Below are 228941 nucleotides of genomic sequence, written 5' to 3' on the forward strand. Positions count from 1 at the left end.
CACCAGCACAATTTCTTAGGGGTCAAACATCGCACTTAGTTCAAGAAAAACGATCCTAAATAATTTTTCTTTTACTTTTCCCTTGTTAAAAGACGTAGCATAAAAATATCAGAAAGTCTTGTGTCACCCTTAAACTCTAATTTCAAAATTTACTTCAATTTAACAACCACATTTAGCGAATTTTAGATGCCAATACTTTTCTAGTCGCCATGGCAACCTGGCGCCTGGGATTTGCCCACCGTGGGTATATAGTATCGGATTTCTGAGAAGATTTTGGTATATTCAGAGACACAAAACATGTTTCGAGACAAGCCTTTTGATATGAAACACAGGGAATCTCTATGCAAATACAAGGCCACAACAGGCAAAATGCCCAATGAGGTGTCTGAGAAAAAGATGCCCATAACAAATATGGATGACATACATTTCTCTAAAATACAGCAACCCAATTGAAAGTGCAATTATAAGAACTAAAAACTATATATACATGACAAAATATAATACAATGCCCATAAAAATATTTATGGTTGTCTTATTCTAGGTATGGATAGCTTTTTGATTTACCCAAACATGTTTATTGTATTTATTTTTAAACGTTTCAATTGTGTTAGAATTTACTTTCCCCTGTGGGTAAGCTTCTCCATTTATTAACAACCCTAATACTGTATAGCAACATAGTCTAATTATGACTAAGATAATTCATATACTATGTCGCTATATCAGAAAAATTCCTTATGCTACATATCAAAGTGGTCTCTCTCTCTCTCCCTCTCGTCTCTCTCTTGACCTCTACCGGAACTTGCAGAAATCTAACACTGTGTATCCATCAAGACATCCTATACAATGTAAAAACACTTTCAGAGTTGACAATGTTTCAACCAATTAGTAATATCTGTTATTTCCAAATGGTTTTATGTTCTATTTCTTTGATTCGTTGAATACACATTTCTTTGGCTTATGCAATTTTTCCTTTTGGTATTTGACTATGCATACAAGGGCTCTGTCTCTGAAAGCATAATCAAACATAATGCCTATCTTTTATGATGAATAATTAATTTTTTTTTCAAAATAACTTGTATAATCGACACAATAATCACAAGACAACTACATGCATACACATCTCTACATAAGTATATAACATGAATATATATGTATATAATGACATCTCTTTTCCATACATTTTACAACAATTACAACCAGAACAGTGTGCGATCCCTTGTCTTTGCAACTAATTTAGTGTGAATTAGAAATTATGAAATAAAGAATGTTTCTTAGATCATATAAAAAAGAAGCTAATGTTCACAAGAGAAATGTTATGATCAAATTTAGTGTGTATAAGTATACATATATAAAATGGAAGATTTCAAAATAAAAATATATACTCACAAATTTGAAACTGTCAAAATGTATCGAAACAATAAAAAAAACAAGCACAAATATATGTATATACATGTATCAAAATCTGAGATAACTTTGGCAAAGTGGATTTTTCAATTTGACTCTAAGATGTGTGCAGAGAGTTTTTTATTTAATGCTTGTATGATTAAGAAATCTACTCTCTCTCTCTCATCCTCCATTCTTACAAATAAATAATTTTATAGACTCTGTATTTATGTGGGGAATAGCACAACTTCACATACCATATTAACTTGTACATATGACAATCTCACATATAAGACGAGGTATGATTTCAGAGAGCAAAATAAAGTAAACTAGATTTATTTATTCAGATCATTTCATTTATTCACAGATAATACAGGGTCCCTACAACTTTTGACTGAAAGATTTCCCCTCACTATCAGATGACTATTTCCCCCATACCATTGAATAACTAAATATTTTCTAAAACATCAAATTTATATATGGGTGGGAGGGAGGGTATCAAATTGATCTCTCTCCCAAAAGTTGTGTTACACAATCATTATTTAAAAAAAAGCAGCATATCAAGATTTATGTTTGATTTTGACAGCAAATTTCCAAATCAATAAATGATAGCACTCTTGAACATTCATTCAACTGTTTAATTTTGAAATGAAAATTTTTTTTGACTACAACTACTGCATTAGCCAGCATGCAGAGAAATAAAAGTTACAGATTCTGAGAAATTCTTAAATATCGGGACTTTTAGAATTGAATGAAGTGGCCGGCTTTAACCTTGTTTGTTTCTCTGCATCTTAGGGTCCTATCTGTTTTCTAACTTCATTCAGATAGGAAGAAAAAACATGAAGCTTGACCTATCATAATCTTGCTATCATATTCATTGTCATGGCTATACTATAGCTCTAAACTAGAAACTTCTATTTCAATTCGATGAGTTAAATTTAGATATACTCAGAACTGCAAAGTATTTTTTCTCCTTGATCAAAGTGTGTAAGATTGGATTGAGTAGTACAGCTTTTTAGTATGCAAAAAGTGTACATGTCTGTATCCTTTCTTCTTTTCAACCACAATTTTTACAGTCTCTTGAAGAAATATTCCAGTAAGATAGCCATTTATCTCTCTAAAACCATCCCACCTGGGGGCCAATTCCTGAAGTTAAGAGAGGCTACTAATGTCTCCACTTAAGTGCCTCACGCCACAGTGCATGAAATAAGGAAGGCAGGGTCGTGTCTCCAGTGGTGTAGATGGTAGCATGCTTGCCCGGTATGCAAGAGGGCCTGGTTCGAGTCCTGGTGGAGACAAGATGCCTTTTCTTTCCGAGTTCACCTCAGCATAATATCCAGAAAATAAAATGTTTCCTAAATATTCCAGTGTTTTGAAATTTCCCTGACCGTAAATTTTTTCCCTCATTTCCCAGGCTGTAGGAACCTTGGAAGTAGTATAAGATCTTTAAGGTGAGACAATGCAAGTACAGGCCGATACAAGTCAGGCCCAGGTTGCATAGTTACACTCCCTACTTTCTTAGTGATACAAGAGGCAATACCATGCCAGTGATTGGTTATTATGAGCAAGAAAGATAACAAAAGGTCACGAGGGGTGGAGTTGTTGGCAGAACTGAAGTTCAAAGTTCATTAATCAAAAATGAAAGCACTTTTTGGTGAATCAGAAAATGATAGCAGCGCCAATTGTGAGCCGTTATTATTGTTATCTTATCACTATTGTTAAACAATACCTGAACCACATTTGATTAAACCAGAAAAAAAATTAAAGCATTTTTTAGTGAATCAATGAATCATAGCAACAATGGAAGGGAGAGAAAAAATCTCGGATGGGAATGGGAGAGAATTGAACACACAACCTTCTTCGATACATGTGTCCTGTGTCTTAACCACTGCACCAACTGCGGATGTCAGATTCCAGTATAATTAAGTGTATCTATTGTTAAACGTCGGCAGCAAAAATTTCACTGAGTGATGTAATGATTCATCATTCACTTTGGCCAATCACGATGTGCTAAATTTCTATAATCTATTCATTGAGACGGAGCAGCAGGCCATGATATAGTGTGTGTGTGTGTGGGGGGGGGGGACGTCAATGTTGTTCGAAAAAATAGTTTCGAAGATTAATTTCCCTCAAAATTTCAAGGGGTAGTTCTGTAAAAAAGATTTTTTTTGAAGAACAAAGAAATAATTATTAAAAAAAATTACCTAAAAGGTGAACATTATTTTCACTCCTGAATTTGGAATGAGTAGTGAAATTGACTTTTGGTGTATGAATCACGCAGCTAAATGTGTATTGATGAACACTGGCTGGGTACAGTATAGGAGATTTATGAATAAATTCTAAAGGTGCTTAGTATGGTGTTACAGAATACTGTGGATACTTGAACACTCACTGTGCCCCTGAGTCTGACACTGCTGTTGGGATCTCTGTCTAGCCCAGAGCCCTGTATCAAATTGGGAAGGGGGGGGGGGGAATTCGGAATTTATAAAGACATAATTTCAGAATTTGTGAAAATTTCTAATGTATTTCATAAATTCTGAATTTTCATTAAGTCTGGAACTATTTCTCTCATCTCAGTTTTTGATTTCCTATTGATTAATTTTCAACCGTTTACTACCCAATTCTAATTTTTCCATCACTATTCATTTTTTAATGAATAACGATACATAATTTTTAATCAGTAAAAATTATCATTAGTTCTGGAGTTATTTCTTGAATTAATTTCCATTTTTTCATAAATTTTTTTTCTTTTGTCTTTTAGTGAAATTTTTTGTTTATTCGCTCACACATATGGGATGACCTAGGTTTTTGAAGCAGTGAGAATTGAATGAAAACCTCGCCTTATACGTGAGTAAATACAGTATTTTGTCTCCCAATGCTACAATAAACTTCAAACTTGACCACAATTAAGATGTACAGCACTAAAAAAAGTCCCATAAACAGTAATGTCAGATTAATATCATCAGTGTTATTATAAAACTGTGATATCTATAAATTGGCAGATGATAATCTGTGGATGAAAGTTGGATTGATGAATTTGTGGCGAATGAATGACGAGGCAGAAAATTACCAGAGTTTTTTTTCCATAATCTCAAATTATGATCACTCAATATAGCGATCATATCATTCATATCATTTACTACTTATGACACAAATCAAATATCTGATTATGTATTTGGAATTTCTCAGTTCAGTCATTTTAATCAATACGGTCTGACTTAAAAAGAAATTTCTCGACAAATAAAATTTTGGACATTCAGTGTGGCACACCGTATTATACAGTTCATAATATTAAATTACATTGATGTGCAGACAGAACATATTTTTTACCTGGCCTATACCAAGGCCAGACAAATGACTAAGAATAGTAATGCCCAATCTGGCATGTAACTGAAAATATTTTATATTCAAAAATTTTAAAAAAATTGACTTATTTGCACGAAAAAGTCCACAGAGACATCAGCAGAGATAGACTTGAGAGTCTTGGGGAGGCATGATGAAGATTATGTCTATGTATGCATGCATGCATGATATATATATATATTATGCATGGGTAGGAATTGCCCATCCATGCTCCCCCCCCCCCCCCAATCTCTGCATAGAAATTTGAAATTTGAAAAAAAACAAAAAAACAAGTGGGATCCAGTTGCAGGATGTGAAGGCCAATCGCTGCACCGGGCCACAAAAAACTTGGATTGGTAAAAATAGATCAATATACATTGATAGCATCTTGTGTCATGACAGCCTTCAAGCATATGTACAGGAATGCTTGCATCATTGGTGACACAAAAATGTGTGTGAAATTTTATGTGAATGTACATGATTCAGGGTTCTTTAGGTTCCCATGCCAGGGACCCTAATTTGCTTGTTTTACTCATTTATTTCGTTGATCTCGCACTTTTGTCAAAACATTTATACTAGTACATGTTACTTTTAATCTCATATTGGAATATACAGTGAAATCTGTCTAAGAGAACACTGTATGAGACGAACACCTGTCTTAAGCAGAATCAAAATATAGTCTGTTCAATGATTGGTGCTTTTATCTGCAACTTTATAAAATGGAAATCTGTATAAAACAAACTATTATTTCAGTCTAGTGACATTCCGTTTCATACAGGTTTCACTGTATATTATCAAAGGGTCCTCTACATACCTCAAAATAGTCCCCCCCCCCACCAAAACTCATTGTATAGCTCGATTAGCTTCGTACATGTTTGATTTCACAGATGATTTTTGTAATTGTATATGAATGCATATATATGACTAGGGGTGCTTTAGGGCCCGTGATAGGGACCCCAATTACTTATATTTTTCTCCTTGTAACTCAGAATTTTCTCCGGAATGACCAGGCCCTCCAGGATAATGAGCTTGTATTGTGTAAGCGACAGAGCATAGTCATGGTCTTTCTGTTCTACTTTGGGCATGCAGTGGGAAAAATACATACCAGACAAAATTTTTCATGCCTCGGGCATGTTGAGCAATAGATTTGTCTAGCCTTGGCTGGTTCCACCTTGCATGCAATGACTTTCATACAATTTCACTTTTCATATCAATGAAAACAGAATTTTGAATACTGGAAGGAACAACAAACTATACTTTGTACTACAATATGGAATTTGCACAGTGATATCTTTGGACTGTTTCACAAAAGTTTTGCATGTACACATGTTTTTATGAGCAAATAATTTCCACAAATCGTTTTCAAAAAGAAATGGACAAAATTCTTCTGTATTACATCTAAGATTGATGTATAAAAAAAATCATGTATCAAAAATTAGAATTTAAATGTTCCTAATAAATTTACCGTATCAAATCTTTATCAATCGAAATCATCATTATACCTTTCTCAAAAATGGAGCCATTTTAGAAAAATCTCAGTCATCCATTTTCTATAGAAAATTATGATACAAAGAACATTTCTACGAAGAAAGGGGAGAAGAAAACGGCAAAGATATAAATGCCAGTTCAAAGGGACAAATGTGAATCATTTTCCTTCAAGGATGATTCAGAGAAAACTGAACTGGTTTCTAAAAAAAGCAATGACAGCATGCATCAACACCAGTACCAAACACACAACTTATCTACTTTCTAATGAGAAACTAATCAAGCAACAGAGGTGCAAGTGATTTTACTTCAGGGCAACTATTTTCTCATAATACAACATGTATGCGCAAACTTGTGAGACCTCCGCAAAGCTAACCTCCCGTGTTGAAGAATCTGATGTACAAAACCATTTCCTTTCAGCACTAGTTCCAAGGGGACCTCGACGATATGTGACAAAATGACCGGACAGGAGATCGCCCAAATGAACCACAACAGCTTTCAGATAATACATATGATCTGCAGTGGGAATGCTGTAAAAAAAATATAAATAAGTAAATAAATGGAACTTAAACATGATAATAAAAAAAAAACAATCAAGAAAACATCAGTTTCAAGTTCAATCTTCAGTGGCTTTATTTTAAAACTTAGCCTAAAATAAAGCCAATGATGGAGCAAAAGAGTTTTAGGCTATTCAGCCATTGCATATTGGAGCTTCACTCACCATTGTTCTCATTCTAGTGGTAGGCATCTTCGAGAGTTTAACACTGATTCTCTTGAAGATGTCAACCACTCAAGAAAATATTAAGCCATAGAATCCTTTATCTTATCAATTATGTCTAGAAACATTTTATATATCCACAAATGAACATTTAAAAAAAGCTGCCAATTACATTAATGGTTACACCGAATGAATTAGTAGTAGATTTCCTGAATACAACTAAAATTACTTCTGAAAAGTATAAAATTACAGTGGAAATTCGATTTGTAAGCACAATTCATTCTGTAAATGTGCTCATAATCTAATACACTTGTGCATCAAAATTAACTTCCCATTGGAAATAATGGAGACTAATTGGGATCCATTCCACAACTCTCGCTCTCTTTCTCTCATGCCAGTCATGATCCCTCCAAAAGATATAGAGCAAGTTGACTTATTAATGGCTTGGGTATTTTTAGAATGAAACCAAAGAGCAGATACCAAAATCTCCAATTTCATCAACACACGAAAAATGAAGCGAGACATTCATGGGTTTCTGTGGTAGATTTTAGCGGCATCCTAAGACTAGAACAAAGGAAGTGGCCATTTTGACCATAAAGGTACTTTGACATGTGATTAAACCCAAACGGTTTATCTCAGGTTGTTTAAAATTTATGGCTTTTTCTCATCTTGTTAAGGCTCTTCAATTTCTAAAAATATAAGTGTTCTTGGTTTCACAGTTCAATGGTAAAAATTAAGTTCTACCTAGAACGACGATAGCAGTTATTTTGACTGCCATTGAGATATTTAACTTATAAGACATATTTTAATACGATTGCAAAAAAAAATGCTGAAATTGACAATCTTCCCATGTGAACATCAATATTAAGAGAACAGATGTTCTATCATGGTGTTTTCTTTTCACCAGTAAATATTTTGCACCATTCAAAGGTAAACCTTTGAAAAGCTTGTCATCGTACATTATTCAATTTATTTAACGTTTCTATGGATCTTTGCACTTTGCTCATTTCTCATCATAAATCCAATTACCTGTCCAACTCGTTGCCTATCTATCTAACAAATCCCTAAAAATTTTGGAATTTCCTCAGCTCGAAAACAGGCGGCACCTCCTCACTCAAAACTTCAAACTCAGACCTAACTTCTCCCCTTGATATTGCCTCTGAATTTAACCGAGCTTTCTCTTCTGTTTTCTCCTTCGATTCCACTTCCCCCCCCCAATACTTCTTTTCTGATTCACTCCAGAATTCTAGTCCCATCTCCTTCTCTAAAGCTGGTATCATAAATCTTCTAAAAAATACTAAAACCCCACGCTACTGGCCCCGATGATGATCCCCAATCATACCCTAAAATTCTGCGTAATGAAATTAGTAATCTCATTATTTTCAACATCTCACTGAACACATCTAACCTTCCCTCTGACTGGAAAATTAATAAGATAATTCCCATCCATAAGTCAGGTTCACTGTCCCACCCTATTAATTTTAGATCTATCGCAATCACTTCCTCTTGCTGCAAGCTCTTTGAACACATAATTGCCACGGAAATCCGTATTCACCTTGACTCGACTAACTTTTTCTTTCCCAACAAACATGGATTTAGATCATCGTTATCTGTATCTACCCAGTTAACACTTTTCATACATGACTTATCAGACACCATTGACTGAAACTTTCAGTCCGATATCATTTTCCTAAATTTTTCTAAAGCATTTGACAGGGTGCCCCACAATAAACTTCTCTTAAAACTCGCAAACCTTGGTCTAAATGTCCAACTGCTTAAATGGGTGAATGTCTTCCTCATTAACCATAGCCAGTTTGTCTCATTCAAGGGCCAGAACTCCCCATTTCTTCATGTCAAGTCTGGTACACTCCAGGGTTCGGTCCTCTCGCCATTACTATTTCTAATTTATATCAATGACCTACATGACTCCTTAAACTGCTGTATCAGACTCTTCACTGATGTCTCATCTACAAAACAGTGTCCAATCTTTCTGACCAAGAATCTCTCCAACACAACCTTAACATTATTTCCGAATGGTGCTCAGCCCGGAATTTGCTCCTCATCTCCTCAAAAACAGTTTTTATGAAAGTTACTCATAAAAGAATTCCCCACGATTTCCCTTACTTGAAAAAGAATTCCTTGATCTCTGAGGTTTCCCATTATAAATACCTAGGCATAATAATCTCTTCCGATCTGTGCTGGAATCATCACGTTGGTTATATTTTCAATAAATGTCTCCAAAAACTCTTTTTCCTTCGTTGTAATCTGAAAAACTCCACCCGTCATGTCCGTCACTTGCGCAACCAGATATATATTGTCCCTGTTCTCTCTTATACCTGTGAAGCCTGGGACCCACATAGACAAATTAGAATCTATCTAAAATAAGTCCACTTGTTTCATTTTTAACTGTTGGTCTTCATCTGTCTCCATATCAGAACTCAAGCGCCAACTCAATATCCAACTGCTCTCCTCCCTTAGACTTATTTCTCGTTTAACTTTCCTTTTTAAAATCCTCCACAGGTGTTTTAATATTGACACTTCCAACATTCAAATTAAAAACACTCTCCTTTCTCCGTTAGGCTCAATCACGCCCAAAAATTACAGCCCATCTTTGCCTCTTCAAATTGTCACAAATTTAGCTTCTTCCCAAGAACTATTATCGACTGGAACAACCTACCATCAAATATTGTAGATTGTACTACGATTTCCAAATTTTCATGTACCATCAACCGTCATTTTCATCATACAGAACTTCTGCATCCTTGTATAGGCCTCAGCCAAACAATATTGAATAAATAAATAAATAAAATACTGCATTACATTTGCTGGTATAATGTCGAAAGATGAAAATAATCCTAATTTTTCACAATTTCATCTATGTACAGGGCTCCAGCCTGGAGGATGAGACGATTCTCATCATTTTTTGTTTCTTCACACTAAAAATTCATTTCAGAGGGAGGGGGGCCCGAGGGCCCATCAAAGATATCAGCCTTGGGAGTCCCTGCTGGATAATGTAGGTGCAATTATTTCACCACATATAATGCTTTTAACTGAGCAAAAAAATAATAAATAATTCCACAGTTGGTGAGCAAAGAAAATCTACATCTTGAGTACCAACCATATATGAAATTTAAATTGTGGACAAAGGAAATTTCTGCCCAAAATTATGAAATTTTATTGCTCTATTAAAGAGTGTCACTGATGTCTTGAATTAATTCATTCAGTGCAAAATGTGACCTGCATCGAAAAGCTGCTTCATGCGTGTTTTACATTGCTCAGGATTTGGCGGCTATTCAAGGTTTTTTGGTTTCGCATATGCAGTCTCTTAGAAAATTCCTCGAGCACATTTTAAATTTCAAACCTTGTAAGAGAGTGGACTGCCAAGTGGAAATGAAGCCATGAATTACAAGAGCTTGAAAAACAAAACCTCTTTTTAAAGTAACAAAAGATCAGTCTTTGCTGTTATAAAAAGCCCCTTTTGTCCAAGAGTCCAAAAAAAACACACTGACTCACAAACTTGGCACATAAACAAGGTGAATGGTAAAGAAAAATAATTTATTAATTTTTTTCCTATTGCAGTCAAAATGACCACTATCAATCTTTTCAGGTAGTTTGAAATTCCTGTCGTTCTAGTGTTAAGGAATGAAACCACCAGATCCAGGAATGGTTCCCCCTTCCAAGTCGAACAAGGGGAACTAAATTATTGTAGGTATTCATTAATATTCATATGCATGCAATATATTTTGTCTTTCATCATCCCTGAACTCATTGAGACAGCCTTGCTTACACTAAGAGGCAAAGAATCATTGGCTATTCAGTTGCGATTACAAGACTCCAGACAAACAACGCAAATACGCCAAGTATGCAGAGCCTCTTACAGTAGACTAGTTCTCATCTAGGAGGCTTTAGTATACCTGCTACTCATATGGTTAGAAATCTCTAGTCTATCGAGTCAGAATCTGTTAAAAGTTTGAGCTCATCCTGTAAAATATTCATAATCCAAAGTTTTACTGTAATAAAGACACAATATGAAAGTAAATATAATCATATTCACCTCTTTTCTCCTAGCAGAAGAGAAGTTCTTTTGTTCTGTATCTCAGTTTGAATAGGAAGTGTGCTGCCATTGGTAAGTTCCGAGTTAGTTTGATTCTGCTGGAGCCTGGAAAAAAAATACAAGTTATTTAACTATTTTATTATTTTTATTATATGACTATTGCCAAATGATTCATTTTACAAATAGTTTGAACTCAATTAAAACAAAAAGGACTAAGTAGTAAAAATAATAAATACAAATGACTTCAACTTTCTTTGCAATCCAATTTTTTTTTGTCAGATTTTAACCCGAATCAATTATATAAATTACTTTTCTTCTGCCTCACTGCTTCCACCAATCAATTTAGTCTGGACTTGTACCATTTCTCCTTTCGTTCCTTTTACAGAGCTATTGCACATAAACTGGTCCATGCACAAGATTTCCGGAAATACGAGATGATCGTAGCATTTTGTAGGAATGCCATTGCTCCTCCACACTGTTCTTTGGATATGAAAACATAAACATTCTGGAAGCTGCATGAGAGAGTAAAAACATATCTATTTATCAACACAAAATTGGCAAATGCAGTTGAGAACTTCTCTTCTTTTTTTTCTTTTTTTTTTTAAAGTCCATAATAAATAAATGCACATACAGGTATCCCTTGCTTTGCATGGTCTCACTATAACATGATTTGGAAAGTTGATTTTAGAAATTGTAACCTGCAAGATTTGGCTTGGAGTTTGATGTTAATCTTGAAAATGGACTTGCAAATTAAAAATATGACATAGTTAAAATGAGAATAACCTGTAATTTTATGATTTAGATGAGACAAATGTGGAACAAATGGTCAAATCTAATTCATCAGATCTCACAAATCAACATCTTTTAGTAGCATTGGCAATACTATTAACTGATCCTAATGAATCTAGAATTATCATATTTGCTAAAGATATTCAGGATTCTTTGAAAACTTTCCTGCTACTGAAAGTTTTCATCAAGAATATCAAGAATGCTGATTGCTAGCTGATCCTCTACCGCTTCATTAGAAAAAGTTATCAGCCTAGCTTACCAGGCTCTTCAGGAAAGAAAATATCTGCCCTCACTACAACAGAAACAGTGAACACAGAAGTAAAAAGTTTTAATTAAATTCATTCATATATCTTAAATTTGCAAGATTTCTTTGAAAGTTTAAATAATTATTTCATTAAAATATATATTTACTACTAGAAGTTAGGTTTATTTTATCTATCTTTTTGAAAAAATACCTTAATTTCCATCTTACCCATATTAAATTCAACTCGCTTTACGTGACTTCATTATATGCAATTATTTTTCAGAACCAATTAATTGTGTAAAGTGAGGGATGCCTGTACATTAAGAAAAACATTACAATATGATTGAGAAACTCCAGTTTGGGATTTATGACATTTATAAAAATTAATGAAGTCGTATGTGATGCACTTGCAAGAAATAAAAAAACTTGCAGTGAAATGTTTCATTAAAAAATGCAAAAATATTTTCTTGCCTTTCCAAAACTGAGCTGCTTGATAAAAGTGGTTTTTTTCTGGAAGGTGTTCAAACTACCACATGCAGACTTGCAGCAAAAATCACAACTCACATCAGATACCTGCTCACAAGATACAAATTTCTTCAAACAATCCTGAAGCTTCAATGGACCCTTAGAAAAATAACGCATAAAACAAGAATGTCAAGTAAAAAATATAATTTTTACATACATCGTAAAGTAATTTTCAATGAATTCTCATGTTTTATTCATTCACAAAAGCATACGCATGAACTGAACATGAATCTGGTACAGTTTTTTTTAAAATAGAAATTGTAAAAGTACATAAGATAGCAGTATGTACAAATTTCATTTAATTTATAACCAGTAGTTTTTTGTATAATCGAATTTATCGCAATCATACTAAATAATGTTTTGTACAAACATTATGATATTTGTGAAAGGGAATTAACAATGCGCTATATACTTGTATGCTTTTGGTAGACGAAATGTTTTAAAAATAAAACTATGAGATTAAGCAGTATCAGCTCCATGTTCTTGTTATGTGATAGAACAATGAAGTTGATTTTAAAAAAAACATGTTTCGCACTTCGAAAGCAGAACTTTCTTTTAAATGATTAAACTTGAATTAAATCCACTTAAAAATGTGTTTTTCCTGCCATGGTGAATGGCCAAGTAGGTTGGTTTGATGGTCAAAAGTAATAAATGCATTGGGAATAATAATCAAATTGCCAGTTTTTTATTTAAAATTTGAAATAGAAGTAACAACACCTAAACCACGGATACTCAACCTTTATAAGAGTGTGGACCACTTTATTGGTTTCAAAACGTGTCGCTGGCCACTTAATTAAGTTATTTGGAATATCACCACAAGTCACTTAGGGGCCATTCAAGTATTACGTAAGCAGATTTTTAGCCATTTTTGACCCCCCCCCCCCTTGTCAGCAAAATTTTGTCAGCAGCTTAGAATATTTCATATCTTCAAAAAGGGCGATTGATGATGTAAGCAACCTTCAAACCCCCCTCCCCCCTTGTCATCCGAAACTCCCCTCTCCCCCCCCCCCGATGCTGACGTAATACTTGAATGACCCCTTACGTGATCTGTAAATGTGTCACGAATCACTTAAATTATCTAGAAATATGATGCAGGCTGCTTAAGTGATTGATGTGGAACAGCACAGAGAATTATTTAAATGCTCTGAAGCTTTGCCACAAGTTAGTTAAGTGATTTGTAAATCAGGAAAAGTGATATCATACACCCACTTCAACATTACTGCACTCTAGACTAGAATTTTAACATATACATACTTAAGTTCTCCAACACAGACCGACAATGATAAAAATGAATAATTTGTGCAAACTACAGATTTCTTCTAAAACAGCATTTGTCATTTTTAAATGGTTTGGCTTTAATATACTGAATCCAGACTCTACATACAGCTGATTTGACATAAGAAAAAAACACATTGCTTCTTGCTTACCCAAAATGGTGATGGTATACTCAACGAGACACTGTCAAAGGTATCATACTTCACTGGATACTAGAAGAACAATTTAATGATGAACATAAAAAAATGAGTGAAGAGAATGCAATTAAGGCAAAAATAACATTTGTAAATGCCACATAAATCATTTCTTTACACATGGTTATTCCATTCTTTGGAAACAAATCACAGTCATGTAGACTCATACTGAGTAAATAAGACTACTTTATGATCATCCCCCCCCCCCCCCACTCTTACAGTGAATTGTGAACATCACAAAATAATGGCACTTGGAAATACATTTCACGCATCCAAGTTATGGAAAATGATAGGTTGTACATATAACTATATATAGGTTCCCTAAAGTCATTATTCCGCTTTTCCAAGGCTTAGTTCGTCCTAGACTGGAGTATGCTGTAAGGTTTTGGAGACCATACGTACAGAGGGACATAGACTTGGTTGAAGGGGGTGCAGAGAAGAGCTACACGTGTCCTTATTGGCACATGGGGCTTGAGTTATGCAAACACCACACATTCCCCCCCCCTACTCTGTCCCTTATGGGATATAAGCAGCTCACGTTACGGCTGGGCCATGCTGGAAAATGGAAAGTCCCACCAGCCACCAAGAACATTGGCCGAATGCCAGCCAGCATCGCACCACCGGACCTCCAACCCATGCAAAGGACCAGCAAGAACACCCTGGTGGCTCAAGGTCCCACCAGACCTACAGCAGAATGACACCATCCATCACTCCCTGTCCATCGGATCAATGGAGAAGAACCATACGTCCGCTCCTCATCCGGCGGGCTTGAGGTATGAAGAGAGACTTCATTTTTTGAATATGTTTACATTGGATGAATGCAGGTGTCTGGAGAAATATAATCGAAGCGTTCAAAATTTTCAATGGGATGGATAGGATGGACCATGAATTATTAGTACACAGTCAATCGACTGCTTTTATACGGGGACGGCAGTATTGATTGGTAAGGGACAATGCAAGGTTATGGTGTCACAGGGAATTTTTCTCTAATAGGGTTGTTAATAAATGGAATAGCTTACCCCCGGAGGTAGTAAATTGTAACACAATTGACACATTTAAAAATAAATACAATAAACATGGGGTAAATTGAGAAGCTATGCATACTTGGAATTAGACAACCATAAGTATTCTTTATGGGCATTGTATAACATTTCATTATGTATATATTGTTTGTAATTGCATTTTTAATTGGGTTGCTGTATTTTTGAGATATGTGACATCCATATTTGTTATGGGCATTTTGCCTGATGTGGCATTGTATTTGTATATATAGAAGGGATGTGGTCTCTTTTACCCAACTTTTAAGCGTAGAGAATGTTATAAGTATTGAGCATAGTAGACATTTCAACTGTTATCCCTCATGGAACACTAAGAACAAAATGTTTTTTTCTTGTGGAACTTGCAAGCTTATAAATATTACAGTTGGCCCTTGGTATATTCGTGGTCTTTTCCCAGTTTTCCGGAAAACACAGTTGCAGGTCTAATTGCCATATGGGAGCAAAATATAAATTGTACATGTTGAATAAACATTTTAAATCCTCCTCCATGCATGCACACGCAGGTTTTTCTAGCGCTTCTGTAAATATTTCCAGAATATTTCGTAAAAAAAATCTCAAAATAAAAAACATCTTTTCCTGAATTGATATGAACAATGTTTCATTCTGGAAGTCAGAGGGTGCCTTGACAGTAAAAATACGCTATAAAAAGTAATTTTTATATTGGGTAATGCCCCTGAACACCATGGCGTTTAAGTCCTCTATATGCCTTCTAACTCAACATCTGGCATTCAGCTGCTTGATCGGATGTTATGCAAACATTTATGGCTCGTTATGCACATTATTCAATTCATTGTGAGCAACATAGTGCAACACTTCATATGTTTAAATCATAAATGTGTGGATTGTTTCCATGACATACTCATCTATGCAGGATATGAAAAAAATAAAAAAATTGGATTTTTTTAAATTTCAGTTCCCTGACTGCTTACTAATTGAAACAAATCTTGTTAATCATTACGAATGCATATTTTCATATTACCTACCTGTTTTTTTTTCCACCTAATCTCTCAAATTTAATTCAGCATTAATGAATAAATTACAAGAAACCACGAATATCAAAAATCTGTGTTTATGTGGCATGAAAGATCATTTAACTTCATGGATAAACATTTCTCTTGTAGAGAAGTGTTTTAATTTATGATGCCCCACATTAAAATGAATGACTGGTGAAATGGTATCACACACATGGTGCAGATATTTCATGATTCACTCAATGTACAATCAAAGCTATTCAGCATCAACTAAATAAAAAAACATTCTATTGTGTTTCTCACAGAACTGATGGATGCATTTATTATTCTGTGTTTCCAACTTGCATGATGTTGCTTTATAATTTACACATTTTTATTCTTTCACAAATTTAATGGGTTTTCGTGAAAAAAACAAGCTCAACAGATAACGAAAAGTGCAAAAGTCTGAAGTGCAACAATATTTATGTTGGTGTGTGTACAATATATATATCTATTATTCTTTTGAATCGACAATTAGGGCATAGAATAAAAAAAAAAGGCTTTATACAAAAAATAATTTTTCTATTTTTTTATGAGGAGAACCCTAGTGCACCGTTTGGAAGCATTGAAAATACTTAGTGCAGTTTAGCTAAGTGCAAAGTTTAGCTCCCTATATTTTTCTGCAATTTTTTTCCATGCACAAAATCTACAAATAGAACAGCTTTCTTTCTGCACTGTATCTAGGGATTAAGTTAAGTCTATATCTACCGCAAAAAAAGATCTTCTATACTTCTTTTAATCACAAACTTTATCACATATCAATAACATGCATACCATACTAGGTTACTTTTACTTCAAATCATTGAAGATCATTGATATCAATGTATAATATCAATATAATCATTGATATCATTGAAGTTATGTGAAGGAAAAATGAAATTTAAATTTTGTGATTTAAATCAATGATTTTTTTTAAATCAACAATATTTGGCATACTCTGCACCTAGGGCATGTTTTTCATGTGTAGCAAAATTGATAGAGAAAGCCTTGTTAACCCCTTACTCTAACAAAATAATGGAAATGAAGAAGAAACTGCTAACAGGGGCATTATAATATGCATTCAGAAAACATTGCTGAGAATCACTGAACACTTTTTTTTTTACCTCTATTACACAAAGCAGATATAAACAAGATGGTTAAAAAACAAGTTTATGGTTTGCATTATTCACAGATTTTTCGTATTCTCAGAATTTCAGAATGTAACCCCCCCCCCCCCCCACAAATACCAAGAGACGACTGTATATCCTTGGCATATAAACATTTTTTTGGAGGGAAGATCAAAATTATATGCACACTGCTTTCATAAAATCACTATACACTGCATGCTAAACACAAATGAAATGAAACATAAATACTGTCATGCAATATTCTAGAACAAGCCTTTTTTTTCATTCACCATTCATTTCATAAACAATAGATAATAGCTTTTTAGTAGTTTTGCCATTTAAATAAAAAAATCCTCATACACTCTCTGTAAATCTGTCCTCGCAATGTTGAGATGAGGCATGTTAACCTCAATATTTTTCATTACATAATCACGAAGCATAACCCTTGATTATTGATAGTTTAGAAAGACTATGCACATATGTTCTGTTTTAGAACTAGATTAGAGGCTTTCCTTACCTTATACTGACATTGTTTGCAAATGAGCTGGTTGGCCAACAGTCCCCTGAATGGTAAATTGTTCTTCATTGATCGAGCAGCTCTAAGATCAGCTATGAAAGGCTTCTTACCTAAATTAGATTGGCGATCACTTGTAGTTTTCTGCAAAGAAACAATCGATTAAGCTACAGATACAAAATATGCATATTTCATTAGCACATCTGAAAAAAACTAAAACGAAGATTTTAAGCATACAATTACACCTAATACAGTGTGTCCCCCTTTCCAATTCCCACACACACACATTCTGTTTATCACCATAAATTTTCAAAGTGAACAAATTTTCCTTGGGGCCATAGCATTACTAGGGATTATAACATCAATTATGGTGTCAATCGACTGATTTCAATCAATGCCAATTGATATTTGAATATTTATTAAGTATAAGTGGTTCTTGGGAAACACTGTTTTAAATTATGTCTTGTCACTACCATCCCTTATATCTGTCTGTATTACACATTTTAACTCTTTAAAAAAACTTTCTACAATGCTTTGAAAAAAAACTTTTTAATTGTTGCTCATAGAAAACTTTTTTTTTTTCACATTTAAGAATTTTTGCAAAAGTTTTTTCTTCAGAAAACTTCTGAAAAATTAACACTATTGGCAGTGTACACCAATTTCAAATGCATACACAGACATTGTCTTTGAAATAGAAAAATACAGAGAGAAAATTGGGGAGGGGGAACAATAAAAATAGCCCACCTCTAACTTTGTGACATCCAGTAAAGACAAAACAGGTGGATTATCCAGAACTTCTTCTTCAAGTGTTGTTGTGAGAACATGAAATAATTCATGGGCATCCTATCAAAAGAGTCATTCTTGATATTATGAAATCATATCAACAAACTTTCAGGGGAAAGAAAACACCTGCATTAATTGAACTGCATATTTTTCAACTTTTTATTGTTTCCTTAAATACCAATTTCAACTATACTATCATAAAAACCAATGTTTCTTAAAAAATGTATAAGTAAAATATTTTCCATAAAAATAAATGAAAAAAAAATCTAATCTAATAAGAAATTAATTTTTTTTATGTACATAAATTACACACATACCTGCTCTTCATCTGAAATTGACCATTTCCATTTTCTCAATGCATTCAGCACTTCCATAGCGGAGCATGAACCAGACCCAGCATTCAGCTCTGCATTTAGAAAAAATATTTAAAAAACACAAAATTTCAAGCACTAAATACAGCCTGACCCTGATTTAACAAACTTAGTAACAATTTTTTCTTTCTGAAATTCTGGCAAAAATAGGGGGTCAAACCCCTATTTAATTAATAAAAAACTTCAATATAATGAATATTTTTTAAACTATCCAAAAGAAATTCTTATTTCTTGTCACCCAAAATCATAATCTGAAGATTTGACTTTCCAGGAATTGGCCTTCAGACCTTCTTTAGAGACCAACAAAAATAGGGGGAACAGAAATCTGTTCCTTTTTGAGTAAAGGAGACAATAAAGCCACTCAGAATGTAAAATATCCTTAAATTGAGTCAAGGCAAATAAGAAGATATAGGTTACAGCTTCACAGTTGATATCAGTTGCCGCTGTGGTGGTCGAGTAGTCATAGCGACAGACTCATAGCGGGCACATAGGTTTGAATCTCACTGTCGTCACAGTGGTGGTCGGCTAAAGTTGGTTTTCTGTGGTTCCCAACTTGAAGGCACAAATGCAAGCCGATCTTCCCATTAAAAAGACTTGCCACAGAGAGCAACAGACCTACAATTATTCAGTCATTACACTTCATTCATAGTTAGGAAAAATTATGGCAGCACTACACATGACAAGCATTACACAAAAACAGACTTTACGTTAGATTCACAACATGAAAGCACACATTCCGGCATGTACCAATTCGTTAGCAATTCCGTAGAGAGGTTTTCCATGTATGAGGTGCATGTGCAAGGTTAAGTAGTAGTAGTAGCAGTTGATATCAGTTGGCATGGGAAGGTTTCAGTAGCCAATCGGTGCACACCAATACCATAAAACATTGTGCTGTTCACATGTTTAGTAAAAAAATAAAGTTACTTCAAGTTTGTGCTCTGTCTTGACAAGTAAAGAATGGCGGGTCACCTGAAGTGAAAACAGTTTTTGATTACCAAAAAAATTACAATTTGGACAGAATTTGATAAAAAATTTTGAATGTCCAAACTCCTACCAAGCAATTTTTTTATGCATCCTGACTGATTCTTAAGTTTATAGGTTTTTTTTTTCAATTGTTGTAAGAAATAACTTTTAACTACAACCCCCAGAATTTTTAAACATGCCGTTTTGAGTGTGTTTTGCTTCTGATCAATCAGGTACCAGGCTGAGGGAAGCTGTCCTAATAGTATTTATATTATCAGCCCTGATAATGATTTTCTCGAGTAAACGAATAAAATTGTCAATTTATTTTTGATTCGTTATATTGGGGGATCGACTGAATGTGCAATGTCTCATACCTACCATTACTCTTATGAATCGCAAATCCAAACATTTAATTTTCAACAAGGAATTAGAATAAAATCTATAAGAATTAAGTGTTTTAGCAATAGTCACCATATATTCACCTCAATAAATGACAGAGCTGGACAAATCCCAGGTGCTATATCACCGTGGTGACTAAAATTTTCGTGTAGTTACTAAATTGCAGGCTTAGACCAGCCCAAAATGTTTGGAATTTATAGCAGCATATCTACTAACATGAAAGTCAAAAAGCCCTGAAAAAGTCAAAAGAAACATTATGTTGGACCTTTTCTGGCAGGTAAAAAAATTTTTTGGTACCTAAAAAATTGTTCACGCACCTAGACCAGAGATTTGTCCAGCCTTGATGGTATTAGGTTTTTAAATCATGCAAGAGTGAATAGCCTACATATATCCATTCTTATCAATACACATCCATTCTAACCAAAATAAAAACTGAATTCACCTTTCATCAAAGTCAGAAGAGCCGAAGATAGCACATAGCTATTTCCATCTTTTGACTTTTCTTCAGCTGTTACGATGGTGTTGAGCCAAGTGATGAACATAGAACATGAAGCCAAAGCCTGCAAGATGGCATTCAAGAAGCAGGAATTACCCAAGTTCTGCAAACCTGGGACCGCATCTGTAAAGATAAATTATATAATGATTATTATGAGCCTAGTAACCGTGAAAAAATAGAGAACAGAATTTCATCTGAAGGAAAATATGAGACTAGTTGAAGATACTTAATTACCTTGATGCTATTTGATTACAGTAAGGACCTGATTATCCAAGTAAATACAAACCGAGCCAACCTTGGATCACTGACTCTCAAATATATCTCTGAATTCAGAAAATACTGATTAATCTTAATTAGTTAAAAAAGATAAAGACATGAATGGAAATAACATGATTGCAAAAAGAATTATTTTAAATCGCTATACAGTGTAATAAAAATATTTTATGAATACAGTATAAACTCACATTAAAAAAGTACTGCATTGTAGACTACTTACAATCCACAAAATTTTGAAGTAGTAATAGTCTTCTGTCCATGAAATGAAGTAGCAGTTGACCAGTTTGTCATAATGCAAATTTCTCTTTGCATAATTTAACTGCATTTATTTTCATAAAATCAATTTACAAAAGGACCTTGAATAACCCAAACCTTGGTTAATCGTAGCTCAAATGTTCAAGGTTCTACTTTAGTTTATTTTTTGTCCCACTTGGTCGTGTTAATATGACCTTTACCCTTATTTAGAGCAAGGATGTCCAACCTGAAAAAATATCAATGATGCCCAACAAGGCAATTTGAACTTAAAATAAATATTATATATATACATATATATACTGTGTTTTGTGCCACAAAGGGAAGAAGATAGGAGAAAGCTTTGCTTTTCTTATGTATACAAAATACTAAATTGTAGGCCTAAAATGTCCTAAAATTTGGCAGTGCTGGCTTGTACTTAAGAAACTCCTGTAACTTATTCTTAGCGCAAAAGTAAGAATAATTAATTCGGGCATCAAGTCCTGCCAGCTCTGCTTTGATTGAAAATACTCTTTTAAACAAAATAAATGAGTTTAATTAGTGTGTTAATAGATGCTGCATGAGAATTTTAACATGGAATAAAATTTTGGGCAGATCAGAAAGTTTAAAATATCAAAATAATAAATTTTATACTCAGTAATAATTCAAAATATAAAAGTGTTTTGTTATTTAACATATCTATCTGGTTGAAAAAAATTCACAACATTGACAATAAGTTTTCTCAGGGCCATAACTTGGGGGGGGGGGGCAGGTGCGTCTTGTGCCCGGGCGCCGAATGCACACTTTAACTACTTCTTCTATATTACATGTGGGTGCCAAAATGCGTTCTTGCCCTGGCTGAAAAAGTATCTAGTTACGGGCTCGAGTTTTAATACTGAGTTGGTTTCTGAAGTCAAAAACCTAACCCTGATGCCCATCACGTTTTATTTTGAACTAGCTATGATACCCGGCGCTGCCCGGGTTTTCTTCAATGAGGCTTTTTTGGATCACGTGATATCTCCCTCTCTTTTTCTTGAGGGACATACAAACCGTGTCCAAGTTAACCAATATGGCGACCTGCGCGATTCATGAAATAAATCTAGATTTACACAGAAATGAATGTATATTTTTCTTTTTTTAAGGGGCGCTAGGTATTTTGGTCCCCCCCCCCCCCGAACTTCAAGTTATCCATCTGTCTGTTCCAGCTTCCAAAAATCCTTAGTTAAAGCTGTGGAATTTTTTCGATGCACTTTTCACGGGCTCATAACTAATTTTAAAATATCCTAACCCACATGAATTTATGCAAATAAATATCAAAAGACAATACGGAGACATTAATTTTTGCTTGAGAAGATATAAATAAAAAGTTGAAATCAATGTTATTGCATGAATGTCCAACTCAAAAGTAGGTCCGGCTAATTAATTCATATTTGATCTCCTGGGCTTCGTATATCTCTAATCGAACTCAATATTTCAGAAATCTAGAATTCAACACAATTTTTAAAATTATGTATGTGACAGAAAACTCCACAAAATTTCAGCATTTCTACAGTAAAATCGGCAATTTTAACACTGATTTCTATGGGGCATCATCCTTTGCCTTACCCTCAAAGTGATGCTGATGATGGTGTCTATTCAAAAAGCTCTCATTACTGGGAGGATTGAATAAAGTGGCAAACCATTATAAAGGCATAAATATTATACATATACGTACAGCATTAAAGAAACGGCAAACCATTGTAAAGGCATATACACGTCTTAAACGCATTGCTAGGGAACCACGGTAACCAAAGTAAACGTTCGGAAAGTGATTGTTGAGGCCCAAAAACCATTGTTGCCCTACGGTTTTTTGCCCATTTGGGGCATTTGCCCTGGTCTGACGAAATTTTAAAGTAGCCTATCGTTCAAGTCGGGTCCCATTTGGTATATATGCAAAATTTGGCGACGATCGATCTAAAATTGTAGATTTGTATAGAGAACATACACACACACATACAGACACACACACAGAAAATCAATTTTATATATATATAGATAAACAACTCTATTTCCCTTACAAATTGAACGCAGATAATGAGTAATTTAGATAAAATGAACCATAATATTATATTTTATATATTCTAGACTTTTTTATGTCAAAAAATTCAAAACTGTAAATTATAATTGCTATTTTGATTTAATTATTGTAATAAGTTAGCCTAATGTTTAAAATAAAACATTGTAATATGCAAAAAAGTAAGTTTTTCATCATATATGTTCAAGATACATTATAAAGAAGGGAAATCTATTCATTTCTTTCATGCAGCACACGCCAACATGACACCCCTAGACTGTCATTAGTGGAGTTGCAGCGATTGGCTGTTATCTCTAATTTTGCAACAAATGTTATTTTCTTTCTTCTACTATTTTCAGTTCAATTCAGATCTGTGAAAGTTCCATTCCATACTTGAGTGATCTGAAAATGTGCCACGGGCCACTTAACTTAAGTGATCTGTAAATGTCATTTCATTTTCACAAAATTAGGTTTGAGAGGGCAGGCCACATCAGATAACACCTAGGGCCACATTTGGTAAGTGGGCCAAGGGTTTACCATATATGGCTTAGAGGGTGGGTTACAATGAATTTCTCAAAAAGAAAAGAAATTTTGACTTCTTAGCTTTCAAATAGCATTGAAATTAACAGAAATTGATTATAACACCACACACACATATAAAGGCATTTCTTTTTAAAAGTTTAATTTAAAAAAATATTTTTTGCATTAAAAAAATAAATTTTTGATCATCTGCAGGGTGGCACAAACACCCCCCCCCCCATACTCCCTGCGTGCGTCTTTGATCCCACCTATATGCATTAGGAAGAGCTGACAACATTTTGCTGATTTGACTTGTTTCAGAACAGCTGTAAGTGCAAAACGCAGATACCATTTTATGCAGATTTCATGTGTTCAAAACATTATCCAAAAGCATTCATTTAGGTTTTTGATGTTTGTCATGCCAAAAACCCAACCCTAATTATAATGTTATGTACAAATAAAGGTATGGTTTCAAGTATTAATGATTATTTAAGTAATTTAATAACTGGCCTCAACATCACATATATGGAGTAAAAGAACTTTTTTTAAACACAGCTATCTGTTATAAAAACAGTACAGCAGATGTTTATATACATACACGTAGATAAGCAGTTGAAGAAATTTTGGTAGGTAAAGAATCTTCTTGAATTGAAGAACATTAAATCATTCTATAGTTTTCCCTTCAGCTTTTATGCAAATTTATTCAAATTGCATATTTCATAAGAAAAAACATTTATATATTGTCCAAAGTAATTCTTTAGACTCAAAAATTATTTTACAATCATAGTAAGTATTTATTCTTTATATAACAGTCACTTTAAACATTATATGCAATTAACGTGTGTATTTCTAATGGGAATTTTTATATTGAAAAGCAATATTTCAGGTTTTTGATGCGACAGTTTAAACCGTCAAAAACTGCCACACATAAAAACACCAGCCAACCCAGCCCTCAACCAAGTCTATGTCTTTCTATAGGTATTGTTAGCTTCCAAGGAATGTAACCCAATTCCGGGCTTTTTAAAACAATAATAAAACTATTGAACTTAGTATATTCCAATTGCATAATCTCAATACCAGTGGTTCCTACCCCATTCCTCCATCAATCAATACTTCTATCTACTGTTTGATTTTCATTCCCCAAAAGTCGCTCGTTGCTCGCGAGCACAAAGTCTGATACATCTCTTCCTTTTTTCAGCAGCTGCTCAATAACTTCCTACAGTATGGTCTCCAAAAGCTTACAGCATACTCCAGTCTAGGACAAACTAAGCCTCGGAAAAGCAGAATGACTTTAGAATGTGAAGAACCTTTTGGAAAATGAAACCAAGCATTCTATTAGATTTTTTTATCGCCGCTGAACAGTGCTTAGGAAACCTAAGCCGCTCTCAACAATAATACCCAGATCGGTGATCCTAGTTGCATCTAAAACAATAACACCTTTCAACTTGTAAGTGAGACGTGTGTTGAACCAAAATGAGCGACCATGCACTTGTCAATGCTAAACACCATGCTCCATTTATTTGCCCATGCTGCAATCCTGTTTAAGTTGGTCTGGAGCAACTCTCTATCCCTTTGATTACTCATTACTCCCATTAGCTTCACATCATCTGCGAATTTGCTAGCAATCCCATCAATACCCTGATCGAGTTTATTGATAAAAAAAGTGAAAAAAGTATGGGGCAAGGGACACTGCCCTGAAAAACTCCACTTATTACACCCACCTAATCAGAGAATTTCCCATTCACCATAACCCGTTGTGACCTATCTCTTAACCGTGATTCTATACCATTCAGCAAGTTGCTCCCAATCCCTTTAAAAAAAACATTTCAAGAATTTACCATGTTGGACACAATCAAAAATGCCTTCTAGAAATCAAGATAAGCAGCGACGACGTTTTTGCCCTTACCTTAGTCGTGTGATCATAAAAGCAAAGAAGGTTGGTTATATATGACTTCCCCTTTCTGAAATCATGCAGATTATCTCACAATACATTATTTTCGTCTATCCATTTCACCAATTTCCATTTGATAATAATTTCCAAAAAAATTTTTCGATTTATCATTATCAGATGGTCATTTAACATACTTAATGACCATCTTAAAAATTGATGACCGCCTATCTCAATTGATATTTTCTTTCCTTTCCCTGTGAAGCTGATAGCAAATTCTAGAATAGAGCTACCAAAATATATTTGTCTCAAACATTGACAGATCTGACACGTTGAAAGAACGTGAACCATCATTTAAACACTTGGATTTTCATGCAACAAATCCCTCCCTGAATTTAATTGAAAGTCTGTTTAACTTGTTAGAGAAGTGTCATTTGATTCTACTTGTATCCACCAACAATCTTGGTGAAACATTGATGCAAATCTGTCCAAAACTAAGTGTGGAAACATTGCATGACCTGACAACCTCATGGGCAAATGTGTTTAATCTTAGTTAAAAACGGTGCAAAAAAGAGTTAGTGACTTTTTTTGGCCAGGCAGTGTACGATTTCATGCACTAATAATGGTAAAGACTAATACTAAATTGAGTCAAGGTAAATAAGAAAGCATATGTTACAACTTTTCACAGTTGATATCAGTTGGCTTTAAAAGTCTTGTATGTGCTTTGTGCCCGATGTCGACCCCCCCCCCTACCACGGGACCATTTCAAAAGTAAGGTTCATTCTGCTATAAATAATGGTAACAATATGAATAATAGTGAGTCTGGATTTTCGACAATTGAGAAGTTTGTTCAGAATTTTGTTCAAGCAAATTAACCAAACCTCAAACGAGCATTATTAGAACTTTGTTTAAAGACAGCTTTTTTGATTCAGAAATAAAGTTTTGGTGCAAGTGCTGCTTAAGGTGACCTTCATGAGCCTACAAAACAACCACCCCATTACATTATGCAAGTTAATTGAAACTAAATTCATATTTTTGCTAGCCATTGCTAGCATACCATCCGTTCTTACTACTATGAGTTTGTTCATAGAAGGTTGATAGTTTTTCCAAAGTGCATATTTTGAGATGTTCTGCCTTCCCCCATTGTGATTTTTATGGATAGAAAAAGCATTTCAGTCACATCATAAGCCAGAAGAAACAGAACAATGTAAGTCACATCTTGAATACCCAGAACTGATACCCAGAACTGACTTTTTGTCAAGTACAATCAAAAAACACTGTGCAATTACGGATACTGCTTTCAATTGATCATGCAAATTATGAGCTATTACCGTTTTCTTCAGATCAACATATTTCATTTAATTTCTCAAGCCCAACTGAAGATTATTTTTTTTGACAACCAGGAGTATGTTTATTTTTTATTTATACAATAATTTTGGACGAGGCCTATACATGAGAATGGGATGGATGGTGACAGAAAAAATGTTTTACATTTTCGAAAACATAAATGACATTGGTGAATCCATGACAGTGGAGTTGAGCAAGTTCCAGTTAACTATAGTATGCAGAAAGAAGCTAAATTTAAAGCATTCCGTGGAAGCAAAGATAGAGTTTATCTTATATGCCTGGTCAAGTGTGATAGAAATATACATTGGCTTGGAGATAATACCGGAGGTATCAAAATTTAAATGTCCATGGAGAATTTTAAAAAGCATAGTTAATCGAGAAAAAAGGCAGTGTGTACTTAGATGATTAAGTTTTGGTTCGGAAACAGACACAAAGGAGGAACAACTGTTGTAGATAAAGCAAGTGAATTTATTTTGTTTTGATTCCAGCTTCTCGATATTGCTAGCAGTGTAAGGGGTCCCAAATTTCAGAGGCATAAGAGAGAATTGGAAAAATATAGGTTTGGTAACAAAGGGGAGTCTAACATCACGAGTTCTTATTGAGGGTATTACTGGGTTTAACAAACAATTTTCCTACTTCCCCAGAATTCAGGAATAGGAAATCGCATCAAAAAAATTTTCAAAAAAGAGTTGAATTAAAATTCTTAGTCCTTTCTTAATTCTTACAGCCTTAATCCAAGTCTAAAAACTGATTCACACAAACAGACTTTAAAAATTGGTAATCAATCACAAAGAAAAGAACTATCTAAATGCAGTACTACATAGGTATGTACCAGGGCTGGATAAATCTATTGCTTTACATGCCTGAAACATGTAAAATTTTGACTGGGCATGTATTTTTTCAGCCATATGGCTGACACTGGCATAGAAAATGCCGATTTTAGCACATGTATTATTTTGAATTAGGTACGTGGCCGACTGAAAATTTTTAGATTTGTTCAGCCTTAGGTATATACATAGGCCCCAACCAATTGAAGAGCAGAAAAGTTTTTGTCAAAAAATTCAACCACTGTGACAATTTTTTTTAATCTGTCACCTTTTTAAAACAAGAATTTTCACTGATTATTCAGAGAACTTTCAGTGGAAGTCACTGACCCGCAACAGCAATGCACTTTCAATGTGTTGTCCATCCTTTTTTATTAAAGGGAATTATTTACATTTTACTGTTCAATGCCAGTGTAATCATTTTTGACAAATGAAGCACTTTTATTTCTAGCTCTGCCGAGCATTGTAACTATTGTTTATGCTTCTGCATGCCCTAAAAATACAGAAGAAAATTGAATGCTAATGGGTGGCATCAGAATCACCAAACCTAGAATAGGCCTATGTATCCAACTGCTTTGTAAAGCAAACTTGTTTTACCCATACACCAAATGTGGACCATAATTTTGAATGATAAATGTTAGTTACTGAACAAGATCATGAAGTAGTAAATACAAAATTATTTTCCCATCCAGACAGAAGATTTTAATGACTACTCTACTCAAAGTTTCAAACTAAGCAAATGAAAAATTAATAAACCAAATGGTCTACATACTCCCCCCAAATATATATAACTTTAAAACAATATGATTTCTGCTTTGGCAGAATCATTATTTATATAATTGCCATCTACATCTGCATTATTTGATGATATATATCAATAATTCCCTCGTCAATTAAAATTAATCACACGAATTTCGTTGATAGGATTCGGTAAAAAGGGACAAAACCGAGAAAGTAAAACAAAGGGAGGTCATTTTATCAAAAAGTAGGAGAAGTAACACAAGTGGAAGCCCTGAGAGAAAGAAGATTCTATACATACCCACATATATGGGTAAAATTAATTTGAATCATACTACCACAATCAAACTCAGAAAATATTAATCCTTCTTTTCAATGAATCAAAATCCCACCTGTAACCATCAATTCAATGTTATTCAATTCAATTATGAAGCTGGATTTAAAAAAAGTAAAATATCAAAAAAGTACAAAATTTCACAATAAAGCATTTTATTTTACTTTATGCATCGTCACAAAACTTCTTTACCATACATATATATATATACACACACTCATGGTGAAATCAACAATAAAAAAATACAATAGCACTACACAAAAGGATTAAATTTTCTTGATTACGCAGAAACCATGGAAATAGCAGAGATTCAGATATCTCGACATAACCAAAGCGTTGAAAATAACATGGAGGCTATCAGGACAATTATGAATGAAATTCTACTGCAAAGGATATATTTTTCCCCACAAAAATAAAACTTCCTTCACTCATGGAATAATTAATATATGTGTGTCCACTCTACGCATGCTCTGATTTCTTGAAAGAATATATGTTTTGCTCTTTCCTCCCCTTTTTTTAACCCATGTACGAATTGGTTGTGACAGCATCGCCATAGATGATTTGAGAGGCATTGTCGCCACACAAGTCCATTTGATGTGGCAATGCTAAATGGTTGCCCATGAGTAGCTCTATTCTCAAGTTTTTATCCCGTAAAAATTATGCTACGGCTCAGTAAATCCCTAGAGTGCAATGCATAGCATGCGTAGTGTGAACTTGCAAACATACAAGATACCTGCACTAAACACATCACACTAAGCAACCATATTTAAGTTTGACTAACTGAACACTCAAAAAACATGTGGTACACAAGTCAACTAATGATTTTAATATTATGAAAGAATGCTATAATACTTATATAAAAAGGCTGAGAGAGTGACAAGCAACAGAATATTTACACTGCCATTCTATTTATGCGACAAGTTCCCCAACACAGAATGCATAACCTAACATGAATTTACAGACAAACTCTCTAGAGTTCCACTTCTATATAACTTGAATTTTCTTCCGTATTTTCAAGTACAATAAAGCTTTGGATTACGAGTAAGTCGGTTTAAGAATGTTTTGCGATGTTATTTATTTATGTTCGCGTTTTCATTCTCTTTCACCGATTAAACAGTGCTTGACAAATCCCAGACACAAGGCCACCAAGGCAACTAAATAATTGGTATTAACGCCTACAGTTTTCTATCGGCGATCGATACATTCGAGTGTTCTTACTAAAAATAGGCCATCCTTACTAAAAATTTTTGAAATTATGTTAGGATGCCTACTGTCCTGAAAAAGGGTCCCCAAGTCCCAGAATAATGAAACAATAATTTTGGAACACTTTTCTCAGAATAAAAATATGCTTGGCTCATAAAAAAATTTGGCTGGAGCACTTGAATTCCCCCCCCCCCCACAATTCAGATTTCTCAAACCCCTGTATTTAACAAATGACATCTAATTTAAAAAAATTTCATTTTCACTTCTTGTATCAAGTTAACCAACTTTAAATGTAATTCAGAAGGGGGAAAAAAAGAGCACAGAGCAAGTGACAGAGACACTCGTGATTATGAAGGAATCTTAATAAAAACACACGCAATTAACAAAATAGTAATGCAACTGGTATGTAAAATACATTTTAAGGACTACTTAAGAATGCAACAGATCATTTAACCATCCCTTTGTGTATTTCAAAAGAGTAATTTATATCTTGAAACTGGTTTCAAAATGATCTTGTATCACGAATAATCTCTGAAAAACATATATTTTTTTTTTTAAAAAGAAAATTATTTCCGCCTTATTTTTTGCCACATATTCCTATTACAGCTGTTTAGACTGATACAGAAAGGATAAATACACAAATCTTCCCAAAAATCAAACTTGTTATCGGCCATGAAGAGTTATCAAAAATTTGTGATAAAAAAATACATCATTTTTTCAACATGACTACAAATGAATCAATCGTATGAATGACAAAACACAAAATGAAACTTTTCGATAGGAAAAAAAAACTTACATGAAACTAATAACATAACATGAACAAAACAAAAATTTCTAATACTAATAGAAAAATGCCCAAAAAAAATTTTGAACAAACATTGGAAATAAATTTTATAATCACAAATTTTCTTATTTCCTCGGAAAAAAACACATTGGTTTTAGTTACTTGACAAAATCTATATCATTTTGAACATAAATTTTGATTATATTATTCACACATATATGCACTTCCCAGGTAAAATGTGACTAGTGTATAAAAAACATTATTCATAATATTTCAGTCATAGATACCATCACTTGAGTATAACTTTCACATTGATATTTTCAGGGAGAAAAAAATAGTCCCTGTAACAGTTTACCATATATTATCGGATGAATACTACAGCTAGGTATAACTCCATTTTAGAAGTTTTGAGAAAAATATAAATGCAGAAGGAAGTGTATATTTTGCATTATCTATTCATTATTGAACTAAAAAAATAACTCTGACGGAAAAGACATTACAAGTCGCATGGTTGTAGCATATTAAAGTATGCACTAAGGCATTCCATTTTTTATGCTAACCTGAAAAATCATCTATTCTCAAATAACCTAGTTGTCTTTTTCACCCACCGATATACTTTTTTTTCTATTCAAAATATACCAATTGGATACTCTTCAAAATTGACATATAGACAAATATAAACAGGCACTAAGAGTTGCATTTCAAGTACAGTTTCAGGGGAATGAATCCAACAAAAATTGACTCTGAATATAATATTCAGAAAAAATATGAAAGTAGTGATGTAATCTGACAACAGAAGAATTTATTCTTTTTACAATTGATATCAATTTTTAATCATTGAGTGATTTGTAATATCTTGTAACAATAAAATAATCTCTACGTAAGTTGCGAAAGCCTGGGAAATAAATTTTTTCCTCAATGCGCATCACAATCAGCTAAATGGGGTACTCGTTCAGACACTTGTTTCAAATCAAATTCGGTAACAAAGTGTTGATAGCATCAACAATTACAGCGGTACCTGGAGTTACGAATGTCCCTACATCAGATTAAGTGATTCTGCTTTCAATCAAGCAAAGGTTTGGCATAACCAGCTTGAAATTCAAAAAGAAAACCTCATTCAACACACTTTGAGAAAGTTAACACTGACAGAGACTATAATCGAATGCACAATGTATTTAATGCAGGGCAATACAAATAAAAAGTAAATTGACACTACTACAATCTTTTAGAGGATAAAGCCAAACAACAAAATAAACAGGTCAAAAATAATGTTTCTTGAATTTTCCAGAACATAGACTGACTTGAGTGTTGATAGATACACCAATATAAATTCCCTAAAATGCTGTGTTGCCTTCAGACTCCAAATTAATAACCATGCACAGAGTTTCAGGCGCCAATACCAATTCTTAACCACCACAGCAACCCAATGCCTGGGATTTGTCAAGCCCTGTATTAATATTGTTAGGGATGTGTGCATGGTTCATACTCTTTGAAAATGAAAGATTCAAGGACTATTCGAGCACTTTTCCAGGCAAAATTGATAAATTCAAGGACATTCATATCGCGATTGATAAAAAGTGATTCTTTTTTCAAAAAATGAAACAAATTGGATTTTTTAAAACTTATATTCTACATTTACTCATTTTAATTTTAAGTTTGAAGTGCTGATTTATTAAAGATAAATAACGCATTTTGCCTATTGTGGCATTGTATTTGTATAATTTTCGAAAAAATAATTCTAATTTCAGCTTGTAGACAATATTAAGTTCTAAAAGTCTTGCTTTAAAAAACAAAAAACATTGCAGTTTTATCAAAAGACATTCAGCAGAAATCATTTTATGCTTTCAATAAAAATACCAGAAAGGACATGTATATATGTAGGATGACCATAAGACCTGTATTTCCCAGGACATTCCTGTGTTTTCATGTAAATTTTTGCCCTCCCGACTTTGTCATAAAAATATATCATTATTCTCCGAATTTTCAACTAAGCCATTTACCTTTTTATTCTTTAGTGAAATTAATTATTAAAATTATTTTTCCAACTGTAGAAATTATATGATAATTATGGGTTTAAATTTGTATTTTCGTTTTATTAGTCGCGCCCCCCCCCCCCCCATAGAATTCATTTAAATCTATACTGCTTCAACGCAATGATTCTTCATTTTCTGCTTTTGGTGATTCTTTGGAAATTTTAGTAATAACTGGCAACTTTGCTTATCTTTAGCATCATTTTTTTTAGAACTAGCAATTTTTGCCGTATTTTTATCGAGGAAATATGGTCAGCTTACATTTGTGCAATAGACATTTAATATATATATATCAATTCAATAATTTAAAATATTTTGAAGCAATATTTTGCCGCCAAATTTTACACATCTTTTTAAGCACAGAAATACCTCAGATACATGTGACCATATGTCCTGTTTTGAGTATTGTCTCGTAACTCATCATTGATGCTCATTTTTGCTCCAGTGAAAAATGGTTTTGGGGCTTTGGATTTAGTTGGGGAGGGGGGAACAAAAATTGATGGCAGAAAGCCGCACAAAAAAAAATTTCAAGCACTTGAAAATGGTTATTTTTTTCAAGGACTAAGAGCCCTAATGTGGAATGAATTAATATGATCTTCACTATTTCATATAGGAAAGGTTTTTCCTTCGAGAGATAATACATTGGAATTACTTGTAGACTCCCAAAGCAGAATATACCAAAAACTGTGGCCTATGTCAAAAAACAATCAGCACCTATGGTGCAGAACTATCTTGCAAAAAAAAAAAAAAATTCAACAAGAGAGAGGGAAGAATCAGGTATAGAAATCGCCATGACGAAAAGTTTTTCTGCGGAAAATTTTCGATTAGAGGAGGGTTCATTGCAAAACATTCTGCTTTAGGGCTTCCAGAATGAATTCATATTGTAATTCAAGGTACCACTATAATATCTGTTATTCATAAAGCAGATGTCAATAAAGGCAAGCTAAATGTCAGTTATTTCAGTAAATATGAGTATAAATTTCATTAGAGTCTAAAAAATATAACAGTAAGCGGGTGTTCAACCAACAGCTCACTTGTGGTCACCATGACCTGACAAGCATTTCTCATTGAAATAGTGTCTGGTGCTGCTCATTTCAATTAAAGAGCTATCTTGAGAAATTCATTGCAGTGATTCGATTATCTAGGTTGCATCTAGCTGATGCCAGATTAATTAATCAAATTCATTGACCTCAATCCTAAAGTTGAAATAAATTAAAGCTTTGCTTGTTTAGAATCAGAGGTAAAATTACATGTAATAGCGTGAACCAGACACTGCTTATCAATAACACAGTTTTTTTAACCCCCAACATAAATATTTTACTGATACATAGTAACCCTTCTTTATATTCCATGTGTAGGAAGACGTGGAAAACATATGATGCAACTTTAACCTAGGATTTAATAACAAATTTCTGATAGTGATTTAAATGAAAGGTGCGAGATATCAAAATATGTATTAGGCCAAGATTATATAGTTTCATAAAAGACCTTTTACAAAACTTAAAAAAAAACCCAATAAGCCTATTGGTTACATTTGCTCGAATGTAACAAATAGGCTTATTGGTTGCACTTTCAAGTTTCATAAAGGAACTTTAAAACTTTCACAGTGCCAGCCTTATAACGACACTACTATGTTCTAATACTATTTGAATTTTAAAAACATCATGTATCTTTTACTGTGAAGTGGGGGGGGGGGGGACTGGATTCTATATTTTTTTTTATTCCACAACTCAGGACTATTAGTTTGGTCATGAAGTTTTTTCTTCTGCTGATAGCGTAAAAAAACCCTAAAAATTTAGACACCCCACCGAGCTATTACCAGCAACCAATATCTTATTATATCATAGCAATAAATATACACATCGAAGTCTGTTATACAATATACATATTATTTGTTTCTTTTGTGTAGAGGTTTTTTGTTGAAAAATATTTGATCTATTTCATAGTTCCGTTAAAATTTTAGAGCCAAAACGCTACTTACAATATCTAGTACTACAAAAGGCCAATGATAGAGCTATTAGTTATTTACAATTCACAGATTTGAAATCTCTCAATATATATTTGAAATTTATATGATGTTTTCCCTTTCCCCCCTCCTAAATTCCTTTATGCAAAGAATTCCTAACATTTCACCCGCGACAACAGACAAAACCCTAAAAGGGTCTCTTCCCCTTCACCTTCTCGATAAGATTACAGATTTTTAAAGCTGGGCCAAGTTTCAAGCCCATGTATTTCATCATCATATCGCTGGTCAGCAAGAGCATGGCTTTGCCGTCTATTTCGTGTTTGCGAAATACATCTGCATGTACTCCCAAGGAACGATCTGTGCTAATTATGTGCCCAATGACATCCTCAGTGGTCCAGTCTGAAGGCTCCATGCTTCTTGTCGTGGTTGAAATGACTTCGGGTTCTGGAGGACAAGACAACCGAGGCTGCTTAATTTTTTCAGGAACTACTCGTTGTTCGACGAAGACCACAGAATCTGTAGACCATCTACGTTTTCTTTCATTTTGAGGTGATTCAGGTGGCAACATAGCATCGTCCTGTGACTGTCCGGATGTCCCCTCACACGCGCATTTGCTACAGCCACCCTCCAACTGTTGTGGGGAATAGAAATTTTCGCAACACATCAGATCTTCGAAGAGACCTTCCAAGAAATTCCAGAATACGATAACAGAATCAACATGGGGCAAGCGACACGTGTGCAGCTTTCCGTTGAAATTCGCCGATATTATTACTTTTCCTTCCCCTTGCTTAAGCAGGTCAAATACTGTTTTTGCATTTTCGGCACAATCAATGAAAGCTTGGACTGCTTCATGTAAAACTCTGGTCATGCTACCTGGTCCAAATTTGCCTGGAAGATTTAATACCTTTCTCCGACTCAAATATGGACCACAAGCACAACGGCGATTTACAAATACACAAACGCTGGGAATCTGCTTCGACATAGAGCTAGTATCGGGTTCCGTAACTAAAACGTTTGGAAGTTTCTGAGACTGTAACTCCAACTTCTTTACCTCTTTTTCTTCTTCTTCTTGCAGAATTGGGAGTGAAGCTTGCTGTTGTTTAGGTGGTGGTGGTGGCGGCGGCAGGGGCACAAGATCACGCTTTCCCGAAGAATTGCTGTCATTATTCACAATGTTCTTTGATCTTGTACTACTTTTAGCAGGAGATGGACCTGTTTGAGGCTGAGGTGTTTGTGTAGGAGACGTCAGAACTCGAGTCTTATACTTATTACCACCACCACTTTTGTTTCCAGGCAACTGCAATGGATGTCCACTACCTTTACACCAACCAACAGGAAAAATATCTCTCGAATCATATTCACACCAATAATCAAATGCACCTCTCCATCCATCGAATGTCACAAATATGGACTCTTTATCAACTGCCCCAACAGTAGCTGGGCAGATTAGGTGCGGGTTTTTCCTATCGACAGCTTCCAATTTCATACCGAGTTGGAATTTATTGGTCTTAGGTGTTGGGGGTTCTCTCTGGAAAAGTGAACTGGGCGCTATGTCAGCTCCATTAAGTGTCTTCAACAAAAACATCGGCCATGAAGAGGCATTCATTCGAAACCCGAGAGGTGGCTGAAGCATGCCCCCGTTCTTCTCACAGTGACCGATCGGATGGATTTCAGAGGAGTCCACCAACCTCCAGAAATCGTTCTTGTTGTCGCCGCCGTCCAGTCTGAGACGTAACCTGGGTCCTTGCATTCCGACGACAGTCGCTATGCAGGTCGAAGTGGAATTCCTCGAGTCCAGGGCTTCCAGCTTCATGCCGCATACAAACTCGTTGGAGGGCGGAACCTGATACTGCTTGAAACAGGTAGGTGGAGCAGAGACCGAGCCGCATTCTTTCAGGTACTCGTCCCAGTCGAACACGCCGGTCACCTCGTACTGGTGCTGAACGACGTTGGCCTGCTTCGAGCGGTGCTTCTCGGGCTGACTGTTGATTAGCTCCCGGGCCTGGAATTTCTGGGCGCACTCCTCGCTACAGAAATCCTGCATGCGGGGCTGGGTCAGCAGGACGGGAGTCCCGGCGATCTCCTTCTCGCAGAAGCCGCACACGAGCTTGAGGTGCTCCCTCTTGTAGTAGTGCATGCACATCTCGGAGCAAAAGTCCTTCTTCTGGTGTCCGACGGTCAGGCAGTACTTGAGGTCCTTCTTGTCCGTGCACCAGGCGCAGCAAGGCTTCGTGCGACCCTTGCCGCCTTTGCCGATTCCCGCCATTGCGACGTCGAAAATTAAAACGAAAAAACAAGCAGCTAGCTCGAGAAGTAGTCCGAAACTCCGAATTCCGGGCGAAACGAACGGATTCAGCTCCTAAAACTCGATGACGACGGCGATAAATAGCAGCACGATGGTTTGTTGTCGTTCAAGTTTCAGACGCATTTTTCGCGAAACGCCAAAACCCCGAAATAAATCCAGACGACGGTTACGGTTATCTTCCAACCACCGACTACGCAATCATTTTTAAAATCTAATTTTTTTTTTTTTTTTAGGAGTCGCTATTTTTAACGGATCCGAAAAAATACTTTTTTTTTTTTTTGGAATTTACAAAATGAGTTTTTTCACAAACAAATGAAGAAAATTTCCGGTTCTAAAGCCCTCGTAGACATAAAGGACGTAAAATAATAACGTCAATGCAAAGAAAAATTTCCGGGACCCAATAAAAAAAATTTAACATGAAAAAATTGACACTTTTTTTTTGCAATTCAAAAAAATTTATTTACTTGCATATTTATGGGCCAGAAAAAAATTTTTACTGAAAAAAATACATCGAGTGGCTGACCATTTTCTATGGCAACAAATACGGGACATCACCGAAATAATAACAAATTATTCTCAAACCGAAATATTAGAATCATGAAAAAACAAAATCACAAACCAGAGATCTATATAAAAGGCTAACTATGCAAAATAAATTTAGATCCGTAACTTCGTTAGAAAATGTAGAAAAATACTGTACTAGTGAGGATAAAACTGTCAATATTTGTGATCACGTGATCTGTATTTTTCCCGACAATCACCATCTAATTTCCAGTACTTTTGAGATCCTGACCTTTTTTTCTTCAACAACTTCCTGTTTTTTCTACATTTTCAACTGGGGGAGAAAACGGTAGTATTCTCATAAAGTATTCGAGGAGAAACAAAAAAAAGTGTGAGGTTGATGCTGAGCTCGGATTCGAACCCGGTCGTGGTTTGTCCGTTTTACATTTTCATTGAAACAAAATTGCAATAACTGTACTTTCATTTGTCTTGAGACAATCAGTAACGAATAGGTGACTAGGGTGAAACACCCTCTCAAGGTTCATTAACAAACGTTTTGGATAAATTTTGATATTTTAATCCGGAGCAGAATTTTCAAGTTCGAAAGAAACTCGTGATTTTTATGACGCAAAATCATTTACGCCATTTAATATCACATTATTTCATGACATTCGTGACCAATAAAGGTCATGAAATGACCTGATATTTCATTAAGGTCATCAGGTACCACTTTATTTCCTGGCCTTTATTGTTCGCGGCCATTAAATGACGTGATTTTTTTTTACTGACGTCATTCAGAGAAAATTATCAAATTTTCACGTCATATTTGACTTCAGGCGACTGCTTGGGTTCTTCCCTTAAAACAAATACTGTACATGGTCTTTTCCTCACATTTCTTTCACTGCTTCTCACTATTGATGAATTTATTGAATCTCTGTGCTAAAACTGAAAAAGTACCCACCAAAAAAAAAACAGAACTTTTGCATCTTTTACCTATTCAATAAAGGTTATAGGCGCATATACATTAGTGCACGGATCATGAAATGAAAGCATTCGCAAGCCGCGGACACGTTGGCCGTAACAGCATACAGAGGTGGCCGAGGAATGGGGGTGGTTTTTTAATTATATCTATGGAGCCTATTGTCCGTTCGGGGGAGAAAAAAAACCCAGCCACGAAATAAAGGTGGCCGCCGATGGAAGCTTCACTGTACTGCACTCACTGTAAGTTTGCACTTACTGCACTGTTTCACTACATGACCACAAGTTATTAATGAGTGGTGTATTCTGGTTTTCTTCTCGACTTTTTACAGTAAATTTACAGTTTAAATGGAATTTATTCTCCCCCCCCCCTTTTCGATAACGCAGCTAATACGCAAGGAGGTTAGAATTTTAGCCCGTCATTTCAACTTTTTCCAGGGGGAGAGCAAGGAACATATATTCTCCTTGTTTGTCTATTTCTATTTTATTTTCTATTACACCCCTGACACCCCCTAGATCAGTGTTTCTTAACCTTTTTTTGCCCGTGGCCCCCTTTGAACCATTTTTTTTTCTCGTGGCTCCCCTGTCTTACCCAGAGTTTTCGACCCTCATCTAGAAGCAAGATCCTTTATACAAATTGAATTGATTTTTTCAGTGAATTTATACTGAACGAAAATTTTGCAAAATAACATTGGGCTCCAGACGACTTGCCTAAAACTTATTTAGCTCCCCGCTAGTCCGAGTTCTATTCAGGGCCGTCTCAACATCATGGGCGCCCTAGGCAAAGTGATGCTATGGTAGTCCCATAATTAGCTGGAAATAAACAGCCCACATATTTCCTACTTATTCTCAAAATTTATTATACTTTACAAAATATCATAAGGTGGGGGTCACTTATGGATACGAGACCCCTCACAAGAGTGGGACTGACAGAGCTGCAGCCCGGGGCCTGATATGGTTTTCACCATTGTTTGTTTCTCACAGTATAAATTTAATATAGAGGACAGATGTGAAAAATGTAGCCGGGGGCCTGCGAAAAACCCTATCCTAGGGAACCTGCTGCAAAATGTAGATGGTGAGGCCCTGGTGGGTCTATGCCCTAAGAAGGCCTCGGTTTTATGGGTGGTTTTGTTGGATTCTGGAAGTGTATAGTCACTAATATATAAAAGCTTTATTTCTTCACACCTCAATTTTTCTTCTCAGCTCTCTGCAGCCCTCCAAACCACCTGTCATGGCCCTTTCTCCATTTTCTTCCGTGGCCCCCTTGAAGTATCCCAGTACCACTAGGGGGCCATATGGCCCCCGGTTGAGAACCACTGTCCTAGATGACGGATCTGTTAGAATTCCCAAGGAGGTTCGAAGGGTTTGCAATCTCCTTGGCTAACACCAGAACTGACGATAATTTCTACTATTGCAAACCTCAGTGGATTTAAATGAATGAAAAATGTGTGAGATGAATATTCGTGTTTACAGTCAAAATCATCACGATATTATTGAAAAGTTGGGAAAATAATTTTAATCTTTGATTTCAGTAAAGAATTAAAGTTCCGGTTGGGTTAATCCGTTTTTCCCCCGTATTTTTCAACTAGAAATCGGGATGACCAAAATCACTAGGGAATGCGTCTGAAAATAAAGATTGTGTGATCACTCTAAAGTTGAAAAAAAAAAATTTCAAGAACTTATTAATTTTATTTTTTCAAATACGTATCTTAACGTCCCGTACGCGTCGGGATAAAATATGGTCTTCCATGTACGTCTGTTCCTTGCTCCCAAATACTTGAATCCCATATTTTTTGTAAACAAACAGACAATCAGGAAGATATCGATCGATTCCATGACAAGGGTGGGCTGAACGAAGGAACCCGCAGACATGAAAAGGGAGGAAAATAAAAAAAAGAAATGACAGAAAGACATCTAAATATATATACGAGGTAGAATGACATAATCGTAAAAATTCGGTAGCAAAAAAACCAATAATAAATCTTTTTTTTTAATATCCAATGTCAAATAACATGCCTAAGTACAAACCCTCGGATACGTGTAACACAAACAAAGGCATAGCCTGGCTCTACAATGAGGTATGCGCCTTGCTGGACGTGTGGTCCGACCACGACATACAGCAGCAGCTGGCCGGTAGGCTGCACAATATGTGCGTCTACGAGAAAATCTCTGGGAGGCTGGCTTCACTGGGCATTGAGAGAACAGCAGAACAGTGCCGCGAGAAGATTAAGAAATTGAAGAGAGATTACAAGACTGTCACAGACAACAACTATTCCCCAGCCTTTGCCAGGAAGCTGCTCGGTTGTTTTGACAAGGTCCACGAAGTGTTCGGTAAATGTGCCGTAGTCAAACCGACTTCGGTCATCGAGAGTCTGGTGCTATCTGAACAGCTGGAAGAGGATCCTTGCCGGCCCTTAAGCAGCAGTCACGTTTCCACTGAAGATTATAATAATGGCATTTACAGTCCATGTGACAGTAGTGACAGTGAATCAGATGGAAATAGCAATGCCAGCTCTCCCTCCAATGGAGAGGAACAGTCTGACAATTGCATCAAACAAATACTTTCAAAATTTTCCAAGTCTAACGAACAGTTTTATTCCAAGATTTCCATGTTACAGAAAAAAGACACTGAAAGACAACTAAGACGAGAAAAGTCTCGTTTGCAAATGATCCATAAGAGAAGACAGTTGGACAGGCAAAGAGAGCTCCTTATGCTCCATACAATGTACTCTATGATTTTACTGAAACAAAAAGGGACGCAGGCACAATGTAATGGACATGTCATCCATAATGACACATTGAATGATGCAATTTGATAAATAAATATTTTTTCCTTCTTCTTGGGGATCATTCATCGAAATAAATAATTACTTCGTACATTAAGTTACTGAACTGTTATCGGAACACTTATGACATAGACACAAGACATATTTTTTCTACTTTATGACTACAATAATCCAGAAATGAACAGGAAAATATAATAAGCTAATTATGAAAAAATAATGCAGTAAAACCTTGTATTACCATGCTTCTCTTTTAATGGAACAAAGAAAATCCATTAAAAGAGAAATTTTCGGGTTATATATGTTCGACTTCAACACATTCTAATAAAGGTGTTAGACAAATTATTAATTAGGATTCATTCAACACTTATCGATTCACTTTCGTGCTTTTGATAAGTGTTGAATGAATCCTAATAAACAAGGACATGATACATGGAATATTGTGTATCTCAAGATGACACAGACTTATTAGATAGGTGAAGATACTCGAAACCATAAAAGTAAATGTCCTCTTGAGTCTAGTGTCCAGCCTCAAGTACAAGATTCTACTGCATGTGTAAATAGCTTGTATGAGAATTGCAAATGATGTAACTTTGCAAACTTAGTAATAAAAAAAAACGTAACAAAAAACTGTTCGCAAAGTTGAACTTTGGGAACCCGATTTTTCACTTTCAGGTTTTTATGTCAAAATAAAAATAGCTTTCAAAATGTGTAAGTGTTTTTTTTTTTTTTTTTTTTCTCCCCAGATTAGGAGAGATAAAACTGTTGCACCAGTGGCACACCATAGCATAAAAGCTTTCAACAAAAACTTTTCAAATTTTGCAAAATTTTTGAGAAGATGCACTAGTTCGAAAAAAAAGAATTAATATTTTTGAGTTTAATCAAATTTTTGATCACAGAGATTTCATCAAAATATGGAACTAATCATTGATCGGCTCATCTATTGCACTCAACCATTCCATGCACTTCAGTTAAGCACCAAATTTTTGTTTAATTTTATAGTAAAAACTCACGACATCACACTTCTGAGCCATACTTTGATAAAAAAAATGTAAAGAAAACTTGAAGGAACGAACAGAGAATGGCACCGTAAATACCATGAACAAGAATATACTGTATCAAAAGGGGACAAGAGTGTACATTTTGATGCCCTCACTCAGTCATTTTTAAAGAATGGTCAAATAAAGGCAAAGGAAAAACTCAGCATATCACTTGCTGGTCCCTGGAGCACCAGAAACGCCTTTGAAATAAATTTCTTAATAAAAATTACCTCATTATACATCATTTTTACATGATAAGTAATAATGGCTCATCAATAAGAGCTGTAATGTAGATTAAATTATGTAATATAATTAAGAAAATAAAACCCAAAACAAAAATCAGGAAAGTCTCTTTAAAAACAGTTCGTATGGTTATGTAAGCTGTGCGACTCTGTATTACTACTTCACCATACGCCAACTCTGATCACATCACCATACGGCAATCTTCTACTGATAAAGTTGGGTGAGAAATAAAGACAGCATCTATCGGTGGTCACCCCTCGGCCTGGTAGGTAAAGAATTTGCTTTCTATGTTCTTGCCCCGATCAAACCCATGGACCCTGTGCAACTCTACACTACAAAAGATCAGGTTATCCCAGTGTCTCCTAGGCCAAAGCCCTGTCAGTCTCCCGACAGGGTCGTACTTATGGGTGGTGCACAAGACCTTGCAACTGGGCGGCAGATAAGCTGGCCTTGACTTGATGTGTCTGCTAATTCTGTGTTTGTTTATCAATACTTGGAATTTTGGTTAATCTTCCGAGAAATGCACAACACCACACAAGAGATAGGCCTATTTTGAGTGTAATGCTGCATCAGCTCAGGAATGCTTTCACTGCTCGTCGTTGCATATCAGTAAGTATATATCTCCTATGGGCATCACGATGAACATGCAATATTCATAAGCGATAATTCATTGCTTTGAAGTGGTTCTTTGTTAGGCTGCCACTCTGTGGATGAACATTGGCTAAAGTAAGGAAGCTGCAAGAGGGGGGAAGTTCGAGAGCCACTGCTGTATTACCTATATCTGTTCTACTTTAGTCTGTTACTTATGTTATACCCTTCTTCTTCTAAACAAGGTGCCATAAAAAGCCACTAGCTAAATGCCATTCTTCTGCAGCTGTCTTCAAGATACTTCAAAAATAATAGTATATTTTGCTTGTTTTGATCTGACTTAACACCCTATTGTAATTTCGCAGCCCAAAATATCGCCAGAAACTTTGACATAATATTAGTACCAAGTTTGTCTTCAACAAAGAACACCTTAAATTCTTGGAATATTTATCGTCTGTCTTTTCTATGGGATTAGATCAGTATTTCGCAAAGTGGGCATTGCCAACTTTCATCAAGGACATCACGCCCAGCTGTTGACATTTATGAGTGCCTATTTAGTGCTTTGAAATAAACTGATAAACGTTGTCATGGAAAGAGAGCCACAGATGGCAAAAGTTTGAGAACCACAGCTCTAAATCATCAGTGTGGTCCAACCCTTACTTTGATAACCACTGTATATTGAGATGTAAAAATAAAACTCTTTTCAGATAGTCATATCCAAGTGGCAGCAGAAAATTCTTTGCCTCAAGCGACAAAATTTCTAGGACCAGTCTTGGTACCAGTTCAATCTTTCCAGTCACCACGATAACCTGCTAATCACCAATTTGCTAATTCCGGAATCCTGACATCATGTCTGTTCACTCTGCCACTCAAATGAAAAGTTACCACGTCATGTTTTTTCCATCATTTACAGGGGTCTGTCTAGCCAAAACTTGGGTCTGTTTTTTGGAACCTTCACAGATCTAAAAAACAGTTCCTTCATAAAATTGTGGACCTGAAAAATAGACCCTCCACAAAAGAAAAATCAATGAAACCATAAAATTGGGATTTCATTTCCATTGTGATAGATTATAAAATAGATTATTTCGCTTCCCACAAAATTACTTATTTTTTGCAAAATTAATGATCTTTTCCACAATAATAAGGAAAACGGTTTTTTTACAAAAATAGGACCTTACAAAAAAGTCTGGACAGACCCCAGTCTTGAACGGGTACCTTACAATTAATATTCTGCAAATTATCCTGTATGTTGCGAGAGTTGCACTTGTTTTGTGTTCTTGCTGGACCAGCCATCTGTCTTACATATTTCGAAATGAAGATAGCAAATGCTTGAATTTTTGTGTTATTTAAGTATCATGTTGTAGATCTGCGTGCACTCTGAGAAGTTTTTTTTTCCAAACACAAGCCGCTCAAATTTGCACCTTGAAGTTGGAAAACCACAGAAAGCCAACTTCAGCTGACCACCACTTCGAACCTGGAGTATCGCCTCCCTGACAGTAACATAAATGCTTTTGATTTTTTGTCTGTAACCACAGCAAACAGCACCAAATCATGTCTGGCAAGAAAAAATTGTCACCAAACATTTATACAATAAAGAATATACCTAGCACAGCTAAACCTGTACATACAGTAAAACCTGCCTTCGCAAGGGACCACCAAGACTATTTTCCATTAAACACAGGTTTCAACTTAATAAAGGTTAAATTGACATAATGTGTAAAATTAGATTGTCACAGCATCTACGTAAAACTTCACCAAACATAGTTCCTCTTCTGACAACATTTGCGTTCTTTTTGACCTTCTCTAAAATTTTGTTTTCATCTATGTTTATATAATCCTCAGCACCAGAGCCATAACTATGATTTTAGTGGGAATGAGGGCAAACATGATTCTGCTGCTCCTACCACTGTAAAATTTCATGATTTTATAACAATGTTTTTGTTTCCACCTAACACTTTCCGCCGCCAAATTTTGTAGCTCTGGCAATTGCCCCCTTCAACTCCCTCTGATTACAGCCCTGCTCAGCACTATGATCACAGAAAGCAGCTTACATGCAATTTTGTAAGGATGGTATTCACCAACGGGCTTTAAACTATAGTCACAATTTTTGGATAGGAGATAGACTCGGTTTAGTTAAATTCAGATTTTTAACCTATCCGTGATGATCTTGTATCCAAAAATTGTGACTGTAGTTTTAAACTGTATCTATGTATACCACCTCAAGTCTTGCATGTCATTTGGAAACTCAACCCCCACAGAAAAAGCCTGCTATTCCGAAAAAACTTTTTACAATTTCGGAAAGCAACTGCTTCACTAATTATGGCTCATTAAAACCCACAGCAACGGAAATGGTTTTTGCTAATCTAAGGTAGATGATGTAGAACTCACAATGGCAAGCAGAGATTGTGCAAAAAATTTCAGTAGAGCCATTAACATCTTGCTCTACTGGTCAGGAAACACTCAATTTATTTGTGTGAAATTTTCTATCAAACAGGGTACAATTTCCTTTTCTGCGTTAGACATATTCTGCTTAATATAGGTTTTTAAATGTGTATTTTAGCATTGGAATCACAGGACCGAGAAATTTTTTTTTTTCCTTTGAATACAGGTTCCCGCTTAACACAGGTTCTGTTAAGACAGATTTTACTGTGTTTCCAGTGCCCGACAGTTTCAAAACCTGTAACTGCCCTGCTAAACTTTTATGCTCAATTGTTGAGGGGGGGGGGGGCCCTACGTGAATCTGTGAGATAATTTTCAATGAAGCCTTAGGGAAACTGAAAGCGCATTGGCCTGTCCAAACCAGTAAAGAAGCCCACGGGGCCAGATCTAGAGGGCCTGTCTGAGGTGTGGGGGCCTATAATTTCTCACGAAAGAAAACGTCCCTTATAACCTAGTTCCCATTGAAATGTAGGATTAATACAGTACACGGAACTCCGCAAATGAGAACTTTTGATTGAGACAGTTGCCTCAACTGAATACAAGTGTAATTAAAATATCAATTCAATTATTTACCGTGAACATCATGAAAACAATACAGGGATAATTAATTAGACGGGTAAATTAATTTGATAATAAACATATAATTGAGAGAATTTTTCTCCAAATAATTCTTACTTCGTGATTTCTTCTTGGGATTTTGCGACGGACCCCAGATGATGTATGTGCCAGCCAATGCTAACGCCACTGTCCCGGCGAAAAGCATCATTTGCATACTGTCCACGAACATCTCCAAAATTTCAACCCAGATATTTTTTGTTCACTGGCTGCTGAACGGACTTCAATTTGTAAACAACCAAACAGGATGTATATGTGCGTGTGTATTGGTTTGGTTTTCATTTCTGGAACAAACATGGACTTTCCGCCATCGTGATTTCACTTAACAATACATGACCATATTACCCGTTTTATGGGACATTTCCAGTTCTTGAACGCATTTCACTCGAATTTGTATTAATTATATACGATTTTTTGAAGTCAGAAATTATAAAATGATGAATCGAGTGTGAATTTTCATCTCATGAAATTCCACATGAGAAAGATAGAGAACTCCTCGTTCCTGAAGTTATATTTTAAATTGCTAAGGCAATAGCTTTTTCTTTCTCTCCGTTTCTAGTTGACTTTCGGTTTACGAACTTAATTCGTTTCTAAAATGTATTAAGACCATTTATTAAAAAATGGGTCTGGCGCTCTGCATGGAGGAAAGAATAACTAAAAGAAGAGTTATTCTTTCCTCCATGAGCGCTCTGTTTAACTGTTTCACGGTCACGGTCTCAAATGCATTCGTAAACCAAGTTGTTCGCAAAACTTGGAAACAACTTCTCCTATAAGAATCAATGTAAAATGAATTGGTCCGTTCCTGGGACAAGTCACCCCCGCGAAAATCTGGAGTGTGATTTTTTTACAGCTTTTGTGCATAACGTTAGAACCAATGAAAATCATTGAACTGAGGCAGGGATAAAGTCTGATAAAAACGTTCTTTGATAAAACTTCAAAAATGCCACCAATAAGCGTACCAGTTTCATTCAAGCGAATGCAAGAAATTAAAATCATGACCGGGTTATGTGTGAACCCTCGAAAATCTCTGCTAGCCAAATTCATGATTCTGTAAGACACTAGCTGTCAAGCTTTGTCAATAAGAACTATGCAAGTTATTAAAATAATATTTTCAGAATTCTTTGAGAGTATTAGTTAAAAATCTATACCAATATTATTGCAAAATATTCTTTGGTGTGGAGCTTCTTAAACTTTAAAATGACTTGTTGATCCATGGAATAGAGAACAGGAATTATACTGTATTTGCTTTGCTTCCTCTAATGCAGGGGTTCTCAACCGGTGCTCTGCGGAGCCCTTGGGGCTCCTTGTGCGCTCTCCAGGGGCTCTGCGGCCCCTCGAGGAAAATATAAAAAAACAGTAAAATTTAAAAACACAATTATAAATATTTTTAAATAGTAAAAATAAATCAGAGTAACTTTGATGAATAATTACAAAACGCCTACGGGGCTCCGCCATAGAATGTTTTTACTTACAAGGGCTCCGCGAGTCAAAAAAGGTTGAGAACGCTGCTCTAATGAAATTTAATTATTCCAACACCACATCTTTCAAATAAAATAAAAAAATCGACATGTGGCCACAGACATCTAACATTCACTTTTTTAGGATTCAGTTCATTCTGCATGTTTGTAGGACTTGCCATAATCACTGGGTTGTATGTTTTTAAACCAGGACTAGTACGTAAACCAAATCATCTTGTGGTGTTTGCAAATGGAGCCCTTTGTAAACTAAATGTATTCAGCAATTGTAGCTCTATAATAAATATCAACTTTGCCAATGAATTTGTCTTTATGATTTAATTGAAGAATTATAATTTGTAAATAACTTTGTATAAAAATTTCTTTGCATATAAAATATGTTAAGAATCAATTTTGAATTTTTGTTTAGCATATAATATCTGATTATAAGAGAATTTATATAGGAGCAATGCCGATTAAATATGTGAATAGTTTTTGATAAAGTTAACATATCAAAAGCTGGGAGTGGACAATAAAAGTTTGATAAAAGATCTTTTGCAAAATGTGAGAAAAAACAACCAATACGCCTATCGATATGCTTATTGGTTGAATTTTTCCAGTTTGATAAAATTGGCTTTCATCAAACTTTTATAGCCAAACCCTGGACTTATAATGTACATAGTGTACAATGTTTTGATTATTGAAGAGCTAATACAATTTATTATAATTTAATTTATTGTTGGTAAATTAATAAAAAAATTCACAGGAAATATATTTGACATTGATAAAACTAAAGATTGATTGCCTACAAGGAAAAATACTCATTTAGTATTACCAGTTATTTGAATGAAGAATTTCGAAGTTTAAGTATAATTTTGAGAATATGGGAAAAACATGATCTGGTAAAGTACTGGATTGAAGACAATTCACAATTACTAAGGGATCAGTGACAAGAGGTGAACAGCTGAAAAAGATTCATTGATGGTAACAGAAGGGGCAAAGATATAAGTAGTACTGAGCATTGTCTGATGTCATCCCCAAGAGCGCAAAAAAAAAAAATAAGTGGAAATTAAATTAATAGCAATTTTTTATTTTTTTTATTTTCAATTTTTTTTAAAAATGCTTTTTTAATTAAATAAAATTAGTATGAATAAACGCCTATTGGTTAAGATCATTCCCCCAACGATGAAGATGCAGCCCTTTTGGAGGCTCAGTGTTCTGATACAGCAGTTGAAGGTAGCAGAGAGCTACAGGCTTATAACGATATACTATTCACTCATTACATTTCAAGCAGTTAGAAAAATTGATGGCAGCTTACAAATAACAAACATTACACAGAAACAAACTTCACTGAAGGTTCATTACATGCATACACACACACACTCCAACATGTACCAATTCTTAGAAGTTCTGCAGAGGAATATGGACGAGGTGCATATGTTTGGTATAGTACAAATACAAATACGACGCCACAACAGGCAAATTGCCCAACGAGGTGGCTGACTTAAGAACATCATGGATCCCGAGCCATTTTTTGGAGGCCCTACCTACTACTGCTACACCCCAAATGCACCCCCTCCCGCGGAACCCCCAACGAATCGGTACATGCGGGAATGTGCGTGTACGTGTAGTGCAACCTGACGTAAAGTTTTTTGTTTCTGTGTAATGCTTGTTATGTGTAGTAGTAGTTGAAGGTAGCAAAGAACTTTGCCAATAATTGACACTTACTCTTTGGTAACTTCACATATTTTCATCAATAAAAACCAGCGACTTTTTTGTCAATAATGTTTATATGCCCTCTCAGGATCTGTTTCTCATAAGTTTCGATCCTGGGCAATGGAAGGAAATGATAAAAATTTGATTTTTCGGGCCCCTTGGAGGCAAAAGGTATATGCAGGGGTAGGAAGCATATGGATCATGTCTGAAATGCAAAATGCAGCCAATTTTTGGACCCTAGGCACATGCCCTGTTCACCCATGCAAGAAACACAAGCCCTGACAGCTCCTAGGAAGAGTCTAAAAAAATTCACTTCAAAGCACTGAACAGGCAATCATATCAATGTAGACAATTTGCTGTGATGCCCTTGACAAAAATTGTCACCAACGTTTGTCCCTAGGAGTTGCAATATATACGGGTATATATTTGAGTATATGTGTGCAAAGGGAAGAATACAGATCATACTAATTTCTTAAAAGTTTCCATGTGTATATTTGTATCAATCTCAACCCCAATAAAAAAAAAGTTTTCCCGATTTAATGAATAAAAATTTCACTTATATCAGATTTGATATATTAGGGTTCAACTGTAGTCAGCCCTGCTGGAGTCATGTCATCCGAGGATAAGCAACCTTTTTTGCAACCCCCCCCCCCTACTGTAAAAAGATGAATTTGGCATCCCTCTCTAGTTCAGACTAGAAATGTCAAACCTTCCCCCCCCCCTAAAATCCCCCCACTCATTAGATACCCATGATTGTTCTTCTGCACCTTTGGTTAAGAACCATGGTATTTTAGATAATCAATAGAACCAAATAAAAAATGTTCATGGAAAAAGCCATAACAATTTTAATAAATAAAAAAAAAAACGGAATGAGGTTTAACAAAGGAGAAAGATACATGAATAAATGGTAAATACATTATAAAAAAAAATATTGTATAAAAACGCGTGTGGATATATATATATATAAAATAAACACTACAAAATGTTACAATCCACAAAGCCTTTAAAAAAATTCAAGCTTTGATACAAGTTCAACCTTTTCTATGAACAACGTATACATAGAAATAAGAAAAATACCAATGAAAGTAAACAAAACTGTTGAGGATCAAACAGATGTACACATGGAATGATAGAAATTCGACCTCAAAAACATCAAATGTTCCACTCAGGCTTTATGTCATTCCCCTCACGCCAGAAGCATGAATATGAAATGTCTTCAGAAAAAAAGAACGTTGGAAATGATGTTTAAATACTTTCTCTACCCATGTCACTCTGTGGAAGTTATATTCCAAAAATGATTTGTGGCATGTGTTTCAATAGGGATATATATTCACATTTCAGGCAATACTTAGATAGCAAAATGAAGTATCCAACCAGCTGGTAAAAAAGAAGTGAAAATTTACACATTCATGCTTCTAGCATGGGGTGGGGGAGAAAGACGATTATACTCCACTAATTGGTATCTCTCTATGTTACATGCCTATATAGCCATGATTATCATGACTTATTACTTAATCTTCTTTTTATCCATGTCTTTTTTTATGACTATAATTCCTAAGGTTCTAATGAACAGCTGTCAGTCACTTTGTCTTGAAAACTTGATGCGGTTGAAGAGTGCTTAGGGTTTCTTTTCACAGTGGATATGTTCTTCGATGAACTATCTAGATCACTTCCCTCTGTATCTGAAGTAGTAGAACTAGCGAAAAGATTCTGGTTTGAATCTGTTTGCCAGTCATTTTTACGATGTTCATTGTCCAACAAGGAAACAGAATCAGCTATGCTCTCAAAATCGCAGTCATAAGAATCATATTTCAAACCCCCTAGGGAGACCCCACTGACAAAATCAGATGAATGCAAGAGGGAAGACGAATCTTTCTGAATCAAGTCTGGTCTCTTCCCTTCTGCCAAACAACCTTTTCTGGCAAGCTGGTCATCTATATCTGTTAGTGAAGATGATGAAATACTTTTGGATGAATATTTTTCTTGAGCAAGATTTGCACAGCTGACATCCGTCAGAGAACCTCCATCGCCACGATCTCTCAATGCATAGCACAATGCATTTTCAGTACCTGTGGCTGATTCATCACATATCTGTGATATCTCATCAGTTCCTTTTGCAGAGGTCACTGAGGATGAACCAACATGCTCCCTATGAGTGTGGTTGAAAGGCATCACAGATATGCAATGTTTTGGAGGAATGGGTGGTTTTGGACGAGCCTTTTTCGTCAATATTGTAGAAGGAATATGTAAAAAGCGGCTGTGGGATGTGTCTGAATTTTGGTCTTCAGTAAGTCCATGAATTCCACCAGTAGCCAGCATTTTGGAAAGTGAAGGAGCTAGTCCAAGTCCCATGTTACGGTCGTGGTAAACGTCTGATATTGGTGGTTCTTGACTAAGATGCCGCAATTGTGTACTGATTATGTGTTCATCAGGATGTTCTCGTTTCCCTACAGAAGTTTTTTCTTTGATTACACGTGGAGGATACAGTGGCTTGCTAGATGCATTTGGTGGGATTGCAGGAGGAACACAAATCTCCAGTATGTCAATTTTTTCTTGCATTCTACCCTCAAGGCAAGGAGCATATATTCCAGTTTCAAAACACTGAGTCTCTTTTGATATTTCCAAATGATGAGGCTTCGGAACACTAGTACGCATATTGCTCGATTTATAATGTTGCAATTCAGAAGATTTTAAAGCTTCCTTTCTACTCAATTCATTGCCAGCAAGAGTATTTGATCCTAGCTTTGCAAACATGCGAGGTTTTTTCCTTAAACCATCTCTCACAGTTAGGTGAGGTAAACTGAAGCTTGGTAGTTGCACAGAGAAGGCTTTCAACTCAGATTCATTGGCTGATGATGCATCAAATTTCTCCAAAGCACTTCTGTTCAATTCTTTCTTAGAAGGAGCACATATTTTATTTAGAACTGACCCAGACACATCGGCAATGCCTTCTGAAGGATGCATATGAGCACAAGATTTATCTTTAGCATTCATCAAATCATGATTTCTTGTAAGCACTTGGCGTCTAACAGTCAGTTGTCCAGTATCCCAGTCCGCAGCAGAACTTGCTGATGATGAGCTGTCTGGACGAACAATGTTAGTGTCACTGACTGGACTGTCACTGCCATACATACAACGAATTTTATTTTGGTGAGAAAGCGATATTGCCAGGCGAGGGCTGGGATGAGGTGAATGTTTAGGAAGTGGTACTGCAGAATATGATTTTGTCACAGTATCCACTGGGCTCGGTGTAAATGTGTCACTTTCTCTCCCCTTCTGATCATTACCATTGCTTGCTGTGCGACCATCTGGTTCACCACGAGTTCTGGCATAAGTACTGAATGCACCAGTGCTGCTTCTACCCAACACTTGGTTGCCGAATACAGGCCTGAAAGAAGGATAAGATAAAGTAGGAGTAGCTGCTGGTGGTGGAGACATGGTGCGTGAATCACTGGGGACACTTTCTAGACTTTCCATAGAGCTGGAGTCTTCAAAAGTCAAACTTTTGGGTGCTTCTTGAGTGTCTAAAAAGGTTAAATAAATCAATATAAATATTCTATGATCAAGTTCAAAGACAAAAAAGTTCAAGTTTTTCCAGAATTCAAAAAAAGATATTCATGACAACTATTAATTTAGTTTTTTAAAAATAGTTAGAATCACTATACATATCTAAAAAATTCCAAGGCATTTACAATGTTAATAAGATGCATCTGCATACCTTAAGGTCATTTTTCATCATTATTCTCAAACTCTAGTAGAGAGATTTTCCATATTCCACAGTTGTGAGATTATTAGAAAAAAATGTTTACGTGTGGTGAATAAAATAGAATAACCGAAAAATCATAATTGTTCTTTCTTACGAAGAACCCGAGCGCAAATCATTTTCGTTTTGTAATAAAAGAGCATTGACAATAATAAATATGATGAAAATAATTTAATAAATTAAGACTAGATACTAATCTCATTAACCTACATTTTCCAGCAACTAACAGTATAATGTGATATGTAAAAGTACAATCAATAAATTGAATGCTATGTAAGGAACAGTGTATTTTTAGAAACACTATCATAACAACTAAGGGGCCATTCAAGTATTACGTAAGCAAATTTTCAGCTATTTTTGACACCCCTTCCCCCTTGTCAGCAAAATTTCGTCATCATCTCTGCCTCTCTGAATCCTAACGCATATTGGTGGGATCAGAGACGTACAGGGGGGGGGATAGGGGGGCTCGCGCTTCCACCCTGATGATCAAAAATTTATTTTTTTAATGCAAAATTTTTTTTAAATTTGAAATTTTGGAAGAGAATATCTTTATATGTTATTATAATCAATTTCTGTTAATTTCAATGCCATTTGAAGGCTATGAACGCAAAATTTATCTTTAATCACCCTCTAAGCCATATAATGACAAATCACATAAAGGCCCTTGGCCTGCGGACCAAATATGGTCCTGGGGGTTATCTGATGCGGCCTGCCCTCTGCAAACCTAATTTTGTAAAAATGAACTAAGCGGCACATTTACAGATCGCTTAAGAGTCCCGTGGTACAATTCCAGAACATTTAAGCGGCCGTGGCATATTTTCAAATCACTTGAATGACCCGGGACAGTTCCAGAACACTTAAGCCATCCATGACACATTTAGAGATCCCTTGAGTGACATGTGATGTAGTTTTGGAGCATTTAAGTGGTCCCCAGTGCAGTTCTACATCACTCATGTTACCAGCGGCACATTCTCAGAATGAAGTGTGGCACAGTTCCAGAGCACTTAAGCGGCCCGGAAGCATTGCCAGATCACTTGAATCTGCAAAACCTGTAGAGATCACTACAGTGGCTCTGTAGGGCACTTGGGCACTTATCAATAGGGGGGAGGTGTTACTTCAAGTGCCCACAAACTATCGAAAGGTTTTTCTTGTTTTTGGCGCACCGAATAAGATGCCATTAAGAATATTTCATATTTTCATAAAAGGTGGTTGATGACGTAAGCATTATCCAAACCCCCCCCCCCCTTGTCATCAAACGTCAGCAAATTGGAAACCCCCCCCCCCCAATTGATGATGACGTAATAGTTGAACGGCCCCTAAAACTGTGCGAGCACTTACCAAAAACTGCCAATAAAGCCTGCAAAGCAAACTGTATTGTCCTTTTGTTAGCTTGTTTTCCCATTCGTAGAGTCACTTCATCTCTTCCAACTTCCATTAAATCAAATCCTAAAAGAAATTTTAAAGAACTTAATGTTTTCCACAAATGGTTCTTTCAGTTGTGTTCATAAAAAAAGAGAAAACGAAGGAGGACAATCGTTTTCTTAACAGTGGCTTAAAAACAAATGAATCAATTGAAAAGAGACATATATTACAAATTTTCCCTTCAAATCATGAAGTTCAAATTTTTTTCCCAAGTAAATATAGCCTTCATATACTTCAATTTGAAACAATCTTTTCAATACAAATACAAAAAATTTCCCTTAGATGAACTTTTATGAAGCAAAAAAACTTGGCATAATAACTGCTGTCAAATCTGATGACCAATGCAGAAACCTTTACAAGCTCTTCTTATTCACTTTTCCCTTCTCCTGTATTATACGTGGATACTGGGAAAATATTACTCTAGCACGTGCAGTTTATTACATTTCAAAACATCGAGCACAATTAAAATATCATAGCAGATCCCATTGATAAGGTTACAATGAAAACAGGAAGCTAACTAGGATTTTTGACAGGAGGAACAAACTTTGATTTTGCCCTTCCCTTATTCAGTGTAAAAAACTTCATTTCATAGTTCTATAACAAAGAATTGTTTGAAGCAAAAATATGAAAAAGAATTGAAGATAATTCAGATAATTGTGCCAATTCCAGATAAGATGTTATTAAAAAATTTATTAGAAGACTTGTATTTTTTTTAAACACAATAAATACATTTTTTAAATCTTTGAAAGCAGACAGAGACATGACTGCTCAGAGAGACCATCTTGGAATGTTTTGCGCTCTTTCCTAAAGATTGGATGGTCTCCGAGAGCAAAAACAGACAATGAGATACTTGAATTAGTTGACCTTTGAGAGGGCAGTCAACTTTACTTACTAATAATAATCGGTGTTTGAGACAGAACTTGGCAGACACACAAGAGACGTTAAATGCCATTTAGTAAATAAAAATTTTAAAAGTAACGGAAATGAAATCCATTAAAAAAATCAAACTCCTTCTAGTCTAATTTCTATGATATTTTTGATTCTTTTTTTTTTTTTTTTTTTTTTACTCAAGGGGGAAAAACGTATAATTTGTTGATACTGATCTTGCTAGATATGCATTACATAAATAAATTTAATTTTCATTAAAAATGTTATTGATAAGATCCCTTCTATTTGTGGGCAGCAGAGGAAAAATTGACCGATTGGAAATTATGACCATTGATAGAATTACAAGTTCTCTAATGTATCTTTTACTTCATGAATGTAAGCAGGGGTATAAAAAGAATAAATCGAAACTTACCCAGAGATGCAAGCAATTCATGACACCCAGGAACACTCCAAAGTCTGACACTGACAGAACATTCAATGCCATCTGCTTCCTGATCTTTGTGTAGGAACTGAGACATCACATGACGCATCTAAACAGATCCGCAAAACGTGAAGATTAAGAAAAATTATTTTGTAAGCCACAACAGAACACACTAAACTTGAGGAAGTTTTTGAAAACTATAATAGAAACATAAATGAAATTAGGGGTTTGTCCATCCAGACTTTTTATATAGAATCCTGTTTCTATGAAAATGACCCATAATTATGTGGGAAGCCAAACAATTTAGTTAATTTTTTACAAAAGAAATGAAATTTCTAATTTATGGTTTCATTAATTTGCAATTTGTGGAAAGTCCATTTCTCAGATTTGGAATTTTGTGAAGGATCTGGAAAACAGACAGGAATTTCTGATGGACATGAAACAGATATGAAAGCAGACAATAGATACTTATATCTGTATAATTGATATAATAAGTTACACATCTGGATACTAGGCGACATTCTGGCTGATGCTACTATCAATACTGCACTCTAATTCCACAGATTCCATCAGTTGAAGATCAAATTTTAAGTCATAATACACAGTTCCCAGCAAAATCTGCTGCTTTATCATTTTTCCCTGACTTTCTCTGACAAACTAAAAAATTTCCTGGCCCTATCTTGAAAAAAAATACTGAAGAAAGAAATACAATTCAAAACCTTAACCTTATAAAATATTTTTAAAGTTTGTTTTTCCACTTCACAGAATTTTCAGATCACTGTAATTATGTATGAATGTGAAATATTGTGTGAAACTAATATTATTCACAATCACTTAGAGGCCGTTCAAGTATTACGTAAGCTAATTTTTAGCCATTTTTGACCCCCCCCCCCTTGCCAGCGAAATTCAGCAAAACACTGACCCCCTTCCCCCCCCCCTTGTTAGCAAAATTTCGCCATCAGCTCTGTCCCTCTGAATCCTAACTCATATTTTCATAAAGGGTGGTGAAGCATTATCCAACCCCCCCCCCCCTGTCATCAAATCGGACCCCCCCCCATTGATGATGATGTAATACTTGAACGGCCCCTTAGCACTCAAGCGACATGACAATAAATAATTACAGTTATTTTTACACAAGTTTTAACATTTCTTTTTGTTGTTTTTTTCTTTACAAATTATGTGTTTTTTCAGGCCAAAATATAAATTCATGTGAGAGTTGAACTGACATTCAAGTGATAGTTTTTTTTGTACCATCAAAAATAACAGAATTTTGCTCTTGGAAACCATTTTTATTTGATAAATCAAACAATTAATCATAAAAATTCATAATAATGATTTACAAGACTGATTATATACATACCAGCTGGATAATATCATCAGCATATTCTGGACTAGACAATAGTTTAGTTATGGCACTCAATGAAACGGAAGACAAACCTGAAAAAAAAATAAGGGTATTGATTAGTTTTTCTACTTACGTACCAAACTTTCTATACGTAAGAACACAATACAACTTATGTATTATTTCAGGATTTTTGAACTGCCAATTATGTACGAATGCTTCACAAAGATATTTGTAACAAAATAACAAAAGAAAAGAGGACTGGACGGAATATAGCTATTAAAAACTATTCAAATATCCAAGAAAAACCTACCCAGAAGAGCTTGCAAACTTGCGCTGCACTGTGTGAGTCTTTCACCGGGATCAGATTGAGGAAAGAATACAGAAGCAGGCAGGCCATTGGAAGCTGGCTCAAATCGAAAGCCAACAGATATCAATAGCTCCTTCCAACCATTGACAGCACCTACTTTATTTTCAATGCTCTTTTGAGTGGTGTACATGGCATTCTTATGCCCTCTATGAATCCTCTGCAATGATTTTTCAACCTGAAATATTTTATAGGGGGAAAAATGGCTTGCTTAGAGTAATTCAATCTCACAAAGTAAAGCTACTGTAAAATAATTCAATTTCATATGCACTACAATCATTTCAGCTATATGATGGTTTCTTTGATTATGCTTCAGTCCATTGTTTGAAAAAAAAAAACATTTTATATAAATTATAGGTGAAGTGCACTAGATCACTACACTTCAGAAGCACTGATCCTTCCTTTCTTAAAGCATACGTATACAAAGAGTGACATTGTCCAATGGACAACCTTCTAACTCAGCTAATAGCTCATAATGACAGTAGTTGGTAGATGGCTTTTGTTTAAGCTAACTGGGACAGGCATAAGTGGATAATATATACTGATATAAATAGAGAATTTTTTATTAACCTCTTGGTATTATTGGGTAATTTTTGTGTATCAGGCTTCTCATTTTTATCTCAAACCCCAAAGCAGAATGTACCGAAATTTGTGACATTCATCGAAGAAAAATTTTGGAAAAAAATAAAAATAACTAAGTGTATAGAAAACAATTTAATATATACGAAATTTTTATAATAGAAAATTTTCAGCCAGCTGGACTCATTGCAAAAAATTCTGCTTTAGGCTAGGCATCTCTAAGTTGAGGGGGGAGAAATCAACATCAATAGGAAAGAAACTCAATTTTGAAACCACCACCAATTATGATAAAAATTTAAGTGTTCATTAACAAATTAGATATATATGCATGACATAGACATGTTTATGGGTGTAATCCTAGAAGGTAGTCTTTTCAACTATTAAAATGATGGAAATAAATATGCCAGATGTGAAAACATTTTATTAGCACCTGAATGAGCAAATTTACTGTGTATTTTATCAAAATGCAAGGGCCTAAGAGGCTAAATAGTCAGTGATAAGTGGTATACTTTCTCCTCTATATATGCATTATATATAAATACCTCATAAATGTGCTATCATCAAAAGACGACTAGACTAAGCATAAAACAAGAATCTGAGACGAGTGAAACGCTTTCTCAACATTTGGTTAAAAAACAAGAAATAATTCTTGTGGGACTGGAAAATGGCTTTCTCGTAACGATTTCAGAAAAAATATATGCAAGGATCTTACAGTCATACCTTCACAAGTTAATGAAAAATTCACTTACCAGGTGTAACACGACTCTTAGGGCATCACGACACGTATCAGGAGTTTTAAGGAGATCTGCCAGAGCCTGACCAAGTAGTGCAACTTGATTGCTTAAATGAACATTGCTTCCAACCAGTAAAAAACTTGCCCAGTTTGCTGGATGAGTAAAATGTTTGGTTGTCTGTATAGTACGCATAGCTTCAGCAAGTGCATGACTAACTTTAGATCCCTGAAATTAACAAAGAAATAAACTTGTTATTGAACAAAATAAAACCATGTCATCCATTCTTAATATCTATAAAAACATAGAATGTATTTTCCAAAAACAAGTTGATAACTGATGCAACAAAAGTTTTGATAATTGATATTTATAATAGGTGTTTCAAATATATTATCATAAATTTTTGTAAAAAATTCTCACATTGATGTAAATAATATAAAGTGTAAAATGTATAAGAGTAAAATATAATTGGCTACTATTAACAAAAGTATGAAAATAAAATCCAAATTATTTCAATAAATGAGAAAACATCTCTATCACGTTTCAAATTAAAAAAATAAATACCTGTAGGAGAGCTGAATAAAAAGTGCGAAGAAGAATTTTAACAGCTGCATCTGGAACAGGCCACAATGAAACAAGAACACACTGAGCACCAGCAGCCAACAGAGCTCTCGTCAAGCATACAACACCATCTGAATGAACACGTCCATGATGATTTCTTGTGTAACAAGAGCTAATAACTACAAGTCGCGCAGTCAAATGTAAATTGAGGATGTCAGCAGCTGTTAGCAAAAATTCAGAGAGAGGTGGAAGATCAGTAGACAGTTCAGAAGTCTGCTCCTCACAGCAGTCATTATTTTCTTGGCTAGTTTCTGACTGTGATCCTTGAGATATATGCCTCCCTGATTCCACAAATTCACTAGGAGAAAGCACAATAGCCGATAGCTTCCATGAAACATGCACTGCAAAATGTATACAATCTGCCTGAGAAAGCTGAGCCATAATGCTTTCTTTTGTCGCATTACTTCCTGAAATAGCTTTTGTTGCCAAGATATCAGCAACAAGATTAGCTTCTTGTTCAGCCTGCGGAATATCATTCCATCCCCATTGCTCACTCACCACACTAGGAAGTTTTGGATTGCCAATAACTAAAGATGATATGCGTTCTTTAGCTGGTTCACGCAAAACTTTGGATCTCTGACTTGCTTTCAAAGCGCTTATGGAAGGCAGTACAGTAAGGCAGAATCTCTCGCACAAATATTCATCGCAGGTTGAATTTTTCAGAATAGCAAAAGGAACAAGGAACAGATCACCATCCAAAACAAGTAATAACTCATTAGCTTCAGAGTCTTTTGGGAGATGTTCTTCAACGGGTGCAATCAGTAAGTCATACAAGGCATGGAGAGGTGCTGGACCATGCCATTGGGATCGCCTTGATCTTATGCTGCCTGGTCTGCTGGTCACTCCACTGGCGATACTTCCTCCTAAGCTACCCACACTAAACAAGCTACTTAAACTGTAATTGCTACTATTAAAAAGGTGGTTTCGATTAACCATTCTCAAAAAACCAGAACGATCATTTTCCTGTAACAGAAACAAAGAATAATTAAATGTACTACATTATTAGAACTGTAATTTAAATTCTTACAATTTTAAAACAAGCATAATAAAACTGAAAATTCAAACAGTAATATTTCTCACCAAGTCTATTTTAGATTACAAATAAAGCATCCATTGAACAACAAAACAGAAGATACTATAAATCAGAGCTTGACAAATACCAGGCCACTATGTGGAAACTGAAAATATCTATTGGCAACTAAAACTTCGTGTTTTTTTAATAAATTATAGTACAAGAGGAAAAAAGAAAAATGACAATTTATAACAGCATATCGCATAACATGGAAGAAGGTCCAATGTTTGGAAAAAGATGAAAAAAAAACATTATTTTTGACTTTTTTTTGGGGGAAAAAATATTGTTTTACTCCTAAAATAATTTGAATGGTGCTTAGATTTTTTTTTACAATTTGTCAAGCCCTACTATAAATAACTTTTCAACCAACGCTGAACAAAAAATGCGCTAGAAAAAATTTCAGAAAAGAAACAAAAATTGCAGCTAAAATATGAGTGCCTATGTCATAGCCCATGGAGTCCTTGATTTCTATGCTGTTTAGAAAAGGATGCTTGGGTAAGCGCTAACTGAAAATTTTGCCTTAGACAACAACAAAAATAGCTGATAGTATCTGAAGATGAGTCTGATCTAAAAAAATACATGACTGTTGATACAAAGAATACACCACAGTGCTGCACATTTTTCATCATGGAATTATCACTTTTTTTTTTGCCAAAATCAGTAACAGTTTATATCTAGAATGTAAAAAATTGTTGTTTGAATGGATAAACAATGGGAAAAGTGTCCATTCATAAATTAATGATTTTTCATATGGAATTCCGCATCTGCCATGCGAAGTAAATGCTATGTGCTACAACACAGCTTATTTTAATCTATGTATATATAATTGATTTTCTGTGTATGTTCTCAATACAAATCTATAATTTTAGATCAATCGTCATCCAATTTTACATATATATATACAGTAAAACCTTGTTAAGTCATCACCCTAATAAGTCATCATTTTTCTTCAGGCCCTTCCACCTCTCATAGACAACAATGTTATTAAACCCTCGTTTACTCGTCGCTAATTTCAGTTAACTCGTCACTATGAAAAAAATTGAGAAAGTGGAACAGACTATTTTTATGGCTCCCATTAAAAAAAGAGCTTGTTAACAGCATTGAAATATGCTTAAACGTCACCATAAAATCCTCTATACCCAAACCGAACAGTTTAAGTAACGAAAGTTACGCTGGGGAAGTGCATTTGCCGACTAAGGTTTTTGGAACGTTGGGGACTGTTCAAAATAGATCTCATTTCTGCATGGGCTCAACTGGAGAAACCGCGAGACACCTAGGCTCTGTCGCAAGAAGCAACGTAAGCACTTCAGCCCCCAGGGCATCTCAGGCAAAAACAAAATTCATTGATACGTCAAAGATTACACATAGTGCAAGGAAACCAAAAATTATGTAAATCAAAGAATCAAATTAATCAAGTCAAAGTGCAACGGGCACGGATAATAAATAATCATAGAAAGCATGGGCTCTATTAATTTAGGGCTTGAAATTTAAACAAAATATCTTTGTTTAAAAAAATTAGACATTCTTTCCCAAGTTGAGGTCTTCTGTTTACTTTTCCATGCCCAGGGCCCCTTCAAGTCCCCCCCCCCCCCATGAAGAAAAGCTACTTATAGCTTTAGACCAACAGTTGCTCTGTTAGTGTAAATCAAATATCTATAAATTTTATTAATATTGTTATTTTGATTCATACTTTAATAAATTTCACATTACTTTAAATTTATACGATTTTCACAACATTGCACATTGAAACTGATGGCACTCCACTTAAGTCATCATAATTTTTCGATAACTTGAGGTGATGACTTATCGAGGTTTTACTGTATATACCAAATAGGACCAGACTTGAATGACAGGCTACTTTAAAAGTTCCTCAGAGCTGGACAAATGTCCCAAATGAACAAAAAATTGTCAGGCAACAATGGTTTCTGAGCCTCAACAATCACTTTCGGAATGTTCACTTAGGCTACCGTGGTTCCATAGCAATGCATTTCAGATATGCATATGCCTTTACAATGGTTTGTCACTTCTTCAATTCTGCCAATATATTATGTATAATATTTATTCCTTTATAATGATTTGCCACTTTTTCAATCCTCTCAGTAATTGAAGAAAACTCGGGCAGCGCAGGGTATTATAGCTAGTTGGTTATAACTAATTGTTGTAATTTTATGTGAAATCAAAAATTATTTTCTTTAGTATATTACTGAACCTCTTAAAGCATCCCAATAATAGCCACATTTTCTCTGTTCCCTTAGTGGCCATTGTTGGGAAGTTCTAATATAAAATGTCAAATAAAATGAAAAATCTTTAAGAGAGAGAACTAATTTTTTCTTTCAACTATTGGTTTTGCGTAAATAAATCATATTTAAACAACAAATGGAAGGACATTTAGTCGCAGAGTGTTTGTGTCATCCTCACGTGTGCCATTTCATGTTTTTTCTTTTTCCCTTCTTTTTGATGTTTATTTCAGTTGTTTTGAATGCATGTTTCATGTGTTTTGTTGTGGCCAATAAATAAAAAAATAATTTATTGAAAAAAAGAGACATTACCTGGTTTAAACGGTCACCAAGCTCATCCAGTTGCTGGTTCCATAAATCCCCGGCTTCACTTTCAGTCTCACTCATGCCACAGTTACCTTGACTTAAAGATAAATCAACACCCAAAGCTTCTCGCACATTTGCTATATATTGTTCCAAAAGTGAACTTGCACTTGGTATGGCACAATTTTGTTCATCACATACATCACTTTCAACATCACTGATGTTTTTCTCATGGAACTTTACAACCCCTACAACAAGAATAAAAATTCAAATAAGTTATTGAATTACTTGATATATATCATTCTACATACACACGCAATTGTCCCTACTTTATGTACTACTCCTGTGGTGTGCTTTAGAGTTTTCTGTGTACTTTCCAGGAGCCAGGCACATCATTTCAACTTTTTCCGGGGGGGGGACAAAGAACGTATACTCAATATATGTATATATACATATTTCACCTTGTTTGTCCATTTCTATTTTTTAAAGTCGCCCCCCCCCCCACAAATGACAGAAGCACTGCTGCCAATCCAGGAAAATATAAAGCTAATCTGTAAATTCATTTAAATAAATAAAGAAAAGAAACCTCACAAACTCTGTCATAGAAATTAATTCTAAAAAAATATTGAGAACCACTGACTTGACTGTTTCATTAAGTTTCAGCTGACTCGAAAGACTCGATTAGTTGTCAGACAAGATTCCAATAACGCATCACCCCCCTCCAATCATTACCCTGCCGATTCAAAGAGCAGTAGTGAAATTAGTTTGAGCTGACAGACAGCACATTCTTTGCTTCTCTATAAAATTTATTCTTGTGACAAGCAAGAAAATTATGAATCTATCACAAATGTAAAAATTTTAATCTCAGAATGACACAGTGAAAATAAGAAAATCAATTGGATTTGGGGATGCAGATGAGACAAATGAAACACTGAGACCTAACTCTGTAGAACTCACTGATGAATGTCTTTCAAAAATGGAAAATGTCATGTATTATAATAGTCAGGAGACCTTTGTTACACAGCTCATTACCAAGTTGAATTCAGTCTGCCAAATTTCCAATCGTTTCTGCTGATTAAAATATTGAATGCCATTATCAATGTTCAAAAGAAGCGGCCATTCTGGTTTTTTTTCGGGGGGGGGGGATTGGAAATTTGGCAGACTGAATTCAACTTGGTAATGAGCTGTGTAACAAAGGTCTCCTGACTATTATAATACATGACATTTTCCATTTTTGAAAGACATTCATCAGTGAGTTCTACAGAGTTAGGTCTCAGTGTTTCATTTGTCTCATCTGCATCCCCAAATCCAATTGATTTTCTTATTTTCACTGTGTCATTTCTTCAGTTTGAACGCTCATTTTCAGGATCACAATCAGAATCAAACTATCTTACAGGTTATAAGATTTTTTTTATAAAAGCAACTTTTAAAAATTATGATTCATCAAAAACGCAAAAGTCTAAGGTAAATTAATGTTTCAATGTACAGTATTGTGGTGCGACTTATTCATACGTGAAAGTGGTACTTATTCATACATACATATATAATGAAAAATCTATGTATAACAATTTCCAAGGGAATTAGAGAAATTTCCCGTGCATAATCAGCAGAGTAGAAGTCAGACAAGAAGAATTAAATGTAGAATTAGCAAAATATATACACTGAAGAGCCAAAAAAACTGGTTCACCTGCCTAATATCGTGTAGGGTCCCCACGAGCACGCAGAAGTGCCGCAACACGACGTGGCATGGACTCGACTAATGTCTGAAGTAGTGCTGGAATTAATTGACACCGTGAATCCTGCAGGGCTGTCCATAAATCCGTAGGAGTAAGAGGGGGTGGAGATCTCTTCTGAACAGCACGTTGCAAGGCATCCCAGATATGTTCAATAATGTTCATGTCTGGGGATTTTGGTGGCCAGCGGAAGTGTCTAAAGTCAGAAGAGTGCTCCTGGAGCCACTTTGTAGCAATTCTTGACGTGTGGGGTGTCGCATTATTCTGCTGAAATTGTCCAAGTCCGTCGGAATGCACAATGGACATGAATGGGTGCAGGTGATCAGACAGGATGCTTACGTACCTGTCACCTGTCAGAGTCGTATCTAGACGTATCAGGGGTCCCATATCACGCCAACTGCACACGCCCCATACCATCACAGAGCCTCTGCCAGCTTGAACAGTCCCCGTTGACATGTAGGGTCCATGGATTCATGAGGTTGTCTCCGTACCCGTACACGTGAATCAGCTCAAAGCAATTGGAACCGGGACTCGTCAGACCAGGCAACGTGTTTCCAGTCCTCAACAGTCCAATGTCTGTGTTGTTGGGCCCAGGCGAGGCGTAAAGCTTTGTGTCGTGCAGTCATCAAGGGTACACGAGTGGGCCTTCGGCTCCCAAAGCCCATATCGATGATGTTTCATTGAATGGTTCGCACGCTGACACTTGTTGATGGCCCAGCATTGAAATCTGCAGCAATTTGCGGAAGGGTTGCACGTCTGTCACGTTTAATGATTCTCGTCAGTCGTCGTTGGTCCCGTTCTTGCATGATCTTTTTCCGGCCACAGCGATGTCGTAGATTTAATTTTTTACCGGATTCCCCGATATTCACGGTACACTCGTGAAATGGTCGTACGTGAAAATCCAAATTTCATCGCTACCTCGGAGATGCTATGTCCCATCTTTCATGCGCCGACTATAACACCACGTTCAAACTCACTTAAATCTTGATAACCTGCCATTGTAGCAGCAGTAATCAATCTAACAACTATGCCAGACACTTTTTGTGTTATATAGGCGTTGCCGACCGCAGTGCCATACTCTGATTGGTTCCATATCTCTTTATTTGCATACGCATGCCTGTACCAGTTTTTTTGGCTCTTCAGTTTATACATTTTTATAAGGTAACAACTATGCATGAATGCAACATTTAGAAGCAGCAACGTTTTCTCTGAAAATCACAAACACTTTCCTGAAATTTCTTAAGATTTCATTAAACAGGGAATAAAATTTATTCACGTAGATTAAAGAGTACTTTTTGTTCTCAAAGTAGCGAAATGCCAACGTGAGATTTATTGCAGTAAAACATGACTTTTGCATGTTTGAAATATTCATGGGTATAAAATATTTATTCTAGAACTCTTAGAAGAAAATATTTATTCTTAATTACATTAAATATGATCAGACATGCCAACTTTTGGAACCTATGGGCCTGATAAAAAAAATTGTAGTTTTTTAAATCAATTGAGAAATAGTGCCCCCCCCCCTCCCTCACAAGCAGGTCCTACGTAGCTCCTGAGCAGAATATAATTGTCTTGGATGCTATTCGTGATGAATAACCTTGGGCATACAAAGTCATTGATGTCATACCATCTTGAAAGCTCAGGGAAAATATTTAAAAAAATCTGATCTACATGAAATTAAAAAAAAAATTCTTCCAAATCTGATTTTCTGCTAAAATCCGGAGAAATTTTTAACAAATCTGAAGAGCCGGAGGAAGGGCAAAATATCCGGAGTCTCCGGCCTAAATCCAGAGAGTTGGCAGGTCTGCAACATTATTGTACAAAAGTTTTATTCAGGGATACTTTCCAGGAGTTTTTGCAGTCAAATTTTGAAAAGTAATAATTTTGAAATAAAAAGTGTCACGTGTTCCTGCTCTCCTCTTTCCATAAGAAATTGATGACCTATAAAGCATCTTTATGGCATGTTATATCTAATTTTTATTTTATCATAATTATTATTAATCATCATTACTGTTATTATGTGAAAAATAAGCAAGTTTTCTTTGTTACTAATTTCTTATATGCTTATTAATTTTTTTTCTGATACATTGATCATGCTGCCTAAAATCATTGTAATGTTTCATATTTATAATATTAAATTTATATTTCAATAGCAATTTTCAAAACTCACCATCATTAGGAACAATGAGCCATGTATATAAATACCCAGCTGCAATACTATAGTACAAAACAGTGGCTTTTTGTCTGCTAACTACCTCAACTATTTGTTCGGTGCTAGTTGGATTGAAGTTCAAAATACTTTGTGTTGTGCTTGTTTGTCTTTCCAGCAGAAGGTCGATGAAAGCTCTGGTTCGTCCTCTCTCAGCAACAACCAATGCTTCCTGATACCGACCCAAACTTACTAACACACGCTATTTGGAATAAATAACAAACCAAAATTAAAAATTACACCACTACACCATTGAAAATATACATCATTACAAAAAAATTTATAAAATCATCTGCGATAGTTATTAAGAACATATATCTCATTGCAGTAGATCATGCTAGATAAAAGCTGTATTTGATTATACAACATTAACTAAAAGTATGGTTACCACTGCTTCATACAGTGGTTGTTTCAATGTTTAAAATTATCTAAATTCTTCAAAAAAAGTTTTTAATAAAAATTAAAATATCAGCTATTCCCAAATAAAAACAAAAAGTAATTTTTCTGACATTAAAAACTACTGTGATAAGGCATTATTCATCTATTCGATAAGGAAATCTAAATCACACACATTGATTAAATTCTCAAAAAAACCCTTGAAATTGGATAAGCATAAAAGATGAACAGTTCAGCTTCATACAGTTTTATACAAAATGAATTTCCTCTAACCTGATGTGTAATATTACCTATTTCCTTAAGAAAATTTTAAAAAGAGAAAAAAAATGACCAAGACCTCAATGTGAAGAAACCTTATAACAAAGCACATTGGAACAAAAACCACAACATTAAATACAACATGAAAACAAAATAAATCTAAATGCAATAAAAATACATTTTCAACAACTCAACTTTTTCTCTAAATCAACTGTCACTTTTGACATTTGTAATCTTTGCAATATCAATTTTTAATTATGCAATGCACCTCATAATTAGATCTTGAAAATAAAAATGATATGCAACTGAAATAAATGCAACTTCTGAAATCAGTTTGATTTTTTTATATAAATTTACATATGTTAAGATTTATTTTTAGAAATAGCAGCTTCATGTGAATATATACTGCTTTTAAACAATGTGTGTTTTTATCAGAAAGGTTTAGTGTCTAAATATATCTAATACACCAGATGGAGAAAAAAAATCTAAAAATATTCAGTATAAAAACTTCTTGATGAAAGAAGAAAATTTCTAACATTACTTGTAAAGCTTGATATGAAGCAGTTTGCAGGTCAAAAAGAGACAATTTGTAATCACTGGAACCACATGTTTCTCGTCTTATGCTCTCAAAAAGATCTGTTGCCCTATACAATTGCTGCTGAGCACCTTCAAGATCATTATTACCCCACAAAGCCAATCCAAGGCGATGTCGTATTCTGGCTTCATCTTCTCTTCTACATAACTGTTCGGCAATAGTAAGTCCCTCTTGAAGATATGCTACTGCTTGAGGTGTATTACCGAGAGCATGGTGAACTCGACCTTTAAAGAAAAAAAAAGTATAATTATAGTCACACGTCACACATTTCAAAAAAATCAATAAATAATTGCATAAACAATACACACAATTAAATATACAAATAAAATACAAATACCACGCCACAACAGGCAAATTGCCCAACGAGGTGGCTGACTTAAGAACATCATGGATCCCCGAGCCATTTTTTGGAGGCCCTACCTACTACTGCTACACCACACATGCACCATGTACATGCGGGAATGTGCGTGTACGTGTAGTGAAACCTGACGTGAAGTTTTTGTTTCTCAGTAATGCTTGTTATGTGTAGTGCTGCCATCTGCCACCAGTTTTTCTAACTATGAGTGAAGTGTTATGGTTGAATGATTTACCGTTGTAGGACTGTTGCTCTCTGTGGCGAGACTTTTTAACGGGGAGATCGGCTCGCATTTGCGCCTTGAAGTTGGGAACCAACTACCGAACAGAAAACCAACTTCAGCCGACCACCACTGTGGGGTTCGAACCCGGATCCTCGCATCGCGAGTCCGTCACTATAACCACTCGACCACCACAGCGGCTGGTCGCTGAAAAAAAAAGTATAATTATAGTCACACGTCACACATTTCAAAAAAATCAATAAATAATTGCATAAACAATACACACAATTAAATATACAAATAAAATACATAATTATAATAAGTAAATTGATAATGATTTGTGATAATTATTTTTATACATGTACGTTATCGCAATGATTTGAGATGAAATAGCTTCCTCACCCAAGCTACTATATGCCAATGTCTTGGCAACTTTGTCATTTATTTCAGCAGCTATACTCAGGTGTTTCTCTTGGTAAGCTATAGCTTGTTGGAAGTTTCCGAGAGACTCATGAGCAACTCCTAGATTTCCATATGCTCTTCCCTTGGTAGCCATGTTATTCATTTCTTCAGCAATATCCAGATCCATCTGGTGATATCGAAGAGCTCTCTGATGGTCACCCATCTGCTGGTAAACTGTACCAAGCCCACATGTAGCATCCGCTTCAGTATTCCTATCGCCCATCTCCCGAGCTAATGAGGACTGGTGTTCCAAGCATGAAATAGCTTGTTCAAAATTTCCCAATTGGCTGTGAATACCACCCAGCTCACCATAAGCTGCAGCTTTTGCTGCTGTATTTCCAAGTTCATGTGAAACCACCAGTCGCTTCTCAAAACATACCTAATAAAAATTATTAAAGACAAAAATTAAAATACAAATATTCCATTTTTATGAAGGGTATCTATCTAAAGGGTATATAAAATTTTATATTTATATATAGTTATTAATTTTAGTTATCTTAATTTTCAAAATAAGTAACTACAGCATGAAAAATATTGTATAACACTTTTGTTACTTATGAAGTGATATATTAGATATATTGAGGAATTTTAACAAAAAAAAAACCTATGGTAATTTCTATTTTACTATATTAATATGGCAAATGATAATCCTATTAAATGTTATCTACCAAAGCTTGCTGTAGGTTTCCAATACACCTATGAGAATTTCCAAGTCCCCTGTAAGCTCTTTCTTGGTCTCGTAGGGATTCTGCTTTTGAAGCAATAGCCAAATACTGCTCGTGACACTTGATAGCTTCTTCAAAATCACCTAAGGCATCATAGCAATCACCCAGATTTCCATATGCTCGTCCTTTATCAATCAATGCACTGCTACTGCCCAGCTGTAATGAAAAAAACATGTGTGATAGCAGCTACAGAGGCTATGGACATAATCATAATGATAACTATATAAAGTGTCATTTTTACTTGTTCAAGCAGGGCCAATTGTTGTTCAAAGTATCCTATTGCATCTTCAAAATGACCTATGTTCAACCTGGATATGCCCAAGTTTCCAAGAGCTTGAGTTTCAAGAGAGCAATCATGCAATTCCTTGGCTCTTTCCAACTGTTCTTCGTAGCACTTCATCGCATGAGTATAATTAGCCAGTGTCATATGAACGGCTCCTAAGTGACCATGAGCTTTGCACTCCCCTCGGACGTCACCAAGTTCCTGTCTCAGTGTAAGTTCCTGGAGAGAAATACAGCAAATATTAAAAATATATAAATCCCCTGATTAAATATATTAATTTTATAAATAAAAAATGCCAAGTGAAAAAAAAAAGGATTTTTATTGCACACATGTAGAAATTGATTAATCTTATGTATATGATATATAAATATACAGGGTGGTAACTATCAATCGCCCAATAATTACATACATGATTACTTGTGAAAAACTACTATGGAAATTTTTTTTCAGTATTTTGATCTGATCCATAGTTAATGAGTTACATTGCTTTAAAAATTGATGATGTCCCTTTCAAATCCTACCAAATTCACTGAATGTACACCAAACATACAACTTGGCATTTCTGAAACTGGATAAAATTAATTTAACCCTAATAGTATATCAAGAAAAAGCACGAACAAGTTTTTCCCCCTATTGTGTGCAGCCTTTTTTATGTGATCATTAATACCCAAAACTGAAAATGTTTTCTGCTTTGATCAAAGTTACACTACGTCTGTGATCATTTGGTTTGTCTTGTTTAAATAAATAAAATATTGCTAGCAATTTTGGAATCAGTTTTTTTTTTTTTTTAGTTCCAACTTTCGAAGTTTTCGAAGATTTACATATTGTGTCCACGCAGTGCTGCCTTAATGCATGGGCCCACCTAGGCACCTCACAAAGATGAGATATAGCTGAAATTTTCTAGGAGTATGCATGTAAATTTGCCTGGTAGAGCCTCATAAAAATCAAAAAGCCCAGAGACCCACAAAGCTCTTAAGACGGCCCTGCATCTCTGGTCCTCCACATGGACAGGGCTGATAGGGTTTTAGCCCTGGGACCCGAGACAATTATTTTTTTTTTACGCTATAAATTCACTATAGAAGAGCCCTGTGAAAAGTCTGGCTTGAAGGCCTGCTCAAGATCCCAGTCTAGAGATCCTGCCCTAGGTGTGGGGCCATGGTTGCGACACAGCTTTTAATTGCAATTTTGCAACTCAATTAATTTAATTAGCCCAATAAGCTTGTTGAATGAAATCGGTCACACTTACAAAAACTGTCACAATGAAGTCTAACAAATACAGTTTAAAATTTTTACAGCCTCTCATGTTATGAGTGTATATGACACAATGCTTGAAACCATATTTGGAAAAGCAGTGAAGAGGTGATTCATTTTTTAAATTGAGGGCTAAGGGGAGAAGGACATGATTTTTCTAGAAAAAAACGAAACATCTCAAAGGGGCAGCAAAATTAGTAATGCTTAATATGGCGAGAGCTTGAAGTCTACATCTACTAAGAGGGGCTCGGGCAACTGCCCTCTTATAAATACACTCCTGAATGAAATTTCATTTGAAAAAAATTACCAAGTTCTGTGCAAATCATGTAGGCTGGAATAAATTTTGAAAATTTTCTTGTATAAAAAGGTAAAGTAAATTTATGAACATTTCAGCACGATAAAAATCAATTGCAGTCACGTGAAAATTACAAATCTTCGTCGCTAGATGTATAAATCGGTATGAAATGCGATGGAATGAAAAATCAGTAGAAACCACTAATTATTTTCAATATGTTCAATTCATAAAATAATTTCATTAAAAGTTTGATTGAATCGTTGCTAGTATTTTACTGTTCCCACCAAACAGTAAATGGTAACTAGAACCTTCATCAAGTTATCATTTTTATATTCTCATTGAAGCTTTTCAAGCATAACAGTTTCGCTTAAATTTTAAAATAACTGAAGAAATATTGCCATTTTATTGATCAACATGCAATATGATCAAAATGACAGCATAAAAAACACGATTGTGGAGTAAAAACTATGCACTGTATGTACCTTCCCTCAAAAAATTTGACTTGAGAGTGAAGAACAAAAAATTACCACATTTTGGCAAAAATGTGTTGATTTTGAAAAAACAATTTTTCCAATAGATGTCGTTTGGTTAACATTTTACAAATCTGGTAATAGATTTGCCAATATGGTGGGGCGAACGTAACACGTAATGCAACACTTAATACGAAGTTAACATCACTCCACACGAAAAAGAAAAAGTGCCAACTGTGAAGGAAAATAACTGATGATCTCGGCTTCTGATGGGATTGAACATTTCAGTTCAATTTCAAAAAATCTGTAGCCCTTAGCTGAGGAAGAATTTTACTTTTGTTGGTTGTTTGGCGCATAACTGATGTTACAAAAATGACACGTAAAAAAAATTCAAAATGTTATAACTTATTAAATATTCGTCTGATCTCAAAACAGAAAACACTTTTCTATACTAGTTTTTCACAACAAATTATGTGTGTAATTATTGGACAGTCAATGGTCACCACTCTGTATATGCATTTAAAAAACTGTTAAAGTGAAAATCATGATGCATGACAATATTCTCTACGATGATAACCACCTATCTAATAATATTGCTCTATGCTCTCAATGCATTTTTCAGTGGTAAAACACTTTGTCTATAATGATAAATTCTTCATAACCATGTCTTTCCTCAGTATGGTTGCAAGGTGTTTCACTGTTTCTAAATTGTTTTAAAAATTTTAGTTTCTTATAATTTTATGAGTGCAACTATGATCAGCAAAATAAATTTTTTAACTAAACTTTACCTGAGTATGAAACCCTAGAGCTTTGTCATAGCATTGCATTTGACGATAACAAAGGCCTAGAGCACCATAAGCTGCAGCTTCCAATACTCTATCACAGCTTTGTTTTGCTAAAATAAGCTGCTTCTGATACACTTTGACTGCTTCACTAGGGTTCTTCATCTTCATAAGCACATCACCCAGATTACCTAATGCTCTGAACTTGCCCTGAAAGATTAGATTCAAAGAAACATTGTAGCTATTGATTTTCATAACTTATTACTAATAAATTATTGAATAATTATTAGTTACTTGAACTAGTGGTAACTTATAATATGTACAAATAATTACAATTGTGAATTGTTAAATGAATAAATATGCATATGTAACATTGTTTTTTAATTTATTATGTGTATTATAGCAAATTACAGTCAATACAGTCAACGCTCGTTATAACAAACCCACGTTATAGTGACCATTCCATTACAATGACCAGTAGGACAAGATACATGTCCAAATGTTTTCATAGAACGACTATCATGTTTTTCTTTCCATATAATGACCCTCCCAATAAAATGTGTGTTTTCCATGGGACAAAGAGGTGTCGTTATATTGAGCATCGTCTGTATCTGTATTATACTACACATAAAAATTCACAGATACAAAACTTTATACGTATAACATTTATGTTGTGATTTTCATGTTATGTATACCTTTAAAAATTTTAAATTAATATTGTAAACATACCTGGACATGTTTCATCATCTGAGCAACAGCAAGAAAATATTTCTGGCATTCAAGAGCAGCTTCAAAATTACCAAGAGCTAGATGAGAGAGACCTAAATTGCAATAAGCTCGACCCATGCTCAACCTGTCTTGCAAATCTTTAGCTAGTTCTAGATCTTGTTCATAGTAATGTATGGCATCCTGTAAAATAATCAGAAAGACCCAGGTATTGATAAGCTTTCAGCATAAAAAAGAAAAAACTGTGAAACAATTCTCATCAACCAACTATGACATTAGAGAGAGAATAAAGATTGAAATGAGACGAAACTAGGTCATGAAAATTCTCAGCTAAATTTTTAAGGCATTAATGCTATGTTATGTGATAGGAAGGTCAGCAATGAAGATATGAACTGAAAATAGTCATTTATATTAGAGACCATCAATTTTGGAATATAATTTAAATTATATTAATGTTTATCCCTTTAAGACTGGAAAATTTTTGAAAACTTGAATTTTTGTTAAGTATTTTACCTGCATGATCAATCGAGCTCTGTCTTAAAGGGATATATTTTTTGTAATGAAAAAAAAAAATTGGCTAAAATACAGAGTTCAGTTTTGACAATAAAGTTGAATCATGATTTTAACAAGTTTAAATTTATACATCAGAAATATATAAAAAATATTTTATATAGTAAAACCTGTCTTTTGCGGACACCGGCAGGACAAAAAAAATTTGTTCGCAAAAGAGGGGTGACTATTAAGCAGGGGTTTGAAAAGCACATTTTAAATCAGAATCAGAATCTTTATTTAATTGGCGGAGCCAATTTTAAAGGCGGAGGTATACAATTTAATTTTTGCACATAAAATGAAATGAATTAAAAAATAAAAATAAAGAAAAAAAATAAATAAATAAAACATTTAGTGAGACAGGAAAAAAACACACTTAAGCGGAAACCCACAACGAATTATTATGCAAAAAATAATAGTAATAATAAACCAAAAAAAAAAAAAACCACCACATTTACATGAGACTAGGTTATTCAGGGCTACAAAATTGGTTTTAATTTTCAGATGGATCGGCATAGAGAAGACAATGTCTCAAACAGTATTTAAGAAAAAAATAGATATGTTTGATTTTCGAGTTATTCACAGTTAGTACTTGTTTGAAATTGGAAATGCCATTCCTGAGTAAGTACTTATCCCGAAAATTTCTGTAAGTTGGGCACTCGAAAAATACAGGCTCCCAAGTTTCACTTCTAAGTAGATTACAGAAGCTGCACATCTCTCGAGGCTCAACTATAAAATATTTATAACTCTCAGTCTGATAGTTGGCGAAACGAAGCTGTATTAATACGTGCTTGAGATTTATTTCTGAGCCAACTATTAGATAGTCTTTCAAACATGAAAATTATTTTATTGATCTATAGCACACTACAGTATAGCAAGTTTGTAAAAACTGAAGATCTCTTTGTTCACCCTTAAAAGTAAACAGTTCTAGGACGTAGGGTATGTAATGTTTAATTACGGCAGGATCGAGATTAAATTTTAAAAAAACAGTATTCACTCTCGTCAAAAATGGCCTACATTGTTGCCAGCCAATTGAATTTGGTATCGTAGTCATTTATTAGCTCATTGTATAGGTTTTTTAGGCAAATTTTCGGGAATCTATTACTTTTCATGTTTAAAATTCGGTAATAGAACATGAACAGGAATTTTTTCATTATAGGCTAACAGATACCTGGGGTTGCCCTAGTTCAATACGGAGGAGATAACCAGGGATATATTTAGGCAGGGCAAAAACCTTTCCAAAAAATAGTGAAAAAATATGTTCAAAGTCATCTAAAAATTTTGATGCCCATACTGGGGCCCCGTAAGAGAGAACTAATAGAACTAGCGAACGAAAAAGTTTCAATGTCACCTTAACTGAACAAACCTTTGTCTGTCAATATCGGCCAGGAACTTTTAACCGCTGCTTTGGCCTTTAAATGCATATTTTAAATAGACCCAGGAAATCATTATTTAGCTGCGAAAGGGGGATCACTCTTGAGAGGGGTTTTACTGTATTTCCCAGATAGATGAGGGTGATTTTCATTCTGATGAAAAACATTCACCAGAAGACTGTGCAAAAAAAATTACAGTATTATCATACTTGCTACAATTAATACAAAACAAAGATACATTTATAATCCTTAACGGCAGAGGCTGTAACACATACCTTGTAGTTCCCAAGGCAATAATGGGCATACCCAAGAAAATGACATGCTTTCGCTTCACCTTCAGCATCACCGATTTCCTGAGAAAGGCGCAAAAAACTTTCATAATATGGCACAGCTTGGGCAAATTCACCACGTGAGCTGTGGCAGTTACCAAGGTTGCTCAATGCACAAGCTTCACCTGCAGTATCTTTCAATTCTTGGGCTATATTGAGATGGCTGTGGTAATGAAGAATAGCCATTTCATGCATTCCTAAAGCTTGATATGCCACTGCTAGATTTCCATGAGTTGAAGCTTCAGCACTTCTATCATTCACTTCTTTCGATATGGTCAGTTCTTGCTTGTGAAACTTTATAGCTTCATCATAGCGACCCATAGCACTATATGCATTGCCTATATTTCCATATGCTCGACCCATGCCAGCTTTGTCACCTAATGTCCTAGCAATGCTCAAATGAGCTTGATGAAGTTTATGAGCAGCATCAAAGTCTCCAAGCAACTGATACACAATGCCTAAATTAGAGCATGCACGGCCTTCAGATACTTTGTCCTGAAAATGAAATAAAATTAGAATTCTGTATCAAAAAATATAGGTGGAAATAAAAAAATAGTCATTTTATTTCAGATTTTGTTTGGCATTTTGCTGTTTAGCTTTATTTACACATGCTGAATAATCAATTAAAAATATATGAATGCATTAATATCAGGATTTTTGACATGATTAAGCATCAAAAACCTAAATGAATGCTTTTGGATAATGCTTTGAACACAATAGGTATATAAAATGATGAAAAACTTTTTAGCATATTACAATGTTTTATTTTTAATCATTAATTTATTACAATAATTGAAACAAAATATCAATTATAATTTGCAATTTTGAATTTTTTGACACACAAAGAGTCTAGAACAGATATGTAATTTTACGATTTTATATAAAGTACTGATTACCAGTGTTCAATTTACTAAGCGAAATAAAGCAGCTTATCCAAAATTTGTGTGATGGGGGGATCAAGATTATGTTTTTGATATCAAAAATTAACTCAGTATTAAAAAGTCAAAAACCCATTTTTTTTAACCTGATAGATATGTTGAATAACAAAGCACTCACTTTAATGTAGATTAAGGTGTTTCATATTTTGAATTATAATCACTGAGAAATAATACCTATTTTGATATTTTAAAATTTTTGATGTTTTAAATGTTCTATCTAAAATTTTATTCCACATAAAAATTCTCGTGTAGCATTTTATACACTTGTCATTTATTTTTACCTAAAAAATGTATACGCTCAGGTTGTATAAATCCTGTGTGTGTGAGTTGTAAGAGTATTTTCAATCAAAGCAGAGCTGGCAGGACTTGACACCCGAAGCATTGCTTTGCACATATAGATACTGCTTCAACTGGGAAACCATTACATTATAAATACTAGTAAATATACCATATCATAGTCAAACTTGGTTATTTTTACATTTGCACAAAGAATAAGTTATGGGAGCTTCTTAAGCATCATATACAATCAGCACTGCTAAATTAAAGGTCATTTTAGTCCCACAGTTTAATATTTTGATTGCTGGATATATTCTAATGCTATGCACAATAAGGGTATTGTTTAAAGTATATATATATATATAAAAATGATTGTTGATGATATATATGTATCATCCTCATCATCATCAACAACCATTTTCAATCCACTGCTGGATGAAGGTCTCCTCTAAATTTTTCCATTCTGCTCTGTTTGATGCTTTAGCCATGCATTTGACTCCTGCCACTTTCCTGATCTCGTCAATCCATCTTGTGTGGGGACGCCTTCTCGGATGTTTAACACCACGGTGGTACCAATCTAGAATACTTGTGGTCCATCTGTTGCCCTGTCTTCTTGCAATATGTCCAGCCCATTTCCATTTCAACCGTTTAATTCTTTCCATGATATCATACACCTTTGTGGTTCTATCCAAGTGATTCGTTTTCTGTCTCTCCTTGTGATGCCTAGCATACATCTTTCCATGCTCCTTTGTGTTGTCTGTAGCCTTCGCATCGTCTTGCTTGTCCATGGTTCAGCTCCATAAGTCAGTGCTGGTAGCACACACTCGTTAAAAACTTTTCTTTTCAGGCATAATGGCATATGACTATTCAGAATTACACAGTTTTTGCCAAAAGTGCTCCATCCAATCCTGATCCTTCTGCTTATTACATTAATGATTCCGTTGTCCATGGTAATTTCTTGTGCCAGGTATGGTTGAATGGTTATAGTGACGGACTCGCGAGGCGAGGATCCGGGTTCGAACCCCACAGTGGTGGTCGGCTGAAGTTGGTTTTCTGTGGTTCCCAACTTCAAGGCGCGAATGCGAGCCGATCTCCCCGTTAAAAAGTCTCGCCACAGAGAGCAACAGGCCTACAACGTTACAACTATTCAATCATTACACTTCACTCACAATTTGAAGTATAGATGGCAGCACTGAAATATCATACACAACACTAGCTACACACTCAGACTGTTAGGTGCACTCACTTTGTTCCAGACTCTGCCACGAAGCTGGGCTGGAAGAGATCTCGGCAACGGGATAAGTCCGGTGGCAGAGACCCTGGTGTTCATTCATTCATTCATGCCAGGTATACATAGCTTTCTACTTCTTCTATCTCTATGTTGTTGAGCAAGATTGTCCTCTTCAACGCAAAGGGGTTGAAGATAACTTCAGTCTTTTGCAGATTAATTTTCAAGCCCACCCGAATACTTGCCTTCACCAATTCTTGTATCATTTCCTCTAGTTCATCTGGATTACTACTGATAACAACAATGTCATCTGCAAAACGCAAATGGTTGAGAGATTCTCCATTTATTTTAATTCCTTTTTCATCTCAATCCAGTTTTCTGAATACTTCTTCTAAAACAGCAGTAAAGAGTTTTGGTGAGATAGTATCACCCTGTCTCTCTCTGACTCCTTTTCTGAGTTTAATCTTTGCTTTTCCTTAATCCAAATGAATCGTCGCAGTTGCTTTGTCATATATTTTCTTGATATATATATATATATATATCTGTGATTATCTAGATAATTTAATATCAACAGAAATCAACATCACATATATGGCATAAAGAAGCTTTTTAAACACCATCTGTTATAAAAAGAATACAGCAGGTATTTATATCCACACACATATAAGGTCCAAAATCTTGAATTGCTTGAATTGAAGAAAATCAAATCATTCCATACTCTATTCTTCAGTGTTTACGCTATGCTCTATTTAAATTGTGCATTTTACAAGGAAAAAAAGCATGTCCAAAATAATTCTGTAGATAGTAAAAAATTATTTTACAATCATATTAAGTATTTATTCTCTGTTTAACAGTCATTTTAAATATTATATGCAATTAACATGTATAATTCCAATGGAAATTTTAAAAATTGAAAAGCAGTATTTGACGTGACAGTGCCATGTGTCAAAAACCTGCCTATCCTGATTAATATAAATGTTGTAAAAATTCCACCTCTCCCATTTACAGTAACCGCAATTTATATAATTTTCTCTATAACACATTTCAATATTAAAATTCATCAAACTTTAAGAAAATGAAGGTAGAATAAGGTCACAACTGTGTTATTTATATTTATTAACTTCATTAATGGGGATGAAAAAGAATTCTCTCACGAAATTAAATCATGCTTGGTTACAATCTTATTTACCTTTGTGCTTAAAGCCATGTCTAGCTGTTTCTCATGCCACTTTTTTGCTTGAGAATAGTCCCCCATACACCTCGCAGCATGACCTAGTCCAGCATATGCCCGAGCTTCAATAGTCTTGTCCCCCAATTCCTGTGCTATCGTGAGAACATGGTTATGGAATGTGATAGCTTGTTCAAAATTTCTCCTGTAATGATGAGAGGACCCTAGATTGCTATAAGCTCTTGCTTCCTCCACTTTGTTGCCCAACTGTTTTGCAAGTCTGAGGTGTTCCAGGTGACACTCAACTGCCTGATCAAAATCACCCATGGCTAGGTAAACTGCACCAACATTTCCTATCTCTCTAGCTTCTTGTAGACGATCTCCTAATTGTCTCACCAATGGTACACATTGCTTATGACTTGCCAAAGCATTGGGATAATCACCAACAGCTGTATATACATGCCCTGAAATATAAAAAAATGCAATCAGAAATCATTAATAATCATTTTTTCTTAGAGTATCATTTAATAATACAAAAAAATAAATACAGTAGACCCTCATTACATTGAACTTGTTGGGAGAAAAAAAAAAGCATGATATGCTGAAAGTACAATATAACAGGTAAGTTCACCTAAATTCTAATATCAATAAATTTTTAACAAGGGTTTTAATCAGCATAAAATATCTGATAAACATTACAAGGTGGCATAGTGTAAATATGGGTTACTGTAACAATGTTTTCTAAAACCTTCAAAAACAAAATTTAAAAAAACCAAAAAACACTGTGATGTGCTTATGCAAACTTATTTTGTGTGATTAGTAACAGTACATTACTACTCAACTGTAGACATGTATGTCATAAACATTCCTCTGGGAAATTTCTAATGAAATGGTACATGCCGGAATACGTGATGCGTGTTTATGTATGGTCCTAAAGTATTTATGTTAAAGTTATGCTTGTTTTGGGTTATGCTAATAGCAGCATACTGTGTGCATTTATTGACATCCTGTAGATTATGCACTGAATAAAACATATTAATCAATGAATGTTCTTGATGCAGTATGAGAGAGAATAGCGCAGATTTTTGCCTCTTAATTAAAAATTATAAACAGAAACCACTTTTAACTTAATTAAAACAGATGACTCAAAGCAACTGTTTGAGGAATAATTTTTTTTTTATCAATACACTTGATAAAATTGAAAAAAAACACAAAAAATTTTGATGATGAATGAATAACAAAAAAAAAATTCAATCATTTTTACAGTACCTAAACTAGTAAGAGCGATAGCTGCTGCATATGTATCTTTGCATTTCATGGCCAAGACAAGTTGATAGCGATGACTTGTAAGAGCTTCTTTGTAATTTCCTTTGGAAAAATAGGCAGATCCAAGATTCCCATGAGCACGGCATTCACCAGCTTGATCACCTTAATTTCAAAACAATGCGAAAGACTTAAACCATATTTAAGTCAGTGAATATAATATACTATGATAAAGGTGTGCGAACATAAAATTATATGAAATTTTATTTTCTTTGATTTGGTAATTAATAAATGACTTCTGATGGGGTAAATAACTTATAAAAAAATTCATGCACAGTAAAGCGAATGCACTGAATCAAATGTTTGTTTCAAAAAATGTAATTCTCCTTTGTGTATGAGTGATCGGTTGTAAACTAGAAAAAAAACTTTTTCAAAAAAAGCTCAATAAAATTGCCAAAAATTCATAACTTTCAGGAATAACAGCAAGTAACTTGCTTTCATGCAATTCATTTTTTTCAAACTTTTGGTAAAATTAGATAAGATGTAATAATAAATAAGGAGTTGACATTCACCACGCGGTACTTTGTCAAAGTTGTCAATTTGTCATACTCAGAATATCGGGATGAAATTTTTACTGTGTGTGTGTGGACATGTTGAGGCCAGGTAAAAAAAAGCACAGTTATTTCTTCATTAACATAAGAACACTTACCTCATATCTATAAATCCAATTGTAAGCATAATGAAATAGCAATTGCAAAAAAAAATTCATTGAATAACTTGCTCATGTTATTATGTATCAATAAATATTGATATATATATTGATGAAATATTAATAGAATTTTTTTACAAAATATAATCATTTTTTAATAGCTCAAAAGTAATTCATTGTACCCTGATTTTTAGTTGAATTCGGTGGGAGTTTTTTTAAAAATTCACCACCTTTCTTAAAAAGAAAAAAACTAGGGTTGTTTTTTTTACTTTCACTAACAATCTAAATGAACTTAATTTGGTAAACATTGATTCTTAAAATCACTTTCTTTGTACAAAGCAATTTTCTGTTTGCATAATTATTTAGATTTGGGAAGGATAAAAAATTGTTATAATGAAAATAGAAGCATATATAGATACATAAAACTCAAACAAACCTAAAGATTTAGCAACAGCCAAGTCCTGCTGCATATAAGCAATAGCTTTATCTAAGCTGTTAAGAGCCCAATATGCAGAACTGAGAGCAGAGAAAACAGATCCTCTAAGCTTCAAACTGCATGTCCCAATACGTAAAGCTGATTCTAAAACCACCACAGCTGCAGCATGATGTGCAGCTGCCAAGAGCTCTTGTCCAACCACAGACGTTATCACAAAAGGTGACTTGTCCAACCTCATAGCTTGTAGTTGCCTGTACGTTGGCTCAAGTGTTGCTGCAAAACACAAAAATAACAGTATCTTAATACACAATGTTTTGTATAATACAAAAAATATACATATTTTTCTTATTAAGAAATAAAATTAAAGGGTTTTGGAAAATGTAGGGCACTAGCAAACTGAAAATAATAATAAAAATTGAAAATGACTGAAATCCAATCCAGGTACAGTAGAAACTCTAGTCCACCTTGATAAACTTCGTATCTTGAAGAAACGAAATTCCCTGCATTCAACTCTAAATGCAAATTAACACACTTTCATGTCTTCTGCGGAACATTTCTTTGAAAATTCCTCAATCTCAAAAGTTTTATCACGATAGTGAAAAAATTGAAACATAATGACAGATATAGGCACTCATAAGTGCACAATATATAAAATAGAGGGGAATAGGAAGGAAAAAGTGGGATTAACACATCCATGGAGATGGCACACAAACAAAGGTTAAAAATCGCAGTATCACTTACAGGTAGAAAAAAAATTAGCCACTTTTAGAGAGACCATTTTAGTTAGAGGTAAGGGGTCATTCAAGTATTATGTCAGCATCGAAGGGGGGGGGGGTACGGATTTGATGACTTTTGATGACAGGGGGGGGGGTTGAAGGTTGCTTACATCATCAACTACCCTTTTTTGAAGATATGAAATATTCTAAGCTGCTGACGAAATTTTGCTGACAAGGGAGAGGAGGGGGGGGGGTCAAAAATGGCTAAAAATCTGCTTACGTAATACTTGAATGGCCCCTAAATGCTGTTGATTTGTTTGAAATTTAAATATATCAAAGAAATAGCTTGGAAACACAAAATTAAATTCAAGGTGCTTCCAATGAAGGAAAAAAATATAAGATTTGAAATTTTTGGACAAATTTTATCGTGAAGAAGGTTGCACCAACTTCAGAATTCCCTGCAATGCCTTCCTCATAGCAAGTACATAAACTGTTTTTAAAGCCATCTAAAAAAGGGATGAAAATAACATCAACAGAGAAATAAAAATCAGGAAATAGATTCATCCTGATATTGATAGTTCATGCTATGATGAGAAAAAAATTTGATCAGTAGAATTATTTTTAAAAAAAGCTAAAGATTTGACTAAGACCATGGAGGTCATAAAAGTATGCAGTAAAATATAGTATCTCAGTTTTCTCAATCAATATATTCACCATTTTGGTTGCTTATGCCTTTGATCATTTTTGTCGCACCACTGTAATTTTCTGCACACGAGGGCTAATTTTAGACCAGGACCTACAATTTATTGCCGATTCCGAATGGCAAGCTTGTTTTTTATACTCATTGAGAAATTGGTGCACTAACCCCTCAATGAGGAACTCCCTGCGGTAGCAATTTTTTCTGCAGTCGCATTGCCGTTTCTGTTGTACCCCTGTGTCAGGAAAGTTTTCTGACAAGGACGAACCGGGTATCAAACTCGCGACACCTCTAAACATCCTTTGGTACTTTAGGCGAGTATCTTATCGACCTGGGCTACTGCGCCCTGCATATTATGCCTATCACCAATAGCTTCCTAAATTATTTTTCAATCTTAACTCAAATTTTATGAATGTATAAGTAACAAATTATTATAATTTGATGGCAACAGATGTGTGGGTAATATCAAATGTTATATGAAGAAATAAGTTTGAAAATTAGGGTTAATTCTAAAAAAATATTATTTGAAAAAACAAATTATTTGCAATCAGCAAAAAGTTAACTAAATTTTAAAAATATATTTCCATTCACTTAATTTTTTTTATGCACTTATAAATATTGGAAAAACAAAAACCTCTTAGCGGGGACTTCATAGCCGCTTCAACAAGTCCGGCCAAGAGATGAAGGTTTTTGGAGTCTTGTGCTAATCCGGATGCAAAGGCTGCCAAAGCATCTGCGTGACGTCCAAGACACTGCAAGGCAACACCCTGGCGATAATATGCCTAGAATAAAAAAATATATTATAACAAAATCGCAGAAACTGTGTACCTTCGCAAATAGCATTAGCTCTCACAGGTAGAAAAATATAACTGGTATTAGAGGGTACTAAAACAACTCGCCACGTGGAAAAAGAATAAAATAAAACTGCATTTCAAATCAATATGTACCTGCTCAAGCTGATATGACCAGCCTTATTACAGACTTACAAACTGTACACAGCCCTGGTCTATACAATAATACCCAGACTTATGTCCCCTTGACTTACATCACTCAACATTTACACTGTCTTGTCCTTAAGAATATTATATGAATCAGACACTTTAATGAGGCTTGAAAGGTTCAATGTTATGTTCTTGCAAGGAAAATGTTTTCCCCTGTGAGAGTTGCATCTCAAAGACACGAATAGATGAAAAAAAATAAGGCTGCTATATTCTACCCGTATTTCCAATGACACATACTCAAATCTACAATTTTAACCAAAATTGATAGGATGGAGATAATTTTATTTCACTTATATAAATTACATTGCGAAAATTATTAAAAATACACATACTTTTTTTCTAGTGAAATAAATTTTAATCAGTTGCAGATTTATGGTAGCCCTTTATTTCTTGCCAAAACACAATTTTTTAAGAATAACTGCTATAATCAGTAATTTTTTCCATGTTTGGTAAAAGTTTACAATGCCATGTTGCAAGATAAGACTCACCTTTGGCCACTTAGAATGAAGTTCCCTGGCTTTAATAGCATCTTGTAATGCTCTAGCAAATTTCCCAACTTTGATATATGCTGCAGATCTGTTACTATAGAGCACATGGTTACCAGGATCCAAAACAATAGCCTCTGTATACAGCCTGATGGCTGCAGAGAAGTCCCCACTTTGACAGGCTGCATTGGACTGTCGAACTTTTTCGAGAAATAATGTCTTATTTGATGGAGCCGCTGCTTCAAAGCTTACATCCGTCTGTAAATAACAAAAGTATTAAAAAATGAGAAATAAGAGTGAACATAAATTATAAACAATTTTAAAAATTAGTATAAAGGCAATATTTTATATTTTATACATATTTTTTGTTGAATAACAAAATATATATATATATATATATTAAATTAGTGTTTAATTTAGTTGACATTTAGTTGACTATTAATATTAGACTATTTAGTTGAATGTATCAACATTTGTTCAAAACTTGATTCAAATGATGATACAGTCACTACTCGATTTTACGAACACATATGCTTCAATGAATGTTTTCTGGTTTCAAACAATGAAACATTTATTGAACATCTTTCCTATTTACAAACTTTCAATTTCACGAAATTCTTGTTTGGGTCTGTTCAAATTCATAAAAATAGACATCAACACTTCATCGAATACATATGAAAACTTCCACAATACCCAAAACCAAAATCTGTAACTGGTACAGGACACACTTACAGAATAGAGATAACATTTCTAATTTGGTAATATAGCTTGGTGATATATTGATGCATGTTGAAAATGCTGAGATTTTGAGATATAATATTCAGCAATTATAGTTGTAAATTTGTCTCGACACTTTTTTTTTTGTCTTGATTAAAAAAGCTCAAAGTTAATTTTGTTACATAAGTCAGAACATTGTTTTTACTCCATCAGCAAGGTATGTTCATATATTTTTATTCAGTAAATAACAGCTATTAATGAGAATTTTTCCATTATTGGTTGTTAGGGTTAGTGTGAGAATGGTGTTGGTGAACTATATTGTGAAATTATCACTTTAACCACAGTGCTACTGCCAGGGCCATAACTAGGATCTGTCAGAGGGGATAAATATGATTTGCCACCCCCTCCCCTTTAAATGCTGATAATTTTAGTTTATTGTTCACCTCAAAACTTACCCTGCCCCCACTGGTTTCGGCTCAGGCAATGATAATTCTGGGAATGCTCTACATATGCACAGAGGCAGATTTATGATTTCCCTTCTTCCATTCGACACTGATTTTCTTGGTCACTCATTCCTCGTTGTGCTATGATCTGCTTGCACCTCCCTCCACATAACTATGTGGAGGGAGTGTCATTATCTGCCTGTGTCATTATCACTCTTTTGGTAACTCACATGCTTACACATTCACTGACCTAGTCTGTATGTCTTTAGACTCCCTAAAGTAGAATGTTTTGCATTGTTCTGTAACAAGCCCCCAGCTGATCAGAAATGTTCTGCATTAAAAGTTCCCACAATAGTGTTCTCTACACTTTTCTTCAAATTCTTCCAGAGATTGTTCTGCAATGTATCTCATAGTTTTCAACATACTCTACTTTAGGGTCTTGTCAGGGTGAGATTTATGGTTTTTACGGCCTGTCCGCTAAATAAATTTTAAGCCTCCTCCTCCTCCCATTCTATTAATTTTTTTGACCACTCATTCGTGAAGTTCGCTGCCCCTCGGAAGTTGTCGCTCTGGGCCTGTTAAGCACCCATAAATACACTGCACATATATGCAGCATATTTAAATACATATGCTAGGCCTCCAAAGCAGAATGTTTTGCATTGTTCTGCAGCGAGCCCTCAGCTGACTGGAAATATTCTGCAATTCCTATGATTGTGTTTTTTACATTTTTCTTTAAATTTTTCTATATTATTCTGCAGTAGCACCAATTGTTCTGCAACATACATCAGATTTTCGCATATTCTGCTTTGGGGATGCTGGATAGTGGGACAGGGCTGTATATATATATAGGCCTATAAGGTCAGACACTGTGTGTGTGTATAGTCTCTCTTAAACAAGCAATGCATTATTTTATTCCTTTTTTTCACCAGATTTTGCCATAGGAAATCGGCATTGAGTGCTGTTTGCATCCCATTTTCTTTATTTCTGAATGAAAGAGGTAACACCCCCCCCCTTTCCCACTTCAATACACCACATCAGCTGTTGGTCAGCAAATAATGGTATTCTTGAAATAGGTGCAGCGATTTTGTTCTTCCAGCACTTTTTCATATGCATTTCACATATATTGATTCCAGCACTGTCTTTTTCATATTATCACAGTGCAAGCTGAGCCATAGTTAAAATGGCATCTGCCTTGCTTGAAAACAACTTGGGTTTTGTATTCTTTTAATTTTGAGGGCAACTGGTCAAAGCGCATAAAAATGTGTGGGGGAAAAGTAGATATATGGTACTGTCAAAGCCTGAAGTGAGGATAATTCGCGACGGGGCCAGCCACTTCACAAAGTGACAAAGAGTTTTGACCAAAGTCTGAATTGCAGAAATGATTCTGACTTTGGCAGGCCATTTGGCAAAATGGTCGGAGATCCCTGGCCAAAGCTTGATGTGCTGATGTAAAACAGCTACAGTAGGTGCAAAGTCTTTTATTTTTTTAATCGCCAACATGTGATACATATCTATATAAATGCTAGCTGTACTGTATTAACTCTGTGACGAGAGGGGAAAAAAATAAAATTTGAAAGAAAAATAAAATAACAAAAATAATATAAGCATATAGTTTTTTTAGCCAAATTTTGGATAAAAAAATGATTACCGCATTGCGCCTGCAGTTTGATGGGTTGCCATAAATAACATAGACATAATTATCATGAAAAAGTACAGCAACTTGATGATCCCGAATCATGTCTTTTGTTATCAGACATTAGTCGTTACCACCAGCCACTTCACAAATTTGACCTAGGTCAATATTTAACAAAATTGGCCTATTTCATGCTTTGGCAGGGACATATATGTTTTAGAGTGAAAAAACATTCCTCGGGTGAAAAAGAAAAATTTCAAAAATCTAAGAACGAGGGCAAAATGACAAATTTCTTAAAATGTAGGACACTTGGAATGACAATAAAAAGGAAGCCATCTGGTGACCCAGGTCATGGTATATAGCACTTTGTCCACGGGCCTCCTTTACAACTCTTTAAGTTATATCCTAATATTTCATTCAGTCCATTTTTGTTTAAGACGAGAGATTCCAGCATATCCGTGTAAGATATTGAATTCTAAAAACACAGAATAAACAACATATCGGGACATTTTTCTTGGAGATAAAACTGATAAAAAAACAACTTTAAGCAATCCTCTTTGATTTATAGAGATTAAAATTTCAAGGTCAATGTTTATGATTTATTTACCTGTGTTCAAAGCTCAAAGAATTAAGGTGAAAAGACTTTTTGCTCATTGAACAACCATGTACTCACAATTTTCTTTTAAAAAAATGACTAATACTTATATATAAGGGATGGAGCTCAAATTTAAAGAGCTTTTAGTACATTCAAACATGCCTAAGCCATTGATAGGCTCTGATTATTGAACAATCAATAAACATCAATCCACTGAATACATAAACACTTTGGAGTGATGAAAAATAATTGTTTTTTTACAACATAAAATAAATATATAATAATTTATAACCTCTTCTGTATCCCGGGTGGATGCTTCCATTTGCTTTCTTCATCCGAATGATAGGCCGGGTTCATTTCTCGCCGTTTATCACCAAAGCTAAAGTTAATTTTTATATTAATAAATTACATGCAATTAATTATATTTCGAGGGGGGAAAAAGGAAATTACAAAGAAAGTATTTCATCGCAAACCCCCTAATACATAACTTTCACGACTGTCACAATCAAATCAAAATAAAAGAGAAATTTCTCTTGTTCCCTCCCTCCCCTGCACCTCGAAATATGCCAGAGTGAGCCAATGGGGATGCAGCTGCTGATAAAAACCTTGAAGGAATGCCAGGAATGAGAGCCGCCGCTGCTGGAAGGTAATAACTAGCACTGCATAACTGGTAATTACAGTCTTCTTCCAGAACAAAGGCTCGTCATCATTATCGTCATTTGATTGCGAAGGGGTTAACAAAACCACTTGGTATGGATTAGCAATAGGAGGGAGATATTATATTGTTTATAATGCGGAATAATTTATTCAATAAACAGCAATATTTCATTAGTGTTTTGATAAACGTATAGTTGTCGTTATATTTTATATCTTTTTGGATTTCATCTTTATTTTAATTACTGAAAAAAAGTATTTTCAGGTTAAAAAAATTCCAAGAAAACTAAAAATTTATGAACCTCATCAAGTAATTTACTCCATGTTGCCATGAAATCCTATCTATGACCATATTCCATACAATATGGGATAATGACACGGTATGTTAACAAGAGACATCGCCACTTGTAACTATTTGTTATTCTTTGAAAAACACCAAAAAAATGAGTAGTAAAAGATTTATTAGATGCTCATTCTTCCACAGCAAAACCTTGTGTGAATTCCTTTACGTACGTATATTTAGACAACGGTAGTACCATTAGAGGAGAAATAATATATATTTCTTCTCTATGGTAGTACCAGGCCACCTTTTAGCGAACTTGATGATGAGTGGTAGAAGAAATTTTCCTTTCGTTCTGAATAGTAATCATTCTGTCCTTATATATACAGTTTTCAATCGTCAATCCGTATCCTCCCACTTCTCTTGATCAGATTTGCATAACGGTATCGCTAACACTATAGGGAGGAAAAAAATAATACTGAGGGAAACGGAAAAAAAAAATGACATAGAGTTTCAGGTAAAAGTTATGCAAATTTTCCCGACTTTTTCTTAAAGATTTACAGCAAAACTGACAAGCTTCGTTAAAAACATGGGACATTTTCACTCGAATGTAACCTTTTCTTACACTTTCTCAACAAAGCTTACTTCGGATTTGTAGAATTTACTGTGGTTTTTACATTCTTAATTAAAACTGATTGAGAGAAGTCATTTTCCTGGATATACTTTTCGTGACTGAATCCATTGAGAAGAAATATATACTTATTTTTTAAATAACCTTATTTTTCTCCTCAGAATCCCAGACTGAATCACAGAAACTTCTGCATTTGTTTGGATGAAATGTTATCACACAAAATCTATAATTACTTTTTCTTTTTACTAACATTTTTTTGCCTTTTTAATTCCCTTTCATTACTTATTTTTCATTTTCAGAATTCTCAAATAATCTTCCAAAAATATCTGATTTATTGTTTCATGCTAAACAGTCAACTTTTATTTATAATCAATAGGGCTCGAATTTTTATGACTTGAAAGATAAAACGTCGTTGCTGATTGATTAAGAACTTTAAATTCGGGTTTTTTGACTTATCAGCAACGACGTTTTATCTTTAACCATAAAAATCCGAACCCTAATAATCAACAATTCCTTTTTTTATGAATCGGTCAGGGAAAGTTAAAGCCGTCCGAAAGACGCTGATTATTTGTTGTTGGTGAAAAATCCAGCAATCTAGTGATATGGTAATAATTTTGTAATAATGCATTTTCCATTTCTTTTTCATTGAATTATTTTTTAGATTTTCCGGATAGGATCCTACAAGCATTTATGTAATTCGATATTACTACAAATCCCTCTACAACAATATTTTTCTGCGCCCACAGATCGTTATATCGAGGTTTCACTGTACTACAATTGTTATGTTTCCTGAAATTATTTTGTGCTGCGTATATTGTGTTTTTGACTTCATTTTGGTACATTTTGTTGAATAATTTTACATATGTGTGTATATATATCTCTGTAATATTCGTGTGTATGAAAATATATGTCACTACTAGAGCCCAGTTTCTACAGTAGAATTCCGTTATTACGGACTCCTGGAGACAGGAAAAATCACTTCGTTATAAAGGAATTCCAGGTTTTTGCATTGCTTCTATGCAAACGCATTTGGGAGATTGGAAAAGTGTTTGTTACGAGGAGATTTTTTCGCTATAGTGGTATTCGACTGTAATACAATCACTGCAATCAGAGTTGGTCAAAGTAGGTATTTAACGAAAATTTGGAATTGGTGGTTACAGATTTTGGTGGCAGTTTGATTTTGCAGAAAAATTTTTATGAGGTGACAGCGCCTCCATTGATATATCTGGATTTAATGTCGAGCTGCAACAGCTGAGAGATTGACGAAATGAAAAATCAAATTATTGCCAAAATCTACAAGGCGTCTACTTAGACAAATGCTGATTTCAGTGATGTATTGCAAACAAAAGACTAAATTTCTCCTGAACCAGAACACCTATACGGTTTATTATAGTGTCTTTGAAAAGCTGGTGCGAATGACAAGTTTTTGGTAAATTTGACTGCCTGTAGTTAGAAGAGTGTTTGCTGAATTAGCAATTAAAAATTTTAGCAACAATTTGATTTAGAACTTCCCCAATCTTTTAGCACTTGTAGTTCACCATTAAATCCAGATATTTCAATGAAATTGACGTTACCTTATAGGATTCCTTTTGTTCTTTCCAAATATGTACTTAGTTTGGGGGTTGGTCTTTCAGAAACTTTACAAATTTGTTTTTTTTAGCACATGAAAATGTTTTCTTCCATAATTGGTTTTCTATGATAACTCGAAAACTGTTTGAAATAGGACAGGGTTGGTGGGTGTTTTATGTTCCCCCTGGGCTCGTCTATCATCCCATTTTGCTTGGCAGAACAGGTCATGTTCACCCTGTATATCTATATTATTAAAGAAGACAAAAAATAATTTTTTTCTAAAATTTCTTTTTTTTCCTCTTGTCAAATAGAGCTAATCTAATATAGCTATTATATATAGCCATGTATCACATATTGGCAATGAAAAAAATCGATTTGGCACCTACTTTACTATCTTACATCAGCACATCAAACTTTTCCCAGGGATCTCTGGCAACTTTGCGAATGGGCTGGTCAAGCCCACATCATTTCTGAAAATCTGACTTTGGCCAAACCTCTTTGTCATTTCAGAAATTAGCAGCACTTCTGGCTAGCTAGCAGACCACTGTGTGGTCATGTGGGCATCATGCTGGACTCTTGTCCTAAGGATCCAGGCTTGAACCCCATTGATGGCAAAGTGGTGGTCGGTTAAAGCTGGTTTTCTGTAGTTTTCCAGCTTCGAGGTGTGAATGCAAGCTGGTCTCCCATTTGAAAAAAGTCTCTCATCAGAGAGCAGGCAGACGTACAACATGATGCAGACATAGCATGAAAATTCAAGCATTTCCATCTTTATTTCAGAAAATGAAAAACAGATGGCAACATGAACACTAAACAAGCGCAACTCAAAAACATAAATACATTAGGGCCACACATTCCGGCATGCACCAATTCATTAGAAATTCTGCAGAGGAATATGTATGGTTAAGTAGTAGTAATACTACTAGCTTTGGCAATAACATATAGATGGTGGTGAATAGGCCTATCTCATATACTATATATCTGCCAATTTATATATAGACTTGTATCTTTCTTGATGCATTCCATCTCATTCTAAAAAAATAACAATCTAATAAACTAATCTTGTATTTTTTAAAAATATTTTTCTTGTACTAAAGCCCTAGGTTGGTACGTAGGACGTAAAACAAGTCAAGTCAAGCCAGCAGTAGAAATGGTTCAACGGTTTTGTAATGATCTGAGGTTACTAAAGAAGGTCAAATATTGGACAATTAAACATTTGAGACCAAATCCTCTGAGCGTTGAAGCTAGACTGCCAGATGTCTACAAGAATTACCAGGAGCAACTTAAAAAGGAACCATCTCCCGTTCACTATATACCTGAACCAGGCAAATGGAAAAAAGACCCTGAAACTGGCGAAAAGTAATGCATATTGTATGCTTGAGCTTAAGCGTAATCTTGAGCTTTTTTTAGGAAAAGCATAAAAAAGGCTAAAAGAATAATCGTTTTCTTCTTTACAACATTTTTTGTAAGATTCTGCTCTAGTCTGTTGACACTCTTTCTTGGTTGGTAATGGTCACCACTTTTTTTTTATCCTCTATTATTATTATCTCATTAGGCTTTTAGGCTGCTATTCCTTGCTCTACTATTGGTTATCGCCTGAAGGTGATGTCACCCTCTTGAGGTTGCTTGTAATAATAGGCTTTTGTGTAGACTGCCGCATTTGAATTAATTGAGTCTGTTAGCATTTTGAAACTTATTTTATTTTTTTATACCTGCTGTATCGTACATACAGTTTTTCCTTTACATTCAGTTCTTTTTTGTTGGAATATTTCATTTAGAATTTGTTCTCGGATGGCATTTGTATTCTCTCAGCTTGTACATTTCATATATATTTCCGCTTTAATTACATTTTTGCATACTGTCACTATGATTTTAATCCTGCAATCATGTTTTTATTGAACCCAGAGAGGTTTTTTTATGGCCAAACCCAAGACGGTTTTTTGCCCTGATTATTGTATTATTTAAAAGAGAGTACACGTTTTTTTCATTTATATTCCACAGAAAGAGAATATTTATTTATATATCACAGGAGTGAGGGAGTCATGCTATCAGACCTTTTTTTTCCCTAAGGGAAAAATCTTCAACAAAGAAAACTATAACGATAAAAACAATAACAGGCAAAGCAACATTCTTAGACTAAATAAGGGAACAAGATTAAAAACATAACATCCTAGCCCAGATAATAGATCAAGATTGAAAATGAAGCAACATATATAAAATTAGTAATGGGATATCGATAAAAACATGATTTCAGAATAAAAACTCTCTGGGCAAAATGAAAACCCAGACTGCCCTTTTAATAATGCAATAGTTCCTTCTGATATGTAAATAAATATTCTCTGGAATATAAATAAAAACCGGGACTCTCTCTTAAGTAATGCAAAGATCAGGGCAAAAAAAGCATTTCTGGATTTGGTCAAAAATGGTCTTTGGGTTCAATAAACACCCGATTGTGGGATTGAAATTCCAGGTATAGTATGCAAAAAAAAAAAAAAATTAATGGAAATATGAAATGTATAACCTGAGAAAAACGAGCCATTCCAAAGAAGAAAAACAAGGTAACATACTGGGAAAATGGTACTTATGAGATGGAGAAGAAAATTAACTTACTGCTAACTGATGTTCATTTGGCCTTTAGAGGTGACTTCATTTTCATTTGATGACAAAACAGATCAACAGTAAAAAAAATGGCAAACCAACAAGCTGAAGGAAATAAATAACAATAGCCAACACAAAAAAAATGCCAACGTAAGAAAATAGCCAACCAGGAAGAAAAGCGCCAACAGGCTAGAAAGGTAAATTGCCAAGAAAACGTAAGTAACGAAATAAAGAATGATGATACTATATCTGTTTTGATGAATTTAAAACAGCAACAGAGTGTGCTTTAAATATTTTAGAACCATGTAAACAGGCATATGCAGGTTCAACCTTTGGAGGGGCCGCAAAAGGCTTGGATGGGGAGGGTACAAAAGTTTTCTTCCCTCAAAATGTTATCACCCTTCAAAAACGTTTTTAAATTAACAGAAAGTGGTTAATATAGCATATAAAGAGTCAAACCTAAAAAAATCCTAGTCATAGTGAGTTGGTAAATTTTGGTTGGGAGTTGAATGGGAGCAAACCTAACTGTACCTCCCCTTCCATTGTAAAAGTCAATGATTTTTTTATGTTTTTCTTTGTTCCTCTAAAATGTGGCGCTCAGGGAAATTGCTCTTTTTGCTCACCAAACTCTTTCCACAGCAAAACTTCTGTTGTAGCATTTATAAAATAGTAGTACCATTCTTTTAATTGGCAATATATTTTGCCAACAGCTGTGTTTGGTGCATAGGTGCTGGAACTTAGGAGCTGAGGTCATTTGAGCCCTTCCCCCAATAAATTTTGTAAGGGGGCTGAGCCTATCCAATAATTCTGGAAAAACAATGTAATGCACCCTCCCTCAGCTGCATATGCGCTTAAGTCCCGTATATATGGGAGGACCAACAACTTTCAGCCCTACAATGTTTTCTTCATGTTGGCACCTCTGATTTGGTGATACAATATTTGGCTGTAATAATTACCATTTTGTCTTTGGCGGCAAATTCCGAATGCAGTGAAACATTTCTCGATAACTGACATCCTTGGGATTGAAAATTTTGTCGCTAACAGGGAGTTTCCATTAATAAGTATTAAAATATATTGAAGCTTGTTGACGTAATTAAAAAAAGTCTGTTAACGGGAGGTTCTCATTAATGGGGAGTGTCTGTTGTGAGAGCTTCCACTTTATACTGATTACCACTGTGTGGGAACTTTATTTTTAACCGCTTTGGCCTGATTTGGTATTATTTGCCAGGGTTACTGGCAAGACTATGAGTTATTGTGATGGCCTCAAAAATGTTTAAGAACATATCAAATGAAGGATAAAAAGAAAAAGTATAATTTATAAACCATGTTAGTGACATCGCTGTTTTGGCCTAGTCTGAATATTTTTGCAACAAAAAGAGCATTTGATCATTTTTGTCGCACCATGGTTATTTTCTGCACACGAGAGCTAACTAGACTGGGACCTACTATTTCCGATTCCGAACGGCAGGCTTGAGAGGATGGGGGGACTTCTTGCGGTACAAATTTTTTCTGTGGTCATGTTGTCGTTTTTGGTACCCCTGTGTCAGGAAAGTTTTCTGACAAGGACAAACTGGGTATCAAAATCGTGACACCTCTAAACATCCTTTGGTACTTTTAAGCGAGTATCTTATCGACCTGGGCTACCGCGCCCTGCAGCAAAAAGATCATCTGTATAATGAGAATTCATCACCTTGTGACTCTTGAAAATACAGTAATACCTTGGCTTACAAATTTTTCAGTTAATGAAGATTTTTTTCATGATTTTTCTGCCTCCACTAATGAATACGGATTTGACTAATGAGCATTTTAATTGATATGGATGCACATGCTAGTATGAAACAGCTGCTTCATGAGCTGAATTTTGGTGCCAATCATCATCAGAAGTGCTCACTTGAATACGATTAACTCATGTCCTTCTTGGAATCTTTTTCAAGCTGTACTTCCACTTTTTTTTTCTGAAAGTTTTTGAACCATTTCATGTAAAATGAAAGGTTTAGGCAATGGAAAATGCATTCAAAATGTCAGGCAACGGAAATGCATACTGTTTTTAGAGCAAAGGACTCGTACAAACTCTACTCCATTGTATCAACACCAGCTTTGGTAGACTAAAGCTGGTGTTGTTTGTTTGTGTGTAAGCATTAGTGTAAAATAAAAAGATCAGTATCTCTCATCTTCCTGAAGATTCTCATTTGTCCAATTGTGAAGTTCATTTGAGCCTCCAGTTAGTTTTTGTCTTTTTTAGAGCGTTCCTCTGTGTTTTAATAAAAATTATCTTTTCAAATTTTGGGCAGAACCTAGAGCAAATCAAATGATTTTCCATAGAAACCTATGAGAAATCACGTTTTGGCTTACGTAGATTTCGGCTAACAAACATGATTCCGGAATAGATTATCTTCGTTAGCCAAGGTATTGCTGTAGCTAAAAAAAATTTATATTGCTGACAACATTGCTTTTATTATGTTGATATAGTGTGTTTTATTTTATTTTTTCAATTTCTATAACAGGCAGAGAATAGAGAATGTTCCGCTTCCTGTTTTGTACCCCAAAGAAGCTGATGAGGGTTTATGGGGTGGCGAAGGTGTCATCAAAGGGTTTTATGAAAGAAAAGCCAAGTCAAAACTAAATTTCACGAAACGTTACTCATCATTCACTCTATACAAATTGTGAGTTTTCGTTTTTACAGAATTTGTTGATTTTTATCTGTGTGTGTACTGTAATTTGTTTACTTATTTATCTTATGGTACATTAACACTTCTTATGCAGACAGTTTTCAGCTTTTACAGCAAAAGTGCATTAACGTTTCCATTAGATGATACACTATCATGATATATCGCAACTCTGTTGCCCTGTCTTGTTTCCCCACTCTTTCATCATCAGACAGAGGGAAGAGAAAAAAAATCAAACTCAAACTCCATCTCTTTCACCCCCCCCCCTTTAAAAATGTGACTAACAAAGTATTCCACACTTGGCAGCTGGAGAACAAGTTTCAAACTCCAGTGAGACAAGGTTGGACCGAGATGTCAGTCTCGCTTCCGATGTGTTAATGTAGAACAAGCTACTGATGGCATTTGTCGCAGTGGCAGACAAAATTCTGCAACAACTTCAATATAGTTTTAGAGTTTAAAAAAAAGAAGAGGGGGAAATCAGGACAGAGCCTATTTTTGTTCATCCTTCCACCATTATGAATGTTTGATTTCCTGTCTGGATAGAATAGGGCTGATTGATCGTTTATGTTTAGGAAATTTTGGCTGCTATCAATAATACTTACTCTATCTATTCAATGCCCAATTCAGATGAGCATTCAGTCATTGTCTCTATCATAATCCTACATGAGAAGTTTGTTCCAAAAGTATCTGACCATAATTTTCCGTGCTTAAACAATTAAGTTAGGGAGATGTGATTTGGTGCATGTATGTAGGCAATCCTAGTGTGTGCATGCTTGAATTTTTACCTACATGCAGAAGCTTGCCGATCGCGATGAATGAGGAAGTGTAAGTTAGCACTGTCACATTTTTGTTTTTTTGACAAAATGGCAGGGAAAAACTAATATTGCTACTGCATTAAATTTTGTGTGTGAAGCATGGTGATTTCAAAGTGGAAACAATCCACAAAATTCAACAGACCTTCTGAGATAGAGAGATGGGTACCCCACCAATAAAGGAGTGGTAAAACTGCTTCTAAGATGGCACAGAAAACTTGCAAATGAAGTGAGCATTAGAAATGGATCCATTCATCACATTTCAACTGACAATTTGAGCTTCAAGAGATGCAATGTCAAAGTCATGCGGACCATCTTCTTTGACTCCAGTGACAGGGTTTAACATGAGTATGCACTGCATGGCAGAATCACCATTACCAAGAAGCACTTTCAAGAGATTCTGCATCACAATTTACAGCTCCATCACAATTAGTGCAATAGCATTGTTCAAGTTTTTCCTGCCATTTTGTCAAAAATAAAAATGACACAGTGCTCACTTATCGGCAGTCTGCCTACGACTGGAAGCTTTTACAGGAAGGGAAAAAATGCAAGTATGCACCCTAAGATTGACTAATATATGCACCGAACCATGCCACCCTAGCTTCATTGTTTCATACACAAAAAATTATGGTCGAATACTTTTTGAACAGACCTCGTAAGTAGGATCCCAGGACGAAGGAAACACAACCCTGGGGCTCTGCAACCACTATCAATGGCAAAAAAGTCTTTGTTTTGGGCTGAATTCTGTGCCATAGCTTAATTGAAAACAAGCAGAATTGGGTATTAATTGAATAATTACTCAAAAGAATTTGTTATCGGAACGGCTTCAGCAGTGAAAATTTATGAGCAACTTTATTGATAACTTTAACATCTTTTTTTTTTCATTGAAGAAATGTGGATGCCTTTATAACCTTGAACTTTCTATAACTCTTAATTGTTTATTTAAAAAAATTTTAAGCGAGCTATTCAGTCGACTCTCTCATAATGACTGCTATAATTCTATTGAAAACAGACATTGTATCGAAAGAAAAACATATACGATAGTCTGCTACATGAAACATTTGTCTTATTGAACCAGTTTTTGAAACAGAACAGTTCCTGTAATGCATGGTCATTACAATGAGTTTTGACTGTATATTGTTCAGGGTTGTTTGGTTTAAACCAACTGGTTTTTTTAAAAAAACCACTTTGGTTTTTTTCAAAAAATCAGATAAAAGTGGCCTAAATATCATTTTTTTCCCCTGAAAAATATCATATTTGTTCATTATTAGCCAAAATGTTTAATTTTTACCTTATTTTATATCCTTGGGGTACATTCTGACGGTATATCTTTAAATGACATAAGATTTTATAAGTGGTTTTTTTCAAAAAGTCTCATAAAAGTGGCCAGAATATATATATATTTTTCATATGAAGTATCTTAGTCATTTAAAGTTATATATAAAAGCCAAAATTTCTCATTCTTACAACATTTTCTAACCTTTGGCTACATTCTGATGCTCTATCTTTAGCAAATTCATGAATAAGGATTGCATCACACATCTAAATGTAGAGGTGTATTATCTCACAGGGTTTCTTTTTCCGTTCACAATGAAGCAGCTACAGTAGTGACACCATCATGCTAGGGGCAAGTGGTCCTATAATCCAATAAAGACACCAGCTGTCCTTGAAGGACAAAGACTAGTGTACTAGTTGTTACATTACCTCACATACATTTTCATTCCCATAAGAAGTAGCACATCTCCTACTGTATATCTCCCAGTCTTAATATATTCAATAGTTGTTTTTTTTATAATTTCACACACACACTGTTAAGCCCAGTTAATCAAGGTTCTACTGTATAGTAGTAACAGATTTATAAAAAATAATCAGCTATATACAGGGTGATTATAATTTAAGTTTTGATTCCAAAACTATACAATAAGTACTGATCGGAATGACCTGAAAATTTGCATGGATACTCCTGAAGCAATGGACGTTTCTTTCGCAAAAGAAAAAAGTGCAAAATGTGCAAGTAGACGATGCTGTACTTGGCCAGCAGTATAATCTATTTTGTGCAACCACATCATTTCGGCACTTCCACAGCATCAGTGTGTGGATAGAACTTCTATCAAAATTCACATTGCAATACCAGCAAAGCAGCTGCTGAAGACCCATTTTGACAGGATGCACCTTAACCCTTGCAACTTCTGGCTGTGGGGGTACCTCAAAATGTTATAAACAGTGGTCAGATTGCAAACTTTGGTGAATTGTAATCTCCAGCACATTCCCTATATGTTAGAAGTTCCTCATTCCTCAGGAATATGAACGGGGGAAAGGGGGCGCGTTTGGTTTAATAAAGCTGAATTGCAAGCACATCCACATTATGACCATGGCATACTCCGATTCTGCTGTTGAACAAGAATATTTGTACTTTCAGCCTCATAGCCAGAACACGCGGTGGACAACATATTTAAAATTTTTTGAGTAAGTTGTAGTTATTTGTTCAATTACTTCATTTTTTTTGTGATGTTTCCGTGAATTATGGACTCGTGCAATGCTATAATTAAGTTATAATTTTCCCATGACTGGCTATCGTTTCCATTCTGCAAGCAAATTTCCCACGTGTTGGATGATGTCATTAATTTTACATTTTTAAGTATTTTTTCCCCTTTATCAAATAAAATTGAATTTTTTCAGGAATATTCATGTCAATTTTCAAGTCATTCTGACAATCGCTCTTTTTTTACAGTATTTTGAAATCAGAACCTTAGTTATTAATCACCCTGTATATCGTAAATCATCGTTAATTAATCTGCATTATTTATGCTTCATTAAATGCATTATATTCACCTAATTTATATTACTTTTTGCAAAATAGCTTTGTAATTAAGTATACTGAAAGTAACTGGAGAAAAACCTTTATATATTATATGATTAATAATAACATTAAAAGAATTTTCAAACACACAGTAATCCATTGAGTTAAGCAAAAAATAATTAAATGGCAAAATGGTTTTTGTTAAAATGTAATAAATATTTATTGATTAATTAGCATGGGAATAGTGTTAATTGCATCAATAAACATTTTATTTTAGTTAATTATTACAAGTTTGAATGATTTTTCAGAAATTTCATTGTTTTTAATGTTAATACTATTTAAAACAAAAAAACCGGTTTAAACCAAAAAAACCTGGTTTAAACCAAAAAAACCCGGTTTTTTGGTTTTTTTCAAAAAAACCGGTTTTTTTACCAACCCTGATATTGTTAGTTATATCTCATGAAATTTTATTTGTAACTATCTATAATACCCAGTACTGCACAGGTCTTCTTTAATTACTGAAAGGATTGAAAAAGTGACAAACCATTATAAAGGCATATAAACTATCATACAATATACTGGCATCATTAAAGGAGTGACTAACCATCGTAAAGGCATATACATGCCTGAAACGGTTTACGGAAAATTCACCGCCAACAATTCACCGCCGGAAAATTCACCGACAACAATTCACCGCCATGCAATTCACCGACCAACAATTCACCGCCATGCAATTCACCGCTAGGAAAATTCACCGACCGACAATTCACCGACACAACAATTCACCGCCATGCAATTCACCGCTAGGAAAATTCACCGCCATGCAATTCACCGCTAGGAAAATTCACCGACCAACAATTCACCGCCGGAAAATTCACCGACGACAGTTCTATGCGAGTCAGTTAGCGAGGGAATGAGCGATTGAGTTACTGAGTGAGTGACCCAGTGAGTAAGTGATTCAGTGAGTCAGTGAGCAAGTGAGTTACTGATTCAATAAGCGAGTAAGTCAGTCCGTGAGTGAGTGAGCGAGCTGCTAAGTGAGTGAGCGATCTAGTGAGTGAGTGATCTAGTGAGTGAGTGATCTATTGAGTGAGTAAGTGCCATATCCTAAAGATATGGCGGAAAGTTTAAATAATGACTTTATGAGAAGAAATTCAGATGATACGGATTCGGGTTGCTGTATTTCTGAAATATATGACATCCATATTTATTGTGGGCATCTTTTTCTCAGCCACCTCGCTGGGCATTTTGCCTGTTGTGGCCTTGTATTTGTATAAATTACAAATTGCTGTTGCCCAATACAAGATAGTATATTCAACAAAATTCCATTAACTCTGTTTTACTCAGAAACTTCTAATGGAATCTTAAAAGGGATAATAACAGAATTAAAAGATAATAAAGTAAGTGGATACGCGATGAATTAACTTCCTAAAAATGCTTAAAATCATCTCCTGTTATCACTTTGATGTTATAAAAAACATCGCTGATCATCAGTAACCAATGGATTTTTTTTCTGCTGAACTAGCTGTTACCCGCGATTTCACGTGATGAACTTCCAGGAATCCCGCCTTAGTGCGTATCTAGTATATGTACTCTATATTTACTATATACGTATATATATACTTCCTATGCAACGGAAATTAGTGACGATTTTTTTATTACGGGAGTCGGTGACGTTTTTTGAGTGATGGAAATCGGTTACGTTTTTGTGTTACGGAAGTCGGTTACGATTTTGGGGTCAAGTTTTCATTTAACTCTAGCATATATCGGGACCAAGTTATGTGCATGTACCCAGAGGTTCCCACATCCTACAGCAGGTCCCCTAAGCTGAAATAGATGGCGGACCCCCAAACCAGCGTTTTCACGGGCCCCTCTGCGCTTAATTTATAGTGTGAAAATATCACAAAGGATAAGAAAAGTTCCGGCCCCTGTCAGCCCTGCCATCGTGGGGGTCATGCCGAGAGGTATGTATACGTAAAATATACATATATCACCAGTGCTCCCAACATACAGGGTCGGGGTACCCGGGAGATTGCACATACACCTTCATGGGGAAGTTAAAAGGTTTCATTTCCAGGGGTCCTTGATGGAACTCATTGTTTTCTTGCTCGTTTAACATTGACAAATTTGCGATAGCGGAAGCCCAATGTGTATCCAGTATGAGGTCCCATAAAATTTGCGAATTCGGTCACGGGTAATTGCGGGGGGGGGGGGGGGGCGCCTGGATTTTATTCGTTGGTAAAATGAATATTTGCAGTGGCCTTCACAGGGGATGCCGGATTAGCTTCCGAGTCAGGGGTCCTGTTCCATTTTGGGGACACTGGATGAATCTCATTCTTTTCTGTTGTTTAACATTGTAGAATTTTCAACAGCACAAGCCCGAGATAAATCCAGTGTCTGTGTGCCCCACTAAAAATCTGCGTATGGGGTCCCCGTTACTGGATGTGGACCCTGGATTTTATTCGTTTTAAAATTAATAAAAATTAAAAATTTTCGTGGCCACTCACAGGGGGTATGTCCGACATACCTTCAGGTCGGGGCCCCATGGAAAAGTTGATAGGTTTCATTTCGGGTGTCCCTGGATGAATCTCATTGGTTTTTGTTGTTTAACATTGTAAAATTTGCAACACATCGGTAGCCCGAGATAAATCCAGTCAGGGCCACCCCCCATGAAATTCAACGAATTGGAGTTTGGGGACCCCCCATGGGGAAGTTTTCTAGGGTTACTTGATAAATCACATTTGTTTTTTGTTGCTTTATTATTATAAAATTCGCTTCTTCTGTAAGCTGGTGCTTTCACGTGTCCCTTTCCATAGCACGCTGATGAAGTGGGACGAAATAAATAAGATATGTTGTGAATAGAAAAGGGGGGGGGTTTGACAGAACGCAGGGGGGGCAGAGCCCCTTAGTACTGTATATAAAATAACATAACATTCATCATCGCCGAGCCAAAACCGGTGAAGCTGTAAATATATCAAATGTTGTGAATAGTTTTTTTCACGACGTAAAGACTCACTACTCACTAAGAAATGGTTTTTCCATATTCGACAACCTAAGGACGTCATAAGAGTGGGGATCAACGTTGAAATCATGCCGAGCCGAAACAGCTGAAGCTATAAATATGACATTAGATCAATATTGTAATATAGACTCATTGAGAAGGGATATGTTTTCGGAACAATCGGATTTTTTAATCATTTGTGACACTACTACGTCAAAAAAATTAACTAACTAACCAATTCACTCACTCCCTCACTAACTTACTGAACACTCACTCACTCACTAACCAATTTACTCGCTCGCTGAATCACTGACTCGATCACTCGCTCAATCACTCACTCGGTCACTACTGGGTCACTCACTCACCCGCTGAATCACTTACTAACTGGGTCACTTACTTAATCACTGACTCGGTCACTCACTTAATCACTGACTCGGTCACTCGCTCAATTACTTACTTACTTGGTCACTCAATCACTGACTCGGTCACTCGGTCAATTACTTACTCACTTGGTCACTCAATCACTGACTCGGTCACTTACTCACTCTATCACTCGCTCAATCACTTACTCACTCGGTCACTCGCTCAATCACTGACTCAGTCATTACTGGGTCACTCACTCACCCGCTCAATCACTTACTCACTGGGTCACTCACTCACTCGGTCACTCAATCACTGACTCAGTCACTCAATCACTGACTCGGTCACTCGCTCAATCACTTACTCACTCGGTCACTCGCTCAATTACTTACTCACTTGGTCACTCAATCACTGACTCGGTCACTTACTCACTCGATCACTCGCTCAATCACTGAATCAGTCATTACTGGGTCACTCACTCACCCGCTCAATCACTTACTCACTCAATCACTGACTCGGTCACTCGCTCACTGACTCAGTCGCTCAATCACTTACTCACTCGGTCATTCGCTCAATTACTTACTCACTTGGTCACTCAATCACTGACTCAGTCACTCAATCACTGACTCAGTCACTCAATCACTGACTCGGTCACTCGCTCAATCACTGACTCAGTCACTCAATCCCTGACTCGGTCACTCGCTCAATCACTGACTGTCACTCAATCACTGACTCGGTCACTCGCTCACTTACTCACTCGGTCACTCGCTCACTTACTCACTCGGTCACTCGCTCACTTACTCACTCAGTCACTCAATCACTGACTCGGTCACTCGCTCACTGACTCAGTCGCTCAATCACTGACTCGGTCACTCGCTCAATTACTTACTCACTTGGTCACTCAATCACTGACTCAGTCACTCAATCACTGACTCGGTCACTCGCTCACTGACTCAGTCGCTCAATCACTTACTCACTCGGTCATTCGCTCAATTACTTACTCACTTGGTCACTCAATCACTGACTCAGTCACTCAATCACTGACTCAGTCACTCAATCACTGACTCGGTCACTCGCTCAATCACTGACTCAGTCACTCAATCCCTGACTCGGTCACTCGCTCAATCACTGACTGTCACTCAATCACTGACTCGGTCACTCGCTCACTTACTCACTCGCTCACTTACTCACTCGGTCACTCGCTCACTCGGTCACTCGCTCACTTACTCACTCGGTCACTCAATCACTGACTCAGTCACTCAATCACTGACTCGGTCATTCGCTCAATTACTTACTCACTTGGTCACTCAATCACTGACTCGGTCACTCGCTCAATCACTGATTCAGTCACTCAATCACTGACTCTGTCACTCGCTCAATCACTTACTCACTCGATCACTCGCTCAATCACTTACTCACTCGATCACTCGCTCAATCACTTACTCACTCGATCACTCGCTCAATCACTTACTCACTCGGTCACTCAGTCACTGAGTAACTCAATCTCTCAGTCACTGAGTAACTCAATCGCTCACTCCCTCGCTAACTGACTCGCACTAAAACTGTTGTCGGTGAATTGTGGGTCGGTGAATTTTCCTAGCGGTGAATTTTCCTAGTGGTGAATTGCATGGCGGTGAATTGCATGGCGGTGAATTGTCGGTCGGTGAATTTTCCTAGCGGTGAATTGCATGGCGGTGAATTGTTGGTCGGTAAATTTTCCTAGAGGTGAATTGTTGGTCGGTGAATTTTCCGGCGGTGAATTGTTGTCGGTGAATTGCTGGCGGTGAATTTTCCGGACACGGCCTGAAACGTATTTCTAGGGAACCACGGTAACCAAAGTAAACATTCTGAAAGTGATTGTTGAGGTCCAAAAAAAGTTGGTGCATGACTGTTTTTTACCCATTTTGGATGGATCTGACAAACTTTTAAAGTAGCCTATCATTCAAGTCAGACCCTGTTTGGTATATATCCAAAATTTGGCGGCAATCAATCTAAAATTGTAGATTTGTATAGTGTGTGATACACACACACGTATACACATAACATCAATTTTATATATACATATTTTTTAATGTATGAATGTATTTATTTATCATTACTTTTATCTCATGGGAGTGAGATGCAGCATGTGTTGGAAGAGACTGCTACACTCAAGAAGAAGAAATTAATGGAAAATCTAACTTTACACTATTTTTTCCCAGTATTGCTCTTGCATACTGAACTTGAAAATTTTCAGCAGTATTTATGTTACAAAATTGAGTAAGAGTTCTTTTCATGTTTTTTTTGTTTTTAATTTTAGTGTACCAAATTATTGGGTGCCCACTCTGAAAAAATCCATAGTCTATAGCGAGATCCTGAACAAATATATGATAGTAACAGTTACAGAGAGAACCTTGCAGCTAATAGATAAACATTTTGGATTTGATAATTATATTTTAGAAGTGAGTTTTGAACTTTATAATTGCTTGAATTCAATTTGAAACTTGACAAATGCTTCCTGAATAAACAAAAATGTCTTGAACAACTTTCATTAATCTTTTCAAACTGTCAACAGTTTTATGCTGTTTTTTTTCTTATTTATACATGTACATCAGCTCCTTCCATACCTATTTGTCCTACCGCTTTGCTTTCAGTGAATTTATTTTATTAGTACCTCTCCCCAACCCATAACATCCTATATTGTATATCAATAGTTTATATAGAAATGAACGAAACACTGTCTTGGGCATCACTAATGAAAAAAACCACTATTCCATCAGAAATGCCGCTGATATGTTATAGTCCCCAAAGCCGAATACGCTGAAATTTGCAACGTACATCACAGAACAATCAGTGCTACTGCAGGGCAATCTTAAAGAATTTTAAGAAAAATGTAGAAAACATTATTATGGGAACTGTAGAACATTTCCAGTCAGCCGAGGGCTTGTTGCAGAACAATCAAAAACATTCTGCTTTGGGGGAGGGGGGTATAGCATGTGAAATACCTGGAATTTCAGGAAAGGATGCATAAAAATTCTGTTCACATGTCCCATGGAACGCTTATTTTCAGAGTTTTGTGAAAAAAGTTATGGAGGGAAAAACCTCTGTTCCAACTCTTCTTCTTTGTAGCCTGTCGTGATCATGAAAAGAAGTTCCACTACTTTCAAAGGAAATATTTCTTTTTTCTTCACCCAAAGCAATATTTTCTCAAATTGGGTTTTTTTTTCCAGACCCCAGTTCAAGATTTGAAGTCTCAGCTGGGTCTAAACCTTAGGCATAAAATGCTCATGGCTCTTGCCACCAGAGAACGTCTTCATGAAGATGAGAAAGAGCAAGAGAAAATCTGGAAGAAATATAAGAAATTTGAATTGCCAGTAAGTTGATTTATTTAAGTAATATTATTTTTTTCCTTTTGAGTTCAAACTTCATCGTGATTATGGACTTATAATAAATATGGATGGGTGTGGTATCCCAGGCTGATCAGATTATTGCCTGCTGAACCAAAGGATGCCATCCTGGTCAAAAATTCTCTTGACACAGAGGTACAACAAGAAAGGAGATAAAGATGGCAGCAAAAACACATTGCTACAGCAGAAAGTCACCTGACAAGGGGCCAGTCACCAATTTCTCTTCTTGGCATAGAAAAATATTGTTAAAAGCTGCTGTGTTTAGAATCAGCAATAAATTTTAGGTCCCTGCTTAATTAGCCCTCATATACCAAAGATAATTGTGGTGCAACAAAGATGATCAAATATTAAATTATAAGATATATTGGTCTAAAATTAATCAAAAATAATAATTTTATCCTTAAACCTATGTACTTTTCTTGCCATTATCATAAGAATATCAGTTTCTTCTGTGTTTATATGCATTTATGAAAGTGTTTAAAACATGGGCTGAGATACGGGGGGGGGGGGGGGCAGCGGCAAAGGTGAAGTCGACTGATCTAATGTATATATATGCGTATATGATCATATCATCATCGCCCCCCCCCCAGCAATAAATAATGACCGTGCCCCCCAGACTTCCAAGTCTATCTCTGCCTATGGTTTAAAATCACACTGATGCATGCAAGCCATCGTCGATAATTACTTTCAACTGATCAAAAGATATAAGTGTATTTATACACTTGAGGAAATTTTTTTTGGCATGAATTTAACAAGTATTTATCTTGAAATTTGTTATTTATTCCATGTTTGTTTATAGCTAGAGGAGGCGGAATGGATTGGACTCACGAAACGAGAAGCTGTGAAGAAACAAAGGATACTGGAAGAAAAAGAAAAACATCCTGTGCCTTTGAAATATGAATTCAGAAAACTTTACCTTCAGCAATTAATAGGTAAAAATGTATCTCTATGCAGTGCAGGAGGCTTTTTAACTCTTAACATTGATTTCTATTGATTGTTTTTATTGATTTAACAAAGCTAAGAGTAAAAAATCCTATGTTTTTTCCTAGAAAAGAGTTTGAAAATAAAGGGGAGGTGGTTACCAGAGAAATAGGCCAGCCTAGAGGCTCTTTTTCTGAGCTATAGGGGACTGCTGAAATTGCGCATTGATTGACCTAAATTGTGATAGGAATACTCTCTCACCAATAATCACTCACCATGTTTAGAGGAGGTGTTACTTATTTTCTAAAATTTTTTGAGATTGAGGAAAAACTTTCTAAAAGTATCTGAATTGCAGTACAACTAATACAATTCAACCTTGATAGCTCAACACTCAGGTAACTCGACTACCCTGATAATGACATTTTTCTACCACAGTTGGCACAATACTAAATTCAATGGAGAGAAACCTCTTTAACTCAACACATGGTGACTAGATCCAGCTTAACTCAACTGATGTGGACTATGTTATCACAACTTAATTTCTGAAAATTGCCCATTTGTGTTGATCAATTTGGAAAATTTTGCAACATTACTCATTTGTATTTCAATAATTCTGTCTCCCCCCCCCCCCCACCCAGTTTATATGTCGATTGATATGTGTCGAAGATTATCCCTCGCACACCTTCGTGCATAAGCTTACTTTCCATACTTCTTGCAGTTTGGAATTTAAAAACTCAACCTGTGGAGTACAAAAGCCACAGATAGATGTTAATGAGATCAAAATTTTTGAGTGAGATGATTAAGAAAGCTAGATCAAAATTTTTTTAATGAAAGGAAGAAAGTTTTGTATTTTGGACAATTGTACAACTTATTCACAAATAAAAGATCTACCAATCAAAATATGATTTTTTCCATCTAATTTGGGGTTATTCTAAATACTGAAACTTTTCATAGAAAATTACAGATGAAAACATTTTACAAATTTGTAGATGCAATATAGAATTTTTCAGTTTTATGCAGGTACGTACACATACATAAACAGATTTAAAAAATCATAGGTGAGAGGAAATAAAACCTCTCTAACCTGCCACCTGCTTAAGTCATGTTTTTCAATCACCTGTGAGGTGTTGAGTTATCTAAGTTCCACTATATTATACCCAGTAAAATACACAAATTTCCTTTAGGAATTCAGACTCTTGCTAAACTTGTGTAGATTATAAGTGAGTTGTACCATTTATCATTTGAAAATTTTTTTCTAAAGAATTATTCCAAAACCATACACTTACTGGCTTCTTATTTTAAGATTATTGCCATCTGCTTTATGGTGAATTGATTGGCACTTGAATTATCACAGTTCCTCTACTAAACCATACATGAACTTTGTAAACATTCCATTGGGGAAATTTCTAGTAAATTAATACATGCCAGAATGTGTTTTCTCTGAGCTTTGTGGCCCTAAAATTATGTTCTTTGTCAGATTATGCATGGTTCATGTTATACTTTCATTTTGTGTTACATAATTCTACACTAATTCAGAGTATTTCAGATATGGTGCAAATTTCCAGCATGGCCAGGCTTTCACCTGCTTATATCACTTTCTTGAGACAGAGGTGGGCTTTGTGTGTGCGATCTGTTTATGGAAAAGGAGATAAAGTGCAACCTTTTGATAATTTAACATGCAGATAACTTGACTACTCCAGTAACTCAGCATTTTATTATTCCCAAGGTTGGCACAATGCTAAATTCTGATTTGACATGGATGACCACATCCTGCTTAAGTTGACTATGTACAGCATTATCGCAACTCATTTTCAAAAATCACCCATGTGTTAATCAGTTCAAAAAATTTTACGACATTACTCTCGTGTGTTTCAAAAATTCTATGCTTCATTGTTTCTCTGCCATTTGTTTTGTTGATTAATATGTGTCAAAGATTTTACCCCTCACCTTTGGATAGGGTTACCATGGTAGGAGTAACAGGAAGTATTCTGTTATTCCTGTTTCGAACCTGAAAATTCAACCTATGGACTACAAAAGCCACAGATAAATGCGAATGATTTCTGGAAGTTTTGAGCTAGAGATGGTTGAAAAAGCTAGATTAAAATGTTTCAAGGGAGAGGAGGAAATTTATTTTGGACAATTGCATTGCTTATTCACTAGGGACAGATCTTCCAGCAATGAAAATATGCTTTTTTCCACCAAATTTAGGATTATTCTCAATATGAAAAATTTTCGTGGAAAATAACAAAAATATTTTATGACTTTGTAGATAGAATACATAGAATTGTTCAAGCAATATACAGGCACACTTGTAACATAAAATAAAGATTCTTAAAAATTATTAAAGGTGAAATAAAATACGACCCCTTACTGACTTGACATTACCCTTACAAGTTTTTTGATCCCTTTGTATTGAGGTTCCACTGTACTATGATAATATGAACAGCACTCTATATACAAAATCATCAAATTTTAACATACTTAGTTACTAACCCTTGTATTTAATTGTTTTACTGCCATGTCAAGTGTATACCAGGATATATTTTCAGCTCTATGAAGGCATTAAATTTTAATAACATCTGCTTTTTACTCATTGCATGAGTGTAAACAATGTTATTTTGGGTCATACTGTGTTTTCTTCCTTCAAATTATTTTGATTCTATGTCATAAAGTCTAAGCAAGTCATGCTTCTTTAGTCTTACCAATACTTCATTTTTTTTTTCTAGAGGAGAAAGGAGCGCAAGAACAGCAAGAGCAAAAGTAATTTTTTATTTATAAATTTAAAAATATTTCTGTATTGCTGATTATTTGCAAGTTTAGATTGTATTAAGTGATAATGGTGATTTTCTTTGTATGACTGATTTGAATGTAAAAGACGTTCAGTGATTACTGATGAAGCATACACAGACATGCCAACATTGGCTTAAAGCTTGTCAGTAGTGATGAATGTTCAGCTTTGCCATGGGGTTCATAATCGTATTGTAGACATGCCAACTTTTGAAATCCAGAGATTCTCCCGAGGGGGGGCACCCTCCCCCCCTCATAGACTCGATCAAAAAAAAAGTTCATTAAAAAATTTTCGAAATTTTTTTTTCTTTTTAAATAAATTAAGAAAAAGTTACATTCTCCCCCCGAAGGCAGGTTCTGCATTGCCCCTGAGAAGAATATAATTCCATGCCAGTCTTTCCATGCAGAATAGAGAAATCACATCTACATACTGTTCATAAAGTATGTGTTTCCTTTAGTGGATGCTATCAGTGATTGATAATCTTGGGTATATGAATTCTTAAAAGCTTTATATTTAGCTGTATATAGCTTAAAGTTTTATATTTGCTTTCTGAAGATGTTTAATCGGAAGAAACGATTTAAAAAAATTCAGATTAAAAAGCTGCGGACGAAAAAAACGTGTTTACCGCGCGGCTGTTAATGGAATACAATAACGATTATACAGGAATTTTGGTAACCAAGGTCATGCGCCTGATTAATGATTGCCGATAAATGCTACGAAAACAAAGTCGCGTCTTTGCCAGTTGCTTAAATGCGGTCACAGAGACTTTTTTACGGCTGCTCGATGGAAATGACTACGACTGTCCTCTATGGGTGTTTTTCCCTAACGACGACGGTAATTATTGACGTCACGACAACGTGAAAGCTCGCGTAAAATCTAATTTTCTGCCAAAATCTGGAGAGCGGGAGGTAGGATAAAAAATCCGGTGTCTCCCGCCTAAATCGGCAGATCAGAGAGATCGGCAATCAGAGTTGGCAGGTCTGATATTGCAATAAAAAATGAATACTCAAAAATTCAACTTTTTTTTTAAAATTTTAATTGAAGTTAATTAAATACAGCACCTCATTGGCACTGGAACCTAGAAGACTCAGGCCACATGACCCCCTCACTTTCCGAAGCAACTTTCAGAGGTCACCAAGTCCCTTAATAATTCATGGATATTCAATGCAATCCCCACCTGCATATGCCCATTTACGTCGTATATATGGACGTCCTGCAACCCTAGACCCCCCTCCCTTTTCTTCATATCAGAGCTCTTATGGCACCTGCGATGAAACATTATTTCCAACACAAGTCCGCAAGCTCGACCATGCAATATGCAAATGAAACTGTTGCAAGAAACCTATCCACTTATACGTACACACTCCACTACTTTGAACCACTCAAAAACCAGTTTTTAACCCAGAGTGTGGGGCTGTTTTGATGGAAAACAAGTTTTTGCACGTTTAGGCATTGAGTAGAGTGGCGGTTTTACAGACTGCCTTCCGCGCACAGATAAAACAGATCCGCTCAGAGTTTGTCTTCTCTGGAACCTTTTCAAATGCGTATACAAATTCATCATTATAGTAAGGATTGATGCAATTTAAAAAATAAGTAAAACACCAAAGAAACGATTTCCGTAGCATTGAGAGTCTCCCATAGCTTCATAATTTATCGCGACAATCTGTAGAAACCATGGACAATCCATAGCAGTTGGCATCTCCGCATACAAGATTTTTTTTTTTGCTGGTCACCATTAATATTTGAATTTGTTAAAACCTACAGCTTAACTACTTAAAATGTTTCTTCCCATCAATAACCAACATCTGATTTTTGAATCTTCAATTTGATATTGCATAACAAGTCCATAAATATGTTGTTTAGTTTCTATGAAGATATGGAAATTGGTAAAACATCTGGAACTACACTCGCTTCCAAAAGTTAAGCATGCTATGGCTTATATAACATGGCACACCACTTTAACCATATCCTTCTGGATTGGACGGTTAGTTAGTGGAACACAAATGCTCGGGCGCATAGTCCCTTCATGTAGAGTTTTTGTCTGTCACAGTACTGGCAAATATTGTCTTGCCAAATGATGCAACAGTAATGAAAGTTACTCAGATTCCGCTATAGCAATATACAATCATCAGATGGGGGTAGTAACCAGGGTTGGTGAAAAAAACCAAAAAACCGGGTTTTTTGGTTTAAACTAGGTTTTTTTGGTGTAAACCGGTTTTTTTTGTTTTAAATAGTATTAACATTAAAAACAATGAAATTTCTTAATCATTCAAACTTCTAATAATTAACTAAAATGAAATGGTTATTAATGTAATTATCACTATTCCCATATAATTAATCAGTAAATATTTCTTACATTTTAACAAAAACCAACTTTTGCAATTTAATTATTTTTTGCTTAACTCAATGGATTACTGTGTATTTGAAAATTCTTTTAATGTTATTATTAATCATATAATATATAAAGGTTTTTCTCCAGTTACTTTTAGTATGCTTAATTATGAAGCTGTTTTGCAAAAAGTAATAAAAATTAGGTGAATATAATATATTTAATGAAGCATAAATAATGCAGATTAATTATCAATGATTTATGATATACAGGGTGATTATAACTAAGGTTCTAATTTCAAAACACTGTAAAAAAAGAACGATTGTCAGAATGACTTGAAAATCGACATGAATCTACCTTGCTAGAAATGCTTATTCTCGATAATTTGAACCAGATCTCATTTTTATGAGGCCCCTCTGCACTTGAGGTTTTACTTAAAAATGTAAAACTAATGACATCATCCAACATGTGGGAAATTTGCTCCCAGAATGAAAACGATAGCCAGTCATGGCAAAATGATACCTTAATTATAGCATTGCACGATTTCATAATTCATGGAAACATCACAAAAAACGAAGTAATTGAACAAATAACTACAACTTACTTAAGAAATGTGAAATATGTTGTCCAACCTGAGGTTGAAAGCACAAAAATTGTTGTTCAACAACAGAATCGGAGTATGCCATGGTCATGATGTGGATGTGCTTGCAATTCAGCTTCATTAAACCAAACACCCCCCCCCCCCCGTTAATATTCCTGAGGAACTTCTAACATATAGGGAATGTGCTGGAGATTGCAATTCACCAAAGTTTGCAATCTGACCACTGTTTATAACATTTTGAGGTACCCCCACAGCCAGAAGTTGCAAGGGTTAAGGTGCATCCTGTCAAAATGGGTCTTCAGCAGCTGCTTTGCTGGTATTGCAATGTACATCTTGATAGAAGTTCTATCCACACACTGATGCTGTGGAAGTGCTGAAATGATGTGGTTGCACAAAATAGATTATACTGCTGCCCAAGTACAGCATCATCTACTTGCACATTTTTTCCTTTTGCAAAAGGAGTATCCATGCAAATTTTCAAGTCATTCTGATCAGTACTTATTGTATAGTTTTGGAATCAAAACTTAAATTATAATCACCCTGTATATAGCTGATTATTTTTCATAAATCTGTTACTACTATACAGTAGAACATTGATTAACTGGGCTTAACTGTGTGTGTATGTGAGAAAGTATAAAAAAAAACAACTATTGAATATATTAAGACTGGGAGATATACAGTAGATGTGTTACTTCTTATGGGAAAGAAAATGTATGTGAGGTAATGTAACTACTAGTACACTGGTCTTTGTCCTTTAAGGACAGCTGGTGTCTTTATTGGATTATAGGACCACCTGCCCCTAGCATGATGGTGTCACTACTGTTGCTGCTACTTTGTGAATAGAAAAAGAAACCCTGTGAGATAATACACCACTACATTTAGATGCAATCCTTATTCATGAATTTGCTAAAGATAGAGCATCAGAATGTAGCCAAAGGTTAGAAAATGGTGTAAGAATGAGAAATTTTGGCTTTTGCATATAACTTTAATAAGATACTTCATATGAAAAATATTTATATTCTGGCCACTTTTATGAGACTTTTTGAAAAAACCGCTTATAAAATCTTATGTCATTTAAAGATATACCATCAGAATGTATCCCAAGGATATAAAATGGGGTAAAAATGAAACATTTTGGCTAATAATGAACCAATATGATATTTTTCAAGGAAAAAAATTATATTTAGGCAACTTTTGATTTTTTGAAAAAAACCACTTGGTTAAAACCAAACCACCCTGGTAGTAACCCTAGTTGACTGAACCCATGTCTATGGTCAGCTGTTTGACTTGCTTGGGAATTGTTTTCGAAATCGGTATAGTAGATAAGTGGTTTCAAAGCGACCTCCACAACTGTTACTTCCAAGGTTGTAATATCACTTGGTACGACATTGACTATATGCAGTACTAAGCTTTTGTGTTCCACTAGCCGTGCAATCTAGGCAAGATTGAAGTGGTGGTGTATTGTTATATAAGCAAGTTTAATATTTTTTACCATGTTAGATGCTTTAAATGTTTTTTTAGCAAAAATTAGGTTTAGGTTCATGAAGTATTTATGTCGTGTAATTTTTTTTTTCAGATCACCCTTGTCCTCGTTGATTTCTAAAGTTCCATTCATTGGGAAAAATGATTGATGTCATAGTTTTGTAAATTAAAAAGATTTTTCTGCTTATTTTCTTGAACTACTGTTAAGGTTTCAGTGTCAAAATAAATAAGCATGGATTGCTTTGAGTTTCACTACTGTAATTTCCTGCACATAATTCACATGCAAAAAACTTCATTCATTAAGGACAACATTTATGACTCTGCTGCCAAAAACGTGTGGGTTACTTTTTCTTACTGTAGAATTTTATCTTTTGACCTCAGGGAGTTAAGGCCTGACTTAAATTTTAATTGAGAAAAAAACGTATGCTATCCTTTAGCAGGGTTAAAATTTCATTTTTGGAAAAATCCATATTTGACAAGAGAATTTTCTCTTATTTATATAATTATCTACGTAATCTTCCTAATGTGTAATGATATATTTGTAGAGCATTATTCTGGGGACATTCTGTCCTGGAAAGGTGAGCACACAGGAGAAATAGTTCTATGAGAAGGGTCTTCAATGCCTGCGGAACTCTTTGATAACATGCATGTAACAGATTAGTGGCCCATAAGCTTCATTAACATGTCAAATATGGCCAGTGTTGTGTCAAAGGTTGAAGGCATACATTGGACCTTTATCAGGACAATCTCACTAATATCTAGAGTAGGGCTGGACAAATCGCAAAAAAATCTAAGCTCGTAAAAAATTTAAGGTGCAAAAATTTTTCTTCCCAAAGAAAAAGGTCCAAAATAATATTGCTTTTGACTTTTTCAGGGTATGGTAACCTTTCATGTTGTGAGATATGCTGCTATAAATTGCAAACATTTTGCACTGCTCTTATCCTGCAATTTAGTAACCACACAAAAAAATATATATTTGTAACGCCAATAGAAATTTTTAGTCAGCATGTCGACCTGGCACTTGTCCAGCCCTGATCTACAGATTTCCTTACAGAATGAAGGTATGAAGATTCAGTACATGTGAATTAATCATACTTTTCAGCTCATAAATGTTGAAATATAATGAAAATCACTAATCATATAACAATGATTCTAATAAGAAGTGAAAAAAAAGTCCAATTACAGGAAGAGACAACTTTGACTTTTTTTTAATTTTAACAATGATTTCGAAACACGACATGTAAAATTAGGCGTATCCACAGTAAAATCAAGATTTCATCTTGCTCGAAAACAAAAGTCCAATTATTACAAATGCACAAAAGTCGTAAACAAGAATGAGAAAAAGAGGAAATAGAAGAGCCGAAATGATTTCTCTCATTATGTCCTTTCAGCCATCCATTGCCGAATACGTTCTTTCATTTCTATGTCTGGTATGACCATGTCCATTGTAAGTGGGCTCCGGTTGAAGGGATCTGTTTGATCACTGCATACACAAAAAAGAATTGAATGTCAACTTATTTCTATAGGCATTAGTACAAAACTAGTTTTGAACATCATGTGTGTTCACATATTCATGAAATGATTCCAGCAATTGGGAAAAAAAATAAGCAAAACTGTGACATAAACTGCAGAAATTGTGAATTGTATTTTAATACACTCAAATACCGTAATAGATAAGCTAAGACAAAATAAAACCCATTGCAATTAGAGTCATGAAAAATTATGATAAATCCAATATACAACAGTGAATAAAAAACTTCTGTTCTCAGTAGTTTTCATGCACAAAGTGGAAAATATATATAAATCTCACCTTAGTAAATGACGTGCAATTGTTGGCCTGTCAACGACGACACCTGATGATGGCAGTCTAACTGGATCCTTCATTATTGTGTTCATGATAGGATCTAAGAATTCATCAGGTGCCTCTGTTAACATTTCTTCTTCCCTCTGCTGTTTTAATGCAAGGTGCTAGAAAGAAAAAAAACATTCAAGTATGAATCAAAGGCAAATATGAGCTCAAACAGTCCAACCCACTGACATTTTCAAAATTGCTAATACAGTAGAAGTAAACCACCACTCCCATCATTCCACTGAAAACTTATACTGGGAGGTCATAATTTCAGAAATTCGAAAAAAAAGGAGTTCCTTAAAGCAATTACATATTTGAAAAGACTAAAAAATTATACGATTTTGTTATAATGCAAGCAGTTGCAATGAAAATGCATTGGATTATAAAACCAAATTGTAATAAATTAACTGCATGCATGTAATTATGTAACTAATTTCCCAATACCAAAGGTCAGACACACTTAACCATGCTGTAAACACAATGCCATCGTACTGTATTAAATGGCTTTTTTAGGTCATGTTTTATAAAAAAATAACATGGCATAAATAGGTAAACATTTGGGACTTATATCAGTTGTTATAATAGAACGTCAGATAATGCATAGTCATTATTAATGAATGGCTTCTGATTTTTCTTGACACTTGTGCTGAGTAAATTCCCTGTGATGGAATGTTAACCAATGAGTATGAAAACTATTTACCTTCACAGTTTGAGCAATTTCATCCAAGTGAGTCGCTAAGATACTTTGACCAATTTTTATCAAAACGCTCTGCGCTTGAGGAAATAAATCTGGGCTATACGAACGACCATCTTTAGACACTGCCAAACAGAAACATTCAGATTGTTCATGACCAGAACCTAAATTATAGTATATACGACAAATGTCCCTCACTAGCTCTTGTGGTTTAAACTCGTATTCTTTCAAATCTTTTACTTTCAGGTTCTTCTTTTGAGGGCCAACCTAAATTAAAAAATAGAATTCACAATAGTTATAAAAAAACTAACATAATAAAACTATCGCACTTAAAGTTCATATGAGCAATTTCTCTTTTCTAAAGGTGTTAAAGTCAGAAAATCAAAATATTTGTCTAAAGTTCCAAAAAAAAAAGAGAATCACAATTAATGCACTATATAAATTAAGTATAGGATTCGAAATAAAAATTATAATTGTTTAAAATCATATTGCAGTGAATTGGTTGATTATGTGCAGCTGTAAAATAAGTCTATATACAGTCAAACTCTGTCATTAATAAATTCAATGAACCACAATATTTTTTTTCCATATAACTGACATTGAGATTTTAAGAAAAAGGTGAAATACATATTGGATGATATCTGAAGTGCTCATTCCAATAATATGAATAATGCAGACCTAAAATAAAGCCTGCACCGAACCCAAGTAAGGTTTTCCTTCTTTTAGGGATGCAGAAAATACCTAAATCTGATGTTAAAAACAAATTCTCTTGAAGTAAGCTCTGAAGCAGAGGTGTATGCAAGGGGGTTGCTTAGGGGAACTGTGGCACCCCAGCTGACCAAAAAAAAATATCGAAAGAAAATACCTTTTGTATGCTATATTAACCAATTTCGTTAATTTAAATGTTTTTGAAGAATGGTAACTCAAAATTTCTTAGGAAAGAAATTTTTGTGCCCCCTTTAAAGGTTGATCCTGTGTACGCCCCTGCTCTGAAGTGAATTCAAGGAGTCGTCCTGATAAAAGATTGCAAGAATTTATGTTCCTAATTCCTGGAGATATAGCTGCAGCTTAGTATAGATACTAAAATTGAACTTATCAATAAAAATTCATGACTTCTTGAACTCTGTTAATGTTAGTATGTTTAACAGATAGAAAACCAAGCAATGGTTGACAGTCATATGTTGTGGGCTCTCTGTGACATAAGCATATTAAAAATTAAATCAAACAGTCATTGAAAAACTTGAATCAACATTACAGTTCTGCAATTTAATTTTTAATCATTTATTTAAATGTACTCGCAATGCCACTCAAAATCAATTATAATCGAATAGGCAATTTAAAATTAATTTTTTTCCCTTTCCATTTTAAAATTTTTTAGTTAATTTTCAAAACGAAAATTAAAGATTAATGGGCAACTGCCGACATATCCTACCACATGTAAAAACGCACCACAGAGTAATGTTATCAAGAGCCCCACCTAAAGATATTTTCTATTTGAGGATGCCTACTGGCTAAAAACGATCCCATGGTTTTTTTTTTAAATTCATCTAGGCGTCAAGGGAAACAATTCGTTGATACTGTAGACAAAACTGTTTGATACAGAAGACTTCAAGAGGCTTTTTCTGAATATAAAACGTAAAGACAGGCCTCAGCCAAAAGAGAGCAAAGAAAAAAAGTGTTTGATTCTATATTCATTACAAGAAATCAAAAGTACTGATAGAAAAATGCTCTTATGACACATACAATAAACCCTGTATTTATTGTCATAGTTATTAGTAGAATAGGTCACACGAAAAAGTTCACCAATGTGTTAAGCTCAAATTCAAAGAATTTTTTTTAAAAAGCAAAAACAAAACTGCTAGAGGATGTGCCATTGCATTATTTTGTTAACAACAGGGTGTGACTCATTCACACTATTAATGGGAATCAGTCAGGCATTCAGTGTATCTTTTTCCCCCATGGAAAGTTTTTGTTGTGCATTTCGAAGCTAAGGTTGAACCTAAGCTTATTTTTTCTTCCCATAAGTTATCGTTATCAACCTGCAAAACTATGCAAAAGGGTGTATCCACTTCCTTTTTTTACAAACATTTTGTATGCCTGCAGCTGCTTGTGCCAATAGTGGAGGCAAATATAAGGTAAAAACCTTTCTTCAGTTCCTTTCAGTTGTCCACATTTTTACAGTTATTCAGATGAAAGAATGTCTCAAGATATAAGATATGAAAGGATCAAGATATGGAAGGCAAAACTCATATTTAAAAAAAATCATAATTTGCAATATATATTAGAAACAGGTCCATTCCAACTCCTCACAATTGCTGAATAATAATTAAATAATGCAGGATGTTATAGCTTGAAAGAAAAATACCCAGTTTCTGAACAATATGAAAAGTAAAATGACTTGATTTTGTAAACAGTTATATGGGAAAGAAAAATAGAATTGCCCTGCTTTTACACAGCCTGTTTGACCAAACAGGACATGGTCATAATTATATCCCGGAAGTTTAGGCACTAAAAATGGTCGAAATAGGCACTAAGAAAAGGCATTTATAATTTTTAGAAAGAAAAAATAACTAAAAACAAAGGTATTGAAACTCCAAAAACTAGCTGAAAAATCGGTTGCACTTAATCAGTCTATTGTTTTAGTAATACTGCATTATCAGAGATAAATTGATTTCAAGTCCAAAATAAAATGTTAGTAGACCCTCAGGATTATGCAAATTCCAGGGCCACCATTACCAAATGGGGAGTCAGTATAGAAAATGACCTGTGGGGCTCCAAGTTGCAAATAATTCTTGTTTATTTGTTGCATTATTTGGAAAAATCATTAACATTTCTATAGTTAAAACATGGCTATCTTGTACTATTTTTGTAAAAAAAAACTTTTTTTTTTATACTGTATTACCACATATGCGGGACTACTTCAAATGCAGGGCCCTGTGTGTGGCCATATCTACACACCCCGAGGGTGACTTTTGTCAATTTAATCAAATTCTAGATATGTATGTTTAATAAATAGTCATGGTTGTTTGCAATGCATTTATGGTGCAAAAAATAAAATCAAAACAGCATGGGCCCCAGAGTCCTGTCTGCTCCTACCCAGCCTTGGGTGAGCCATAACATCAATTCAAGACCTCTTGGGAAAATCTGTCCGCTGTACGCATACAACGCTGTCCAATGCCTGAGCGAGACATATTATATGAACCCTGTGGGGAAAAATTTATAATTTTCCTCTGCTTTTCTAACCAGGAAGCATTCATCTGAAACAAAATCATTCATGCCTAACACCATCTGGCCAAAGCAAAGTTAATGCATTGAAAAACCAATCTCTCAGACCACTTTGTTGCGTCCAATTGGGGCTAGAAGGGGGACAGGATTTCTGATAACTAATACTGAGAGTTAAAAAATTTTAAAAAGAACAATTCTTTTGAAGTTTTAAGATTTCAGTGCCCAAAATATCAATAAAAGTTTTGCAGATTATGGGCGCGGAAATTCACTAATAAACTTAAAACTGTTAAAATAGGCACACAGTTATGACACAAAAATTTCAAAAAGGCATTTTTACCAAAAAAATTTGAAAATAGGCAAAAAATGACATTTATGGCATTTTGCCTGAACTTCCGGGCTCTAGTCATAATAATTACAATCAGAATTCTGTTTGGCTATAGTTATCAATCACTTATTTTTATCAGAAATCCCAGAGTCCCGATGTTATCACAATAAGCTGAGTGCACTGTATATCAATACGAATCATGCAAAATTGAAATTCAAAGAAAAATACAATTTAAAGTTGAAGCTTATGATTGTAATAATGTAAATTCACTTTATATACTCAAATCAAAAACTAAAAAAAAAGTAAATTTAAGTATTTGTATAAATTCAACCCGTGTACAAAAAAAATATTTCTTCCACTTCAAAACTGAGATAACTTGAGGAATTTCAAAGATGTGCTTACTAGATGTAGCAAGAAATAGTTCAACATGGCTGTTATCCTTTCCACAATTGTAGGATGACAGAAAATAGATTTAATCTCAGTTGTGAGCCACTGAATTGTGTTGATAGTTTCGTTGCTCATGACATTATGGAACTTTGCCAGCAAGCCCATGTGTTGGAAATTTGCTTCTTGCTGTTGGAGCTGATCTTGTGACATCGAACTCCATTGCCCAGAGTCCCTAGCTATTTGCAACTCCCTTAGTTTGCTCATGTACTGAAAATAGTATGAAAAAAAACTATTAAACACCAAAACTCTGTTGAAGGAAACAATATACTATGGCAGAAACAAGAAAGTACAGACTTGGACTCTGCTGTTATCAGAATGCAAATAAGTAAACAATATAAGAGCACAAAAAATTTTATTTTATTATTTTTGTTATACTTGATCATTTTATGAATGGAAAAACTAAATCAAGAATGATCAGACAGTTTTACTTCTTTAACCCCTAGGCTGCGAGGAATATTCCAACAAATACTCTCAAAGCAGCAGCATAAAAAAAAAATTTCAGCGGTGTTTTGCAAAACATAGATGGCATTTAAATTCAGGTTGTTAATAGAGAAACCTATCTAAGACAGACACAGTATGAGATAGAAACCTGTATTTGACAGAATCAAAAAATAGTCCCTTCGTTGATTAATGCTTTTATGTGTGTGAAAGGCAACTCGTGAAGGAGGAGCGTAGGCATTCATCCCCCTTGAAAATTTCATCATTAATTTAATTCAAATGAATTTGATAAATTAGTAAAATATTTTCGGAAGCACCGATAAAGTGTCTATTAAAATATGGATCAAATGGTCAAGGTTTTTTTTTCTATGGAGAGTGTTTTGTATTCTTTCCATCCTGCACCGATATGAGATACCCTTTAGTAGTAGAAATATGAGAAAAGGGGGGATAGTTAACTCAGGTTATTAGGTTAATTTTGGCCGCGCACCCTGGATAATGATGCTGCCATTTAACTTCTATCTTTTAAATCTGTGTTGAATCTTTTACATTAGAATATATTTTAATAAAAATCTAAATACAACCTCTGACAATAAAGTTCAGTGAATGAAGTCAGAGCGGCCGATCTGGAACACCGGCGAAGCAAAACACTGCACATACGTAGCGGCAGATGTTGACCATCTGCCACCTACGTTGTTCAGTTGAGTGTCGTTTGTGTTCCGTGAAAGACTTGCTTTACAAAGTGCTTGTTTAGTGCATTGGTTCTTAACTGAGAACAGGAAAATGAACGAACAAAAGATCAATTTAAAGTACCTGAGGGAACGACGATAAATGCTGCAAGGTACATTGAAATTTTGACCAGTTTCATGAAACATCTATGCAGGGTACAACCTCGGTACGCACAACAAGGTTCATGGTTTCTTGTTCACGACAATGCTCGCCCTCACACAGCCAATATCATCAAACAGTTCCTGGCAAAAAAAGGGGGTGGTGCAAATTGAACATCCACCATACTTGCCAGATCTCAATCCTCCAGACTTCTTCCTATTTCCACGACTCAAACTCGCTTTGAAAGGAAAGAGATTTGACGATATTCCTGACATCCAACGAAACGTGACGAGGCTTTTGAACTCCATCCCAAAAGAAGACTTCTTGCAAAGTTTCCAGGACATGTATAGGAGATCTCAGGGTTTCATAGTAATGGGAGGTGACTATTTCGAAGGACAGTAAGGTAACTTTTGTTAACATTTCATCTACATTAATGTTACAGGACTATTCACCGAACTTTGTCAGAGGTTGTATTTTATAACTTTATCAGACTTTTCTGCACCCTTTATAAATCAGAATATAATATTGGAAGAATATGAATTTTCACAATTAACAAAAAACCATTGCCGATGGCAAATGCTAAAATAGAATGATGATTTTCAATGTTGTTAAGATATATTGATTAAGCTCATTGCCCAAACTATTTACATTGATGCCACATTGATAGAGCATTATTATTTTTGTGCTACATAGATATACAGATAATGTGAAAAATAATTTGATAAACAAATATAAAAGGTTTTCAACACAGTGCAATACTATACTTATTGTAAATAGATATACTTGACTATATATTTTCATCGATAGATGGCAGTATATTTTAGAGAATCTGCACCATCCCCCTAAAATATCTGAACAACGAGCTGCCACTGGTGCATGTGCACTTTTATAAAACGGAATATTATTTGTCTCTTGACATTCCATTTCATACAGTTTTCACGGTATAATGTAATAAAAAAAAAGATGCGATATAAACAGATAATCTGGATTCAAATCCACAATCACAGACAAGACAGTGATTGGTGGCAGCAGGCAGGCACTCTACCACTACTCAACAATGTACAACCATCCTATATAGTACAAGCAAATCCATTGAAAAATTGATAAATTAAAAGAAAAAAACTAGAATATATATGAATACGCCATGTATACATCATTTTAAGAACTTCATATTAAAAAGGAAAAATTCAGATCATCACAGGATGATTGAGCAGGCTACTGCGCTGATCATCTGCGGATGATCGGAGCATTCTGAGGGTTAAAGCCAATTCCAAACAGAATGATGTGATGTGATAGATAATACCTAACACAAAATGAATACTGGTGCACTAATTGAAAGTTGCATTTATTAGCAGTTTTACCTTTTAACATTAATATAGCAGATTTTTTTTTTTTCATTACGAAGGAAAAAAAAATTGATACTCTTGTTTGTTAGACAAAATGATACGTACTGATAATGCTTCATCCAGAAGAAATATTGCATCGTTTATTAGAAGGTTGATAAAATGAAGAAATAATGGTGGATGAGAAGATTCTATGTTCTTCTCTGCATCTTCTGCAAGAATCTTAAAAAAGAAAAAACACAAGGAAAATTATTACCAGTCAAATACTATATTAAGATATTGATACATATGTGAAATTGAAAATGAGATGAAACCAAAATATTTTACAGAAAAAGAAAAGGGTGAAAGTTTGATGTATTTGGCCACAATTTGTACATTTCCAATTTTAATTCAATAGTGTTTTCACTGAACATTTTCTCCTGTAACACCTCTTTAAATAGAAATTTGAAAGGGTGGGGGGGGAATATTGTATCACATGTATATGAGTATATGGGTGAATTCCCCAGCAGTTTATATTAAATATATTTAACACAAAACTTTTTTTAGTCACTTTCTATTTATGTTCCAGTTCCTGAAAAGTTGTTACTCTGTTTTTTTAATTTTTTCAACAATAAGTTTATAAAATTTGCTCCAACAAATTTTCATTTCTCAAGGCAATGTCCTCCTGGCTCTCTGTCCCAAGCCCATTTTTTTTTCAAACTTTAAAATTATAACGTTCTACATTAAAATAAAAATTTATCCTTATTTTCAATAACATATATTTTTAGGACCAGTATACTTTCATTTTCACCTTTTATACATAATTATTTTAAATATTTTTTTTATTAATAGTTTATATCCAAGTAAAAAATTTTCCCACCTTTTTTTTCATTTGTGACATTTGGAAAACATTGGTTCAAGTCTTACAATACCAGTTACTATGTATCAAATTTTGTTTTGAAAAGGTTAAGAAGAGCGTAGTCATCACTTGACCTTCCTTTCAAATCAATTGGAATTGCAAATTTATTCACAAGTTAGATTTATTCAGGAAAAAATAGGTGAGTGTTTTTATTAAATGCCCTCCTGGCTACTTTTTTTTCGTAAGAAATACATAATTAAAAATTATTTTCACTTCAGAGAACATCATTTCTGAAAAGCACGTTTTCAACATGCTTAGTTTTTGATCAGTGTTGCAAAACATAAAAATGTATCTGGTGACCAAATACAAATGCAAGGCCAAAACAGCCAAATGCCCAACAAGGTGGCTGAGAAAAAGATTCCCATAACGAATATGGATGTCACATATTTCTAAATACAGCAACCCAATTAAAACTGCAATTATGAAAACTAAAAACTACATATACATGATAAAATATAATACAATGGCCATAAAAAATATTTATGGTTGTCTTATCCGAGTAGAAACAGCTTAGATTTACCCAACATGTTTATCATATTTATTTTTAACATGTCAATTTTGTTAGAATTTACTATCCCCGCGTGGGAGTAAGTTATTCCATTTATTAACAATCCTATTAGAGAAAAATTCTCTGTGACACCACACCCCAGAATTGTCCATTACCAATCGATATTATGTGCCCCATAGACAAAGCAGTCTATTGATGGCATATTAATAATTCATGGTCCATCCTATGCATCCAGTTGAAAATTTTGAACCTTCCAAAAGGAAGGTTTGATTATTAGTTAGGGGTGATAAAAATTTTAAAAAATTCAGATCTTTTGGTTGTAACATCAAGCTGCAGTAATGTTTCATACTTTCTGCAGAGAGCAGGCAAACCTATAACAGGATAGTGACAGAACATGAAAAATTCAAGCATTTCCATCTTTACTTCAGAAAATGAAAAACAGATGGCAGCATATGAACACAAAACAAGCGCAACTATGCAACATAAATATGTTAGGGTCACACATACACTCAAAACACACATTCTCCGGCATGTACCGATTTGTTAGAAATTCCATAGAGGAATGTGTACAAGGTGCATGCACAGTTAAGTAGTAGTAATGTTTCATCATCTCAAGCTTCAGGCGCTATCAAAGCTAAGGCTTTGATAGCGCCTCTCATGCTCTAGCAAAATACACATGATTTAAAAACCTCTTGTCCCTATAAAATTGCCAAAAAAAAAAAAAAAAGAGAAACGCGAATTAAAAAAAAAATGCAATTGACAATAAAAATTGTTTCAGAGTATTGCACTTGTCCAAAATGAAGATCAGCAAATCTACGATAGGTAAACATGTTGCGAATGCAAAGCATAAGTATCCAATTAGTGCTGAAATAGACAAAATGACACACCAGATTTGTCTATCCCTTAACATGGTGAGACAATTTTTTTTTTACCATTAATTTTTAACAAACTTCACTGCTTGCTATACTTCATTTATCAGAGGGTAAAGACATGTCCCTAAAAAAATTTTTGGATTTTGTGGTTGATATTTTTTTATAATTTTTTCATTCTTTTGTCCAATTTTGTGAGAATTACCTCTATATAATATGGAAGCCTAATTCAATGAGGAGGGTTTATATCAAAAATTTCAGTATTATGAGTAATTTGCCAACGGTTGTCAGAGCTAATGTTGGACATACAAAAAATATTTATCAATAATAAAAGATGGTTTTAAAAATTCTGATAGTCTCATGCTGATTTGGTGAGGTTTATTTTCAACACAACCACTGTAAATTTTTCTTGAGCGAGTTTAAAATAAACATGAAGCAAATGCATACCCAAAACATGAAATGTCTTGGATAAAACTCTTCCTGCATATATTTAAACATACCTTCATTTTTGATTTGTGCAAGTCAAATTTCCAGATGTAATCTAAAACAATATACATTGGCCGCCGATACTGGAACTTTTGTTCAAAAGCTACACTCTGTCCAGTCATTTCTATGCTGACAAACACATTCAATAGAGTGGGTACCAGCTCATTAACATAAGGATGCGAGCTGAACAGCCTCTCCCTGTACATACTAAAATTACAGAGGGAAAAACAATTGTAACATACATGAGCATAAACTCGTAAATGATTTTTAAAAAGTAAAAAAACTTATCTCAAAAATGTTTACAATACTCAAAAACCACAATTACTGTATTTACTCACATATAAGACAATGTATGATTTTACATAGCAAAGTAAAGTGAACTAGATTTATTAATTAACCAGTCAACTGTCCAATTAATTTCTCCGAGCGTTACCCGCAGTGCTCACTTTTTTTTGAAGATGCGCATGCTTTTCCTCTTTTTTTTTTTATTTTTCTTGGAAGTTTGAAATATTAAATATTTTTTATTGTTTTTTTTATAGCTCGAATGTGTCGAGACTTAATATGACACCCCAAAAGTGGGGAGGGGCGGTCGTAATGTCCTGTGACTAAAAGAAATGCTGTTGATGGATTTATGTGGAACCATACTAGTTGAACCTTTGCTAAAAGATATATGAGTAATAAAACAGATGCAGCTTTGCACAACATGACAAAGATATTAGTAATAATAATCTCAGACCTTGAAATATAATTGTCAACTCCATCTAGTGATGAGATAATAAAGTAGAAGGATGGCTGTACAGAGATGGCAGCACATGTATGACAAATTATTTCGTCACATCTATGTGAAAAAGACAGAAAAGTCTGCGCGTCTGCAAATGCCGTCATAGGCAACACCATTACGTATATCAGTGATGGCAAATGCCGTCGTAACCACTTGACTGGTTAACCTCCTGTATTCACAGATATTAACATACAATTTTTAAGGTGAGACAATACAGGTGCCGAGTGGCAAAAATGGGGATCAATGTATTTGAATAAATTATTTTGAAGATTGAATTTCTTCCTCCTCTAAATTTTAAGCTTAAAAATTTTAATGTGAAAAGGGGGTATTTTTTAATGAAAAAGAAAAGCAAAGAAATAACCCTATTTTGATGCATAAATCATGCATCTAGATCACAGTTTCCCAAATTTTTTAATCCAATGCCCCCTTTTCAGAAATTTTTCCCCCATCGTTCCCTCCCCCCAACTCGAGCAAACCCATAGGATCCTGTGTCATACCCGCAGCTTCTAACGCCCCCTTGGACCTATCCATCCTCCTAAGGGGGCGATATTGCCTAGTTTGAGAAACACTGGATCTAGATGCATATTGGCAAATCCTGACCAGGTATTATTGTACGAGTAAAACAGTTTTCCCCACATTTCATTGTTTTTTCCCAACTTTCCTCCACTTTTAATATCTTGGTGAATATTGCACTTAGAAATATAGAATTTTTTTAGTTGGCATAAGGAGAGACAGGGCAACAACTTTCTAATTAGGTTTTGAGCACAGGATGTGCATATAAAAAGTTAACATTTTCATCTTAATAACATGAATGACATATCCGAGTACATGTTATTTGGATACTTTTTTTAATTGAAAGTATGTCTCTAGGAATAACGGTTTGCCAGTAAAATGTCATACACTGTGTTACCTATGCACCCTGTATGTATATATATATATATATATATATATAGGGTATTCCTTAATAAATTGTGGGGTTGTTTAGAATGGTGTTAAAAAACGCTACGAGTGCTCTAGTACCCACTGTGCCCTCCAGCTCTGACACCACTTTTGGGATCCCGTGTCTAGCCTGGATCAAACAGGGGGGGGGGGGGAAGGACCAAAAGTATTGAACATTTTCACAAATCCCGAAATTATGTCTTTCATAAATTTTAAGTATTTCATTTTTCAAGTTTCTCTCATTATTTTTTTGATTATTTTATTCATGGATTCAAATTTTTTTTTTTTTAATCACTAGTTTTGATATTTTACTCAGATTTTGACTTTGAATTTTTAATTAGTCCCAAATCATAAATCATTTCAATCAGTTAAAATTGTCATTTATTCTGGAGTTATTTCTTAAATTAATTCTCATTTTTCATTGATTCTCCCCCCCCCCCACCCACGTTTTTGTTCACATATTAGCTCATGTATACAGGACGACAAAAGTATTTGAAGCAGTGAAAATTGAATGAGAGAAAACCTTGTGTGTCCTATATCAGGCATCTCTTCAACCTGTTACTAGTGAGCACTACAATGCTCAATGCTCTTGTGCGATTTCATGCTCGCGAGCACTTGATCAAAGTTACTATTAAACAACTTTTACAAATTACATTCAAGGATTGAAATTATCCTGATTTCATTCATTTGCATGTCAAATTTGCCGCAAAGGTGCTCTTCTTTTGATGATGGGTACATGCAGTGCTTGAGACTAGAAAAAGGTTGAAGACTTTTGTCCTATATGGTAGTGAATATTATTTTTTTATATGCAGCAAAATCCCCCCCCCCTCTCCAAATGACCACTTTTTTTTAAGATTAATTTTTGCATCACCCCATACACACCACCAATTCACCCATCACATTTTCTTGAACATAGAAATTTTTTTTTGTCAACATAATTAGTTTCTGTAGTTAAATTTCTTTTATTTGATTATTGATGTCCAAATACATTGGCCCTTTTGTGGGGGGGGGGGGGCGGCAGGTATGGATAGCCTGCAAATTTTTTATGAGCATTTAATATAATACAGAAAAAGTACATTATTATAACGAGAACAGCTTATATGGCTTTGCAAGTGATTGTAAAAGAGCTTGTGTTAAAGGTACATAAAATATTCATTTATAGCAAGTTAAAAATTAGGAAGCTCGTTATAAAGCGAACAAAAATTATCAAAATGCAATAGAAGCTTTTCCTATTTTTTTGAGAATTGAACAAAGGATGAGTCACTCATTAAGGGATCATTGCACGTACTCCTTATACACATTGTTTTAGGGCAATTCTACTAAAGGATGGGCACATAAAAATAATGGACGCATAAAAGTCAAATTTTTTTACATCTTCTCATATTCTTAGATTTCACCAATATGTACACAGAACATGTGATTTTTGACTATTACTTCCAGTGACTGACGGACCAAGGTTATCTTTTACTGTCAGGGCTCATTTGAAAGAAACTTGCATCCTTTCTAAATGGCTGGATGATTTGTATTAGAAAAAAATCTTTCAGATTATCAGAAAGATGTTATTGTGAATTACATTAAAAATACATCAATCTTTGCCACAAGTTGATAAAACCAATGAAATTCAATGATTTTGGACAAATATGAAATAAAAACCAAGTGATGCGATAAAAACGAAATCCTTACGATCATTTTGAAATGAACTTTACTACAAACAATTAAGTAAAATAGCACAAAATATATGCTGCACAGTTTTTTTATATTAATCTCACCTCGACATTGGAACTGTGGGATGCTCCCCTTCTTGGAAAGGCATAAGAGCCTCCAGCATTTCTGCAAGATGAGCTCTGAGATGCGGATTCTTTACACGATCCTTGCTACCCATGAGTATTAGTACCAAAGTCATGAGATGATCCAACGTATAAGCGAACATCTAAACAAAGAACACATGTCAACATGGTATAATCAAATTCAAATGAATAATCACAATAAAACTATTATTACATTCTATTCCTATTTCATTGAAATGGACAAAATGACAAAGAAAAAAACAAAAATTGTCATAATCCCTTCCAAATGAAATCTAATCAATTAAACAAGAGAAATTTGCTGTTCTCAACAGAGACCACTGCGAGCCACTATGTATGTTGGTTGTTAAAGAGGGCAACATATTAATTTCAAGTTCCTCTGAAACAGATAGTAGACTATAAAGAGTGCACCAAATTTAAATAAAATTAAAATCTATGAGAACAAAGTGATTGAACTAGGTGCCAATATCAAGGAAATTTATATTTTCTAGATTTTATATCAAGATAAACTTGGAAAGAAAAGTCATTGGATCTCTGCTGGGACTCAAACCGAGGTCCTCTTGCAAACCGGGAAAACATGCTATCATCTACACCACTCGAGACACGACCCTGCCTTCCTCATTTCACTCACTGTGGAGCAAGGTGCTAAAGTACAGGCATTAGTAGCTTCTCTTAACTTCAGCAAATGACTCCCAGGTGGGACGGTAGAGACAGAGATAAATAGCTTTTTCTCAGCCCAGTATATCAAGGAAACATTTTCTGGATTTTATGCCAAGGTGAACTGGGTATAAAATCGGGAGATGATCTCTACCATCCCACCAATGAATGGGATGGTAGAGATCATCATGAAAAGGGGACCAGATGAATTTTCTTTCTGAGTTCACCTTAGCATAAAATCCAGAATAATTCCTAGATATATTGGGTTGAGAAAAAGCTGTCTTCCTCTATATCTAAGTGCAAATGCATTATAATGATTTACAGAGACTCTCATATGCAGGGCTTGACAAATTAAAAACTATTTAGGTGCCAGCCGAATTTCTTAGTAGCCAAAGATGGTTTTTGGTCAGTGAAAAAATCTTAAATTATGTTTTTAGACTTTTAAGGGACTTAATAATTCCTTCCCATGTTAAAAGCAGTAATGTAATAAAATCAAAAATAATAAATAAATTGTCATAATTATGCCCCAATTTATTAGTCCTAAATAGATTTTAGGCAATATTGCTGATTTTCTAATCCCCATGGCGATCTGAGATTGTCAAGCCTTGCTCATATGATCCCATGTTCCAAAAACTTCAGAATCAGAATAACGAGTGAAACTAAAATTATAAATTATGTAATACAGCAGAACTTTGTTTTAGAAGCATAATTTGTTCAGTGAACGTGCTTGTAATCTGAAATACTCGTTTATCAAAGCTAACTATCCCAATAAGAAATAATGGAAACTCAAATGATTTGTTCCACAACCGTCTCCCTCACACCAGCCAAGATTTTTTTTTTTTCAAAGAAAACGAGCAGGTTGTGATTTATTTTAAATCATTGTATTTTTACTTATTTTATACTAAAGGATTGATTATTTTTTGAAATTATTCAAAAGAGCAAGATTCCTCACTATGTAATCTCTTCACTTGCAGTAATACACATGAGGGTGAAACAGTTTCATATGCTTGTGCAATGTAATGCCACTCCTGTAGTCAGTGGCATCTTTAACGAATTTTTTAAATTCATCCGGATTCTTTTTATTTTCATCAAATATTTGAGAAAAAGATAGGCTATGCACGGACATGATACTGGCGCGGAGAAATTTTCTAAATTATTAAGTTTAAAAAATTATTTTCTATTGAAGTTCAATGATGTTATGAATTTCCAAAATGACTAGCAAAAATATCATCATATATTACCATGTTTTTAACATTTATCTACCGTCTTGATATCAAGTCAAGATCAAGAACAAGTAACCTTTTATTTACATCATTAATTATACAATTGGTTTCCTTGTTTCACGCATGAAAATGAAGTGCCATCAAATTTACACTTTTTTTTTTGTTGACATTTCTTTTATACTCCGATCAGAAAATGCACTCAAGGATTAGAAAAAATTTATTTGTTGATTAATAAAATTTACTTTGATTTTTTATAGTGTACTTAGTGCGCAGAGTATAGTGTGTGTGTGTAATGGTGTTTACTGCATTACACTTCTGTGTACTGCACAGAAAGTAGCAATACAATTATTTCAACACTATCAGTGATATTAAAAAACATCAATGTTATTAAACGAATTAAAAAGGGGAAAATCTGGAGACGTTTAAATATATATTGACGTTGATTTCGAGCGAGATGTAAAAAGAATATTGAGCGAATTTCAAAATGTCTTGAAAACATCGCGATAGAGAGATTTACCAGTTAAATAATATTCTTATATTGAGATGAGTTTAAGATTAAAATAAAGGCATTTCCATGCAAGATTTAAAAAAAAAAAAAACGTTGTGTAGAGTGATTTATCTTTGTACCGAGTATAATAATTTATAACGATTTACCACTATGAATAATTTTTTCCAATCAGTATGTGTACAGATAACATTTTAAACAATAATGCTGTCTCTAAATCATGTTACTAAATTAAGTAATGTAATTCAGAGAATTATTATTCATTATAACGAACAACTTGATAAATTAATAATGAATGAATAATTTCCAATTCTAACTAACTTGTCTCCGTTGCTCTCACCTTCATCGAAAAATGTATGCACGAGTGGCCATGTTTATTTCCGTAACGCGAGCATAACAATTGGTCTCCGGTTCTCGTTAGTTAACGTTTCCCGTAGTGATGATGATAACGAAAATCGCTAGTAACGATGTGAGAAAAATCAACCTTTAGCGATGGTGACGTAAATCTATCCCACAATGCACCGCAAACCCTAAACACGTCTTAAACGTGGGCATAATGACATGAGCATAATAGACCCCCAGGCCTCACAAAAACTAGATCTGGTTGAAATTTTTGAGAATTTGCCGGGTAGAGCCTCAGACCAATCACTTGGCCTGAGGGATCATAATGCTCTTAAGATAGCCCTGATGATGGCCTTGTCTGCAGTAAGAGAAAGTGAATCTGTTTGCTGTTTAGTTGTGTAATCCAAATATAATTACTAGGCTAAAATTTCTATGACTTCGCATATTTTTTTATGCATATTGCACGTTTTGCTATTTTTATGCAATAGAGTATTTTTTCATGATTTTCAGTAATTTTAAGGAATTTTCATGATTTTCAGTAATTTTAAGGAATTTTCATGATTTTCAGTAATTTTAAGGAATTTTCATGATTTTCAGTAATTTTAAGGAATTTTCATGATTTTCAGTAATTTTAAGGAATTTTCATGATTTTCAATAATTTTAAGGCATTTTTATTATCTTTAGAATTTTAAGAATGTTTTATATTTTGGAGCATTATTTTACATATTTCAGCATAACAATAAAGATAGATTTTTTCCCCCAAGCTCTCTCTTTCATAGCTTCATTCCCCACAAGTGGCAATTTTACTTATCATTGACATCATTTATAGTAATGATTTGAGATTTTTCAGCAAAATGAACAACTATAGGCAATTTTACTAGTGTCTCTTTGGCATCATTTTTGACATTTCCTATAATTCCCTGTATTTTTCTCAAGCTGTAGTGGTCGAGTGGTTATAGTGACGGACTCGCGCGATGCGAGGATCCGGGTTCGAACCCCACAGTGGTGGTCGGCTGAAGTTGGGCATTACAGAGAAACAAAAAAAAACTTCACGTCAGGTTTCACTACACGTACACGCACATTCCCGCATGTACCGATTTGTTGGGGGTTCCGCGGGGGGGGGGGGGTGGTGTGGGCAGGGTGCATGTGTGGTGTAGCAGTATTAGGTAGGGCCTCCAAAAAATGGTTCGGGATCCATGATGTTCTTAAGTCAGCCACCTCGTTGGGCAGTTTGCCTGTTGTGGCGTTGTATTTGTATTTGAAATAAGGTCAACCTATTTATAAAAGAATTTTCTTAGGTTTTACAGCATTTTTCTAATTTTTTGTAGGAATAAATGCATTTTTTATGGAGCATATTCTGTCAATTTTTATGTCATAAAAATCCTAGCCCTAATAACTTCATTTAATTTTCATTTCATTTTGTTTTGCATTGAGTTATATTGCTTTCAAATTTATCTTCGTTGTTTATATAGCACGCTATGTGTTCTAGCTGCCTTTGGTGCTAATATTGGTAAGTTTTTATGTGCAGTAAAATTTAAATCTGATACTTAAAATATTTCTAGTCAAATACAATTACATATACATTACATAACACTCAAGAGATGGTGCGAGTATGCAAAGTCTCTTATAAGTCAGTCCTTATTAAAGAAACTTAGGTATTTATTTTGCAAGATATCAAAAGTTTGACAACAGTTCCTTCATAAATAAATAATTTAATATTGCAAAAAACACAAAACAAGGAAAGTTTCTCATCTACACATATTAACATCATTAGAGTTGAAAAGAATTTTCTGAACAGCAGTTCATCTTATTTGTTTTACATATCTGTTTTACATCATTTGTTTTACATATCTGTTCTAATTTGATCTTTTAGTAGCTTATACAAAGTAATTTCACTCTAGGTGCTTAGTTTCACAGCCCTTAGTCTGCCTTAGCTGAAGGAGCCATGTGTTTAAATAATATTAAATTTCAGTCCAAAATGGTGTTAAAACTCGCTTAGCATAGCTGGATCCCATTTGTCTAACAATTCAGAAGTGTTATGCAACTGGGTTAATCAAAAATATGAGAAAAATAAATTATTTCTTTTTAAAATCAAAGAGCTGCACACTGAAAAACAATTAATGAATGATGTTTCCACTGGGTTTATTTTGCTTTTGTCCAGATGTTGAAACATTAACTTTTTTTTCCAGAAATAACTGCAGATAACTAATGTGGATGGATAATATATGGAGGATAATATGTGGATGGATAATATATTCATATGTTTACATTATGTTATAATGTAAAACATAGGAATTAATTTGTTTTTTTATGACTTGAGAAATGTACAATATATCTATATCTTTTCTAGTATGTGAAAGGATCTTTTCTCTCCAACCAGTAAGTTTCAAATGACTCAAACTTTCCAACATTGCTTAAAAGTTACATGAAATGTCTTCATCAATGTCTATCCTAGCTCTAAGTATGCTTCTTTACATACATAGATATGTGCGCAATGAAGGAGAAAAAAAATTTAATTACTCACCTCAAGTATCTTTGGATTAAAACGTCTCATGAATATTACACAGTCTGCTATGTTTTCTAAGATATATTCTGGAATGCATGACAGTTTTTGCGAAACAGTCTCTGATAATGGGAATGATATCGCATCATCACTCATGTCATCTGGATTTGTAGCATATTTGATCAACCAAGTGGCAGTAGCTACATGAAAGTTTAACAAACAGTCTAACGTTTCTGGAACTTGTAACGTAGTTCTATATGATAGAAATCTTGTCATACCTGCAAATGATTTTTAAAAAACCCGATATGACCATTTGTATTTCACAGGGATATGTTCAAAGTAATTTAATTGATATGAAGTAATGTTTTGATTTGATGTAACAAAATAATTTTAAATAGTCATGTAATGAATCAAATTTAAGGAAATTGATGCACTTTAATAAAATTGGTGTGAATACAAATTCCATCATATATAAGATGAGTGTTTTCTAAACAACGTTTTACATAGTAAAATCATGTTATTTAATTTATAATCAATTGCATTTCTTAAATATCTTATTTGTGTGATTTTTCCTATTTGATAGAGGTTATTTTGCTTGCTTCAAAAATGAATTCAAAATCATTGATTTTACCAAAAAGAAATTTTAGAAAGTTTCGAAAAAATATACATAGATGTCAATAGATATGTACCCTTTTCCATACTCTCCTTCAGACGATTCACTAGCTCAGTTCCATCTGGATTTTGCTGACGAGCATCTTCATAAATCCTTTGCACACGCACCAACTCTTGATTTACTTTAAGCATTTTTTCATGCACTACATGGAACCCTAGTCTGAGAGCAGCGTGAGTAGCAAAAAAACATTCTGTTGTGAAATTATAAGTCACATCCTCAGGCTTCATGCTCTCCTCTCTTGGAATTAGACATGTTTCAGAAGACAAACCTTTTGGGGGGGGGGGGGTAGAACAATATAGAATTTTATTGATCACAAATATCACTTGATTAATGAAGCTTAGAAATGAATATATAATTGTTTTCAAAAGACTAATGCCTAGATTCTGTCAGGTTTTAAGAAATTCAAATGCAGTATAAAACCAGCTAAGAAAGATTACAATCCTGAAAACATGGCTATCTGTAAAGGCAACATCAATCAGAAGAGATGATTATGGTAGATCATTTTATTCAAAATTTATAAATAAAAACTTGCATGCAAATAAAAATTTTAATTACATGAAATGAAAATTTTTTTGTTGCATCTTTCTTTTGAAATCACATTTTGGACTTGTGAAAAAACAGCTGAGCTTTTCCTTAACATGAATAGAGAGAGTCCAGCTTTTTCTTTCTGGGAATAGATTTTTCAGGGTTTCTTCTGTATTATCTCAATGAGATGATGTTTTGGATTTAACTTTTTCACTGCAAGAACTAACTTCAGTCATCCAATCAGTGGTGGGAACTTTTCTCTTTGAAAATGAATCTACGAAGTCTATCTCAATTATGACAGTTGTTATATTTAATGCCTACTTGCTTAGATGTACACAAAACATGACGCAAATAAGCACAATCATTTCTCATAAGAATAGACAGGCTGGCTGACAATCGCCAAAGGTGGCGGCGAAATGGATCTTTAATTTTATGTGTATGAATCTTATCATTTAAAGAAAAAAAAATTATGATAGGATACTGGATACCCATGGAGTTGTCACTGTTTTTTCCATGCAAAGTATACCCCTAAACTTGAACTGGTAGTTAGAAATGCCCTATTCTCATTTCTAGCTCAGTACTTAAAAATGAAAAAAAAAATTGGAGTTATATTAACTTAAATTCTTCAACTACAGAAACATGCCATATTTTATACATGCTTTAATCAAAGGGGAATTTTTTTTTAAATTGGAATCTTGCTACATTTGTTATTGTAATACAAGAAAAACATCTAATTTGTGTTTGTTGCTCTATAAGTATCAATATTTATAGTTTAAATTCAAGCAATTAAGAATTTCATTATCTTTTCATCTATAACAAAATGAGCTCATGAACTAATGAATTTGAAAAATTTAATGCATAATCACAGCAACCTAATCATGTTTTGAGTTTGTTTAGCGAGCAATAAAAACATTGCTGATGACCAGGAAAATTTTTAATGCCTAACTTTTTCTATGAAGGAAAGACTTTTCCCTACATTAATGATTACAACTAAATAACAAAGTTCAACATTACAAAATTCAATAGACACATGAAGAAACTCAGATGCAAGCAAAACTTCATTACACTTGTGCTGATTTCAAACATGTCAGACTGTAAGAGGTGGTCTGGTTGGATGTATTTCCATGCTCAGCAAATTTATCATTTTCACAATTCAGCAAACCTGAATAGATAGTAGGCTCCTCGGATTTTGCCATCATTTCGACATAATCAGCTTTGAAGTTTTGCACACATTTTGTAAGAAATTGCAACAGCTACATAAAATATCACCTTTCAAATGCACTGTTTTATTTCCCTGTTCCGACAGCTCAGCAATGCAATAGCTTGGGTCAACTTTCAATAGTTTTTGAGAGTATGGCTGAGCAAATGGTTTACATAGTTTCAGAAGCACAGCTTCTAAATTGATGAGAAAGCCATCGGACACATGTAAGGAACCAAATAGTTCTGGCAGTTGACTGTTCCACAATTTGGCTCTTCCTGCAACATAATAACTTATATTATTAACTATTTGATACAGTATCACTTAAGTACTGGATTTTTTTATATGTGTATCATAAATTATCATCATCTATACATATTCAAAGATAAAATAATATACTGCTTCATTTGAACCTGTAAGAGCAGCTTCAAGAAGTAATCAAAACTAAAATCCACTATTCTATACAAATTTCTATCATATTCTTTGTCAGTATGATTTATGATCAACATATTGCTTATTATGAGTAGATTTTTCTATTTAGGATTAAAATATCTAAAATTTTAGATGAACTTTAAAACTATTAAATGAACAAAAATTGAAATAGAGAGAGAGAGATAGAGTATGTTGAGATCTTATCCATAACAAAGTTTATATACATAATTATATAATATTTTGAGTTGCATACCTGCATTTGAATGGAGGCAGTCTCCTAACCATTTGAGCAATGCATCTCTCGTTTCGGCCGATTGGCACAAAATATTGTAAAACAATTTATGCATCTGATTAGCCAATGCAGCAAGTGGCTAATAAAAAAAATTTATACATAAATACACATCATATAATTTATAATAGTAATCTGTATATGAATTATCACAGATACAAATTAGCTTCCACCAAATAATACAAGGGGCATTCTAAAAGTAAGGTCTGCATTGGCTATAAAAAATAAATGACAAACAAAAATGTATTTAATAAAATACTACACACATACACCAAACACATATATGCAGTAGAACGTGACTTATTCGAACTTGGTTAATTCAAATTTTGGGTAATTTAAACTTTTATGAACTCCCCTGGAGTTTTCTATCAAATTCAATGTTGAAATTTCTCGTTTAATTCAAACTTTTTTTTAATTTTTTGGATAATTCTAAGTTTGAGGAAGAAAAATCATGATTTCTGTATAAGCAAATTTAGTTTGGAGAAGTTCTACAAGAAGTCAGACTTTGCTTTTCTCGATCAAGTTGCTAAACAAACTTTTAAAGACTAATAAAAGTTTGGAAATTATTTTTCTCTACTTTTTTTTTTGATAATTTAATGCCCATTTTAACATTGTTCAGCTGGAGTGCATTGGGACTGTGAACCACTTAATACCGATCATGCTTTCCAACCTATAGACCAAGGTATAACATCCAAAGTCTAAGTAGTGCTGTAGTGGTGGGTGGGTAAGATAAGGTATTAGAGATGGGAAGAGTTCCCGGTTACATGAGTTCAAACCCACCTAACTCCAGAAAATTACTTTTTTGGGATTTCAATTACCCGGGTATTGATTGGGAGAACCTTTCATCTGGAAATCAGTATGAAAGAGACTTTCTTAAGTTGGTGCTCGAAAATTTTTTGTATCAGCATGTATCAGAAGCCACTAGGGGTACTGCTATTTTGGATTTAGTTCTTACTAGTTCTGAGGATCTAGTTGAACATGTTTCGGTGGGGGAAGAGTTTTCTTCCAGTGATCATCGTATCGTCAGATTTCTCTGTAACTTTTCCTCGGGTAAGGTTGATAACAAAAGATTGGTTCCTTGTTTTCGGAGAACTAACTTTGATGTTTTGCGAAGAAGGTTAGCGGAAGTTTTCAAAGACCGGTTGGAATCAGTAGGGGTGGTAAGTCAATGGGAAGAATTTAGTACGAAGCTGTCCTCTGTTTTGCACGACGTCATACCCTTTGTTCGAAAAAAGCGTGTTTGTACATCACACCCTCTATGGTTCACGGATAGCGTGCGGAACCTTTATCTTGAAAAGAAAAGAGCATTCAGAGAGTATAAAAGTGGACGAGGTGACCTATCATTGTTTACTGATAAAAGAAGACTGTTGAAGAAAGCGATAAGGGATAGTAAAAAGCAAGTTGAATCTAGGTTGGCAGATAACATTGGCTCTGACCCAAAATCATTTTTTCGATACGTCAATAATGGATGTAAGGGGACAGTTGGCCCCCTCTCGATAGGAGGCTCAAAAGTAGAGAGCAATGTAGGCATGTGTAGTGCTTTCAATGACTTTTTCGCGTCGGTTTTTAATGGAGATAATGATATTCGATATACAGGTGTTGCATGGGGTAATAAAACGCTCAACGATATTCAAGTGGAAGACGTGGAGGTCCTAAATCTTCTAAGAAATGTATGTGCAAGCAAAGCACCAGGACCAGATGATATCTATCCCAGGGTTCTCAGGGAAGGTGCTAATGAATTGTTGGGGCCAGTCGCACAGATATACAGGAGTAGTGTTGCTGAGGGTATCGTCCCGAGAGATTGGAAACTGGCTAACGTTGTTCCGATATTTAAGAAGGGTAGTAGAGAAGTGGTGTCTAATTATCGTCCAGTGAGTTTGACGAGCTCCCTCTCGAAAATTTTGGAAATTATCATCAAAAGGCAGTTTGTGAAGTGGATAGACGAGAATAATGTATTGTCGGATAATCAGCATGGGTTCAGGAAGGGGAAGTCATGTGTAACTAACCTCCTTTGCTTCTATGATTACGTGACTAAGGCTTTGGGTAAGAGCAAAAATGTCGACGTTGTTTACCTTGATTTCCAGAAGGCATTCGATCGGGTCCAACATGGCAAACTCTTGAAGCGTTTACACGAGATTGGAATAGGGGGCAACTTGCTGAATTGGATAGAATCGTGGTTAAGAGACAGGTCGCAACGAGTTATGGTGAACGGGGAATTCTCTGGTTGGACAGACGTCACAAGTGGAGTTCCTCAGGGAAGTGTCCTTGGCCCCATACTTTTTTCACTTTTTATCGATAAACTCGATCAGGGTATCGATGGAATTACTAGCAAATTCGCAGATGATGTGAAGCTAATGAGGGTAATCGGGAATGAAAGCGATAGGGAGTTGCTCCAGACCAACTTAAACAAGATTGCAGCATGGGCAAATGAATGGAGCATGACGTTTAGCGTAGATAAGTGCATGGTCGCTCATTTTGGTTCGAACAACCCACGGTTCTCTTACGAGTTGAATGGTGTCACTATCCCGGATGCAACTAGAGTCACCGATTTGGGAATTCTCATTGACGAGCGACTTAAGTTTTCTGAACATTGTTCAGCGGTGGTCAAAAAAGCGAATAGAATGCTTGGTCTCATTTTCAAAAAAGTCTCTTCGCGTTCTCCTAAAGTCATTCTTCCGCTTTTTCGAGGCTTAGTTCGTCCTGGACTAGAGTATGCTGTAAGGTTTTGGAGACCATACCTACAGAGGGACATAGACTTGGTTGAAGGGGTGCAGAGAAGAGCTACGCGTGTCCTTATTGGCACACAGGGCTTGAGTTATGAAGAAAGACTTCATTTTTTGAATATGTTTACATTGGATGAACGCAGGTGTCGAAGAGATATGATCGAAGTGTTCAAAATTTTCAATGGGATGGATAGGATGGACCATGAACTTTTAGTACACCGCCAATCGACTGCTTTTACAAGGGGACACCAGTATCGATTGGTGAGGGACAATGCAAGGTTATGGTGTCGCAGGGAATTTTTCTCCAATAGGGTTGTTAATAAATGGAATAGCTTACCCCCGGAGGTAGTAAATTGTAACACAATTGACACGTTTAAAAAGAAATACGATAAACATGTTGGGGTAAATCGAGAAGCTATCCATTCTTAGAATAAGACAACCATAAGTATTCTTTATGGGCATTGTATAATATTTTATCATGTGTATATATTGTTTGTAATTTGTGTTAATTGCATTTTTAATTGGGTTGCTGTATTTTTGAAACATATGACAACCATATTTTTATGGGCATCTTTTTATCAGCCGCCTCGTTGGGCATTTTGCCTGTTGTGGCGTTGTATTTGTATTTGTATTTGTATTTGTAAATCTTTTTGTCATTATTAAGAATATCAAAAGTATTAAAAAGTTCAGATTGTAATACCTTAATGAAAGTAATATTTCCTTGATAGCATAAGGAAAATTTTAGAAATTGTTTTATAATGGATGATCATGAACTGTTTCCGTAAATCAGGCTTTGAGCATGGCCAAGAAAGTCTACAGTGATGCTGATTCCAGAATAGTGGAATAATATAGCAGCCAAGATGAATTATATTTTAATCCAAATTATTAAAATCTGGGAAACGATGATAGCTTTTAATAATTTATAATTTTTTATTCTATGTGAATGTTGATTATTAAGTTGCAATTCAGTCATTTTAAAGATTCAGGATAGATTTACTGGATAATTCAAACTTTTTTTTCCCAATGACTTTGGACTTTGAATTAACCAAGTTCAACTCTATCTTCACTATTTTCTCTATGTTGTCATGATTTTTTCCACACATTTTAGACTTCACAGAATATTTTTTCAAGCCTCTCTGTATGAAATCTCCCACCAGTTTAGTGGCATTTTTAAATTACACATGAAAAATAGTAGTAAAATTGTGACGCTAGGATTGTTCGATTACAGTAACCAAAAAACACAACTTTTCACATTTTCTATGATTTTCATTGGATTGATTGCAGGATCCTTCATTTTCACACTCAACCTTCTTTAAAATCACACAAAAGTAAATGATTTTACACAGGTGAGAACATTGCATTAGCATGTGTAAAAAACCAGTTAAATTTACTGTGATGCATAACTTCATCAACTTATATACTTTTTATTTCACCCTTACTTTCAAAACAGCCCTTGTATTTATTATATGCATGTACTTATTGTTTCTAAAAAAAGCTTTCCTACTCAGTCACACAAAGGAATTGCTTTTTCTTTTTTTCATTCCCATCTCTGTAATTTAAAGATGATTTTTCTTTAAAAGATAAAAATAAATTTTGCCAATCCTTAAATGTGAAATTAAAATCCTCAGTTTCCATACAATAACAATTTAGCCAAAATTTTACTGAGAGACTCAGATATTAAATAATACTGAATTTTTGTAGTTTCAAACATCCTATCTAGGACTCTGCCATGAAGCTGGGCTGGAAGAGATCTCGGCAACGGGTAACTCCTATGGCAGAGTTCTGCCCTTCAGACACCCTATCCACAGTGAAACATCGAAACAGTGACTCGAAAGTGTACCAATATGTATGATGCGTCCATCCATGGGCAGGCAGGATAAAAACTATATATGGATTTAGAGCTCTTTTTTTTCATTAGAAATCACTGGGACGTGATGGAAACATTCACAATTTTGAAGGGTTGGACAAGTTTTGACAAGTTGGACAGGAATATTTTCATATAGACCAAAAAGTTATCAAACAAAGGGACATTTATTATGACCAATGAAAGATAGGGGACGAGACTTTCTAAAGTTTTTCCCTCAAATAGTATCGTTAATAATTGTAATCGCTTGTGATCCAAGATGACTAATTGCCAATCGATAAAAAAAGTCAGAACAAAGTATGATAATTGCATCAGGCCTATGAGGGAAGAGACAGGTCTATCCTTAAGAAATATAAGGGAAATAGTAAAGAAACTTGGCAAATAATCTTTTTATACAACCACCTCTAGCTGGGTCAATTGCCTGTGGTGATGGTAGTATATTTTATAGGTAAATCACTAGATGTCTGCACAAATTTAAAGTATTTTAATCTCATCATAATTTATCAAATAGGCTTATATCGAAAGAAATTGGCATACAAGACATAGAATGTTCAATATAAATCAACATGATTGTTACTACGAAACATATTTTCTTTTTGGAACAAGGACAAGAAACACGAATTTTTTTGTTAATTGAGCTCAAAACCCATTGAGTGCAAACTCCAATGTACGACTGCCTTGTAATCCAAACCAACTCTGATTCATCAGTTCTTCAGACAATAACAAATATTTTGCACTTCCAAAAACAATTGTTTATTTTTTAGTATACAGTACAGGAAAAAAATTGTGAAAAATAATTTTTTCAAATTATCTGCTTTGTTGACGCACTTGAGATACACAATTAAAGAAATAATGCAACAAAAAACACATTGAAGTGCAAATCACAAGAACTCACCATCCACAAGTTCTCTTCGGTTTTAACATGCTCTTGTGGTGCTGATTTTGATGGTTCCTGGTAAAATTCAAATGGCTCATGTTCTGATCTTGGCAAGCATGAAATGGACAGAGGTAAACCAAGTAAGCTGTTCTGAAATGCTACACCACTTTTTGCGTCCTGTGGAGTGCTATGTCTTATCAATGCCTAAAAAAGTATTGGCAAAACACTTCACTTAAAATTGCAAACTTTGTGCAACTCTATATGGCATACAGTATTTACTGGGATGAGCAAATCTCATTATAAAATATAATTTAGCATGAATTTGAATTGTATAAGCTCATTCACGGAAAAATACACAGCCTATATAGCTTTCTGCTGAGTTTACAAAAATTTTGAAGAAAGAACTGACTGATTTACACTTTCTTGAAAACAATTATGCTTTACAGGACAGATATCTATACACTGACTGAAAAGTAAGTTTGGAGGTTTCTCCCAATTACATTTTCTTGACTTTTCCTTAACCTTTTCTTATCTGACAAAACAGTTTTTTTGACTGTTTCCCCATAACAAAAAAAAAATCATATTTATCAAGTCATTTACAAATTTGTTCATCTGTGAAGTATTTATTTTATGCTAATCAAGGCACAAAAAACTGGGGACTACAATTCATAGCTGATTTGCTGACTTTGGGCAAACTTTCTTTCATGATTAAGAAGTTTGTACTCTTACTGTTCATTAAGCAGACCTCCTTACATTGTGATTGTGCAGCCATCATAACACTATCATCTGCAAGTACAGGAGTTAACTCAAGTTAGAAATTATTCTGGCAAGAATTGAACTGGTTTTAAACTCTCAAAGCCCCCCCGAGCATTTTGGTTCATCGGGTGTTTTTTTGGGAAATTCCATGGGAATGCATGCTTCAAAATTCAAAGTTAGAACATTGCAGTGGATGAATATTTACGAGTTACTGTATTTTTAGTTTTTAGGCAAGATGTGTGCTGGCTTCTTATTAAGCATTACATTTTGGCTAATCAATAAAATTTGTTGAAAAATAGGAGAAAAAGCAAGCCTGGCATTGGCAAATTAATTTCAATTAAAAAAAAAAAAAATTCAGCTTTTTTTTTCTTTTTTTTTTATACAGATTGATGCACAAAATTCTACTTTTGAACTTAACTTTTTGTTTGCAACAATCAGAGAAGACTCAGAAAAAAAAATTGTTTACCCACATTTGGAAACATCAATCTTTAAAAAAAATCATAATTACTCACCAAGGTTAAATCGGGTGATTTTGTAAAATAATGCAGTGCCTGTACATATGAGAAGAGATTCCTGTTTGCTATTGATGATTTGACAAACTTCTCCTGTAGGTAGGCAAATGCATGACTTAGGGTATCAGCTAGGCCAAGTTCTCCACTTGAAACCACAACTGCTGCAAATTCCACAAAAAACTGAGCCAAAACATCAGAGTGACCTAGAAAGACACAAAAGTTAGGGTACATTAACAAAGGAAAAAAAACTATTGAAGTAAACTTGTTTCCAAAAATTCCTATTGTATTTAATCCATAACACCATGGTGCATAAAAGATAATGATGGTATGAATTAGGAATGAATGTGAATTAGCATTTCAAAAAGTGTGCCACTACGTACATAAAATCTGAAAAAAAATTGTTTAAGTTTTGATAACAATTAACGTTTTGACAACTGCTTTCAATGCAAGAGAAATTAATGAGACCTGAAGAAAGCGAACAAAAATGAAGGAAGGTTATATGCATTATAAATTATGAACATTACATTTTATATACAGTGAAACCTTACCACAGCGATACTCTATATAATAATATAAATCCCTCTATAATATTTTTTCAACCCTTGTATGGAAATGTAGATAGTCTAATGTTAAATTGCTGCCTCTCAATATAACCATAATTTCACTACATCGATATTTTCTATTGGTCTACAGAGTATCGTTATATCAAGATTTCAGTGTATAAGAAACTTGCAGGTTGCAATGAAAGACAGTAAGAGATCATATTATATTTTCATAAACTTAGATGTTGCCTTTATGGCTATCACTAGGAAGTCTGTTATTTAAATGTTTCCATACTGGCAATATTATGTTTTCTGACTTGAAATTCACTTTATAAACTATAAGTAAAAGAGTGGAATAGCGAACAGAATACTTTTCTTCTGCTGAGTACTTTCCACTTTGGGCTGAAATACACTACAGCCAATATTTGAGAAGTTTCTGAGTGCAAAAGGTTTAAACCCCCCCCCCCCAAACTATGCCACCTGAACTCAAACATGCAAAAAGCAAAAATCTGCAATACTTCTGATGCTCAAACTGATTTTGGGCACGAGAAAAAATTAGTGTTTCTCTTTTGCAGACCAAATTGAGTTTAAACTTTTCATTGATATACAATGTACAAAATTAAACAGGGGGGGGGGGAAGTATTTTTGACACATTATTCTGAAATATATACCATAGTTAAGGGGGTCGAAATAATATATTGTATAAAGCAGCAAGAGAGAGAATCATAAAATAAAAGCAAAATTCAAAATTAGCAAATAAAACAATGGAAATATACACCTCATGCAAAGACAAAAATAATCAAATAACTAATTTCAATATCATATAACAAATGACAAAAAAACTTTGAATGCACTGATTTACCCATATCATCCTGATGTTGAAGAATAAGTTCAATCAAGTCTTGGTACAACTGATCACCAGGAAACATTTCTGGCGTAATCAATGCTGTTGCCGTTTGGGTGACAATTATATTCTTTAATGCAGTAATTTCTTCATGCTAGAATAAAATGGCATGCATAACTACATAACATAAACAAAAAGAAATGTTTTTTTTTATTTTAGGCAAACCTTACAGAATTCAAAGTTCTGTAATACAAAAATTTGTTCATTGCCATAACTTTTTAAAGATAAGCCAAGGCTTGTACAGAATTTAAATCATTGAAAGAAACTTGATGGATTGCTTGGATACAAGAATAGCATAAATCAGTTGTATGTTATATTTAAAGGCTAGTTAGTACTAAAAAATATTAGTAATCATAACTTTAGTAATTATAACAAAATAAGTGTTTCAACAGTCAATTTTACTTTTAACTTCTACCATTTTTGAAAGTGTGACTGAAGTTCTAGAAATTACATTGCTTTATAAGGTGTATTAAAAGTGAGCGATGAAAACTGTCTAGTCTTTTCTGTCTAGTCTTTTAAAACTTCAGCTAGCACGAAAATGTTTACTGTATTCTATACATTTTTTTAATCTTAATTATTCGATTAGTTGAGTATATTATTCTATTAGTCTCAACTAGAAGTTTAATTTGATAAAACCTAAAAATGTCTACATGAAAAATATTATTCGTTTCTATACTGAAAGTGAGTAAAATTTAAAAAGTATGAGAAAACAGAAGAGTTTGATAATATATATAGGAAATCACAGATAGGAAAATCCATGCAAATCTGAACTTACTTTAAATGCTTTTGAGTTTGTCAGGCGGTGATATGACTGGTATAAGTAGAATATTTTCTTCTTTTCACAAGCAACATCAAGGCTTTCTTTATCCCCAAAATTCCTCCGATAAATAACATGTTGTTTAGGTTCATCAAGAAGTACACGTTCAAAAAGAGCCTTCAAAGTATCAGAAATTTTCTCATTTTATAAATCTCATTTTTTTAACATAGAAAATATGGCAATGATATAAAACAGATGATAAAAATATGTGAAATGTTTTATTAGAAACAAAATTGTTTAATGTAATCATTTTTAATAGAGAGGGGACATGGTTAAGTCACTTTGTCACTTACACTGTATATTTGAACACTGTACTGTTAACTTTTACTATACAGAGTGTTCTGTTAATGGACCAACAAACTCAAAGGGTTGTTAGAAGGCATCAAGAGGAATGAAAATTGCAATGGAACATGGTATCGCAAACCATGTTGAGCGGTGAAAATCTCGAAAAAAAATGCAGTCTCCGAGTTCAGAGGAGATAAAAGGTGGATGTAAGATGATCGCTGAATGAGTTCGTAGGTTCCCTCACCATATCTGACACAAGCAGTGTTGCGAAACGCATGCGCATAGGATCATGTGCTGCAGACAATGTAAATTAGCGCTATTGCAATATTAAGCACGTGTAGCAGTTAGTTGTCTGTTTCAACGAGTATTGTGATGGCTGTCTACATGAACAAGGAATACACTGATATGCATCTGATTTATGGTCGAGCAGATGGCAATGGGTGCTTAGCACAGCCGATGTACCAACAGCAATATCTGATGAGGCGTTCACACTATACTACCTTCGCCACGATCGAAAACCTGTATGCGTTTTTTGCGATTTTCACCCTCTCAACATGGTTTCTGATACCATATTCCATTGCAATTTTTGTTCCTTTTGATGTCTACAAACAACCCTCTGAGAGAGAGTTTGTTGGTCCATTAGTAGAACACCCTGTATACCAAGTATACTTGAATGTGAATATTTGAAAAAAAGAAAATATTTTTTTCCTTTAAGCATGTGTGCTTGAAATTCATTTTGTAGCATCGACACTTTGCTTCCCCCTTCATTTTTTGAAATGCTGCTTTAAGTTTTGCTATTTATTAAAAAAAACAAGCTGCAGAAAAAATATGAATGGTCCAGCAGTGACAAATTGTTTGCTTATTGTAAACTATCTTTACAAACATTACCACAATCTTTAGCATTGCCATCTTGTCCTGTGCATGCTTGATTTCAAAAGAAAAAAAAATCTCAAACAAAGATTTCAATCCTCTCAAAAGAAATGAGAATAATGCTATAACATATTTTGGAAAAAATTTGCAGTTGCATTCGTGGCATCCTTCATTGAACAATTTATATATGATTCTGTAACAATTATTAAATTAAGGTTTCACTGAGCATTTTTATTTTAGTCAGCTTCTTTTTTTTAAAAAAAACTGATTCTTTTGATAATGCTTCTAGTATGTATTTTGTATTATTAAATCTATATACATAAAATTGATTTTTTGTGTGTCAGTCTGTCTCTGTGTGTATATGTTCTCTATACAAATCAGTACAATTTTAGATCTCTCGTCAAATTTTGCATATATACCAAATGAGACCCGGCTTAAATGATAGGCTACTTCAAAATTTCGTCATAGCAGGGCAAATGCCCCCAAATGGGTAAAAAACTAAGGCAACAATGTTTTTTGGGCCTCAATAATCACTTTCCGAATGTTTACTTTGGTTACTGCAGTTCTCTAGGAATGTGTTTCAGACGTGTATATGCCTTTACAATTGTTTGTCACTTCTTTAACGCTGCCAGTATTTGTATAATAGTTTATGCCTTTACAATGGTTTGCCACATTTTCAATACTCCCAGTAATAAGGCGTTTTGAATAGATGTTACAATCATCATCGCTTTGAGAGTCAAAAAAAGGAAATCGGTGTTAAAATTGTCGATTTTACTGCAGAAATGTGGAAATTTGGTGGGTTTTCTGTCACAATAATTTTAAAAATTGTATAGAATTCTCAATTTTTGAAATATTGAGTTTGCTTAGAGATATACGAAGCCCAGGAGATAAAATATTAAGTAATTAGCCGAACCAACTTTTGAGTTGGATATCCACGCAATAACATTGATTTCAACTTTTTATTTATATCTTCTCAAGCATGAAAATTAATGTCTCCATATTGACTTTTGATATTCAACTGCATAAATTGATGTGGGTTAGGATATTTTAAAATTAATTATGGGCCCATAAAAAGTACATCAAAAAAATTCCACAGCTTTAATTAAGCATTTTTGAAAGCTGAAACAGGCAGATAGATAACTTGAAGTTCAGGGGGAGGGGGAATCGAAATACTTTGCACCCCTTGAAAAAGGGGAAAAAATGTATTCATTTCTTCAAATCTAGATTTGTTTATTTCATGAGTTGTGCAGGAAGTTGCCATACTGGTTAACTTAGACACGGTTTGCATGTCCTTCAAAGAAAGAGTGAGATATCATGTGATCCAAAAAGCCTCATTAAAGAAAACCCGGGCAGCGCCGGGTATTATAAATAAATATTGAAATATAATATTCAATATTTGAAATATAATATTCTGAGGTATATATTCCGGGTATTGAAATATAATATTCTGAAACATTTTTTGAAAACCCTTGGAAAAAGCATGAAAAAAAAAATTTGCTCAATTTCTGAAATCTTATTTCATGCTGGATTAAAAAATAATAATTTCAATATATATAGTATATTTAAATGGAAGAAAGTTTGAATGAGTTTAAAATATTTAAAATTTTCAAATACTGTACCAAGTACAAACTCTGGACTCCTCTTTACTAGATGATTATGGATTAAGTTTTATTCATTTCAAAAAATGTTCATACAAATACAAGACCACAACAGGCAAAATGCCCAACGAAGTGGCTGAGAAAAAGATGACCATAACAAATATGGATGTCATTTCTAAAATACAGCAACCCAATTAAAAACGTAATTATAAAAACTAAAGACTATATATACATGATAAAATATTATACAATGTCTGTAAAACATATTATCTAAGTAAGAAACAAATCTATAAGTTGACACTTTCTGAAGCCTTTTATCACTTTCAGTTTCACCACTTTAAATAAATCCCTTCCTAAATTCTAAACCATGACATCTGTGAATTTTGCCTTTCATTAATTTGTTAAGCAGCTTGTCATCATTGGTGTTCATTATTTCTTCTCATGGTTGAAATTCAAGTAATTTATATTGCTGATATATCCAATAGAGATAAAAAAAATTTTGGTATTCATTGCATGTTTTTTACATTCAGTGGAAAGATCAAGTCTGGTGTTACAGTGAACATTTTCAACTAGCATAGTTATAGGCCCTACATTACACTATACCAGTAAATTTTTTTTTAAATAAAATTTTCCAGGAAATAAAAATTCCCCAGGTTTGTTCGGCACTAATCCGCATCTTACATGCTATCCTGTTTGACATAGTCGTGTGCATTCATAACATGATTGATGAAAGTTAAATCAATCATGACAGTGAAACTTGACATTCACAAATCAGTCATGACATTCCGACAGTGAAACTTAATGGATCACAGAAATGCTCATAGCCATGAGTAGCAAACAGAAGTGCAATTTAACGATAAATTATTCTGTATAATGTTACAACTACCTCTCTACCTCAAAATAAGAATATTTTAAAATAATTTTCTTGTTGTTTGGTCCAAATAAAAAAATAATAGGTACAAAAATGAAACTGAAAGATCAAAGTCAAAAATGATTTTAGGTAAAAAAAGTCCAAGTTGGTAAAAAAAAAACAGCTTCAAAAATATAAGGATTACTGAGTTTCACATGTATAAAAAGAGGGAGAAAAGATATAATATGCTCTATAAAGATTTTCAAAGAATCAACTATTACTTACTCGTTCAACGCTGCTAACATCTAAGTATGCCTGGAAGTGCAAAGCTGCATGAACTTCTTTGAGGTATACTGCACACACTGGACCATCATCATTACAGCACCGATCTGAATTGATCCAGCAAAACACATATCAATTTAACAGAAATTTCACTATAATGAAGAGACAGTTTGACACGAAATAGGAAAAATATCAATTTTAATGTTTTTGGATTGCATTCAAGATAGTCAATATATGCTTACATACATATAAAATTTAAGATCTGTGCATTTGATATTACATTGTTGTGAATTTAGATACGATTCTAAAATTCTAAATATTGCCGTGCATAACTTGGAACCCACAAGCATTTATGGAAAATGTTTACTGTGGTTTGAAACGTGAAGACCACTGGTCTAAATAATCTGGGGCAGACACCACCTAGATTAAGGGTCTTTGAGGCATGGCCTGCAGGCCACATTTGGATGTCTGAGATTTTTGTTGTGGCCGCCAATAATTTTTAGAAAATGGTTGAAACATTGAAAAAAGATTAATTACAGGATTAATGAAAGATATAATTTCAGAATTGATGAAAGAAATAATTTTGTGATTGATGAAGGAATTCCATAACAAATTGATAAAAACTCAGAAGTAATGAAAGAAATAATTCCAGAATTGAGAATTACTGAAATAAATATTTTCAGATTTAGTGAAAAAAATAACTTATAAATCAATAAGAGAAATTTCCTAATTTGTTAGAAATCATTTCACATTCAATGAAAGAGTAACTGCATAATTATTGAAAGAAATGAGTTCAAGTGAGTATATTGAGAAAGTAATTTTTTAGAATTAATGAAATAATTAAAAAATCATTTAAAGTGATTTCAGATTGAAATTGAGTAAATTATTCTGAGATTGGTAATTAGTTAAAAAAAACTTTTCAGAATTAGTGAAAACATATTTAAGAAATAATCGAAATTGGTAATTCCTAAAAGAAATAATTGCAGAATAAATTAGAGTCTTCAATTATTTTTGGCCCGTTTAACTCTCGGGCCCCTATTTACCCCTTCTATTAAGATGTCACTAAATTCAAGTTGGTGGCCTGCGGGACTTCATGGCAAGTTTCAATTTGGCCTACCGTGACTGAAAGGTTGAAGCCCCCTGACCTAGATGATTATTAAAAATTCAGTTTATCAGAAAAACAGGTGGTTTTCCCATATAAATGAATGATCTCACTTATGCTTCAAAACTTCTGCTCAATGGTTTTAATTGTTGAATAAGAACATTCATTTCTGTTTAGAATGAGCAAATATACAGTTTTCGAGCCCCAGCTTTCTTTCATCTACCATTTCAGTGTCAAATTCATTTTTAATAACAGATGGATATTTATTAAACACATAATAAAATATAGGAAAAAAATTTTTTGGCTTTTTTTAAAAATTTAAAATCAAAGTTGAACACCAGTATTTGTGAACACACTCTGTAGCATACAGTGTTCACGAGAGAAAAACTAAAACGATAGAAATATTGTATGCACATATAAATCACTTTTCCCATGTATTAAACTCCCATAAAATTAAAAAAAAAATTTGTCACATACCCTTGGAAAGCGTGATTCGAAAAACTTCCTCCAGTGCATGACTTAATTTGTGCCTCTCGTCATCCCCATTTGAACACACCATGGCTTCATCTGGAAACGAACACTGCATCTCTTCACAGGGATGTTTCTCGGGACAAATGTCCATCATACTTTTTTGCGAGTTCGATGCACTCTGATCACTACCATAATCAGTTCTGAACTTTTCTGCATCGTCAGGACAAGGAAACAGAGCGGCAAATGGATTTTTCACAAACTCCTGATCTGACATCCCACCTACAGTGAAAAATGTATTATAATTTTTAATGTCAAATACAAATGAGTTAGTTTTTCAATAAATTCTTTACACTGAACTTTAAGTTCCTAGTTTGGTTGCATAACTCTTTAAAAACTTGAACTTGTAATAGAACCACAAAGCATAAGTATATTAATAATCATATGTCATCTATTGCCTGATCAAAACTCATTTTTACTACAGAACAGTCACCACAGGTGATTGGCCCAGCTAGGTGGCTGTACCAAAAGTATCAGGTGGTTCCATAACAAAATTTACCTTGTACTTCTGAAAACAAACCAAAAATGTTTTTGAACTTGTTTTCAAAAGTATTGCAAGATAAATTTTCACCCGATACTTTTGGCATAGCCACATGGCTGTGCCAATAGCCTGAGGTGACTGTACTGCAGTATAGTAAATGTGAATACAATATGCCCATGCCATGACCAATAATGAAATAACCAATGCCCACAGATGGCCATAGCATAGGCTATGTATAGTCAAAATGTGAGTTCTTCATATACCAGGGGTTGATGCCCTTGGCCAAATTACCTAGGAATCACAACAAATTTTTTTTTTCAGGCTTCTCTGGGCCTTGCTGACCTTTTTCCTCGTTGGTGAAACCATAACATATGTTTTGAAAATTTTGCATTACTCTCAGACTTCATGTTAGCTATCACTCATAGAAAATTTCAGCGCCAAATAGTAATTTTTTTTTCCATCATCGTGGCAACCTGGTGCCTGGGGTTTGTCACAGGGAGCCCACTTTTGAAGTCTGAAATCTATGACACACATGTGTAGAAACAGAATGCAAGTGCTTTTTTTGTTTTTGGTAGGAAATGAGATCAAATTATATGAATTTCTTTGGGAAAAAACAGAAGGTAAATATCAAAGGTTATGACATTTTGCTGGAATTAAAAGCAAGGCTCATTAGCATTATTCTATCTATAGAAAATTAGCTGGGACTCAAGCCTACTGACATTATATCCAAAGTATCATAACAACTTAGTTCTACACAACACAGTTTGACAATGCAAATAAAATATCAATTTTAAGAGTGACAGACTCTTCTATATATATATTGTTTTCAATTTTAAATAATATTGGGCAACTTTTCAATAACTAATTTTTCAATAAGCCTACAGTCAAAATTTTACAACTCTAATTTCCAATGGGAATATCTCAAAGGAATTAAGATTATGTAAAAATATTTCTGGCAAGATCTAAAGTTCAATGACAAATATTTTATGATTCAATGCACCAATTTCTATAAGCAATTCGGTAATTTAACATTAAATGTAGAGACACCAGAGGGAGATCTTTTTATATTTACTTGGGTTAACTAAACTGGGAACTCCCTGAAGCTGAGAGCCCTGATCTTTGCTCCCTGCTTCCACCCTATCTAGTTATGACCCAAAAGCAGTTTAACTGCAGGCTATTTGAAATCAATTACAGTAAAACCTCCCAAAACGGTCACTTTCATAATAACAGTGATCTCTGAACATATTTTCTTGGAACAGAACACATCCTATGGATTAACATTACGGTTAACCACGAACAAGGATTCTCAAATAATGACTTCTTTTGGAAATAAAAATAAAAGACATATGGTGCATTACCACATTAGAAAAATAGCCCTGAAGATTTACTTTGAATGAGTTTACCTTTACTTGAGCCTTTCAAGTATTGAAAATAATTATGGGATCTCTATGTTAGTAGTGTTCAAAATGTGTGATGTACATTCCTAAAGTATGTAGATGCTAACCTTTGTGCTAGATGTGTTTCAGAAAATAACAAATCTGAAACTAATGTTAAAATCTTACAAGTGGCTATTTCATACACCAGAGAGTACTTGTTTTCCATACTATTTGACCAAAGGTACTTGGATAAGCACTAATCAAAAATACTACCCAAGATCAGTGATGGGCAAATTTTTCAGACTGCGGGCCAGAAACTTGAGAGAGAGCGTGCGCTTTGAAATCAACAATTAAGATTTTTTTCACAACTTCGTCGTGAAAAAAACCTTTGGTAGGCTGCATCTGACCCGTGGCCCAGTTTTTCCATCACTACCCTAGATAACAAAAAAAAAACTGGTAGCATCGTAGGATGAATTCTGATCTCTTTGAAAGATGCTTGTTCGGATACAAGGATTACACCACAGCTGTACACATTTTTCCTCATGAAATGTTTGAATGAAATTAACAAAAGTTCTTCAGGTAAAAATTCACGAGTCTTCGAAGCTTCTAGTTAAATATGGTAAGAGTCGTTATATTTTTACATACAATAAAAAATTCAGAAATACTGAACCTCTTAACAATGGTAGCTTTCCAATAATGGCCACATTTGCTCAGTACCGTTGATGGCCATTGTTGGGGTTTTCACTAGTAATACTAAACCACACACACACACCTCATCTACATTCCTCTGTGGAATTTTAACAAATCGGTACATGTTGGAATGTGCATGTGTTGTAAACCTAATTTGAAGTTTGTTACTGTATAATGTTTGTTATGTGTAATGCTGCCATCAATTTTTCTAGCCATGAGTGACATGCAAATATTAAATAATTGTACCATTGTAGGTCTGTTGCTCCCTATGGTGAGACTTTTTAAAGGGGGAGATTGACTCGCAATCAGGCCTCAAAGTTGGGGGAACCATAGAAAACCCAACTTCAGCCAATCACCACTGTGGCAATGGTGGGAGGTTTCACTGTAATACCAAGTTCAATTACAGATGCTCCATAAAATAAAAAATAAATTTTATAAGTTCCCGTAAATGGTTTAAAAAATTCCTTGTTTAATCTATATGCTATAAAGCCAGCACAAGAAATCATCAAAATTTCAAGCACATACAAGCTCATTATTTCATGGGGAACTTTTTGTGATCAATACCAATGATATCAATATTACTACAAACGATTCTCATATTTTAAACACTTCACACATTGCAGTGTTCTCCTCACAGCCATCTCACTGGACCAGACTACTTCGCACTGATAACGACCAAAATTTTCATTGTAAAATTCTCAGTTTTCAAACACTAACCTAGATGTTTTTGCCTAATCACCTAGAGATTAAAAGAAAATTCTAGTGAGAACACTGCATTGCATATTTTTGACTCCACTTCAATTTCCAATAACGGAAGAACTTGAAAAATCATATCAAGTAAACACACATGCTCTACACACGACATCTCAGTAGATACGGATTAAAGTCCTAGTGTCCCGCCCCTTGCGGCATACGCTGGCATCGCAGTAGATAAGAATCATCTTTATCAATTCATAAGCAGAAATAAATTCGAGAAGCTGACATTCTCACATCAACAGAAATACTGAGGTCATGGGGGGGGGGGAACAATCTCAAATTTGAGAAATAAATGCTATAAAAAATTAAACTGGTTAAGCTTTACTCAAGCTGAGCTACCATATGCAAAATTCTATCATTCTGGCTCATCCCGAATGTAGTCTAGAATAGAAAAATTTAGCAGATTGCGATACTTCCCATCACCACCATCTTCAATGGTTATGAGGCCATACAGACTCAACCCGGAGGCATCAAGTAAATAAAAAAGCCCCATGATAACTAGATTAGATGCTTTCTTTCATACCAAGAACAACTTTGCTCTATCGCCAAGGACGATTTACTACCGAATGAGTTGAATAGGAAGGATGCATGTGTACTTAATGATCTGAGTGCATATCTAGTATGGTGTGCACACACACACATGCATATTTTTAACACTGTCACCTATTTTTCAAATTATGAGTGAAGTGTAGCGAAAAATATTTGTACTATTGTATGCTTGTTACTCTTAGTGGAAAAACTTTTCAACATTTCAATGGTGATGCCTCTGGAGCATCAACAATGGTGGCATCGTGTTCGATATCCATGATTACTACTACTACCACCACATAACCGTACATGCACCTCATGCACATTCTTCTATGGAATTTTTAACGAATTGGTACATGCGGAATGTGCGTGTATGTATTGTAAACATAATGTGAAATTTGTTTCTTGTTATGCTTGTTTGTAATGCTTATTATGTGGAGTGCTGCAATCTACCATCAATTTTTCTAAGTATGAGCAGAGTGTAATAATTGAATAATTGCACCGTTGTAGGTCTGTTGCTCTCTGTGGCGAGACTGTTTAGCTGGGAGATTGACTCACATTTCCGCATGACTGCAAATTGATCATATAATCACAAATACACATCGTGTTTAGGAAAAAACTAGTAGAATAAATAAATCAGATGTATTAATGTAGAACTCCACCAACTATTAATATAAAACAGATGGAGGCTACACCCCTCTAAACTTATAATGGGGTCATAACAAAATTTGCACATGGGTCAACAAAATGAAAGCATGGATGTCTCAGATCCAGCACCACCATCGGAGTGTCAACAGGTTAATCATCTAGCATTCACTCAGGCCTCAAAGCTGGGAACCACAGAAAACAATTTTCAGCTGACCACCAACTATGTTGCCAGTAGGGTTCAAACCCGATTCTCAAATGCGAGTCTGTCACTATGCGAGATTAGGTGCTATGATTTTTGAAAGTATGAATACAAATTTTCACATTGTTCCGGCTAGGTACAGGCTCCAGAACACCTCTGCTGAGCGCCGAGTGGCGTGGTGGTAAGATGCTCATCTACCACAGTGAAGGTTGCTGTCACGGTTCTGGGTTTGAATCCGAGGGAGAATATAGATAAGATATTTTCCCTAACGAACTTGGGCGACCACCGATAGACAGCGCCTTCATTTCCAACCCATCTCATTAATGGCAGCAAATTGCAATATCGCCAGAGTTGGTGTTTGGTGAAGTAGAACACATCTGCCAGGGGAATCAGTGCTGTTGATACAGCCCTACTGCTCATCAGCAAAAATGCATGTTGGTACATTTAAAGAACATACAACTATAAATAAAAACATTGAAAGAGAACTACATTTCCGAGTAAAAAAAATGTAGAGTAGATTTTGTAGAAATAGACTGTAGAAATTAATTTTAAAAATATCATGGTATTTGATCCCTTTCAGGCTCAATTTAATCTACATTTCAGGGTGAAAAAAAAATGTAGATTAAATTGCGCCTAAAAGGGAACAAATACCGAGATATTTTTAAAATTTATTTATAAAGCAAAATGTTTCTAAATTTTTTAAATTGTATACAGTGCCGTCTTAATGCATGGGTCCACTAGGGCAGTGTTTCTTAACCTTTTTTTGCCCGTGGCCACTCCTTTGAATCATATTTTTTCTCATGGCTCCCTTCTATTCAGGGCCGTCTCAACATCATGAGCCCCCTAGGCAAAGTGATGCTATGGTAGTCCCATACTTAGCTGGAAATAAACAGCCTACATATTTCTTCCTTATTTTTAAAATTTATTGTACTATACAAAATATGACACGAGACCCCCGGCCATGACACCTCACAAGACGGGGACTGATAGAGCTGTAGCCAGGGGCATGATATGGTTTTCATCACATTTTTGTTTTCCACATATAAATTTAATAGACGAGGGGCCTGTGAAAAACCCCATCCTAGCGAATCTGCTGCAAAATGTAGGCGGTGAGGCCCGGGTGGGTCCATGCCCTAAGACGGTCCTGGTTTTTTGGGTGGTTTTGTTTGATTCTGTAATGTATAGTCACTTATATAAAAGCTTTATTTGTTCACACCTTAATTTTTCTTCTCAGCGCCCCAAACCACCTGTCATGGCCCCTTTCTCCATTTTCTCCCATGGCCCCCCTGAAGTATCCCAGTACCACTGGGGGGCCATATGGCCCCCGGTTAAGAACCACTGCACTAGGGCATAGCCCGGGGCCACAGAAAATCGCAGAGGGGCCTCAAGAAAATGAGATACCATTGAAATTTCCGAGGAATATGCATGTAAATTTGCCTGATAGGGCATGACAAAAATCACTTGCCCACGGTGCTCTTAAGACGGTCCTGATTTTATATCAGTATGTGGATTTTTCAAAGTAGTATTAGAATTAGTAATAACTAAAGAAAAATAATTACTTCCCAAAATCATCTGTTAAATCACGATCAATAAAGAGTAATTAATAAATATGTGAACGGAGAAAAGTAATTTTCCCAACTCATTTAAAAGCTCATCCCTGGAAATAAGCTCAATAGCTTATCAAGCAAAATAACAACAAATGATTTAAAAGTCCGGACTTCAGAGGATTCCCAGCACAAACTAACGTAAAGCTAAAAATCGAAACACCGAGTTTCAATTTGAAAATTTAATTAATATTTAAATTTGAAATAACACTTATTATTAAAAAGGGGGGGGGGGAGAAATGAACATTTACATACTTCAGCTGCAGCGTTAAGAATGACAAACAATTTTTAGTTGGCCTTCGTCGTTTCCAGTCGAAATCACAGCGTTGCCAACGGCGCAATTGAAAATAATGGAGAAAAAAAATCTTTTTTTTTTTGTTTTCTTTTCCCTTTCTTTTAATTTGTTGTTGTTAGTCGCGCACATAAAAATACGGTTTCGAAATCCACACACAAGGTTCGATACCCCTAACCAAGGTCAAACTTCTACGCAAGATGTTAAATTGAAAAGAGAAAATCAATCTTAATTTTGGCATCGCTGTTTTAATGAAGTAAATTACTCAAAAATTAGTCTGCTCAGATAAGAAAATAAAATAACTTATAATCAGAGGGGGGGGGGGTACGCATGGAGGGACCCTGGGGGCATGTGATCCCCCCCCCCCCCATTCAGAGAATCAAAACTTAAAAGTATTTTTAAATATAGTTTTGTAAAATGATTGAAGTATCGGAAAAATACCTTTATGTAATATAATTTATATAATATAAATATAATATATCTGTTAATTTCAAAAGCTTTTTGAATATTAGTGACTGAAAATTCTCTGAAGAAATTCGTTGTGTCCTCCAAAAAGCTGATGAGACCACATCACTCTCTCTAGAGTGGTGTTGGATGCAGGGCCGCAAGTGGGTGGGGGGGGGGGGGGGAAGGAGCATGAGCAGGTGGGTCTTGTGCTCCGGTTGCCGCAAATCCGAAAATTTTAAGAACACTTGCTTTACAAATTGTACGGAGGAGACGGCCGAACCCCCTCCCCCCCCCACCCAGCGTTAAAGGCGGAGCCCACTGATCAGGGTGGGTAAAAAGTCCCTAGAAACTTTAAAAACTCTGAAAATAACCGAAATAAAAACTGTTTGCAGGGTAAGCATCGCTATAGGTCATGGGAATTTTTTTGACGGGGGGAAAAAAACTAAAAAAAACAGCCGACAGGTGGTACTGACGCACACAAGTCAAAGAAAAGTGCATCGATTCAGCCTATCGAATCTGTTGGAACTGGAAGAACTAACACTTCCGCCGAGAAGTGGTGAGTACATCTGGACCTGCTGCACTCTGCCGTTGCTGGATTTTTGACTCGCCTGCAATGTGTTATTCCCTCTGTGGACATGTGGAACACATACAGCTGTAATAAAAGATTTGGAGGCATTCTCTTCTTTATTTGCGTATCTTTTCTCTGATTTGTGTACGTTAGCGTCACCTATTGGCTGTTTTTTTAGTTATATTCTTCAAGTCTTAAAAAAATTCCCGTGACCTAGTGATGCTAACCCTGCAAACCGTTTATTTCGGCTATTTTTCCGGTTTTCATGACTTTTTGCCCAACCTCTATATGAACTAACTTCATCACCACCTATGAACTAAAGGAGGGCATGGAGGAATCTGTTTCCAGGGCGCTGGAACAGGAAGAGCATCGAGTTCTTTTTTTCCATTAACCCTAGATAACTAAACATTCGTCTAATAGATTCGTTACTGAGTAACACTGGTTTAAGTTTAGTTATCTGAGATTAAAAATTACGGGGAGGAAGGTTTACAGACCTCCCCACCCCCCAAGCGACAGAATAAATTTTCGTTTCTTGTTGGGGCCCTGAGAGTGACGCAAAAGGAGAGAAATTGCTTTATTGTGTGAAATAAATCAGCGTATTTGAAACAAATAACTCGCGTTAATCCTGTTTTTGGATCGAGATTTTCCTTTCTATTTATTTGATTTATTTTTACAAAGTATGACCAAAGTCCACTCCCCAGCTATATATAAAACTTGTGCCTAACAATTTTATATAATACTTTCTCCAACATTTTAACCACATCAAATGAGAACGTCCCGGCACTTCAGGTTCTCACACCGTGGCATCATATAGGCCCCTGTAAAATAATTCTTCTGAACCCCCCCCCCCCTCCCCTCCTAAAAATACCTGCTCTTCAATTTGCATACTTACACTTGAAGATTGTAAACAAATCTAATTGTCATGAGGGCCCATGCGTATCTTCAACATAATTCTGCTCGCTCCTCCTCTAGGTAGTCCTGCACTAAGGCAGACATCCCATATTCAGCATACTTTAATTTTTGAACGGTATGCAAATTGGGGATGGCTGGGAGTTCTGGTATATTGAGGGGGGAAGCATCAATTTTCTGACCGAGGGTGCTTTGACGATGAAAATACAGGCAGCCCAAGGAAAAAGACGAACGAACGCAAAAAGTTTAAGAATTTTCTGCCTTAGGCCTATATGCTGCTCCAAGGGTCGGTAGATCAAGGTTGCTACTCCGAGCATTGTATCATTTGCATTTAAAGACAGCTTTCCACGATATGAGCTCCGTGGGTTCTATTAGTTCTGTCTTTTTTAATGGAATTTTCGCACATTGCACCAGCATAAAGGATATTGTTAAGGATAATGTCTCTCACAAGCACTCGAGAAGACAAAGCACGATGTAATTTCAAGGAGGACAACACAGATATATTTTAACAGCTCTATTTACAAGCAACGATTTCACAACACGCTTAACAGAAAGCGACTTTTCGCATACAAACTCTTCTTAGCTCCGCTCTGGCGGCGCTTATATCCAGATGAAGAAAGCTTAAAGAACGTTCTCCCATATTCTCACGAGATCCAATTATTTCTTTTGGCATCATGACATCGCAAAATTACTGGAGCAGCCATTAAATTCGCCAAGTTTGTCCTCAATTTTACGAGATCTACAAAAAAATGCGTTAATGACTATTTACAGGTGAAAGATGACATAATAAAATGTCAAACTTATGTAATAAAATTTTCGTAATACTGTCCCTTCTTTAGAATTGTTCGTATCGACTAACTTAGTACTCAGATCGACGGATCGCACTAGGTCAGTCCCTATGGTACAAAACTACCATGCACGTTGAAGACGGCATCCTTCGAATCCGAACTACGACATCGTTCAGTTTCATCACAATTCTGTAGGGTTCTTCCCTGAAGTCTGGAGTTTCGAACAAAATAAATTTCCGGCGCTTCAGGCTCCAGAGATAAATGAGGTGGTCTTCCTTGAAATGTGACCTTAGCGTGAGATGTGGCCTTCGCATCGTAGTGGTTTTTCATCTTCTCGGAGCCGACGGCGATCCTGTCTCTGGAGATTCGATGCACATCCTTGAGTCCCTTGACGTATTCTTTTGGTGGAAGAGAGGCATCCGAAGGTTACCCAAACAGCAGGTCACCTTGGAGCCGAAGATCTCGTCCCATGAGCAACTGCGAGAATCCGATGATCTCGTGGGCAGTTCTCGGTAACGGTCCCAGGATGTCCGGAGCAATTCTCTCGAACGTTGTAACGTTGAAGGCTAGCCTGGATGAGTTTCGGAGGTCTTTTGCGAGCAATTCTTGTACCACTCTTCCACATCGGTCCAGCACTTGTCCCAATAGAATCGTTCACGGATCTTTTGGAGAGCCTTGGTTATGACGAAACGTTTACTGGTCGGGCTTCCGTGCAGCTCGTTTAAAAACCTCTTTCACACGGCCTCTTGGTATGACGAGTTTCCATCTGAACGTCTTTCCGTCCTCCGACTTTCATTTGCGATGAAGCACGCAATTTCTAATCTCCATAGCGTCCAATCTCTTCGTCGTCGGACTAGAAGAGGCCACGTTGGCTTGTTTTTCCGGAGGATTCCTTCGATCATTTTTGTCGCACCACGGTCATTTTCTGCACACTAGGGCCAATTAGACCGGGACCTACAATTTATTGAAGATTCCGAACGGCAGGCTTGTTTTTTATACTCGTCGAGGGATTGGTGCGCTAACCCCTCGATGGGGGGGGGGGGGGCTCCCTTCGGTAGCAATTTTTTCTGTGGTCATGTCGCCGTTTCTGTTATACCCCTGTGTCAAGAAAGTTTTCTGACAAGGACGAACAGGGTATTGAACTCGCGACACCTCTGCACATCCTTTGGTACTCTAAGCGAGTATCTTATCGACCTGGGCTACCGCGCCCGCGGATTCCTTCGAGTCCATAATTGGTCTTGCGTCGGGATCTTTTAGTTGGGCCCTACGGGTGTTTGGAGTTCAGGAAAATAATTTTGTCCGGGGCTATACTACTGGATAAGGGGCCATTCAAGTATTACGTCAGCAGCTTAGAATATTTCATATCTTCAAAAAGGGTGGTTGATGACGTAAGCAACCTTCAAACCCCCCCCCCCTTGTCATCAAAACCGAAACCCCCTCCCTCGATGCTGACGTAATACTTGAATGACCCCTAAGGTATCCTTATCGGTAGGCTATACAGCAGGGAGGCATCACGACAATTTATTCTGTATAATATAGGTTAAAATTTTGGAGAGTGAGCGTGCGTGCAAATTTGCAGGCAGGTATTTACGACTAGGTTGGGTAAAGGGGGCTCAGAAAAATTTGTTTCACCTGGGCTTACTTTAGGGAAATTCAGCGAAATCTGAGCATTAACACGTGAGTTGTTCATAATTTGATAATTAACTTAGTTTTTCTGATTTGGGTCACCTTCAGTGCCGGAATTAAAAAGGAATATTCACTTTCTCGTCGATTGGGGAATGCACCCCCTTCCCTGTAATTTTTAACAAAAAAAAAAGAACAAAATCAGTACCCTCAGCAGGTCCAGCGCCAGGAGACTTACACTCACTGGGTTATGAGCCCCTGTGAACATTTTGAATCACTCATCAAAGATCAACTTTTACAATGAAGTGCTCTCATTTTGGATTTTTTTTACCGGATGGTTGATGCTGCAGGAAAAAATTTACATTAAAAAAAGATCTACAACTTGATCATTTTTTGTGATGCACCCTTTATGCGCCAAGCACGTGCTTATTTTGCGTAATGGTTAATCCAGCCATGGCTGCTTTCTTACGAGGCTCGATCGTCTTCTTCATGCCATCTGACTTTTGTGGGAGAACTGTTCCGCCCCCCCCCCCGTATCCCCGCCCATGGTTGCGACTACATCCGAGTAGAGAGATGTGTTTTTTGGGCGTGTGCTCTCTCCTCATATCCAAGGAAAATCCATGTTCCCTCAGGAAGTCAAGTCCGATGATACACGGGTCTTTCATGTCGGCCACGAAAACGGTGTGTGTCGATAAGTGACTGTGGCGAACTTTAGTGCGATTTTCGAATTCCGCCAAAGTCAATTTTCTCTCTTGTCACTGACTATCTGCAGCGTCAATGATGGTGGCATGTAGAAAAGTCGTTGTTCCGCAGAGGAATATGGACGGGGTGCATGTCTGGTTTAGTAGAGAAGTCGTTGCTGGAATTTTTGAGACACGCCCGTTCTGACGATGTTGACTCCGGTGTCGATGAGCGTCCGACATGGAAGATCATTCATTTCGCCTCTCACGGAGAGTCCATGGTCTCCATCATGCAGCTGTGAAATGAGGTACACTCGGCATAGCGCATCTCCCGTACCGTCAGCCATGACTGAGTAGGCGCTCTTGCTTTTCCCTTTTCACCACATTTTCAACAAATCAGTGGCTTCGTTGTCAGATCCTCTTGGTACTTTTAGGAGTTCAATTTCCCGATGATGTCTGAGGAAGACTCGTTCGTTATTTGAGGCATGTCGGACTGAATCAAACTTCATAGCTTAGACAAGAGCACTTGTCTTCACCATATTCTCGAGATCCGATCCCTTCTTTTGGCGTCATAACATCGCCAAATCATCGGAGCTATTGCTAAATTCACCAAGTTGTCAATTTGGCGAGGTCTACAGAGGAAATGCGTTAAAGACCATTTAAATAATTTCCGTAACAATATTTCCACAGCCACGATCCTATGTATTCTGAACGTCCACCAAAAGGCGCTAAATCAAACGCACGCCTCCTCCAAAAAGCTCTTTTAAGCGGTTCGATTGATGAGAAGCATTACTTGGTTCTTTCCAAATCAATCATTCTCTGGATTCATGAATAGAACAGTTACCCATTGATCAGAAGTACTTTCTTTTTCAAACCAAACACAGCTGCAGGCTCTATCATATTTTGCTAGGGCTCCTGGAAACCCAGACTGACTTATCCGCAATCTTTGTGTACAGTGCGACGTCAATATAATCGCTGCAAACCCATCGCTGTTCCTTATGTTGCTTTTTTTTTAAACGATTACTTTTGAACAAAAAAACTGGTTTTGCTGCAGACATGGAAGAGGATGAGTCTGCCCAGTATTCCAGTTGCCTCACTTTTCGCCATATCTCATTAAGAGACTAACGCACAAAATTTTTGAATAGTGTAATCCGTTAAAAGAAATTTTGCTACTCGGCTGACGAATTTCTATGGGAAATTTCTTGCATTATACATCTACAATCCTTGCACACAAACCCTGCCTAGAAATGATTCTAACAAATTGCTATCTAATATTCCATCGCACTATCTCACAATCAAGAAATGGATCCTCTTGAACATTACAGTATGGATATGCGGAATTAGAGCGATGCTATGCAGAGATCTGTCCTCAAGACTTAATTAGGCATTGGCTTAAAGAAGGCCTAGCAGACTGAAGAACACACATTTTGTTACTGAAGTTCTGCTCAACATCATTTTGTGTGTGTGAAGATCCTTTCGATTGATTCATTTTTGAATGTGCAATACTTTTCTGATTGTTTCTAAGTTGGGTGTGTAATAGCCTAACTTTTTTTTTTGATGAATTTCAGCTTGCTACTTTGTAGTATTGAATATCTCTGAGCAGTAAATATGTCAAAGGTTGGAATCATTGTGGTAATAATAAATTTCGCTTTATGAGCTAAAACCAGCATGCATCACTTGTAGTTGGCACATGGTGCATGCGGAAGATTAGTTGAGCCTAATCTCAACTATTTGTGTTGAAGTCTGATACATTCTCATGCAAAGCATACAGCTATCTACTGGTTGTAAAAAAACTTACTTAAGGGGAAAAAAAACACTTTCATAAGTTGATTCCAGAAGTGAATAAAAGAAAAGCATGACATTATAATTTGATGAAAGAAGATTTAAGTCAAAAAAAAGTCTTTCAAGTTTATTTAACAACACTGATGTGAATTACTGATTTCAATGACTGTTATAATAAATAAATAGATGTTCAAAACAAGTACTGATGAGCATTGATACTGATCACAGAATTGCCAACAACCAAAATGGCTGCACTAAGTAGGTTTGAGTATTTCATACTGTAATTGCTGATTTCACATCTTTGTTCACAACATAAAATTTGTATTTGTTACCAAAGCAACCCCATACAACAGCAACATTTTCTATTAAAATATTAATGGGAATAGTGCAAATGGCTCCAATCACACACAAACAGAATTTGAACATGCCTAGACGATACAAACTAAATGACTTGATCACACCAAATATATACATATATATATTCATTGCACCAACAAATGCACACAAGAAATCTACAACTTGCCAACCTTGAATAGGAAAAAGTCCAGCAAGTATTATGTTCATTGTGCTCAAAGGAATAGTGGCCCAAGAATACAGTGCACATGATAGAAATATCTTATTCCTAAATGGTATTTTAGGACTATGAACAACAAGAAAAATTCCCTGAAGCCAACGTTTTCTTTGCTGTAGAAAGTCCCAGAGAGTAAAAGGACTCTTTTCCCACATTTCCCCTTCAATAAATTTGAACATGTAGCCTTCTTTGTATGCAACCATGCTGAAGAAACAGTCTTCAGCAACAGAACCATCCAATCCATGATCATACGATACTTTCCTCTCTGCACCAGCTTGCGTTACTACGTATGAACCTTTCCAGCTGAAAAGTGGCCTGTGAAAGATCTGAAACTGGAAGCGCAGCTTTCCCATGTCATCAGCCACCCGAAAGCTATCAGCTAAAGTTGTTAACCAGTTTACTACATTTTCATTAGCATATGTGATTAAGCCTTGTCCAAACTGATACTTTCCATCCATAACAAAATTTAGAATACCCTTAAGAGAATTTTTTGTAAGAATGGTCTCCTCATCAAGGTGAACAATCCAGTCAGAATCATTCAACAAATTGACATCATCTTCTAAACAATACTGTAGGGCTCTAGCCTTGAACAGAGCACCAGTTTTAGTCCTATATGTTGGTGGAACCACAATTTCACGTATCTTAGGATGATTTGGCAAATTGATAGCTTTGTCTGTGACAACTTCCATTGAGAAGTTTTCCAAACCAACATCTAAGCAAATATTCATGTTTCTGTTAACATTTTGTTTAACCAGTTGTGGATAATCACCTCTTGTTACAGTTCTAATACAAATAAAAGGAGCTAGGAGAATTGAATCATTGAGATGAACTTTCTCACGGAATGCATTGAAAAAGAGAAGCCCTAAACAGTTACATATACACTGTGGGAGAGCCAGAAAAGTTAATACACGTAACAAGTACAGGAGAATAGATGGTATTAACCCATATTTTTTCACAGGATCAGAAACAGCAACAGAATTAGGAGAATTCCATAGACTTATGCCACCAGCAAATACTTCAAATACAACTAATACTGTTATGAATAGAGCGCAGTGTAAAGCATGTTTTGTACTGCTGTTCAATAACATATTCTTTCCCAAGTGGAAAAAATAATCTTGGAGGCACACAGAAAAATCTGAAAATAGAAAAAAAAAAACCATTAATTCAATCTCAGCAGTATTAAAACATCAAGTTTCTCTTTTAAAAAAGTATTCTTGTAAGAAAATACAGTGAAATTTATCCAAAAGGTCATAGCCCTATAAGGTCAGCTTCCTCTGGTTATTGCAGAACTACCTCTTTTCGGGAAAGTTTCATAGAATGGAGGATAGCCTTATTACAAAGGTTCCTCCCATATTTAGTGTACACACGCATTCATCATCCAGCAGATTTCTGCAGAATGTTTAGGAATACTGCGATATTAATAGAAGAATGTAAGCTTTCACTGGTTAGAGGATTCCAAAGGTTTCTAGTTTAAACACCTGTTGTTCAAGTGTGTTACTACTATATCTACCACAGAACAATGCAGCTTTTTGAATAGACATTATAAGCATCACTTTGAAAGACAAGCACAGGATGAGGCCCACAGAAATAAATGTTAAAATTACCGATTTTACCATAGAAATGCAAAACTTCAGTGGGATTTTCCGCAACAGCAATAATTTTAAAAATGGAATTGAATTCTCGATTTTTGAAATACTGAGTTCGTTTAAAGATACAAAGCCCAGAAAATTAAATATAAAATAATTAATCAAACTTAATTTGGAGTTGGATATTCATGCAATAACACTGATTTCAACTTTTTATTTATATCTTCTCAAGCGCGAAAATGAAAATTAATGTCTCCATATTATCTTATAATATCTAACTGCATCAATCCATATAGTTTAGGATGTTTTGAAATTAATTATGGGCCCATAAATTACATTGAAAAAATTCCGCAGCTTTAATCAAGCATTTTTTGAAGCAAAAACCGGCAGGTCAATAATTTTAACTTCAAGAAAATTTTTAAATATCTAGCGCTCATCTAAAAGCAAAAAAAAAATTCATCTCTACGTTTCTTTAATTTGGTTAAAGAAACTTTCATTAGTTGCACAGGAAGTCATCATACTGGTTACTTTCTCTACGCAAAGTATTTTCCCTGGAAGAGATTCCCTGTACTCCCCCCTCCCCCAACAAAGGCAGTTTGCCGATACACATCAAAATTCAATATCACTCTTACAAATTAAGTTGAGTGAAAAACTTCTGCAAATTTAATTTTTTAGATTAAGCTATTCAACTGTTTATCATGGGGGACTACCCCTTACAATTGCACACACACAGAAGTGAAAAAAAATTACTCATCAAAATTATTTTTTCAGATAATGCTAGGTTTTGTGTATAACCCCTGTCTAATAAGCCTAATTCTTGCATACAGAAACTAATAAAGTCCAGTTTTCCCAAGATTAGGCTTGTTTGCTGATGCATACAAGATGAGTCATCCAGCAAGACACTGTCCACTCACCACTAGGAAAAGCAATACAACTGGTTCTGAAGAATTCAAATGTTTTATATGCTGAGCATTTCACTTATCTCCTCTGATTTTTTGTTGTGTTTAGTGTTTTTATTTTGTAAAATGGTGAAGTACTTGGCAATGCAGAACAACAGAATAACTAATGCGCCACACTAGGAAAACACAAACACGTAGCACAATAAAGTTACATCTTTTTACAGGCATGAAATAGTCCTACTTGGTTCCCACAGTGCAAAAAAACCTGCTCTTAGGAAAACATGGCCAAGGGCGTACCAGGGATCTGAACTAGAGGGGGAGCAACTTGCCATTACTAAATTGATACCTCTGTGCTGCGTGTCAATTATTATGCTCTAATTTCTCTTCTGAAAAGGGAGCAGCTACTCCCCTCTTAGGTACGCCCATGCTAAAGGCCCCTTTACACGTATAATCTTCCCCACATGCTTGGAGTGGGACATTTTTACACGAAGGATTGGAGCATGTTGTTTAAAAAAAAAAAAACACATTCTTGCACACGCACTCTTTTCTGCAAAAAAAACCCCATTCTGAACTGTGTGTGTAAAGAGAAGAGCGTGGTGAAATTTAAATGCCTTTGCATGGAATATGCAGTTTTAGAAAGTACAACGCTCCTCATTTCCTAGCTGAAGTTTTTTTCCTCTTGTCATTTGCTTGGAAAAAGTATTGATTTCTCTAGAAGCATAATATTTTTTTTTACTACAGGATTGTTAATTTTTTTTAACTTAACAGTAAAAATCATAAATCAAGAAATGGCCAAGAAGTTACAGCAAAAAATAATTCATTCTTTTTCAAAGTAACTCCCCTCATATGCATCCTGCTTTTACAAGGGCACACCAGTATCGATTGGTAAGGGACAATGCAAAGTTATGGTGTTGCAGGGAATTTTTCTCTAATAGGGTTGCTAAGAAATGGAATAGCTTACCCACGGAGGTAGTATATTGTAACACAATTGACACATTTAAAAATAAATACAATAAACATGTTGGGGTAAATCGAGAAGCTATCCATACTTAGAGAATAAGACAACCATAAATACATTATGGGCATTGTATAGTATTTTATCATGTGTTTATAATTTTAGTTTTTAATTGGATTGCTGTATTTTTGAAATATATGACATCCATATTTGTTATGGGCATCTTTTTCTCAGCCACCTCGTTGGGCATTTTGCCTGTTATGGCATCGTATTTATATATGATATGCAATGGTTTCGTCATTCAATCCACTTTTCAAGTAGAGAAGGCTTTTTCTGGAAGGTGTCTCCATGAATCCTATACAGCTGAAGTATCTGCACTTTAAAATGGTTGTGATTTTAATAATGCATTCACATATTATGAATGTTTCAGTTTTGAAAAGTATGTGACAGCACATATTAAGGAAGTATCATAAACATGCAGAAAATCCGGTTTTGTAGGTTTCACTAAGGCACGTTCCAGGAAAACCTTCTCTAATTGCTTTGAAAAGCAGATTGAACGATTGCATATTACCTGTGGGAAGATACTTGGAAGAATAAATTATTTATTGCTGTAAGTTTTACCTATATTTCTTGATTTTTTATGATTTACGGCCACTGTAGTGGTTGTGACGGTCTCGCATCATGAGGATGCAGGTTTGAACTCCACAGTAGTGGTCGGCTGAAGTTGGTTTCTTATGGTTCCTATCGATGGTTCAAGGTTTTTGATTCTCAAATGTGTGAGCTGCTCTATTAAAAAGTCTCGCCACAGAGAACAGGTCTGCAACGAGCCAAATATAAAAAAAAAAACCATCACACATCACTCAGAACTTTTAATATAGATGGCAACACTAAAACTTTGCACACACTACACCAGCGGTTCTCAACCGGTGCTCCACAGAGCCCTAAGGGCTCAGTGTGAACTTCCATGGGCTCCGCGGCGGGGGACGTGCATTGCCCCCAGCATCAAAAGTGGAATGGGCAGATCTAATGCATATATGAATTGACATCATTATCGTGCTTCCCAGCAATAATGACCATGGTCCCCCAGACTTCCAAGTCTACCTCCGCCTATGATCAAGATATATGAGCCGGTGAAAGAACAAATTTCAGACATTGGCTGAGTTAACTGGCCACTTCGAACTTTGGCAATAACATATACATATTCCCACCCAAAACAATATACATTGAATAAAGCAAGAATAGCGGATATATTTGATGTTAATAGAGGACAAAATTATATGCTGTATACAGTTTGCAACGGGGGGAAGGGGGGGGGATCTGTCCAGATCTTTTTTTTGTAGGATCCTGTTTCTGTAAAAATTGCTTATTTTTTGTAAAAAAAAAGGTCATTTACTTTTCGTTGAAAATAAGTAATTTTGAGGGAAGCGAAATAATCCAGTTAATTTATCATAAAAGGAATGAAACACAGTTTTTCATCCATTCTTGTGAAGTGGGGGCATTTTTCGGATCCAGAATTTCGTGAAAGGTCCGTTTTCCGAATCCGGGATTTTGTGAAGGGTCCTTATTTTGGCTGGACAGACCCTTAGTTCGGTACTTATTTAATAATGTGGCATTAAGTGTACTTAATAGCGGGAAATTGGAAAAGCAAATAAAATGCAAATCTCGAAAAAGACAGCCTTTTTTTTTTCTTTTTCTTGTTTCATCTAAAAAGCAACTTGTCTTGCGAGCACGTTGTTGGTGCACATTAAGAACACGAGCACTTACAAGATCACTGACTAGGTTTTCTTTGGTAACGGAGATGCGTCGAAATCAAATTATGGCAAGAAATCACTTTCATCATCATCTTCCTTCAGGATCTGGCACGAGCACTGCCAGGATAGGATTCGTTTTGATCGACGGATTTTTGTAAAATGTGAAGAATTTGGTCCTCTTCATTAACATCGATAGAATCTCGTGACATCTTAAGCAGGGTTAATAATAGGAAAGGCGTTGCCATTTAAAAACAACGCACAGCAGCCGATAAAACTTAGTAGTCGTAGTTATTTCGTAAGTGGTGTATTTTTCTAACTACATTACACTTTTAGCATTATTTACAGATATAACGGTTGTTTGAAAAATTAAAAAAATATATAATACTTCAATTTGTGCGAAATCGTTTTTTTTAGATGAAAACAATCATTTTCGAAAAATAGTTGTTTTTGTTTCGCGTTTTGTGCTGTTAAAGCCGTCCTGATAACTCCTTGTTTTGAATTGACATCTTAGATTGACACCCTTGGCGGATGTCTATTTAATAATCATATAGACTGTTGGCGAGTGTTTCTATGAAGCTTTAAAGGTTCTTTTTGATTCGTAGATTATCCTGAAAAGAAGGAAAAACTGATTGTTTTATCGGAGAAGTGAATTCAGAGGGGGGAAATGGTTTCGACGGAACCGCCCAAAGTCACCGGCCTGTCACCGAAAGAGGCTCTGCCGGGAGCCAAAATCACGATTCGAGGGGAAAACTTGGGCTTTTTTCAAGATGACATACTCAGTAGGTGGTCCAATGTTGAACTTAAATCTATTTGCCTCCAAATTTTTTTACCATACATTCCTGTAATCTTATATTATGGCCGATAAAGTTTTACACGAAAACGCAGTCAAAAAGACAATGAATGAAATGCAGCTAAAAAGCTTAAGCAACAGTTGTAGTATAATCCCTTTCGGCGAGAAAAATGCCCAAAAGCATGACGAGAAGTCGCCAAGAGTGAAATGGAGTCATGCCTTCGGACGTCTTTCTTGCTAAAGAAAACAAAATTGCCGAAAAGGGATAACGTTGTGCCAGTTAAGAGTGGCAATGACCACTATACGCATGCGTGTATCAAAAACATATCAAGATCAAGCTATACTCGTTTTGATTTCTGTTGTCTAAAAAGTGAAATCTTGATATGACAATATTCTGCTGACCAAAAAAGAATTGGCGAGGAATTAGAGGGAATATTGTTATATTGACAAGTAACAATAACACACCAAAAAATTATGAAGCGGCCATCTCTTCTTAATTGTTGATAGTACCAACAGTAGTTCTTTACCTACTGAGTCTAGAGCGACCACCGATGGATGGGGCCTTCATTTCCCACCCAACTCCACTGGTTGGAAATTGCCGTATGACGATATATGACCGGAGTTGGTATGCGGTAAAGTAGTAGTACCAACAGTAAAATGCATATAGTGATACCCTCTATAATGATAATTGCCTATATAACAATATTATCCTTTGTCCCTGCCTGATACACTTTTCATAGTGTTAACTTTTTCCATCGATAAGGATTTTCTTTTATTATGATGCCTTGTAGTATTGCTATAAGGAAGTTTCACTATATTGTATTTACCCGTACCAAATACAAACGTCTGGTTACCTTATATATGTGTAAGTTCACTAAGTGCACTTCATGAGTGTTTCCCCTGAAATAATTTCTATTCTAAATCTCATTCAAGAAATAAGGGTAATTCAAAATTTGTCTTAACATGTAGTTATTCTGAATTCCGAAAGGTGTTACGGTTTGCGGAGTCGAATGCTTGATGTATGCAGAGTGGAAATCATCGAGCAAAATTATATCCAGGTGTGGCCCAGTAATTCCTGGTATGAGAGGTGAAGTTATAGTGACAACAAAATCAGGTGGAAGAGGTTCATGCACCGTTCAGTTCAGGGTGTCTTCGGAACCCATAGGTACGTTTAATTTTTTTTATTGCAAAGTCTTTTATCAACTTCAGCGGTAATCATCTAATAGAAACATGTATGCACATAGCACCCATAAAAAATTGATTCCAGCATAAAATATTAATTTAGTTCATATTAGTGATGAAAAGATGAACATAGTTATCAAATTTATAAATAGATTCAGGATGGTGCAATTTTAAGAACGTATATGTAAAAAATATAAAAAATTGTCAGCATTTTCTTCATAACACATCTGTCTATTTGTCACACATTGTGTTCTTGCACGCTCCCTTGATGTTGATTCTGCCAGGGTCATGCTATCGAAGTTTGACTTTTATACCATAATTTTTCTTTTGTCTGTTTCAATGTAAACATGACTGCATTACAAGCAGTGAACACTAAGGAGGACCAAAGAGCAGTCATCTGATTTCTGTAATCAGAAGGTGTGCAGGAGCTAAAATTCATCAGAGTTTTACAACCAAATTTGGGGACAATGCTACAATAGCAGTATAATAGTAAATGTGCATGAAAAGAGAAATCTGAATGCCCCTGTGGATGAGAAGATTCATCCAGCTCCAGAAGTGGTACAAACAAACTGGCTTTTCCCCTTAAATTTTTCCTTTGTGAATGATCTTGATTTGTTTTGTTTCAAACTAATGTAATATAAACATCTGTAGTTTGAAAGAATCCAAGTGCAAATTCATATTTTTAGAGGATTGAAATCCCTGTGCATATGCCATTATTTACAGAGAAAAATTTGGAAATAAGTTAAGCTCGAACAGTGAGTCCACATGGGGTTTATGGTATGATCCACAGTCGGCGAGAGTCTGATGTCCACTTAGTTAGATTCATGACGTAACAGTTCCCATTTCTGATTTATCAAGCAGGAGAGCACAATGATATTCACTATTCTCACATGGCAAAATAAATGTTACGAGAAATAAAATGAATAAAATGAGGAAGAAGAATGCCTTTTGAGTTATACAGTCCAACCTTATTCAGATGAAAATGAAGAAATTCACCCTTTTGTATCAATTGACAAAGTAGTGATATCTTATGAAAAAATATATATATAATTTCAATTAATGGAGTTCGTCTTGATAAGGTTTGATTATATTGTTCTCAAGAAGGCTGAATCGTTCATTGTTCTTTATCATTTAATTTTTGATGTATGGATCACTTGATCAAACCTTGTTGATTTCTTTGTAGGTCCCACAACAGAATCTGCAGTGTGGGTTGATGAATCCCATCTGTTTAATATTATATCTGGTCGAAACAGGCCAACTTCACCATCAGAATTACAACCTGCTGATCCATTGGGTTTGTCTGATGAAGCTAATGTGTAAGTTGAATCAACTCAGCCAAAATAATTTTTTTTGCTAGGCAAAATGAAGGGTTAACTCTGTAATGAATTACAGTAAAATCTCTCTTTTGCGGACACCAGTGAGACAAAAAAAAAAATTGTCCTTATTAGAGAGGTGGGTGATCATTAACCAGGGGTTTGAAATGCATAGTTTTGTTATACAAGGAGAAATTATTATTTGGCCGTAAAAGAGGAGTAACTGCATCCGTAGGCAGAGATAGGCTTGGAAGTCTGGGGGAGGCACGACCATTATTTCTGGGGGATGCACACGATGGTGATGTCAATTGATATATGCATATATACATTAGATCACAGTCAACTTCACCTTTGACGCTGGGGGGGACAATGCTCCCATGCCCCCAGTATCTCTGCCCATGACTGTATCTGAGGGGTGTCTGTTAATGTGTTGATTAATGTGAATTCAATTACCGTATTCCCCCCCCCTCCCTGCATTAGCTGGCATGCCAGGAAACATAGAAGGAGACCAGCATGCCTGCAAATTGAATTCACTGAATGCATTCTATGATCCTTATTAAACCTCACTTTTCCCAGCATGCTGGGAACAGACCAGACCCCCAACATTCAAAAATCTTTTGTCCCAGTTTGGCGGCATGGCAGCTAATGCACATGGGTGGAGATATGGGGGCATTCCCCCATCATCAAAGGTGGAGTTGATTGATCTAATGTACATGTGTATATATGAATTGACATCATCATCGTTCCCCCAGACTTTCAAGTCTATCTCCGCCATGCTAATGGGGAACAGTATGACAATATAAATCCAATTTATATAAATTTGATTGATATGAATTTCATTCAGTATAAGTTGAGTACATTATTTTTATGGAAATTTTATTATATTTTTATGTTTTTTAGGGGCAGGTTCCCTGAAGAAGATTTGCATGACTTGTTTCCTGATGGTAAATTGACATTTCCAGAATTAATTGCCCAAATGTTTTAGATTCTTTATGCTACATTTATATTTTAAGTCATTGCTTTCAGATATCAATTCATTTATTTTTATATTACAAATTACAAATGTATATGTTTTTCAGGTTCTGGTAACATTTTGTCAGAAAATTTCATACCAACTTGGTATCTTCTCGAAAATCATCATAAAACAAGGTGATTTATACCATTTGTAAATTGGTCTTTTATTAACAAAAACTGTCTATAGTTTTTTTTTTGTTCCAAAAGAAAAAAAAAAAAAATATATATATATATATATATTTAATAATAATAAAGTAATAATAATAGAAATATTTCATCCATGCATATTGCTTATCCTTACTTTGTTGATTATTTAAAGTATACCAACAACTGCAAAAGTGTACCTGGCATTTTACAAGTATTTTACTTTGAACAAAATTTATGTTGTAGAGTTAATTCTAGAATCTCGTAATTTTCTCACATTCAGTGTTATTTTAAAAAGTGATGTTGAAATGACTAGAAATAAAGATAATCAAGATGAAGAATTATCACAGCATGCACAGATAATGGTTTCATCTGTTTATGTTGCTAGTCATTAAGTTCTTAATGGATTTTTTACTGGATATGTTAGTGTATTATGACTTATATTAGTGTGTAATAAACAAAAAAGATTTATGTAACTGCTTCAAGTATAAAAATTCTTTTTTCTTTCAGTTTTGATGATTTGAAAGCTGGTCATATATATTTATCTAGAAAAGTTACGCAGCACAAAGATGAGCCTCTCTCATTTCTGAAGTCGAGTGCAAGCTCAATTGTAGAATGCATGGATGCTCTCATGGGTTGGCAGAATATATTCATTCAATATTATGAAAAAAAATAATTGTCTGATGATTAACATTATTTTATGTAATCCTGTATCAGAATTGAACATATTTTCTATCAGCTGTTCAGTTGTCTGAAAAAATTTCATTTTAAGATGAGCATATTTTTGTTTAAAATCTGGAAGTTTTGTAACAACTGATTAAAAATAATTTAAATACCTTGTGATCAATATTAACAGAGCTTGAGAAAAAAATCATTAAAAACTTACATATCAATTTTTTTTATATGCAGCGAAACTGTGAATAGTTGATAAGGATTTCGCTGTCATCATTTAATGAAAATTGTCTGTTCAGATTCGAAGACCCATTAGTTCTCAAACAGACGATGGTCTTCATACCCTAACAGACAATTTTCATCAAAACCTTGAATAAAATGATTATTCGATGAGAACTCGCATCTGATTTGCTGTATTTATATTTTCAGCTGTATCTTCTACATTACAGAAAGATAAACAAGCGATTGAAGGTGACTTGACAGACAACTTGGAACAGAAGCTTACAAGTAAATAAAACTTGAACCTTTATTTCGGAGATGCTGATGATGATAGGATTTTAATGTGGCCAATAATTTCCTAGTCCTCCAAACAATTAATTATGCTCAAACACCTGTGTTTATTTAAATTTTAACGAATTGATTTTTAAATTATTAAGTCTATAAGTTTATTTATGATATTGACTTGAGTTTTTGTATCTTTCAGATAAAGCAATAAAATATCATGATATACTTAAAATCACCATTTAATTGATATCAATAATTGTAAGTTACAGCTCTACGGCATGATAAATTGTTAAACTGGTAGTATAGAACATACAGAAACACAAAAAATAATATTTTTGCTGTAGAAGTCTATCGATAAGTTCAGATGTGTCATAAGATGGAGTAGAGCATTGAATGTGGCATTGATTTTTGGATGCTGTCAAGGTTTCATTTTTCAAAAAATAATATTTTAATTACTTTATCTGCATCACCACACATGGATATAATACAATATGTTTCAGAATTATTCCAGAGAAATGAAAATTCTTCAAAACAATTCAAAATTTCTTCAAAACAAAATAAGTCATTTTTCATTTTTTTTTTTGTAATATACTGTCTGCATGTAAAAGACTACTACTACTATTTAGCCATACATGCACCTCGTACACATTCCTCTATGGAATTTATAACGAACTGGTACATGCTGGAATGTACGTATATGTGTTTTGAACATAACATGAAGTTTGTTTTCTGTGTAAAAGATTGCAAGTCTTTTGTTAATCATTTTTTGTTCGGTTGAAAACAAATATCACTAATTGAAGCACTGTCTTTTTGAATTTTTTTGTTAATTCTATTTTTTTTCTATTTCATTTAGAATTGAAGAAAGAAGCAGATGACCTATTTGAAGAGATGCTGGTGAGAAAAGAGAAAGGTGACTCAACCCGAAATGCTCTGAGTGTTCTGCAGAGGTTCCGATTTCTTTTCAATCTTCCAGCAAACATTGAGAAGAATATTCAAAAAGTAATGTGTTAAATGTTTATTATTTTTCCTTCCTTAAATATTCATTCAGACATTCTTTGTGAAAGTTAAATGGACTCTGAGGATAATTAATTTTATTTTTATATACAGTGGGTCAAAAAATTCATGTATATTTTTTTAATTCAAGAATTTGAATCTATAAATTTTATATAATCATTATTTAATGGGATGTTTTTTTTATCAAATTAGTATACTGTTACAGTGTGGATGTTCACTGGCATTCATTTTGTTAATAGCATTCTTACTTCTCAGTAAATTATTATTTTTTGTTTGAAATCTAGCGTACTTTAAAAAAATCTTAATTCCTTGATAATTTTACACACCTAAATTATATTCTCTTTATTTCTTTCTCAAAAAATTTTTTTATTAGTTGATGATAGTGTGAAATATCAATTCAAAAATTAGCTGCAAGCTAAATCACTGTTTTCTATCGATATTTAACATGATATAGATATTTTTATCTAAGAGGGAAACATGAAAAGAAACAGTTTTATTTATTTTTTTCATTATTGTTTTATATTTTCAATGATACTAATTCATGAATATTGAAACTTTTCTAGGGAGATTATGACATAGTTATAAATGATTATGCAAGAGCAAAATCTCTATTTCAAGACACTGAAGTTGATGTGTTTAAAAAAGGTAATTTTTTCACACTTTCAAGAAATGTCATTTTTGCTATTATTTTGTGCATTATATGTGTGGAATATTTGTTTCTTCATTATCAACGGCTTTTGCATTTTGAAAGACAGTTTAATGATTAGAGCCCAGAAGTTCAAGCAAAATGTCATGAGCCCCACAATCTCATGACCTCATTTGAATAAAAGGTGTAAGTGCCTGAGAGACAGGAAAATTGGTGTTAGGCATAAAAATGATAAAGACTTTTCATCTCCTCTATATATAGCTTTCCAAAACATGCCATTGAAAGCATTCCATGTATGAGAAAAGCTGAGAATAAATGAGAAAGTTTGTTTCACATAACATGTTTTGCTCATATGATGCACGCAACATTGTAGATGATGCCCCAATAGCCTATCAGTTGACGTCATGACTTCAACAGGGAGGGAGGGGTGGGACCTGCTGGTGGGGTGTTCAGTGCTGGAGTCTGTATTATTTTTATTTTATTCTCTTACACCGTAAATAAAGTCACACTGCAAACAACCATGGAAAGTTATTTTAAATATGCAAAAATCATCTCCAGAATTTCCGAGATCTTTTTTCATATTGATGCAGAACGATACCTGTATAAAAAGCTCAATACTGTATGTAAAAATTTTGAGTTGATATGAAAATGTTTTTTAAATAATTCTATATGACAATGTTATCATTTTTACAGAATTAATCTTTAATTTCACCTAGCACTATTCTGCATGTCAAAAAATTACATATTAAATTATTGATTAGACCCAACTTTGAGAAAGGCCACAATCACTTTTTTTTGGTATAATACTGTAATAACTTTGCTGATAATGCAGTTGTTATAATCGAGTAATGAAACAGTAGATTCAGTGAGTGCAGTCAGTTTTTTAGCCAGGTTTCAGATCTTTAAATATCATAGTTTTTAATTGCTTTACCTTTTCCCATAAATTATAAATGCCTTTTTATAGTGCCTATTTTAGACATTTTTAGTGGCTTTTTTATCTGTCTATTTTAACCATTTTCTAAAGCTCCGAGCTCTATTAATAATATAGATTAGAGAACATAATAAATTATAACTTAATACTCACACAAAATATAAATTTTTAGTTTCATGGGAAGGGGTAACACTCAACATTTAATAAAGATAAATTGATATAAAAACAAAATATATCATGTAATTAAGGCTTTTTTTGTAGAAAAAAGAACAAATACAGAAGGCTATGTTTAGAGTAGTTGCCTAGAGTTACAAGTATAAGAAAGGGTCTCCAGTAAAAGTATGAAATTAAGAGGTGTAACCTTTTCACACAAAAAAATTTTAATTTCTTCCTAATCAGAGCTTAGTTTTTTCTACTGTGGCTGTAAAAACAGTTTTAAAATGCTGACACAAATCAAAATAGCTAAATAAGATTGATTCGAAAGTAATTTTTTAAGAGCTGAGGAAAAAATTAAATTATCCTCATAATCACAGACAGGATTCATTATTATTACTCTTCTTCTTAAATTGGCATACTAAAATGTCCCTCTATAGTGTAATTCTCTAGTTAAAGATAAATTCCACTGTATCATATTCAGAAAGTCTTTAACACATTTACCTCCAGTCATGTGAGGTTGCGTTGATAGTTATTGTTCTTACATAGAAATAGATTGCACCCATATGCTGACTCATTTATTATAAGAAATATGATTTAAAAGCTTTTCTCTTGCCACCTGACACATCGCCCCACACCATGCGCCAGCATGTGATAGTGATCAGCGATAATGCCACATCATGCGCCGGCACGAGATCGGCAGTCATTTGTATAAAAACCGGTATTGTTAGGAAGTTTATGTTTATTATTCAAAAATGAAGGTTAGGTTCTTACAGATATTTTTTTTTCATCATGAGTGATATGATAATATCATGGAAAATGTTCTCTGAATGTTAGAAAAAATAAAGCTCTGAACTTAAAAACAGTTTCACCCACAATCACAAAATCTTTATAGCTACCATGCACAGAACTAAATCTTCTAATTGGATAAAACATTTTTCTTAAAATATACTTTTTTATTTATTGTTATAGTCATTCATAATTTTTTTAGTATATATGGAAGTTGAAAACCGCATAGAAAAGTTTCGTCAAATGTTGTTGAGCAAACTTAGAGATTTGCCATCGTCTCTGGATGAACAGAAAAGACTTATTAAGTGAGTTCAGTATGATATGAGATTGTAGTTGGATAGTAGCCTCATTTACAAAATGTGTAATGAGATCCTGCAACATGAAAATCAGGATTTATATGGATTCTGTAACTAAATTCACATTAGATACTTTTAATGTTTAATTTTAAACACTATGAGTATGAAATGAGCTTGTTTAATGTATTCTGTATTTTGATCTGTCATATCTTGCTTTTATTATTATTCACATTAGGACAATACCTTTGGACTAATCTCATATTCAAGATAATATTATAACCCCCCCCCCCCCTCAAAGAAAGTATCTGGAATAAATAATTCTATCATGAGATATTTACCAGCTCACACCCCTGTTGAAAAACACCAAACCTAAAGATACCTGCTTTTATAATTGAAAAGTGATATGCTAGTTTTTTTTTTTGTTTTTTTTTGTTTAATCTGGTCTTTCTGAAGTAAAAGCATCAATAACTAAGTAGAAAACAGACCACCATGAGTATCTTTGACTTGAAGAATAGAAATCACTATATATATATTTATAGAGAGGAAGATATTTTAAGCACAATTATTGAAAAAGATTAGCTGTGAAAAATAGTATATGTTAGGGCACATAGTGTGTGTTTGCACTGCCCAATAATATGCTTGCATAACTCTTTTTCTGAGGACAGTAATTAGAGTTCATCACTGTAACAGATTAAATTTTTCTAGTAGTAATTTCCAATAATAACTGTACATGTGTAAACTCTGAGAGCTAATTTCAGTGTAATAATTTCCAATAATAACTGTACATGTGTAAACTCTGAGAGCTAATTACATCTTCTTTCATTTGCAAAAAGAAATCATATAAAAATAAATTTTCTAATAGGTACAAATGGTCATAGTAGAAATAAATGGTAATATTTAGTTTTAAAAGTTTTTTAATATTAACATTACCTCTTTATTTTTCTGGTGTAGGTTTCTTGTTAACTTGGAGACTCCATTAGATCCAGCCTGGGATAGTGTGCTACATAGCAAGAGCTGGCTCTTGAATGCCATGAATGCATCTAATATGAAGCACAGGAATGAAGGTATTTGTTGTCCTATTTCTCTAAAATTTTTCAATAATGTTTCAGGCTGTTGTTTTATTCACTTCACTATGTCAGATTGTTTTATCTATTGTTTTAATTTTTTTGTTCACATTTCAGAAAATGCTGATAATGCTCTTGAGATATATTGATAAACTGTTCACATTGCAAGAAACTTGGTAAACACTAATGTGATTTACCAAGTAATTTTTAGATTTTTACAGAATGCTACCAGTTTAAGATTTTTTATTTATATCTGCAATTTTAATTAGAAGTTTCAAAATGTAAATTGATATTCTTTATCATATGTTACTGAACCAGAAACACACATACACAAGTTGGCTCTAATTCAGTGTTTCCCAAAAAGGGCAATATCACCCTTTGGTGGGAAATGGAATTGTCCAGGGGGCGATAGAAGCTACAGGTATAACATAGGATCTTATGAGCACGCTTGAGTTGGGGGCGATGAGAGAGAAAAATTTCTGAAGAAGAGGGCAATAGAACATATAATGTTTGGGAAACTATGCTCTAATTGAAATGAAAAAAATAAGTTAAAATGAAGTTGTGGACAACTTGCAGCTTTGTAGGTATGCACTTTCCATGATAATAGTTATTGAAAATTTTTTTTTGTGTAGCAATGACTCAAAAATATCATGCTTTTTTTTAATGAGTTACAAATTTTTATTCATCCTTTTCATATTTTTGTGTTCATTAATTTGCATATGCAAGGAATATCTAGTGGGCACATTATTTACTTTTATAATATTGCTTTTATTACAATTTGAAATGATTCTAATCAATTTGCAATAGCTTTGAAGGAGTGTAAAGATGGACCTGAGTTTGATTATGACCCTCCTGAAGTTGTAAAATTTGTTGCTGAAATCACAAGTATTTTTGCGGAGCATTTCCAAAGCTTCTGGAAACTTGGCCAAGCTTATTTATCTGGACAACTGCATGTTAGAGAGGTGGTAATGCTTAATCTTTGTTTTTTGCATTAATGCTGTATACTTTTCCTTTTGTGTTTTTTCATCATTTTCAAACAGTCTGGGCTGGTAAGAGTTTAAGTGTCAAACCTGAAGTATAGTTATATATATGCAGCAGAGTCTTGATAATCAGAGTTCTGAAACTTTGAGGTTCTGAATAATCCAGGGTGGTAAAATTTTCCCTGAAATTCCTTTTCAAAATCTCTTGGCCTTTCGTTTATTGTTTTGTTTCATTTCGTCAAATATTCACATTATTCTTGGGAATGTGAATTATTAAAAGTTTGAAGGCATCTTAATCCGTAGACTGGGGTCTCTGATGGATCCACAAGCCAGAATTTTTCACAGGTTCCTCGATAGTAAATTTACATTGTAAGAGAGATAAAAAAAAATAGCATTCATATCAGATCCCTAAGGCTGGAGCCCCTATCAGCCTTTATCATGCAGTTCATGGGTCTTGGTAGTTATGTTATGAATTAGGCCATCAAATTCACTCTTACAGAACAAGAGTAGGACACCGGCTCGACTTTGAAAGTAATTTTCTTTTGATTTATGGATAATCCGAGGTTTCAGAAATTTGAGGTGGTTTCAGTCCCATTTACCACACATTATTTATTATATAGTCTGTGGTATATAGTAATTGAACTATTGCACATAATGAATTTTAAAAATATAATTTAGGTAAATGGAATGACCACCACATATGGGTATGGAAATCATTATTTCACTAGACCACAGCTTTTTTAGCCCAGAGTTTTTGTACCTGAGCTTAGTCAAGTTTCAGTAATACAGTAAAACCTCTCTTTTGCAGACACTGGTGGGGCAAAAAACATTCATCTTTAAAAAAAAAGAGGAGGGTGACCATAAATCAGAGGTTTGAAATGCATACTTTTATTATACAAGGGGAAATATTATTTGGCCATGAAAGAGGGGTGATTGCGTCTGAGGGTTTTCTGATTGAAAGGGGGTTTTACTGTATTGCAAAATAACCTAAAGAGTTTGTATATTTTAAAAATAATTTTTGCCCCTTACTTATCTTTAATTTAATTCTTTCCATAGAGATATTCAAATGCCTGTTTTTCTATGTATATTTTATGGTCCATATCTGAAGTTTATCATCTCTGTGATGTAGCTCGCAACTGATTGATCACTTTGCTAAATAGCTGATGCCTGAGCAATATGTGAAGTGACCTGCCATTTTATAAAGTTGCTAGACTTTCAGCTTGGAGCATAACATTTACAATGATACACAGACTTATATCAGTAGTTTATTCCAAGACTAATGACATAAGTCGAGTTGAATGTTTTCACAGATAATGCCCCTCCCTCCTTTGGAGTGAGAAGGTAATAGATATGCATGTATGTATTTTCGTTCTTCTTTGTTATCTGTTCAACTTTTCAATGTGACTCTTGTGGGGAGACATTTCTGTTCTTAGAACAGAATGTCAGAAGCCATTAAGAGAGATTTGCTCGAAGTGTATCGAATTGAAAAAAAAAAAAATAATTTTTAGTATGTGACAATGCAAATACAAGTAGACATAAGTAGGGGTATTATTATATGTAAAAGGAGCAAGAGAGTGATGGGGTTTCAATTTTATATTTATGTATTTTTTAAAATACTTAAGTATGTTCTGATATTTTATTAGGATTATTTCATTTTCCAATATAGGCCTCAGAAACGAATGAGCAGCAGAATATATCCAGGAATTTGCAAGTTAAAGTAAGTTGTAACCCAAGTAAACATGTCAAATGAATTTTCAGAGAAATATTTATTTGAAGAATGGAAAAATTCTTTGCGGTAGTTTTCAAGTTAAAAAGTTGTAATTGTTTTTATGTCAAATAAATCAGATCTATGAATGATAATTATATTGCATTTTTGATTATTTTTCTATGAAATCTTATAAAAAAAATTTCCCCTGATCATACACACAGTCAGCCTGACAGCCCATAAGTTCTATTTACTGTATCTAATGCCGATGGAGAAACCCTCAGAAAGTATTTCAGTGCTGTGACTTATATTTATTTCATTCTTTATTACCAAATTAAATTATTTGTCTACAGAATATGGTACTTGATGTGACGCGCAGATTCTGTGAACTGATCTACATGGCATTGTCACCTCATTCTAGCCACTTCATGTCATCTCATCAGATGCAGACTTCTGCTTGGCCCAAATCTGATGAATCTCTCACCCCATGGTTTCCACATTGTCTGAGGTGCATTAGGTAAGGTGCATCTGTTTACAATCTATGAATGCAAACTTTCTTAATGCTAGAAATTATGATATTGAATATAATTTTTATTCAAATTAGCTTAGAGTGCTGTAATTTCCTGCATATAATCTGCACATGCTATTTTGTCTATTTAAGCATATCATAGCATATATTCTGCATGTTTTGCTACTTTGAGGGAAAAAGATATTATCCCCCATTCTCTTCAGTGGTGTATAATTCCACACATACAAACTTCTGGTTGTTACCTTCATCCCCTATCGTGAAACATTAATGATTACATATTTGAGAGTGAGAGGGGTTTTCTCAGCCCAGTTCATTAAGGAAAGTAAAAGTGAATTATTTTTGGATATTATGCTAAGATGAACTCGAGAAGAAAAGCACACTTGCCTGTATTGCAAGGGCTCACTTTCTGGCAGAGATCAGATGATTTTTCTTCCCAAGTTCACCTCAGCATAATATCCAGAAAAGGGCCACCTTTTTTTCTTGGTTACGTTTTTGATAGAAAAACTACAATCCTTCTGCACTCGTATTTATATACTGTCGGTTATCTGTAAAAAAAATTAATTTTCATGAATATCTTTTTGTAAATATTAATTTTTATTCCAACCTCTGAAAGAAAAAAGCTGCAGATAATTCACAGTTGTCCAATAATCTGCAATAAAAAATTCTAATCTTTGTTTAGGGTGTAATCCACGGATTGAACTGTTGCATTCATTGGTTAAAGCTGCTTCAATAAAAAAAAAGATACATGATTATGAGGAACCCATGTAATAAGACCTGAAATTTATTGTTTGTGTCATGCTGTCTGCTCACATGTATTCTATCTTCATCAAATGAATTCAGTTTTGAGAAGTATCTTTTTTGTAGTTAGTGATATAAAAATAAATTATTACCTGTATCAGTAATTAATTTTCAAATTTATTGCAGGAATTGCCACTCATCTTTACTGAAACTCGACCTTCCAGAGGAGATGCTAAAAATGATTCACCAACTCATATTTGATATCAGAGTGGATGCCATGAAAACACTTTTCAGACAAGCTGCAGAAGGTTAGAATCTTATATAAACAGAGTGAACTGCGGATAAGCTGCCAAACAAAAATGGGTGATGTAGAAGCCCAAGTGGAACATAACACCATAGCAACTCTGTCCTGTCTCTAACTATTTTTGAGTTATAGGGATAATTGATTACGGAAAAAAACCCCAGTCTCAAAAAGTTCAAATTTTTGAACTTTTCAAGGAACTTACATGCAAATTAAGCACATATTTGAAAAGAGCAGAAAAATCCTATCAGTCAACACTATTTCCATTGAAATATCTGAATTTATTGGTGAGATACAAGTGCAGAATGATTGGCCGAGTTCAAAATTAAATTTTCGCCAAAATTTTTAATCACCAGTTCTGCAAACACCCTTCTAGCTACAACCATTAAAATTTATCAGAAATTTGTCCCTCACACCAACTTTTGAAAAAGCCTACAATAAACTTTATTGCAGTAGTCTAGTTCAGGAGAAAAATTTAACCTTTTGTTTGCAATACATCACTGAAATCAGCGTTTGTCAAAGATGATTTCAGAGATTTTTTTATTAGATTTTGGTGACAATTAGATTTTACACCTTGCTAGTCTCTCAGCATTCGTAGCTTACCATTAAATCCAGTTATCCTGATAGAGGCGGTTTTACCTTATAGGATTTTTCTTTGCAAAATCAAATTGTCGCTAAAATCTGTAACTGCCAGTTCCACATTTTCCTCAAATATCTACTTTGATGAATGGTAATTTCAGTGATGCATTGCAAACAAAAGGCTAAATTTCTCCTGAACTAGAGAACTGATATAGTTTATTGTAGGCTTCTTTGAAAGCTGGTGCAATGGAAAAGTTTTTATTAAATTTGCTTGGTTGTAGCTTGAAGAGTGTTTGCAGAATTGGCAATTAAAAATGTTCGTGACTATTTAATTTTGAACTTTGCTAATCTTTCAACGCTTGTTATTCACTATTAAATATAGACATTCTGTGGAAATAGTGACACCTGATAGGAGTTTTTTCTGCTCTTTTCAAATATGTGTACTTTGGGTGTGTGAACTGCACAAATTTAAGTTTTTTCAGACTTGACAATTTTTTTTCCATAATCCATTTTCCAATATAACTCAAAAATAGTTAAAAGTAGGACAGGGTTGCTATGGTGTTTCATGTTCCACTTGAGCTTGCCTATCACTCATTTTTATTTGGCAGATTATTCGTAGTTCACACAACCTGTATTTGTCTTTTTGCTTCAGTCTGATTCAATGTAAAAGCACTGAGAAAAAATTAAAATTGATCAATATCAAATTCAGTTTTATCACTACTGCTGTTTCTGTTAATCATTGTCACAATAGCATCCGAGTTTCATGGTAGGAAATGAAATGTATAGATTTCCTGTTCAATATTGTAAAATTAATTCTTTTGGTAAAGAAAAATTGTTTATGTTTCTTTTAACCAGTAAAAATTCCTATATATTTAATATTTTATTTAACCCTTTAGCTGCCACTGGTGTACTGGTGTATTTATACATGTTTACTCTTTATGATTGAAAAGGGTATTTCATCGGTAATTAAGGTGCTAATCACAGTTATTTTTGGCTGTATATAAGCTTGACTGAAAAAGAAGGAATATTTAGCATGAAGCTGGTGTATCCTGCTTAAGATGTCATCTGGACCATACCTTAAAATGGCATTAAGTTTGCATACTTAAATGGAAATAAAATCAAAGAAAGCTTTTTTCAGCAAAAAGACATTCAGTCTCTTGCATTGATTTTTCTATTGCTTGTCATTTTGGCCCATCACATAGGTATTGAATTCTTGAAAGCATTCAACTTATGTGTGAAATTCAGATTTATCCAAGCACACGTATTTAAGGGTCTGATCATGTGTACCTTTCTGGAACAGAGATGTCCACTGATAATCACAATGTATCAGTTTCTGAAGCATTTCAAAACTGTCATCTGAGAACAGTAGTTCTTAACCTTTTTACTTAACCATACCCCCAGTGAACTTACATTTATGTTCTCAAACCTATGAATAATTTGCATCATTTCGCTCTCACTCTAAAAATTTCTCTTTCATACCCTGATTAAAACCACTGATCTAAAACCTTCATCATACAGCAGAAACATTACTGAGTTTATATTTGTAATTTTTTCTTTCCATGCTCCACATGAATAATGACACTTTAACTTCTCTTTTTTCTTTCTCTTTCAGACATATCTCGTTTAGATGAGCAAGAAAAATGGATGGTTGAAATAGATGATCACAATGGAGGCACCACTCAACTGGTACAACATTCAATTTTTTTTAATGCAGGAATTCACAAATGTGGATGCAAATTGATATTGATGATATATATAAAAAAAAGTAAAACCTAAAATAAAACCTAATGTATATGAATTTACATAAACTGTGGTTAGAATTTCGGTTATCTCAACCTCCTCTTATTTTGAATAGAAGACATTGAGATAAAAAAAAATCCTTAAGTTCTTGCAGTTTTAAGTACTTTCAGTTTTTTCAAATTTTATATAACTTTTTTTTTTTGCAGCCATCTTTGTTTGAAAATAGAGTGATTGAAACACTTCATCTAGTCCAGGAGACAGTTTTACAACCTGGACCCAAAGAGGCTGATGTGAGTATAAATTTTTCATACAGAATTTCCCTTAGGGTAATTATCCAGCCTTCTCCATGTCAGTAAATGGTTGAATGTAATTTTCATACAGATACACCTCTGGATCAACAGCATACCATTTAAAGCTGAGTAATAGCTGAAATCTATGTCTGATCTGTCTTTCAGCAGTTTGCAAAAAGACAAAGTTTACATACTACTCTGATTTTAATAAATGTAAGGTGAAGCAAGATTCTGCAAATTTAAATATTGTTTCCAGTTTTTATATTATTTCTAAATATATTTATTTTTATAATAGCATTTTCAGCAATAACGTTTTATAATTTTAACATTTAATTTGGTTTTTTTCCCCACAACCACTTAGAGCTGTAACTAGAATTTTTCTCCTTGTTAAATTAAATTTCCTACAATTTTTATATGAAAAAAAATATTTTTTCATTTTCATATTTTCACAGCCAAATTGCTTACATAATCATCATTCAACTACCCCCCCCCTCCCCCCCGCCCTCCAGCTTTGTCATCAAAAGTAGGCAAAGGCTTTCCCCATTTTCGTCATTGGTGCTTACTTAATACTTGAACGGGCCCCTATACAGGGTTCCTGGCAACTTAAAAAATCAGGGAAAATGTAAAGTATTTGGCAAAAGTCAGGAAATTATGTGAATATTTGATGAAAGTCAGAGAAAATACTTTGAAAGGAGAAAAACCAAAACTCGAAAAACATTTGGAAGGTTAAGATTTTTTGAATTGTACTTCTTTCTTCAGGAGTTTTGGTCAGGGAAAGTCAAGGAAATGGTCAAGCAGATTTTGCTGGGAACCCTGATATAGCTGTACTTCGTACCGGGATAGGAATTAGAGTGTGAAGGGGTGAATGACATAATCTATACACATCATTGATGAATGGATGAGAAGTAAAATATTATTATGATAATATTATCAGATTGGTTATGACTGAATTCATACTAATGTCTATTTGCAAAACTGTGTGGCACATCAATCAATTATGATAGATCCTACTGATTCAGAATTTTTAATTTTACTAAATTTAATTGATTTGGATCTTTAAATGAAAATTCTCTTTATTTCATGGCCATTAAAATCTTATATTGAAAGTATTATTTGAAGTATAAAAAAAAAGTAATTTTTTTCTATGGTTTTTATATGGAAATTCACTTTTAATAAAAGAAGTCAGATAAAACGACAATTTTTCCTGACATTGTAAGCTCTCATTATTACAGACTTTTACTGTATATCAGTTTACACATTTTAATTCTGAATGAGATACAATAATATACTCATGCTTTTTTATAGTTTTAATTTTCTTTCCTTGCAGAGACTAAAAAATTCAGTTTGTTTGTTGCTTTATTCATCTGCAGGCATATTTTCTTTCTCTAGGTGTTCAGCCACATCAATGTCCAAGGCAGTTTCAAGCAAGCTGCCCAAGATCTGCTGCAAGCATTTGCTGTAGCCTTGGAAAAAATAGTGCAGAGTTGCATGAGAAGCCATAATGGGTAATTGAAGTTATAAGCTAGATTTTTCTTCCAGTCAGGTGCACAAGTATTTTATTTCAATGTTTCGAGTTGCATTTCTCTTACAAAATGCATGTACCAGTTATTAATGTCAACAAATTACAGGAATATATGAATGCTTTCAATCATTCTTAAATACATTATCTCGCTTTATTTTACTTTAAACAAACTTAAACCATCCACAGTTGATGGTATGCTGTGAAACTAGTTGATCTTCAATTCTCATGTTTTTAGGGGAAAAAAACATTTTAAATACAAATATAAGGCCACAACTGGCAAAATTGCCAACGAAGTGGCTGAGAAAAAAATGTGTATAACAAATATGGATGTCATATATTTCTAAAATACAGCAACCCCTAAAAAGAACTAATAAGACAGAAGAAGCTTATTTTTTCCGTATTTTTGTTTCATCTATCATTCAATTTCAATAAGAATACAGAAAATATAAGAATAGAAAATCAGAATATATATCTGTTGCCATCATTTTCTGTGGTCCCCAACTTCAAGGCATGAATGAGAGCCAATCTCATCGTTAAAAAGTCTCACCGCAGAGAGCAACAGGCCTACAATGATGCAAATATCCAATCATTACACTTCACTCACAGTTTAAAGAAAAGATGGCAGCACTGAAAAATCAGATACAACACTGTAGATACACACTTAGCTCCAGACTCTGCCACAAAGCTGGGCTGGAAGAGATCTCGGCAACGAGATAAGTCCAGTGGCAGTGTCCTGGCATTCATTCGTTGTCCACTACCATCCACTGCAGATGGTATGCTATGAAATAAATCAAGCCTCAATTCTCACATAGTTTTGAGATGTTGTTGAACCTTGATGTATCACATCGCATACACCATCATGTTCTCCATTATTTTATTGAATTAATAAAAATCATTTTTATTTACCTTGTTGTATTTTGATTAGGTTATTAGGCAAGGATGAACAGTTTTCCCTGGATACATTCTCCATCTTCTGTGCTTGACAAATGTAGAGTACTTTTCCTCATATTTAGTCATCAATGTTTGACAAATTAGAAATGTTTTACCCCCATTTTGTGCCAGATTAGCGAGAGTCTGCTGTACTTGACAACACTAGGGTGACCAGATGTTCCAGCCAATTTTGTGGTTGCCCCAGAATAATGATAATGGAATTACGTTGTTGGCAAAGTTGAGATAGTTTCTAACACTATGTGTAGTAGACTTTTGATAATTCAGCCCGTCCAGTTATTCTGCATATTTTCTTCAAGCCTTAGAAGAAGAAAGCGTCACTGCATGTGTATGAACTACAGATAATATTTTAATGGGCTTTTTTTTTTCAATAACTTATAGTAATCAGGGATATCCTGGTTTGATATGTGCCGAATCAGCGAGAGTCGACTGCACTTGACAACACTAGGATGACCAGATGTTCCAGCCAATTTTGTAGTTGTCCTAGAATAATATTAATGGAATTTGGTTGTGCTATTGGGATGTAAAAGTGGAAATTTTCTTTTCTACAGAAATTGGTAATGTTTGATAAGGATTAGCTACTTGTCCTACTCGTGGCTTATGAAACTGAGTTACTTTTATATAAAAATATCCCCTTTTTCTTCTCTGAAAACAAAGTACAGTGAAAAATTTCTTCTGCTCAGCAATTACAAATACATAGTAGACTACAGATATTCATAAATTGAAAATGGCAGTATTGCAATTTGTATCAAAATGAAAGACCATAACAGAAATATCAAAAATGTCCAACAAATTTTTTTTTTTTTTTTTTCATGTATTCCTTCTGTAATATATAAAACTATATATATATACATAAAAGAGATCTTTTTCTAATTTAAAATTCAGGGTTCAAGTGATAGATTCTTCACTTGGTGCTGAAATGGAAAATGGGGATGAGCTCTCTGAGGTTAGTTAAAAATGATTTCATATATTGACGGTATCACTTGTTTTGTTAATGTCCCTGGTATTTCCAAGCTATAAAAAAATCAGTATACAGGGTATAACTAAACTGGTGGTCAGGACTGTAAGGAGTGATAGAACTTGCGAAAACAAACAACTTTCACCATACAATGTGGGGTTGGAAAGCAAGCTGCAAGAGGGTGCTTTCTGTGGAGTGGATGAAACATCACCTTTCGCAGAACCCATCATTCAGCTACTATTCGTCCTTCCGCAGGTGCTGCCTGATTTACTACAAAATGTACCAGCAAATCTTCGAGCGATTATGTGGTTCCAGCGTGATGGAGCACCAGCATATTTCCTCCGGATTGTGCAGAACTATTTGGACATTGCTTTTCTGAACTGTTTGGCCACGGTGGACCTGTTGCTTGGCCTTCCTGTTCTCCCAATCTGTTCTGCCTGTACTTTTTTTTCTCTGAGGACAGCCAAGAAACATTGTTTATGAGACGCCCATCTAATTACCACAGGACGTTGTCACCCGAATCAGTGTCACAGCTGCAGGCATTCGTGAAATGCCAGGAATCTTCCAGTGTTTATGAAGCTCACTCCATCACTGATGTGACACCTGTATCGCAGCTGGTGGTCTTTCTTTCTTTCAAATGGAGCACAACTTTGGTCTGTTGCCATGGGCAATTTACTGCAGAGTGAAGTTATACTGAAAGTGTGCATACCTAATAGTCTGAGTGCGTATCTAGAGAGTTGTGTCTGATTTTTCAGTGCTGCTATCTATATTTCAGAAGTGAAGTGTAATGATTGAATATTTGTACCGTTTGTAGGCCTGTTGCTATTTGTGGCAAGACTTTTCAAAGGGAAGATCAGCTTTCATTCACACCTTGAAGTTCGGAACCACAGGAAACCAACTTCAGCCGACCACCACTAAGGACGGTGGGCTTGAACCCGGGTCCTTGCGATGCGAGTCTGTCACTATGACCACTCGACTATCACAGCAGCTGGTGATCGCTCTTTTGAGCATTTGTTGTAAAGTTTTCAATAATAAAGATTCTTTGTACTTTATTATCTTTCTTTACTGTGTTCTCACAGCATAGGTGCCCTCTCGCAGCTCGCCACTTTCTTTCCGACCCCCGTTGCGTGGTGAAAGTTGTTTGTTTTAGCGAGTCCTATCAACCCTTACAGTTCTGACCACCAGTTTAGCTATACCTATGTGCATGTATGTATATATATATAAGAGCAGAAATGTAATTTTGAGTTAATTAAAAAATACTATCCATTCTAATTTTTTCCATCTTTATTATATATATATTAAGTTTAGAAGCAAATGTTCTCAGCTTTCCAGCATAATGAATTTGTATAATTGTTGTTCACACACATACTACAAAGATGCAGGCCAAAACCATGATACATAAAAATATTAATACGATAACAAAAGAATCTAGTATTCATTCATACTAGCACTTACTTGTAAAATCATGGTAGGTGGACCTCCCCCCCCCCCCCATGGTGGGGGGGGGGGGAGGTCTTGACATCAAATGACTTGTTTTAAAATAGGAATGAATCTGAGACAATATATGTAGTGCAAAGTATGAATGACTAGATACCAAGCCTAGATGGATTACATAAAGGACATTTACATGCCTCAGTGGGCAACCTAACCATAAACCCCATGCAGCTTGAGCGAGTGTTCTAGTGATGGCAGAGAGTGATATGGTTTCTCTGTCGATACATGCAGTAGGTGGAATAAATGGGCACACACATGTATACACCTAGTATTCATGTCTTATCCAGTTTGTGGTGCACAATAAAAAAAATGACCAACACTGAAAGGAAGCGAGCTCTGTTCACTTTTTAGGAAAAAGGGTCAAAGTCAAGTAATCATACTTAAATGAAGTACTACACTTAACCCCACCAGAGTTCATCTGAGCACTGGTTACTTACGGGGCTCAGAAATGGTCAAGTGCTCATCACATTGCTTAGGAAAGGGACGCACTGAATTATTTCTTTCTAGATGAAAATGAAGAATTCTAGAGAATTGATGAAAATTCTGGATTTATATGAAATAAATATTATCATTAGCTAGAACTAGGATTTTTATGCTCTAAAAATACAATGTTGTTGCTGATTGGTTACAAAATCTAAAAATCCTAGCCTCAATATCGTAAGTGCAGGGGACAAAACGTGGGGGCCCAGTGCAACTACCTTTTGCACACTCCTAAGGGTGCGGCTCTGGCAAGCAAGCAGGGCTGTACATGGCCTCTCATTTCCTTGGGAACAATGGCAAACCATCTCAGGATTGTCTCTCTGGGCAGTCAGTAGTCATATCTGTCTGTATGTAGCAGAGGCTGTTAAACAATGATGCAGTGGGAGTATAAGTTTCTCAGGGAAGAAACAAAGATCTAAAAATTTTAAGATCTTGGGGTAGCCGCTTTAGCAAAAAGTTTGTTGCACAGGGTAATACATCATTTTTCCATATTTTATCCATTTTTCCACTGTGTTTTTCTTTACTGAAGCGAAAACAAAATTTGATTTTAAATATTGCTAGTTGCTATTAGCATCCATTTTGTTTGGAGCTGAAATGGGAGTTGTGAGATCACACCTTTCTTACTGGTATCTGCTCAAGAATGACTACATCATGCATATGTTGGATGAAAAAGACTATTTATTAAAATATATATTTCTCATTCAGGTGATAGTGAGACAATTTCAGTGAAAATAAATCCATCTCATTCTTTATTGAATGACCGTTGTTAACTTACTTTGTTTTTTGTTTTTCAGGATGCCAAATGCTTGATTGTCCTCACAAACTGCAACCACACTGTCAAGAGCATCATTCCCAGGCTTCAAGACTGCTTTGCCAAGCATGGATACCCAGATATGACACTCGTTATAAGAGTATGTTGAAATCATATAATTTTTTTAATTTTCTAACCACCAGTATAGTGATTATCAAGTTAATCAATATGGTGGTTCGTTTCTGGAACATATCGTTTTAGGCGAAGATTTTCATGGCTAGTGTTTTTTGTATGTTTTTGAATGTTTTTTCGTTTGTGTAGGGGCAAAATTTTTCTCACACATAATGTTTTAAAAAATTCATAATATTTCAAAGATGAACGATTTCTATTTAATATTGGTTGATTCAGCTCCGTGTCCTCTTAAATTTGTTCCATTCAGAATGACTTATACTAAATTGGTTTTTATTGGTTTTCTTAAATGATGTTTCATATTCTGAATTATTGTTTTCCACTAATATTCATTTATTAAAGAGTTCACAAGCCAAGTTCAGAGAAGTCGATGCCAAGATTTTTGAATCTTACATAGAACGAAAATGTGACCCCGTTGTGTGTGCAATTGAATCTAGGATGTATGCGGGTGGTTTCTCTTGGGATTCTTGTTACAGACCAGTAGGTATGTCTGGTTAATGTATGCATGTTTTCGGGTGGAAAATTAAAATAAATGTTTGTAGAAATTTGTCATTGTCTTTGGAAAAATTTGTCTTTTGCAGGTGTAAGTGTTTACATCAAAGAAACAATCATGAGTATGATCGAGATCCATGCAGAAGTATGTTCCAGTTATTTAAGTATAGTTAGTGATTTTATATTGTTTTACCACAATCACTAGAATCATTTTGCTATTAATATCCTTAAGCTTTCACAAAATGAATACAGTAGATGCTTGCTATAACAACTGTCCATTGTAGTGACTCATTATAGCGACTGGCCCCAAATATTTTCATATTTCCACCATGTTATCTTTTATTTAATATAACACGATCTATAAATACCATTTAACACATTACAATGACCAAACACAACACCCCCCTTTCTCCCATTTTTTTTTCAAGAAATGGAAAAAAATCTGTCTTTCAGTGTGTTTGACATTCACCTTTGATGCTTGGAGAAGAAAAGGTATGAAAAATAGATGGTTAAAAAAATGAAGCATCGTAACTTCTATAGAAAACCTGGTGATTAACTAATGCCATCACTGGAAACTTTGCATCACCATTCTGCTTAATTTTCTTACATAATAGCTCACTTCCCCACTTCCCACATGGTTTATTTTTATATCTTGTTTAAAATTTTGTTGCATACTGTGTAATGTATACAGTATGTACATTAAATGTATGTATAATGTAAGCCAGATACATTTTCACTGCAACATTATAACAAAATAAAAGATTTCTTTTTTAAATAAAAACAATACAATATACAATTTTCTGGGGAAGCAAAATTTTGTTTTTTTAAACGTTGATATAACGACCTCCCAATGTAACATATGTTTTCTGTGGAACGACAGGGGTCGCCATAATGAGCATCGACTACATACAGATAATATGTCTGTGGATAATAATTACAGTAAACTATCAATTATTCTGACTTATAAGCTCTGTTTACATGGGAAATGAAAAAGCTGGTTTCTTTCATTCAGCAATAGGGAAAAATCACAAAGGATTATGAGAAAGGGGCGTGAAACCATAAAAATTCGCTAAAGAAGAGGGTATAAACAGTTTCCCAAACTTTTTGTTCCATCGCCTCCTTCTTCAAAAAAATTTTGTTCTGATCGTCCCCAATTCAAGCCAACCCATAGGATCCTGTACTAAACCAATAGTTTCTATTGCCCCCCTCCCGACCATTCCATCTCCCTTCAGGATCTGGGAGACAATATTGCCCACTTCGGGGAACCCTGATGCAAATCTTTCCTTTTTTTTCCCTAAGAGGGAAAAAAGTTGCCAAACATTTTCTGTTCATCAAACCACCTCCATTGAAACCCCAATCTTACACATGTGAACAGGTCTATATAGTACAGGGGGGTATTTTGGATAATTAAATCATCAGATTACAGGAAGGACATATCAACAAGATATTCTGAATGGTACACACAAAAAATTTAAAGTATTAATACCATAAATGGAGTCATGAGTTTCTCAGAAAGCTTTGAGTGCTGAAAGTTTTTGATTTTCCAAACCAAGATCTTTCCCTTTTAATCTCTACCCAAAAAAAACATGAATTTAACATGAACATTCCATGTATGCAAGTGATATGGTCTTTTCATGAGTAATTGTCTTCCAATTTGAGCATTATAAAGGAATGCAAACTCATAAACTTGAGCATTGCATTACAAAAACTAATTGCACTTTAAACATTCATATCTGAGGAAGTTCATAGTGCAGTATATAATTAATTAATGAATGGTACCCTATTTATGTAGATACTGTTTTGGGTTTGAGTATGAGATTGCTGCAGTTTACCATCACAAAAACAAGTTCAAACTGATTTATTGACCCATTGTCTTGAGTTTTCTTTGCATGCATAACTGAAGACAATGGGTCTAGTTGGAATAGACACAAAAAAATTATTTTTGACAATGTAGTTTGCAGTTTTATGATCTTAATTTTTGCCTGTGTTATGTCAGTTTTACATGTAAATTCTCGAAAGAAACTCATTTTTGCTTTTTATTTCAAGGTGTTTTCAGTTTCCCCACCTCTCATCAGTAGAGTGTTAACACGACTCATAGAAGCAGTTGTAGAGGAACTTGCTCGGTTGCACGAATGTGTCGACAAGTTTGAAGGTAACGGAAACATTCAAGTGAGTTCATTATTAATTCATTTTTTTTAAAATAAATAAAACAATGCAACTTGTTTATATCATTACTCCTGGGGAAGAAAATGACGACATAGTGGAGTTACTGATGATGGAAATGGGTAAAAAATGTAATCAGCAAAGAACTATTATCAAAACAATAGGACAAAAAAACTTTATACGGTCACTCTGTCATATTGCTAGTTTTTGATAAAGAAGAGTATATAGAAGAGTATATATTGTTCTCGACCTTTAGAGATAACACAACAGGTTTGGGGGGAGAATTTACAAGGAATTTCTTCCAGAGAAATTTTGAGGTTCTATCAGAAAACATTTTAAATTGATTAGGATACAATGTGTAAAAGTATTTTCTTTCAATATTTTAATTTTTTTTACAAAAATATGTTTGATTATCCTGGGGGTGGGGGGAAGTATGACTACACAGGCTGCTATCATCTTCTGCTGTCATTTTTGTTTTTGTTGAATAAGATGTTTGTATATAACATAAGTGTTTGCACGTCTTATACTTGCAGGCAACTCTTGATCTCAGGGCTTTAGAGGATTCGCTGTCGGCTTACAAAACTAGCAACACCAGGTATCATTTTCATAGAAGTCTATTCCTGTATTTCACTGCTGCATTGCTTCATTTGCATAGCTGCCAAGTCTCCCGGATTTCTATTGTCTCCTGAAAAATTCTTATGTTTCCCAAATTTCAACTATGATTGTAAAAAGTCTGTACTTTTTTGGGGGGGGGGAATATTCCTAAGGAATTTACCTAGGAAAAAGACCGTTGAGTTTTTTAATGCTCCAAATTATATCACAAGCGTAATGCAAATTGTCGCCATTTCGTCAAATCATAAAAAAATATTTAATTTTTGGGGGTGGGGAAATGGATAAAATTCGCCAAACATCCAGTGTTAATGCAGTCTTTTCACTTCCAAAATTAGCAAGATAATTTGTATCTGCTTTGACTATATTTTAACAGAGGACAGTACGAAGCTGTCCTCTGTTTTGCACGACCCTTTGTTCGAAAAAAGTGTGTTTGTACATCACATCCTCTATGGTTCACGGATAGCGTGCGGAACCTTTGTCTTGAAAAGAAAAGAGCATTCAGAGAGCATAAAAGTGGACGAGGTGACCTATCATTGTTTACTGATAAAAGAAAACTGTTGAAGAAAGCGATAAGGGATAGTAAAAAGGAAGTTGAATCTAGGTTGGCAGATAACATTGGCTCTGACCCAAAATCATTTTTTCGATACGTCAATAATGAATGTAAGGGGACAGTTGGCCCCCCTCTCGATAGGAGGCTCTAGGGTAGAGAGCAATGTAGGCATGTGTAGTGCTTTCAATGACTTTTTCACGTCGGTTTTTAATGGAGATAATGATATTCGATATACGGGTGTTGCATGGGGTAATAAAACCCTCAATGGTATTGAAGTAGAAGACGTGGAGGTCCTAAATCTTCTAAGAAATGTATGTGCAAGCAAAGCACCAAGACCGGATGATATCTATCCCAGGGTTCTAAGGGAATGTGCTAATGAATTGTTGGGGCCAGTCACACAGATATACAGGAGTAGTGTTGCTGAGGGTATCGTCCCGAGAGATTGGAAACTGGCTAACGTTGTTCCGATATTTAAGAAGGGTAGTAGAGAAGCGGTGTCAAATTATCGTCCAGTGAGTTTGACGAGCTCCCTCTAGAAAATTTTGGAAATTATCATCAAAAGGCAGTTTGTGAAGTGGATAGACGAGAATAATGTACTGTCGGATAATCAGCATGGGTTCAGGAAGGGGAAGTCATGTGTAACTAATCTCCTTTGCTTCTATGATCACTTGACTAAGGCTTTGGGTAAGAGCAAAAACGTCGGCGTTGTTTACCTTGATTTCCAGAAGGCATTCGATCGGGTCCAACATGGCAAACTCTTGAAGCGTTTAGACAAGATTGGAATAGTGGGCAACTTGCTGAATTGGATGGAATCGTGGTTAAGAGATAGGTCGCAACGAGTTATGGTGAACGGGGAATTCTCTGGTTGGACAGACGTCACAAGTGGAGTTCCTCACGGAAGTGTCCTTGGCCCCATACTTTTTTCACTTTTTATCGACAAGCTCGATCAGGGTATCGATGGGATTACTAGCAAATTCGCAAATGATGTGAAGCTAATGGGGGTAATCGGGAATGAAAGCAATAGGGAGTTGCTCCAGACCAACTTAAACAGGATTGCAGCATGGGCAAATGAATGGAGCATGACGTTTAGCATTGATAAGTGCATGGTCGCTCATTTTAGTTCGAACAACCCATGGTTCTCTTACGAGTTGAATGGTGCCACTATCCCGGATGCAACTAGGGTCACCGATTTAGGAATTCTCATTGACTAGCGACTTAGGTTTTCTGAACATTGTTCAGCGGTGGTCAAAAAAGCGAATAGAATGCTTGGTCTCATTTTCAAAAAGGTCTCTTCGCGTTCTCCTAAAGTCATTCTTCCGCTTTTTCGAGGCTTAGTTCGTCCTGGACTGGAGTATGCTGTAAGGTTTTGGAGACCATACCTACAGAGGGACATAGACTTGGTTGAAGGGGTGCAGAGAAGAGCTACGTGTGTCCTTATTGGCACACAGGGCTTGAGTTATGAAGAGAGACTTCATTTTTTGAATATGTTTACATTGGATGAACGCAGGTGTCGAGGTGTATATAATCGAAGTGTTTAAAATTTTCAATGGGATGGATAGGATGGACCATGAACTTTTAGTACACCGCCAATCGACTACTTTTACAAGGGGACACCAGTATCGATTGGTGAGGGACAATGCGAGGCTATGGTGTAGCAGGGAATTTTTCTCTAATAGGGTTGTTAATAAATGGAATAGCTTACCCCCGGAGGTAGTAAATTGTAACACAATTGACACGTTTAAAAAGAAATACGATAAACATGTTGGGGTAAATCGAGAAGCTATCCATTCTTAGAATAAGACAACCATAAGTATTCTTTATGGGCATTGTATAATATTTTATCATGTGTATATATTGTTTATAGTTTGTGTTAATTGCATTTTTAATTGGGTTGCTGTATTTTTGAAATATATGACAACCATATTTTTATGGGCATTTTTTTTTATCAGCCACCTCGTTGGGCATTTTGTCTGTTGTGGCGTTGTATTTGTATTTATTTCCGGTTCAGTCTGTATACATCCCGTTTCAGGCCGGATGGCGTTTTTTTTTTGTTCGCAAGATTTGATTCGAGACTTGTAATGACAGGTAATTTAACCTACTTGTTGGTCACGATCGACGACTTGGCACTAATTGGTGATGGTTTGCATGATGTCACGTTCCTGCAAAGGGGAGAAATACCTACACAATTTTACTTTTATTAATGAAAAATCCCTTTTTTATTTACTTTTGTGCGGAATTTAAATCCATGCAAAAATCTCCTGAATTCTCATTCTCTAAAGTTTTGCAGCTATGCATTTGCTTTTTTAAAAAAAAGTAGTTTTTAAGATATATTTGAATTTTTTCTGTGCTTTCAGCAAAAATTTCATGATCTGCCGAAGCAGGCTGCTTCCTTTCACAAACACCAAAGATAACGAGTGAGTAAAACTTTTTTGAGAAACTCCATTTATTCACATGCTTGTTCTATAGCGAGAATGAATTAACCTTGATATTTTCATGTTGAGTACAATAAAACATTGGATTTTTTTGAGAATAACTTGAGTTATGAGTGTGTTTTGCAAGAATTGTAAACAGATTCAGACTTAATAATTGAGTGAGGTTTCACAATACAAGTAGTATATATACCAAAGCCTCCCAGACAAAGACTAGGAGGATTTTCATAAATTCTTTGTCTGTTGAGCATTGCATGATTACAACTAAACAGACTGTTCTTTTTTTTTCCTCACTGCATGCAGGGTTGCTTCAATGAATTCAGGGGCCTGGAGTTTGGGGAATTTAAAAAAAATAAAAGCTGTGATTTCAAATTGAAGCCAACCTCTGCTCTTCTGTATCATTCTGGAAATACCAGCAAACAAGTAAAATTACGATAATATAAAATAAACCAACCAGTACCCTACCTTTGAAAAGAATCCAGGTTTGCAATAGTGAAACGAGTCATTTGAGTTAAAATGTTTTCTTACGGGTAATTTGACTTTGGTATATGAATGCTTTGGATTTCTTTTTTGGGACTAATATAAACAAAGGTATTGCCGTATTCACGACTTTCCTTTTCAGTGAATATCACTGATATAGGAATTTTTATATCAGTGATATTTATGTATATCTGCATATACATTGATCAGTCTGATAGTGAATATCACTGATATTCACTGTCAGACTGATCAATGTATAAGCATTATGGATTACTTCAATTTGGCTGTTATTAATTATCATTTTTCTTTTAGGTTAGTGAGCGAACTTTTGAAAAATTTCAAAAAGAAGATTTGGCTCCAGCTTTTGTGTTTTAAGGAAGCGTCTCTTGTTACTGTTTAGTTGTTGATTTATAATCAAAAAAATAATTTTTTTAAATAAATATTCTAGATACGTGTTTTGCGAAGAAAATATTTATACCTAAGCATAACTCAATAAAATGATTTTCATATTGTGAAGAAAGAATGGTTAGAATATGCTTACTGTTGTGTGAATACATATACAGTGGAACCTCCATAACACAGCTCCCTGTTACTAGACATCTCCCATTGACTGTCTTTTAAGGTCTGCAAAACAGGGCCTCAATGTATTTTGCTGGACACTTCCTACTAGTAGTCAATTAATTTTGATCCCATATTTAAATTCCATGGGGGACAGGTTCTACTGTGGAAGATCCATTTGGGATATATTTGTCATCTTGGCGTTTGAGAATGAGAGAACCAACAACTTTTTGTGCATTGGACCAATACCTTCTAAAGCAGAAGGCCTGCCCCCGAGATTCGTGACGTCATCGAATTCCGTCCTACGAAACACATCTTCCCTGTAAGATCGTTTTCCAGCACCACACTAACGCCGATGTGTTATAACACATCGACCCACGTTGCTATATTTTTTCTTAATGTTATATAAAAAAAGAGGCTAAATTATTAAAGACTTGCACTCGAATAGACAAGTTTATACTTATAATTCATTATTTCCAAGTATCAATTAGGGCCAGAGTTTTGATAACAACTTAATACTTGAAAAAAATTACCTCTTGTCCTCAAAACTTCCCCAAGAGCATTAATTTTTCAGAACTTCATTTCCGTTGACTTTAACCAAAAAAAATATCCATTGAATACCAAAAGAAAATTGAGACCAATTCAACTATATAGCATCCTTTATTTCTCAACACATACAATACATATTTTAAGTCATTTATAAAAAAAATAAATACGTAAAAGCAACTTTTCGTGAAATAAATATATAAGTCTCAAGTTATTTATTATAAGTTCTTGATGAGAATATTCTCTTGTTATTTATAATATATAGTGACATATAATATCCTTGAGAACATTCTCTGGAAGGACTACTTTCATACATTACTGGGGATTTTCATGTAGAAAATAATTATTCTGAAGTTATTAATAATAGTGCTTGTAGAGAGAATATTCTTCAGTTACCAAAATCTTTCCAGAGAGTATCAAGAATATTCTCTAGTAATTTATAATAGTTGTCTTTTGAGAGAATATTTTCTGTCCCCGTCTCTCTTCCCGTCAAGAGTTCAATCAATATTCTAGAACTAAAAGTTATCGTTGGGGGTGATTATACTAAAAACTGTTTTGTTGTAAATGTTTCGGGCAAAGAAAACTGATTTATATTTCACAATATAAACAAAGTTAGTAAAAAAAAATTAAATTTAAAAGAAAAATGAATATTCTCGATTATTCTCCAATTTTTACATCCAGGATAATATTCTTATTCTCCGAGAATATTCTCACCTCATATCTCTAGATTAAAGTAGTAAAAATCAAAAATAGTGCTTTTTTGAAAATGTCACCACTTTCCTTTTTTGCATAAAATTTATTGACAATAATTTTCCTTTAAAAGTGCATTTTTATTTGAAGGTTCTTTAGAAATACGTCACAAAAACTCCACAGAAAATTACCCCCTCCCACATACTAAAACTTACCTCAAAGATATATTGTTAGTACCTGTCTATATTTCCAAAAACCTGGCTTTTGAATACGTATTTGTATATATTTTCCAGTTAAAACATGGAACATTCTAAACATTCTAAACATGGAAAACCCAATTCATCAACACAGTATTTTGTAATTTCTAAAGAACTCAAAGTTGTTGATCATAACGCACTGCAAGTCTATTTCGAAAATGCCCCTTCTGTACCAATCACTGACAAACGTAGATTAATTTTAAGAATTATATTATGAAGCAACATGTGATCTATGTTCAAGAAGGCCAAAACATGAACCTCACGAAATTTATAGGCGGGATGAAATTCTATTTGAAAAAAAAAACCCTCAGTTTTTTAATACAGCCAGCTTTTCTGATAATTTTAATCAGATACACTATCAGGGAAAAAATGGTCTGGCCCTTTATGTTGAAGGGCGAGGATGAACATGGAAATTTATATGGGGACTAATAGACAAACCCAGTATTTTGTTATTAATGCAATTAATTATCAGTTGCGATGGCTACAACAATAAAGCCAATAACATCCGAAGTGGATCACACAATTTTGAGAATTACATTATGAAGCAATGAGCCATATATGTTCAAGACAGGTAAACTATCTATCTGACCAAATTTATATAGACATGAAGAAAATTCTAGTTAATATTCTATGATTACACACTACTCCCACGTTGGTATCAATATAATCATCACTCAAATATTTTAAGTTGTTTTGTGTATTGAGAAATCTTAATTTATATGGAAAAATAAATTGACATTTTTTTAACCAAATAGTCTAGCCCAGATATAATTCCACCACCCCCGTCCCAAAGAATTTTGACATTATAACAGGTAATATGGTTGGAATAGTGTTTCAGAGGGGCTTCATTACATAAATTCACACATTTATAATGAAACACTTTGTCTTCGTAGTTATTCTATAAATATTTCAACACTCATTTAAGTTTAAGAGAAAATTCATGAAATTTAAACTGTGCATCATTACTTGAATATTTCTTGATATAAAACTTGAGACACATATTTTACACTTACCTTTGAAGTTATTTTAGTTCTACATTACATTGTAATCCCAATATAGATGTGTGCACTAATCATATTTATATCAAAAATTAAAAAAAAAAAAAAAAATCACCCTGGCGAATAGGGTTGGTTTGACTGATATTTGAGTGACTATTGTATAACATCTTTACAAACTTTGTGATTTGACTGGTGATGGTGGTGCCTGCTTGGTTTCACTGCAAATTAAGGTTTTTGCAAAAAATGATATCTTTACCTAGAAAATGAGTTATACAGAGCTTGCTTTGAACTTGCATGTAAATGACCACTGTATCATCATTTTTCTTGAACTGTTTCTCTCCTTAGGAAAAGGCTCAAATGTTGTGGTGGCATGTTTTTTTTTCCAAGGCTAAAATTTTCATTAGCAATGACCGAACAGGCCCATTTATCCCGAAATTATCAACTTTTCTCTTTCACACACATCCATACACTTGCACAAAACACATATCTCCCCTTCATCATAGGCCTATCTGGGCCCGTCTGTAGTCCCACAGTCAGCCCTTATGGAGCTGGCCAGTGGGAAAACTTTGATTCTGGTCTGGTGGTTCTATCCAGTCCTCACTCTTCTTGGGCGCTCAGCAAATTCACATGATTCTGGTCTCATCCCACGATACTGTCCAAGTCATACACACCTATTGACATGAAATAAAAGCATCATTGGACGTTTGAATTTTTACAAAATTTGTGAAATTTAGCTGAAATTATAACATTAAAAAAATTTTAGAATTTTCATTGCTTTGACCCTAGCAGATCTTACCAAGGGACCCAGTTTCAGGAGGGGGCATGAAATAAAATATTTCCTATCACGTAATTATTTGAAGTTCCATCACAAAGGCTCCAATGAGAAATATTAGAGTGGGATCCACTAAAAATTTTATAGAACCCCGGCTCCTGGATGTGAGGTGGCGGCAAATTAAATATATTTTCTGTAATTATTCTAAATTCCCTCCAACTGTTTATTCTTCAAAAACTTCTTACGTTTAAGGATAACATAAAAAAAAAAAAAAGATTCAAATAGCACAGTGCCAATTATCAATTAACTTAATAAAGCCCTATCCCTATGTAAAGCACTGAGTTTATGAAAATTGGGATTATGAAATTAACTATGTTTGCAACAATAATATTAAAGAATATTCATCAATGCATTTCATGTAATAGTAAAAAATGAACTAACCTGTGTGATTTTATATGCAGCTGTACAGATATGCCTATACTTCCTTCCACGAAGCTCGCTGGTGGCCGGATTAGCTGTTGTTTTCTCCAACTTATTCTTTTTAAAGGGCTTGTGCAACAGTATTGTTTATTACCTTGCCCATAAATTAATAAAATAAATGTTTAAAATAGAAATTTATCACTAAAAAACTGCGTGCACGTGAGTGCTTACTGTTGTCACTTGTCAATATGGCGGTCAGGGAAGAGGGAAGGAAAGCTATCGACGGGGAAAAAACAGGCCGGAGTTTTAAGACGGAGTGTGATGACGTCACAGCATCGAAAAATCGCGAGCGAAGGCTTCTTGCTCTAGAAGGTGTTGATTGGACACACATTTGTCTTTATTTCATCAAGAGAGATTTTGGATGGAGATTGTCAGAATCAATTGACTATTTACTGCTGAACTCAAAACATTATTATTGTAATTTTCTGCCCATAATATGCAGATTATATCAAAAAGCAATTGAAATTTGTTAGTGGAGGATTATAGACTGCTACATATAGTGGAACCTTGATAACTCCACACCCCAAAAGTATCAAACACGCTGACTTGAGCAGATGTCAAGTTAACAAGGTTTCATTTGATCTTGCCTTCCCAATCAATTTTTAAGTATAATTTATGTCGTACTTATAGTAGACCAATTACATTTTATCGCCTATAAAAATTAAAAAAAATATATATTTACAATTTTCTATGAAAAGTTTCTGAGCAATCTTGAATTATTCTAAAAAAAAGCATAAGTGTATCAGAATATCTGTTATTTGGGAATGAGCTGTGTGATTGCTGAAAGTCAAGAAAACTTTCATTTTTTTAACTTCAAAATTTTGACCTAGAAAAAATGTTATTTTTCAGCTTAGTCAGTCATCTCTCTCAAACATTTCAGATATCATTCGTGCTTAGCTGTGACTTTCATAGTCCACAGGTAGAGTTTCCAGGCCCTGGAAAATGATCAAGGTATGAGGAAGTATTTGTGACCAACAAATGAAAAATAAATGAAGAATTATTGAAATATACAGGAGAAATGTTGTGAAAATTTATTAACTGGCCAATCCACAGGTGATTTAAAAAAATTAGTTGTGATAACACAATGCAAATCAGGGTATAGCTATCTTGTGTCGAGTTAACCCGAAGAACTTCTTGCTGCGTGAGATTTTTTCTCACGCCGGGAAATATTTTGCTTCTCACTCAAAACTAAGAAAGGTTGGAGTTTCTGCTCGTCTAGCTGGTAGTGGTAAAATTTACAAATGTGAGAGAAAATCTCACACGAGTTGTCATGCACTAATAAATTTAGCGAATATTATACCTTAAAAAACAATTAAAATTTGTTTGTAGGGGATTATAGACTGATACATGCAGTGCAACCTGGATAACTCGACACCCCAAAAGTATTGAATATTCTACTGTATTATCTATTTTTTGTCAGAGATTATTTTTAATATTTTTATTTTAATCTTCAAATTATTTTTTTTAATATATCAGATAGTGTGTAGATGAATGAGAATGGTTTTTTTTAGAAGAAAAATGTGATCCTTCCAAACAACCACTTCCACAGATTTAATTAAATGTGATACATATACTGGTGGCCCTTGACTTTCAAGCATAATTGGCTCCTGAAGATGTGTGCGAATGTTGAATTTTTAATAGTAGGATGTAAAAAAAAAAGCATCAAAAAGTATTTAAAATATTCATTGCACAACATACATAATTAAGTTAATGAGAAGTGTTTCAGTTGTTTAGGTGTTTTCTTTATAAACTTGTGTGTGTGTCAAGAGTAACTTGAATACCACCTTTTTTTTTTCTTTTCTTGATAAGTGTTCTCTTAAGATGCTGTATTTTTCTCAATTACCTTATGTACTTGAGATATACGTTCTCCATTGGGATCACATTCTTCCATGATAGTCAAAAATTTGTCAAGGTGGATGAAGGCTTCATTCATATTTTTACTTGTCAAAGTCTTGGACGATTTTATCAGCCTCTTTTTCCTAACTTTCATTGTGTATTTCATTTAACTCTTGCTGCTCAATTAAGTATTCATTTCACAGAGATACTGAGTGAGATGAAATCAACTCATTAACATCTTCGTTGTTGATATCCAAGTTTAGTTCATTCATTAGGCTAACTATTTCATATATGATCGTTTCCCGAGTTTCTTCAGAATTTATAAAATCACTCATCATTTGTGGGCATAATTGTTTCCAAGAACCTTTCATTGTTGACTTTTTATTTCAGCCCACGAGTCTATAGTATTTTTAATTGCATTTCATATATTTTAGTTTTTCCAAAAATCTCTTAATGTAAGTCAACCTTCTCTGTCAGTTGCCTTGATGGCCTGATTCATTATTGCCCTCATATAATATGTTCCTATCATTGCTTCGTCTATGGGCTGTATGAGGCAGGTAGTATTGGGAGGAAGAAACACAATATTGATTTCTGGGAATAAATTCTGCAGAGATTTTGAGTATCCTTGGAGCATTGTCTATAATTAATAATGCTTTAACTTGTAAATTTTTATCTTTAAAATATTGCTTAACTGTCGGCACAAAATGAAAAGTGAACCAATCTTTAAATATTATCTACAAAAATCTTTAAAAAAATTGAATTTTGAAGATGTGCGAAATAGCAAATTGTGCGAAAGTCGAGGGCCACCTGTAGTTGTGAAAAATTTGTATTTTCAGATTATCAGGTAATTTTTCCTCCCCCCCACTCAAAGTAACAAAATTTGCATGTGCAGATTGTACACAATACATTATAGTGTTTTGAGGTTAAGCTCAGGCACAGAAAGCCACCAATTTTTTTATTTTTGTTATGGGATCTTCATGCATTCTCAAGAGATTCGCAAGATCTGTCAGAGGCTATAGCTCCCTAACCACTGGACTGCCAGGCAGTAATCTTGTAGATTTGCTGAAGTTGATGTTTTTCCTGCCGGACGGAAATATAATTGGCTGATTTACGTTTCCACAAATCTTATTAAAAAATATATTAGCATTGAACAAATCCATTGCCTCATATTCCTAGGGCACATATTTCTTTTGGCTAAATTCCTGATCTGAACATGTAAAAAAAATTAAACGCTTTCATTTTTAATTTTTTCATCAGCAATGATGCAAATTGTTCCTATACACATGCTTGAAATTCCACAGAATTTGTTAGGCAGTCATGATGAAACATATACTTTGTGTATTTCGTGGCCCTGTGCGGCTATGCATTTCAAATTCTGTAATTGAGCAGCGAAGGAGTTTGTCACAGGCCTTTCTTTATGGTAAATATATAAGTAAAAGGTAATAATGGGATTCATCCCTATGCTCCCAGGCTGGATCCCTGTTTGTTTTTTCCTTCTATGTGGGAGTCATGGCCCATGACTCATGTGCGGCAGCGCACCTGCCTGAGTACAGTCCTGTATCATAAGTCAGTTATAATAACAAGGGTTTTAGACCAATGGAACAAATGATGAAAATGGTGACTGTATCTGAGGGTGACATTTAAGCACAGGAGTTTGAAATACATAATTTGAATACACAAAATTTTTATTTTGCCGTAAAGCAGGGGTGGCCATTAAGAGGGGTTTTACTATAAATACCAAGGCTGGACAAAAATTTGCATGCCCGACCTACATGCCAGAATCAATATTTTATATGCTAGTATATGGCATGTGGTTGAAAGAAATACATGCCTGGTCAAAATTTTTACATATTCCAGGCATGTCCTGTAACAGATTTGCCGAGCCCTGTTAAATACAATAGTAATAGTTAGTAATATTTTTTCTCCAGGCATGTAAACTAACAATTCAGGCATCTATTATGAGTCAAATGTTCGATTGGGTATATAGATTTTCGGGATTTGTCCAGCCCCCTGCATTAAACTAGGGGCAGACAAATTCTCTTTACCCATGTGGGACTTATTTTTGGCACTCCCTGCCTACCATTCCCATTCATCCTAAAATTTCAAACAAAAAAATTTAATAGAAGAATTTTTTTTTACCCTTTTAGGCTGGATTTGGCAAGAGAGGGTCAAAATAATTTTTCCTACTTTTTTGCACTTTGTGCTCAAAATTGGCGTCACTCCAGAGCAGCGCCTCTAACATTAAACGTTTTAAAGAAAATTTTTTTTGTCAGTCTTTTCACATCGTCTGTCATAAGTGTGAAGTTATTAGAAATATTGGATCAGTGAGAGCAGGGATGTCTCAAGTGCATCATAGGCCCCGGGCCAAGTGATTTTTCTGAGGCCCTACCTGGCGAATTCCCGAAAAATGGAACTATTTCTAGGGCACCTTGGGCAGTGCCCTGGTTAGCCCATGCGTTAAGTTGGCACTGAGCGAAAAAATATTGGGGTAAGGGCTCGTGGCCACATAAGTTCATACCGTCTGTACAAAAAGTTTCTGAACACATTTTTTTGTTTCATTTGTTATGCCATCTATTAAGCATCAATGGCAATAAAGAGAGTGAAATCGTATCCAAGAAAACCAAATCTCTGCATTGTGTTCTTTGCATTTCCTTCTCTTAAATGCACAAACATGAGGGAATTTTCTCAAACAAATTGAGAAATAAATGGGAAACTAAAACACTGAATCTTTAATTCATGGCCCAATTTGACTGATGTTGGGATCCACTGGTTTACTATACAAAATTTGTTCTGGCAGTCTTAACGAAAAATTCACAAAATGCAAATTTTTGGAAACCTAGATAAGATTCATATTATTTAGGGATGCATTTCAAATTTGTAGAGGGTGCTACAGAAATCCATTAACAAATATAATTCAGGAGTTTTTTTATAGTGCGTTCAAGAGTTACCAGATTCAAACTCCAAAACAAAGATGCACACTCATAGGCAGAGATAGACTTGGAAGTCTGGGGCCACACGATGTCAATTCATTTATATACATTTTAGTCGACTCCACCTTTGATGCTGGGGGCAATGCCCCTACCCCATATCTAAGCCCATTCATGACCTCATGGAATGACTTATTTACCTCCGTTTACAACAGATGGCACCACTGCCAAAAACAACTAGTTTTCCAAGCAAAATAGAACTGCTGTTTCTATTTCTATCAGCCTTCGATGCAATCAGATTTACCACATCCAAATATTGATATATTCATCTCTTACGCCTGGAGATTGTGAATCAATATTGAGCTTGAGCTAATGATTTATTATAGCTGTAAAAATAAGAACTGAACATGTCAGCAATTAATGGCAGTTTTAAAACAGGAGTATGAGGGGAAGAGTTCTTAACAGGACAGATGTGGTTTTCCTTTTGAGTTGTTTTAAACTCTCTTCTACATCTTTTTTTTTTTTTCAAACCGAGCACAACTCAGGTCTATCGCCATAGGCAATTTACTACCTAGTGAGTTGTGCCGGAAGTGTGTGTGTGTACCTAACAGTCTGAGTGCGTATCTAGTGTTGCATATGATTTTCAGTGCTGCCATCTATATCTCAGAAGTGATGTGTAGTGACTGAATATTTGTACTGTTTGTAGGCCTGACTCTTCTACATCTATGTATCTGCCTGTTGGAGGTAAAAGGCACCATGTGCCAAAAGGGAAATTTCATCAGACAGCCATTCAAAGATTTTTTTTTAATAATGGCTTTCTATGGAGCTCGCTTGTTTTATGAAATGAATACATTAGTTATTTATTGAAATAAGACTTAGTATTCCAATATTTATGTGTAGTGAACAGAAGTACTAAATTAATAGTGTTACCTCAATACTGATAAAAATGGACATAGTGCGATTTGCCTCTGGCAGAGATATATAAAATTGTTTTTGTGTGTGTGTGCGTATGTTCTCTTACAAATCTACAATTTTTAGACCAATCGTCGCTCAATTTTGCATATATACCAGACACAACCCGAATTGAACGATAGGCTACTTTAAAAGTTCATCAGAGCTAGGCAAATGCCCAAAAACTTTACAATAGTTTCTCATCTTAACAATGACTTGGAATGCTTATTTATATTATGAATGCTTATTTTAGTTACTGTGGTTCCCAAACAATGCATTTCAGAAATGTTTGCTCCTTTACAAGGATTTGCAACTTTTTTAATGCTCCCGGTATACTGGGTGATTCTATAGTTTGCTTTGCTGCCTTTTAATGGGAGAACCATTGATTACATAAGCGTACTTCCAATTAGAAAAGTATCCAAATGAAGAGCTCAGATAAATGATTTATGTTGCAAGGGGTTGTGTTATTGAATAAAAAACCTTTCTATATGGACACCCTGGCCCAAAAACCCAAATAGAAAGTTGATGTCCTGTCTCTCTTGATACCAACAAAAATTCCACACTTGTGGTTGCAATACTTGCAGAGATATTTGAATTCCAAAAATGGAGAAAAGTTAGAGGAAAAACAGCATAAATTAAAGGATAAAGTTCTTTCCCCCATCTTTTCGAATTTACATAATAGTGAATATTACACTCATAAATGTGGAATTTTTTTTGTTGGCCTCAAGAGAGACAGGACATCAACTTTCTAATTGGGTTTTTGAGCACAAGGTGTTCGTTTAAAAAGTTAATTTTTTATTTTAATAACTATACAACCCCTCGCGATATGAATGACGTATCTGAGCTCTACACATTATTTGGATACTTTTTCTAATTGGAAGTATGCTTTTGGGATCAATGGTTAACCATTAAAAGGTGGAAAGGGAAATTATGGAATCATCCTGTATGGTAAAACAGTGAAATCCCCTCTGAACGGACACCCTGCTTTTACGACCAAATAATAATTTCTCCTTATATAATAAAAGTATGCATTTATAACCTTTGATTAATGGTCACCCCCCCTCTTTTTATGAATTTTTTGTCCCCCGCAGTGTCTGCAAAAGAGAGATTTTACTGTATAATAAATAAAAAAATTTTCTGTCAATGTATATGTTCTCTATGCAAATTTAAATTTTTTTAATAATCTTCGCCAGATTTTGCATTTATATCAAACTGGACCCAACTTGAACGATAGGCTAATTTAAAAAAAATTGCTCGAAATGGGTGAAAAAATTGTCAGGCAATTATGGTTCCTGTGCCTCAACAATGACTCTTGGAATGTTTACCGTTAATATTTTTTGATTACCATGTTTCCCAAATAATCCATTCAAAAGACACATTTACTCCTTTACAATGGCTAATCACTTTAATGCTCAGTATATGGAGATAACTCGGACAGTGCCAGGTATTTTCACTAGTACTACTATAATAGCACGTAAAGGAAGCCACGAGTAGAATATTACCTGCTATACTTCAATGCCCAACTTAGGTTCTTGTTTTCTGTGAATTTCAATGGTAATTGACTTAGACTTATGGGTGAGTGTTCCATGAAACCTAGCACTGCGATCTCAAAGGTATATCGTACTTCCCCCCCCCCAAAAAAAAAGTAGTCCTTAATAGAGTTTTGCAGCTAAAGCGAAGTTCAGCAAAGATCTAATAGGAATGTCTTGAAACTCCCACGGTTCAATAAAATGACGACTCAAGTGCTCAAACTTGTGTGCGGAGTACATTTCACATTCACAAAGAAAATGAGTAGCTGTTTGTTCCTTACATAAACAACCTCTACAGGTTGAGTCACTGCTACAACTCCTATGACATTAAGATGCCTTTTAAGTGTACAGTGGCCAGTAAGTAGACCAACAGCTCTACGAATAAAATTTTTGCTGAGCTTCATCAGCTACTTCTGCCTAAAACTAAGGAAGTCACAATCTTTTGCCTGTCGCTGACCATCAATGTTCAGCCAACCTTGGTACTGTTTTCTCCTGAATGAGTTGAAAACAGTATTTCTGATCCATTCCCATGAAATGCCCAAAGCTGGCTCGGGATAAATGAATGGAGTTCCAGAACCCCCCTTCTAGCCAGTTTTCAGCCAATTAATTACCTGAGATACCTGAATGACCAGATACCCAGCAAAGCTCGATTCTGTTGGTGATTGGTTTAAGCATGTGGGATGGGGAAATGTATGCACATATGCTGATGGATTAAGCAACACAATTTTTTTTTTGTCTTCTGAGAAAGGAATTAGCTAAATTAATACAACAACCTGAAAATGAAGACAATAAAGAGAAATTTCAAAATTTCTATGAAGATTAAAATGATCGAAAAATTATCACTAGTACAGTAGAGCCCTCGGCGTCAAACCACTGAATGAAGTGGAAAACATTTACATTCCTCAAACTTACATCCTTCTGCAATTGCTTCCAGACTCAAATCATCATCTGCACAAACGAAAGACATGACACAAAAAAGAAAGAAAAAAAATTCTGCAAAAGCATCATTTACTGCAGGAATCACCATTTACATTACTTTCACAGAAAGGATAACTATCTATATCTCAGCAACTTTTTTTAACGCTTTTTTTGTTTTTTTTTAAACGACTCATTTATATGTATGTATATATACGTATATGTATGTATGTATGCATACATATATATATGTATATTAGACAGCAGTAAAAATATTAAAACATCAACTCAAACTGTACATAGTTTAAAATCTACATGCACAATAAATAACAAAAATGTTTTTTTTTAATGTTTATAAACATTTCTTTGGCAATGCTAAAATACTACATTCAGGAGATAAAAATCATCTTTTTCTTTTTTTTTCCTTAAAAGTTTTTTTAATGTTTAAAATTTTACAATGAACATAATAATAAATAAATACGAAAGCTGCGTAATATAGAAACTCTGTATCCCAAATCGTACCACAATCGTTACAACAAACCCTCACAGCAACACATTCCATTTTTGACATTTTTCTTTCTCTTCCCCTTCAGAGAACTCTCTTCTACTTTCTTACCGAGTGACATACATACATACAAATATGTATTATAAATATATTTTTTGCATTAGAAACAAATGATTTTGCATCGTATAATATTTCTCTTTAAAAAAATCGTTTTTTGAATATTGCCACAAAGACAAAATTTTTTGACTAGACAATATCATATTGATATCATCATAGGAGGGAAAAATAAAATAAAAATAGAGCGGCTCGTGTTACAAGAAAAGCGTGCTGTAGAATATGGTTAAAAAGAGTGTTTCTCAATGTGTATGTCGCAGCTCCTAGACGTGTCGGGATGAGCTGGAACTATTGATTTATGTGCCTATTTATGCTTTGAAGCAGTTATTTTTTGAGTGAAAAGATCTACTAAACTATTCTGGGGAGTTGCTGATGAGCCTTGAATTGGGCAAGGGAGCTGCCGGCAACAATGGTTTGAGAACGCACTGGCTAAAACCATAGATATCTTCAGGATATGCGAGAAGTTCTTGGAAACAGAATTAAGAAAACCTGAAATTCGAAAATACAGTGAAACCTTGATATAATGATACTCTGCTGATAGAAAAAATATTGTAGAGGGATTATTATTATATCTCAAGAGTTTAACATTAGAGAGTACAGACATTTCCAAACAAGACACTGTAACAAGTAAGCTATTTACAAGGATGTATTATAATAGTCCTCTTTTCTTGGAGAATCGTGAAGATTAAGGTTATTGGGAGAAGAAAACTCTCTCAAGGAGTTTGATTTTAACTTTCAGCACAATTATCTTTCCTTTTTTCTTCAAATCGAGCACAACTCGGGTGTATAGCCATGGCCAATTTACTACCAAGTGAGTTGTGCTGGAAGTGTAAGTATGTGTATCTACTGTTGTGTGTCTGATCTTTTAGTGCTGTCATCTATATTTCATGAGTGAAGTATAATGATTGAATATTTGTACCTTTGAGGGCCTGTTGTTCTCTGTGGCGAGAATTTATAAAAGGTAGATCAGCTTACATTTGAGCCTTGAAGTTGGGAACCACAGAAAACGGACTTCAGCCGACCACACGAATGGTTGTCGGTTATGCATGTAATCTTATCAATACTTTATATTGAAGAATAAAGAATTTCCATGTTTGAAGCTTCATGCACGTCACACTGACTGTCATATTAGTGTCCAATGTGGGGCCTTTCAGTTGCACCATAGCAACAGCGTGGTCTGCCATGCAGGAGGGGGACAAGAACCTGACAGCAGATTCAACCTCTTCGAAAGCAATGTTTTGGCTTTCTTTGCTGCAGTTACTTCTTGAATTACATACGCCAGATGATATCGAGCATGACACCAGATCTGTGTCACTGAGTGGCAATTTCATTACAGGAATAACAGCGTATCTGAGAAGGTTCACTGGATACATTGATGAGGTGAAGTAGCAGGTGGAACAAAAACAGGATAAAAGCATATGCTGACAAAGGTCACAGGCAGGGTCTGCAATACACACTAGGAGACCATGTCTATGTCACACGACAGATGGTAACTTATGTTAGCTCAGAGATCTCTTACAACATATGCCATTGATGATTCAGCCAAACCAGGTGTCTCTCTTGGTGTATACCACACCTCTGCTCCAACATCATGTAAGAAACCAAATACCATTTCCTTAGTACCAGTATGGAAAAAAGTACAACCTCCCAAAGAATTGAGTTAATAAGAACACTGAGCAAGTGAGCTGTTTACAAGGCCATGTATAGTAGTACTTTTTCCTCCGAGCCTTGAGAAGATTAAGATTATTGGGAGAAGAAAACTTCGAGGAGTTTGATTTTAACTTTCAGCATAAATGGTTGGTGGTTATGCATGTAATCGTAGCAATGCTTTACATTGCAGAAGAATAAGGAATTTCAATGTTTGAAGCTTCGCGCACACCGCAATGACCGCCACAACTTGAAAAAAATATTGTTGTTGAGGGATTTATCAATATATTAAGTGTCGTTGTATCAAAGTTTCACTGTATATGTAACTTATGCTGTTAACATTTTTGATTTCCATGAACAAAATAATGTAAATGCAAATGTCACATACTGTTAGCTCTCAAAGTAATCCCTATCGATATCCAGCATCTTTTAGCAGTATACCTTCAGCTGCAAACTGCCAAAGGGTTGAAAATCAAAGGTCTTGAATGTAAAGAAGTCTGCAAGTACCTGCAGTGATTCTGTTTCATTCATGTATTTCTGATGAAGGTGGTGGGTCCATGGATTAGAAAAGGTGATAATCTGCTTATCCAGAAAAGAAACTATGCTCTCAAGAACATCAGCCAATGAATCATCACATGTTTCATTCCCTGCATGGCAACACCCATTGGAAATACAAGCTTTTATGCAGACTATGCAATTGCAGATTTGCGTCTGGAACCCATAGATGTTTATGTCCGAGATCCTCAATTTTAACAGCTAAGATATTGGGCAGTTAGAAGCATATTGGCAAAAGGTGTTGGATATAGCGATGGGAACTAACAGTATGTGGCATTTGCTGAAATCTTTGTTCCTGATCCTTTGATCAAAAATAGCCAGAATTTATTGGTATTATCAGAAAAAATCTGTTTTTAAGGTGAGAGTGAAAGGTAAGAAAATTTCTAAATTTTAGGTTTGCAGCATTAGCAGTTATCAAACTGTGAGATTATGGAGGACGCACAAGAACTTCAGCATTTTTGAAAATATTTTGTCACAGGCTTTTATCAAACATTGCCTTGATAGAAATTGGGCATGAAGAGATGTTCGCTGATTTTAGAAGCTAAACTTAGTAGCTATAGATTTTTGACGCTCATGGAAGCTGAAACAGCAAAAAATTTGAAAAAAACTTGCATATAGATCATGAAAGAGATTTTTCAATCAACAAGAATTCAACATCAGTAGAACATTATATGGAAGAGCAGGGGATTTCTCATCAAGTTTTAGAACCTATCTGGGACATTTCATGTTGTTTAGTAACATACTAAATCAAAATGCCAATAAAAATGAAATAAATTCTGAATAAAAAATTTCAATGATTGGGGTGATAGAAGGCCTCATGATAAGTAAAAAGCCCAGAATTGCTTTTAATGTGTCTTTCTTTATCTGGATTTCACAAATGAAGAAATTCCTAGCAATTTCTACAGTGGGCGGGACACAGACATGACAGCTGAAGAGATAAGATTGCTAAAGATAGTTTGTGCTCTTTCCCAAGAGTATGAGCTATTTTAGAAAGTAGCTGCAGTGGGTAACCAGTGTTTATAATGAACAGATACACTGGTGAAAATTGTCTATTTGGGATTGAAGACCATCATCTGTTTGAGTTAGTCCTCAATGTTTCCCCAACACTAGTGGCTAGCATCTTCAGGAGAATTGGTGAAACTGGAACGAACAGAATCTCAGGTTGTATTTATGCCCTCGAGTGGCTTGGATTACACTATTGTTTTCCAACTGGTCAGTTGATCTTATGGCTAGCGGCAAATTGAGAATGCTTCCTAGGTTGTAAGAGCCTTATTGGCCGAGAGATGTTAAGTTACCTGATACATTCATAAAATTTAAACATTGGGAGTCAAAAAGAATAGATGCAAATCAAGATACCTAATTTGGGACAGTTCCTTCCATTTTTCACATTAAAAATGCCTTATTATATGCAGAATCAACTAAAACATCTGTGTCATCAGACAGCATTTTTTACATAAAGTAAGCTTTTTACGATTTTCAGGTGTGAGATAGAACGTGAGGGGAACATTTTACATTAAAAAAAAAATCATAACAAAATTTCTAGACTTGTCTTTTAAGGTGCATCTACATGTGCAGGCTATGCATTGTTTTCGAGTGGTTTGCTAAGGTACAGCTGTCATGAAATATTTCATTGCAAGTCAAGTAGTGAGCTCTACACCAATGCCAAACTTGAGCAAACCCACAGATGATTAATTAAACAAAGGGATTTATATTATGTCTCTTTAATTTTGTATAGCTAAAGGCTTCCGTTAGAACCAGGTTGTGCATGGGGAGAGGAAGATAAGAAGAAAGAGGGACAGCATGCAGGGCTGTCTTTAGAGCATCAAAGGGGGCCCCCGGGCCAAGTGACTTTTCTGAAGCACTACCTGACAAATTCTTGAAAATTTCAACCAGTTCTCATTTTTGTGAGGCCCCCTTCTCTTGAGGTGTCCAGGTAGGCCCATATGTTAAGACGGCACTGAGAGCAAAAGCATGGTGGAAAAGGGTGAGGGCAAGTGAGCCTATGTAGATGCACCTTTAAGGAGGCAAGATAGGGAAGAAGGCACCAGTGCTGAAAAATGCATCGAGTTATGCTGAGGTATCTCTTTAATAATGTCAAGAGGATTAACAAAGACAGGAATCACTATTGGCTACAAAAATATGAATTTGTATTTAAGTTCTGTCTGGAAGGTGTATGATGTCACACAATCACTTATCATAGCATATTAGTTCTCATATGAGAAGAAATTATATGAACTGAAAATTAGAATGGAAATTTAATAAGCAGCTGTCACATAGCATAGAGGTCCTTGGTTCTCTTGGTGGTTTGAGAGGTCCCGAGATAAATGCTGATTAAAAAAAACCACACATTAATTTATGCGATAGAGCAGCCACTAAAATAGAGATTCACTTCATTATTGTGCTTTCCTTGCTGTCATGAAGATTTTGTATGTATGTGCTTTAAATATATACATTACCTATACAAAACCACACATTAATCTCATAAATATTCCTTTAAAGATCTTCTAACAAATCAGTGCATGCCAAGAAACATCTCTCTTTAACATATTTGTGATGAAGATATAAGTTTCCCCTAGCATGTGTCTTTAACATATTTATGATATCTGAGATATATGTGTGTAATGTTTAAGAACTGCTGCCACCTATCTTCCAAGGTCAAAGTGACAAATACTTGAATTTTTGTAAGTACTGCGTTGATGGGTAGCTTGCTATCTATGAAGAGCCATTTCTAAAATGAGAGAGCAGCTCATGGTTTTCACCTGAAAGTTGGAATACCATAATAAAGGTTTTATGGTTTAACCCACCATTCTGCTGCCAGTATGGTACCGAACCAGATCTCTCATATATGCATTGCTAGTCAGTCTTTTTACACTGGCTATGATAAAATGAGGTATCCATTGTAAGATCCAACATCGAGCAACATAACATATAGGACACATTTTGCTATTGTACACAACTTTGTAAAACATACAAATGTAAAAAAATAATAATGGAATGCACGACCAGAGAAAATTCATTCGCCACCATCAAATGGCTGACATAGTGAAACGAAATAAATGGAATCTCTCGTTTCATCAGCAGAAAAAAAAAACAAAAAAACAGAAAGACAAACTTGTCTTGCAACACGTAACAGCTTTCGAACCAAACAAATTTGATGCTAATCATTTGCTGTCTCTGCAAAAATATAGGGGAAAAGTCCCATTTCTTTATCTTTCCCACTTTCTCGGATTCAATAATTTAAAAAAAAAAATTCACATAAATTGAACTTTTAACTCAAATATACCTGAATGCATTTCTATACAACATTTTTAATAGAGTTAAAAAAAAATACATTGTAAAATAAAAGTGAGTGTGGAAATATATATATATATTTATTTCCCCCCCCCTCCCCGCTCCATCCCTCGCACATCTTTCCACTCCACGTTTACTTGTCACAGACAAAGCTACTGAAATGAACACTTAGAGACAAGACACATTAACACATGCATTCATTATTCACGTTTGTTTCTTGGAGCAAAATTTACTAAAATACAATAAAAGTCATTGCATAGTATCATTCGTGTTGAGCAATTGACTGCCTGGCAATGATTTCGGTAATTCATATTTATTATTTAGAGAAGCCGTTGTTGCCTTGCATCAAGTTTAACCTTTGATTTTTTTGCGAATTTGATTGGTTTATAATTTATATTACATTACAAATTTTTTTTTTTTAAAAGAAAAACTAAATATAGATGCATTTCCTCGAAGATAATGTTCGATTTATAACTATATCACTAAAATATATACAATGTTCGCATGATGAGTTATTTGTCTTTGATTTTAATGCAGACAGCAACCAACAAATCCTTCAAGGATTAGCTTCTGCGCTGTCATTTTTGAATGTAGGAGAAAAGAGTTGAATTACACATACAAATTTTGAGGAGTGGTAAAGGACATGCTAATGAAACATATTCACATTGGAACTATGATCCGAGAGAACTGAGAAACACCCATGCTCTATCGTACAAGGTGATTTTAGCACATTGTTCCATAAGAACTCGAGCCTCCAGAGATTTATTGGAATATGAGAATGACATCACCGATTATAACTGGCAGCAAATATAAGTTTTCAGACACGACCTTATGACCCAAAAAAGCTGGCAGAAAGTGATAAGTGATAGGATGTTTATGAATTCATTCATATGAGGTCTACATTTTTAGGTTTGATGTGGTCTAAGGTATTTAAGGTAATAGGGCCCGTTATGTATCTTAACTCCAGTTGTCTTTATCAAAAAAATAACAGTGAGATTCGCCAGGCTATCTGCAGACCTCAGGGTCCTAGGCCACAGCCTGTCAAGCCTATAGGGAAATCTGACACTGCTCACTGGATTTACCGAGAAGGGATTTATTTCTGTGAAAGAAACAAACCAGTGGTGTACAAAACACCTGCTACCTCTGACTTGAACCTCGGAATCAGAATCCAGTTTGTTACTATCTCTCAAACTCCAGGTTTGTTCAACCATGTCAGGCAGTTAATGCAGTGTCTATGAGATGTATCTGTTGTGGCATCACCCCTCCTCCCAGCAATACCCAGAAGTTACACAATAGGTGAGACCAACAACAGCAATATAAGTAAAATTCACGCAGTCAGGATATAGTTTTCCATTCAAATAAATGAATTATTAGTCAACTGGACCCCAATTAAAAAAACAATCTCTTTTTCCTTTTATCTTATCCCTTCTTATTTTGGCACAACTTACTATAGTACTCTTCAATGGCTTTGTACAATTTTACTTGCTGTAACTGTGATTTTGTTCTTCAAAATTGTATTCTAGAGTCTGTGCAACTGAATATTATCTGTAATATGGTTTGAACATTATGATAAAACGGCTTGTAGATTAAAATAATCTTTTTGTGTTTGCAGAAGAGAAAAAACTTTCACATATGCATGGATAGAAATAGATTAAGAGATAAATTTTATTGCTAATCGTTAATGACAATTCAACTCCACGCTTGAAATCTGTTAGTTGCAAAAATAACAAACACCAAACAAGCCTTGGGGGATTCCGTTTCTGAATCATGGTAAAGTTATACATCTTTAACTGTTTAAAGGCCGAACTATGAACAAAGTTACTTGTTTTGAAATTTGGAGTCCTTTTGTATACTTATACATTGATCAACTTTGAAATTTGAAGAAAAATTTTTTTTTCTTTGTTTTTCACGAAGTTCCATAAATGGAACATTGGCCACTTGGGGAAGAGGTGAAAGCGGAAAGTGGTATCGCCTATATTCTCATGATTATTTATTTCTGGAGTACAGTTATCACATGAAATTTTTTTATATTCTACTACAAATTCTCATTCGCAACACATACTGGATTTTTTAACATATAAATGTGTGTGTGTGCAGAAAATTCAAAATTTTTTCTAATGTCAGTGATGAAAGAAAGAAAATATATATTTGATGGACCTGTTTGTCATATTGGTAGCATTTATACACATTTTTGGCAAACCGCATACCGTCCTCGCGTTGTAGACACAATATAATGGCCATCAAATGACCCGTCATCTTTTTTTCAATTGAAAACATGGACCTGGATAAATAATTAACCCCTCCTTCATTCATAGAATGTTCATTGTCACTTCTCTTTGGAATTTCAAATGTGAAATATGATCTGCTTCTCGAAACTCTGAATGAATTATCCAACGTACTATAATGGTCAAATGACAAATCTTTTCCAGTGGAATCCAGAGCCCAGGTTTCGATCGGATTCTAAAAAGAACTTTTTTTAATCTCATGCAATAATTTTTTTTCGGATTGCTCAAAACTGTTTTACCTTTTCTTGAAACTTGAGTGTTACACTTACGTTTTGGTCCTTTTTTTCTGTCCTACATCTTTTTAAGAACACGTTTTAGGAGTTTTCTAACACCCCATCCTCGTTGTTGAAAAATTACCTAGCATTTCACATACATCAGTTGCAACTGTTGATGCTAGATCATTTTCAACAATATCATCTACATCCATGATGTTCATTTTCATTAGCATGTAATTCGCATATATCTATATCCTCTAATTCGGAATCTGAAAGAGTTTCTAAGTATCCTACAGCTTCTTCTAATGTGAGATATCTTTTTGATATGGTTACACTCAGCTGAACACAAGGCTATATAGGATTGTCGAACTAGGTTTGCGGTTTGATTAGTCTGCAGTTCGCAAAAATATACATTTCTAAGAATGCAAGAAGAAAAAGTACTCACAGAATATAAACAATCCACTCCAAAGAGCACATTCCTCTGTGTCATATTACCCAGAATTAGCCCCTATAACCATGTCAAATGATGACAACACCCTGGAGTTTTAACGGGGAAATTGAAGCAGTGCACTGCACATTAGATATTCCTAGAATCCCGCTCTCTTGAAAGGCCAATGTTCCATAAATGGAACATGCATTTTTGAACGCGCGTAGCTCTTTAACGTTTAACAGTACAAAGAAACTAATTGATTTACTTTGATATATTAAGTGGTAGAAACACACAAAATAATTTTCAATTTACTTCAAAATTGAAATTTTGGCAAATTTTAATCAAAATGGGGAAAAATGCCCAGAAAATATCAAATTTCAAAACTCTGTCAAAAATGTTTATACCAACCTAAAGTTTCCGAATTTATTTCAAAAAATACTTTAAGAATTCTCCTGTATATATGATAAAAAACCGGAAATGTTTGAATCAATTTTTATCTGATCTTTTTGTAAATAAAAACTATGTTCCATTTATGGAACATTGGCCTTTAAACAGTTAATAGCTCCTCCTAGCTCATACCAATTTCGCCTCTTAAAATTTGGAATACTCTTATTTCACATGGTATTCAGATTAATTGAACAATTCTTACTTGATTATCTCTCAATAACCACCTCTGCAATAATCTTGTACATATAATTGAACTTCAGGAATGTATTTTTCACATACAATCGTATAAAGCCGAATTCATGTAAGTGGGGGTATTTCTGTATTACATAATTTTCTGTTGAAAATATCCACATGTAAATTTTGCTGCTTTGAAAGAGAAATGCACTTCTATAATTTGCAGCAGCGGCATCTACATTATTATTTGATACTGAATTGCTGCAGCTTGTACTGTAAATTTTTAGCTTTTGTGTATATATAACCATTTTCCTTCTAAATAATCAGTTGATTCTAATATTGAGGAGTTGCGAGATCTTTGTTAGATCTTGAGGACTATCATTGGTTGCTAGTACCAGCGAAATATTGAAAGAAAGATACCTGGAATGACATACTTCTGTGTATATATCAGCACTAAATAAATCTCAAAGAGAGATTTTTTTTTTAAAAGATTTTCATGTTTTTTAAAAAAAATATAACAATAAAAAAGGGTTTAGAAGTTACTACTGCTTGATGGTACATGCACCGTGTACACATTCCTCTGCAGAATTTCTAACAAATCCCACATGCCAGAACAGGCTGTATGTATATGTATGCATGGCTTAAAATATTATGTTTTCAGAGCTGTGATTGTTTCATGCTATTGCTGCTGCTGTCTTCCATATTTTAAAATGAAGGTGGTAAATGCTTGAATTTTTGTGTTGCCTAAGTATAAAGTTACCAGACTTCCTTCTTTTTTATGTTACTTCAAGCATCCTCCTACGTTTTAGAAGATTCACCCTTCTGTCCTCCTTTTCAGGTTTCCAGAATTACATATTTTACCTTATTTTCTGGGAATTTTTTTAAAACTCAAATGTGTATTTTTTCATTGATGTGTTTTTCATGTGTTTTGTTCCACACATGTGCTTACACACTTAGACCAATCACCTAAAAACTCCCAGAATCCAACCTAATAAGTTGCCCCTATAAAGCGCATATGCTATTCTATTCTAACCATGACATAGCTTGCTCCTGGGTAATTTTCAAAAGACAGTCCGAAAAACAGCTCTAGAAGAAAACCACAACCCACATTTTGAGAACACCATTATTTCACCAACAGATAATGCCCTGTACTGAAGTGGGAGAGAGGTTTTCAGGGTAGAGCTTAAGAAGACTATGGAAGCTTTCAGAAATACCAATGAATGTAACAAAAGACAAGGTTCTTTGCCAAAGAAAACCGCTAGCCTTACCTCAGGTAAAAAAAATAAAACTGACCAGATGGTAGGAACAATTAATAAAAAGCCAAGGGAGATGGATTGCTGTTTATTCTTTTCAGCTTCGGTTTTAGTTGGGGAAAATTGTGATGATTGGTTTTTGTCCGTATAGTGGCACCATCTGTTGTGGAAAGACATTAGCAAGGGTGTATGTACAGGTGTACTCCTTTCTCAGTTTTTAAATCTGGTAACCCTATGCAAGTATTGTGTTGAAGGATTTCCTACTCTCTGAAAGAAGTTAGTAGCAAGATAGACAACTTATCTCTTTGTGAATAAAAAAAATTGGCATCTTTCAGGAAAAAAAAAATTGCAGCAGTCAATAATCCGCAATAAGAAATTCTGAAATTTTTTTTATTGCGCAATCCACTGATGTATGCACAGAATTAAAGTTGTAAAATTTTCAATACTATTGCCAGCCTTGTCATTTCTGCATCTCGTCTCTCTTCCAGCGCCTGTAAATATGTTTCGTGTAAATTTGGTTCATTTACTCATTTTTTATCGCCCCTCAAATTTTATGCTTGTAATTTTGAGACACCCTGTATATGATGTATAAACTTCATATTTTACTGAATTTTCATTTTTGATTATTATTGATTTTAAGGAAACAGTTATTTTCCGGATATTATGCCGAGGCAAGCTCGGAAAGAAAAGTCATCACGTCTCCGCCGGGACTCGAACCCAGGCCCTCTTGCATACCGGGCAAGCATGCTACCATCTACACCACTGGAGACACATGACTCTGCCTTCCTAATTTCACGCACTGTGTCGTGAGGCGCTGAATTTTATTTTTTTTATTTTAAACAAAACTACGCTCTTGCATATTACTTTTTGGGCTTAAGGGAAATTTATATTTTGAAGTAAAGTGGATGATTAATGGATAACAATATTGGTACTGAAATCATATATTGCAAATCAAACACTTAACATTTTATGCACAATGTGATTTTTTTCTCTCAATCAGAACAAGTACAGAAAATTTGTTTTGAACAATATTTTGGAAAATTTTGACAAATCAAGTGTAAGTTTATTTATTTGCATGGCACCGTTAATAAATACTCACATCGCTCAGACCAGCTATAGCTAAGAGGTAAAACATAAAACCATCCGCAGATAGTTAATTAAAATGATTAAAAAAACACAACAATGCAAGGCAACAACTGCATAAGTACATATGCATAATTTAACAACGATTTCAATGGCAGCATCAACAATCACATTTCTCAGGAATAAAAAGTTCCCCAAGACGTTGAAAAAACACACGGCACAAACGATAATGATATCATTCAATAATTATATGAAAAAAACCATAAAAAGAACATTGCAACAATGACTTTGCTTCCAGCCTTCCCGCTATTGGGTGTGCTGTTTTTCTCTCCCACCCTCAATAAAAATGAATGGCAATTCATGTTAAAAGGCAAGTGCATCAGCAGGAAAAAGCATGGGATGCATGTGTCCCATGCAAAGACAACTGAAACAAAAACGGAAAAAACTACGAATTTTTTTCTGGTTCAACATTAGGTTCATATGCAAATGACATGAGATTTTCTAAATGTTCAGAGGTAGGATTTGAGAAGGTAACTATTTCAACTATGTTAACCCTTTTGTTAGAATGCCCTACAAAGAGAAGGTCCTGCATACATTGTTGAACCACCTAATTAATCTGAACTTATCATCAATATTTTAAAGTTTTTTCTCATTCTTATTACTACTACTATTTCACTACAACACCAAATCTGGCCATATTTCTATACTGCAATTTGCTGCCATTAACGAGTTGGGTTGGAAATGAAGGCGCCTCAAGCTCGGTAGGGAAAAGATCTTGTAATCTATATTCTCACCCTGGATCAAACCTGCTTACCTGACGGCAACCTTCACAATGGTAGATGAGCTGCTTACCACCACTTATGCCACTTGGATGCTTATTCTTATTACTGACAGATATTATCCTGACATTTACAGAAAAAGCTGAAAGCAAAGAACATATTGGTGCAATATTGTCCAAAACAAGAAGAAAAAAACCACCAATGTTTCCTTAAATATCAGAAGCACTTTTTTTCAAGTCATCGTCATCACCGACATGCTTCTCACACACAAAACAAATATAAATAAATAAAACCACAGAAAAACTGACGATTCTACATCAACAACCGATATATCATGTA

At 34.8% G+C, this 228941-nt stretch overlaps 7 protein-coding genes and 1 long non-coding RNA gene across 8 annotated transcripts; 2 read left to right on the forward strand and 6 right to left on the reverse strand.

Annotated features, from left to right (window-relative positions):
- Window positions 1-4142: 4142 nt before the first annotated feature.
- Window positions 4143-46685, reverse strand: Usp30 (ubiquitin specific protease 30). The gene is made up of 10 exons (XM_089243263.1): window positions 46455-46685; window positions 20656-20832; window positions 18798-18886; window positions 18442-18540; window positions 17701-17841; window positions 13968-14027; window positions 12487-12639; window positions 11292-11494; window positions 10983-11087; window positions 4143-6740 (listed from the first exon to the last, which is right to left on the reverse strand). The coding sequence occupies exons 1-10, from the start codon at window positions 46564-46566 to the stop codon at window positions 6515-6517; spliced, it is 1365 nt and encodes a 454-aa protein (XP_089099389.1). The 5' UTR covers window positions 46567-46685; the 3' UTR covers window positions 4143-6514.
- Scm (Polycomb protein Scm) lies at window positions 34972-37356 on the reverse strand. The gene has a single exon (XM_089243261.1). It carries the CDS (start codon window positions 37166-37168, stop codon window positions 35090-35092), a length of 2079 nt encoding a protein of 692 aa, XP_089099387.1. The 5' UTR covers window positions 37169-37356; the 3' UTR covers window positions 34972-35089.
- A 3706-nt stretch (window positions 46686-50391) lies between the features above and the next one.
- Window positions 50392-89150, reverse strand: LOC149075760 (tetratricopeptide repeat protein 28-like). The gene is made up of 22 exons (XM_089243264.1): window positions 88919-89150; window positions 85242-85496; window positions 84387-84534; window positions 82340-82612; window positions 81201-81359; window positions 79953-80395; window positions 76268-76816; window positions 74074-74253; window positions 73351-73554; window positions 70505-70765; window positions 70207-70419; window positions 69479-69917; window positions 68448-68725; window positions 67214-67454; window positions 63320-63558; window positions 59642-60661; window positions 59096-59305; window positions 57714-57945; window positions 57419-57495; window positions 56050-56167; window positions 54666-54773; window positions 50392-53088 (listed from the first exon to the last, which is right to left on the reverse strand). The coding sequence occupies exons 1-22, from the start codon at window positions 88946-88948 to the stop codon at window positions 51119-51121; spliced, it is 7647 nt and encodes a 2548-aa protein (XP_089099390.1). The 5' UTR covers window positions 88949-89150; the 3' UTR covers window positions 50392-51118.
- A 1576-nt stretch (window positions 89151-90726) lies between these two features.
- On the forward strand, window positions 90727-115753 carry mRpL28 (mitochondrial ribosomal protein L28). Its single transcript, XM_089243265.1, has 8 exons — window positions 90727-90796; window positions 92855-93116; window positions 96860-97018; window positions 106294-106435; window positions 107204-107347; window positions 108180-108312; window positions 111028-111061; window positions 115596-115753. The coding sequence occupies exons 2-8, from the start codon at window positions 92908-92910 to the stop codon at window positions 115648-115650; spliced, it is 876 nt and encodes a 291-aa protein (XP_089099391.1). The 5' UTR covers window positions 90727-90796; window positions 92855-92907; the 3' UTR covers window positions 115651-115753.
- A 938-nt stretch (window positions 115754-116691) lies between these two features.
- Window positions 116692-160454, reverse strand: Ube4A (Ubiquitination factor E4A). The gene is made up of 18 exons (XM_089243266.1): window positions 160328-160454; window positions 153740-154012; window positions 152164-152267; window positions 148234-148392; window positions 147417-147552; window positions 146013-146215; window positions 144763-144948; window positions 139245-139362; window positions 138631-138837; window positions 136853-137104; window positions 136185-136441; window positions 130898-131058; window positions 127423-127615; window positions 124756-124869; window positions 121997-122248; window positions 118051-118311; window positions 117312-117469; window positions 116692-116984 (listed from the first exon to the last, which is right to left on the reverse strand). Exons 2-18 carry the CDS (start codon window positions 154005-154007, stop codon window positions 116879-116881), a joined length of 3135 nt encoding a protein of 1044 aa, XP_089099392.1. The 5' UTR covers window positions 154008-154012; window positions 160328-160454; the 3' UTR covers window positions 116692-116878.
- Window positions 160455-167261: 6807 nt separating this feature from the next.
- On the reverse strand, window positions 167262-173176 carry egh (beta-1,4-mannosyltransferase egh). The gene is made up of 2 exons (XM_089243267.1): window positions 172937-173176; window positions 167262-168867 (listed from the first exon to the last, which is right to left on the reverse strand). Exon 2 carries the CDS (start codon window positions 168818-168820, stop codon window positions 167435-167437), a length of 1386 nt encoding a protein of 461 aa, XP_089099393.1. The 5' UTR covers window positions 168821-168867; window positions 172937-173176; the 3' UTR covers window positions 167262-167434.
- A 221-nt stretch (window positions 173177-173397) lies between these two features.
- On the forward strand, window positions 173398-203879 carry Sec5 (exocyst complex component secretory 5). The gene is made up of 26 exons (XM_089243268.1): window positions 173398-173702; window positions 174702-174878; window positions 176079-176211; window positions 177109-177152; window positions 177288-177357; window positions 177877-178001; window positions 178468-178545; window positions 179396-179541; window positions 180120-180201; window positions 182278-182380; window positions 183323-183435; window positions 184243-184397; window positions 186082-186132; window positions 186474-186637; window positions 187574-187695; window positions 189880-189953; window positions 190214-190297; window positions 191687-191802; window positions 193653-193713; window positions 196494-196610; window positions 196982-197123; window positions 197221-197276; window positions 199178-199300; window positions 199828-199889; window positions 202811-202870; window positions 203678-203879. The coding sequence occupies exons 1-26, from the start codon at window positions 173588-173590 to the stop codon at window positions 203763-203765; spliced, it is 2661 nt and encodes an 886-aa protein (XP_089099394.1). The 5' UTR covers window positions 173398-173587; the 3' UTR covers window positions 203766-203879.
- Window positions 203880-206800: 2921 nt separating this feature from the next.
- Window positions 206801-207984, reverse strand: LOC149075765 (uncharacterized). Its single transcript, XR_016194021.1, has 2 exons — window positions 207628-207984; window positions 206801-207085 (listed from the first exon to the last, which is right to left on the reverse strand). It is a non-coding gene; the product is annotated as an uncharacterized LOC149075765 (long non-coding RNA).
- Window positions 207985-228941: the final 20957 nt, after the last annotated feature.

This window comes from Pholcus phalangioides, unplaced genomic scaffold (assembly GCF_987345545.1).
Source record: "Pholcus phalangioides strain wild (caught in Gottingen) unplaced genomic scaffold, Ppha-v1.0 ptg000015l_1, whole genome shotgun sequence".
Classification (NCBI taxonomy): domain Eukaryota; kingdom Metazoa; phylum Arthropoda; class Arachnida; order Araneae; family Pholcidae; genus Pholcus; species Pholcus phalangioides.

What these genes read in the sequence shown, in the direction of transcription:
- Scm (XM_089243261.1), bottom strand. Translation starts at nt 37,168, where the DNA reads ATGGCGGGAATCGGCAAAGGCGGCAAGGGTCGCACGAAGCCTTGCTGC.
- Usp30 (XM_089243263.1), bottom strand. Translation starts at nt 46,566, where the DNA reads ATGTTCGTGGACAGTATGCAAATGATGCTTTTCGCCGGGACAGTGGCG. An exon ending in TCTTCTGACTTTGATGAAAG is followed by an intron (nt 18,887 to 20,655) that starts GTGAATTCAGTT and finishes TTCTAAATGCAG; the next exon opens with AGCTGAATGCTGGGTCTGGT. An exon ending in GCAAACAATGTCAGTATAAG is followed by an intron (nt 14,028 to 17,700) that starts GTAAGGAAAGCC and finishes TTGTTCTTCTAG; the next exon opens with TATCCAGTGAAGTATGATAC.
- LOC149075760 (XM_089243264.1), bottom strand. Translation starts at nt 88,948, where the DNA reads ATGGAAGCATCCACCCGGGATACAGAAGAG. An exon ending in TATCGCTCTTACTAGTTTAG is followed by an intron (nt 80,396 to 81,200) that starts GTACTGTAAAAA and finishes TTTATATTTCAG; the next exon opens with GGCATGTATATACAGCTGTT. An exon ending in TTGGTGACCGTTTAAACCAG is followed by an intron (nt 60,662 to 63,319) that starts GTAATGTCTCTT and finishes TTTCTGTTACAG; the next exon opens with GAAAATGATCGTTCTGGTTT.
- mRpL28 (XM_089243265.1), top strand. Translation starts at nt 92,908, where the DNA reads ATGGTTCAACGGTTTTGTAATGATCTGAGGTTACTAAAGAAGGTCAAA. An exon ending in GACCCTGAAACTGGCGAAAA is followed by an intron (nt 93,117 to 96,859) that starts GTAATGCATATT and finishes TTTCTATAACAG; the next exon opens with GCAGAGAATAGAGAATGTTC. An exon ending in TCATTCACTCTATACAAATT is followed by an intron (nt 97,019 to 106,293) that starts GTGAGTTTTCGT and finishes TTTTAATTTTAG; the next exon opens with TGTACCAAATTATTGGGTGC.
- Ube4A (XM_089243266.1), bottom strand. Translation starts at nt 154,007, where the DNA reads ATGTCAGATCAGGAGTTTGTGAAAAATCCATTTGCCGCTCTGTTTCCT. An exon ending in TCAACATCAGGATGATATGG is followed by an intron (nt 146,216 to 147,416) that starts GTAAATCAGTGC and finishes GTGTCTTTCTAG; the next exon opens with GTCACTCTGATGTTTTGGCT. An exon ending in TAAAACAGTGCATTTGAAAG is followed by an intron (nt 137,105 to 138,630) that starts GTGATATTTTAT and finishes CCCCCCCAAAAG; the next exon opens with GTTTGTCTTCTGAAACATGT.
- egh (XM_089243267.1), bottom strand. Translation starts at nt 168,820, where the DNA reads ATGTTATTGAACAGCAGTACAAAACATGCTTTACACTGCGCTCTATTC.
- Sec5 (XM_089243268.1), top strand. Translation starts at nt 173,588, where the DNA reads ATGGTTTCGACGGAACCGCCCAAAGTCACCGGCCTGTCACCGAAAGAG. An exon ending in TATGAAGCACAGGAATGAAG is followed by an intron (nt 183,436 to 184,242) that starts GTATTTGTTGTC and finishes AATTTGCAATAG; the next exon opens with CTTTGAAGGAGTGTAAAGAT. An exon ending in CCAGGAATTTGCAAGTTAAA is followed by an intron (nt 186,133 to 186,473) that starts GTAAGTTGTAAC and finishes ATTTGTCTACAG; the next exon opens with AATATGGTACTTGATGTGAC.